Raw genomic sequence first — 205,208 nt, forward strand, 5'->3', positions numbered from 1 at the left:
CTGGGCTGGGACGGAGGAGACTGGAGTTGAACTCTGGGCCTTCTGTCTGTGCCCCGGGCCTGGGAATAACCACGTCAGCTTGGAAGCCTGTTGGAGACCAGAAGAAACCATTAAGCCACCTATGCCTTTTGGGCTTATAGCCAATCACAAAGGAGAGGCCCCACCAGTTTTCTGCAACAAAAAACAGGACTATGTAGCACTTTAAAGACTAACAAGATGGTTTATTAGGTGATGAGCTTTCGTGGGCCAGACCCACTTCCTCAGACCAATATGTGGAAGAAAATTGGCACAACCATACATACCAAAGTGATTCAATCAAAAAAAGTGAACACATAAAATTGACAAATCAAATTTTAGAACAGAGTGGGTGTGAGGGGGGAAGGTTAGTGTCTGTGAGGTAATGACATTAGGGGTGATAATTGGGGAAGCTATCTTTGTAATGAGAGAGATAATTAGAATCTTTGTCTTCCAGACTAACACAGCTGCATCTCTATCAGTTTTCTGCAGTCACTACAACAGCTTCCCTCTCTGCAGTTCCAACATTGTACCACTTGTGGGAGCTATTTCTGCAGGATTTGCAGCAATCCAGAGAGGGGCCTTTATTTCCCATGCATCCTTCACCATGTTACAGTGTTCCCGTCGCAATAAGCCTTAACTCAAGCCCTGAGCAGCCTGACTCGGCTTGGTCAATGGGAAGTTTGTCCTCTCAAAGGATGCAGGATCTGGCTCCGATCAAAACCCATGTTCATTTTTAACTTCATAAAACATGTAAGTGCCGGTGGTGAATCTCACCCGTTTGTAACTCGGCGACGATGGGCTCCAGGCCAGGGAAGGTGAAACGCAGGTGTCTCATGCAGTTCAAGAATAGCTGATGGGCCTGTTCCCCCTTGGCCAGCACCATCTCAATCAGTGTGGCCACCCTGCTGCCTGGATCCTCCAGCTGGTTCAGGGTACGATACTCTGCCGGCGTGAGGAGGAGGTGGGCGTCGGCAGCGCTGATCACGGCCTCCACGTCGCTCTGGAGGATTCTTGTTAACTTGCTTCTCAGCCGCTGAATCACTTCCCAGGAGTCCCCACTCGACACCATTGCTGGCCAGTCACAGGGCCTGGAATGGAACAGAATCACAGGTTAAACCTCTCTAGTCTGGCAACATCCGCGGCCCGGCATGATTTGAATTAGCTGGATGCCCACTTATTAAGGGTGTGGCCAAGCTTCCTGCAGTCCCATAAAGTTTGTTTACAGACACCAGTCCTGGCTCTCAGTTTTCTGTGCTGTTATTTAGCTCTAATTTACCATTAAATGTATTCTAAGAGCCCAGCACACTGTGAAAGAGTAGGTAATGGTGCGAGACAATACTGACCGCCTGTGGTTCAGCAAATTCTCTGGTTTGGCACTGGTCAGGTACCAAGGGTGCTAGAGAGGTTCAGCCTGTATCTTTTATTAGATCAGCTTCTCTTGGGCTTTGTCTACACTGCAGGGTTTTTGCGCAAGAAGCTTTTTGCAGAAGAGATCTTCCCCAAAAACTTCTTGAACAAAAGCGCATCCACACTTCAAAAGCGCATTGTGCTTTTGCGGAAGAGCGCGTTCATGCTGCATGGACACTTTTGCGCAAGAAAGCTCTGATGGCCATTCATAGAACGGCCATCAGAGCACCTGTGCTTTTTGCGATAGGCTCTTTTTGCGCAAGAAACCCCAGCAGAACATCCACACACACCTTTTTGCGCAAGGGTTGTAGCACAAAAAGGAGTTATTCCACGCGGGGAGAGGAATAACTCTACCAGAAAAAGCCCTCTGTCCTGTCACTTGACTGTCATTTTTTTTGCGCAAAAACGTGCTTGAGGGGTGGACACTTTGCCAGTTTTTGCACAAAAACTTAGTAGTGTAGACATAGCCTTGGAGAAAAAGACAAGTTTTTGAGCCATACAGAAGTCTTCTGAAGAGTTCTCTCTCTCACCAACAGAAGCTGGGCCAATATAAGCTATAACCTCGCCCACCTTGTCTCTTTCATATCTTGGGGCCAAGAGAGCAACAGCCCCACTGCAATCAAGACTATCCAGAGTTATGCTAACTGATGAGAACAGTTTTGGAAGGGACAAGCCCCATGACTGGGCTTCAGATGATCTCTCGCTATTAGAGAGCAGGATGAGATACAAGGTCACAGAAAGGTTACGATTCATACTTTCCTCTGAAGGCCCTGGCCCCAGCACTGTCAGAGACTGGACTGTACAGACCACAGACACGCCCGCCGCCCCCGTTCATATGGTGCTGTGGATCAGAGAACATATGCCATTCCATGCGGGAAGCGAGCCACAGCCCTGCCAGGAACTGAGAAAAGTGTGTGTCTGCACACGTACATGTTTTCGCACTTCCAGAGAAGCATCACCGCTAGTCAGGCCGGCATAGCCTAGCTCAGCAGTTTTCAAACTTTTCTTCTCATGACCCAGTTGAAGACAACTGTCGATGCCCGTGACCCGCTGTAATTATGTCTTTTGACGAGAGTGTGGGCTCTGGGGTGGGGCTGGGATTGAGGGGTTGGGGGTGCCGGAGAGGGCTCAGAGCTGGGGCACCAGACCAGACATGGGCTTACCTCAGCAACTCCCCGTCAGCAGGGATTCCAAGGCTGGCCTCCTGTCGGTCCTGGCACCTCGGACCACACTGTGTTCTGGAAGCAGCCAGTAGCAGGTCTGAGTCCTAGGCAGAGGTGTGCGAGGGGCTTTGCATGCTGCTCTCACACGCAGGCACTGTCCTTCCCACGTCCCATTGGTCAGGAACCAGCCAATGAGAGCATGGAGCCAGTGCTCAGGAGGAGGGCAGTGCGTCCCACTTCTGGGGTGCAGTGTGGTCCATGGTGCCAGGACAGGCAGGAAGGCTGCCTTGGCAACCCCCTCTCACCTGGACACCCTACCGCAAAGCGACCCAGTGCCTGGCATTCCACAACCCACGGCTGGGTCATGACCCATACTTCCAAAACCACTGGATAGTTCAAACTCACGCAAAGCCTTTTTCCTGCTCCAACAAGCAGAAAGGACTTTCAGGGGCCACCAATCTTTCCTGGGCAGGGTTGGAAGGATTTTGGCCTACTGTCGGGTAACTTCTGGGAAGCCTGTAGCCTGCATCTAGGAACTTGAATTGAAGTTAATATGTTTGTACTTTATTGCTTTCCCTTTATGAATTGCTGTGCTTGCTTATAAAGGGCTGTGCAGTAACTTATACCTGCTGGCAATTCTGTTGTTCATCTCCTCGGAGGAGAAAGCAAAGCTCAGATGCTAGTCTGTTTAGGCAGCCACGCATGCTGGGAATATCACAGAGCAGACTGGGACCTGTCCGGGATGGAGAAAGACACAGGTCTCTGTCCAAGGAGGTGATAGCTAGCCTAAAGCAGGTGCCCTCAAGGGACCACAAAAGGAAATATGGGTGCAGGAGCCCTGAACTGTGACAGCCACAGGCCTGTACACAGTGGGGGTGCAAAGGGTGTGAACACATCCCCCCACAGTCCTTCATGGTCCGCCATGGGACCAATTCTGGCAAAGGCGGGGGTGGAGCATTGCCCCAACCTCCCTCCCCCATGCTCCGTTTGGCCAGGGAAAAGCAGAGGCGGTGCTCTGCCAGCCTCCCTCCCCCGTGCTCTGGCTGGCCGGGAGAAAGCTGGGGCTGATTCGGCCTTCCTCCCCCAGGAGCGAGCGCAGGGGCAGGGACAGGCCACAGGGATGGGACAACCACCAGCCCCTCCCACAGCTCGCACCTCCCCCCCCCCCCCCCCCCACAGAAATTCCTGCATACAGACCTGAGCCACATCTTTGAAACTGAAACTTTTTGTGGGAACATTTTTGAAGGACTTCCGTGACCGGAGAAACATTTTTAAAAACAACAAATGCTCTGGTAGCACTTTATAGACTAACAACACATGTAAATGGGATCATGAGCTTTCGTGGGCACAGCCCACTTCTTCAGATGACCGGAGTGTTGGATCTCCATCTGAGGAAGTGGGCTGTGCCCATGAAAGCTCATGACCCCATCTACGTGTGTTGTTAGGCTATAAAGTGCTACCAGACTATTTGTTGTTGTTGAAGTTTATCCTGTGCAGACCAACTCAGCCACCCCTCTGAAGCTCAAGAAAAAATGCTAATGAAAAGTTTTGAAATTGTTGAAACATTTTGTGTCAACGTTTTTGAAAAGAAAAATATTCTGGTTCTCATTCAAGGTAACATTTACATTTGAAACGGGGCTTTAGCTAGTTAGGTAGATAGCGTCACAATCAAAACCTTCTGACTTTCCAAATCATGAGGAAAAGGGAAAATTTGCTGATATCTTCAAAATGTGTAACAAGATGGGAAAACTTTTCCTACCCAGCTCTGCTCCAGAAATATACAACGGGTTTGCCAGCCCCTCCAGCAATGGGGGCTGGGCCAGGACTGAGCTCCTAGGTGCAACCACGAGACCCCTTAAGATTGGTGCCACACCCATGGGCCGTGATGGATTGTAACACTTCCAGAGGTCTCTTGCTGAAAGACAAACTCTAGCTCAAACACTGGAGTTATGCGACTGGACACAGGAATCATCAGCTGAGAGCGTGGTAGAGAACAGGCTAGATCAGAAAGGTTCCTTCTGGCCCATACATTGTAAGATGCCAAGAGACATTTTGTAAGGGAGCCATCACCCTCTGCATTAGTGTGGCTTTGCCAGGGATAGTAACTTCGTCGCAGGAGCAGCGACTCTGGTTTCATAAATAACACCAGAAGGGACCCTTCCGATGGTCTAGTTTGACCTGCATAGCCAAGTTTGGAGTGTCCATTTCACACTTGTCTCCGCTGCTCAATACTCACTCATTAGCCACTGCCCTGCATGTAGCACTGCTGTGGGGATCTCTCTCGGCTTCCTCATCCACTGGCTGTGCTGGCGAGCTCCAAGCAGCTGGGGGTGACATTCCAAGCTCTCTCCGGCTGCATGGCCTGCCAAACCCTTGTTGCAGTTCAGGGAGCAGTTTCTGAAGCCCTGGAAAACAAAGGGCTAAACTTAGTGTGACTAGTTAGGAGGGGGCAGGCTACCTGTGGTCTGAAGGCCACATGTGGCCCATTGGGGTTCTGTGTGTGGCCCATGAGACGTTTTGTTCACTGTTGCCCACGCGCAGGGTTTCCAAATCCCCCGGGTTTCTGTCTGCGGTGGTTTTTTCCAACCAGTATTACTAAAAGTGATGCCCACATAAAGCCAGGGCACATGAAGTGAGGTGCGGGCTGATTGCACCTAACTCTGACTGTGAGCGCTGGGCACTCCCTCTGCATCCAGGCACAGTGCTGCTCCAGTTCAACCTGCCACCCTGAAAATTCTAGAGATGCCAGTGCAGGGAACAAAACTGCCGTAGCCCAAGAGATCCTCTTGGTTCCAACAATCCTGCAGCCCACTGAGCTGAAGGAGGCCCACGCATGCGGCCCACTCGCTAGCCTCCGTTGCCCACCGCTGAGTTCAGAGATTCGTGGTTTATATCAGGATCTAAGCTCCCCCTCAAAGAGGCTCTGGGACGGAAGTGGGGGCTAGTGGTTTACTGTGAGCGGGGCTTGGGTCAGGACTCCTGGGTTTTACTCCAGACTCTGGGAGTGGAAGGGGGTCACGTGTGGAGGGAGATGGGGAGTCAGGACTCCTGGGTTCTCTTGCTGAGAACTGACCTTTAAACTTTTCAGAGGAGGAACCCAAAAGCATCACGTCCTCTAGGAAAGAAACAGAGAGAAGATCAGTCAAACTGCTCATCGGAATCAACTCCCACTTGTACTGGACATGTTACATCCCAGGGGGGTCTTTGAGGTCTGAATGGCTACCTAGGATGGGCCATGGAGTCCCCGGGTTTGGCGCACTCAGGGGCGGGGGCTTGCCAACAGACGTGCCGGGCTTCTGACAAGCTGGGCACATCAACAGCAGCTGCAGGGCTGAAAGCCCTGGGCCTTTTAAATCACCATGCTCCAGGTCTGCCCCCTTTGGACTCCCACATCAACGGATCAAAGTGTTATAGCTCGCCCATTGAAAGAACGCCCTATTATCGATCCCTGCTCCCATGCTCGGCACTGTAGAAACACAGACCCAAAGGCGGTCCCCACCTGGTCTCACCCAGACCTTCCAGAGAACTTCCCCGTAGCCCTTCATCACTAAGACGAGTTTCAGCCCTTCCGTCATGCCCCTGGTGTAGATTTCCATGAACGGCTGCTGGTCCTCTGGACTCATGTAGCGAAATTCCACTTCCTAGTGGAGAGACAGGATTCTCAGGAGACCCTCCCTGGCCCTGGAATGCAGGGAGCACCAGGCCTCAATTACTCATCGGGGTCCTTGCCTAATTCATTAGTGGGTGGCAGCTACATAATAGTGCACAGTGGTCCCTTTGGGAACTAAAGGTGAGAGGTTACAGAGGGTTGCCCATGCACCTGTTCCCAAACCCAGCCCTTGGGGCAAGTCTATGCTGCGGCGTGGCTGGCACCGGAGACAGAACACAGAGTTAATCTAGCCTGGGTGTGAGCAGCCCCACTGCCATGTCCTGCCCCGTGCCGACTCCTGTGCTAGTCCTGGGCTCTGATTTTTGGCCACTGACTACTGCTCCAACTACTAGGCATGACTCCTGTCCCAAACACTGGGCACGCTCACTTTCTGGCACCAATTCACTGTGTCCTCTCTGGAGCTGTGCTCACCTGCGAGGGTAACTCGGACAGCTGGGGGAATATCCCATGGTGCTTTGCACTGAAAATTCTCTCCTGGTGCATTGTGGGAGAAGTAATCCATTCTTCTAGGCAAACACGGGGAACCGTGGGAAGGCATCTCAGCAACTGGGCAGTTTAGCACTTGTTCTCACTGCTTAGTGGGCAGGCGGCCACTTTGAATGCCTCAGGGGTGAATTACCGTCAGTGGTAAAAACCTCCACCTTATTTCTAGTCTGAATTTATTTAGCTTCACTTTCCAGCCAATGAGTCATGTGCTGCCTTTGTTTGGAAATGGAAAGATCTCTCTACTCAACTCAATATATTTTAATATTACCTCATTTGCTTGTGTTTGTTTTGCTATAACTAAGGGTAGAAGCAAAGTTTGGACCATGCTTTGATAAGTGAACATATGAAAAGAAAGAAAGCTTGAGGTAGCAACTTGCAATAATGAGACCATCAAAAATGCTAACGCCAAAAAAATAAAGGAGGCTGAAAGGGCAGTTGCTAAATCAAGAGACACTGCAGAAGAGGAATTTTGCAGAAAACTGGAGGAAGGAGATGGAAGGAAATTGCGTTTGGAGTTGGTCACAAAGAGGAAGAATGAAACCCAATGTGTGACGCAATCTTTCTGCAGGAAGGACGGGTTCAGTGAGGAGATGAGCCCTCGTGCTACTGGGGGGGAAATATTTCCAAATGAGAAGAGGATCCCAGGAGGGCAAGCAGGGCCAGAAGTGATGAGGAAACCTCAGAGGGCATCGATCTCTGCAGAGAGAAGCAGCCCTGGGCAAGGTGGACAATGGCAAGGCAGCTGGTGAAGGGAAGATAACAGTTCGTATGATCAATGTAGCTGGACATACTAGAGTGAAGGGTCTTCACAGATCGCCGTGTGATTGCTGGGAACACGCTAGGACACCAGAGGCCTGGATGGGATTGATTATGCCTCCACGTTAGTACCCAAGGATGCGTCTCTAGAACCCATTGGCCGCACAGACTCCCGGCTGCTGCCGGTTTGAAAGTGACTCTTCCCTGCCTCCTGCAATCAGTATCCAACTCTCTTCCCGACACCTGCTCCAATTCTGACCTTGTTCCTGCTCAGACCTGAGCCTTGCCTCTCCTCCAGTTCCAGCCCTTACACTGGAACTAGCTATGACTCCTGCTCTGACCATTACGCAAGACTACCTGAGCCCTGATTCCCAATACTTCAGCAGGGTACGAGTGATGCCAATCATCCCAAACCTACTGCAGCATCACGCTGCTAAGTCAACCTCTCGAAGTCCTTGAGAGAGATCTGGAGACCAGGCTGAGGTGGAAGGTGAGGGAAATACAGAAGAGGAGCCTCATGGCTTGAGAAAGGGCACCACAGACTCAATATTCGCAAACAAACAGCAGTCTGATACCATGATAGCTAGCGGCCCTAACTGCAACGTAAAACGTATTGGCCTTGAAAAGCAGGGCGGAGTTTGTGGGAGATGGTGTTTGGAGCATGGAACAGGACGGGAGAGGGACGGCAAGAACAGAGATGCTAGAGGAGCTGCAGTGAGGTTCAGGAGCTACGGGGATCGTTTTGAGAGTTTTGATATGAGATGGAGATGACGCAGGGTTCTGGGTACACAGAGAAAACAAATATTCGCTGACAAACCCTCTGGCTGACAGCAAATCAGCATTGATAAACATGCTGTCAGGGTGGGCGTCAGAGTTTGAAGACCCGGGTTTGAAGGTAACCACAGAAAAAACTGAAATGATGCAGAGAAGGTGGGAGCAAGAGCTGACTGAAGTTTCAGGAGAGATGTTGACTCAGAGGAATTAGTAGGCTGGGAAGTACACTCCGTGCCACGGGAGAGAGGCCTCCAGCAGGGAAAAGAAGACCCCAGCATGGAACTGAGGAGGATGGGAGATAAGTGGAGGGTAGACAGGGAAGAAATAAGGAGGAAGGAGAAAGTGGGATTCTCAGGGATCGGCTGCAGAGCGCCCGTTTCAGCCGGTTGGACATGTGCTAAGAGCGGAAGGCTGACTAGCAAAGAACGGTCAGCAGGAAGAGGACAGCCAGAAAGGACAACCCTGTGTAAATGGGAAGAGGAGTCGGGAAGGGAAGTGTCAATTTTCTGTCATAATATAATACACATTTTGAAATGAAAACATCAAACAGTCTGACTTTATGGAAACAATTACGTTCGGTTTTTGTGTAGAGGGACAAGGCCATATTCTGAATGTTGTCCGGTCAGCATCTGGCTCCTCCGGAAACGTTTCAACCAGCTTAGCGAGGAGAGGCCGGGGGTGAGACCTAGCAACACGCTCTTGCTCCGTCTGTCGAGCCGGCAGTCGGGGGTTTTCATCCTTTAGACTTACCTCAGGGGTCACCTCTAAGTCCAAGGAACTGGACACGGTGTAATGGGAGCCGAAGTAGAGGGGCTTTGTCTGAGGGGGCTTCAGCACCTGTATGGACCGGTGCTTTCTCTCCTCGTCATCCACGGCCTAGAAGGGTTCAAACACAGGCGTGTCCCAGAGAGACTGGCCGAGAGACACAACATGGGGGAAGGCTGCCCCTGGATTGGGAAGCCCTGGCTCACCTCACACAGCGGGAGGGGACTTGTCACCAAGCCAGGGAAGATCAGTGGGGCAGGCAGCCACCGCGGGCCATGAGGCAAGATGTGGGAGGCCCCCAAAAGGGGTGGAGCCTTGGCCTCAAGGGGCAGGGCCCAGGAATTCAGCCTTTAGCGCCGTGCAGACCACATCTCCTCAGAGCCATGTGGGGCAGCACTCTGGTGACAATTTAAAGGCTCCCGCAGCTCCGGCACCACTCCAGCCATGCCCCCTGCTTCACTTTATTCCCGGGAACTCAGTCCTGACCTTCAGCTGCGAGTTCTCACTTCAGCCCTGGCACTTGGCCTCTGCCTCCTTTTCGGACGCCTGCTCCAACCACTAGCCCTGACTCCTGCTCTAACTGCTAGGCATGACTGCCCACAGCCCAGACACTGACACGGAGAAAAAGGGCCGAAAAAAAACCACGTTCTGAGAGCTGGACTCCTCCTGAGGATGAATCAGCAGAGAGCCCCACACGTCGCTAGTGGTCCCACAAGCGCCCCCTGCCCACAGGGGTTCTCACCCCCTCTGTGCCCTGCCAGGGCTGGCGACGCCAGCGCACCCCGGCTGTGCGGCGGGTTCCCGGTACCTGTATGAGCGAGCGGTCGTTGGGGATCAGGTAGAGGTGGAGGGTGATGTCAGCAGCCTGGAGCACCCGATAGATGAGCCCCACGGAGTGGATGGGTATGAAGGGGAAGATGGCGCAGAGGGGTCTCCAGAGCACCCCCACGAAGGAGAAGCTGGGGTTCTCCAGCACGGCGTGGAACGGCCTCACCTGGGCCGGCTCCTCCAGGGTCAGCCCCCCATCAGCAATGTGAGCGACCTGCAGCTGCGACAGAACAGCTGCTCGGCCTGTCGCGGGAGGAGAAGGAAAAGGAGGCTCCACGTTGCTTCCCGGAGAGCGGGGCGAGGCAGCCAAGACTCAGGGGTTCTACCCCGGGCTCTGGGGGTCTAGAGTATTGGGAGGGGGGACTGGGAGCCAGGACTCCACGGCTCCATGCCTGGTGCTGGGAGTGGTACAGCTGAAGGCACCTCAGTGTACAGAGACCAGAGCCCTGTGTCTGCTCTGTCCCCAGCCTCTTCCCAGCGTCCCCGGGGCTTAGCCAAAGCTTAGAACCCACTTACTGCTCTCGTCCGCCGCGCCCGCGAGGCACAGGAAGTGCGGGAGGTGCACGGCAGCCACGGCCCCGGCCGGTTCCGCCCGGATGCTGAACAACGGGCCGGCCACCATCCACTGCTGCCTCTCAGAGGCGCCCAGCCGCCGAGCCCAGGAGTCGTAGCCGTACTGGACGGTCACAGCAGCCCTCGCCACGAACCCCAGTTCGGTTTCTGAGCAACGGAAGGAGCCTGCCCCAGGGAGGTGAAACCTGCACGGCGCGGGGAGAAAGGGGGAGGGGATCAAGTCATCTAATTAATCAGTGAGAGATGGAACTAGCCAGTCTCCTGCTCCGCTCGCCGCAGGTGCATTAATCTCCATTGTCGGTGTGGGCATTGCGGGGGTGCACCAGAACGGGTCCCCGTTGGGAAAGGCTCCGCACAGACCCCGGCTGAGACCAGGGCCCCGTTGTGCTAGGTGCTGCACAGACCCCGGCTGAGACCAGGGCCCCGTTGTGCCAGGCGCTGCACAGACCCCGGCTGAGACCAGGGCCCCGTTGGGGCAGGCTTCACACAGACCCCGGCTGAGATCAGGGCCCCGTTGTGCTAGGTGCTGCACAGACCCCAGCTGAGATCAGGGCCCCGTTGTGCTAGGTGCTGCACAGACCCCGGCTGAGATCAGGGCCCCGTTGTGCTAGGTGCTGCACAGACCCCAGCTGAGATCAGGGCCCCGTTGTGCTAGGTGCTGCACAGACCCCGGCTGAGATCAGGGCCCCGTTGTGCTAGGTGCTGCACAGACCCCGGCTGAGATCAGGGCCCCGTTGTGCTAGGTGCTGCACAGACCCCGGCTGAGATCAGGGCCCCGTTGTGCTAGGCGCTGCACAGACCCCGGCTGAGATCAGGGCCCCGTTGTGCTAGGTGCTGCACAGACCCCGGCTGAGATCAGGGCCCCGTTGTGCTAGGCGCTGCACAGACCCCGGCTGAGATCAGGGCCCCGTTGTGCTAGGTGCTGCACAGACCCCGGCTGAGATCAGGGCCCCGTTGTGCTAGGTGCTGCACAGACCCCGGCTGAGATCAGGGCCCCGTTGTGCTAGGCGCTGCACAGACCCCGGCTGAGATCAGGGCCCCGTTGTGCTAGGCGCTGCACAGACCCCGGCTGAGACCAGGGCCCCGTTGGAGCAGGCTTCACACAGACCCCGGCTGAGACCAGGGCCCCGTTGTGCTAGGCGCTGCACAGACACATCGCAAGGAACAGTGGATCATTCTCCTCATTTTACAGGGGGATACTGCAGGCCCTGGTGGCTCTGATCAGGTTTCGGGAGCCCTCCCATTGCCAACATACATCCGAGAGCCTGGCCAGGGGGCCCTGGGCCTTTGCCCCACTTGCTACCCCTAATGCCAGTCCTGGCTGTCTGTCTCCTGGCTGTGCAGACACCTGCCACTGTGGCACCGGTGGGCGGAGGAGCTTTTATAACATGGGGGAGCCTGACAGGGCAGGGTTCTGGCTCAGAGGCCAGAGTTCAACTCCAGTCTCCTCCGCCCCAGGCCAGCATCTTAATGAGAAGCCCCCGGGTCACTCCAGCTGGCTCTTACCTGTAGGAGGTTGGCTTCTCGCCCGTCCCTAGCACAAGCTCCGGCTTCGCTTCTGGCAGATCCTAAAACACAGGTGCTGGTGTCAAGGCAACGCCCCAGGGAACAGTGCTTCCAGCTGAGAGAACCCTGTGCAGCTGTGGCCAGGTGTTCAGCTGTGGCCGGTTCCCTGCCCTGACACCCTGGTAGCACAGCCGGCAGGTCTCTGATCAACTGGATTCCAGACCCATGGTCAGTTCTTCCCCTGGAGCCTTTCCCAGGTGACTGAGACCCCCCTGTCTCAGGCAGGAGCTCTGCGGGAGAGTTGTACCAACTAACTTCCGCTCCTGTGCAGCTGGCTGAAGGGGGGACTTAATTTCATCAGGTAATAAAATTCAGGAGTCCTGGCTCCCTTCCCACTCTAACCATTACTCCCCACTCCCCTCCCACAGCTGTGAACAGAAACCTGGAGTCCTGACTCACAGCTCCTTTCCCTACCCGCTAGACCCCCATGGCCCTCCCAGAGCTAGCAATGAAACCCGCCACCTGTAGTCCCTGTAAGCTGAGCACTTGGGCAGCCTCCCAGGAGAAATTTAAATGCTGCCCAGCTGATTAGCAGGGAGCCCACAGCGTGTTCCTACTGGTGGTGCACATCCACACATGCCTCTGTGCACGTAACAAAATGTATTCCATGAATGGATGGGAAAAATTAGAAGGAACATTGCCCAGACCTCCTAACTCCAAGGTCTCCGCCAGTTCTAACCACTAGACCCCACTCTCTTCCCAGAACAGGGGAGAAAACCAAGGTGTCCTGTCTCCCAGCCCAGCTACTCCAACCCACTAGCCCCCCACTCTCCTCCCACAGCCGGAGATAGAAGCCTGGAGTCCTGCCCCAACCCCACTGGGTAAATTCCTCCCAACAGCCAGCTGGAGGCACAGAACATCAGGGCCTCCTTCCTACCTCCTCTGTCCTGCACCACGCACATTTCTGCTGCTGCCCCTTGGGGTGGTCTTCTCCGTCGGGTCCGTCCCCTGCTGCAGAGAGGAAACACCGTTCCAGCTCGGCACCGCTTGGCGGGATTGCTGTCCCGGCTGCTGTGAGGCTGCTCTGCCACAGAAAGGGGCAGGCTAGGCCAGGCAGCTCTGGTACAGCTTGACCCATGGGGCTGGGTTTCCAGCTGACACAGGGGACAAGCTGGGACTGGAGTTACTGGGGGCACAGCGCCCCCTGCTGGCAGAGGGTGGATTGGATTCAGCATAGCCAGGATCCACCCCAGCCAGAGCATCTGTGCCAGCCCCTACAGCGCCCCCTGCTGGCAGAGGGTGGATTGGATCCACCCCAGCCAGGATCCACCCCAGCCAGAGCATCTATGCCAGCCCCTACAGTGCCCCCTGCTGGCAGAGGGTGGATTGGATCCAGCATAGCCAGGATCCACCCCCAGTCAGAGCATCTGTGCCAGCCCCTACAGCACCCCCTGCTGGCAGAAGATGGATTGGATCCAGCATAGCCAGGATCCACCCCCAGCCAGAGCATCTGTGCCAGCCCCTACAGCGCCCCCTGCTGGCAGAGGGTGGACTCGGAGCCAGCATAGCCAGGATCGACCCCCAGTCAGAGCATCTGTGCCAGCCTCTACAGCGCCCCCTGCTGGCAGAGGGTGGACTCGGAGCCAGCATAGCCAGGATCTCTCCCTCCCTCCCCAGCCAAAGCTCCTGCCCTGATCCCTGGAGCACCCCCTACCGAGAAATCCAGGAGTTAAAAACACAGCCCCTCCCTCAGGGCTGATCCAGAGCCAATCAGACTCCAGGGCCAGCGGAGGCGGGTTTAGCTGAGCACAGGGTCATGCCCCTCCCAGTCCTAACACATCTGGGCGAAGGGGAGTGACTGGCTGGCTGGCTCTCCCCCCTCCCCCAGCTGATGTCTGGCCCAGGCTCGGGGGCGGGGATTTGGCCCGGCCAGCACGCCCGAGTCAGTTCTCTGCGGCAGTGTTCGCACGGACACCGAAAAGGGGAAGCGGCGCTCGCCGGCAGCAGGCACTGGGGTTCCAGTTCCACTTTCGCTGGGGAAGCCCTGGCGAAAGCGGCGTCGCACGAGGCACCGCAGCCGAGCGCAGGGCCAGGGCCCGAGCCCAACGGGAGGGGATCGGCACCCGCCTCCCAGCGGCGAACATCTGGCATCGCCGTGGCTCCCAGGGGCGCAGCGCAGTCGGGCCAGGTCTCCCTTACCGATCCCGGCGGCCTCCGCTAGCCGCTCGGCCAGGGGTCCCGGCTTCACGGCTCTCAGCATCTCCTGGCTCAGCCGCATGGCATGGCCCTCCCCGTAGGCGCTGACCAGCTCCTCGATCTCGTCCAGGACCGCAGCTCTCTCCTGCCCGCCGCGGGGGCCAGGGCTCTCGGCCGCTCTCTCCCGGATTCTCCGGAGACTCTCCTCGCCCAAGCTGCCCAGGGCCCGCGCCTGCATCTCTCGCACCCCGGCGAGAGCCTGGCTCTGCCCCCGGCATCGCTCCTCGTAAGCGGCCCGCGCCTCGGCCAGCGCCCCGGCCAGCTCCCCCCGTCGGATGGCCCCGAGCACTTCCCCGGCCGTCTCCAGGCCCCAGCGCAGCCCGTAGTGACCGACCAGCACCGCCGCGACCTCGGCCGGCTTCGCTCGCCCCAGCAGGCCCCAGGGGATGGGGTTGTAGCCCCCTCTCCGCCCCACGTCGGCCAGCTGGACCTTGAACCGCCCCAGCTCGTCCTCCCCCAGCTCGTTCAAGGCGCCTAGCAGGCGGCTCCGGCTGCGGCCGCTCGCTGCTCCCGGCGCTGCGCCTCGTAAGCGGCCAGCAGCCCGGCCAGCTCCTCCGCCAGGTCGGCCCGGTGCTCCGCGCTCAGCCCCTCCGCGGTCACCTCCACCGCCCGCCACGGGGAGGGCTGGAAGGGCGCGGCTCCCCGCGGCGGCTCCCCGCCCTCCTGCCCCCTCCTCAGCCACACCTGGCTGAGCTTGGCCCGCAACTCCTTCAGCTCCCGGCCCTCCAGCTGCTTGAGGGCGGCCAGCAGGTGCTGCCGGCCGGTCTTCTCCATCGGCTCAGGGGCAGCGCAGAGGAGCAGCCGCTGCTGCTCCGAGAGCCTGGGGGGAGCCTCCAGGCCAAGCCCCCGCAGAGCTGGCTCTGCAGAGGATCCGGGAGGGGCGGGGCTGCAGGACCTCGGCAGGGAGACCAGCCCAGCCGCGAACGGTCACGTCCAGGCAGCAGCCCAGGAGAGGAGCCAACCGCGGGCAGCTGAGTCCAGACCCTGTCACCAGGCTCTGAGCAATGTGGGAGGGGCTTGGTTCTAGGGGGCGGGGCTTCAGGAGGAAGGGCGGGGCTAGGGGCACCCCAGGCAGCCGTGGAGTTGCTGTGTCTGGATCAGTGATCACCAGCGGGTAGATTGGGGTCTCCTGCCCTTTGCCTCCTGCCCCCTCAGGAGCCTCCTGCTTGCTGTGCAGGGCAGAGGAGGGAGAACAGGGGTGCTGATGTCACGGTGCCCCCTCTCCCACCCTGTATGTTATCTCTACAGAGCAGAGGGGGGGCACACCAGGACTAGGGCAGGAGTGAGTCTGCCTTAGCCCCACTGCACCAGCAACCAGGAGCCACCTGAAGTAATCAGTGCCCAGCTGGAGCCCACATCCCCAAACCCTACCCCAGCCATGAACTCCCTCCTGCACCCCAACCCCCTGCCCTAGCCCCGAGCACCCTGCATCCAAACGCCCTCGCAGAGCCTGTACCTAGACTCTCCTGTGGCACCTAAACTGCTTGCCCCAAGCTCAGCTCAGAGCCCCTCTCGCACTCCAAGTGCCTTAATCCAAGACCAGAGCCTGCACCCCAACTCACTGCCCCTGCCTGGAGAAAGGGAGGAAGATGGGGGAGGAAGGGAGGATGGAGTGAGCAGGGGCGGGGCCTCAGAGAAGGGGCAGGAAGGAGGTGGGGCCAGGGTATTTGGGTTTGAGGGGGATCCTGGATTGCACTTAAATTCAAAGAGTGATCTCATGCTTAAAAAGGTTGGAGGCCCCTGCTCTAGATGGTCTCCGGGCCAGACTAGGGGCCTTTCTGGGAGATGCTTTGGCCAGTCGCAAGCACTTGTGCTCAGCACAGGGAGACAAGGGTGAAACTTTCTGCACTCAGGGAGAAAAATGTGTAGGTGCTCTGTACCTCTGGCAGCCAAGCCACCCCCAGTGCCTCTCACCCACTGGCACCCCCCGATCAACTCCTCTCCCTCCCTCCTCACTGCCTTTCAGAGCACCCACAGCTGCAGCCAGGGCTGGCCCACAACATTGTGGCACCTGAGGCGGGGAGCTCAAATGACGCCCCCATAGCCCCTTGCTTCGGCCAAAACTTTGAAAGGTCTCAGTTCTGCCTTCTTCCCGTTCTACTCCTCTCGTGGGACTGCTCTGTTGCCTACATATGCACCAGCAGCACACAGAATTTTCTACACTCTGGGTCCTAGTGGTACCCGCCCCCCTCCCCAGTCTGATACCTGAGGCCTGAGGTCGGCTCATGGTAAGGCCAGCCCTGGCTGCAGCATGTGTTTCTCCTGGGGGTAGCAGTCACTAATTCCTTGGAGCTAGAAGACTGGATCCCTCAAGGTTGGTGGAAATCCCAGTCATGGGAGTCGTCTTCTCGGTATCCCAGTGTCGAAGCAAAAACACGCTCTTCTGTGTTTAGGCAGCTAACAAACAGCTTTATTAATTAATAAAGCACAGCATGAGCTAAACGTGGTCACAGCAGAGCCGGGCCTAGTAAGGCTGCTAATACAATCAATCTTAGTATCTTTATACTTTTAGCTAAACAGTCTGACGTCAGGACATCTAATTACAGAAATCTTCAATTAAATTTGGAAAAACAAAGCTTTATCAATAAGATGGCGGACAGGTACGAGGGAGTACATCTCTTGTCTTAACTAGCTTAACACGGGGTGACAGAAAGTTCACTCTGGTCTACGTGCTTGAGAGAAAAGCTGAAATGGTTTCTGATATACAAGATGGCTTCTAGCTACATATGAAAATGGTTTCTACAGCTTCTACAACTCCCCCCTTTTAGCCTTTTAAAGGCTAACCTTGAAACTATTTTATACCTCCATTTTTCATTAAAGTATTTATGTACATTTCTTGTTCCTTTCTCTGCTCATCTTATTTTAACATCATGAGTTCTACATTCCCTTTTGCAAGGGTCTGTCTTGTGTTTTCCAGAATACAAGAAATACAGCATTTGATTAACAAGAAACAGCAATAAGCACAAAAGAATATAGCCAATACTAAAACTACTCTTTGCAAAATCTAAGTTCCTCTATGTCTAAACCAGCCTCCCAACCAATCCCAGAGGGTCCAGTCTTCCCTCTGCCTTAGGCGTTCCACAGTTCTTTCAATCTCTGAGGCATTTTCTTCTACTTCTTTGCTGGTGTCAGAAATATACCTACAGCATTCTCTTCTTACTAAGGCACAAACCCTGCTTTTACTAGCTAGGACATAGTCTAGGGCCATCGGTTTGGGCTTTTTTTTTTTTCTCACCTTGGCTCCTGAACCATTACATGTCCAGCAGTACTTTCCAACTGGGGTCAAGGCTAGGCGGATATACCTTGGGTTAGTAAACTTTTTATCCTGCCAAGTATCATTTGGCTTAGTTCACTAAACAGTGTGCCATTCATTTGAGTGTTGTTTAGTGGGACTGGAATCATTGGGATGCCTCCTTCTGAATGTACAGGACTGTGAGCACATATCTAGCAACCTGTGGAATTAAATTCTTGGGAAACTTGGTTCATTAAAAGCATAAACACATTTGAACTATATAGGTTATAAGTGCTAGTTTTAAAAACAAGATTAAGCATAAGCTCAACATGAATTGTTTGTCCAGCCTCATGCTGGCTGTTCTTCAGGACTTCGTAGTTTGCTTCACCTATCGCTGGCAGGTTCTTCTGGGCCGCAGCTGGTACCTTAGCCTTGGTCTCTCAGGCTCGTCTGCTTCTGGGCCTGGATTGCCGGTACCAAGCCTGCGCTGATCCTCGTCTACTTCTGGACCTAGGTTTCTGGTACTAGGTCTGTGGTGATTCCTATCTGCTTCTGGACCTGGGTCTCTGGTACCAGGTCTGTGGTGCTCCTTGTTGGGGCCAACTTCTGTAGGGGCCGGAATGGGTTTGCAGTGGGATGCGTGAATCCAGGTGGGCAATCCTTTGCACTTTCTAGCAGTATGGGTGGTCAAAAGGACTTGGTAGGGACACTTTCACCTGGGTTCCAGGGCAGTCTTCCGCTGGTGAACTTTCACACAAACTTAGTCTCCTGGTTGTAGTTTATGGCACGGCTCAGTCGGGGCCTCTTGGAAGGCGTTCTTAACCTGTGAATGATAAGACTGTACACACCTCATAAGTTCCTGTTAATACTTGACTATGCTTCCTTTAACAAGTGTGGCATCAGCGAGATTAATTTCTGGGCTGCTTTACAGTCTTATAGGTTGGCTACATGCAATTTCATGTGGACTGAGTCCAGTTTTCTGATTAGGAGTGGCTCTCATGCTCATTAGGGCAATTGGGAGTGCTACTATCTATGTTAAGCCAGAGTTCTCACATATTTTAGCAAGTTTGTTTTTTAAAATCTTGTTTCATCTTTCTACTGCTTCTGCGCTCTCCAGGTGTCGTGCACAGTGCAGTGCTTGTCTGGGAGAGTAGTACTTTTCCAGGTTTTTTTTGAACAATTTGCCTAGTAAAGTGGATACCTTTATTACTGGAGATCACAAGGTGTATTCCCTATGATGGGATGTAATGATTTAGAAGTTTCTTAGCTACTGTGATGTTATCATGTTTCCTGCAGGGATAAGCTTCTACCTATCTTAAAAACAAGCAAACAATAACTAGCACATTATTCAAAAGATTGACATTTAAGCAACTGAATAAAGTCTATTTGTAAATTCAGAAATGGTCCTAAAGGCGGAGGTCTGGTTGCCGGAACTGTCTTTACAGGTTTACCCACGTTGTGGGCTTGGCAGACAGGGCAAGCCAGACAGTAATCTTTGGCTGCTTGGGAGAATTTGGGAGCAAACCAATTTTGTTTTAAGGATTGCTACCATCCCCCCCTTTGCCAACGTGCGACAATCTAGGGAGCACGGGGGCAAGGTGAGGTAGCAAGACCACTGGGGCAACAATGTGGCCATCAGAGCTGCACCACAAGTGGTCTGGGCGCAAGGTGCACCCTGCCAGTCTCCACTCCTGCTTTTCTGATTCTGGGGCTTGGTTTCGCAGGAGGGTCAGTTCTGAAAGAGACGGCAAAGGAGCTGGCGATGGTAGGACAGAAGGGAAAAAACAGCAGGTAGAGGAGCAGATTCCACTACATTCCAGACAGTACAAACTGCATAGCCTGCTACTAAAACTTTACTAGAATTATAAAGGCAAGAACCATTTATATAAAGCACAATGTTAAGATTATTCAAGGGACTTAAATTATTCTTTCATTAGAACAACAATATTGTACACACAACGTTTGAAATACATATATCACAATCAAGACACACACAAGATAAATCTGGACAGAACACAGAACACAAACTTATTATGTCATGACACAGAACCATGGTTTTTTTTTCCTTCGGTTAATTTTCATATGATATTAGCGCTTCTTGATGATCTGAAAGACAAAGAAAACATTTCTACCCACATTGGGGTGGTGCATTATATTTTAGAACACTTTTTCTTTACAGATTTTTTGCTACCTTTTGATCAGCCTGCTGTTACCCAATGGTATGCTTTTATTTTGAACACTAGCTTCAGAGGGTTTGAGTAAATTACTTCATTATTTAATTATTAAGTTAAAGGTGGCATGCCTCAGTTTCCCTTTTGTACTGCAGACCAGGCTTTTTTTTACTGCCACAGAAACTCTTAGGACAAGGTGCTTGCTAGTTACTATTCCAGCAAGCAAAAAGGTTTTCCTTTCCTGAAAAGAATCACATGCAATGTTACAGACTTACTTATGGGGGACAGTGCTCCCCCCCCTTCCAGAACAGACAGGCAGTTTGCAGACACACACAACCTTGGATCTGAAAGCAAGCCAAAAGTGCTATTAGCTCAGCCTTGAACAGAAACACTATGAAGTTTCTGGGCTTGGATTTTTTTAAAACAATAATTAGGTTCCTTGGAAGACACATTTAACCCTTAGGGTGCAGGTTTTACAAATTTACAATGTATAGATTCTATTCTTTTATGCGGTTAACTAATTAAGTTTCAGTAGAATTTCTTATTTTCTTTTTAATAGATTTAACAAAGTGTCTGTAGCCAAATGTTTAACTTGTCTGTTTCATTGCTAAGATGATTAAAAGAGGCTGCAAGAAACAAGGAGTCATTTCTTAAAGCAGGTTTTTTTTTTTTTTCTCTCCCCCTTAGGATTTGGAGGAACACTTTCCATAAACTGTTAAACTTATTTTAAACTTTGTGTTTTGCTTTGGATCGGGCAAGTTTGTTACAGGAGCCCGTGTTTTCAAAGGGAAGAGCTAATTCTTTTCAGTTATTTTTCATGTTTCCTCTCTACCTGTGTATGCATTATAAAGAGGGATAGAGGGGTGATGTTGTGCCAAATTTCCCCCCAAGCTTGGTTGATATGGGTGTGCCAACTGAGAATTTTATTTTCTTTTTTTTTTTTCTACTTCTTATGCATTATTTTGGCACAGAGGTGCTGCAGCTACTTTTAAGTTACCTATCTTACTGCAGGGAGGATTTTTTGCTTTTCTGAGCTTCACTTTTATCCCTCAGGGCTTTAATTTTTCTTCTTTTCAAATTTGTTAAATGCTTACAGGTCCTTGGACCATTATGCACGTACATGTAGTACACAGGGGTGCCTTTCGGCAGAGTGGGGGGTGTTTAGACTACCCCCACTTAAATTAACTTTACACACTCCAAAGAAAGAGTCCGCCGGGTCTAGAGTGTCAGACCTTAGCAGCTCATGAAATAAGGGGAGTCGTCACTCCCTCACATATCCGCTGAGTCTCGAGGTTCAGCTGACCCCCCCTCCCCTTACGTTCAGAGCTCCCTCGTGGGAGAGCCCTGGTGCAGCTGGGATCAGCTCAAGTCTCAGACCTATACAGCGGCATTCATTCTTCACTCATTACATTCATACTCATTTTCCACACACAATTTTTTTTCTCCTTTTTCACATTTTTCCTACAGTTTCCACATTTAGATGCATCTTTATTTATTTTCCAGTTCCCATGGGTTTCTATTAAGTGACGCTGCCCTAAGACACCTGGCACTTAATATCAGACTTCATTAGGATCCTATACCAGAAGGCACTTATCATAAGGGCACTGGAATTCCTGTAGACTGACCTACCCCCATTTTCTGCGTGCGCTTAATTCTGTAAGGCACCGAACTAAAAGTCTGCCTGCTTACACCTTCTTCTGCAAGTCACCGAATCAGAATCTGCCTGCTCGCTCTGCGAGTCACTGAATCAGAATCCGCCTGCTTGCTCTGTGAGTCACTGAATCAGAATCCGCCTGCTCGCTCTGCGAGTCACCGAATTAAGAATTCACCTGCTCGCACTGGTCCGTCCCCCCTTTTGGTTGCGAGGCACTGGACTCAAAGTCCACCTGGCTCGCAGGGGTTTCCGGCACTTGCCCCAGCCCGGCAGAACACCACGTCCTGGCGCCTGGAGACAGCCTGGCAGAATGGGGTACTATGGCCTGGGGTTAGCCTCAGAGGTCAGTACTACGCTCACAAATAACAGAGAGAGACAACAAAGCTTCCCCACAGTTCCGTGTGCCGAGAGAGAGTAATGGCACCACACCAGCTTTTAGCGTCCAAACACAGAGGGTCCAGCGCATGGCTGCCTCACTAGAGACACCGGTGTGCCCTTTTGGAACTGTGACACATAAGACAGGCCTAATAGACAAAGACAGAGACAGACAGACAAAAATGTTAGCTGCTCCACAAAATTGAATTCCGTAGCTCCCCTTACCCCGATGGCCGGCCGTCACTCCAAATCCTAAGCCCTCACCAGGAGATTTTGTAACAGGTATCTCCTTACCTTCTATTGAGCGCTCTGAGAGGTTTGGAAGTGGAGTGCCGGTCCGTCCATACGGGCAAGTGGCGCGTTAGGAATCTCGGTGGAACCTCCAAATTGTTGAAGCAAAAACACGCTCCTCTGTGTTTAGGCAGCTAACAAACAGCTTTATTAATTAATAAAGCACAGCATGAGCCAAACGTGGTCACAGCAGAGCCGGGCCCAGTAAGGCTGCTAATACAATCAATCTTAGTATCTTTATACCCTTAGCCAAACAGTCTGACGTCAGGGCATCCAATTACAGAAATCTTCAATTAAATTTGGAAAAACAAAGCTTTATCAACAAGATGGCGGACAGGTACGAGAGAGTACATCTCCTGTCCCAACCAGCCCAATTAACACATTCCAATAGCCCATCCTGTAGGCCTCTTCTCACGGGGTGACAGAAAGTTCACTCTGGTCTACGTGCTTGAGAGAAAAGCTGAAATGGTTTCTGATATACAAGATGGCTTCTAGCTACATATGAAAATGGTTTCTACAGCTTCTACACCAGCACCCGTTCACTTAGCACCTGGGAATTTCCAAGGGCCTCCGTTTCCCCAGCTATAAACTGGAGACAATAACCCTTTGTCTGCTGATCTTCAGGGCAGGAAGTTTTCTTGGGCAGCCTCCAGCCTAAATCCGGAGTGATCACACTGACACCAATGGAGTCCCAGCTGGAGCAGTGGTGCTGCGTTTGGGGAAGTCCCGGACTATTGGAAAAAGGCAAATGTAGAGCCCATCTTATTTAAAAGAGGGGAGAATTCAGGGAACTACAGACCGGTCAGCCTCACCTCAGTCCCTGGAAAAATCATGGAGGGGATCCTCAAGGAATCCATTTTGAAGCAGTTGGAAGAGGGGAAAGTGATCAGGAATAGTCATGCCTGACTGACCCGATTGCCTTCTATGGCGAGGTAACTGGATCTATGGATGAGAGGAAGGTGGTGGATGTGATATACCCTGAGTTTAGCAAAGTTTTTGAGATAGTCTCTCACAGCATTCTTGCCAGCAAATTAAGGAAGTCTGGATTGGATACATGGACTGTAAGGTGGCTAGAAAGCTGGCTAGATTGTTGGGCCCAACAGGTAGTGATCAATGGTTTGATGTCAGGTTGGTGGTTGGTTTCAAGGGAAGTGCCCCAAGAATCGGTTCTGAGGCTGGTTTGGTTCAATATCTTTATGAATGACCTGGCTGAGGGGATGGATTGCACCCTTAGCACGTTTGCAGATGACACTAAGCTAGGGGGAGAGGTAGATCTGCTGAAGGGCAGGAATAGGATCCAGAGTGACCTCGACAGATTAGAGGATTGGGCCAAAAGAAATCTGATGAGGTTCAGCAAGGACAAGTGTAGAGTCCTGCACTTGGGATGGAAGAATCCCAAGCATTGTTACAGGCTGGGGACCGACTGGCTAAGTGGAAGTTCTGCAGAAAAGGACCTGGGGATTACAGTGGGCGAGAAGCTGGATAGGAGTCAACAGTGTACCATCATAGCCAAGAAGGCTAATGGCATATTAGGATGCATTAGGAGCAGCATTGCCAGCAGATCTACAGAAGTGATTATTCCCCTTTATTCTGCATTGGTAGGGCCACATCTGGAGTATTGTGTCCAGTTCTGGGTCCCCCCACTACAGAAAGGATGTGGATACGTTGGAGAGGGTCCAGCAGAGGGCAACCAAAATGATGAGGGGGCTGGAGAGCACATGGCCTACCAGGAGAGGCTGAGGGATTTGGGCTTCTTTAGAAGAAGTGAAGAGCGAGGGGGGATTTGAGAGCAGCCTTCGACTACCTGAAGGGGGTTCAAAGAGGCTGTTCTCAGTGGTGACAGGTGGCAGAATAAGGAGCAATGGGGGAGGTCTAGGTTGGATATTAGGAAAAGCTATTTCCCTAGGAGGGTGGGGAAGCGCTGGGCTGGGTTCCTTAGGGAGGGGTGGAATCTCCATCCCTAGAGGTTTTTAAGTCCTGGTTTGACAAAGCCCTGGCTGGGCTGATTGAGTTGGGGTTGGTCCTGCTTTAGGCAGGGTTTGGACTCGATGACTCCTGAGGTCTCTTCCAGCCCTGGGATTCTAGGATCCTCTCCCTAAGTCTGCTTCCCCAGATGGGCGCCTCCTGCTTGTTTAAACAGCGACACCGGCTGGCAGGCAGCGCAAACTTCGGGACAGGCTGCCGCGGGCGTGGGCAAAGGTCTGTGAGCCGTGTCCCCGTACAGCGCGCGGAGGAGGGGCTGGCGGGAGCGGAGCCGTCGGGCGGCGCTGCAGAGAGCGAGCGGAACAGGCCCCCGGGAGCGAGGAGTGTGGCAAGGGGGCGGGGTGGGGAGTTGGTTACAGTGGAGCAATTTCTTCCAGCTGCCCAAGGCAGCTTCCTGATTCTCTCTCTGCTTGGCGGAGGCAGTGGCAGGCAGCATGGAGGGGCAGGGGAGACAGCGCCTGCTGCACATGCTGGCGGTGATGAGGCAGGATGAGCTCCGGAGATGGAAGGAGAAGCTGAGCCAAGTGGCACTGAAGGAGGGATACCAGCCCATCCCCCCGGCCCTGCTGGAGGGAGCAGGCCCTTGGGCCCTGGTGGAGCTGCTGATCAGCTACTACGGGGAGGACTATGCCATGCAGGTGGCTTCGCTAGCAAAGCTCTCGTGCATTGCAGAAGAAATGGCAGCCGAGGCCGGTGAGTTCCCAGGCAGGAGACTTGCCCCAGGGGTCCCTGGTGCCTCTAGCGTTCTCCCCCAGCTCTGTGCTCTAGCGACTAGGAACGGCGTCACAGGACGGTCCAGGCTCCTCCCTGCCCAGCCGTCCCTTTGCATCACCCCAAACTGGAACACCCCGCTGCCCAGCTACTGCGCCCCTCTCTCCCCAAGTCTATCGCTGGCAGCCAAGGCTAGGGCTGGCCCTGGGAATGGGCAGCTGTCCCCACCACGTTATCTGTGTCCCAGCCCCTTGGCCCCTGTCCTGGACCATCCCCTATTCCACCCCACACCCCCGCGCATCACAGACAGGTCAGGCTAGAAGGGAGGGGTGGCAGGTATCATAGGCAGGGGGAGGCTTTGCCTTCCCAAACCGCCAGCCTGGCCCCGCCCAGACTCCGCCCCCTGAACGCCTATCGTAGATGCTCTCGAGGGCCCGCCCTCCTCCGTGCTCTGGGGGAGGGGAGGCGGCAGCTGCCCCGCCTCCCAGTGGTGCAGGGGGGCAGGGAGGCAGCTTGGCTCCCACAGCGGGTGGGGCCTCAGCAGAAAGGGCAGGGCTGGGGGTTTGCCTACCCCAGTCCTACCTTCACCCATTGCCCCGGTTGGAAGGGACCCCGAGAGGGACTTTAGTCCAAGCATCTGAGGGACCTGGGCCATCCCTGACAGGTGTCCAGCCTGTCCATGGAAACCTCCTTTGGAAGCCTGGTTGTGAGCTTCCCTGCCCTTCAGAGCTATTCTCCCACCATCTAACCTACCCCTCCCTTCCTAGCCAGTAGGGAGTCTTCAAAACCCAATCACGCCAAACCAACCCAGCATCCTTCTTGGACAATATCACTGGCCTAGTGGCCGGGGAGATGGAGGGACGTAGCAGCCATGACAGATCTCGGTTTTAGTCATACTGCCCCACGACATGTAAACATAGAATCACAGAATCCTAGCTCTCTAAAACGGGCAGGGACCTCGAGAGGTCTCTGAGTCCAGACCCTGCCCGCATGGCAGGACCCAGCACCGTCTAGATCGGGGTTCCCAATCTGGGGTATGCGTACCCTCAGGGGGTACGAGAAGCTTGTGAAGCGGGTACGGGGAATATTTGGTAAATAACTAGATTATCCTAATTGAAATATTCCAAAAGTAGTCGTGTTCGTGAAAAAGTTGTGGATTCTAGAGTCTAGAATTTATTTCCTTTCCTATTGAATGGGGGGTACGGGAAGGTTGACTAAAAGCCAAGGGGGTACGGGGACCGAAAAAGGATGGGAACCCCTGATCTAGATCATCCTTGACAGGTGACTGTCCAACCTGCTCTTAAATATCTCCAGGGATGGAGATTCCACAACCCCCCCAGGCAACTTATACCAGTGTTTCACCACCCTGACAGGTAGCAACGTAAACCTCCCTTGCTGCAGTTTAAGCCCATTGCTTCTTGTTCCACCCTCAGAGGCTGGGAAGAACAATTGTTCTCCCTCCTCCTTGTGGCATCCTTTTAGATATGTGAATAGTGCCCTCATGTCCCCTCTTGGTCTTCTCTTTTCTAAACTAAACAAGCCCAATTCGTTCAGCCTTGCCTCACAGCTTGTGTTTTCTAGACCTTCAACCATGGGGACGTGTGTTCAGTGCGGCACCCCAGCCTGGACACAGTTCTCCCGCTGAGACCTCAAATCTGTGCCCAACAGAGCTGGGCAATTTCCTCTCAGAGTGATAGATAAAACCGTGTGAGTTCTCAAAGGTCCCTGCGACAGGCCCCAAGATGAGATTGCATGGGTCATAGGTGCCCTGGCATGAATTTCATCCGGCCTTGTAGATTTGAGAATATGTGACTTATCGAAATATTCAACCGCTTCCTTCCCTATTTTAGCTTGAGGTTATTCCCCGGTTCTTCATATTAATAGTGTGAAGACTAAAGCAAAATAGGCCCTAAGCTCCTCGCCCTGATGTGTCATGTGTTCTTAGCAGTCCTGCTCTGCTAAGTAGAGGGCCAGCACTTTCCTTCCGCTTTCTCTGGCTGCTGCTGTATGTAAAGAATCTCTTCTTACGGCCGTTTATGTCACTTACTGTGCTCTTTTTGCTGTCGCAATTTGTCCTCTTCCTGCAGGAGTCCTTGGTGGTTTTCAGGTCGTTCGGGTCCTTCTCATGAAGTTGTAATGGTCACTTCTTCTTCTTCCTGTTTCTTCTTGGCGATAGTTTGCAGCTGTGCCTTTAATAATGTTTCCTTGAGAAACAGCCGGCTCCCCTGAACTGCTTTTTCCCTTAGATTGTCTCCCCTTAAGACCTGGTCTATCAGTGCTCTGAGTTTGTTAGGCTGGATGTTTTAAAGTCCATTGTCCTCATCCAGCTACTCTCGCTCCTTCCTCTCCTTAGAATCGCGCAATGTCTCATTCCAGGACCACTTTTTCTCACCCTGCCTGCTACCTTCGGACTTGCTACCAATCCCCCACGTGCTGGACAGAGTCAAATCTCAAACAGCTGTTCGCCTGGTTCCGTTCTCCACTTCTGAATCAAAACGGTTCCCTGATTCATTCCAAGAACTTACCGGACAGCTTGGCTGTGTCTAGACTGGCCAGTTTTTCTGGAAAATCAGCCGCTTTTCCAGAAAAACTTGCCAGCTATCTACACTGGCCACTTGAATTTCCGCAAAAGCACTGACTTCCTACTGTAAGAAATCAGTGCTTCTTGCGGAAATATTATACTGCTCCCATTCCGGCAAAAGTCCCTTTTGCGCAAAACTTTTGCACAAAAGGGCCAGTGTAGACAGCTCAGATTTGTTTTGCGCAAAAAAGCCCCGATGGCAAAAATGGCGATCGGGGTTTTTTTGCGCAAAAGCATGTCTAGATTGGCCACGGACGCTTTTCCGCAAAAAGTGCTTTTGCAGAAAAGCATCCTGCCAATCTAGACACTCTTTTCTGAAAATGCTTTTAACAGAAAACATTTCCATTAAAAGCATTTCCGGAAAATCAGGCCAGTCTAGACGTAGCCCTTGTGTTTTACTGAACGACTTTTCCAATGGAGAGCTGGGGAGTTAACAGCCCCCAATACTGCCGGCTCCTGTATTTTGGGGTATTTCTGTTATTTGTTCTAGCAATGCCTGGGGAGTCTATAGTAAACTATTGTAGACCCCCTACATTATCCCTACTTTTGTCCTCATCCAGGGACTGTCCACTGCCCTGCCCCTCACTTCCTTCTAGACTTCAGAACAAGTGTGTACACTCTTGTATCTTGCCTTCCTTTTTACCCTGCCTGTCCTTCCTGAACAAGCTGCACCCCTCTCTAGCCAAAGTCAAGTCACGACATTTATCCCACCAGGGCTGTGTGATGCCATACACGCTGCCTCTTCTGCACACCAGTGTTCCCTGTAAGCTGTGTGCCTGGGTGGCCACCGAGCAGAGATACAATACTGCCCGGCTGGTTAGCACAGCACCTGCACCTACAGCCGGCAGCGTCTCTGCGGGTGGTGCACATCTGCACATGCCTGGGTGCACGTAACAATATTTATTCTGCACATGGATAAAAAATCGAGGGAACATTGCTGGATGCCCATCATCATCACCTTGTGCAGCCTCCATTCTCTCCCCCCCATGCCCTGAAGCCTCCGCTTGGCAGTTTTACACAGCAGTTACTGAGATGTGAATCCAGTCTGGCCTCAGGAGACCCACTCCAGAGTTACACCGGGTCCCAGAGCACAGAAGCTGGCTACTGTTTTCCAGCCTGCGGTCAGTCACCTTTTGCTTTGCCTTTCAGGGTTGCTCCCTGGAGAAGCGGAACCTCACAGCAGTTCAGCTGCAGACAGCCCGGCTTCCTTCGGTCTCACACGCACCTGGCCCCCTGCCGCAAAAACATGGCCCCCTGCTGATGAGGCCCCTTATTCCTGGCCGCCGCACTCGGGACAAGTCCCTAGGCCTGCGTGCAGCCTGAAGCCTGCTTGATTCAGGATTTGCGCGCACATCCTGTCCTGCACTCGGGTCTGTGCACGTCATGTCGTGGCTGTGAGCCAGTGGCCGCACCCCACCCCAGAGGTGGCTGCATTTTAGCTGCAGATGAGCACTTCATGTGCCGCACGGCCACGTGGCTTTTAACCAGCTCCCCCCGCACCCTGTGACAGCCACCGTCTAATGCTGTGTAGCATCGCTCCGTGTCTTGTACGCCCCAAATCAAGGCAGCGGGATTGGGAGCGGGCATGCGGATTAGATGGGCCCATTAGTTAGGGGGCTGATCAGGCAGATACCAGGCCCTGTGTGAGTCATGTGCCCTCTTGGTCTCGTTTTATGTCCTGGGAAAGAGCCGGAGCCTGCGTTAAACCTGATGGACATCAGTTCAGCGCATGAGTGGGGTAAAGAAAAACCCTCTTCTCTCCTGCCCCGCCCTCCGCAGTGGCTCAGGAAACTGAGGGGCAAGCCAGGGAAGCATCAGCCAACAGAGGGTGAGTGCAGCTGGCTGGGACGTGACTTTCCCATGCCGTCTTTTCTGGGACTTTCCCAGCCCCAGTCCGGAGGAAAAGCAAAACCGCGAGTCCCTCTGCAACGGGGAAGAAACAAAACCTGTGTTGGTTCTGGTCCCACGGGGCACCCCCTGCTGGTTCCCCCCCCTCGTGCTCTGTCAGGGTGGGTGGGTTTCTCCCTCCTTTCTTTCGAAGCTGCGATCTGGAAAGGAAAAGCCATTTGGAATCCCAAACCGTGCCCGGTCCTGTGTCTAGGGCGTCCAAACCGTTGAGTCTTTGGCGTCTTGGGGAAAAAAAGATTCTGGTGGAAAAATTCCCAGCCAGCTGCAGTGCAGATGAGCCTTGCAACTAGCCAACGAGGCCAGTCCGTAGCGGTGGGCATGCTCCCTGTAAGCTGAGTTCTTGGGCAGCCACCCCAGAAAAATTCAAATGCCTCCCAGCAGATTAGCAGAGAGCCCACAGCCAGCAGCATGTGGTCCTCCTGGTGGTGCACACCCACTCATGCCTCAGTGCCCAAGAACAAAATTTATTCCACACACAAATGGGGCGAGGGAATGAGGCGGAACATTGGCTGTGCGGAGCCAGGGGGAGGGATGCTCCTCCAGAGGCCAAGGAGAAAGACAGGCTGTGCTGCAGCAGCACCCAGGAAAGGGGGTGAGGACTGTGCCCCCACAGCCCTGCCTATCTAGGGCCAGCTCCTTACAGAGTTTCCTCGGGGTCACGCAGATCTGAATCCAGCCCTGTCTCAACTGAGGAAAGTGGAGTCACTCTGGATTTACACCAGGGCCCTGCGATCACAATATGGCTCGTGTTTTCCAGTGGGTCAGTGAGTGACGTTTTGTTTTCCTTCTCAGGAACCGTCGGTAGAGGGACTCCATCCCCCCCCGGCCCTGGTGTGGGGACAGAGGCCACAGGTGGGCAGCTCTGATGCTAACTCTGCTTCTGCCGGCCTCACGTACACACCGAGCCCAGCACCCACCACTCTCTGCAGCCTATGGGCAGCCTAAAGATCGACCTCCGCCAGGCGTCCTCCTCACTTCCTGTCCCGGACTCCAGCTGTGCACTGCCCCTCTGCGGCTGTTCGCAGCTGCCCGGCTGCCCCCCAGAGGTGGCTGCATTTCAGTGCCGTGTGTCCTCCAAGCAGCGGTCACTGCTCGCCAAAGGGAGACAGCGGGCAGCACGCTTGCGGGTGGAGGGGGCCGATGGGCCCAGGGCAGCAGGGAGGGGGGTGGGAACCCAGGCGAGTTGCCCCTTTGCTGAGAGGGCAGCCTGGGCTTTCAGGAGCTGATGGGAGCGGGTCCTGGGCCATGTGTGTCATTTGCACCTTCTGTGTCTCTCCAGGCCCCGGAGGGGAGCCAGACGCTCTCGCTGGGCCCTCTGGGGGCACCTCCAGGCCGCAGGACCCCTGGGAAAGGTGGTCAGTGCAGCCATTTATGAAAGTCTCCTTCCCCACCCTGGCTCTACCGTCACCTCCCCAGTGGCTGAAGAAGCTGATGGGCAAGAAGGACAAACAGCTTCAGAAGCGCCCGGCCTGTAAGTGCAGCCACGACACAGTTTTCCTGGCTCCCGACTCTCATTCACTTCCTGTCTTGGCTTCCCGTCCATGCCCTGTCCCTGTGCGGCTGTTAGCCCCTTGCCACGCCCCACCCCAGAGGTGTCTGCATTTCGGTGCTGCGTGGCATCGCGAGGGATTGTCTAAGGCACACGCCCCAAAGCAGGAGAGCAGGAGGTCTGCCATCCCGGCCCCTGCTGGCTCACGGCACAGGCAGGGCGCCAGGCATGGTGGGCCCATGGCTCTGATGGTCCAGACATAAGAAGTCCTTCTTCTGCTCTGCTCGGCGCTGATTAGGCCTCAGTTGGAGGCCTATGTCCATCAGTCCATAGCATCAGTGCCTATGTCCAGTTCTGGGCACCGCATTGCAAGGAAGAGGTGGAGAAATTGGAGAAAGTCCAGAGAAGAGCAACACTAATGGTGAAAGGCCTAGAAAACATGAGCTCGGAGGGAAGGCTGAAAGAACTGGGCTGGTTTAGTCAGGAAAGGAGAAGACTGAGAGGGGACATGAGAGCAGCTCTCAGGGATCTAACAGGGTGTCCCAAGGAGGAGGGAGACAAATTGTTCTCCTTGGCCTTGGAGGCTAGGACAACAAGCAATGGGCTTAAACTGCAGCAAGGGAGGTTTAGGTTGGACATTAGGAAAAACGTCCTGCCTGTCAGGGTGGTTAAACACTGGAATAAGTTGCCTGGGGAGGTTGTGGAATCCCCATCTCTGGAGAGATTTAAGAGCAGGTTGGGATGAGCTAGACGGTGCTGGGTGCTGCCGTCTGCACAGCTGATCGACACCAGCAGGAGGCGCTGGGAGGAAGTGGGAGGAGTTGAGGGGAAGGGACTGGACTCGGTGATCTCTCGAGGTGCCTTCCCATTCTAGTGTGCTAGGACGCTGTGGGCCCCTGGGGCAGGGAGGAATTGGGTGGCTGGGCCTGTTCTTTGATGCTTTTGTCTCTCTCCCTCTGCCTGGACCCGGCTACAATAGCCCCCCCTCCCCCGCCGTACTATAACAATCGGCCTCCTTCCGACGAAGAGGGTGTTTATACCAGCTTGGGACCCGTCACGTTGACGACGAAGGGGACGAAAAAGCCCAAACCCCGTCTCCCGACCCTCCCTCCTGATGCGCTGCAGGGACTCGGTGGAGGGCCAGGTACTTTGGGCAAACAGCCCCTGCATGTTGCTCCCAAGTAGCCAGGCCCATGGGTCTGCCCCAGCCCGGTCCCTGCTCCCCAGAGCCATGTGTCCATGGTGGGCGGGTTCCCGAGGGCCAAACACTGCATCACGGGCAGCTACGCCGCCTCTTCTCCTCGCCTCCCTCTGCCGCCGGCAGGACCCAGCTGGGCACGGGGATCTCCGCCCACCCTCCCAGCTGGCAGAGACAAGGGCTGAGAGCCAGCCAGTGCCCCCCTGCCCTTCTCCTGGGGCCACAGCCCCCGACTTTCTGATTTCTCCGGGGGTGCCCCACCTGCCTCTGCACAGCTGATCGGCACCCAGCAGGAGGCGCTGAGAAGAAGTGGGAGGAGTTGATGGGTGGGGCCCGCCAGTTAGGTCCCCCACACGTATCCTCATCTGCTCCCGCGCCTGCTCCCCACCTCCACCTGCGATGGTCAATCCTGTATAGTCCTTCCTCTCTTCTGATTGGCTGTTTGCCCGTCACTCCCATCCATTCATAGTCTCTCCCCCCCCCACCACCATGCCCCCCCCCCCCCCCATACACCCCTGGCTGCTGGTCTCATTCTCCCTGCCAACTGGCTGCCCGGTAAAACACCAACCCAAATCCAGTCTCATGCTTCTGGGCCTCAGCTGGTTGCCTGGAGGGGTCAGGAAGGCTTAGAACAGAACAGGCCTCTTAATCTCCCCTCTCATGGACGGTATTTGGCTCCCATTCGCTGCCCTCCTCTGAACAGGGCCGTCCTTACCCACATGCAGAAGATGCAGCTGTGTGGGGTGCCTGAACATTTGGGGCACTGCTGAGTGTTAATGTCCACCCATCTACTTCTTCCTGTCCCTGGGCTGTGGCTCTGCTTCCTTCGGAGAGGATCCGGTTACCAGAGACATCCTTCCTCGGGCTGCCGAATCGGCGCCGCATCTGAAAATCTTTGGCCCAACCTCCCTCGCTGGGAATCTCTTGCAACCCTTCCATTTGCTCCAGATTCAGAGCTCAGCCTCTTTCTCTGCCCTCACCTCACCCCCTTTCGAAAACACACCCAAGATGGGCCCAATTTCCCTGCCGGTGGTCAGGGAGGTCTTTCGGGTTTGTGGGGCGCTATGCAAGACTATGACACGGAAGCCCTGTGCCCCCCTGGCAGCCAGGAGAGACATGATCTTATCTCAGCAAGACACGAATGAAACGGCTTTAAACCAGACGTTAAACTCCGGTCCCGGCGATTCACACGGTCACGTCACAACCTGACAGGCTGGACCTAGGGTGGCAAATACCTGTGAAATGGGTCCATTCCTGCTCGAATGGCTCTGTCACAGGATCGATGTGCTGCTCACGGCTCTGGCTGGCGTTGTCACTTGTAAGATAACTAGATCCTCTGGGGAGAAAGCAGAGCCACAGGCCAGGGGTCGGAAGAGGCAGGTAGGTGGACACAAAGCCCCAGCGGTGCCCCAGACTTTGGGGGCCTTACCCCAGCCGCGTCTTCTGTGTGTGGATCAGGACAGCCCGCAACAGAGGAACATGGGGTCATTACAGCTTTGGTTCTGGCTTGCAGCCGTACAATCGTCATCCGTACGAACAGAACCACCAGGAGTCAATCTTCTGGGTAAAATGGTCCAGGTCCCACCCCATTTTGAGTCTGAGGGGAGCAAAGGGAGGGAGGAACGGGGCTCTTTCTGTCAGGCCCCAACACCCAGGAGCCGGCAAGTGCGGCAGTGAAATCGCTGCGCCCGGCGGAGGAGCCGTCAGGGACGCCGACTGGTCTCTCTCACCCACAGGCCCTACACGGCTCCGGAGAGATCTGCTGGATCTCAGTGCCTTGGGGGGAGACCTGGTCTCTGCAGGTGAGTCCAGAATCACCCAGAGGGATGGAAGATGCAGCCCTGATACTGGGGGGGGGGGGGGGGGTCCACTCCAGATTTACACCTGAGGTCAGACTTTGGCGTAATGTTTTCAGTGGTTTGGCCCCTCCCCTCTGTTTTGCATTGCAGGATCTCTGGGCGGAGAGGCAGAATCCACCCCCAGTTCTGCTGCAGGAGCAGCCGAGGCTGAAGGTAGGTGGCGCCGAGCGTGGTAGCGTTCGCACCGGCCCACGACAGCCGCGGATCCTCTGCCCTCCTGTGCCCATGGGGCACTTTATTCCTGGTCCCATCATTCTCCACTAGCAGCTTGAGTCCAGTAGGATCCGGATTCTCTCTCTTTGCCTGTCCCTAATGTCACTGGGCAGCTGCTGCGCCCCACCCCAGAAGCAGCTGCAATTCCACGCTCAGGGAGCCATCCCTGTGCAACGTTGCTATGCAGCGGTGGCACCCCAGGGGTGGCTGCATTTCCGCACTGGCTATGCTATGTCTGGGCAGTGCTGCTGGGAGGCCGTTACAGCCACAGTGTCCCGCCCCAGAGGTGGCTGCAGGTGTGTCCCTGGAATGCAGCTGGGGATGGAACGAGCCGGGGAAAGAGATGAGACTCACAGAAGATGAGGGTTGGAAGAGAACTTGGGAGGTCAGCCAGTCCCAGCCCCCTGCTCCAAGCAGGACCAACCCCAACTCATCAGAATGTTCTTGACATGACTGATCGTTCATTCCCTCCCCAGAGATCATCTGCCAACAGGCCCTGCTTCTCTCCGCCGGGGCTGCAGCTGGGGCTGCCGGTGAGTGAGGCTGGAATCGGGCAGAGACACATCAAATGTCCCCTTGTAGCTCTGACCATCCTCTGATCACAGCCCAGCTGGGGCGGGAAGTGGGGTGCAGCCAGGCTTCTGTGGTTCGTTACAGATAGCAAAGCCGAGGACTGAGCAGGGGGCAGAGTTAAGGGTATCAGATTTAATCTCCACTGGGTGCAGGCGCTCTCTGGGCTTCCCCTTCCCTCCACCCAGGCCACGTCCTTCCCCCTCTGCTCCCCGTGATGCCCTGACACCCCTGCCTGACCCCAGCTTTCCCCACCACACCCTCTCCCTCAAAACAGCCCATCCCACGGGCGTCGTGAGCCCAGCGCTCCTTGCACAGCTGCGGTGACAGCCTTGGGTTAACGCACAGACCAGGCCCATCCTGGGGGGAGTTTGCCGTTGGAATGGCCCAGGTTGCATTGCACTGCATGGGGCCGGGGCTGCTTGTCCAGCACTGTGAGAACGTGGGGTGTGAAAGGGCCTTTCCCCCTCTCTGCTGCAGGAGAGACCAGCCAGAGTGCGGAGCTGAGCCAGGACCCCTGGGGACAGGACAAGTGTGACTTGTGTCCCCCAGAGGAGGTAAAGGATTGTGGGATACCTCAGATCCTTCTCTGCCTAGATCCCTGTCTGTCTGTCTGTCCATCAGCTGTCCAGGTTCCTTCCCCCGGTGGGGCTGAGTTAAGGGTGTTTCTGTTCTAGGATCCTGCAGAAGAAATCCAACCGGAGACCTTTCAGGGCCCAGATGGGAATCAGATGTACAGGTGAGCACAAGGGGTGAGTGAATCAGGAGTCTTGGGAAGGGGGGGGGAGTAGGGGATCGGAGCTGAGGAATCAGGACTCCTGGGGTCTCTCCCCCGCACGGGGAGGGAAGCAGGAGGCTGGGGAGTGGGAGCAGAGGAGCTGTGGCTGGGGAAATCTGGGTTCTCTTCTCAACTTTGCCACTTTCTCACCTGGTGACTTTGGACAAGTCATTTCTCATCTGCGTGCCTCAGTTTCCTCATCTATTAAACGGGGAAGACTATTCCCCTTTGTAACAAGGAGGTTGTAGGGGAGCAGAATGAATCCACTCGATTATTCTGACTCGCCTTTGTTCCTCAAAGGGATGGGGTCTGAGAAAGGCCACGTTTTCTCTCAGTCACCCAGCTGCTGTTATTGGTTACAGAGTAACCCTGATATCAAAGCCCAGGGCTGAACTAGGGGCAGAGTTAAGGGGATAAATGTGAGGGCCCTTGGGGCCAGTTCAGCTAGGACAGGGCCGTTTAACCCTTTTCTCCCCGCACCGTGCAGGGTTCAGCTCCCCAAGGCAGGCTCCTTCCGTTGCTCTGAAACCGAACTGGGGTTCGAGGTGAGGGCCGCCGTGACCGTCCTGTACAGATACGACTCCTGGGATTGGCATTTGGGCGCCTCGGAGAAGCAGCAGTGGATGGTGGCCGGGCCGCTGTTCAACATCCAGGTGGACTCAGCCGGGGCCGTGGCTGCGGTGCACCTCCCGCACTTCCTGTGCCTCGTGGGTATGCAGGAAAATAATCCCGGTAGCAAGAACTGCACGTGGCAATGGCAAGCCCCAGGCCCTCGCCGGAACGGTGACCTAGCATCCCAGCCAATCGCCTGCCACGTTACAGCAACCACCCTCTCCTGAGCCGTCCCTGGCAACAGCCGGAGCTGCAGCCCTCCGACCGAGCCGGGTCCTAGCTCCACTGCAGCCTGGGACAGAGCACTAGTGGCCAAACTTCCCCTGATCTTCCTCGTCCTGCCCCCAGGCTCTGTGCCTCTCCCAGAGCCAGGGCCCAGGAGTCCTGGCTCCCCTCTGCCCCCACTCCCTCCCTCCCCAACTACGCCTGTGTGCTTTATCCTCCACCCACAGGGGGAGAGGCCGATGGCTCCCGGCTGCGAATCGCCCACTTTGTTGACGAGGGGATGGCCCTGGTGGAGCCCACGGGGGTGCGGCTGTTCCACGCCACGCTGCAGAACCCCAGCTTCTCCCCCCTGGGCGTGCTCTGGAGGAAGATCCAGTCTAAATGCCAGGCCAAAGTCCATTCCCTGGCACTGCTCTACCGGGCGCTGAGGGCCGCCGACACCACCCTGCACCTCTACCTGATCCCCAATGACTGCTCCCTGAGACAGGTAACCGGGCACGGAGGGCAGGCCCCCGGGGGAGCCAGGGCGGGAGCACAGATCACAGGCACTGCCCAGGAACTCCATCGTGGCAGCCGCCGCGCAGACACATCACAGGAGACAGTCTCAGGCAGTAAACGATTTAAATAGACCGGTTATGGGCTTCGACTCACCGGTGCGGCGCCTCCTGCTGGTCTCTCTGGGAATTAGCGCTTCCAGCCCTAGAGCGCCCCCTGTTGACCGGTGTCTCACCCTCAGTTATCAGCCTTCTGAGTTCTACAAGCCCCACACCTCCCCCAGCCCATAGCGCCCTTCCCTCACCTACTGCCGGGGCAGCGCCCTGCACTCCGGGGCCTCCCCCAGGGAGCCCCAAGCCCCTGTACCCATCTTGTCTTAGTGACCCACAGCCAGTCACCATTTAGCCTCTGCCTCAGGGGCAAACTGAAGTCTAGCGTCCTGGGTCCGGCTGCGAGGGCAGGGGTCAGGACTCGACCTCTCGAGGTCCTTGCCAGTTCCGGTGTTCTAGGACCGTGTTTCTCAACCAGCGGGTACTCGAGACACCCCTGGGGGTACCTCAACACAACTGAATTTGGAGAAAACTGAACTTTTGTATTAAGTTTTGCAGCACTCCTCATTGTTAAGGGGGGGGGGGTATGGACCTGCTGCCTCCCCAGCACCCTCAGGCCTTGTCTCAGGCCCTGCAGCCCGGGAGCAGGGTCAGGCCAGAGCTGACCAGCTCTGTTCTACATCAGGCACCCTCTGTAGCTTCCCTGGCAGGTCCCTCCCACTTCACAGCTGGAGCAAGAATGAACTCCCCTCAGCACTTGCAGCCTTTTATAGAGCCCAGCCCGGCCCTGATTGGCTGACTGCTCCCCGCCTTAATTGGCCAGTTTGTGCAAACCACTGGCTTGTCTGTAACCCTCTCCCTGCTGGAGTGAGCACGATCTGAACCCAAGGGGGGCACTAGACTGCCCACTTCTAAAAGCCCCTTCCCCAATTTTGCAGGAGGGGTGACTGGGCCCAGGGCTCAGCTAATTTTGAGGGACAAATGATAAAAAAAAAAGCAGGATCAAGGGGTGCAATCAAAAGTTCAAAACAAGGGCCCCGGATGAGACCACCGAGAGACCCTCAGACAGCCCCCCCTGCTCCTGCTGGAGTGAGCTGCCCCACCACTACACGCCCAATAGAGCATTATTCTTCCCATTTCACAGATGACAAACTGAGGCTGGCTCTGCTTGTGCCCTACAGGCCATCAATGACCACGAGTCCAAATGCCCCTCTAGGCGTGTGCACAAACCTGCCAGGACCAAGCCCTTGAAATTTGGCTCTTGTTGTGTGGTGTCCAGCTCCTCCCTGCTGGAGGTGATACCTGAGGTGAGTGACAGGCTTAGAAACACTGGCCTGGCCAGTCCTTACTCTGTTCTGCTCCCAGGGCAGCACTAGGGGGCGCTGTGCGACAGGGAGTGCAGTGGGGCTGCACTAGGGGATGCTTCAGGTCACAATCCGTTTTTTTAGTCCAGTACCCCAGGGCAGCACTAGGGGGCAGTGTGCTGCAGGGAGCAGGCAGGGCAGGGCCCAGCAGGGGGCGCTGTGCTGTAGGGGGGCAGGCAGGGGCCCAGCAGGGGGCGCTGTGCTGTAGGGGGCAGGCAGGGGCCCAGCAGGGGGCACTGTGCTGTAGGGGGCAGGCAGGGGCCCAGCAGGGGGCACTGTGCTGTAGGGGGCAGGCAGGGGCCCAGCAGGGGGCGCTCTCCCCTTGCAATCAGTACCGATCCAACAGGGTCATTCCTAATGGATCATCTTCCCTTCCCACCAGGAGCTGGAGTTCTGGTATCTGGACCCCAAGCTGGAGCAGCCCTACCTGGAGATCTACACCCAGGACATGCAGCAGGGGCTGCAGCTCAGCCTGCTGGAGAAGGTGGAAGGGGAACCCATCTGGAAGGCCTCGGTGAGAGCAGGTAGGCTCAGCCCAGCAGGAGCTGGGGACAGACGCAGTGGGGGGGGGGGGGGACGGTGCACATACCGCTGCCGGTATGAATGCGGGCGCCTGGGGATGGGTGGATGGATAGATATGGAAATGGTGTCTGTGGAAACGGAGGGATGGAGAGGGCCGTGTGGGATGGGAGGTGGTGGATGGATGGAACGGCCCGTATGCGGATGAGTAGATGGGTGTGCAGATGGGTGTGCAGGAGAATGGACAGCTGGAGGGAGAGCTAGAACGTTGTCTGTGGAGGTTGGATGGACAGGTGGAAGGCTGTGCGTGGATGGACGCGGATTGGGAGGGGAGGGGGGAGGTAGCTGTGTGGAGAGGGGAAGGATCATTGTGTGTGGAGGGGGAAGGATCATTGTGCAGGGAGGATGGCTGGGCAGGTGTGTAGATGGGCCAGCAGCCAACGAAATGGACCATTCGATTAGCGAGATTAGCCAGAGCAGCGTAGGGACCCAGGGCTCCAGCTAGCTAAATAAACGGGCGCTCTGGGGCCCAGCGCCGCCGGCTGTACTGCTGCAACAGGGGTGGCAGTAAATACAGAGGACAACGTGACCGCTTTAGCCAACCAGATCACACAGGCCCCAGCATGACGTACCTGCAGCTGCCACCTTAACCCGGCCCCTTGGGACTCAGCCCCCCGACTCCTCTTCCCTTCTCTCTTCCAGAAGACGTGATGCCCCGTGTTTCATCTGCCCACACGCAGTCAGGTGAGTGGGGTCCCGACCCGCAGCCCGGCTCTCTGATCCCAGCAGGCACAAAACCCTCGGGAAAGCCCAGGCGACTGTGTGTGACCATTTGGTGTGCAGCATGGTTCATCCTCCCAGGTCGACTCCTCTTGACACCTGGGAGCCTGGGGGCTCGCCCCACTGGAAAGCCATGAGGCTGCTATGGCTCATGAGCAGAGCTGGCCAAAGAACGGTTGTTTGCTTTGGCAGCTCCAAAAACCAGGTGGGACAGAGGTTGGAATTCATAGCGGGTAGCATTCAATGTTTCAGGGGTCCTGGTAGTTAGATTTCGCTTTCAGACCCTTCTAGTGAAAGCAAAGAAAAAAAAACAGGCTAGATTCCCAAACTATGGGCAGCGTGGCCTAGTGGTTAGAGCACTCACCTGGGAGGGGGAAGTCTTGGTTAAAATCCATGCTCTAGAGGAAGGATTTGAAGCTGTCCCACTGTGTATAAAATATCCCAAAAGCCATTGGGCCGAAGAGAGATCACGAGAGAGACTCAGTAACAGTGTTTGGGCCGGGCACCTGCCAGATCAATTTTAGTCCCTGTTCTTTGGCCTGCCCCACCCCAGACACAGCTGCATTTCAGCACTTCACGAGTGATCCCTGCCCACTGCTGTTTCTAAACAGCTGCCATGTCCCACCCCAGCGGCAGCTGCATTTCACTGCTAAGTGAGAAGCCCCGTTGTAGTACAGCTGCTCTGCTGCACCCCAGAGGTGGCTGCCTTTCCGTGGTGGGGGAGCAATCTGTACGAGCGACACGGGAAGCTGTCAGTCTTGTACAAAGCTGGGACGGCGTTAGGAGAAACACAAGCTCTCGCTGCCCCACAACCCGAGGGAAAGAGCCATTCTCTTCTCTCGTCCCCCCGCCCCGCAGGCGAGCACTTCATCGACCAGCACCGAGCGGCGCTGATCCAGCGGGTGCGGGCGGTGGACGGCGTGCTGGACGAGCTGTACCCCAGGGTGCTGGACAACGAGCAGTATCAGAGCGTCCGGGCCGAGCGCACGGACCCGCAGAAGATGCGCAAGCTGTACGAGCTGGTGCCGAGCTGGAACCAGGCCTGCAAGGACCGGCTCTACCAGGCGCTGGAGGCCAAGCAGAAATTCCTCATCCAAGAGCTGCAGGGGATGTGAGACTGGCTGCTCGGGCGCAGGGCAGAGGCCCGGCCAGCTCCGTACCCTGTCTGGGACGGGGGCCAACACCAGCGTAGACGCAAGACTCCGCTCCTTGGCCAATCTGGATTAATCTGCCCATGTTGGGTTCAACCCAGTGCCCCCAGCTGGGTACGCCATTCTGCTTCCTGGCTGGGACTCGCTCTCTCTCCAAGGAGCACCCTGGGACCCCCCACTCACCACCGGCCTGGAATGATGTTTTGTACGAAGTACGCAGGCCCGGCCATTGGGGGCAAAGGGAGGGAGCTGACCGGGGACCCAGTGAGGTCAGGGGCTGCCGACCCCTGCTGCGACTGTGGCAGCCAAATCTCGAGACCCCGTCAAGCGCCCCGGGGTGCTGGGCCGCGGCTCTGGGTGGCTCTCCGATGCCTCGCTGGCTAGGAGTAAAAGGCAGGATTGCGCACGCGCATTTGCTAGTTATGTTCTGAAGGCAACGCTCCCTGCCCTCTCCACTACCGCCGGCCTGCGCGTGGACTCGGCTGGTCCAGCCCAGCCTGCTCCCCCAGCCCTGCCAATACAGCAGGTTTCTGTTGTACCGGCACAGCGCACTCTGGGTCAAGTCTTGGGACAGCTCAGCTGTTTAGGGCGGGTCCATGCCACATGGGGCGGGAGGGGGGAGCTACTTAATAAACTTGCACTGCCCACGGGGCCCTGCGGTGTAAGATGGAGCAGTCCTGGGGTGCAGAGCTGGAGGCTCCTGCGTGGCTGGGAGTTGAGGCGTGTAGCACACGTCGGGACAGGCCCGTTGGCTCGCCGGAGAGAATTTTGGGCTTGACTTTGGATACAGGTTGACTCTCTCTGGTCCGGCAACACCTGTGGTCTGGCAGGGCCTTTGCCCCTCACCCTCTGCCGCAGCCCTGAGCCCATGTCTCCTCCCCCAAGCTACGCTACCCGGTGTTACCTGGGGGACCTGGCGTGGGGCGGAAGCAGGGGTCAGGCTGCCCACCAATCACAGCAGCGAGCACTGGAGCGACCCAGCAGCCGCCCATCTCCCAACCGCCACGTGTGACGGACCGCACCGGGTCTGGGCACCGCTGAGGCATCTGCTCAGAGCGAAATGCTCAAAACGCCAGGCTCCTTACAGCCCAGACTGGAGACCTTCCCAAATAGGCCACACACCAGTCACACCGAGCGCTCCAACTGCCAATCCGGCCAGACTGAAGCCTCATGAGCAAAACCCCTCAGAAACCCCAGCTCTCCCTGTGCCACAATCAGCCCCGGGCCTAACACACAGGTGAGGGGCTATAGAACCCAATCTCAGCCACCCCGAACGGGTTCTCCCAGTCCCAAGAAACCAGCCACAGGTCCCAATCAATTTACACTCTGGATCCGAACCACAAGATCACGCTGGGCCAGTCCTTTAGAATCTACAATCTAAAGGTTTATTACTAAAAGAAAGAAAAGCCTGAGAGCAAGGTTGTTAAAGGATAATAAATTACATGCATTGAATCTCTCAGTTCTCAATACGGGCTGTTAGCAGAGATGTTACAAACAGCTGTTTTAAAAGTCTCTGGCGTCCTATGTCCAGATGGGCCCACCGTTCTTTCCGGCCCATTATTCCCTGCAAGGCTGCACCTGGGATCAGGAGCTGAACTCAAGACAAGATGGAGGGTGCCACATGGCCCGTACATACCTCTCCTGGCATCCTCCTGGCCAGAGCAGGTCACATGGTCCAACGACCTGTCCCTGCGTCCCATGCTGGTAGCCCTTAGGCCCGTGGTCACCAACCAGTAGATCGTGATCTACCGGTAGATCTCGGAGGCTCTAAGAGTAGCTCTTGAGCCCTCTCTGAACTGCGCGCCTGTGCAGTACATTTACATTAGATTTCCTCATTTGAGGAGCAGCTACTCACCGAGCAACAGCACAGGTGAGTAGCTGCAAGGAATGGTGGGAATTTTTTTTTAAAGTAGCAGTATAAGGATTGGGGATAGCAAGTGATGGAGAGGAGGAGAAGAGAGAGGGCGGGGCTTCAAGGAAGGGGCGGGGCGGTAGATCTTTGCTTGGTCTGTCATTTAAAAAGTGATCTTGGGTGTAAAAAGGTTGGAGACCACTGCCTTAGGCCCTGGCTGGTTTGCAGGTATCAGTCACATTCCTGAGGTGAGTATTGGCACCTAGAGAGTCACTGTCTCCTTGCTAATTAGCACAGCCACGGGCTGAGCATTCTTGCCTATTGCTCAGCCACAGACGGAGAATTTTCCAGCATCCCTACGAGTGGATGTTTATAACTCCACATACAGGTATCATACAAGTACGTAAATAGCACATGTAGAGTCAGCAGAACAGAAGCTTTCACATGACACCTCACATGGCCCCCTTTGCATACACTTTGGGGTAACCCCCCCATGGGTGCAACAGTGATCTGGCTTCTCCCCTTAAAATCCAGTAACGTGACAGGCTGCAGCAGAGCACCTCAGCCCCGCCTGCTCCCCCAGCCTCTGCGCTGCTCAGGTTGGGGCCAAGGCCAGATTGTTCCACTTGCTGCTGCTGCTTCGTGGTGGAGCAGAGCGCAGGGCGGGGAGGCAGGCGGGGGGACAGAGCAGGCTGCTGCATCGCTCCAGCGCCCGCTGCTGTGTGGGGAGGCCACCCCTGCTGCCTGCCAGGCCAGGCCCCCCAGGTAATCCCCTGGGCCCCACGAGTCCCGTCCATAGGACTGGGGAGGGAGCTGCCAGGGGAACCCCAAAGCGCAGAGCCTGGGGCGGCCGCCCCACTGTCCTCTGGCCAGGACAGCTCTGGCTGGACCCGGTTACGGGGAGCGATCTCCACACAGACAGCCTGGCCACCAGCCAGTCCTGGCGAAGGAGCGCGCTCAGGAGGGGTGTGCGCTCCTCCCCAGCACAGGGACACAGGCCTGGCCTGAGCCAGCACGCTGATCCTTAAGGCAAAAGCTCTGCAGAGAAAACACCCCAAAACCTACACACTAGAAGCTCACCCACCTGTCTTACGGGACCCCAGCAGGCCAGGCCCTCTAAACCTTCCACAAGGATCAGTGCCTGCCTGAGTGAGACGGCCTGGCCTGTTCGCTGGATCAGGAAGAAGGCCCCAAGTCTGGTAAAGCTCAGGCTATTTCTGCAAAAGGTCTTCCTTTGTCTGCCGGTCTCTGGAGAATTGTTGGAGGGCTTTGCCTTCAGCCTCCCCCTTCCCTGCACCTCCCGGCATGAACAGAGAACAGCGCTACCCGAAGTCCAGAGACGCAAACAATCTGAGGTTTACTGGGGTGAGCTTCCAGCCAACACGAATCCGGTTTCCCTTTTTCCCAACCAACTTCCTGTTTGCCCCCGACTTCTATAGTCACAGTCTCAGCTACCCCGTAACTACGTTACGGAGATGTAACAAACCTGTCCTAACATCATGCAATACAATTATCTAACCGAAGATATCACCCCCCCCTTCATTGCTTTACACCCAGCAAAATTAATTAAACAGCCGCCAGAAACAAAGAGCCAGGCAGAGGCCACACAGATAAACAACAGCGAAGTGGGGACCTTAATAAGAAAAGCATAACTAAATGTGGGTTTCACAACCCCAATTCGGTGAGTCCTGGTCAGACAGGAAACTATTGACCTACATTTTCTTTAAATCTTCTAGCCGCTTCCTTTTACCAGGAGGTGAGAGACTGGCCGGCCTCTCTCATGGTTTGGGACATGCGAGGGTGTGACCGGATGCTTCGCTGCCATGGCTGCCCCACTGCTTAGCCAAAGGCCGATAGCCTAAGAGCAAGGCCTCAGAGTCTCATAGCGAGAGATGCCCCACACGCAGGCTGAGAGTTAGATTCTTTGCTTTTATACCCCTGTAACTAGCTAAGTGATAAGAACCCACCTAAATTCTTCCAATCTAGGCCCTTACAGGCAGGCCTGAACCCCTAGACCCTAACGCGAGTCGGTATTTCTGAGTCTGCCGGCGGTGGACCCTTGTGGGTGAGGTTACAGCTTGGCCGGCCTTACTCACCAGCCGCCGTACGCAGGTCTGGGAGCAGCTCCCTTTGCAGGGGGGCAGGACCCAATCATATGTAAACCGATCTTTTACCAACGGCCCTCAGCCACCCGAGTCAGCCCGCCCGCACACGCAACAGCCTCCGCAGATGCAGCACCAGCATCACTTCCTGAGGCGACCCAGCCAAACACACCCTTGGCAGGGAAGCCAAGGTCAGACGCTGGAGGAAGATTTCCCCCGTTCGAAGGCGGCTCCCGGGCGCAGCAGCCCGGACAGCGAAAGAAACGGAGCCTAAATAAGAGAGCAGCCGGCAGAGCATGATCCATGCAGGAACCTTGACTCTGGAATTCACCCTCCCTGCTTTGGCTCAGGACACAACCCGGGCAACCCCCACCCCAAACATTAATCCCTCTCCCCTTCCAGAGCCAGGAACGGCAGCCAGGAACCCCAGCTCCCAGGCACCGGCTGTTCTCACGAGACAGTCGCCTTCGCACAATCAGCTGGGGGTGTTACGAAGCAGAACACCTTAACCCATAACAGTGTCAGTCAGGTGATGGATTCCGGGCTGGTCAGTTGGAATTGGGAGGAGATCTTCAGCCACATCTTGTGCCCCCCAAGAATGCGGCTGCTCCCACGGGACAATCTGTCTCTCCTCTAGCTGTTCCACTAGAGGTCCGGGCTGCTCCTTCCATGCCTGGGAGAACCAGTCTTTGCAGTCACGGTCCCGTTTATGCAGCTGCCACTTCCTCTGCACGCCGGATCTCTCCGCTCCGATGCTCTGGGTTTGCTCCAGGTGTAGGACGGGGCCATACCATGAAACGGGGTTGCCCCCCACTGCCACGACCCGCTGGATCAGCTGTTCTCAGTGCTGGTGGACAAAGTGCTCATCTAGGGGAGGGGAGAGAGAAGGGAACTGAGGGTTTTCAGGCTGTCTCTTGATAGTCTTACCTTTCCCAAGCCAACATCACCGGATTTAGCCTTGATCCAGAGGGACCGCTCGCCCAGCGCCAGCATCTCTAAGGTGGGGCGCAGCCGTTGGTCACCACAGAACAGTGCTGGGTAGATTCCTCTCCCAGCACTGAATGCAGCCCCCTCTGCTGTGGGTCTCGACTGCTCTTTAACAGCCCCACAACACATGGGCTAGATGGGAGTTAACACCATTGGACTTCTCGCTGGGGGGTACTGAAAGGAGACACTGGATAGTAGGTGCGGGGGTCTGGGGCTCGGGGCACTGCTACTGACCTGTTTGAGTTTGGGCAGATGAGACGGAAAGAGTGGCATCCTCTGGAAGAGACAGAAAGGGGGAGTCAGACAGGAGATGGGTCCCCAGACTCAGACGCTGTTCCTTGGTTTGGAACGCGCCATCTCCAGCCCCACGCACAAACCGCTCCTGAAGAGCTGAACCTACCTGGTCTCACATGGGCCTCCCAGATGGGTTCCCTGTTGACCTTCTCCACCACGCTGAACTCCAGTCCCGCCTGGATGTCCTTGGTGTAGATTTCCAGATACGACTGCAGACACTCTGCTTCCATGTTGCAAAACTCCAGCTCCTGCGAAAGGGGATATGGGATGTTAGAGCAGCACACGGAGAGTTCTGAATCATCAGAATCATTCTCTGGCCCGTCTTGGGATTGGGGAAACTGAGGCACAAAGTCACACAGTGAGAAAGTCAGAGCGGAGCATAGAAGGCAACGATTCTGAGTCCACATCTCCCTCTCTAACCCGCGAGACCCCACTCCTCTTCCACAGCTGGCAACAGAGCCCACGAGTTTGGGCTCCAAGGACCCCTCCTGTAACCCCAGAGACCCCAATTCCTCCTAAGTTGGGAGAAGAAGCCAGAAGTCCTAACTCCCCTACTCTAACCAGTAGGCCTCACTCTCCTGCCAAAGTGCTGACTAATATACACTGGCTAGCGTAAAAAAATCATTATAGTATACATTATCCATCCCCTATATAGTAGTATACATTATCCATCCCCTATATAGTAGTATACATTAAGCACCAATAACAATCAGCACAAATCTTGTGACAGGGATGGAGCCTACCAGGATGGACTAGGCCAGGATAATCACACCATGTGTCCCATCACACCTTGCACTAGCTGAAGTAAGTGTCTGGCATAAGCAAACAGGAAATTTGCCAGAATCAAGATACAAACTTGTTCTAGGTCTTACTACAAGCCTAGGGACGGGACCTTCGCAGAGCAGGACCTGGGATACTAGTAAAAGCGAGAACTAGCTAGTAGAACAGAGCAAAGGGTGGGATAAAAGAAGCTATGGAACTGGCACCCGCTGGTGGGCTGGATTTTAGTGACATCTAAAGAAACGTGCAGCCTGTAAGAGCTGAAATGCATAACTTTGAGCAGTGATCACTGGAAGCCGAGCACTTGGGTAGCCCCCCAGGAGAGATTCAGGTGCTGCGCAGCTGATTAGCAGAACGCCCACAGCTGGCAGTGAGAGTTGTACTGGTGGTGCACATCCACACATGCCTTGGTGCATATAACAAAATGTATTCCACACATGGGTGGCAAAAATTAGAGGGGGACACTGACTTTAGGGAGCACATTTTCTGTGCAAGGTGAAGGTCCCATTTTTGCACGGGACAGATCCTCCGAGACTGGGATCATACCGAACCTTTTTCCTGTAGCATACGAAGAGGCCTGACTGACATGAGTTATTTGGTCTCTCGAGCACATTTCATAACGAAATCAAGAATCAAGCCTGGTCAAGTTTCAGAGGGTTCCCTGGGCTAGTCTCCAAAATGTCACAGGACTCCAGGTTGTTTTGCAGAAACAGACAACACATATATTGGGGCACAAGCCTCCATCGGCTGCAGCCCACTTCCTCAGATGCAGGAAGCAGAAACTTCAGTTTGGCAGGGACATATACGCATGCAAAGCACGGAGTGTTACATTACTACGCAGAGGACCAGCGCTAATTAGGCTAAATCAGTCAGGGTAAATGTGGCCTACTCCCAACAGCTGAGGAGAAGGTGAGACAAATCAAAGGGTTACACCTGGTCAAGCAACTGACTAGACAAATTATCAACATACCGCCTGATTCACGGTGCCCCCTGCTCTGACTCATGATAAATCCAAGCACAAGGAACAGAACCCAAGAGTTTTACGCTGTCCCAGCCTCCTCTCACTTACCTTGGGTGTCACCTCTATGTTTGATGGACTGGACACCACGTAACATGAATTAAAGGGCAGGGGCTTATGGGTCTGAAGCAGTGTTGACACCAGCCTGGATGGGCACTTCTTCTCATAGTCTTCAACAGCCTGTAACATACAAGCGCCATCCTTCGTTGGAGGTACAGAGAGAACACGCCACAGCACCTGCTCCGTTCCCCTTTCCGCCCACACGGCAGCCCTCTGGAAGCAAGGACTTGATTACCAAGCCTAGGTCTGCACTACAGCTGAACGGTGACTCCGGTTCACGGCTCCAGCTACGTGAATCACCCGGCTGCCCCTCTGAGAGACGCTCACGGGAAAGACCTATTTGCATTCCTGAGCCTGAGGCTAATCAGAAATTGGAATTGTGGCTAGAGAGTGTCATAAATAGGAGCTGCGAAGGAGAGTCTGACTTACCTGAACAGTGAGGAAAGGGTCAATTGGAGATCCAGCTCGGGAAGGGGTTTGGGCAGTCAGCCAATAAAAATGCAGATAGGAATTTCAAACCGGGACAGAGGGGTTTTTCCTCTCTCCTTTATTTGAGATCAGAGCAGTGTCTTCCAGGTATTGAGGGATATGGGAGATGCTTCTCTCTCCAGGAACGGACTTCTTGAAACGTTTAAGCAGGAAAACATTTAGATAGTCCGTCGGAGTTTATTATTTTCCTTGTTTGGAAGTCGTGTCTGAGCTGGCTAATCGTTTTTCTCTTTTGTAACTAAGGATTACAGCAGGGACTTTCCCTGAGTCTATATCACTTCCCGGCTATTTACCACCTAGTCAGTTTACTATGCTCGCAACAGTAGTTTTGTTTTGATCATAAAAGAGTTTTCCTTTTGTTTTGATTAACCGATACTGGTTCATTGTAGTGTCCTGAAATTTACGTGACTAGTTACCAAGCAGAGTCCACTGTTTTCTGCAGATTCCCTCGGTTTCTTTTCCCAACTCCAAGCAAAACAGAGGTTGGGGCAGTGGGGAGAGCTTGCCTTAGGCAAGGGATTCCCAAGGGATCTCTTCCCTAAAAAAGGATTTAGTTTATATTTTCTTTTAGTCACCTGGGTGGCGGCAGCACGGAACCAGTCTTGTCTTTTTTGGATCTCAGGGAAACTGAGATGGAACAAGTTTGTGTCTGGAAGTCCCGGAGACAGATTTGCAGAGTTTATTCTACTCGTCGCCCTCCCCGAGGTCTGTACTCGGAGTGTCAAGTTGGGGAACTGAGCCGTGACAGAAGAAAGCTGGGGAAGGAAGGGGTTAAATGGTTTATAAGTAAAAACAAGGGCACGTGGGGGTATAACTAGGGAGACAGGTACTGCGGACTCTCCACTGAGCAGAGGAAATGTCAGCATGTTCTGTGGCGTACAAGGAGAGTCGCTGCCATGCTGGCAGGAGCCCACTTTGCAAAGCCGTTGCGGGGAAGTAAACATCATTGGGGGGGAGGGCTAGCTCAGTGGTTTGAGCATTGGCCTGCTAAACCCAGGGTTGTGAGTTCAATCCTTGCAGAGGCCATTTAGGGATTTGGGGCAAAAATTCATCAGGGATGGTACTTGATCCTGCTGAGAAGGCAGGGGACTGGATTCAATGACCTTTCAAGGTCCCTTCCAGTTCTAGGAGATAGGCAATCTCCATTATATTTATTTATATTTATCAATAGATCACCATGTATCTGGTTGATCTCGACGAAGCGCTATAACGCAGGGGATGGGTTTGCTTCCCACGTAGCCACTTGTCTCCAGTCCCGGGCCTTGATGCTTCTCACGTCTCTCCAACGCTGCCAAATACACTTGGACTCGCTGTCGCGACGGGCGTCCCTCGGCGCGGGGTGTTACGCGGCGCAGGGATCTGAGACATCCCTGGTAAGCAGGTCCTGCTTCTTTAGGAGCAGCCAATCTGGGAAAACGGCAATCCAGGGGTGTGCTGGGAGGGTGCTTATAGCTCACCCATAGGGAGAGCTCATGGCCCGGGTAGGCGTGTCTTCCCCATGGCCCATGGAGCTGGGGAGCTGACCCTTGGCAGGCACAGACAAGACTTCCTCATGTTAAGGATGCTGTAGTGAGGAGCCTCACAAGCCAGGATACTCCCAGGAACCCTGACCCCAGGTGGATGAGATGGTCCCCCAGATGCGTGATTACCTGGATGAGCGAATGAAGGTTTCAGGCTGCTGAGGTCTGCCAGCCGGCCTGGTGCCTGGTTTTCTCCAGACGCAGTGACCTGTGAAGGGCCCCCGCTCCTCTGCTCTGGCTCTTGGATGGCTTGCAGCACAACTGCTTGCCCTGGCATTTCGGGGACTTCCCTGCATGCTCCCCGTGCTCCTAGAAAAGCCCCTTCGAGGACCGAGCTGCAGATTGTCAAAGTAGCAGGGCTGGGAAAGGTGGGCGGAGCCAGCATCCAGCTCCAGTTCCTCCATGAGGGTAGCAGCAGCCTCACACTTCACGCAGAAGCGCCCCCATGCCTGGGACTCCATTTCTGAACCTACAAGATCCTTTGCAGCACAAACGTCTGGCTAACCCAGGCTGCTGACACAAGCACAGAACCCAGAAGACCGTGGTTTTCAAGGATTGGTGAATTTTTCACCATCGTTTGCCATATGAAGCATTAAAGACTGAGACTTTTCAGCTTAGAAAAGAGGAGACCAAGGGGGGATAGGACAGAGCTCCAGAAAATCATGACTAGTGTGGAGAAAGTGAATAAGGAAAAGTTATTTACTTATTTCCATAACATAAGAACCAGGAGTCACCAAATGAAATGAATAGGTAGGAGGTTTAACAAACAAAAGGAAGTTTTTCTTCACACAGCGCACAGTCAACCTGTGGAACTCCTTGCCAGAGGATGTTGTGAAGACCAAGACTAACAAGGTTCAAAAAAGAGCTAGATAAATTCATGGAGGTTAGGCCCATCAATGGCTATTAACCAGGATGGGCAGGAAAGGTGACCCGAGTCTCTGTTTGTCAGAGGCAGGAAATGGATGACAGGGGAGGGATCACTGGATGATTCCCGGTTCTGTTCACTCCCTCTGGGGCATCTGGTATTGGCCACTATCAGAAGACAGGACACTGGGCTACATGGAGCTTTGGTCTGACCCTGTATGGCCGTTCTTTTGTACGTTCTTAGACTGCTACCATTTTTAAAGCTTCTGCATTGATTTCAAAATTGGCTTGATGCTAGTCTCAGTGTGAGATGTACAGAGCAAGCCAAGTTTCAAGTGTCTAGTTCAAGTTTATCTGCCCACAATAAATCTGGGGCCAGAACACAAGATGCATAAGTAACATACTTTTCCACAGATAATCTACTGGATCATTTTCTGGGGGATGTACCAATAAAATAAAATATCTAATTCTGCCATAATGGTTTTCATCAGTCGGTTTCAAGGGAGCTCTGCAGCATGATCCCCATTTTAAAGATGGGGAAATTGAGGCCGGAGCAGGGACGTGACCTGCCTAAGGTGAGCCATCACATTAGTGCCAGAGCAGGGACTTGTTGGGAGTGAAACGCCCAGCGGTAGAAATTGGTCCTTAGAACTATGTGTCAGTGCACAGTTATCACATCAGCTACGTGCCTTGCAAATTACTCCATGTTCCCTGTAAGCTGAGCACTTGGGCGGCCACCAAGAGAGTTTCAGGTGCTGCCCAGCTGATCAGCAAGCACCTACAGCACCCACATGTTTCTACTGGTGGTGCACATCCGCACATGCCTCAGTGTACATCACATTTATTCCGTACGTGGATGGAACAGATTAGCAGGAATGCCGGTGGCTCGTGGCTGATTCTCAGTTACCTTGAGCCGGGAGTGGTCGTTAGGGATGAGGTAGAGGTGAAGAGTCGTCTTTTCCATCCGGAAGGCCCAGTAGAGCAGCACAATAGCGTGGACCGGCACAGGGGGCTGGGCGCGATTCTCCCACACCACTCCATACAGGCAGAAGCTGGGGTTCTGCAGCACAACGTGGAACGGTTTCACCCGCGTTGGTTTCTCCAGGGTCATCCCCGCCTCGATGAAATGGGCGATCTGCATCCGGGAGCTGTCAGCCCCTGTCGGTCGGACACAAAGCAAAGGAGGCGCCGTTAGCCTGCTGTGATTTCCAGCTGGCAGAAAGGCCATGAGGCTACCGAGTGTTGCAAACCACAGGCCCTGTCCCTCAATTTCCCCATCTTTAAAATGGGGATCATGATGCAGTTCTGGGGGTTGCTGGGATTCTAATGTTAGCTTCATATGTCCTCCTTCCCTATGCTCCCTCTGACCCCCGTGCTCTGGGCATTCCCAGCCTGCCCCTTAGCTACTGCTAGCCTGGGTTTGTATTATACTCCCTGAAAGCCAGTGTAGCATGGTCCATATTTATAGACCTCTAGCAATGGGAGCAAAGCCCTCTAGAACCTACATTCCCAGGACTAAAGCAAACCTCATTTCTACTCCAATCTGCCTTGGTAAATGACCCCAAGATCTATGGAAGTTCTCCCCCTCACCTGCCACAAAGTGCAGTCAACCTGTGGAACTCCTTGCCAGATGATGCTGTGAAGACCAGGAATTTAATAGGGTTCAAAAAAGAACTAGATACATTCATGGATAGGTCCCTCAATACTTATTAGCCACGACGGGTAGGAAAGGTGTCCCTGGCCTCTGTTTGTCAGAGGCTGGGAATGGGTGACAGGGGAGGGATCACTTGATGATTTCCTGTTCTGTTCACTCTCTCTGGGGCACCTGGTGCTGGCCACTGTGGGCAGACAGGACACTAGGCTAGATGGACCTTTGGTCTGACCCCGTCTGGCCGTTCTTATGATGAAAAGCCCTGGTATCACATTAATAGTCGCGACTCCAATTCTGGCTACAAATGTGACTAGTACCAGCAGTGTAAATAGGTTACAATCAAAATTGTCACAATCAACACACACCTGATAAAACAGCCATAGTGGCAGTGACTGTAATTGTGATCAGGACTGAAATGTCAGTTAAGGTCGTGGCAGTGACTAGATGCGTGGGCAAGGGCTGTCATTTCAGTTGATTGCAGTCACGACTAAAAGTCTGATGGCAGCTGTTGTGTCAGTTAAGTTTGTATTTATGGGTGTGTTGACAATTCCAGTCCTAATGATTATTTGATAATAACTGTGATTGCATATGAGAGCAAAGACGGCTGTAAATATGATTAACATAACCACTGGGTATTTCTGGTGGTAGAGGTACAACACATCAGCTTCATCATGTCTGTGATTAGACATTGTGATAAAAGGGCAAAAAAAGAGATTGAATTGGCCGGAATATTGAAATTTTTTTAAAAAGTTTCAAATGGAACCAAGCATCCTATTTCAGTTTCAACCCTTTTAAAAGGATTTTCAACTTTTAAAAATAAAATGAATGGAAATTTGGAAACAAAACAACCTGAAAAACCAAAACCATTTATTTTCAAAAATATTAAAATAAAACATTTAAAAAAAAATCATAATTTTTGGTTTAGGGTTTTTCCCCCCAAAAAAGGACAATTCGGGGGGGACGGGGGGAACCCCCACAAAAGTTAGTGAAAAAGTTTCTGGTGTTGCCACATCTGCAAAGAATCTGCCACAGAATTTTACTCGGCGCCAGCTGGGACTAACATCCAATTCATATTAATACGCCTACATTTGCGATTGATACGACCGGGCTGACAATTTCCAGCCTTGCCTCTGAGACACGTAACGAGCGGGAGGCAAACAGGCCTGTCTAAGGCACAGGGTTTGGGCTTTGCCTCCCAGTTCCCGGTCGAGGTGGCAAAGCCCAGATGTTGCCCGTGGCTACCGTACCTCTGAGGCACAGGAAGTGCGGGAGGTGCAGGGCTGCCATGGCCCCGGCCGGCTCCGCCCGGATGCTGAACAAGGGGCCGGCCACCATCCATTTCGGAGTGCTCCGTGCAGCCAGGTGCCGATCCCAGGAGTCGTAGCCGTACTGGACGGTCACGGGGGCCCGCACCTCGAAGCCCAGGTCGGTTTCAGAGCAACGGAACGTGCCTGCCTTGGGGAGGTGAACCCTGCACCGTGCGAGGAGGAAAAAACAACCAGGGCTAAGCCGTGCTAGATGGAACCACGAGCTGCAGCGAGCTGGCTGGTCTCCCTCCAAGGCTGACAGGGCGGACCCAGCGGTGGGCAGAGCCAGGCCGGGTCCACCCCTCGGAGCAGAACAGGAAGCATGAGAAGCGGCGACACCAGCTCAGCCGGCTGGCACCGGGCTTGCTGCCAAGCTTGGCCAACCCCTGCCGGCTGACCCCGAGGGAGGGAAACTGCAGTGGGCGCCATGGGCTGAATCCCCTGAAGCGGCGCCAAAGGAACCCTCCAAGGAGCTGGCAGAACCGTCGGCTGCCGAGTCTCCCGAGGAGACAGGGCCTGGGAGCAAGGGAGCCTACCGACAAGCAGGGCTCGGCAGTCGCCCATGGAAACCAGACTGTCCGGTTGTGTTGCTGAAACCACAGTTAGCGTGTTTCAGTCGGACCCGCACTGGCTTACGCACACTCGCGCGGGGCTGGGTATCACGAGCGGCCCGGCTATATTAACCTGCTGGCCCCCATCTCGGCCTCACTCAGGACTGAAGCAAGAAGCGTCTCATCCATCCCAGGACTGGCTGCTCCGAGCCGCCGGCCTTTACGGGGGCTAGAGACATTCCCTCCGCCTCCTGGCCGGCGCAGACGTGCCCGGGCAGCGCAGGGGAGGGGAAATCCCCCACGATTGTTGCGTTTTCTGTCTTCGCAGCCTCTCTAACCTGCCTGAGCATCCACAGTCCCTGGGGTCACCTACCCCGGGCACTTGCGCTGCTGGGTCACTGAGGCCCCGCTCGGCCAGCTCCCCGCGCCCGCTGGGGCAGACAAGGGGGTTAGCACCCGTGGGCATTCTCGTGCGATTCGCTAGTGAGGAGGGATGGTCTCGGTGCGATCGCCAGCCCGTGCACACCGCCGGCCTCCCCGCCCCAGCGCTCACCTGTACGTCGCCTGGCTGCCCGCCGGGCCCCCGACAACCTCTGGTTTTACTTCTTCTGGACGATCCTAAAACACAGGAACAGGCCTTAACTCGGCTGCCCTGGGGACGTCCCACGCCGAGCTCTCCCCAGGAGGGAATCGCGTCTGCTGCAGCCAAGAGCGGAGCCTGGCCCTGCGTCTGTGACTGGCACCTGGCAGCAGGGTCCCAGGTGAGTAGAGCTGCCAGGTGCCCGGTACCGGCCCGGCCACGTGCGGCATTTTTTTTGGTTTTTTGCTCAACAAGATTGGTCCCTCCCCAACCCAACCAATTTTTCACCTGCCATGTTCGAAATTTTGGGGAAAAGTGTCTGGCAACCCTACAGGTGGCCAAATGGCAGGGGGGCTGACAGCCACGCCGGGCCCCTGAGCGAGGGGGGGAGCCCCAGCTCCATGCTCCTGGAAGGGGCGGGGCCTCAGTCAGAAGGGGCGGAGCCTCATTGCCCTCCCCCCAAACTGCGTGGCCCCTCCCCCAGGGCTGTCTGAAGCGCACGGCACGGCACGGCACGCCCACCTCCCCAGGCAGCTCTAAAGCCGCCCACGTCTAGGGCTCCGGTGGTGACTCAAAGGACTTCCGGCCCCTTTGGATCAACAGGCCCCAGGGCAGCTGCCATCTTTACCCCCCCCCCCCATTGGCCTGCCCAGGGCCCCTATCACAACGCCGGTGCCTGGCTGTCGTTAGCTAGCCGAGGTGGGACCCTCGTGCCAGGCGGGATCACAGCCCGGGCTGCAGCCAGAGGGGTTCCCTGGAGTCTCGGAGCGACCGGCTGCCGGGGGCGCGAAGTGCCTCTGCCCGGAGAGACGGGACGCTCCCCGCACGGCTCCCGTCCTCACGCCCAGGGCTCAGCCATTCCCTGTGTGACACGAGCATCTCCCATCGTGCCACGGAGCACTGCGGGCGCACCGCCCACTGGGCCTCCAGCCCGACCCCGCCGTACCCCAGGCACTGCGTCCACTAGGCCTCCGACCTGCCTCCGGCCCGACCCCGCCGTACCCCAGGCACTGCGCCCACTAGGCCTCCGACCTGCCTCCGGCCCGACCCCGCCGTACCCCAGGCACTGCGCCCACTAGGCCTCCGACCTGCCTCCGGCCCGACCCCGCCGTACCCCAGGCACTGCGCCCACTAGGCCTCCGACCTGCCTCCGGCCCGACCCCGCCGTACCCCAGGCACTGCGCCCACTAGGCCTCCGACCTGCCTCCGGCCCGACCCCGCCGTACCCCAGGCACTGCGCCCACTAGGCCTCCGACCTGCCTCCGGCCCGACCCCGCCGTACCCCAGGCGCCGAGCCCACTAGGCCTCCGACCTGCCTGCGGCCCGATCCTCAATGTACCCCAGGCGCTGCTCCCAACAGCGCCACAGACGCCAAGTAGTGCACCTGCTGGCCTTGTGGAAGGCGCATCACGAGAGAGATTAGACACCCCACACTTAACACATGCAACTGGCACAATCCCTGTAGCCGGGCGTAAAGGAGACAGCAGGTTCCCCACCCCTCTCCTGAATCTACGTTTAGGGGTGGCTCCTCTGGGCTACCGTAACACGTGTAACAAACAACAGTAATTAGGAAGGTATTTTTTTCAGCTGTGAAGACCTGGCCCATCCCTCAATTAGCCATTATCTGACTGGCTCACTAAGGATAATACCACTTACTTACAGTGTCTCAACTAACCCCCGCCCCCCGCCCAACACAGAGTGTGAAATCACATGCCCACAACAAAGAGAAGGAGACAATAGAATACGAAAAGAAAGAGACTGACGGACATAAGCGGGGGGAGGGTGGATGGGGGGGGGGGGGCGGAAGAGTCACAACTAATCCCTTACCTCCTCTCTGGGACACAGTTTGCATTTGTCCGTCCGCCAGTGGTGTCCGGCGGGATCTTCCCTCCTGCTTTGTTTTCCTGCGGCAGGCCGGGAGACGACATTTCAAGTCACACACACGCCAGGGGACGCTTGCGTAAGGGCAACTGGGGTTTTTTGGGTCGGTGAAAAACAAGCGGGATCAGAGCAGAGGCATTAACTGAAGACGGGAGGGCATTGGCGCTGCTCAGTGTGAGAGATCAAGGGGGATTGCAGGAGGTCTGGGGAGACGGGGCTGGAACAGGTGTGGAGGGGAAGGGATTACGAGGGCGGAATCGGAGCCAACAGCCAATCAGCCACACTGTCAGAAGCAGCCCGCTGGCACCGTCCAATGGACACACTCACTCCAGATTAAAGGGGAACACTGGGCAGATGGTCCGAGTACCAGGATTCTATCCACAAGCCCCTCAAACTACCCCACTTTGCCCAGCCAAGCAATCATCAAGTGCCCCATCCTCTGTCGCCCACTCCCAGCTTCTGACAAACAGAGGCTCGGGACACCATTCCTGCCCATCCTGGTTGACAGTCATTGATGGACCTACCCTCCATGAATCTATCTAGTTCTTTTATGAACCCTGTTAAAGTCCTGGCCCTCACCACATCCTTGGGAAAGGAGTTCCACAGGTTAACTGTGAGCTGCATGAAGCAATACTTCCTTTCTTTTGTTCTTAACCTGCTGCCTGTTCATTTCACTAGGCGACCCCTAGTTCCGGTGTTACGGGAAGGAGCAAATAACTCTTCTTTATTCACTTGCTCCACGCTAGCCCTGATTTTATAGACCTCTAGCTATAAATGTTGTACCGTTACAGTAAGAAAACAAACGAGTGAACATGCACTCAAACGGTATTCCAGAGAAGGCCTGCCCATCTATGTACGTGAAAGAACTATAATGTGCCGTGCCTACACAAGGATCATCCGCCCAGCCACAGAAATGCAGCCACCCCTGGGATCGGGCTCAGCTGCCCCACACAGAGACACAGGCTCTTTACCGTGGGTGTTTTGGAAGGAAAACGAGTGTGACATTTAAGACCTGCTCCAGGAAGCCAATCCCAGGCTTTGCAATCCTCCATCAACCCCCATGCGGCCCCTCCCTGAGGGGAAAGGGCAACAAGGCCCAAAGGGAACGGCCCCAACCCCGGCAGTGCCCCTGGTTGGACATACAGGCCTGGGGCTGCCGCAGGTCGTCACAGCAGTGACTTTCCCTCCACCTTGAGCCACTCTCAACTCACCAGATGACTGTGTCCTTCCTGCCCCAGGGGGAATCTCCTGTCCTGCCCGAGCGAAGCGGCTCTCTGGTCCTAAAGATGAGACAGGACAGTGACAGAGCAGAGGCGATCTCCGCGGAGAGGTGCTAAGCAATCAGCTTCACAGAGCAGAGAACACACTAGACCTGGAGTGCGGCTCTCCTAGGCCCCGCACTGCCAGCCAGACACACGGCCAGAGGGGGAGAGCGAAAGACTAGCATTGCACGATTCGCACAGCACACGCAGCTCTGCAGGATACCCCGCTACCTCACCAAGGAGCCGGGGAGAGACACACACAATAAAGCACAATCTGCACAGCGTGACTCACCTGAACCCCCGGCTTCAGCGCACGTGGACGGCTTCTGCTTTTCTTGTGGGTGGCTCGAAGCTGGAGGAGAGATTTAGAAGAGAGTCACCTTGAAAGGTAAAAACAGGCCAGGACTAGAACGGGACACAATTTATTCACGACTCTGTGGACAAAAAAGATGCAGATTCAGCAACCCCAAAATGTGTCGTGAATCGGTGTCCGTTTGGCTGGCTTGTTTATTTAAGGAAAAAAAATATTTTCTTTAATCTGGAAAATGGTGCATGGACATATTGGAAACATTTTTGATTTTTCACTTTAAAAAACAACTTTTGGTTTCAAAATTTCATTTCGTTCCTTTTCAAAGCAATAACCTCCCTCCCTTAGAAACAGCCAGAAGCAAAATGAAAGTTTTCGATTTTGTCACAATAAAATGAACATTTGTACTGAGGTTTACAGGATCTTTTGAAAAGGGGCATTTATTCTGAAAGATCCCCTTCTTAACTGCAGGGTTTTGGTTTTGTTTTTTGAAGGGCCACGACCCTGTCCTCCCCAGGTGAGTGCCCTATCCCCTAGGCCACGCGGGAACCTGCCCCACCACCTTACTGTCAGGGCACCCCTTATCCATCCTGCTCCGGGGCTGACCGGTTCTGGCCGTCCCGACCTGGGGGAGGCAGGACTAGAACCCACGACCCTGTCCTTCGCAGCCTCCATTATATAAATGAAGCGTGGGAAATTCAAAGCCTGCCTTCATTTACAATTTCGATATGTCTAATTTACATCCCTTTTTCGATAAAGGGATGTAATCTAGTATCTAGACATAGCCATACGGGCTAGGCTAGGGACACCATCCTGGCTAATAGCTATTGATGGAGCTAACCTCCATGAATTTCTTTTTTGAACCCTTCACAACATCCCCTGGCAAGGAGTTCCATGGGTAGACTGTGTCTCAGCAGGCCCCTAATCTCCTGCAGCAGCTCTCAAGTGAGTAAGTCCCTGTGCACATGCACATGGGAGAGTGGAAGTAGCAGCTGGATGGGTGGGGTGCAGGGAGCTTTTACTCAGTTTGACCTTTTCCCCCCAAACTGGAGCACAGAAGTTTTCTCACAAAGCCAGCCAGGCCCAGGGCACGCTGGGACGTTTGCCCAGAAACCATTGCACAAGAGCCCTCTGGAAATCATGAGCAACCCCTGTAGGAGGGAAGCACACGTAAGCCACTCGTGGTCTGCAGGGGGAATCGAACCTGGGGCCTCTGGAGCTGAATGCGGGGCCTCACCAGCTAGAGCTAAAAGCCAGCGCGCTCCGAAGCCTCCTTACTGGGCCTGGGGGCCAGCGGGTGGGACCCACCAGGCCGGAGTTCCGCGCCTGGTGTGAACGGGGCGAAGCGCCAGGAGCCCGCTCCGGATTTACCTGCCCGCAGTGCGGCCTCCGCCTCCTCCAGGCGCCGCAGCGCCGCCTCGGCGTCCCCCCGGCAGCGCCGGAGCAGCAGGCGGGCGAGCGCGGCCGCCTCGGCCGCTGGGAGCGGGACGGGCGCGGCTCCCCGCTCCGGCCGGACTCCGCTCAGCGCCTCCCGGAGCCGCTCCAGCCCCTCGGGGTCCAGCGCCTGCAGCTTCCCCAGCAGCGCGGCCCCCGCCGCGGTCTCCATGCTGCGGGCAGGAAGGGACCGGCCCCTCCTGCGCTTCCCGACGGCTGCCTGCCAGCTGGAATCCCCCCCAATCAGGCGGGCTCCCTGCGTCCCCGCCCCGGAGCTCTGCCTTCCCCGGCCGGGATCCGCCTGCCTCCGCCCCCTTTGCATAGCTGCAGTGTCACTGGCTGGGGGGAGTTAAGCGGAGGAGACGGTGGGACGCATTCATACAGAGGTGGAGTTGCTTTGGATTTACACTAGGGGCACCCAGATCCGCATCCGACCCGGACTGTATTGGCATCAGTAGAGTCACTCTGGATTTGCGGCTGGGTAACTGAAACCACAATCATGCTGCGTCTAGACTGGCAAGATTTTGCGCAAAATCTTGCTGCCTGTCTACACTGGCCGCAAGTATTTGCACAAGAACACTGTACAAAATCGGTGCTTTTTGCGCAAATACTCTGATGCTCCCGCTCAGGGATAAGCCCTCTTGCTCAAGTATTCTTGCACAAGAGGCCCAGTGTAGACAGCAACGTTAATTTCTTGCACAAGAAAGCCCGATGGCTAAAATGACCATCGGAGTTTTCTTGCTTGTCTACACTGGCACGGATGCTTTTGTGCAAAATATGTGATTTTGCGCAAAAGCATCCGTGCCAGTGTAGACGCTCTCTTGCGCAAATACTTTTAACGGAAAAACTTTTTCGTTAAAAGTATTTGCACAAAATCGTGCCAGTCTAGACGCAGCCATGGGGTTCTGACTCTCTGACCTTTAGTGGAGTCACTCCAGATTTACAGTGGAGTAACTGAGATCAGGATCTGTAAGATCAGTGTCAGTCTCTCTGGATTGACAACAGGGCCAGCGAGCTCAGATTCTTGACAGCGGCAATTTTTAAGCAATCTGCATACATTAACTAATTAATTGACCCCCACAACACCCCTGTGAGGTAGAGCAGTATCATTATCCTCATGTCATACATGGGGAAACTGAGGTAGAGTGAGAGGGGCAGTGACCAAAGTCACACTCCAAAAGGCCCTACTCCCTAGCACCATGCTTGTCTCTGGCTTGGATAACTTTTTAAAAAGTTGAGCCCCCTCCCTTCCCCCCCACTCCCACTGTGATGGTGTCTGTGTGACACACAAATGTGAGACTTAGCTTGTGAATTCAGGAGGGCAGAGTTCTGAGAGGGGATCTGTGTGGGAGGCACTGAAAGAGTTAATAGGCTCTGAACGCCGCAGCTGCCTTTACTAAAATTCTCATCTCTGAGCCATTTGTTCTTGCGGGAGGGGGTTGGGCTCCTATCTCTCCAGACGAGAGGCAATGGAGAAGGCCTCCGAGAAGGGGTGGGGCCGGGGCGTTGGGCCCTTGGCCAGCGTTTCCCAGAACATCTCTAGCAAGTCAGGGCGTTCGGAACAGTTGCTTTTTGCCTCACACAAAGGAGCTCTAGTCCAAGAGACGTGCAGGCGATCAAGGCAGGCCGGCCCCGCTTTCACAATAGGCCAAACTGTTTCATAGAATCATAGAACCATAGAGCTGGAAGAGACGTCAGAAGGTCCAGCCCCCTGCCCTAGGCAGGACCAATCCCAACTAAATCAACCCGGCCAGGGCTTTGTCAAGCCGAGACTTAAACACCTCTAGGGATGGAGACTCCACTACTTCCCTAGGGAACCCATTCCAGTGCTTCACCACCCTCCTAGTGAAATAGTTTTTCCTAATATCCAACCTGGACCTTTCCCACCACAACTTGAGACCATGGCTCCTTGTTCTGCCGTCCCTCACTACTGAGAACAGCCTCTCTCCATCCTCTTTGGAACCTCCCTTCAGGGAGTTGAAGGCTGCTATAAAATCCCCCCTCACTCTTTGCTTCTGCAGACTAAATAGACCCAACTCCCTCAGTCTCTCCTTGTAAATACGCTCCAGCCCCCTAATCATTTTGGTTGCCCTCTGCTGGACCCTCTCCAATGCGTCCACATCCTTTCTGTAGTGGGGGGCCCAGAACTGGACACAGTACTCCAGATGTGGCCTCACCAGAGCCGAATAAAGGGGAATAATCACTTTTCTGGATCTGCTGGCAATGCTCCTCTTAATGCAACCTAATATGCCAATTAACCTTCTTGTCTACAAGGGCCCACTGTTGACTCCTATCCAGCTTCTCGCCCACTGTAATCCCCAGGTCCTTTTCTGCTGAACTTCCACTTAGCCAGTCGGTCCCCAGCCTGTAACAATGCTTGGGATTCTTCCGTCCCAAGTGCAGGACTCTGCACTTGTCCTTGTTGAACCTCATCAGATTTCTTGTGGCCCAATCCTCCAATTTGTCTAAGTCACTCTGCACCGTATCCCTGCCCTCCAGCATATCTACCTCTCCCCCTAGCTTAGTGTCATCTGCAAACTTGCTGAGGATGCAATCCATCCCCTCAGCCAGGTCATTAATAAAGATGTTGAATAAAACCGGTGCTAAAACTGAACCTCGGGGTACTCTGCTAGAAACCGACTGCCATCCTGACATCGAGCCATTGATCACTACCCGCTGGGCCCGACCTTCTAGCCAGCTTTCTATCCATCTTACCGTCCATTTATCCAATCCACATTCCCTTAACTTGCTGGTAAGAATATTGTGGGAGACCGTATCAAAAACCTTGCTAAAGTCGACGTATATCACATCCACTGACTTTCCCATGTCTACAGAGCCAGTTACCTCATCATGGAAGCTAATCAGATTGGTCAGGCAGGATTTGCCCTTCGTGAATCCATGTTGACTATTCCTGATCACTTTCCTCGCTTCCAAGTGCCTCAAAATGAATTCCTTGAGGATCCCCTCCATGATTTTCCAGGGACTGAGGTAAGACTGACCAGCCTATAGTTCCCTGGATCGTCCTTCTTCCCTTTTTTGAAGATGGGCACTACGTTGGTTTGTTGCAAAGTGCCTCCATGTGAACAAACGACCCCACAAACCGGACCACCCATTCCTCAGACCCTGCCGGATACATCAGCAATTCAACTGGGTTGCCTTCAAATCTGAGCTTCCCCAGTTTCTTAAGGTGCAGCCCATTTTCCACGTATCCCTCCTGAAGCCTCACACACAGCCGCCCTTTTCCCCATCTCCGCCGATCCAGATCCAAGGACAGGAGAAATACACACCCTTTGATGCTGAGCGGCAGAAGAGGGGACTCTACTAGTGGACTGGAAGGACTATGGAACCTGCTGCCCCGACCCGATTTATAACCAATGGGAGCTGAGAGATTGTGCTGGGGGTGGAGGCAGTGTGAAAAGTCCCCCCACACACACACACACACTCTGCAAAGGCACACGGCACCTAAAGGCTCATGGCTCCAGCAGCCTGCCACTTTGAGTGGTCTAAGGCTGTGACAGGCAAGGAGCCTGCTTGAGCGTCCTGGCGGATCCGGATCCAAAGATTTGGCAGACCAGATCTGGCCCAGGGGTAGTATATTGCTCACCTCTGGCCTAGCCCATCCTTGTCCATCCTGATCTTAAAAATCCTCCAAGGATGAATATTCTAGAGTCTCCCTAGATAAGCTGTTCCGCTGCTTAACTGTCCTTAGAATTCGAAAGTTTTTCCTAAAATATAACCTGAAATTCCCTTGCTGCAAAATAGGCCCATTCTTTGTCCTGTTCTCAGTGGACGTGGGAGACAAGTGCTCACTGGTCTCTTTATAACTCCAATATATTTGAAGACAGTTGTGTTCCCCCTCAGCCTTCTCCCGGCTGAGGGGAATTGCTAACAGGCTTTACAAATGCACAGCCCGTGCCTCATGCTAACGGGTCTAAGAGTTTAGACTCTGCCTGTCTCTGTTGCAGCCAGGAGCTGAGGTCCGGAACTGCACACAAGTTTTCACAGGAAATGAGGAAGAAGCCCAGAAAGAGCAAGACCGTTTTTGGCAAGCGTCAGCTCTGTCTGCCTAAGCCCCACCCCATTTCTCCTGCACACCAATCGCTTTGCAAGCCAAAGAGCGGTTTCCCCAGCTCTGGGCCAGCCCCTGGCAGTTTTGCTCAGCTCTATGAAGAGGCAGGATGGTGAAAACGGTGCGGGATCACCTGGTGGACACGCTAGACGAGCTGGGGCAGGAGGAGCTGAAGCGCTTCAAGAGCAAGCTGAACGTGTTCCCAGTGAAGGAGGGTTACAACAACATCCCCCGGGGCAAGCTGGAGAAAGCCGACGTCCTGGATCTGTGTGACATGCTGATCAGCTTCTACCGGGAGGACTATGCCCTGCAGGTGACCACGGCGATCATGTCAGACATCAATAAGAAGGACCTGGCGGACAGACTCTGCCAAGCTACAGGGGCTGGTAAGGCGCAGGCGGGGAGAGATCACTGCTCCGGCTAAGGGTCCTGAAGCGCTTTGAGATCAATAGAGGAGCTCTGTACAAAAGCGCAGGATTCTTCTTCCGGAATCCGTCCCTGAGCTCTCGCTCCTTCCGTGCAGGGTGCTAGCTTGCGACGGGAGCGGTCCCCATCTCCAAGGAAGTGACAGTGACACTAAGTGTGTAGCGTGAGCTCTGCTCTGTCTTCTGCCCCTGCCTGCCTGGCTCTCTCTCTGTCAGCACTGCCTCTCTTCCCTCTGGCTGACACCCTCCACACAGGCCACACACGGAGTCCCAGAGTGACAAATGTGTCCTCGCAACTTAGACACCAGAGTTCGAGTTTGAAAGGCTGTGGTCCTAGCACCGGCTGTCCGGCACCTCTCTCTGCCACTTGGCACCACACTGAGTTACGGGCCGGGAGGAATCCGACATTTTGGTGGGGGGGTTTGAAAACGAATCTTCCATTTCCTTTCAGTTGTGTTTCTTCTAAGTGCTTGAAATCTGCTTTCACTTTTGAGGCACTTTCCGTCCTCTGCCTGACCTTGCTGGAAGTTTCTGCAGGTTGTTAGTTCTACCTCTGACCCCCCCTCAGTGCTACTGTGGAAACAGGGCAAACTTCACGGAAGCAGCCTCAGTTTGCTCCCAGCTGAGAAATGGCCCCCAGGGCCTTTTGTTTTGAGACCAAGGGCCGGGTTCTCAGCGGGTGTAATTCAGCATCGCTTTGTGCATTTACACCACTTTATAGCAAGTGGGGATCCGGCCCTGACTGGCCTATTGATTGGTCTGTGCACAGCATTGCACGGAGGACTCTGTCCAAATGGTGACAGAAAAAGAGAAAGCACCTTTCGGTTGCTGCTGTTAAAAGCGGAGCAGTGGGGGAAATGGCGGGAAGCTGACGGGCGCTATAGCAAAGCCACAGACAGGGAGTTCAAAGTTGAACTCGGATCCCAGCTGAAGAGCGGACCATGTGAACGTGTCTTACTCTTTTTCCCACTCCGTTCCAACTTTTGCTCCAGCTGTGTGTCCCTCCCTTTCCCCTCTCTCTCGCTGTGTTTCTGTGGATTTAGCTCCGCTGCACGTCCAGCGAGATAGCCGAGGTAGCTGACTCTAGCTAGCTCAAGCACGGCTAGCAGGGAAGCCGCATAGTACAGACCCTAACGCAGCTGTTACACACGTCTCTGTCCAGGACGCTAGCTAGAAAAAGGAACTTCGCCCCTTCGAAGCAGAAATGTCGCCATTTCTCTCTGGATCGCTCTGTGTGTCTGTCACCGTCTCTCGTTGGGTGCGTGCATTCAAGGGGCTGCTCCCCACAGCTGTCAGTGCTCACCCCAGGGAAATGCTAGAGACCAACGTGGGGGACTCAGACACTCCCTGACTGTCCCTCTCTCTCCTGCAGGATCCGGAGGCGAGGGGCAGGAGCCAGGGCCACCCGGTGGTGCTACAGGAGGACAAGGTGAGTCCCGAAGCACCCGAGGGTCCTTTTTCCTTCCCCAGGCAGGCCGAGGGGTGTTCAAAAGTGTGGGCTCCCTGCAGAGCGACCTGCCCTTCCCGCAGTCTGTCCCCTCCAACCCAGAGCCACCTCCCAGCTCCTGGGACCAACCTTCCATCCTCCCTGCTAACCAGAGTCCAGCTCTGCTGCCCCCAGCTCCTCTAGTGCAACACTAGGGGGCGCTGTGCTGCAGGAGCAGGGCAGAGGGCTCCCAAGGCCTAGGGGGTTCTGGCTCCTCGGTCGGTACTGAGCTGATTCCCCAGGGTGGTGCTAGGGCAGGCCTGCACAACATACGGCCTGGGGGCTGCAGGAGCTCACGGTGCAGCCCGGCCGGGCGGAGGAGCAGAGCGCCGCCGGGAAGGGGGCAGTGCGGCGATGCTCAGCGCCAGGCTGCCTGCGTGCCGCTCTGGCGCGAGGAGGCGGGGCGCGAGCCAGAGGGTGGGACGCTGGCATGACGTGGTGGCGTGACGTCACCGCTGGCGACTGCCAGATTCAAAAAGGCTCCGGCAGCCCCGCAAAATGGAAGGCAGAAGCCAGGTGGGGGTGGGGTAGGGGCTTGTGCTGAGGGGGGCAGGTCAGGAGAAAGGGGAAGACACCAAGGGGCAGGGGCGGCCTGTGAGCCTAGGCAAACCCCCTGGCCATTGACGGCCATGCAGGCGGGGCGCCAATCGCGCCTTCCGCCTGGGGCGCCAGCTGCCGCAGCCGGCCACTCCTGGCCAGGGGGCCAAGTGCAGACAATGAGGAAAAGGGCAGGAGGGGCGGTGTCAGTGGGAGGGGGGACAGGGTGATGCTGGGAGAGGAGAGGGGAAGGGCATTGGGAGCCGTATGTTGTGCAGGCCTGATTTAATTGAAACATTCTTAATAAAGAATCACTCCCTCCCCAAAACCTACCCTTGCGGCTAGGGTTGCCAGGGGTCCGGTTCTCTACCGGATAGTCCAATATTTGCACTCTTTGCCCGGCTGGGCACTGGACGGCTCCTTCTGTGGCGGTGCGGGGGTTTTTTTTGTATGCCCGACACGCATGGTTTTTTTTTTTTTTGCTTGACAAAAAATTGAGCCCGTCTGTTCGGTATTTTTTGGGAGAGCATCTGGCAACCCTACTTGCGGCCCGCAGCTGTTTTCTTTGGAGTAATATGGCCCTCGCCGCTTTCCGAGCTGTGCAGGCCTGTGCTAGGGGGCTTTGCTGCAGAGGCAATGGAAGGTCCAGTAGGGGGCGCTCTCCTCTCAGAGTTACCGTGGCCTCAGAGCCCCAGCATGGCACTAGGGGGCGCTGTGCTGTGGGGAACACTGGGGGTGATTCATTTAGTACAACTGTCCCCTTTGTGTCAGTGCTGGCCCCACGGCTAAGGGGGCGCCATAGGGGAGGGGAGCTCAGCGGGACGGGACGTCCACTCGGTCATGTTGACGTCAGTGGGGGGGGAGATGCACTGTGGGGAGCAGGGTGCTGTGCCACCTTACGTCCATGCTGACCCCAGTGCCCCACGCACTTGTGACCCTCAGCCCTTCTCCATCTTCCAGGCTCCGCCTGTAATTCGGGGTGTCAATGTCAGAATCCCAACATTGACATGAGAGCGATTGGAGACCGATGTGTCAGTTCGTAGCAGACATGATCAATCGATGGCTGGTGGATCGATTGCAGCAGCGTTGATCCCCAGTGCAGTGGAAGCCGAGTGGTGCTCGGTTCTGCTGGTGGCCGGGTGGCAGGTGGAGGAGTGATAATGGTGGCTAAGAGAGCTGAGCCTTGACGCACGAGCCTTTGCTTCCTGACGTAAAAAATCAAGAAGGTCCCGATTCACTCCCTCCCACCACCAACCCCCCCGGGCACGGCCTCACTTGTGGTGTCCGCCCATGGCAGCAACAGTGTTGTGTGGTTGTTAACCAGCTGTCACGCCTCACCCCGGTCCCCCGGGTTAGATTACGAAACAGACATGTGCAGCCAGCTGCTCATTGCTCTCTCTGTGCGTTGCCTCCCCAGAGCAACATTTTGTCGAGCGGCACCGAGAGCAGCTGATTCAACGTACCACCCCTGTGGAGCCCATCCTGGACGTTCTCCACGGGGTCGTTCTGAGCGACGAGCAGTACGACACTGTCCGGTCCGGGACGACCAGCCAGGAGAAGATGCGGAAGCTCTATGAGCTAATGAAGGCCTGGAATAAAGACTGCAAGGACCGCTTGTATAAAGCCCTGAAAGACAAGAATAGGTTCCTCATTGAAGAACTTGAGGGGAACTAGGGCCTCCAAGACGTTACGTTCCCTGTGAACGTGCAGCCGTTCCGGGGGCAAGAGACCCTGCCTCCCGCATTCCAGGTGGCTTTCTGGGCATGGTGCTTTCATCCCTTTGTCTACGTTGCTGCGGGGCAGGAGCCCTCGTGCCAGAGCTCTTTGGCGGAGTGGCTGAGCCGGTGATGGGAGGCAGCATTGAGGGGTCTCTACGGTATGTCCACACTGCAGCTAAACACCTGTGGCCGGCCCGTATCACCTGACTCAGGCTCGCAAGGTTCAAACCGAGGGGGTGTTTCACTGCACCATCGACGTGTGGGCTTAGGAGGAGCCCATACCCTCCCCCGCATGGGGTCCCACAGCCCGGGCCCAACCGAACCCAAACTCCTACAACAAGGTTGCACGGCCCCTGAGCCCAAGGCCTGTGAGCCGGCGGTAGCTGACATGGGCCAGCTGTGAGTTTTTCATTGCCGTGTGGACATACCCTAAAGGAAATAAGGGCCGTACCTGATGGACGAGATACCAGAGGAGCTCTCTGCCCCATGGGGAACGGAGCAGAGCTCCAAGGGGCTGAAAGGCCAAACAGCATCCCATCCATCATGTACTTCCCCATGTGCCTCTACAGCCCGTCCCTGCGCCTCCCTGCGACCGAGGCTATGCTACAGAGCTTGCGGCTGCCGGCACTCTGAGCAGACAGAAGAGAGCCCTCCCGTCCGCCTAAGTACTCCAGCCCCGCATGGCGCTGTCCACACCGGCGCTTAGGTCACTGTAACTTATGTCCCTCGGGGGTGGGGTGTTGTTCACACCCCTGCGCGACATAACTTACGCTGACGTGAGCTGAGGTGTGCACGTAGCCTCTCTGTTTCCAGTGAGCTCAGGAAAGCGGCCTTGTCAAGGGTGGCTGGGCTGGACCAAATTCAATCTTACAATTCCCTCCAAGGCTCTGCCTTTGTCCTCCCGCCTTCCCTGCCGGCCGCCAAGAACTCCGGGCCTGTCTCCTGTAGCGGTGGTTTCGGTTTGGTTTTGTTTGGGGATGGAGAAGGGGGGTTAGAATCGTAGGACTGGAAGAGACATCAAGAGGTCATCAAGTCCCGTCCCCTGCCCTCATGGCTGGACCAAGCACCGTCTAGATCATCCCTGACAGGTGTCTGTCTACCCTGCTCTTACATATCTCCAGGGGTAGAGATTCCACAACCTCCCTAGGCAACTTATTGCAGTGCTTAACCACCCAAGTAAGAAGTTTTTCCTCTTGTCCAACCTCAACCTCCCTTGCTGCAGTTTAAGCCCAGTGCTGCTTCTTCTGTCCTTAGGGGTCAGGAGAACCAGTTTTCTCCCTCCTCCTTGTAACATGGACAAAGATGGTTTCCCCCAAAGTATTTTTTTAAAACCATGTCTGTGTATTTCGTATCATGAGCATTCAAGGACCCACGAAATCCCATGATCCCATCGACATGTTTTGTTCGTCTATAAAGTGCTAGCCGGCCATTTGTTGTTTTTAAAATGGATCCCGTACAGACAAACTCGGCTCCCCGCTGAAGCTGCTGAACGTGTATTTTGTTATCAAATGGAAACTTAGGAATGACGGCCACAAATAAAGCTGGAAGGTGACCCGGGCTAAGAGAGATGATGCACTTTCTGCTCTGTGCCCCCTGGCTTTTCAGTCAAAGAGCCCTTAGGTGAGAGGAGAGTGGAGATGGATGGGGGTGCCTGGATGAAATGGATGGCTGAGGAGGACAGATGGCATGGGTGGGGGGTGAATTGGTGGGTGGCATGGACAGACTGGCCAGGTGGCATGGATGGGGGGTGAATTGGTGGGTGGTATGAACAGTCTGGATGGGAAGGGGGTGCATTGGTAGGTGGCATGGACAGACGGGGTGGGTGGCATGGGTGGGGGTGAATTGGTAGGTGGCATAGACGGGGTGGGTGGCATGGGTGGGGGTGAATTGGTAGGTGGCATAGACGGGGTGGGTGGCATGGGTGAGGGGGTGAATTGGTAGGTGGCATGGACAGACAGGGTGGGTGGCATGGGTAAGGGGTGAATTGGTGGGTGGCCTGGACAGACGGGGTGGGTGGCATGGGTGAGGGGGTGAATTGGTGGGTGGCCTGGACAGACGGGGTGGGTGGCATGGGTTAGGGGTGAATTGGTAGGTGGCATGGACAGATGGGGTGGGTGGCATGGACAGACGGGGTGGGTGGCATGGACAGACGGGGTGGGTGGCATGGGTGAGGGGTGAATTGGCCGGTGGCCTGGACAGACGGGGTGGGTGGCATGGGTGAGGGGTGAATTGGTAGGTGGCCTGGACAGACGGGGTGGGTGGCATGGGTGGGGTGGTGAATTGGCCGGTGGCCTGGACAGACGGGGTGGGTTGATGGTCTGATGGGTGGTGGGTCTGGCTGGGTGGCCTGGACGAATGGCAGGGTTCAGAGGCGTTAGGTTGAAGAGCACGTGCAGAGAAGAGGACCAGCGTGGGTGGCAGCCGGGGTTAAGCAGTGGCTCACATGATACCCGGCTCCCCTTCCTCCGCACCAAGCACAAGGAGAGCTGCCCCTTCGGGGCCTGAAGGGAAGACCCGCCAGGCAGGGAAATGAAGCGGGAGGCGCAGGTGGAAGTGGTTTCTGGGAGGGCGTGCTCCTGGGGTTGCTGGCTGCTCCCCACAGTAGGTGGCGCAGGAAGAGCTGCACCCCATGAGGGAAGATGCCCCCACCGGGACTCCCCTACCTGTGCCCCTCCCTCGCCCGGAGAGGCAGATCACAGCGTGTGGTACCTACACGATCCCTCTCCCGCAAGGTCGGAACGTCCTGTCCAGGGCGGGAAGTTCTACTCCGTGGCGCGGCAGCAGCACAGCTCAGCACACACCCGCCAGGGTGAGGCGAGGGAGGCGCATGGCTGAGGGGCGCAGAAAACACAGCGACTGCGCTGTCTTCGCTCGTGCGTCGCGTCACCTCAGCGCCCCCACGTCTTGCCTCAGGCGCCAAATTAGCTAGTTACGACTCTGCACCCACTACCCCCATTGGCACTCACTTAGCCAGGTCCCTGTTGGCCAAGGCTCGCTGGCTCTTTACTCTCTCGCTAGCTAGAGGGGAGCTAGCGTATGGCTGGGCAAGCTGGGAATCACACCCCTAGCCTGGAGTGTGCACTCGGGCCAGATCTATGGCACACACTTACTTTGGAATAACTAAGGTTACATTAGAACATAAGAGCGGCCAGACTGGGTCAGACCAAAGGGCCATCTAGCCCAGTGGCCTGTCTGCCACCAGTAGCCAATGCTAGAGGCCCCAAAGGGAGTGAAATGAACAGGGAATTATCACATGATCCTCTCCTGTCATCCATTTCCACTCCTGACAAACAGAGGCCGGGGACACCATTCCTACCAATCCTGGCTAATAGCCATTGATGGACCTAACCTCCAGGAAGGTATCTATTTCTCTTTTGAACCTTGTTAGAATCTTGATCTTCACAATATCCTCTGGCAAGGAGTTCCACAGGTGAACTATGTACTACGTGAAGAAAAACGGCCTTTTGTTTGTTTCATACCTGCTGCCTATTCATTTCATTTGGTGACCCTTCGTTCTTATGTTATGGAAACAAGTAAATAATTATTCCTTATTGTGACGTAGTGGGGGTACCTGGCTGGTTTCTATGCTGCTGGCTCTGGGGTAACCCCCACTGGCTGCCGTGGGTACCACGACCCAGCAAAACAGGATGAGTCACTATGCAAACCAGTATGGCCAGACACCCCCCATGGAGAGGAACAAAGGAAGGTGGATGCTGCCCTGGATGGGGGGCAGGGCGGGAAGAGAGTTAGTGGGTGGCTGTCTGGGAGCATGGAGGAGACAGCCTAGGGAAAGGGGCTGGAGTTTAGGGGCCCGGTCTCCCCCATCTCAAGGGGGCCTGAGGCATCCTAGCCCAGCTCTGTGACCAGATTACATCTGTGCTGTGCTGTGTCCTGGAGAGGGAATAAACTTCCTCTATTCCACCGGCTGGTGCAGTCTGTTTGTGCCATTTCGGGGTGCAGGAGACGGGGGACCCCCAACGCGCCGTCACACTTATTCATTTACTCCATACCTGTTGTGATTTCATAGACCTCTATCCTATCCTCACTTAGTCTCCTCTTTTCTAAGATGGAAAGTCCCAGTCTTTTTAATCTCGCTTCAGATGGCACCTGTTCCAAACCTTTCATTATTTTTGTTGCCCTTTTCTGAACCTTTCTGATCTGGGACTCTCTGGATCTGCAACATTCATGGCCTGGGACACCTTGTAACGCCTAACTCTTCCCCCCTGCCCCAAATAAAACAACATCTGAGTTTCACCCACAACTCACACTGTAGATATACCTGGAGTACACAAGAGGAAAGCTCTAGCAATGCAGGCTACTTCACAGGAGTGGGCATTTGTTTGTTTTGCATTTGGGGAGTTATTTGATTTTGAGACTTTTTGATGTATTCATTCTTCTTTCGGTTTATTTTCAGGATGCTGTATTTTTACATCCCTGTTTACTTTTCATCTGTAGTATTTATTATGTTTGGAAGTGAATAGGGGACGTTTCAGTTCCCAGGGAATTCTGAAAAGTTGGGTTGGGGGGGGGAGGAATTCAGATCAAACAAAAAATGAAATGTGGCAATGTGGAAAATCGGAGAGAAACCTTCATGCTGGGAGAACTAGCACAATTTTGACAAGATAGAAACATTACATTTCAGTGTCACCCATTTTTTAAATCAAAAATGTTTTTAAAAAGATATCACAGAGAAGTTGTTTTGAACCACAAAACTAAAACATGTTTTTAAGTGCAATTACAGATTCATAGTAAGGTGGGTCTGGAAGAGACTTCATGACTGTGTCTACACTGGCATGATTTTCCGCAAATACTTTTAACAGAAAAGTTTTTCCGTTAAAAGTATTTGCGCAAGAGAGCGTCTACACTGGCACGTGCTTTTGCGCAAAAGATGTGTAGACGCTCTTTTGCGCCAGTGAAGTGTAGACGCTCTCATGTCCAAGAAAGCTCCGATGGCCATTTTAGCCATCGGGCTTTCTTGCGCAAGAAATTAACGTTGCTATCTACGCTGGCCTCTTGCGCAAGAATACTCGTGCAAGAGGGCTTATCCCTGAGCGAGAGCGTCAGAGTATTTGCGCAAATAGCACTGATTTTGTACATTACAACGTCAGTGTTCTTGCGCAAATACTCGTGGCCAGTGTAGACAGGCAGCAAGATTTATCGCAAAAGCAGCCGCTTTTGTGCAAAATCATGCCAGTGTAGACCCAGCCCAAGGGTTTTTTTACACTGCATTCCTCTTTCAAAAACAAAAGGTAGGACAATGTAGCACTTTAAAGACGAACAAGATGGTTACTTAGGTGATGAGCTTTCGTGGGCCAGACCCACTTCCCCAGATCAAATTGTGGAAGAATGAACCATCTTGTTAGTCTTTAAAGTGCTACACAGTCCTACCTTTTGTTTCAGCTAGACCAGACTAACACGGCTGCATCTCTACTCCTCTTTCACGAGAGGAATGCAAATGCAGCCGAGTGAAATTGCAAATGAAGCACGGATTTGAATTCCCTGCGCTTCATTTGCATAATCGCAACTGGCCGCTATTTCGAAATACCCTATTTTGAGATAAAAAACGCTGTGTAGATGTGGTCATTTTGAACAAAGCCCTTCTTTCAAAATAACCCAGAAGATTATACAAGTCCGATAATCTTTTTTTTTTTCACCCCTGGCCTCTTGCCTATCTATAATGAACCAGTAGTGAAGGTAAGAATTGGGAAGGAGTATTTGTGCAGCTAGGGGTGTATATATTTTTTCTCATATTTGACCAAAAATAGCTATATTTAGTGAGAATCTTTTCCCCGGATCCTCTTTATTTGTCACCTCGTGTTGATAGCATTTGTATGGAGACAGTTATTTTTCTAGGGGCCTCTCAAGCTATGAGGCCCTAAACTTTAGCTTAGTTAGTTCATGCCTGAATCCGGCACTGCCTGCATCTGTCAAACGGTAGAGGGCTGGCACTCCTTAAAGGGCAGCCACAGTGGGGAGGTAGTAGCCTGGTTTACAAATGCCAGGCCGTCTGCTCATGCTAATCAGGTGTCTGAAATGCTTTGGAGTTTGCCTTCTGTGTGTGCAGAGTGTCTGACGCAGGCAGGAAGCTGGTGGAGTTGGTTGCTACTTTGTTTAGTTCTGCGGCTGCGCCGGGGACACAAGGGCTCGCAGCGAAGGAGGAGGAAGCAGAGAAAAAACAGAACAGTTTTCGCCAGCTTTAGATCCTGCCTGAGCCCCACCCTGTTTCTCCTGCACACCAATCGCTTCTCAGGCCAAAGGACGGCTCCTCTAGCTCCGGGCCAGCTCCCTGGCACTTGGGCTCAGCTCCCTGCGGCTGCAGGATGGGATTACTGCCGGATGACTTGGTGGTCATCCTCGCAGAGCTGGATCAGAAGGAGCTGAAGCAGTTCAAGATGAAGCTGGTCGTGTTCCCAGTGAAGGAGGGGTGCGACAACATCCCGCCGGGCCGACTGGAGAAAGCCAAAGCCCTGGAATTGTGTGCCATCCTGAAAAGCTACTACGGGAAAGACTATGCCCTGCAGGTGACCATGCAGCTCCTGACAGACATAGGGAGGAGCGACCTGGCGGAGATCCTCGGCCAGACAACAGGGGCTGGTAAGAGTCGGGGCAGGGAGAGATCAGGGAGATCTAGAGGCCCTGAGCGCCTTTGCAAAGGGCTTTGAGATGGGCGGGTGAGCTCTGTACAAGACAGCATGTGCAGAGAGCGATGCACAGAGGGTCCTGCAGGCCCGCCTGTGCCCCCAGACGACTGCCGGGTTCACACCAGAGCGTGGCCTGCAGCAGCCTGTCCGCACGGTGCAAGCCACGCCCTGTCTCCCAGCTGCAGCGCAGGCAGGAAGGGGTTAAGCCCTAGGGTGGCCTTGGGCACTGAAGCTCCTGGAACAGGGGTGGTGCATGTGAAGACACATTTCTTCCCCCCCCCCTTTCTGTGAGTGCCAAGCTGCTCTGCTTGGCCTGAGGAAGGGGGAGAAGCAGAGGGGAAGGAGGTGGGATAAGGACAAGGAAGTGAAAGTGAAAGGGGGAGTGGGATGGGGAACGGGAAGGTGGGGGTCGGAGGGGGCATTCAGTGTGCCAGGGCTCCTGGGTTCTAGTTCCGGCTCTCAGAGGGGAGTGGGGTCTAGTGGTTAGACCGGTGAGGGCTGGAGGGGGCATTCAGTGTGCCAGGGCTCCTGGGTTCTAGTTCCGGCTCTCAGAGGGGAGTGGGGTCTAGTGGTTAGACCGGTGAGGGCTGGAGGGGGCATTCTGTGTGCCAGGGCTCCTGGGTTCTAGTTCCGGCTCTCAGAGGGGAGTGGGGTCTAGCGGCTAGACCAGTGAGGGTTGGAGGGGGCATTCAGTGTGCCAGGGCTCCTGGGTTCTAGTTCCGGCTCTCAGAGGGGAGTGGGGTCTAGTGGTTAGACCGGTGAGGGCTGGAGGGGGCATTCAGTGTGCCAGGGCTCCTGGGTTCTAGCTCCGGCTCTCAGAGGGGAGTGGGGTCTAGTGGTTAGTGGGGAGAGGTGGGGAGCGAGGACTCCTCCATTCCATTGCTGAGTCTAGGACGAGCCTGACTTCGGAATTAGGCCCCGTTGCTGTGAGCTTCCCCGTAACAGTGCCATAGCCATGCCTGCAACCATCCTGACACGGGGGTGTCCTCACCTGTCTGGTGCTCCCTGGCCCCGGGGGACGATTGCTCCAGCCGCTCAGGTCAGTGGGTCTCCCAGCTGCCCTTCGGCCCTAGGGTCTCACGTATGGATCCCGGCATCACTTTCCCGCTGGTGCAGGCAGGGGTGAGCACGCGGCAGCTTCCCTTGCGGTCTCCCCAGGAGAGGTTACAGCCAGCGCCCCCATCAGCTCCGGAAGCTGCAGACGGTCGGATCCGCCTGCCTCGGGGCTTCATTTGGCCGCTCTGTACCTCTTGTCTGCAAAAGGCTTTGGGCTGCGCTAGACCCCACTCCCTCTGAGAGCAGGGGGGGTGCATCTCTTGGGCAGGGAGGTGGGAGGGCTCGGCAGGGGGCACGGTCCCCTAGCAATCAGTGCTGACCCGCATGTCCAGGGAGATGCTAGAGACCAACGTGGGGGACTCAGACACTCCCTGACTGTCTCTCTCCTGCAGGATCCGGAAGTGAAGGGCAGGAGTTCGATCTATCTTGCGGTGGTGCCACAGGAGAACTATGTGAGTCCCTAAGCACCCGAGGGTGCTTTTTGCTTCCCCAGGCAGGCCGAGGGGTGTTCAGAAGGGCTCCCTGCAGAGCGACCTGCCCCTCCTGCAATCTGCCCCCCCACCCAAAGTCACCTCCCAGCTCCTGGGACCAACCTTCCACCCTGCCTGCCATGCAGAGCCTAGCTCTGCCGCCACCAGCCCCTCTAGTGCAGAGATTCTCAACCTCTTCTTAACCAGGGATCCCTAACATTAACTAGACAAAGCCATGGACTCCCAGAGGAAGGGGGCGGGAGGGGGTCAAGTGCCATCCTCCCCAGATTTCTGCCCTCCAGCTGGCCCTGAAATGCCTGTTCTGGTCACTCCCTCTGGAGCACCCAGCTCTGGCCACAGTCAGAAGAGATGGACCTTTGGTTGAATCTAGTTTGGTTGCTCTTATGAAAGAAAAGCTGAAGAAGCAATGAATTCATTTAATCAAAGAAGATGGTGAGCAGGTCGACCTTACTGCTGCCTCAGACTGACAAGATGGCGGATGCTTTTAGGACTTCATCCCAGATAATGGATAAGGGGAATAAGAATAGGACAGAATTAGGGTAGAACTAGATCAGAATAGAGCCACAAGCACCAAGACATTATGTGACAGAGGAAGGAATATGTTTGAAATCATTTATTTCTGACTATTTTTCTTAATTCCGATTTGACTCCAATACCTAATAAACAATCGACAGAAAGGCACTCTATGTTGAATATTCCAACACTTGTTCTCACAGCATGCGTTCACTAAGATCATTCATGTTTCATCAGTACAAAGCCTGACTGCACGGGAGAAGGAACGTTACTCTTGGAGTGAGTTTGAACGAATAGCTTCCTCTGAAGGGGGAAATTGGAGCGAACATTCCACAGCAGAACAAGGAAGAAATGAGAAATGCAAGTTATGCCCAAGAGAAGAGGTAGCTGTCTATTTATTTCCCATTGCTAGGTTCAGTCACATCCATCCATAACTAATCTCTGTCTATCCATCTCCCTGTTACTCTTTCTGTATATTCCCCGTAATCCTTCTGGCCACGCTGCTAATCACCTGCTCTCTAAGGGTACGTCTAGACTACATGGCTCCATCAATGGACGCTCCCCTGCCGACATGAAAGCCCTTTATCGACCTCCCCGGTAAACCTCATCCTACGAGGCATAACGGGGAGGTTGATAAAGAGCTTTCAGGTCAGTGCGGGAGCGTCCAGACTGCCCCGATCTGCCGACAAACAGCTGATCGGCAGAGCGGGGCAGACATTTAAATTTAAATGAAGCTGCGATTATTTAAATTGCGGCTTCATTTCCCTCTGCCGATCAGCCTAATCTACATGGCTTCATTGATGGAGCCATGTAGTTTAGACACAACCTAGGGGTACATCTAGACTAGAGTATAAGCTTTTGTTGACAGAAGTTTTGTCAACAGATACTGTCAACAAAGCTTCTGTCGACAAAGAGCGTTGACATTATGTCGACAGAACTCAGCAGCAGTGTAGATGCAGGTACAGTTTTGTCAACAAAACTGTCTAGACTACAGGGTTTTGTCGACAAAAGTGGACTTTTATCAACAAAACTATACCTGTGCTCACACTTCCATCAAGTTATGTCGAAATAAAGTCGACATAACTCAGCAGTTTTGTCGATGTATGTAAACCTCATTCTACGAGGAATAACGCCTTTTGTCAACAGAGTTCTGTCAACAGAAAGCGTTATTGCATCTACACTGTCCTTTGCGTCCAACACTGTCATGTTGACAAAGCGGCTTGCTGTAGTCTGTGTTGACAAAACTGGCTGTAGTCTGTGTTGACAAAACCCTGTAGTCTAGACACACCCTAAGGGTATGTCTACACATGAAAGCTATTTCGGGATACCAGCAGTAACCCGAAATAGCTACCGCACGTCTTCACAAGCCACCTGTTATTTTGAAATATTTTTCAAAATAATGGGCGCGCTTTTTCGGCATCCTAGTAACTCTCATTCCACAAGGGTTAAGGGATGTCTCGAAATAGCACTTTATTTCCAACTTTGATGCTGTGTAGACGGCACCTAATTTCAAAATGGCCTATTTCAAAATATACTCGAAATAAATACGCAATTTGCATAGCACAAACTGAGTATCTTATTTCGAGTTTAGAGTGCAGTGGAGACATAGCCTAAGGCTGCGTCTAGACTGGCATGATTTTCCAGAAATGCTTTTACCGGAAAAGTTTTCCGTTAAAAGCATTTTCGGAACAGAGCATCCAGATTGGCACGGACGCTTTTCCACAAAAGCACTTTTTGCAGAAAAGCATCTGTGCCAATCTAGACGCGCTTTTCTGCAAAAAAGCCCCGATCGCCATTTTCACGATCGGGGCTTTTTTGTGGAAAACAAATCTGACTTTTGCCTGAACGGGAGCAGAATAGTATTTCCGCAAGAAGCACTGATTTCTTACAGTAGGAAGTCAGTGCTTTTGCAGAAATTCAAGCGGCCAGTGTAGACAGCTGGCAAGTTTTTCCGGAAAAGCGGCTGATTTTCCGGAAAAAATGGCCATTCTAGACACAGCCCAAGGGTATTTCTGAACAGCAATGTTATTTCAGAGAAACTGACGTTATTCTGAAATCACATAGTCTGCATCTAGACACAAGCAGTTATTTTGACTGCTTCCTCCGACTCCTGTAACAAGGGTTGTGTCTAGACTGGCAAGTTTTTCTGCAAAATCATCTGCTTTTGCGGAAAAACTTGCCAGCTGTCTACACTGGCCGTTTGAATTTCCACAAAAGCACTGATGATCTCATGTAAGATTGTCAGTGCTTTTGTGGAAATACTATGCTGCTCCCGTTCGGGCAAAAGTCTTTTTCCGAAAAACTTTTGTGCAAAAGGGCCAGTGTAGACAGCAGAGATTTGTTTTCTGCAAAAAAGCCCCGATCACGAAAATGGCGATTGGGGCTTTTTTGCGGAAGAGTGTGTCTAGATTGGCCACGGATGCTTTTCCACAAAAAGTGCTTTTGCGGAAAAGCGACCTGCCAATCTAGACGTGCTTTTCCAAAAATGCTTTTAACGGAAAACTTTTCCGTTAAAAGCATTTCCGGAAAATCATGCCAGTGTAGATGTAGCCAAGGAGTAAGCGAATTCGGACGTAGAGAGCTCTATTTTGAAATAAGCGCAGTGTAGACACTCCCCATTTCGAAATAAGATATTTTAACGCAAGCTACGCAATTAGCAAAGCTCAAGTTGCAGAACTTATTTCATAGTTGCATAGCTCAGCCCTGCTGTGTAGACGCACCCTAAATGAAGACACACCGAGTACCCAGAGGAATGACTGGCCATGGGGCTGTAAGCCAGATGATCACAGATTCCCCCTGCCAGCCACCCCATCAGGGTGCCAAGCCAGGGAGTCAGCCCTGGTCAAATACTAGGCCCCAGCTGTCCAGTTACTTCCTTCCCCAGCGGGAAATCCCACTGGATCTGCATTAACGCCTGTTCCTGTTCCAGGACCTTCAAGAAAAAATATTCCCAGAGACTGTTTGCAGCCCAGATGGGGAGCAGGAAACGTACAGGTGAGAGCTGGGTTGGGAGTTGGGTGTCACCCGTCTTTAGGAGCCTGTGTCTGGAGGCGCAGGCTGGCTCCTATGGCCCTGTGTGTGCAGCGTCCTGTGGGGAAGACCTGGCTGAGGAAGAGCCGGTACAATTAGCACAATTGTCTGAGTGAAGCTCCACTGAGCCTCACGGCTGCTTCTCCACTGACGAGGACCTGGCTAGTTTACTGGGACAGAAACTTGGAGCTGTGCCGCAACCCGTAACACAGGGCTGCACCCACGCAGACAGCGCCAGGGTGGGGTTCAGAGCCCTCGTTAGTTACAGGAGGGACCAGCGGCGTCTGCTAATGACTTGGGGAGCAGAGTGAGGTCTAAGCAGCTGACAGTGGGGGTTGGTAAGGATCAGGACGCTGGCGTTTAATCCTTGGCTTTGGAAAAGCAGTGGGGTCTAGTGGTCAGAGCAGGAGGAACAGCAATCCTGGGGGACACACGCAGCCCTGACACTGATTATCTATATGGCCTTGGTGACAAGTCATTTCTCTGCACTGTGCCTCAATTTTGCCATCTGTAAAGTGGGGGTAATGTTACTTCCTTACCAGGATTTATGATGATTCTTTTGTTGACATTTGTAAATCCTTTGATGGTGGGAGCTAGATGGGGGAGGGTATTACTAATCGCTCCCCCTGCCTTTTGAGTAGAACATCTAGGCTGAACAGAAGTGAAGCCACCTGTTTTGAATTAGATCAAGAGCTGGGAAAGGTCCATTTGGCACCGTTGAACCCTCCTCTGGCGTCTCCCTATCTCCCCACACCCTGCAGGGTTCACCTCCCCAAGGCAGGCACGTTCTGTTGCTCTGAAACCGACCTGGGGTTCGAGGTGCGGGCCCCCGTGACTGTCCAGTACGGATACGACTCCTGGGATCGGCACCTGGCTGCACGGAGCACTCCGAAATGGATGGTGGCCGGCCCCTTGTTCAGCATCCGGGCGGAGCCGGCCCGGGCCGTGAGAGCCCTGCACCTCCCGCACTTCCTGTGCCTCACGAGCGCTGAGAGCAGTAAGTAGGTTCCAAGCCAGGGCTGGGAGCGTGGAGCTGGGACCCCCAGCCACCAGGACACGTGCTGCAGACGGTGGATATTAGTGTGGTAGCACCCGGAGACCCTGGTCCAGATCAGAGCGCTGGGTGCTAAACAAACACACAGTCCCGGCAGAGACAGTCACTAGATCAGCCCGGCCAGGTAACCCTGGACACACATTGGCTACGTCTACACTGGCATGATTTTCCGAAAATGCTTTTAACGGAAAAGTTTTCCGTTAAAAGCATTTTCGGAAAAATTGTGTCTAGATTGGCAGGATGCTTTTCCGCAAAAGCACTTTTTGTGGAAAAGCGTCTGTGGCCAATCTAGACGCAGTTTTCCGCAAAAAAGCCCCAATCGCCATTTTCGCAATCGGGGCTTTTTTGCGGAAAACAGTACACTGGCCCTTTTGCGCCAAAGTCTTTCAGAAAAAGACTTTTGCCCGAACGGAAGCAGCTTAGTATTTCCGGAAAAGCACTGATGATTTTACAGGAGATCGTCAGTGCTTTTGCGGAAATTCAAGCGGCCAGTGTAGACAGCTGGCAAGTTTTTCCACAAAATCATTTCATTTTGCGGAAAAACTTGCCAGTCTAGACACAGCCATTCTGTTTGTACTTAGGGCAGAGCAACAAAGGCAGGGCTGGCGGCCTGTGCCCCCAGCATGGCTAACAGACCAGTGCGTCTGATGGGGATGCCCTGGCGAACGGCCTGTGTTCACAGTAGTTCTCTGTGTCTCCCGACAGGGGGAGAGGCCGATGCCGCCCGGGTGCAAATCGCCCATTTCGCTGAGGAGGGGATGACGCTGGAGGAGCCCACGGGGCTGAGGCCGTTCCACGCCGTGCTGCAGAACCCCAGCTTCTCCCTGTACGGAGTCCTCCTCGTCGTCTCTAGAGTCCTGCCAATCCCCGTCCACGCCCTGGTGCTGATTTACCTGGCACTCCGGGCTGCAGACACAACCCTCCACCTCTACCTCATCCCCAATGACCACTCGCTGGAGAAGGTACCGGGGAACCTGAGGCCTTTGCCACGAATGCAGGTGGCGCCCCGCCGGGAAAGCTGGGGGCCCAGTGATTGGGATAGGCTGGAAATGAGGAGTGCGGGGGGTAGGCGGGGGCTCCAGGCCGGGGCAGGGGGTGGGGTGTGGGAAGGGGGTGAGGGCTCCGACTGGGGGTGCGGGCTGTGAGGTGGGGCTTGGGGCTCTGTGCTGGGACCGAAGGTTTTGGCAGGGGGAGGGGGGGGATGCTCAACCCCCGTTCTGCCCCAGGATCCAGTCCCACAGTCCATAGCTTCCCCCAAGGCCCTGCCTCCTCCCCTCCCCCCCATTCTGCCCTCTTCCCCAAGCCCACCCCACCCTTGCTCCTCCCCCTCCACCCCCAGCCCACCACAGAACAGCCAATCGGCAGGCGGCACTGGCGGGAGGGAGAGGAGCTGATTGGCAGGACAGCTGGTGGACACTCAGCACCCACCGGTTTTTCCCCACATGGTCCTACCCTTGCTGCTGTTTCCCTGGGCTTCTTCCTGCGTACTCCTCTCAGACCTCCTTCCCCATCCCTCCTCGGGGGTTGGCCCTTCTTCCGGAGCTGGGACCCCCTGGGGCGCATTCTCCCTCTTGCGCTTTTTCCTCCCCTCCTTTCTGCTCCCAGAGGGTGACGTCAGCTGTTCTCCCTGCAGCCCCCCGGCGGTATAAGCAGCCTACACCTGTCCAGTGAGGCTTCTTGGTCCTTAGGCCTGGCTCTCCCTCCAGATGCAACCTTAGCTGGCCCCTCCGGCCCACGTTGACCCCCTCATGTGCCGAGGTACACACCCCACTGCAGGGGCTGAGGTGTGTATCTTCCCACCAATCGACGGCTCTTGAATTTTTTCAGGCAATCAAAGAACATGAAGAGAGGAATTCCTCATTTTTTGTGGACAAATCTCCACAGACCAAACAGCCCCTCTACTTTCACACAGAGTATGCCGTGTCCTGCCTTCCAGAAGCAGAGATCACACCCTGGGTAAGTGACATGACCAAGGCTGGGTCTTCACTAGAAATGCTGCCACTGCACTTCAGTGTAGAAACTTACCACAGTGTCTGGGAGTTACCTCGCCCAGCAGTGAGGTCAGTGGAAGAACTGTTCTGCCAACCTAGCACTGCCTACATCAGGGATTCGTTCAGCTTCACTATGTTGCTTGGGGGTAGATTTTTTTACACCCTTGAGCAGTGTAGCTGGGTCAAGCTAATTTTTTAGTACAGACTTAGAACATAAGAATGGCCGTACTGGGTCAGACCAAAGGTCCATCTAGCCCAGTAGCCTGTCTGCCAACAGTGGCCAGCACCAGGTGCCCCAGAGAGGGTGGACTGAAGACAATGATCGAGCGATTTGTCTCCTGCCATCTCTCTCCAGCCCCTGACAAACAGAGGCCAAGGACACCATTTTATCCCCTGGCTAATAGCTTTTTATGGACCTAACCTCCATGAAATTATCTAGCTTCATAAGACTTGGCCTTATGTCTTCTGAGGTCCATATTTGCCCAGCTAGGAACTGCCTGGTTGGAGGTGTTGATCTAATTAGCCACAAATTGTAGTATTGGCAAATCTCCGCTCATACAGACAGACACACCCTGCACGCCCCACATTGTCACCATCCTGGGAAGAAACACTGAGTGGGAACCTATAGAGTCAGAGCCCATTGGAAAGAGCTAGGACTAAACTAGGCAGGTCTGTGGGGGGAGGGGAGATCATGGTGGGGATGTCCCACACACAAGGGGGAAAGCTGAACTTCTTTGGACAGACACGGACGGAAAAGGGCGCAGCTGCATGGCTGTGAAACAAGTGCCGTGCCCCACCCCAGAGACAGCTGCATGTCAGTGCAGGGTGATTGATTCCTGCTCAGTTTGGGATTGAAGCTCTAACGGCAGGACGTGAGAGATACGAATATAATTCAGTAACCCCTCATGGAGATGGCAAAGCTGCCTGGTGCGTCTGGCCGGCCCACCGATGAGGACTCACACGTGTCCTTTGTTCCTGCCCTGCTGGCTCAGATGAGGTCACCCCTTGTGTCCGCCTCAGATACTGACGTTTTCCTATACGAGCCAAGAGAAGCGACAGCCCTTCATTGAGGTCTACATCGAGGAGATGAAGAGGAGTGTGCAGCTCAGAGTGGGTGACAGAGACTCTGCTGAGCCGTGCTGGGAGGCTACTCTGAGACCAGGTGGGCCACCGTATTCACTCATGGGGGTACGTAAAATCCTCTCCCAGTTCCTGGCCAGGTATTCCATGAGTAGTGAACCGCCCACCCAACTCACTAGACCAGTGACGATCCACAGCTACAATGTCTCCGATGGGGCTTTTATTACCAGCCCACAAAGCACTAGGGATGTGCAGGCAGATCCTGGCTTTAGGAAGGGCTCTGAGGACGTGCGACACCTTTGTAAGATCAGGGGCTCTGCTACTCAGAAGTTTCAGCCCCATAGAGCACTACAGCCCTCCAGCACGCAGGTGAGTTCTGCAGAACACTGACGCACCTGGGCACTGCTATTGGGCCGTGGGCGTCTGGGGCAACTTGCCCTCACCTGACGCCAGATCAGCGTGTGTGCTTTTACACGCCACAGCTGAGTAGTCTGGGGGTGAGGAGGGGCCCAGGCCAGCTGTCTGAAAGAGCAGAGGCAATGCCAGGCTGGACCAGCCCAGGGGATCTGTCAAGTTTGGTATCTGAGCATAGTCATGGGGCGCAGCCAGAAACAGATGCTCCAGAGGGAGGGGCCAAAGAGGTGAAATCTAAGCAGGTCGTTAACTATTGTATTATCCTCATCAATAATCAAAGTCATGTGGCTCCAATAGCCAATAAGACCGGACTTAGTGTAACAGGAGAGACATGAACAGAACAGTGTGCTGATCCATTTTTTTCACCCTTTTTTCCTCTTTCAGGAGATGTTAAACTTACTGGGTCAGGAAAACACCGCATAGGTAAGTTCACTGGAGATATTTAAGAGCAGATTAGGCAGAGACCTGTCAGGGATGACCTAGATGGTGCTTGGTCCTGCCGTGAGGGCAGGGGACTGGACTTGATGACCTCTCGAGGTCCCTTCCCGTTCTAGTGCACTAGGATTCTCCTTCAAGTGAGTGTGCACTGGTACAATCCATCGACTGCATTGTATGCCCAGTGCATGTGAGTCAGAGACTTTCGCCAGCGTCACACTAGATGGCGCACGCACCCTGGCTCCTTCCACTCTTAGCTGAGGCCATATAAGGAAAGTGTATGTTACTCACTGGCCCCATGGGGACATCGTCCGAGCATCCTGCAGCATCTGCTTCAGTTAGCTAGTGTTCCAAAAGTCCTATGGGGCAGGGGAGGGTGGAGCGGGGCAGGAAGAAGTAGGGCAAAGCCTGCAGTGAAGAGAATTGCCCTAGGCCCTGTGCTACCCTCGGGATGGCCCTGGTTATAGAATTTAGTAGCTGGTTGGTGGATTTCTTGTGAAAAAGCCACAGTAGACAAGGGGACCTCCCAATCCAGGAAGAGATGCCAGTTTAAGAACAAACAGAGGGACGGCAGTGGTAGAGAGGAACGCTAGGGAGGGGGGTTCCTTCTGGAAAGAGCAGCAGCCCAGAGCAATGAAGGGGGCATGAGGAGGAGCGGGAGGATGCAGAGGTGCGGAGGAAGGGAAGTGTCACATTTCTGGAATTAACCGCACCACTGACCTCCTCCGTGATCAGCTTCAGGGGGCCTTTCAGGTCGCAGGCCTCCAGCCATCACCTCTCTCTGGGTGAGGACCTGCACCCCTCTCTCTGCAGACCAGATGAGCCCCAGCTCTTCTGTCATTCATTTTCCCTGCCAGCCTCTGCGGTTCTGCTCTCTCCTAGGGGCAGAGCCCAACCAGCTTTTAGAGAACACAAAACATCTATGTTAGGGCAAAAGCATCACAGAGAGAAAAGTGAGGCCTGGCAAATGTTGGCAAAATTGACCCATGTTTATTTTTTTTCTATTTTTATCTAGTTCAGTTTTCACAGTTGTAGGAGATGATGCGGTGAGGGGAGGGGTATCAAACTGGACTTATTTAATGGCAGGAGATGTGGGTAAAGAAATTAAATCTTGATAAGCATGACATCAAAAATCACCAACATCACATGCCAAAATATACAAAGTAAACAGCCTTAAATTCAACTTTGATAAGTTTGTGGCATTTTTCTAATGTTACCAAGCTGGACTTTTTGGCTCTGTCTACACTACAAGGTTTTTGTGCCAAAAGCTGCGAAGGATCCATACCTCAAGCGTGTTCTTGCGCAATTAAATCAGCAGAAGAGAGGGCTTTGGCTGGTAGAGTTATTCCTTTCTCCACCAGGTAGAACTCCTTTTTGCAAAGGAGTTCTTGTGCAAAAAGGCAGGTGTGTATGCTCCGCAGAAACCCCCGTTGGGAAAAGCACAGGTGCTCTGATGGCCATTCTGTGAATTGGCCATCCGTGCTTTCTTGAGCAAGAGAGTCCATGCAGTGTGGACGCTCCATGGTGCAAGAGTGCATCGCTTTTGCAGTGCGCTTAGAGGTGGGGATGCGCAAACTTTTGCGCAAAAGGCTTCTTCTGCAAAAACCATGCAGCGTAGATGAAGCCTTGGATGATTAGTGGGAGGCCATATTTCTTGGTCACTTTGTGCATATGCAGTAAAATCAATGCTTATTGACGTTGACTAATTAAATAAAATTGAATCCTTCCAAGCCTAATAATAGACCACAAAACAAGAAACAGACTCCACCCACGCTAGCTGGTCAGGTTTCACCCGACTTCTACACAGAGACCCCGGCAATTTCTTCTCCTTCCAGCCCATCCAGCAGGGTTTTGCCTTTCTTGGTCAGCATCTCATGTCAGTTTCTGGATCAAAATCTGGGCCTTCCCAGTCACTTGTGGTGGACCCTTTGTACCAAATTTTAGAACATAAGAAAGGCCGTACTGGGTCAGATCAAAGGTCCATCTAGCCCAGTATCCTGTCTGCTGACAGTGGCCAGCACCAGGTGCCCCAGAGAGGGTGGACTGAAGACAGTGATCAAGCAATTTGTCTCCTGCCATCCCTCTCCAGCCTCTGACAAACAGGGACACCATTTCTATCCCCTGGCTAATAGCCTTTTCTGGACCTAACCTCCATGAAATTATCTAGCTCTTTTTTGAACTCTGTTATAGTCCTAGCCTTCACAACCTCCTCAGGCAAGGAGTTCCACAGGACTCCTTGTGGTTATTGTGTGGTTTCTTGAAGCCAGTCTGTCCCAGTCCATGAAATTCCCCCAGGTGGCGGGACTTCTCTGGAGATGTACTTGTCCCACCCTTTGAGAGAGATCGTCGCCACTGAATCGATTTATTTTGCAAAGCTCAGTCACCCTTGAGGTAGAAGCGAGTTCCGAGTTCATGCGGAAGCCTATAAGACTTACATGACTGACTAATTCTGGTGTCTGCAGCATTTGGTGCAGTTCAGTATCATCGTCCTAAAGTGTCCATCTTTCCAAGGCCTCACATCTGCCATGGGAGGTACCCGGGGGAAGGGGCAGCAGAGGTGTGAGGTGAGAAGGGGGTCAGAGGGAAAGGGAGGGCCGGGAGATGGAATCAGTGGCAGAGGAGGGAGATGCAAGAGGGAAGGGAGAGAGTCGGGGAAAGAAGGCAAACGGGGCATGGTACCCGGGTGGGGAGTGAGGGACTGGACTTTGCTGGCCCATGTTCTAGGAGGCGGCCGGAGGAAGACAAAGAGAGACCATCTCCTGGGCGCCCTGAAAGACCTGCAAGAGGCTGAGCTGAAGGAGTTCAAGAGCAAGCTGACGGACATGGAGCTGGAGGGACACCACACACACATAGCTCGAGGGGACCTGGAGAAGGCAGGGCCTGTGGAGATCATGGAGCTGTTGATTTGTCACTACACGGAGCGCGATGCAGTGGAGGTCACCAGGAAGGTGCTGGATGCCATCAACCAGAGAGACCTGGCAGAGAAGCTCCACAGAAGATCGCGGGCGGCTGGGAACGAGCCCGTGGGAGAAGATCAGCCTCCGCTCTCCAGGGGATTCCCCTGCCTCTCCGCCTCTGCTTTCCCGTCACATTCACAGAGCTGAGCACCAGCCTAGCCAGGAAGTCCGGGATTCCAAGGCCAGAAGGGACCACTGTGGTCACCCAGGCCAGAGACCCAGTGGCTCCTGGGTGGACATCAGTAGGACAGTCAGTCGTCCATGGGTCAAGCTCGGCTGTTTCTGCAACAGCTCTGCTCTAGGCATTCCTGGGCTCCCTGCCCAGAGAGAAGTGATGGCTGGAGGCCTGGGACCTCCAAGACATCTCTAGAGCAGACCATGCTGGCTGCTGGAGGTGTAGTTACCATGTAATCTCTCTTTTTGTATTTAAGCAGCAATAATTACACCACTGAAATTGAAAAAGTTTCTTCAGTATAAGCTTGTTGTGGGCCAAATAACACCCCCATTTCTCTGGTAAGCCTGGACATTTCACCAACCCACAATGATCCAGTTTCTAATCCTCTCTCTGCTGTGACCCACTCCCTTGTAACTCCAAATGTTCTTGTGATCCATGTAAGAGATCAATCCTTTTAAAATCTGGCTCAGCCTTGGGTCTCAATTGCATCACGTGGCAGGGAGTTCCGCAAGTTACTGTCACACGAAAGAGAACAGAACATTCACTCCCTCTGAGAGATTATGAGACGAGATTAGAATATGTGACCACTTCAGTGCCAATGACGAGACGTTCCACGATTTCACTTTGATTGAATGACAGTCAGTAAGAAACTTGGGGGGGCAATTAATGGGAAGACCAAAGTCAGAAAGTGCCAGGACCAGTTAGAAACAGATGGAGATGGTCCCTGCCTCAGAGAGCTTATAATGTAACAGGACGAGGCTGAACCCAGCAGTAAAGTAGGTCTCATACGTTCCTAGAGAAGGTTGCAAGGTGGAGACGTCTGAGCTATTAGGCAGAGAGACAACACAGATAAGAGACAGTATTCGTAAGTCGTGCCATGGACCCTGCTAAACTGTCATCGCTAGGCAGTTTCCCACGGGGGGAGCAGGGTACAAGGGGGTGTAAAGGAGGGACAGGAAAGGGAACCGGGGGGTTAGTGGCGGGGGCATTGCATAGGGGGAGAGCACTCGAGGTATAAGGAGCAGCATGGCAGACGGCGTGAGCGCGCTTGCGGGCATAGCGGGCCGTGCAGATGGACAGTGAGGAATGAAGGGTCACAGGGGGGTGAAATGAGCCATTTATTTACCCCCTCCCCTGCCTCCAAGTGCATTTGAGGCCTCCTCAGGCCTGCTTTTAACAGCACAGACCATTTCCGTACTTTGCAAGCCCTGTTACGAGGGCACCGCCCGTCTCCCCGTTCCTGTCAGTGGATTCCTCCCGAGGGAGCAGGCGGGAAGGCGAGTTTGGCCCTACACACGCCTGCTGCCCTCCACGCAAACAGCCATCTCCTGCACCCCACTCCAGGCTGCCAGAAGTAAAATGTAACCTCCCCCTCATCAGTGTTGCCTAAGCCCTGCGCCAACTGTGTCCGGTATTTTTGTTGAAACCATCTGGCAACCCTAGAAGAAATCTCAGGGGCAGACCCCAATGTGGGCCCCCGATGTGTCCTCCCCACCCAGTGCACACTAGCTGGATTCTGGATCTACTGCTGGACCAGAGAGTCCTGAGCACCATCCTTCAGTGAGCAGAGTATCCTGCAAAAGACCCCAATCTATTTATCTCGACAAAGAGAAGGTTAAAGGGCGACTTGATCACAGTCGGTAAGTAACTAGACAGGGGCAAGTGGGCTCTTCAAGTTAGTGGACAAAGATCTAACATGTTCCAATGTCTGGAATTTGAAACTAGACAAATTCAGAGTGGAAATAAAGTGTACGTCTTTGAACAGGGATGGTAATTAGCTGTTGAAACAATTTGCCAAGGGTCATGGTGGATTCTCCATCGCTGATGATTTTAAAATCAGGAATAGCTATTTCTCTAAAAGATCTGCTCTCGTTCAAACAGGAATTAATTCATTTTAGGGAGGCAGCATGGCTTGGGTTATACATGAGTTCAGACGGGATAATCACAATGTTTCCTTCTGGCCTTGGTCTCTCTGAAACACTAGATACAGCAAAGAAGGTTCAAGAAGAGATTACAATGCAGAGGGGTAGCTGGCTCTGCCTTGGGAGGGGGTAGCATTAAGAACTGGGTCAAGAGAATGGTCCTGCAGCATCGTAGAGAGAAACAAAAAATGCAGATGGTATCATGAGCTTTGGTGGGCACAACCCACTTCTTCACTGAGAGAGACTTTTAAGGGATGTGACAAACAGTCTGGACTATTTTTACCCATCAAAAGATGTAGCTTCTTAAACATAGAGGCTACGTCTACACTGGCCCCTTTTCCGAAAGGGGCATGTTAATTTCACAGGTCGTAATAGGGAAATCCGCGGGGGATTTAAATATCCCCCGCGGCATTTATTCAAAGTAGGAATAAGATCCTCCGGAAAAGGGCTTTTTTTCCGGAGGATCGGGGCCAATTTAGACGCTCTTTTCCGGCTTTTCTAAAAGCCGGAAAAAAGCGGCGGACATTTTTATTTAAATGCCGCGGGGGATATTTAAATCCCCCGCGGATTTCCCTGTTACGACCTGTGAAATTAACATGCCCCTTTTGGAAAAGGGGCCAGTGTAGACGTAGCCAGAATGTCAAGTTCAGCTGTGGCAGTGTCCGATGGCAGAAAGTTTTTTGTCTTTACATTTAGAACAGTAGGTTCTATGTGTAAGTGTCAGTTTTTAAATTTCTCTCTCCATTTCCTTGTATCTGCTTCTTTTCTCTGTGCTCTCTTGTTCTCTGATCTCTCTCTCCCCTTCTTGCTGTCTTCCCTCCTTCTCGTTATCTTTTTCTCACACCAGATGGGTGGAGTCTACACTGGCACTTTTGTCTATAACTTTTGTCAAAAGTGGGGACAACCTGACGGACAAAAGTTTCACCCACAGAAGTGCCAGTGCTTGGGAGATGCTTTCCCGCTGACAAGCTATTGTTGCTCATTGGGAGTGATTTAATTATGCTGGCAGGAGAGCTCTCTCCTGCAGGCACAGAGTGGTTACCAAAGATCTTACAACGCAGAGCTGCCGTACGGTGTAAGATCCGCAGTGAGGACATAGCCAGAGGCTTGGTCTACTCAAAGATTTTATGGGCTTATAGCTGTTTCAGTTAGGAAGCTGATTTTTTTTTAACCAAAACAGCTATCCTGGTACAACATGTAGTGTGGATGTGATAGCTTTTCCCCTCCCATACAGAAATAAACTCTACCACTACGATTGCCTTTCTACTGGTAAAATCTGTCCAGCACCAGTGGAGTTTAATACACAGTGGAGTTAGAAAGGTACATAGGTCTAGAGAACATGAGCTATGAAAGAAGACTGAAAGAATTGGGCTTGTTTAGCTTGGAAAAGAGAAGATTGAGTGGGGACATCATAGTGGTTTTCAAGGTATCTAAAAGGGTGTCACAAGGAGAAGGGAGAAAAATTGTTCTTCCTGGACTCTGAGGATAGGACAAGAAGCACTGGGCTTAAACTACAGCAAGGGAGGTTTAGGTTGGACATTAGCAAAAAGTTCCTAATTGTCAGGGTAGTTAAACACTGGAATAAATTGCCCAGGGAGGTTCTGGCATCCCCATCTCTGGAGATATTTAAGAGTAGGTTAGATAAATGTCTATCAGGGATGGTCTACAGTAATGGTTCCTGCCATGAGGGCAGGGGACTGGACTCGATGACCTCTCGAGGTCCCTTTCAGTCCTAGTATTCTATAACTTTTGTGTGTGAACAAGTCATAGTGTATTCCCCGCATGGGTGCAGTCCTGGTAGCTGGAGGGAAAACTCCTTCACATCACCATCCCCTGCCAACGTGCTTCGACCTGCCCCAGACACCTGACACTCCTGTGTATCCTGCAGACTGGGCGCATGCAGCGTGCGCTTCTCACACTCACACACACCACTCACACACACAAATACACAGTCGAATATTCCCTCTCTTCCTTTCCATCCATGTGCCAATTTTTTTCCATCCACATGTGCAATACATTTTTACATGCACCGAGGTCTGGGCCAAGGTACGCTACTAATAGAAACCAAACCCCTAGCACTGTGCAAATCAACTGGGCAGCACTAGAATTTCTCCTGAGCAGCCGCAGAAGCGCCCAGCTGACAGGGAACACTGACGGTGCCCCGAAAGTCCATCTCTGCAGCCCGCTCCGCCCTGTGTGCCACTGCTGAACCGACGGCCAACTTCACAGAACGCAAAGCAGGAAGAATAAATCAACTCACAGGAGAGGGAGAGGAGACTAGGGATAGACCAAAGGGGGAAAAATAGCCACAAACCCTACGTTATCCCGTGTCCACAGGGAAATCAGTGTGGGTTGTGGAAAGGCTGAAAGGAGCTGGGATAGCTCCCCGGGGGGGTGCGTCTACACAGCAGCTTAAACTCGAAACGTCCGTATCTTACTTCGAAACTATTTCAAAGTCGCTTATTTTGAAATCTGGCCCATTTCGGCGCCAAAGTTCAAAATAAGGTGCTATTGCCAGCCATCCCTTATCCCTCGTGCAAGGAGGTTCACCAGGATGGTGAAAAATATTTGGAAATAGCTGGCGGGATCCCGAAATAGCCCTGCAGTGCAGAACTCGTCAGACAGAGAGAGGGGAAGGGAGCCAGGCAGGTTGGGCCCCACCCCGCTGCCTCTGGGGCTGGAGAGGCTGTCTCGGGCCAGGCCCATGGTGCAAGCTCTGCAGAGCGAGGCAGGAAGCCGGGAGCATGGCCGGATTCCTAGGAAATCATTGACTGGACGGGGGCCGGCTTCCCACGGGGCTGGGGAGGAGCTACCGCGGCGGAGGGAGGACGGAAGAGGAGGGCGCAGCCCCGAGGAGCCGACAGGACCATGAGCGCCCGGCGCCGGCTGGAGCAGGTGCTGGAGGAGCTGGAGGAGCTGGACTTCAAGAAGTTCAAGATGAAGTTGAACGTGGCTCAGCCGCCCGCCGGCTGCAGCAACATCCCGCGGGGCCGGCTGGAGCGGGCCGATTGCTTCGATGTGACCAGCCTGCTGATCAGCTACTACCTGGAGCCGGGGGCCATCCAGATGGCCAGGCAGGTGTTGGAGGAGATCAACCAGCGGCACCTGGCTGCGCGGCTGGAGGGGGTGTAAGAGGTGAGGGGAGACCGGCCGGGCCCCTGCCACCAGCCGCCACGTTTCTCCTAAAGGGCTTGGCCGCTTCCTTTCACTTTCGGTTTCTCTGAAAAGCACCAAGGGGTCTTTTCCCTGTCGGGGTGCGGATCCTACCCCAGATTCGGATCAGGAGCTTCCAGTGGCCTCTGCCACTTCCAGCCCCTGACCCGGGACGGGCTGGCTACAGGGATGCGAAACGGGAGACAGGCTTTGCCCTTTGCAGGGATGCTAATTCCAGCCCTGCTCCAGGGCAGGGAAGTAGAGTTGGCTGTGGGTGTTGGGGAACAGGAGACGGGGAATGTTTGCCCGCAAAGCGGCCCCACTTCCCAGCCAACCCTTGGGCTGTGTCCAGACTCAGGGGTTTTTTCGGGAAGCCTTTTCCCGAAAAAACTTCCCCTGCGTCCAGACTCAAGCCGCGTTCTTTCGAAATGATTGCGAAAGAACGCGGCTTTTCTTTCGACGGCGGTAAGCCTCGTTTCACGAGGAAGAACGCCTTCCTTCGAAAGCTCCTCTTTCGAAAGAAGGCGTTCTTCAATGTAAATAGGGCTTCCTCGAAAGAGAGCATCCAGACTCGCTGGGTGCTCGCTTTCGAAAAAGCGGCTTGCTCTTTCGAAAGATCCGCCTGCAGTCTAGACGCGATCTTTCGAAAGAGGCTCTTTCGAAAGATGCTTTCGAAAGAGCCTCTTTCGAAAGAAGCCTGCAGTCTAGACATAGCCCTGGTGAGTTCTGAAAGTGAAGTTTCGAAAAGTGTGAGAAAATCCTTAGGTTGGCCTAGTTCAAATGTCCCATGCAAGGGGAGTCAGTAGATGGATTACTGGCCAAATCTGGACCACCTGCTCCTTTTGAATGTACCTCAAACGTTATTTTATCTTATTTTCTCTGGACCTTGACTATACCTGGCATTAAAGAAAAGGGAGCCCTGTCTCCCAACCTGCCCCCTTCTCTTATCCACTCTAGAAGGCCATGGTCCTGTAGGGTACATCTGGACTGCGTTGCTATTTCTGATTACCGGACGTGTCCCGAAATAGCAATGCCGCGTCTTTAAAAGCGCCCACTGTTTCCTGAAATAACGGGCACACTATTCCGGCGTCCTTGTAACGTTAAGGGATTTGTCAGAATAGTGCCTTATTTTGAAATTTGTGTAGGCAGCGCAAAATTTCAAAATGAGCTTTTTCGATTTAGACTCTAAATAAGCTTCGCAATTTGCATAGCACAAATTGCATAGCTTATTCCGACAGTAGGGGCTGTCTAGATGCACCCTTTAACGTTAAAGGCTGAATGGTTTTTCAGGTGTTTGTCATCAAGATCTTGATCATTTGTTGCCAGAAAAAAAAATCCAGTTACACTTTTTTGCAAGCCCAGGCTCCTAGTTAGATTTCAGCTCAGGGTTTTTCATTCTTGCTCCTTAAACTCTTCCTGCATTTCCCCCTAAATATAGACTTCTCCTTCACTGCTTTCCTGTAGCACTGCCCTGTGGCTGTTAAACAGTCAAACAGTCCCATACCAGGTTGTATTTAATCATTGCATGAGCAATCCCCGTGTAATGTTGTTGTGTATCTGGTATACAGCTAGGCTACATCTAGACAGGCATGATTTTCCGCAAATGCTTTTAACTGAAAAGTTTTTCTGTTAAAAGCATTTGCGGAAAAGAGCGACTAGATTGGCACGGACGCTTTTCCGCGACCGGGGCTTTTTTGTGCAAAACAATACCACGTTGTGTACACTGGCCCTCTTCCGCAAAAGCATTTGCACAAGAGGGCTTTTGCCCAAATGAGAGCAGCATAGTATTTCCGCAAGAACACTGACAATCTTACATGAGATCGTCAGTGTTCTTGCAGAAATTCAAGCGGCCAATGTAGACAGCTGGCAAGTTTTTCCACAAAAGCGGATGATTTTGCGGAAAAACTTGCCAGTCTAGACGCAGCCCTACTATGTCCCACCCCAGAGGTGGCTGCACTTCAGAAGAGATGCCTAATTTGTTGCTTCTAAAATGCTCGTACTTCAGGGTTTCAGATGATCTCCTGCAAGGGTCAGGAAGGGACTCTTCTCCCCCACCCCAGTGTACTCTGGGTTAATCCTTTGAAGCCGCGGGGATGGTCATGGCTGGAGATGGAAAACTAAGTGGGAAAGGCCCAGGCTCTGAGCTGACATCAAGCATTTTCTCTCTCTCTCAAGTGGTTGACTGGCTGGTTCTTGCTTACATGCTCATGGCTAGCTGATCACCACATCTAGAATAGGGAAGGAATTTTTCTCCTGGTTAGACTGTTCGGGATATATCTGATTATCCGGGTATATCTCACTTAATCATTTCACTGTCCTTGTGGCAGCCTCGGTCACTGGAACACCTCAGTCCCTATGAAACATAACAGTCTAGTCTCCTGAGGAGTCATGGAATCAGAACTGGAAGGGACATTGCGAGGTCATCAAGTACAGTGTCCTGCACACATGGCAGGACCACACACCATCCCTGACAGGTGTCTGTCTCATCTGCTCTTAAATATCTCCAATGATGGAGATTCCACAACCCCCCTGGGCAATTTATCCCAGTGCTTAACCACCCTGACAGGAAGTTTTTTCTAATGTCCAACCTACACCTCCCTTGCTGCAATGTAAGCCCATTGCTTCTTGTCCTATCCTCAGAGATTAGAGAGAATAATTTTCCTCCCTCCTTGTAACAGTCTTTTAGGTACTTGAAAGCTGTAATCATGTCCCCTCTCAGTCTTCTCTTTTACAGACTAGACTAGACAAACCCAATTGCAATGCTTTGGTTTAATTATGTTTGCTGGGTTTAGAGTGCAGGGCATGGTGGTGGTGGTGACCTATGATGTACACCCCATGGTCCTTTCTGCCCTTAAACTCTATGACTTTGTGAGTCTAAAGTGCTTTGTGATTTGCACAATGAAAAATGCTTTGCTAATCACTTCCTATCAAATTCTCCCTGCAGGGGAATCTAATGAAGAAAACACCCCATACAAAAAAATGCACTTACTCCTCTAAAGAGCTCCAGATCCTGCCACACAGTGATGGAAAAACAATTCACAATCCTGCCACTCTGCAGCTCTATCTTTTATGTCCTCTGCCCAAGACTGAATCTGAACACCCTCGGTGAGACAAAATACAATTGCCACTCACCTGGGTCTCGCTGCACAGGCCTCTCCCCAACAATGAAGTACACAGAAGCATCTGCCATTCCTGCCTCAGCATCTTACAGCTTTTTTCCTTTCCGTATTCACGATGACTACCGATTTCCACCATTCCTATTTTTGATTAAATAAAGAGTTATTTTTACAGTCGTTCCTTACCACTTTTTTTTTTTTGGGGTTGTTTTTTGTTTTGGTCCGTTTAGAGCTGGGAAAAGTCGTACTCTGGAGAGTGACTCTTGTGTGCAATAGAGATGTTAAAATGTATTTAATGAAGTCTTTGTGTCACTGCAGAAAAATTACATGTGGGGGGCAGGCAGCTTCCTGGGGACCAGTGTGCATGGGGAGCCAGCTTTTAAGCCAGCTCCCTGTGCGTACTGGGAGCCTGTGTGTAACTGTGAAGATTAACCGATGACTCCAGGCTCATTGGTTAACTGTGTACACGGTTACACTTTCACATCCCTAGTGTGTATGCCCACAGAGGGTACAGTCTGGCAGCAGCAGGGAAATTTTCTATTCCACCATGCCAAATGCCCTCCTGTACTCATTTCATAGCAAACAGTTTTCCAAGGGGAACAGCTTTTAGTTCCAACTGCTGGGTGGGGAGATTTGAAAAACTGGAACATGCGCCTTGAGGTAAACGGCCTGTTGTCTCATTCCCTGCTCCAGCCAGTTAACCAGTCTCCCAACATGGAGTTACGTTAGGCTGATGCTGTACTGTGAAAGGGTCAAATTCCACTTGCTGCTTCCCCTACCAGCCCTTCCACATTCACCCATTGTGATGAGATCTGAACAAGTGTGTGCATTTTTGTCCCATGCCAATGGTGTATTTTACATTTCTTCCCCTCACCCCATATGGAGAGTTTCTCGTGGTGTTTCGTTCGCTGGGGGATTACTACGTCAAGCAAACAAAAGTTGCATTTTGTTTTGCAAAATGATTTATGCTCAGGGTGTTAGCGTCACAGTCAAGAGATGGCTGGGGAGAAGGCTCTGCCCGACAGGTCCGCAAGTCTCATCTTTGAGGCTGTGTCATGACTCGCTCTGACCACTAGACCCCATAACCCTGACAAAGCCAGGGTAGAATCCACAAGTCCTGACTCCCTCTACTCTATCCAGTCTAGACCCTATGGCTTTACACTCCTGTGTGGGGCTAGTGCTTATTACAGTGCTAGTGCTTATTATGAATCCCCAAAGTCTCTCAGAGACACCTCCATACACAACCTTAGGTCCTCAAAATAGCTACCTTGAATGGCTCCCCATATCTCCCCTCAGAGACTCCAGTGCCTCCATCAGCGACCTCCCCCAATACTCAATGAGGGCCTCCCTAATAGCTCTTCTTGTGGACCTCGTCGCCCCACTGTGGATCCCCAATGGAGCCCCAAAATCTGCTTCTTTGACCCCCTAAAAGCTCCCTGAGTGCCCAACCCCCGCAACAGCCTCAGTGAGACCCCCAAAATGCCATGTGCCTCAAGCCTCTCAAACACCTCCCAAGTGCCCCCAAAGGGATTCCCCAATGTCCTCAGAGACCTTCCAGTAACCCCCCCGGGGGGGGCACAATATTCCCTCATGGACCCCTCCCCCTCCCTGGCCCCACCTATGTCAGTTAAAACCGTTACGCTGGCCCTCCCCCACCCTGTGGAACTCCCCACGGCAGAGTGGGGAGGGGCAGTAACGGTCACTGGGAGAGCTGGGGGGCTGCCGGGGGGGCCCATGAGTGGGAATTTTGGGGGTGTCAGAGGGGGTCTGCTTTGTGGGTTCATGATGGGATGATAATATGGGCACTAAGGGGGGTATTTAGTTGTCCCTATGGCATTTACTTTACAGGTGTTTAGGGGGCAAGCAGGGCATGTTTGGGGTCTCAGTGGGGTAACTTTAGGGAGATCCATGAAGCAAGATAGTGAAGAATGCTTTGAAAAGGGACTTTTGGGGGAATCCCTGTGTGAGATTGGGAAGGGCTTAACATAGTATCTCAATGGGATCAGTGTTGTGGTGTCCATGAGGACAGGTATTGGGGTGTCTCAAAGAGGCTAATATGTGAGGATCTATCGGGGTAAATATTGGTGGGATCTATTAAAGGAAAAGATTGGGGTTGTCTCTGGGAGGTCAATATTGGGGAATTCTTGAGAGTGATATTGAAGGGATCCCAAGAACAGTATATTCAGAGCTCTCGGGGGTTCAGTATTGGGAGCCCATAAAGGAGGGTGTAATGGAGGGGCTTTGAGAGGGGAATATTGGGGGAATCTCAGAGCAGGGGCCGGAGTTACTGAGTCAGATGGCAGATGCAGAACAGGGCAGGGAGAACAAGAGGAAAAGGGAAGAAGTCAAAAAGAACAAGACGACCTGAGAGGTCTGTGTCTACATTATTTTAACAAAAGGGATTAGGGGGAGGGTTTGAATTCTTCCAGAAATAGAAAAGTAAGACCTCTAGAGAGAACAAAATGCAGAGGCAATGAATAAGTGAGAAATGGTGACATATGGAAGTGAAAAAAACCACAGAAGGAGGGGAAAAAATATGTCAGCATCAATGGTTCTGACTGATTCCTCAATTTAATACCATGTACAATGCAAATACACGTAATGGAAAATGTATCTCTCTCCATTCCTAGACCTGAAGGCTTTGTCTACGTTCAAAGGCTTTTGTCTACAGGGAAAAGGTTACACCACTACAGCTACACAGTAATCGTTACAACAGTATTATCTCCCGTGTGAACACTAAAGCTTGGACTACACTGTGCACCTTACAATGGCACGGCTAGGCCATTGCAGCTGCACTGCTGTGTGATCAGAAGAGAGCTTTCCTAGTGACAAAATAAAACCAGTTCTAGCCAGGGACAGGAGTTTCAGCCCCAGAAGCACAGCTCCCATCCATGAAGCATCCCACTCATGCTCACCAAAATTTTGGTGTTCAGGGGCATGTTTTTTTCATGCCTCAGTGACAAACATTTCAGCAAGACAAGTTCCAGTGTAGACAAAGCCACAGACAGCGGCCTTGTCTACAGTAGAAAGTGTTTGCAAAACAAAGGTTCTCTTGCCGGTACAGTTTATATATCAGTTCCCCAAATGAAATAAAGCTATAACAGTAAAACTTTTAAGTGTACAGCCAGCCTTATTCTAGTGACTTTTTTTTGGCTCCGTTTAAACTCCTTCCCAGGCAGAATAAGATAAACTGAAAAAGCACTCTTGTTCTGGAATAAAAGGCCTGGTTTATACTAAATAAGCACATTGGCATAGTTTTATCAGCCAGGAGGGTGGAAAAATCACACGCGAAGCTATCATAGTTATGCCAAAAAATCCCCCAGTGTAGACAGAATTTTTGTATAAGCTTAGTTAATGTGGTTCCGGGAGATCAGGGCCGGCCCACAACATTTTGGCACCTGAGGCAGGGAGCTCAAATGACGCCCCCATGCCCCCTTGCTTAGGCCAAAACTTTGAAAGGTCTCAATTCGGCCTTCTTCCTGTTCTACTCCTCTCATGGCACTGCTCTGCTACCTACATATGCACCAGCAGCAGACACAATTTTCTACACTCGAGTCCTAGTGGCACCCCCCCCCTACAGTCTGACACCTGAGGTAGGTGCCTCAGTTCACCTCATGGTAGGGCCAGCCCTGAGGGAGATAAATGTATGTCTACATTACAGTAGCACAGCCACCAGTACAGATGTGCCTCTGTAGCATCATAGTTGCTTCTCACATAGATGGAAAGGGGTGTTTCATCCCTGTAGTTAATCCACCTCTCTGGGACATTAGCTAGCTCAAAGGAAGACATGGGCAGTGTCCACATGGTCTGTTATATTGCTACCATTGCCAGATGGTTTCAACAAAAATATCGGACACGCTTGACATTCCATCACAATCTACATTACATCTGATTTAGAAAATACCGCACATTTCTATTTTCTCGTATCTATTTTCTCAACTTGTTTCCTGAACAGAACGCTCAAATACTGGACTGTCGGGTTCAAAAGCAGACCCTATGTATTACTATAGCCATTCTGGTTGAAATTCATACCGTAGGCTTTGTCTACTGGTCCAAGTTTTAATGCAGCCGTGTGGTCAGGCACCAGCTCTCACCACACTCTAGGTAATGCGGGTGTAGCTATCCAGGGCTCATTTTTGTGGCTACAGATACAGTTACAAAGTATCTAGCATCCTGCAAATGTGGGGCCCTCTGCTTTACAGCAGCAGGCATCTGCCAGTGTTCCCTGTAAGCGGAACAGGAGAGATTCAAAGGCGGCTGATTAGCAGAACGCCCATCGCCGGCTGCACTCTTGGTGGTGCGTATCCGCACACGCCTGGGTGCATACAACACAATGCATTCCGCACCAGCATGGGAGGAAACGGGGGGGGGGGACTTGCGGCTCCTTTTTGCAGACACGCCGCAGATGCCAATGCTGCATCCAGCGCCCTGCAGATGGGTGGCTCCCTGCTGGGTCGCCGCGCCTCGCTCTTTGCAGGTACCCGGGCCGCCCATCTCCCTGCCCCTCCCCTTGGCCCCCCTCCCGCTAGGGAAGCCCGGCCCGCAGCCGGGGCCCCTGCCCGCCGCTGACAGCCAGGAACCATCGCGCCGGGAAAGTTTCCCGGGGAGGCGCTGACGGGGGCACCGCGGCTGCCCAGTCCTGGCCCCGCGGCGGGGTGAGCTGCTGCTGGGGGCGCGCGCTGGGTGAGACCCTCGTCCCGGGAGCGGGGCTCGCGCCGCTGGGCCGCGCGCTGCACAAAGGGCCGGGCCGCGGGGGGAGGGGTGGGGAGGCGCTGCCCGGGGCCAGGCAGGCTGGGGGGCGCCGTGCGAGGCGGGGGGGGGGGGGCGTTGTGTCCCGCCCCCCCTGCCTCTGGCCCGACAGCCCCCCGCACCCCCCAGCGCCGCTCCAATCCCCGTGCACCCCTCGGCGTGCATGGCCCTGTCCCCCCCCACAGGCACCCCCCGTCTGCACTGCACACACCCCTCCAGACAGCCCCATCCCCGTGCACCCCTCGGCGTGCATGGCCCCGTCTCCCCCACAGGCACCCCCCGTCTGCACTGCACACACCCCTCCAGACAGCCCCATCCCCGTGCACCCCTCTGCGTGCATGGCCCTGGCTCCCCCACACAGGCACCCCCCGTCTGCACTGCACACACCCCTCCAGACAGCCCCATCCCCGTGCACCCCTCTGCGTGCATGGCCCTGGCTCCCCCACAGGCACCCCCCGTCTGCACTGCACACACCCCTCCAGACAGCCCCATCCCCGTGCACCCCTCTGCGTGCATGGCCCTGGCTCCCCCACACAGGCACCCCCCGTCTGCACTGCACACACCCCTCCAGACAGCCCCATCCCCGTGCACCCCTCTGCGTGCATGGCCCTGGCTCCCCCACACAGGCACCCCCCGTCTGCACTGCACACACCCCTCCAGACAGCCCCATCCCCGTGCACCCCTCGGCGTGCATGGCCCCGTCTCCCCCACAGGCACCCTCCGTCTGCACTGCACACACCCCTCCAGACAGCCCCATCCCCGTGCACCCCTCTGCATCCATGGCCCTGTCTCCCCCCACAGGCACCCTCCGTCTGCACTGCACACACCCCTCCAGACAGCCCCATCCCCGTGCACCCCTCTGTGTGCATGGCCCTGTCTCCCCCCACAGGCACCCCCCGTCTGCACTGCACACACCCCTCCAGACAGCCCCATCCCCGTGCACCCCTCTGCGTGCATGGCCCTGCCCCCCCCCACAGGCACCCCCCGTCTGCACTGCACACACCCCTCCAGACAGCCCCATCCCCGTGCACCCCTCTGCGTGCATGGCCCTGTCCCCCCCCACAGGCACCCCCCGTCTGCACTGCACACACCCCTCCAGACAGCCCCATCCCCGTGCACCCCTCTGCGTGCATGGCCCTGTCTCCCCCACAGGCACCCCCAGACTGCACTGCACACACCCCTCCAGACAGCCCCATCCCCGTGCACCCCTCGGCGTGCATGGCCCTGTCCCCCCCCACAGGCACCCCCCGTCTGCACTGCACACACCCCTCCAGACAGCCCCATCCCCGTGCACCCCTCTGTGTGCATGGCCCTGCCCCCCCACACAGGCACCCCCCCCGTCTGCACTGCACACACCCCTCCAGACAGCCCCATCCCCGTGCACCCCTCGGCGTGCATGGCCCTGTCCCCCCCCACAGGCAGCCCCCCCCCACAGGCACCCCCCGTCTGCACTGCACACACCCCTCCAGACAGCCCCATCCCCGTGCACCCCTCTGCGTGCATGGCCCTGTCCCCCCCCACAGGCACCCCCCGTCTGCACTGCACACACCCCTCCAGACAGCCCCATCCCCGTGCACCCCTCGGCGTGCATGGCCCTGTCCCCCCCCACAGGCACCCCCCGTCTGCACTGCACACACCCCTCCAGACAGCCCCATCCCCGTGCACCCCTCTGCGTGCATGGCCCTGTCCCCCCCCACAGGCACCCCCAGACTGCACTGCACACACCCCTCCAGACAGCCCCATCCCCGTGCACCCCTCTGCGTGCATGGCCCTGTCCCCCCCCACAGGCACCCCCCGTCTGCACTGCACACACCCCTCCAGACAGCCCCATCCCCGTGCACCCCTCTGCGTGCATGGCCCTGTCCCCCCCACAGGCACCCCCCGTCTGCACTGCACACACCCCTCCAGACAGCCCCATCCCCGTGCACCCCTCTGCGTGCATGGCCCTGTCCCCCCCCACAGGCACCCCCCGTCTGCACTGCACACACCCCTCCAGACAGCCCCATCCCCGTGCACCCCTCTGCGTGCATGGCCCTGTCTCCCCCCACAGGCACCCCCCGTCTGCACTGCACACACCCCTCCAGACAGCCCCATCCCCGTGCACCCCTCGGCGTGCATGGCCCTGTCTCCCCCCACAGGCACCCTCCGTCTGCACTGCACACACCCCTCCAGACAGCCCCATCCCCGTGCACCCCTCGGCGTGCATGGCCCTGTCTCCCCCCACAGGCACCCCCCGTCTGCACTGCACACACCCCTCCAGACAGCCCCATCCCCGTGCACCCCTCTGCGTGCATGGCCCTGTCTCCCCCCCACAGGCACCCCCCGTCTGCACTGCACACACCCCTCCAGACAGCCCCATCCCCGTGCACCCCTCTGCGTGCATGGCCCTGTCTCCCCCCACAGGCACCCTCCGTCTGCACTGCACACACCCCTCCAGACAGCCCCATCCCCGTGCACCCCTCTGCGTGCATGGCCCTGTCTCCCCCCACAGGCACCCTCCGTCTGCACTGCACACACCCCTCCAGACAGCCCCCAGCCCCGTGCACCCCTCTGTGTGCATGGCTGTGTCTCCCCCCACAGGCACCCTCAGTCCCCGCTCCACACACCCCTCCAGACAGCCCCCATCCCCGTGCACCCCTCTGCGTGCATGGCCCTGTCTCCCCCCACAGGCACCCTCCGTCTGCACTGCACACACCCCTCCAGACAGCCCCAGCCCCGTACACCCCTCTGCATGCATGGCCCTGTCTCTCCCCCATAGGCACCCTCAGTCTCCACTCCACACACCCCTCTTCTCTTCCCATTGACACACCTCCAGACAGCCCCTATCCTCGTACACCCCTCTCTGCATGCATGGCCCTGTCTCTCTGCCCCATAGGCACCCTCAGTCTCCACTACACACACCCTTCTTCTCTTCCCATTGACACACCTCCAGACAGCCCCCATCCTCGTACACCCCTCTCTGCATGCCTGGCCCTATCTCTCTTCCATAGGCACCCTCCATCTCCATTCCAAATAGCCCTCTTCTCTCCCCATAGACCATCCTCGTACACTCTCTCTCTGTATGTATGGCCCTATCTCTTCCCCCATAGGCACTCTGAATCTCCATTCCACACACCCCTTTTCTGTCCCCATAGACACACCCCTCCATGCAGCCCCCTATCCTGGCACACCTCTCTGTATGTATGGCTCTTTCTCTCCTCCATAGGTACCCTCAGTCTCCATTCCACACACCCCTCCACCCTCAGTCTTCCACTCCACACACCCCTCTTCTCTCCCCATCGATACACCCCTCCATACAGATCTCCATCCTTGTACACCCTTCTCTCTGTATGTCTAGCCCCATCGCTCTCTCCCCATACACACCCCGTCTCTTTATAATCCAGCTAATTATCTATATACATACCTAGGTCCCAAGCAATTTCTCAATTGAAAAGGGGTCTCCATGATACAGGGCACTGTACATGCATAGTAAGAACACTTACCATCTCTAAAACCTAGTCTACATACAGATTTTATACTGATGTAACTATTTGTGGTGTGATTTTTTTATTGAAATAATTATATCTGTACATCCCCAGTATAGGTATTATATCAGCATTAAAGTCCTTATTCTGGTAGAGGTTCTTTCCTTTCTTGCTCAGCTTTCGATAGATGTTGGTTTCACCTGTTTTCTTCCCCAAGAGCAGGATTTCCAATATTTGAGCTTCCTGTGATCTCCCGGATGGAGCCAGAGGAAGAGCTGCACATCCTAGACCTCCAGGGCTCCGAGGAACAGGAGATCCAGAAAGACACCCACACAGGTGAGGAATAAGTGACACCAACTCAGAGAAGGTCCAGGAGTAAAGCGGAAAGATGGGATTCTGGCAAAGCCACTGGGTGTGTCTCCCCTCTCCTCCCCCTCAGTTCTGTCTCATCTCGTCTCATTCAATATAATTCAAGGTGGTGACCTTGCCTCATGGCAGGTGTCACTCACAGCATAGCCCCTTGTATATTATTTTGCCATGAAATCCATATAGTGACACATGCACAAATTTCCACTCCTAGAGTTGCAAAGAAAATTCTTAAAAACAAACCCATAATACTGATGCCGTGATGTCAGTCTGAGCAGAAATATCCGGCTACTGTTTTTATTCCAGAATATCTCACTCCCCAAAAGTCTAGCTCCCTTTATCCACCTACCATCACCTGCCGTCTTGCTTCCCACACTGGAAAAAAAGGGAATTATAAAAAGCATGGTGGGGGGAGGGGGGATTTAGATTATTGCTGTCCACAGCTAATACATTCTTTTAAAAGTCCATTTGAAACGAGTGAATCAAGAAAATAAATGAATTTGCTGTGCTTTGGGCCATATGTTGGCTGAGCCTTGTGATCTGAGCGGTTTTACTGGGATTGGTGGCAAATGCAGGGGCGAGGGATTTGTTCGACAAGCTCTGTCTGTATGACACGCTAACCGTATGAGAAGAAGGTATGTGCATGACACCGAGATTAGAGCTTCTTGCTCACCGAACAGACTGGAGGAGCAGAACTTGGAAGTACTGAGCCAGGAAAATCCTGGCTGTTTTTTGTTTCTATTGTGTTCAGGGAAACCAGACTTTTTGGCTACGTCTACATTGGCAAGATTTTGCGCAAATACTTTTAATGCAAGAGTTTTTGCATTAAAGTATTTGTGCAAGAGAGCGTCTACACTGGCATGTGCTTTTGCGCAATAGATGTGCTTTTGCGCAAAAGCGTCTGTGCCAGTGTAGACGCTCTCTTGCCCAAGAAAGCTCCGATGGCCATTTTAGCCATCGGGCTTTCTTGCGCAAGAAATTCATGTTGCCTGTCTACACTGGCCTCTTGCGCAAGAACACTTTCGCAAGAGGGCTTATTCCTGAGCGGGAGCGTCATAGTTCTTGCGCAAGAAGCCCTGATTTCATACATTAGAACGGCAGTGTTCTTGCGCAAGAACTCGTGGCCAGTGTAGACAGGCGGCAAGTTTTTGCGCAAAAGCGACTGGTTTTTTGCAAAATCTTGCCAACACAGGCACAGCCTTTGTGTATCTTTAGTAAACAAACTGGATTGAACCAAAAGATATATCTGACTCATAAGATTCATTTCTTCACCTAATAAAAACAACCTAGTAAAACCTTAAGTTTCACCTATCAGTTCAAGTCAAAGGAGCTGAACTGGTGGGGTAGATTTTCTAGGAGAGAAACTGAATTGTTTTCCTACGTTGACAAGTTGCACTTTCGTGATAAAGAGGTTGCATTATGGTATTTGCATGAGGTGAATTGAAAAAAAACCTACTGTACTCTGTCATTTTTACAGTGCAAATATTTGTAACAAAAATAATATAAAGTGAGCACTGCACACTCTGTATTCTGTGTGGCAATTGAAATTAATATATTTGAAAACGTAGAAAAGCATCCAAAATTATTTAATATTTAGCATTTGCTATTAATAGCTGATATTAATACTAAGTATTTATTAGTAGCTGCTGTGGTAATTTTTCAGCAAGAGAAAGATAGTGAGACCTGCTCTGAGACCCATGGGGGTTTCTAGCTGATACAGTTCTTGTGGATCTGAAGCAGGAATAATCCCTGTTCAGTTGCCGAATGTTTCAAACAGACAGCAAATTGTACCAAAATGGATCCACAGTGGCAAAATGAGAACCCATAGATTGATTAAATGCTGGTATAGGAAAAAACTATAGAGAAGAAAGGGATGCAGATGAGCTTGCAGGGTTTCTATTGAACTTGTTCCAGGGCAGTGCTGTGCCTTTTACTGAGTTGCAGCTGAGCAGTCTGAGACCTTCTGGTTAGGAATCAAGTAGTTCTCTTGATTCTGCAAAGATAAAGATTGTACTGCACTGGTTCACCACAAGATTGACACTGGGGTAAACCGTCCCTGTTAACAGTGTTCTCGCCATTTACCAGAAGCAAAGAGGGAAGAGGTTTCACAAGCCACTGAAGAAATGTATCAGGAAGACATAACTGAGCCTTTAACCAGCTCTTGGGTCTCACCCAAAATGCTGAAGAAAGAAAGAAAAAAAGACGGCAGCACCAGATTCTGCATGGCCTATAGAAAGCCACTCGAAAGGATTCGTTAAATAGAGGTTACACTTGATGGTGTAGCAGGTTCACTTGGGTTTTCCACAGTGGTTCTTAAAAGTGAATATTGGTAAGTGAAAGCAGGAGTGGAATTTACAGCAGGCCTGTGGCAGATGAAAGTGCGGGTTTTCTGCACCCCTCTAGAGTGATCCTTGGTGGGAGCCTGTCCCATCCTTTCTTTGAGAGACATTGGAGCAGAATCCAGGACCTTCAGGGAGGGATTTGAGTCCTGGTTTCCACTCTTACCTAGCGTGGTTTAATTCTCTCCTTCTCTCAACAGATGACAGGGGGCTAAGTGAGGATGAGGAGAATCCTCCTCAGGACATGGAGCCGTGTGGGATGGTCTCGGGGCTTGTTCCCGCCTCCCTGAGCCAGGATGGAGCAGGGATGCTACGTGTGAACCCTCCCAAGATGAGGCGGCGCCGCTCTGCCCACCGCGAGCAAGGCTTCATCAACCTGCTGGGCATCCTGGAGCCCCGGCGCCCGGCCGAGAAGCCCTACCGGTGCACGGAGTGCGACAAGAGCTTCAGCCAGAGCTCCAATCTCATCGAGCACCAGCGCATCCACACGGGCGAGCGCCCCTTCACCTGCAGCGAGTGCGAGAAGAGCTTCAGCCGCAGCTCCACCCTCATCGAGCACCAGCGCACCCACACGGGCGAGAAGCCCTACACCTGTCCCGAGTGCGGGCGCAGCTTCAGCCGCAGCTCCACCCTGACCGAGCACCAGCGCACCCACACCGGGGAGACCCCGTTCCACTGCCCCGAGTGCGGCAAGCGCTTCAGCCGCACCTCCAACCTGGTGAAGCACCTGCGCACCCACACGGGCGAGAAGCCCTACGGCTGCCGGGAGTGCGGCAAGCGCTTCAGCCTCAGCTCCAACCTCATCAAGCACGAGCGCACCCACACCGGGGAGAAGCCCTTCGCCTGCGGCGAGTGCGGCAAGCGCTTCAAGAAGAAGACCCACCTGGTGTCCCACCACCGCACCCACACCGGGGAGCGGCCCTACGAGTGCACCGAGTGCGGCAAGCGCTTCAGCCAGAGCTCCACCCTCATCGAGCACCAGCGCATCCACACCGGCGAGAAGCCCTTCCGCTGCCCCGACTGCGGGAAGTGCTTCTGCGTCAGCTCCAACCTCATCAAGCACCAGCGCATCCACACTGGGGAGAAGCCCTACGGCTGCAGCGTCTGTGGGAAGAGCTTCCGCTACAAGCCCCAGTTCACCCGCCACCAGAAGCTGCACCAGGGGGAGGGGGACGGACCAGTGGCTGTCCTGACTGTGGGGCCATGGGCTGCAGCAGCCCCACTCATACAGATCACGGAGACTGTTTAAAACGGGCCAGCTCCTGCCCCAGGGATGAGGGGGGTCCGAGACTGGAGCCAGGCGGTGGATAAGTCGTATTGAGCCAAGCGCAGAGCTGGAATGAATGTGTGTTTCTCTGAGCTGTTCGGCCTGGTTCTGATTCCCGTGTTGCCGGAGTGTCTCTCATTCCTGGTTTAAGAACATGGGAATTCCTGATAGATGCATCTGGCCCAGCATCCTTCCCCCAACACTACTCCCGCGCAGACCAATGTGGTATTCCTCCTCCTGCTTTCTTACACCAAACTAATGAGCCCATCTCACCTGATGTGCCGCCTTCCCGGGTCAGATCAATAGGTCTGTCTAGTCCAGTATTATCCCCCTTTCCCGGTGGATCTAACACAGTCTTAACACAAGTTTCCCATTCAGCTCCCAGATGCCGCATATCAGCCCAATGGGAGTGTCTAGCCCAATATCCCTCCCCCCACTTCCTGCCATGTGGGATCAGATTAATGGGTCCATCTAGCCCAGTATTCCCATGCCCATCCCTGCTGCATCGGGTCAGACTGATGGTCCATCTGATCCAGTATCCTACCTCCATGAGTGGCCAATGCTAGATGCTGCAAAGGAAATGCGGAATGCACTTTGCTGTGCAGTGTACCACTGAAGGAGAAAACAGCTCCTTCCACACTGCAGCTGGCTGTCAGATCCCATGATGGATCCTGAGGGTCAAATGTCCTTGACATTTCAGTGTTTATCCTGTCCAGTGTCATTGCAGGTGCTATTCTTAATCCTACGTATATCAAATCCTTTTTTATTATTTAGTATGATACTTGCCTCCATGATATCCTGCTGCAAGGAATTCCACAGGTTAACAATGTCAGTTTCTTTTACTGTTCCCTGTCAGTTCAGATGAGGAAAATCCCATAAAGAAGGTTAAGCCAGTTGGAAGGCTGTTGTTTCTTAGATCTTGTGGTGTAGACCAATAATGAATTTGTGGCAAGTGGGGTGTCAATCTACTCTGTGCTGGCCTGCTACACACTAGTTGTCATGTGGACCCTACTGACGCGTATTAACAGTTCGTTAATGCACTTTGACGTAGTCCTATTTCAAAGAAGACTGTCTGCCAACTTTTAGTGTGTGTCAGGCTAGTACAGGGTAGATTCACAATCCAGCTGGCCACAAATTAAATGTTCTTGTAGACAGGTTCTTTTACTGTGTTCAGCAAACTGTAAAATTGGCAGCCCCGATTCTTACAGGATTTGGACAGGCACGTGAGGCCTACTGCCAATGCAAAAGGAGCAAATGCCTGCAAGGTCAAAGAGTGGATGGAACCCTTCCCTCCCACCCTCCGAATGGACATACTAGTCACTGCAAGAGGTGGGGAACTTGAATAAACAGCGCGGCCTGAAGCCATCACTGTTTGATGGCATAGGAGTCCCTTACATGGAACAAGCTGATTGGGTCTCAGGCTTGTTTTTAGCAGGCTGGGTGTGTCTCCAAATCACTATGACATTGGCATTAGCTGGCTCTCTGGTTGGCAGAAAGGCCACAGATTGAAAAGGGGCTGAATTCCCCTTTGCCCCCTGTGGGGATGGTGCCTTAATATCAGGCACAATGGCAAGGACCCTGTGCTACCCATTTTGGGGGATATGGCTGGAGCGGGATATGGCTACAGCTCACAAAGCTGCAGGAAGCAAGGCAGAGCTGCTGGAGGGCAGAAGGAGCGCTTCAGGTTCCTGCTCGGAGTGGCATCCTCAAGAGCTCTGGGGAGGCCAGAAGACTTGTTGCTTCTTGTGGGACATTGTCTGGAGTGACTTGCTAGGACAAGTGTCCTATCTTCCAGACATCGGGGAAATACCATCTTCCCGTCTCCAACGGTTAGACAAGATAACACTTGTGTTCCTTTCCAGCCCACTGGTTCTATGATTCCATGGTTTTTGACACACTTCTGGGACCTCAGGCACTTGCCAAGAAGGAGTGAATATAAAGGTTTTTTTCTGTGCCCTGCACTGGTTTTGTGTCCCACCAGGCTAAGAATGTGATGCAGGACTGGACAGAGGCTGCTGTCTGAGAGCCTGTGAACTGCGCGGAGATGGGTTTGGGCTGCACAGTTTTGTTTTATTTTAATAGAGAATTAATCTCTCTTTGAACAGGAAGAGTTGTAGTGAGGAGTACCTGAATGCTGGGGTCACCTAATGGCCCTCTTAAGCAACTGCAAACCTTCAGCCTCTAGGTCACTAATTCAAATCAGCGTAGGACAGTTGCAGTGAGCATTCTGGAGATTCCTGTCTGAAACAAGTTTGCTGTTCCCCAGTCCGTGTCCCAGTGGGGGAATATCCACATCCCTTAATCACCAGCAGTAATCCTCAGCCCCAGAAGTAAGGCTGAGGACTGAAGGGGCCATAGAAACTGAGCTCCCTCTCTCCCCCAGCACGTCCCTTCAAGGCAGGGTTGAACCTGTTCTGGGAGTACACAGAGGATGCGGTCTCCAGGGCTGGGTGAGGCTCAGCTAGAGGAGTAGAGGGTGTGCATATGTGTGTATTGAGCAAGCTTCATCTCACACTTCCCAGGCTCCTATAAACACTTCTTAGAGAGAATCCAGTCTCCCAGGGCACCTTTCCCTGCGATTAAATTCATACCCAAATATAAACTCAATATTATTTTAATAAAGGAAAATGTAAATGAGTTAATTCAGAGAGGTTGCCTCGGACAGGTGTTAGCCCTGTGAGTCCATAATGATGATCACAGAGGTAGATAGGTAGACAGGAGGTGAGTGTTAGTGTAGGCTTTACTGTATATGGTTGCAAACCCCTGTATTAAGCAGGATTACTATATTAGACTCTTCATCGTTATAAAGACAGTGTTCTTAGGCACTTGATTGTGGTGTTACATTGTTGTATAGACTAGTTCTCATGGGGTCATAAAATACTAGAAGTGGAAGGGACCTCAAGAAGTTGTCTACTGCCCTCATGGCAGGACCTAGCACTATTTAGAACTTTTACAGATGCAAAAGACAACAGCCTGACATTAAGCTAACGTGAGAACTGAGATGTTAATGCTCTCACAAAAGATGGGTTGAAATTCAAAGCAAGGCATTTGTTCTTGAATATTGACTACTCATTATGAACAGACACTGTAAGAACCCTTCAGTTAACATGATTGAAAAGAGGGGTTGTCTGAGCAGAGGTATCACTGTTCCTGGGTGATGTTCTCAGCTCAGTGAGAGGAGTGGGATCTGGTGGTTACAGTTCGGGCGGAGTGGGAGGGTGAATTGGAAAGCTTTCGGAGGGGAATAGTGAGTAGAGTTGGAATGGTGGGGATGAGGGAGGGATTTTATAATCACCAGACATTATTCCCTTCCCAGAGCTGGAAAGAGCTAGGGTGTCCCAGGATCATGGCTCCTATGTTGTATTTCCAGTTCTGCTATTGACTTGCAGTGTGACTTCAGATGACTTATCTCAACGGAATTATTCCTGATTTACACTCTTGTGAGTGAGAGCAGAATCAGTTGCATGGACTTGTGATTTGATCCATGCAATGCGCAGTTCTTGTATTTCATTCTCTAAACACAGGAGCATCCAGTTCCTCACTAAAGATTCTGGGTAGTACAGTCCAACAAGCATTTCCTAAACTAAAGAGTACTGTAAATAGACATGTGGATTAGAGAACATTCAAAACACTACATGAACAAATGGGGTTCATTACTTAGGGTTCAAAGGCAGATACAAATGGCAGCCTCTGATATTAAAGGAGGGGAATGTTTCATATCTATCATATAGTTCTAGCCTGTAATATTTAGCAGAGTGCCGTGGGAAATGACCCAATGTTGAGTGATTATGTAATAAAGGATCATATAGTTTACTTTGATAATAGGGGGCTCTTACCTGACCACATCACTCTGGGTCATCTTCAGTGTTACCTTATTTTTTCCATCCAGGTGTGAATAAATTCTGTTATGTGCACTGATGTATATGTGGATGTGCACTACCAGTAAAAACACATGCTAATCAGCTGAGCGGCACTTGAGACTGGGAGGTTGCCCAAGCGTTCATCTTGCAGGGAACACTGGTCATTCTGTCCAGTTCTGTTTTGTACATTTAAATGTAACAGATTTTGTAATTTTAAATGTAAGCTGCACTGACTTCTTATCAGCCAGTCAGATTACACATGCAGTACTGCCAACCCTAAAGGATTAAAGTCCATGAATCTCCCCAAAAGATGATAGGCTTAAAAAATTGAGACTTTTTTTCAAAAATGAGAAATGTGTCATTGAGCCTTTAGCGGTCACCTTTTCATGCTTTTCTCTGTAACCACAAAGATTAGAACCTTATTTTTTCTGAATAAAACCTGAGATTTTTGCATAACCAGGAGCTGAGATGCTAAAAAAACCAACACTACAGACATGAAACATCAGCTGTATGAATCTAAGACCAATCTACTTCTGGAATCACCTAAGATGCATATAATAACAAAGGAGATGTAGCTTTAATTGTCGATATTACTAGATCTAATCTCTCTGTGCCTCTCACTGGCAGACTACCATGTTAGAGATGCTCTTGATTTATTAAATGTTATTGTTCTTTATTTGGGGGGGCAGACAGAACTTAGGTTCTCTGCTCTTGAGTCTGCTTGTTTTGTCCCCATATTCCTGTTTAACGCTCACATTTTCTTTCTTTCTTTCTTGTAAAACACCAATAGACTGTCACCAAAAATAAATGTGAAAGTCCCTGAAATGTCAGCGTTCTCGTGCAGTGCACTATGTAAGTGATGCACTCCCAGAGACTGGTTAGCCCTGGGATGGGCCTGAGAGTCAGGAGCTCATAGGGGAATAGGGTCTGGTAGGTTAGAGCAGGGGCCTGGGAATCTGGACTCTTGCCTGTTTTCTTATCCCAGGCTGTGAGGGGTCTGGCAGGTTATGGGAGGGGTGCTGAGAGTCCCTTGCCTGGGTTCTGTTCTTAGCGTTGGGAGGGGAGTGGGCTCTGGTGGGTTACAGTGGGAGGGGGAGGCTGGGAGCCAGGACTCCTCGGTTCTCTGGGAGGGGAACGGGCTGGGAGTCTGGACTCTTGCCTGGGTTCTCACCCCAGCCTTGGACGGGGAGCGGGGGCTGGGGGGGCTTAAAGTGGGGGGCAGGGCTGGGAGCCAGGACTCCTGGGCTCTCTGGGGGAGGGAGGCCTGGGGGGTTAAAGTGGGGGGGGGGCTGGGAGCCAGGACTCCTGGGCTCTCTGGGGGAGGGGGGCTGGGGGGTTAAAGTGGGGGGGGGGCTGGGAGCCAGGACTCCTGGGCTCTCTGGGGGAGGGGGGCTGGGGGGTTAAAGTGGGGGGGGGGCTGGGAGCCAGGACTCCTGGACTCTCTGGGGGGGCGGGGCTGGGGGGTTAAAGTGGGGGGGCTGGGAGCCAGGACTCCTGGGCTCTCTGGGGGGGCGGGGCTGGGGGGTTAAAGTGGGGGGGGCTGGGAGCCAGGACTCCTGGGCTCTCTGGGGAAGGGGGGCTGGGGGGTTAAAGTGGGGGGGGGGGGGCTGGGAGCCAGGACTCCTGGGCTCTCTGGGGGAGGGGGGCTGGGGGGTTAAAGTGGGGGGGGGGGGGCTGGGAGCCAGGACTCCTGGGCTCTCTGGGGAAGGGGGGCTGGGGGGTTAAAGTGGGGGGGGGGCTGGGAGCCAGGACTCCTGGGCTCTCTGGGGAAGGGGGGCTGGGGGGTTAAAGTGGGGGGGCTGGGAGCCAGGACTCCTGGGCTCTCTGGGGGAGGGGGGCTGGGGGGTTAAAGTGGGGGGGGGCTGGGAGCCAGGACTCCTGGGATCTCTGGGGGAGGGGGGCTGGGGGGTTAAAGTGGGGGGCGGGGCTGGGAGCCAGGACTCCTGGGCTCTCTGGGGAAGGGGGGCTGGGGGGTTAAAGTGGGGGGCGGGGCTGGGAGCCAGGACTCCTGGGCTCTCTGGGGGAGGGGGGCTGGGGGGTTAAAGTGGGGGGCGGGGCTGGGAGCCAGGACTCCTGGGCTCTCTGGGGGGGCGGGGCTGGCAGCTGCAGGAGGGGGCGCAGGAGACAGGGGCTCCCCTGCCAGCTGTGGGGAGCAGGTGAAACACGCTGCAGGCGCGGTGCATGCTGGGATACGAGAGGACCACAGGCCCCCGCGCATCTTTATTAACAATAGATCCTGCAGGAACCAAGTACTCAGGCCCTACAGGCCTGTCCCGGTCTCCTAGCAACAGCGCCCCCCCTCCCGCTCCCTTCATCACGTGACCCTGGTCTCTGACATCATCAGTGGGTTCCCCCTGGAATGCTGGGCTGCCGAGCGGAACGCTGCGGGCAGCTGCTGTCGGGAGCCCGGCATGGAGCCGGCTGAGCGGGGCTCCCTGCGCTGATGGAGCCCGGCGGGGCGGAGCCGGGGGGCCCGGCTCGGCGGGGCTCTGAGGAAGGGGAGCTGCCAGGTGATGCACCACGGTCCGGGAGACAAGGGCACCGCTGGGACGGCAGCAAAGCTGCCACCTGCATCCCCCTCCCCGCCTGCCTTTGACTCTGATGCCCTTTCCCAGCCCTGCCCGGGCTCAGGTGGGGGGCAGAGCCAGCCTGCCCCCTCTAGGGACAGCTCTGTCTAGGATCAGCCCCCAGTGATCAAGGTCCTTCACCCCTCTACCATCCCCTTTCTCCCTGGTGCAGGGAAGGAATTCCAGTCCCCAGCCGTCGAGCAGGATCCCATTGTGCTCGGTGCTGTACGTTATTTATTCGGTGTGTCACGGTCACACCCAGGAGCCCACTTATGCATCAGGATCTCGGTGTAGCTGAGAGAGGCAGTATGTGATGTTTTAGATATATTACCATAGTGCATGGGAGCCATTGTGCCAGATGTTGTAGAGACACAGCAAAGAGAGGCTGTGTCCCAAACCCATTCCAAGCGTTTTGCTGGCAGGCGGGATAATCACAGCGGCTTCTTCTCTCCAGATAACCTATGAATCCTTCTTTCCTGGCAGGCATCAGGATAGCGCGTAAAGTGGAGCCCCGGGGGGCGTGCCCCAATGTCTGTGTCCCAGGGCACCAGCGGAGAGGCCCTGCGAGGAGAAGACGGATTCAACATGCTTGCTCCGAGCCAGGTTTCATCAACCTTCTGGGCATCCTTGAACCGGCCTGCCCTGCTGCCCGGCGGCCGGCGACCAAGCCCTACCGGTGCACGGAGTGTGATAAGAGCTTTGGCCAGAGCTCTGTGCTGATCGAGCACATGCGGATCCACACGGGCGAGCGCCCCTTTGTCTGCGGCCAGTGCGGCAAGCGCTTCAGCCAGAGCTCCACCCTGCTGGGTCACCAGCGCACCCACACGGGCGAGAAGCCCTACACTTGCCCTGAGTGCGGGCGCGGCTTCAGCCGCAGCTCCGCCCTGACCGAGCACCAGCGCACCCACACCGGGGAGACCCCGTTCCACTGCCCCGAGTGCGGCAAGCGCTTCAGCCGCACCTCCAACCTGGTGAAACACCTGCGCACCCACACGGGCGAGAAGCCCTACGGCTGCCGGGAGTGCGGCAAGTGCTTCAGCCTCAGCTCCAACCTCATCAAGCACGAGCGCACCCACACCGGGGAGAAGCCCTTCGCCTGCGGCGAGTGCGGCAAGCGCTTCAAGAAGAAGACCCACCTGGTGTCCCACCACCGCACCCACACCGGGGAGCGGCCCTACGAGTGCACCGAGTGCGGCAAGCGCTTCAGCCAGAGCTCCACCCTCATCGAGCACCAGCGCATCCACACCGGCGAGAAGCCCTTCCGCTGCCCCGACTGCGGGCGTGGCTTTTACGTCAACTCCAAACTGGTCAAGCACCGGCGCATCCACACTGGGGAGAAGCCCTACGGCTGCAGCGTCTGTGGGAAGAGCTTCCGCTATAAGCAGCAATTCACCCGCCACCAGAAGCTGCACCAAGGAGAGGAACCGGTGGCCGTCCTGACACTGGGGGGGGTTAACGTCCTCCTGACTTAGGACGGGAATTCCTTGAACCTCCTGCATTGGAGCACTGGAATTCCTCGACTAGATTTCCTGCAGCTGTGGGAGTGGGATCTAGTGGTTAGGGTGGGGGTAGGGACTGGCAATCAGGACTCCATGGCTTTGGAAGGGGAGTGGAATTTAGTGGTTAGAGCAAAGGGGGACAGGACTCCTAGGTTTTCTTTCTGGATCTGGTAAGGAGGCAGAGTATCAGTCTGGAGTCCTAGGTTCTACCCTGAACTCTAGGAGGGGAGCGAGATAGAACAGGGTGGCTGGCAGTGGAGACTCCGGGGTTCGGTTCCTAGTGAGAGGTTGGGGAGGGGGGTCTAGTGGCTTAGTGAAAGGAGTCAGCACTCTGGAGTTGTGTTCCCAGCAAGTTGCTCCCAGCCTGAGAGATACTACTTTAGCATGTTTGAACCTTTCCCAGAGCCAGACTGCTCTGGGGTGCCCCTCCTGTCTAGGGCAGCTGGTTATATACAACTGTTCAGTACTCTCCTGTTGGGATCAGAGCTCCCAAGCAGAGAGCCTACTGGTTAGTTATTGCCACACTAAATTTAAGTGAAGCCTACTCGAAATAACTTTCTGCAATTGAGAACCCTTCCGTTCTAGAGACTAACAGACTGTAGACTCTGAACAGTACCAAAGGCAGTGTTCTTGGAATTTTGACTGTGTTATATCGCCTTGTGTATGCTAGTTCTGTGTTTGTGTATTGGGAACAATACCAGCCCTGCTCTGCTCGGGTGCTATGGTGGAGATTTATAAGTAGTTGAAGGAAGGAGTGGGTAGAATTCAAATCTAAACTCCCCACCTCAGTATTAACCTCATCGCACCAAGTCATTGGAGCAGGTTCCATCCATTGCAGCAGAAGAGAGAGGGCTTATCTGCATTGGGAAACAGAAGCTACTGCAGTCATGGGTGGGTTCTCTCTTCTGGGAGAAGAGGGATTTGATTCCTGCGTAAGTGCTCTGTTTCATAAGCTCACTAATTATCCCAGAGGAGAGTGGCCACATGGGGAACTTGTTCCACATCAATTTTGGTCAGTGTCCCCATCTAGACAAGCGCCCAAAAGAGAACTGGAGGCCGGTATTCTCCTCTAGGGGTGGGGAATGTGGTCTAGTGAGAGCAGGAAGGACTGAGAATCAGGTCTCCTGGGTTGTTTCTGTGTCTGCTGCTGACCATAAGCAGGCAAGTAATTTCTTCACTCTGTTTTCCCCCCTCTTAAATAGGGTGATAACACTACTGACCTGAGTATTTTCAGTTAATATTTAAAAGCATGGTATAAGTATTAATACTGTAAATAGACCTGCCACTAGAGGGCATTAAGTACACTACATGAATGAATTATGATATTATTTGGGGACTGTAGACAGAGATTCAAATTACTACCTCCTTGTAACTGAGGCTGTGGTGGATAAAGATGCGTATCCCTAGTGTTACATGCTGTCCAGTGTTGCTTGGCCAAGTGTTATGCTCAAATGGGCCATTGTTGAGTGGTCATGTAGTAAAGGATTGTATTGTATATTCTAGTAATACTGGGCGATAGCCTTAGATCACCCTAATTCTGTTCTGTGAATTTAGCAGGTTTTAGGGTTTTTTTTTAATTTAAATGTAATCCAAACAGATATTCTGGTCATTAGTCAAACTACACCCATGGGCTATTGGCAATTCAAATCAAAGGGCTAAAGAAAATGCGTACAGTAATATCAGAGATTAACTTGAGCTGTCAGTACCAGTCATGCTCATATGCTGTTGGTTGGTCCATGGAGAGAAGGCAACAGTGTTGTGCTCATACTTGAGTCATTATGATGGAATCCCGTTGGATGTTGTCATGTTTGGAAGGGGAAGGAACCTAGGATGGCTCCTCCCTGTCTGTGGTTGTCTTGTGTTGACTGACTGTACGGGTGCGCGGGTGATGTTTCCTTTGACGTAAAACCCCAATAAATCACACCCATTTCAACACCCCTGCCGTGCCCGGTCTGATTGCCTGGTGAGTGCACGGGTGGGGAAAGAGGGGAGGGGGGGGGGAGTAGGCAGGATGCCTGGCCCCTTTTCCCGGGGGGCTGGGAGCCAGATTCCTGGGTTCTGTGCAAGGGGTGGCGGTGACAGGAAAGGGTGCTGGGGAATGGGAACGGTGCATGCTGGGATGGGGGTGGACACTGGGGTACGGGGCGCGGTGCATGCTGGGACACTGGGGTACTGGGAACGGTGCATGCTGGGATGGGGTGGACACTGGGGTACGGGGCGCGGTGCATGCTGGGATTGGGGGGACACTGGGGGTACGGGGCGCGGTGCATGCTGGGATGGGGGGGACACTGGGGTACGGGGCGCGGTGCATGCTGGGATGGGGGGGACACTGGGGTACCGGGCGCGGTGCATGCTGGGATGGGGGGGACACTGGGGTACCGGGCGCGGTGCATGCTGGGATTGGGGGGGGACACTGGGGTACCGGGCGCAGCATGAAGGGAACAGGGCGCGGTGCATGCCGGGATTGGGGGGGACACTGGGGTACGGGGCGCGGTGCATGCTGGGATGGGGGGGACACTGGGGTACGGGGCGCGGTGCATGCTGGGATGGGGGGGACACTGGGGTACCGGGCGCGGTGCATGCTGGGATTGGGGGGGACACTGGGGTACCGGGCGCGGTGCGTGCTGGGATGGGGGGGACACTGGGGTACCGGGCGCGGTGCATGGGGGGGGGGGGACACTGGGGTACCGGGCGCAGCATGAAGGGAACAGGGCGCGGTGCATGCCGGGATTGGGGGGGACACTGGGGTACGGGGCGCGGTGCATGCTGGGATGGGGGGGGACACTGGGGTACGGGGCGCGGTGCATGCTGGGATGGGGGGGGACACTGGGGTACGGGGCGCGGTGCATGCTGGGATGGGGGGGACACTGGGGTACGGGGCGCGGTGCATGCTGGGATGGGGGGGACACTGGGGTACGGGGCGCGGTGCATGCTGGGATGGGGGGGACACTGGGGTACCGGGCGCGGTGCGTGCTGGGATGGGGGGGACACTGGGGTACCGGGCGCGGTGCGTGCTGGGATGGGGGGGACACTGGGGTACGGGGCGCGGTGCATGCTGGGGTGGGGGGGACACTGGGGTACCGGGCACAGCATGAAGGGAACAGGGCGCGGTGCATGCTGGGATGGGGGGGGACACTGGGGTACGGGGCGCGGTGCATGCTGGGATGGGGGGGACACTGGGGTACGGGGCGCGGTGCATGCTGGGATGGGGGGACACTGGGGTACGGGGCGCGGTGCATGCCGGGAGGCTGCCGCGGGCACGTGACGCGGTGCGCGTGACGTCACCTCCGGGCGCCCGGCACGCGCGGGCGGGCGGCGGTTTGTTTTCGCGAGGGCGCTTCCGGCCTGTCATGGCGGCCGAGCCGGGCGGCGGGAGCCCCCCCGGGCCGGGCGGCGAGGAGGAGCGCGAGGCCCGGACCCTGAGCCCGGGGCCGCCGCGCGAGGCCGAGGTCACCGTGGAGATCGGGGAGACCTACCTGTGCCGGCGCGCGGACGGGACCTGGCGTGAGTCCCCCCCCCCCCCGAACCCCCCCCCCCCGGGAACCCCCCCCCTCCCTCCGGCCCCCCCCCCGGGAACCCCCCCGGGACGCCCCCCCCCGGGACTCCCCCCCCCCCCGTCCTCCCCCCCCCCCGGCTAACCCCTCCCCCCCCCGGGTTCTCCTCCGCCCTGAGCCCGGTCTCTGGCCTGTGCCTGGGGCCGCCAGGGCCCCCCCCCCCCGCACTCTCCTCTGGGCCCGCCTGTTGCCCTCACTCCCATTGCGCCGCCCCCAGCCCCTGTGGGAGAGACCCGGCCCCAGAGAAGCCCTGTCGGGATTGGAGATGTGCAGGACTAGTCGACTCCCCCCCCCACCCTCCTTTGCTGTATCAGAGCAACGCAAGGGGGGGGGAGGGGGCATTTCAAAGCAGCAGCGCTGCACAGCTGAGCCAGGCATGCCGCCAGCATGGAGCCCCGGGGTCAGCAGGGGACTCTGAGTCCTCGTCCATCCCTCCATCCCGTCCCCCGTCCCCCCCTTCCCCAGCTAGTCCTGACCTCGGCTCCATGAGGGCACTGTGGCTTTGAAATACACAAGAGCCCCTGCTGGAGAGTCTTGTACATTTCAAAGCTGTCCCAGTGCAGCCCAAAGACTTCCTGCTGCCTGCAGAGTTCCACATTCCTCCTTCGAAATGTACAAGAGCCCCAGCAGGTGCTACCGACGAGCTGATGGAAATTCCATCGACTAGTCAATTAACTGCAATTTAACATCTTTAGTCAGGATAAGCCCAGGGCTTCCAGCTCTCCCCCTTCATCCTCTAGCTCTGTGTTGCCGCACAGACGGGTCCTGGGGTGAGAGACCTGCCCCTCTTGTGAAAGTAGGTCCTGATCTCTCTGATCACCAGTGCCACTTAGCCCTCAGACTTTCCCAACCATGTGCCCACAGGACATGGCATAAAGGCTTCCCCCTCCCAATACGTCCCATTCCCACTCTTTTTCACTGCACCAGTGTAAACTGACATTATAGAACTGCCTGAAATAGGAGAAATTTAAATATGTCCTAAATCTCTGAGATTTCATGGGGAAGCTATTGGAAAATAAACCAGAGGGTAAATCTAAAGCATAGCTGTTATTCCACGTGAGTTCTATGGGTGGGTGCTCTAATTCTGCACTAAGAAGGCTTTTCCCCCTGAGACGGATGTGTCCTTAGTAAAGGATCAGAGGGGTAGCCATGTTAGTCTGAATCTGCATAAACAACGAGAAGTCCTGTAGCACCTTATAGACAAACAGATTTATTGGAGCGTAAGCTTTGGAGGGCAAAGACCCACTTAGTCAGATGCATGAGACGAAGTGGGTCTTTGCCCACGAAAGCTTGTGCTCCAGTAAATCTGTTAGTCCATAAAGGACTTCTCATTGTTTACCTTAGTAAAGCATTTGTCTGTCATTCAGTGTAAAAGGGCTACCATTTTTCAGGGCATACATTGCACCTAACCCACTTGTTCTTACTTCCTCTGCTCATCTAAGCTGGCACTAACCTGGTGATTGTCTTGCAGACTCAGCCGAGGTGATTCAGTCACGACTCAACGAGCAGGAGGCCCGGGAGGAATACTATGTGCACTATGTCGGATGTGAGTACGGCCCTGGGTTTTGTTCCTGTGGAGGGGGATTAATGTGGGTGACTATTTACTAAGTTCGCTATGGAAGCACCTAAGAGTGTGATATTGTTAATTCCTTTCCTCCCCATAGTTCATATTCATAACTGCCTCATTTTCACCTTTACCATGAGTCTGTCACCCATACCCCCACAAATCTATGGGAAATTACCCTGCAGAATTCCTCATTACAGGATTTCCTAGGGGCAAAGAGGACTTTGCCCTTCTATAGCACTGGAGATCTAAGGATATGTCTGCTCTACCTGACTTTGGCAGGGGTGTGATTTCTAGAGGGCTAAAATACCCAGGAATCAGGACCGTTTGGTTCCAGTGCCCAGGTGTTGAGTGTTTTGGGACATGGTGAGACTGTCACTCTACAGATAGAAGCTGGATAGGTTCCTTACTGCCCCATCTTAACCACAGTCAACCGGCGCCTGGATGAATGGGTAGATAAGAACCGGCTGGCCCTCACCAAGACAGTCAAAGATGCAGTGCAGAAGAACACAGACCAGTACATGAACGAGCTGTCAGAGCAACCCGAGCGTAAGATCACCCGCAACCAGAAGCGCAAACATGACGAGATCAACCATGTTCAGAAGGCAAGTGCACTGGGGGGAAGGGATGTTGCCAGGATCAGGGCTGGGGAGCTCAAAGGGGAGCAGTCTTCCCTCCTAGTCAGTGCTGACACCAGGGGGCGCTATGCTGTAGGGGTTGGGGTGGAAGGTTCAGTGTGGCCTCAGTTAAACTCTGTGATGCAGTGTGGCAGCTGCCTGATACTGGGTTGTCTCCTCATAGACCTACGCAGAGATGGATCCCACCACAGCTGCCCTGGAGAAGGAGCATGAGGCGGTGAGTGGCCCAGGGCATTGGCCTGGCATCTAAAAGGGCGGGACCCCGGGCCCTTGCTCTGATCACTAACCTGGAGTGTCCTCTGCTCCCTGCTCTCCCAGATCACCAAGGTGAAATACGTAGATAAGATCCACATTGGCCACTATGAGATCGATGCCTGGTATTTCTCCCCCTTCCCGGAGGATTATGGGAAGCAGCCCAAGCTGTGGATCTGCGAGTACTGTCTGAAATACATGAAGTTCGAGAAGAGCTACAGGTACCACCTAGTAAGTAAGGGCCAAGCCCTAGTGGCGGCGGAGCTGTGGAGGTGGGAAGCCCGGGGCAGTGGCGTATCTGTTGTGGGGAGGGGCTTGTCCAGGGCTGGGATAGCAGGGGGGCTTGGGCTTGAGGGACCCTGCCAGCGCTTACAGGGGAGCTGGGGGCTGTGTCAGGATTGAGGGGCACCAGCAGCATTGTGTTGGCTTGGCCAGTGCCCGACAGTTTCTCTGTGGCAGGGCCAATGCCAGTGGAGACAGCCACCAGGGAAGGAGATCTACAGGAAGAACAACATCTCGGTCTATGAAGTGGATGGCAAAGATCACAAGGTGAGGCAGGGCTGTTGGGCGTCCCAGTGCGCTACCCCCAGTGAGGTCCCTGCTACCGCGGTACCTCGGTTCTGCTCTGAGGAGCCCAGCATGTGTCTGCCCCCTCCCACCCCCCCAAAAAAAGGCTGTAGGGCTATAAATCAGACCCGTCTCGCCAGTCCCACCTGGTGTTCCCCAGCAGAGAGAGAGTCGCTCCATCGGGGCTCCCCTAGCCAGTCCCCACTCAGGACTGGATTGTCCCCAGCAGTCGGCTCCCTCATCCTTCCCTGTGACTGGCAGCTTCTTAGGGGTGCCCCAGGCTGGGCGAGTCCTGTGCTGTCTGATGGCTGCTTTTCTTGCTTCTGCTCAGATTTACTGCCAGAACCTGTGTCTTCTGGCCAAGCTCTTCCTAGACCACAAGACTCTCTACTTCGACGTGGAGCCCTTCGTCTTCTACATCCTCACCGAGGTCGACAGGCAGGGAGCCCACATCGTCGGCTACTTCTCCAAGGTAGCACCTGGAGTCAGCTCTGGGAGGCTGGCAGCAGGATTCCTGGGTTTGATCCCCAGCTCTGGGGTGGGGGGGGGGGGGTCGAGTGGGTTAAAGTGGAGGAAGCTGGGAGCCAGGACTCCTGGGTTCTGTCCCCAGCTCTGGGCCTGGGAATTGGAACAACCTTTTGTCAGCTTGCACCAGTCCCCCGCTGATCTGCAGTGACTGGGACCGATGGGAGCTATCTCTGAGCCCACATGCGGAACGCTGGTTCCCCTCCCTGTGCCAGTCTGGGTCCAGCCTTGCTCCCCCTATGTCCTCCCCCACTGTGGGTAACCCTGTGTCTGTGCCTTCTCTGTGCTTAGGAGAAGGAGTCTCCGGATGGGAACAACGTGGCCTGTATCCTCACCCTGCCCCCCTACCAGAGACGGGGCTATGGCAAGTTTCTCATCGCGTTCAGTGAGTAGCCTGGCACTGGCCTTGGTTATGCTGTAGCCATGTGGGCAGTGAGTTGGTAGGTTCTCGGATTGGAGGAAGTGGCTCCCCTCTTGGACTGCCACTGAGTGAGCTCCCTGCTGCCCCCAGAAGAGGTCCCAGTAGCGGGGGGCAGGAAGGATGATCCTTGTCCTGAGACACTGTCCCTCCCCAGCCTCTGTGCACACAGTTCCCAGAGGGGAATGCCATAGAATTCCCGCACTCCCAGGCCAGGGGCTCTGATCTCTCCCCACCCTTTTCCATGCCCGTAGGCTATGAGCTGTCTAAGCTGGAAAGCACGGTGGGCTCCCCAGAGAAGCCCCTCTCGGACCTGGGCAAGCTGAGCTACCGGAGCTACTGGTCCTGGGTGCTGCTGGAGATCCTGAGGGACTTCCGAGGGACCCTGTCCATTAAAGACCTCAGGTGAGCGAGGGAGCGGGGCTGCAGCAGGGACGCAGATGGGGGAGCACCCCCCCTTGAGCCCGGTAGAGCAGGGGTTGCCAACCAGCTAGAGATGAAGAGCCAAAATAGAAGGAGCTAGAGTATGAAGAGCCACGTATTATATATTTAGAGAGAAAGAGAGAGTGATAATTTATAAAAATAACATTGCAGGACATTTCGGACAAAACCCAATAAAAAAAGTCTCTAGTCACTTAAAAATTTCACTGCCCGTCCGTAGATCTTGACCAGGAACAAACATCAAATTAAAAAAACAAACAAAAAAAACCCCATTAAAAATACAGTAATACTCACACTAAAAAAAAAAAAAAAGCATCCCCACCTTGTATTTTCAATGTAGCACAACTGCCCTATTATGTGCTGTGACATTTTTAAAACTAAACTGAATGGAGAAGTAAATTAGCACAATTTGAAGCGCCTGTTTCACTCCAGCTTGTTGATCTCTGGGCTGGTTTCCTCTTTTTTTATTTTTTTATTTTTTTTTATGAAGATTGTGGCTTTTTTATAGTTCTAAAAATTCAGGTCTGTCCCAGACTGCAAATAGGAGAGGTTCAAAAACAGGAAGGGAGAGACTCATATGTCAGAATAATTGCTTCAGCCTGGCAAACAGTAGCCTTTGAATTTTCGTTTAAAGAAACGGTGTAAGCCAGGTACATGCTGATTCTTTTTTTGCCCTGGAATTTAAATATGGCATCTGTTGGCTGCCTTATTCTGTGTCCACAAAAACTTTTGAGTTTAAGGTGCTTCAGCGCCCCCCAATCCCCACTGTAACCCAATGCACCTCCCCTCCCCCAAGTACCCCCCCCCCCCTCCCCTCTCCCCACTCTAACCTAATGCCTGGATCTTGGAGCTGCCGCCACACACTTCTCCCGCCAGGCACTGGGACGCATGCGCAGAGCAGCCGGCCATGAGCAGGCGCTGGGGCATGGCTCACAACCAGCAGGAGCCGCATTTCTTCAATCAAAGAGCCTCGTGCGGCTCCAGAGCCGTGAGTCGGCCACCCTTGCTGCAGAGCCACAGCAGAATGAGGGCAGAGGGCCCCTACTGAGCCCCTGCCCTGCCTCACGCAGCACAGCACCCCTGAGCACTGCCTGGGGGTGGGTACCCCGACTCAGCCCCACGCCCGCTGCGGTGTCTTCCCATCCCAGCCCTGAGCTGGCCCTTCCTGCTGAGCGCGCCAAGCCCCAGCCTGGCGCAGCTGCTGCCAACGCCTCCGCCCCCCCTTCTCCTGCAGCCAGATGACCAGCATCACTCAGAACGACATCATCAGCACGCTGCAGTCCCTCAACATGGTGAAATACTGGAAGGGGCAGCACGTCATCTGCGTCACGCCCAAGCTGGTGGAGGAACATCTGAAGAGCGCCCAGTACAAGAAGCCTCCCATCACAGGTAGTGGGCTGCTCCCCGCTCGGGGACCTGGCTCTGACCCTGCTCCGGGGCCAAGGAGTGGGACTCAGCCTTCCCTCACTAGGGCGCACCGCGTGGCTGCTTGGCTCATGGGGGCGGGACGTGCCACTGAGCTCACTGGCACGTTCCTTCCCCGCCTTGTAGGCCAAGAGAGCAGCGATAAGCCTGAGCACAAAGCAGCCCTGTTAGAGGCCGGGGTAGGACAAACACCCCTTTGAGCATTCCCTGGCCGCTCTCAGGTTTCCAGGTTCTCTGAAGCAGGCCGTTGTTTTTCCAAGGGCAGGTGATGGGCGGGGCACTGCCCGTTAAGTAACCAGAGGCTGAGAGCGCCTCTCTCATCCCAAGCCAGCTGCCTGCTTCCCTCTCTCCCAGGGACAGCTCCAAGCTCTTCACAGGCTGCAAAAGCGGGGCTTGCACACCCCTCCCTGAAATGCGTCTGCTCTGGGGTGGCGCTGGCTAACAGCAACGCTGCTCAGCTCTCCAGCCACCTCTGGGCTGGAAATGCCAAGGTGGGGGTTGGAGGAAGATGCATTTTGCTTTGAACCTCGACTGGAGACACCGATCGTCCTCCAGAGCCACTGACGTGTTGCTGAGTGGCTTAGACACAGCTGCCACGTCCCACACCAGAGGTGGCTGCATTTCAGTGCCAGGTGAACTACACCCCTGCAGCATCGCTGTGTTGCTGGTACCCAGCTGCCTCACCCCAGAGGTGGCTGCATCTCAGCTCTGCGGCAGTTTTTTCACTGTATTACAGCACAAACTGCATTCCCACGGCTGCAGGCTGCCTCCCTGCCTAATTGGCTGAAAGGTTGCATAGAGAACGTTTCCGGGGTTCACTTGAAGTGCACGTGTATTGCAGCCTTAACGAGAGCGGAGCATTTTCCTTTGGCTGCCAAAAAAAATAATTGCAGGGTGGAGCCAAGGCCTTTTACATTGCGAAACTTTAAGGCACATGATCCGTTTAGCTTATTGAAAGAGAAGTGTGAGGTGGCTTGACCTTGGTGTCAAAGTACGGGGGGGGGGGGGGAAGAAGGTGCTAACGGGCTCGTTAAGCTAGCAGAGAAGGACGAAGGACAGAGCGAGAACTAGGGGCTGCAAGTTAAAACCAGACCAAGCCCCATCAGAAATAAGGAACCAGATTTCAGCAGGGTGGGTGACAAATCTTTGGATGTGACCCGGGGGAAATTCCAGCTGGAGTCAGACCCTGTGCACATGGGTGAGATCCATGGGTCAGACACCAAGGAAAATATTTCCTGCAGGAACTCAGAGCCCTCCCCATCTGGTGTCCGTTGGCGCTATTGGCTGCTCGCAGTCACCACGCAGCTGTATGCCCTTGCAGGCCTCTCATCACCCCCTTCCGTCCAGAAGCACCCCAGGACATTAGGGAAATGACCATTTTCTGGTGGCTTCCAGCCCGTACTGGGGGCTTTCCTGGTGGCTCTGTCAGTCACACACAAGTTGCTGCGTTTGCCGAGGCTCAGGCTGTGTGTGGAGGGCGGAGAATGATCTGGTTGGGCCCTGCTGGGAGCATTGTGTGTGTGGGGGGGGGGGGTTGTAGATTCTGTCAAACTCACCCCCCCTCCTCATTTTCCCTCCCCAGTGGATTCCATCTGTCTCAAGTGGGCACCCCCCAAGCACAAGCAGGCCAAGATGTCCAAGAAGTGACAGGCTCGTGGAATACAAGGGCCAAGCAGCCCCTCCATTGGGTGAGGCTCTGCGCCCCACCTGACTGCAGAGCACCGGATGCGACCCCGGCTGCGTGACCCAGCCGCCTGGGTGTTGGGGTTGGCGGCCTGGCCTGCAGCACCTCAATTCCCTTGGAGAATGGCAGCGTGGGATAGAGCCATGGCTGAGCTTTTCCTGCCCTGGGCAGGCGGTACCCTGGACCGTCAATCTGGGGATGCCGCCTTGGAGAAAGGGTGGGGGTGCGCTGCTCCGGGAGAGCGGATGCCACGTGTGCCCGGCAGCAGCGTGGGGTTCCCTCCTCACATACAGTCGGCCTCTCTGGGGGCTGGGGCCCAGCACAGCGTAGCCCTGCCTTTCTGGTCCCCCATACGGGGCTGATATACTGGAGAAAGAGCCTGTTCTAGGCATGCCTTGATGGGGCACCTCCCCCCAGCACCTCAGCTGGGTCCCCCTCAAACTTCCGTGTATGGGCTGCTTCCTGCCCCGGGAGCTTGGGACCTGCCCTCCAACCCCCTTCTCCACTGCTGGACTCACTCCCGGCGAAGGTTTGTGTTTCCCCACTGCTTGGAGCTGCCTTTTCCTGGGGTCTGCTCCACAAGGGCCTGGGTGAAAAGCGGGGGGGGGGGGGCCCTGCTGAGTGGGGCTGGTCTCCAGTACAGGACCCACCTCCCCTACACGAAGCCGAGCGGCCACAGGGCTGGGGCATCCCTCATCCAGACACAGCAGGGTTGCCTGTCTCCAGGCTTCCTGCACATCGTGCATCCTCCCAGCCCTAGCCTGGTGCCACCAGCTGGAGGTACGCGTGAGTCTCGCTGCTGGGCGTGGGGGGCTGGCTGGCGCAGACACCCCCAAGCCCATCCCCACAGCTCCCCTGCACGGCTGCTCCCTGCCTGCAGCTCTACTGTTCTGTTCTAAGAAGTGTGTATTTTTCATAAATAAAAGTGTTAACAGCGTGCGTCTGTCATGAGCCTGCCTTGGGAAGGGTTGGGTGGTGGGGAGCGGGATGCTAGGGGTGGGGGCAGTGGAGGGATGGTAGCTGGGAACAGGGGGGGTGGAGGGATGCTAGCAGTGGGGGCGGGGGCGGTGGAGGGATGCTAGCTGGGGGGGCGGAGGTGGTGGAGGGATTCTAGGCCTGGGGGAGGCAGCCCAGAACTTCATTGCGGGCTGTGTTAATGCTCCTGCCCATCCCTGGAGCGTTAACGCCTCCCTACCCAGCAGGTTCCTTGGAGCGGCTCCCAGCCGGATTCCCCTGCCGGATTGACACAGCGCTGGAGTAACTGCCCTGCACCCAGCATTGGGGCTAGCCAGGCGTGGCCCAGCCTTGCTTTGCCCCTCAGACCGTTCTGGGGGCCGGGTACTTGGTGCGAGCCCCGGCTCTGGGACGAGAGTGGGGTTCAGTGGTTAGAACACCCCAAATGCTTTACAAAAACCCTAACAGCCAGTTCCATAACACAGGGCTCCTCTTTATTAAACCCTTCACGTATGTCAAAGCCCTTCCATTCCCTCCCCTTCCCCCCAAGCTTAGAACCAGCAGGCGCCTGGCCTGACCCCGTGCCTGAAAGTCGGGGCCAGGCCTGTGCGCTCCCAGCTGGGCGTGTGTTGAACTCCCATTTCCTTACAACCTTCCCTCCCTCCGCCATTCTCCCGGGGTAGAAAAGCCAGTTCTGCCGGGACAGCCCGGCCCAGCCCTGGGGCTTCGGCTGGCCTCGAGGAGCCGCCCCCTGCGATCTGCCAGCTCCTGCTGAGAGCCCTTTGCCTTGACTCACTGTGGGACTGAAACCCGGCTGTTTCTACGTGACGCAGGTGAAAGGAGGAGGGAGTGTTTCTCCGTCCTTGGGGATGGCCTTGCGCCCCTTTCTGAGGCCAATCTGCCTCCTGCCGGACTCCTTTGGGGCAGCGCCAGCAGCCCTGAAGGTAGCCTCAGGAGGAGGGAAAGCGGGGGGCAAAATCCAGTTCTACTGGAGTATCTGCCCCCATGATCCCAGCGGCAGATCCCATGCCCCCAGCTCCCCTGCCCGCTATGTTAGGAGTGGGCGAGGGTGGCATTACCCTGCCTGGGCCAGGCTCAGGAAGGCCCAGGAGAGCAGCCAGGGGGCCAGGCCACACGCTGCTGCCCCAGAGCACAACCCCTCCTCAGAGCCCGGCTCCTGATCCACGCTCACATCGCTCAGCTCCACCTCTGGGACCATCTCCTGGATCCAGGCCGCGTGGGCTGGGATGCGGGTGTAGACACCGGGCCGGTTGGCGGCCCCACATGCTTCCCCCCAGCTCACCACTCCGGCCAGCAGCCAGACACTACCCACTTGGCAGGAGAGGGGTCCCCCGGAGTCACCCTGGAAAAATCAGGATGGGGAGGGGGAGAATGGGACCTTGTTAGGCTGCCCTGCGAGGTGCCGCGGTGGCAGAAGCAGGCCTGAGAGCAGGAGTTGGGGCTGCCTATTGCTATGGCCCAGATTGTGGGCCCGGGGAGGTGGAGGTATCACAGCAAGGCTGGAGGAGTTGGCAAGAACTTGGGCACCAGAGCGAGGCCTGGGGGGTGGGTCGGCGCGAGTCCCAGAGCGAGGCTTGGGGGGGTGGGTCGGCGTGAGTCCCAGAGCGAGGCCTGGGGGGTGGGTCGGCGTGAGTCCCAGAGCGAGGCCTGGGGGGTGGGTCGGCGTGAGTCCCAGAGCGAGGCCTGGGGGGTGGGTCGGCGTGAGTCCCAGAGCGAGGCCTGGGGGGTGGGTCGGCGTGAGTCCCAGAGCGAGGCTCCAGGGGTGGGTCGGCGTGAGTCCCAGAGCGAGGCCTGGGGGGTGGGTCGGCGTGAGTCCCAGAGCGAGGCCTGGGGGGGTGGGTCGGCGTGAGTCCCAGAGCGAGGCCTGGGGGGGTGGGTCGGCGTGAGTCCCAGAGCGAGGCCTGGGGGGTGGGTCGGCGCGAGTCCCAGAGCGAGGCCTGGGGGGTGGGTCGGCGCGAGTCCCAGAGCGAGGCCTGGGGGGTGGGTCGGCGCGAGTCCCAGAGCGAGGCCTGGGGGGTGGGTCGGCGCGAGTCCCAGAGCGAGGCCTGGGGGGTGGGTCGGCGCGAGTCCCAGAGCGAGGCCTGGGGGGTGGGTCGGCGCGAGTCCCAGAGCGAGGCCTGGGGGGTGGGTCGGCGCGAGTCCCAGAGCGAGGCCTGGGGGGTGGGTCGGCGCGAGTCCCAGAGCGAGGCCTGGGGGGTGGGTCGGCGTGAGTCCCAGAGCGAGGCCTGGGGGGTGGGTCGGCGTGAGTCCCAGAGCGAGGCTCCAGGGGTGGGTCGGCGTGAGTCCCAGAGCGAGGCTTGGGGGGGTGGGTCGGCGTGAGTCCCAGAGCGAGGCCTGGGGGGTGGGTCGGCGCGAGTCCCAGAGCGAGGCCTGGGGGGTGGGTCGGCGCGAGTCCCAGAGCGAGGCCTGGGGGGTGGGTCGGCGTGAGTCCCAGAGCGAGGCCTGGGGGGTGGGTCGGCGTGAGTCCCAGAGCGAGGGTTGCAGGACCCCGCTGGCCAGAACACGGGTCTGCAGGACCACAGCCAGAAACGACGTTGCCAGGAACAGGGCTATGAAGTCACATCAAGTCCCTTGTCGACGTGAGCCAAACAGGGATAGTCAGGTGGAGAGGGAAACCAAGTCTTTGAAGTCCTGGGACCATCCAGCTGGGTTTTGCGGGGGGCCGGATGCCCCTGGACTGCTAGGGGTGGGGTTCCCCTGCGGAGCTGACCTTGATGGCTGGGGCGCTATAGGGCAGGGAGCGTGTGAAGTAGCAGGCAGGAGAGCAGCAGGCTGACAGCCAGGATGTGGGAGGTGGCGAGGTTCAACGGCTGTTTCGGGGAGATTGGCCGGGGCCAGTTGGGATGGTGCTGGACGCCATCGTAAGGGCCAGAGTGAGCGGTGGTGTTGGGGCACAGCCCCTCCTCCGAGACGGGCTCCTGATCCACACGCACGTTGCTCATCTCCACCTCCGGGATGATCTGTTTGATCCAGGCGATGTGGGCTGGGATGCGGGTATAGACGCCGGGCCGGTTGGGGGATCCACATGCATCCCCCCAGCTCACCACCCCAGCTAACAGCCAGGCATTTCCCACGCGGCAGGAGAGGGGTCCGCCGGAGTCACCCTGGAAGAACAGGGTGTGGAGAGGGCATTAGGAGGGGGATTGGTGGCAGTAGTGGGATACAGATGCCTGGTCACTAAAGCGTAGCTGTGGCGGGTGGAGACTGGCCGAGGGGGGGAGGGGCCCTTGAGGCCAAGGTCAAGGAAGGGACGGACATATCTATATCCTAACAACCCCGCCCTTAGTTCTACGGAGAGCCGGACCCCCAGCACCCGCTCACCTGGCAGGCGTCCTTCTTGCCCTCAGCGAACCCGGCACACATCATGTCCTCCTGGATCACGTGGGGCTCCGCGGGGTCGGCGTTGATCTTGTAGAGGCAGCGGCAGGTCTCCAGCCCAATCACTGGCACCTCCAGCTGCTGCAGGGTCTTGGGATTGGGCAAGCTCACTGCATGGGGGAAGCAAAAGCAGCCAAGTCAGGGTGGGGCAGCCTACTCCTCCATGGGGGGGGAAGGGAGCCACCAGGGCGAGCTGCGCGGGGTGGCGGGTCCAGGTCCCAGAGCAGGTCTCAGGGGCTGGTACATGGCCCTAAAGCCCTCCCTGCAGCTGAACTCACCTTCACTGCCTCTCCAAACTGGTTGGCGGCTGTTATCCAGCTGCCCCACCCCAGACACAGCTGCAGCTCCGCAGCGGGGGAGCCATCTCCCTGCGCGACTTCATTACCCAGCTGCCTCGCCCCAGACACAGCTGCAGCTCCGCAGCGGGGGAGCCATCTCCCTGCGCGACTTCATTACCCAGCTGCCCCACCCCAGACACAGCTGCAGCTCCGCAGCGGGGGAGCCATCTCCCTGCGCGACTTCATTACCCAGCTGCCCCACCCCAGACACAGCTGCAGCTCCGCAGCGGGGGAGCCATCTCCCTGTGAGACTTCATTACCCAGCTGCCCCACCCCAGACACAGCTGCAGCTCCGCAGCGGGGGAGCCATCTCCCTGTGAGACTTCATTACCCAGCTGCCTCGCCCCAGACACAGCTGCAGCTCCGCAGCGGGGGAGCCATCTCCCTGTGAGACTTCATTACCCAGCTGCCTCGCCCCAGACACAGCTGCAGCTCCGCAGCGGGGGAGCCATCTCCCGGCGCGACTTCATTACCCAGCTGCCCCACCCCAGACACAGCTGCAGCTCCGCAGCGGGGGAGCCATCTCCCTGCGCGACTTCATTACCCAGCTGCCCCACCCCAAACACAGCTGCAGCTCCGCAGCGGGGGAGCCATCTCCCTGCGCGACTTCATTACCCAGCTGCCCCACCCCAGACACAGCTGCAGCTCCGCAGCAGGGGAGCCATCTCCCTGTGAGACTTCATTATCCAGCTGCCCCACCCCAGACACAGCTGCAGCTCCGCAGCGGGGGAGCCATCTCCCTGCGCGACTTCATTACCCAGCTGCCCCACCCCAGACACAGCTGCAGCTCCGCAGCAGGGGAGCCATCTCCCTGTGAGACTTCATTATCCAGCTGCCCCACCCCAGACACAGCTGCAGCTCCGCAGCGGGGGAGCCATCTCCCTGTGAGACTTCATTATCCAGCTGCCCCACCCCAGACACAGCTGCAGCTCCGCAGCGGGGGAGCCATCTCCCTGCGCGACTTCATTACCCAGCTGCCCCACCCCAGACACAGCTGCAGCTCCGCAGCGGGGGAGCCATCTCCCGGCGCGACTTCATTACCCAGCTGCCCCACCCCAGACACAGCTGCAGCTCCGCAGCGGGGGAGCCATCTCCCTGCGCGACTTCATTACCCAGCTGCCCCACCCCAGACACAGCTGCAGCTCCGCAGCGGGGGAGCCATCTCCCGGCGCGACTTCATTACCCAGCTGCCCCACCCCAGACACAGCTGCAGCTCCGCAGCGGGGGAGCCATCTCCCGGCGCGACTTCATTACCCAGCTGCCCCACCCCAGACACAGCTGCAGCTCCGCAGCGGGGGAGCCATCTCCCTGCGCGACTTCATTACCCAGCTGCCCCACCCCAGAGGAGGCCGTGTTAACCCTGCACTTACCAGAAGTAAGCACGTGCCCCCAGCCAGTCACGGTGCATTTCATGCCGCTGGGGAAGCTGACGGACGCGGACGGCAGGCAGATGGGGCGAATGGTACGTGAGTAGGAGACAGGCTCTTTCAGTTTCACCAGAGCCAGGTCCCCACCGGAGCCTTCATCCGTGTAGTTGGGGAACTTGATGGCCTCCGCCACCAAAACCACCTTGATGTCTGCTCCAGGGTTGCTCAGCTGATAGGCTCCTAGTGTCACCTCATAGTCAGCGATGGGGTTTTCCCTGCACGGTGGGGGAGAAAGACATGGGATCTCAGCCAGGAGAAAAGCCTGCACCTCGGGCTGCAGGAAGCCTCTGTGAATGGGGACTCTCCCTTAGCTGGCAGCAGTGTAGGGGCAAGGACACACGCCATGCTGCCTCAGATTCTATGCTGGAGAGAGGAGAGGGACACACCCATGCTGGGAACGGGGTCTAGTGAGTTAGAACGGGGGGGCTGGGAGTCGGCGTTCCTGGGTTCTAGTGAGTTAAGAGGGGGGAGACTGAGAATGAGCAGCTTTGCCCACAGAAACCCACTCAAACAGGTTTAGGGCCAGAAACGGAGATACAGGCTCCTTCTGACTCGTCCCCTTCCCGGCCTCGTGCTCCCACCCCCAAGGAACTCTCAGAGATGGGTCTGGCCCACATCCCCCCCACCCCCCGGTGCTCTACTTACGGTGGGAAGCAGTGAGCTGCGGTGATCACCCACTGGGGGGCGATGAGGGAGCCGCCACACACGTGATTATTCAGAAAATTCAAGCTGACCTGCCAAGGCCACTGCCCGGCCTGCGAATCCGTGCCCCCCACGATCCGGCCCATGGCAGGAATCCCACATGTTCCTGCAGGGGAGCAGAGAAGCAGCGAGTGAAACAGAAACAGCCGCTCATGGGGGTGGATTTTTCCCAGCCCCGAGTGAGAGAGCTGGGTTGGATTAACTCTGTAACACACACTTGCCACAAGGGAGGAGAGAGGTTCGCACCCTTCCTCCTCTAGGGGGCACCATTCCTTTGACTGGCTGGCCCCCACATGAGTGGAATGAGCCTACACTCACAAGTGCTCCTCCCTTAGCTCTGCTGGTTGTTGCTTGAGCCTTTACCCAAGAGATGGTGGGTTCGAATCCTGCTCCATACCTTGAGGGAGAACTGGTTTATATTGGACACAGTTGTCCCCTGTGGATGGTGGCTTCACAAACACACCAATAATCTCCCCTCCACCCCCCAAAAAATAATTCTACTGACTGAATGATTCAAGGGAGGCTGTGGCCATCACAGGGCTGTTGGAGACATCAAGACCAGCCTACAGCAGGACCAATCCCAACTAAATCAACCCAGCCAGGGCTTGTCAGGCTGAGACTTAAAAACCTCCAGGGATGGAGATTCAACTCTTCCCCACCTGCCTAGGGAAATAGCGTTTCCTAATCTCCAACCTAGACCTCCCCCACTGTAACTTGGAAATGATCTGGAGAAGAGCCACATTCTTACCTGTTTGTCCAGAGATCTGTTGTACACCTAGTCAGAGGAGGGGAAAAAAAGCACAATCAGGCATGCACCCCAGGATGACAATGAGGGGAAGGGTTAGCAAGGGACAGCTTCATTCCTGCTGGGGGAACAGCCCGTTACATTTCCAGGCTAGACCCTGCTCAATAGCTGCCGATGCAGCAATAAAGTAAAGCTAAGTTCCACCCACTACATTTAACTCCCTTCCGAGAGTCCAGGTTACAACCCAGGAGTCCAGACTCGCAGCCCCCCCTGCTCCAACCATTAGACTCTTCTTCCTTCCCAGAACCAGGGAGCCAAGTGTCTCCGCAGACAGAGCAAAGTGCCACCTTCTGAACCAGGAACATCACAGCGCCTGGGGCTGTCTCCTCCCCAGCCCAGCCCATGAGACAAGCCCTTGAGCCAAGCAGCCATCGCGGCAGCCTGGCTGGGTGATTCCCTTTGGCCTGTCTCTGTCTCGCACCCAGCGCCACCCTCCTTTTCCAGGAACTGCTCCCTGCCCGTCCAAAGCATCGCCCCGGATTCCTCCGCAGAGGCAGGCAGGGCTGTCAGTTTCACTTCTCCAGGCGCTGCCTGACTGGGAGGGCGGGAACAGGGCATGGGGGTTTTCCCTTTTATGGAGCTGATCCAGCCCCAGGGAAGGGGACCGACTGCCACAAAGCAGAGGGGAGTGGGGCCTTTACCCTCAGGGGTCTCGCACTCCCAGCCTGGGAGCCATCTAGGGCCCGACTACGTCCCCAATCCGGACAGTGAAATGTACATGAAAGAGTCATTTAACCAGGCCCGCACTGGGAGGAGGGGGGATGCTCAGGGACTCACCCACGCACCCGGCTCCCAGCAGCACCCGTTCCCCAGTGCCATGTGGTCCTGGCCGTAGAGGGTGCTGCTCAGGCCGGGAAGCTGCGCTAGCTGCTTCGGGGGGATGCCAATCACACTGGCCAGGTGACGTGTTTCTGCAGCCAGCAAGGCCGGGCTGGTGGATTTTGCTTCCCGTTACCCGGAGCAGGGGCAGGAGAGCCCAGTGCAAGGGTGTGTATGTTAGTGGGGGGGGGGAGGCAGGCAGGATCCCACCGTGAGGGTGCAGATGTTAGCGGGGGAGGGGGGAATCCCAGTGTCAGAGTGAGGACTCGCTCTCATGCCTTTTGTAGGCGCCTGGTCTCTGGCTGGGGTCTTGCACAACTCGCATGTCCTGTAGTGCCAACCCCAAGATTTCAAAACCCAGGAATCGGCCCCCCCCCCAAAAAAAAGGAGCTTAGCTCCTTGAAAACCCAGATTAAAATACACTTGGGGATCTAGATATTTGGCCTTGGGCATTTGAGGTCTTTGGCTGAACTCAGGGCACGTTTTCTAGCTTTTCTCCTCAGGCCATGAGACCGAAGGTCTGTCTTGAAAACAGGAAAGGAAGCAGGCGGCCAGAGTTCACGTCTAACCCCCGGCACCAGCAAGCAAGCCAACCCGGCTTCGACAGAGCGGTCACAGTTTGATAGAGGCGGCAGGTGGTGAAGTTCCCAGATCCGGCTTAAGTCTACCCACGTGGCCGAGGCTTCCCAAAAAACAAGCCTGGATGCTCTGGATCCCACGCCTCATATCAGGAGCGCTGGCCTCCCTGAGATCCCGTCAATGTCACAAAGCACGGCCCTCGTTCCATGGCTGACACCTATGGGCCAGGCTCTGCACACGCCTCCCCCGGGGCACCGGGACTTCCGGCTGGTGCTGGCAGCAGCGTGGCGTGAGCAGCTGGAAGCCCCGTTAGCCTGTCGGGGTGGTAGCAGGGCCCCTCCCTCCCAGGCTGGTTATAAATTGGTGGCAGGCGGGGCCGGGGGGACACACACCGGGGGGGGGGGAGCGTAAGGGCCAGCAGGCAGAGCCGGGAGACGTGTGGGGGAGGGGATGTAAGGAGACCCTACCTGCCCCCATGGGTGCCCTGCCAGAGGGGGTGCCCACTGGCCCGCTAGGGGGGTTGAAGACCTGCACTGGGTCCTAAGTTGGAGACTCCTTCCCTACAGGGCATCTTAGCTCAGTACTGATCTCCCCCTGCCCACCTGATGTCCCATTCAGTGGCCTGTGTGACACGAATTTGCCAGGTCTCAGCATTGTCACGTGAGCCAGCCCCAGCCTGGGGCTCAATGGGCCGCTGGCCCCCTCTCCTCCGCTCCCCACGGGGCAGGCCGGGCTGACACATGGTTACCCCGTGTGACCTGGCACCCAGTCACAGGGCACCCGGCATTGGTGGCAGCCTGTCTGCCCCGCATTCCTCCCGCCTGAGCCAAGAGGCTAAACATAGAGCCAGACCTGCGGGACAGGTTCCTGCGGCGGGACGTCAGGACACCGTGTCCCCAAGGGCCGTAGGCCTGTCGGCGAGGAACCCAGGCAGCTTCAGCTGCGCTAGCGGGGCGGTGGGAGCCGGCCCACCCCTGGGAGAGCGTTAGGCGCTCCCCTCCCCAGCCCACAGGCGGCACCTTGCCTTGGTTCTGGGCCGTTACCCCGGGAGCCACGGCCCGAGGGGCAGGTCTGAGGCTGGGTTTTCCCTAAAGCAAGGCCCGGGCAAAATTAAACCCAAACCTTCACTCCCGACCCGTTCCCCCACCCCAGGCCAACCAGTCTCCCCTCCCAACGAGAGACAGCGCCCGCCAGAGACAAAAGGCCCCTTGGCTCATCCCCTGCCCCCCAGCCCCAGCCAGCCCCTCCCCCTATGGGGTCAGGTGTGGGGAAAGGCCCCATGCCACACCTCCCTGCCCCCACGCTGTGTGACAGGATCGGAGGGGGAAAGGCCCCCGGCAGAGTCCCACTGCCGGCTGCACAGAGAGGCAGACATAGCCCGGGGCAATGGAGTGTGGGGGCGAGTGCTGCCCTGGGTGGGCCCCGCTGGGGGCGGGGAAGAGGGGTGTTCGGGGCTGTAGCTTGCAGCCCAGGCAACCCCCAGGAGCAAAGCCTCACACCCAAGGCAGAGGCCGTGGGGCCGTTTGCACTGGGCTTGAGTCCCAGGGGCCCAGCCTGTGAGTTTCAGGCGACCCCCAGGGAGTTTCAGTCTCCCAAGCTCTGTTTGTACAAGGGGAGAGAGGGCACTTGGCAAAGGGCTTCGGGGCCTTTCTGTAGGTCTCTGCTCCGCCCACTAGGCCCCACCACCCTCCCTGGAGTCCTGCCTGTGGCCACCCCTGCTCTAACCATTAGGGATCAAAAGTGCCAGAGGGGGAGCCGAGTTAGTCTGTGCAGGGTGAACAGCAGCTGGTCTGGGAGCACTTCATAGACTAACGACACGTCCATGGGGTCACGAGCCTTCGTGGGCACGGCCCTCTTCCTCAGGCGACCGGTCATCCGGAGCAGTGGCCTGCGCCCACAGAAGCTCATGACCCCTTGGACACGTTTCAGTGGGATCACTTCCTCCAAGCGGCTCCCAGGGCCTGCTGGCCGGTGTCACACAAACCCTAACCCTGCGCAGAGACAAACCTGCTCCCAACCCAGGGCAGCAGCCCCTCCCCTTCCCCCCCACCCCTCCCTCACCCCACAGATAACAGACCTGGGGAACCTGCCCGGCAGGAACCTACAAACCCTCCAGCCCAGCCAGGTAGAGCCACCGGGCAGGGACCTGCCCTTCCAGCCCAGTCCCGCAACACACACACACACACACACACACACACACACACAGCGGGAGACACACACAGCTCTAACCCAAGCACATCACACCCAGGAACACACCCCACCCCACCAGCATGCATCACACACACACACACACACACACACACACACACACACACACACACACACACACACCTCTTCACACAGCAAGGGCAACACACACACACACACACACAGAGCAGGAGACACACACACACACACACACACACACACACACACACAGCGGGAGACACACACAGCTCTAACCCAAGCACATCACACCCAGGAACACACCCCACCCCACCAGCATGCATCACACACACACACACACACACACACACACACACACACACACACCTCTTCACACAGCAAGGGCAACACACACACACACACACACACACACAGGGGAGCACCACACACCGGGAGACACACACAGCTCTAACCCAGGAACACACCCCACCCCACCAGCATGCATCACACACACACACACACCCCTCCTCCTCACACAACGGGGCATCACACAGACCCCCTCACCCCTCACACAGCAGGGGCAACATACAGACACACCACACACCCCGAGACACACACCGCGCGCGCATCACACCCGGGAAACACACCCCACCCCACCCCACTAGGGTGCATCACGTTGACACACCCCGCCCCCTCACACAACAGGGGCCACACGCACACACAACACCGCACACACGTGACGCTCACACACATCATACCCAGCCCACACACACGTTGCCCCACCCGGACCCACCGCCACGGACCCCACGGACCCCTCACACAGCACAGCACAAGCCGGGGTCAATACCACGGCGCGGCGCCCCCCCCCCCGATTTCCATCCCGCCCCCCAGCCTGGGCCGGGGGCCGCTGGTCCAGTGGCGATGCGGGGGGGGGGGGCACTGCCCCTGCCTATGGTTGAAACCGCTTCAAGCGGGGGGGGGCAGCTCCCCCGCACCCCTAGTGCCAGCACCCATGGGTCGGCGCGCAACAGGGCGCCCCGAGACCGGCCCGGCAGAGCGCGGGGACAGGGTAGGAGCCGAAAACAGAATGGGGGGGAGGGGTGCGGGGGGGGGGGCAGGGGCGGGAGGGAGAGGGGGAGAAGGGGGAGGGAGGAGAAGGGGCAGAGGAGGGGGAGAAGGGGGAGGGGGCGGGGGGGGCAGAAGGGGGAGACGGGAGGGAGAAGGGGCAGAAGGGGGAGGGGTGCGGGGGGGCAGGGGCAGAAGGGGGAGACGGGAGGGAGAAGGGGGCAGAAGGGGGAGGGGTGCGGGGGGGCAGGGGCAGAAGGGGGAGACGGGAGGGAGGAGAAGGGGCAGAAGGGGGGGGGTGGGGGGGCAGGGGGCAGCAGGGGGCAGAAGGGGGAGAGGGGCGGGGGGAGGGAGAGGGGGGCAGAAAAGGGGGCGCAGGGGACGGGAAGGAGGACGCGGGAGGGGCGCCGGGGTCCGGCCCGCACTCACCCAGGCCGAAGAGGAGGCCGATCAGAGGCCCCAGGGGAGCCGGCGGCGGCCCCATGTCCCGGGCGCGCTGCGCGGGGTCTGGCTGGCGGCTGGGAGCGGCGGGCGGGCGAGGCGCGGCGGGGGCAGGTGCGCTCTGCACTGGGACGCGCCGCCCGGTCCCTCCCCTCTTCAGGGCGCCCCGAGCCAGGGAAGCCGCCCAACCTGCTGCGCAGGGACCCGCCTCCCGCCCGGCCCCGCCCCCGGCTCCTGCCCCTGGACCAGTTCCCCTGCCCCGCGGCGCAGCCCGTTACCGGCGGGCCCTGCTCCCCCGCCGCACCCCGCCCTGCTCGCTACTGCGGGGCGCCAGCATTGTCATGGTCCAATCTCCGATTGTCCTGCTCTGTTATGGTAGGGTCTCTTGTTGCTCTGCTCTGTTATGGTAGGGTCTCCCATTGCTCTGCTCTGTTATGGTAGGGTCTCCCGTTGCTCTTGTCCTTTATGCTAGGGTCTCTTGTTGTTCTGCTCTGTTATGGTAGGGTCTTCCACTGGTCTGCTCTGTTATGGTAGGGTCTCTTGTTGCTCTGCTCTGTTATGGTAGGGTCTCCCACTGGTCTGCTCTGTTATGGTAGGGTCTCTTGTTGCTCTGCTCTGTTATGGTAGGGTCTCTTGTTGTTCTGCTCTGTGATTGTAGGGTCTCTCATTGCTCTGTGATGGTAGAATCTCTTGTTCTGCTCTGTTATGGTAGGGTCTGCCATTGCTCTGGTCTATTACGGTAGGGTCTCCCATTGGTCTGCTCTGTTATGGTGGGGTCTCTTGTTGCTCTGCTCTGTTATGGTAGGGTCTCTTGTTGCTCTGCTCTGTTATGGTAGGGTCTCCCACTGGTCTGCTCTGTTATGGTAGGGTCTCTCATTGCTCTTGTCTATTACGGTAGGGTCTCTCGTTCTGTTCAGTTATTATAGGGTCTTCCGTTGCTCTGGTCTATTACGGTAGGGTCTCTCGTTGCTCTGTTCTGTTATTATAGGGTCTCCCGTTGCTCTTGTCTATTACGATAGGGTCTCTCGTTGCTCTGCTCTGTTATTGTAGGGTCTCCCATTGCTCTGGTCTATTACGATAGACTCTCTCATTGCTCTGCTCAGGGGAAGGCGTTCTCTTTCCATTGCTCACAGGGCTTTGTTACGGTTCGACACCTCTGTTATGGTAGGGTCGCGCGGGAGTCTTGGCACATGCCTGCCATTCCTGTCTCGGGTTTCATGAGCCATTAATGTGCGGTTGATTCACGCTCCTGGTCCGGAAGGGGAAAAATTATTTCCTGCCGTCGGCACGTGAGCCATGGCCCTGTCACCCCCACTGGGGAAGAGTGGGGGTGTCATGGTGACTAGATGTGGAATGCGTGTGTGTGTGTGACTGCGGTGTGTATGAATGCGGGTGTATGTGGGATGCAATGTGGATGCAATTTGTCTCTATGAATGGGGGGTGAGTTGTGTTTCGGTGAATGTGATGGGGTGCGTGTGAGTGTGTGAAAGGGATGTGCGTATGTGAATGAAGTGCGTAGGGGATGGTGTGTGTATGATATCAATAGGTGTGTGCGTGATTACGATGTGGATCTATGAATGGTGTGTGTGGTGTATGTGTGAGAATGGTGTGTGTGTGTGTGTGTGTGTGTGGATGGGTATGTGTGAATGGGGGTATATATGAATGGGGTATGTGTAGGAAGGGGGTAGTGTGTGTATGTATGAATGAGTGTGGAGGGTGTGTGAATGCAGTATATGTGTGAGTGTGTGTGTGTGTGTATGAATGCTCTGTGTGCATGAATGCGGGCATGCATGAAGGCGTGTGTATATGAATGGGGGTGTGCAGGAAGGGTGTGTGTGTGTGTGTGTGTGTGTGTGTGTGTGTGTGTGCGCGCTGTGGGGGGAGGGGTGGCACTGCTGTGTGTATGTCATGTGTGCACTTCCCTTCCCACGGCCCCGGGGCTGGGCAGAGAGGGAAGGTGCTAATTGCGCTCCGCGGGGGTGGGCTGGCTCCTTTCACACCTGCCCTGGGGATGAAAGCCCTGAGCCCTGGGGCGGGGAATCCATCAGCCCCTCCCCGCGCCCGCTTCCTCGGGGCTGGCGCGTGTGAACGACCCGCGCAGGGGGGTAGGGAGCGCTCAGGACTGGCCCCGACGCTCCCGAGCGGCGCTAGGGGGCGCTGCGCTGCAGGGAGCATGAAGGGGATCAGTAGGGGGCGCTCTTCTCTGCCACTCAGGGCTGGCCCCAGTGCCCCAGGGGGCGCTGTGCTGCAGGGAGCATGAAGGGGATCAGTAGGGGGCGCTCTCCCCTGCCACTCAGGGCTGGCCCCAGTCCCCAGGGGGCGCTGTGCTGCAGGGAGCATGAAGGGGATCAGTAGGGGGCGCTCTCCTCTGCCACTCAGGGCTGGCCCCAGTCGGCGCTGTGCTGCAGGGAGCATGAAGGGGATCAGTAGGGGGCGCTCTCCCCTGCCACTCAGGGCTGGCCCCAGTCCCCAAGGGGCGCTGTGCTGCAGGGAGCATGAAGGGGATCAGTAGGGGGCGCTCTCCCCTGCCACTCAGGGCTGGCCCCAGTCCCCAGGGGGCGCTGTGCTGCAGGGTGCAGGTGGGGGGGGGGGGCTCTTCTGGCTCCCCCTAGAGTCTGGCAGCCTGTACTGCACCTGCTCATTTTCCCTGTGTTCAGTGACACCTGCAGCCTGGCTAGGGGCAACCCCCGGGTGGGGGCACTTTGCCTCTAGCCAGAGCCATTAGCCAGTGCGGTGAGCGGGCTGGCTTTGCCCCAGGCCAGGAAGGTGCACCCAGCGTATTTGTGGTTTTCCAGGGCAGCCCGCCAATCTGAAAGCCCACAGGGAAAGCAGCCAGACCTGGGGACTGCCAGGCAAATGTGGTTTGAAATGAGCTGTTCAAATCCCCTTTCCCTGGGATTAACACCTCCCAGCTCAGCTAATTGCACTCCGGAGGGTGTGGGAACTAGAATGCGCTTTTCCCTTTCAGGAAAGGGGGGAGGTGACAGGGCCTGTATCCTTCTCACCTCGCTTGGGCAGTCACCCACCCTCCAGGACTGTCCTGGCCTCTCCAGGAATCCAAGGTTCATCTTTCTAGAGTGTCATGCACTGAAACCTCCAGGACTACAGCCCACAGAAATGTGCAGGCCTGGCTCTGGGCCAGCCAGGACCTCCACGAAGTCAGCACGCCCGAGGGGAAAAGTGCCATGGCCTATTCCCCTGAGCCAGACGGGCTAGCGCTGGGCCGGAGCCTGGCAGGAGATAGGCCCCATATCCCATTCCCCACCCTCCAGAGCAGCCAGACAGGGGCTAACGATGGGCCGGAGCCTGGCAGGAGATAGGCCCCATATCCCATTCCCCACCCTCCAGAGCAGCCAGACAGGGGCTAACGATGGGCCGGAGCCTGGCAGGAGATAGGTCCCATATCCCATTCCCCACCCTCCAGAGCAGCCAGACAGGGGCTAGCGATGGGCCGGAGCCTGGCAGGAGCTAGGTCCCATATCCCATTCCCCACCCTCCAGAGCCAGTTGCTTATTTCTTCCCCCTCTCTGGGGCCTTATTAGACCCCTGTACTAGAGGCTAAAGTCTTGGGCTCTTATCTGCCTTGCCCTGTTCCAAGCATAAGAGTCTGGAGCAGGTGAATAGGTAACTAGGTAGCGTCAGCCGAGCTGGTTTCGCTGCCCTTGGATAAGAGACACCGGAGCCAGGAATGTTCTCAAGTGTTTTTATCGGCAGTGATCTGTGAAGAATGTGACATTATCTAAGCTGGGGGGAAGAGCTACCGGGGCTGAGTGCCAGGTTCCTGGTGCCTTGGTGAGAAAGCACCCAGCCCCACACCCTGCCCCACACCCTGCCTCTCTTTTGTGAGCTGGAGTTTATGGGCTACAAAAACTGACTACAGATTTGGGGGAGGGGAGGCTGAAGAGGGCCCCCATCGGACAAACTCACAGGGCTGGGCAGAGTGAAGCCAGGACATTTGGGAGGGAGCAGGGAGTGGCTGGGAGTCAGGGTTCCTAGGTACTCAGGGAGGGTCCCCGGAGCTAGTGGGTTAGAAGAGCTGGTCTGGGGCTCAGGAACAATGTTCCCTGTATGCTGAGCACTTGGGTGGCCTCCCAGGAGAGATACCAGTGCTGCCCAGATGACTAGCAGAGAGGGGTGGTGCACATCTGAACATGCCTTGGTGCGCATGACAAAATTTATTCTGCACGAATGAACAAAAAATTGAGAACACTGCTCTGGAAGGGGTGTGGGGGAGTAGTGCCGGGGGGCAGTGGGGACAAGGCTCCAGGGCGGTGGCATAGCCAGAAGAGCAAGTGGGCCCCGACTTTGGGTGTCAGACCCCACACCCGGCCTGCATTAAAAATGGGGCCCACCCATGGCTCCCCCCCCCACTCCAGGGTTCTAGCCCTGTCCTTAGAAGGGGACCAGGTCTGGGGTAGAGCAGTGAAGGCTGCTGGGTTCTGCTTCTAGCGCTGTACAGTCTCTAATCTGCCTGTTATCTCCAGGGTAGGGGCGAGGCCCTGACTTTGCCGTACAATTTCCTCGATTGAGCTTTATACTTGATTAATTGGCCTCAAGAAAAGGAGCAAATAAGGGGCAAAGGGAAGGGAAGGACAACAGAAACTGGCATGACGTAGACATTACAGTCCACATGGGGTGTGGTGAATATAAACACAAACCTCCCCACCCAGGGCAGTAGGGGGTAGGGGTAGGGGGCCGGGGGCAGGGGGCAGGGGCGCTCCCACCCACAGCTGCACGGGGGCAGCAGGGACAGACATACGCCCCCCCCCATCTCCCACCCCAAAGGAAGATGCTGCCAGTGTTGCTGTTACGGCTGCTGAACAGGGCTGGTTCACGCCATATGGAGATGCAGCAACTTCTGGGGAGGGGCCTCTGGGTAACAGCTGCACTGCAGCACCACACAGGGAGGGTCCACCGGGCGCTCCGAAGCAGCCAGCTCTGGGGCTGGCCAAGCCCACATCTGCCAGCCCTCACGTCCCATCCACCCCAGTCACCTGCCCTGCGTTAATGCCCCGTGACTTGTCCCTTAGTCACTAGGGGACAGCTGAGGGATGAGCAAGTGGCCTGGTTGCCAGGGTTAACGTGCAGGCAGCTAACGAGGCACCTGCCTCTCTTTGTGGTTTGCATAAATAGCCGGGCTAGATCCGGGTGAGTCCTCGGTGACGGGGTGTGGATTCCCTATAGCAGGAAGTGTGCGATTACCCCACGGCAGCACGTCCCTGGGGCTTGTAATTGAAGGGTGAACAAGGCCGGCGGCTTAAGCAGTTGCCTCCAGGGTGAGATAGCTGGGGCCAGCAGGCAGCCCTGCCTCATGGGGATGACTTGCCTGGCTCGGAGGCAGCCGGTGGCAGGTGGAAGCAGGTTTAAAATACGGCGTCTCCTCAAAATTAGTAGCTTGGCTGGACGAGGCCCCGTTTTTCATTCGCCCTCCCCGCGGCCAGACAGTCCCTCCCCTCCCCCCAGAGCCGGAATGGAGCCATCGCCCCCTGGTGGGGAAAGCCGCCTGCTCCAGAGCCTTGGGCTATCAAGCTACACACCCAGTTTATTCCCTCCCAGCTCGGACTGGCAGAGACCCTGGGGGATTTTGCAGCAGGGGAATCCAGTCGCTTGCAGGTTTGCGCTTGTGCAAATGGTGGTCTCTGCAATGTGAAGCCAAGCACAGGCAAGATATGGCCCACGGGCTGGATCCGGCCCGCCAAGCTGCTGGCCCTGGCCCTAGGGCCGACTTGCCAGCACCCTCAGGCACAGAGCAGTCCCATGCTGCTTTAAGGGGCTGGCTGCTCCCTGCCGCTTTCTGTTCCCAGCGCTGAGCGGGAGGGGGGGGGAAAAGGCTTTGCACTCTGCCCCTCCCCCAGCACCATCTCTCAGCTCCTATTGGCTGGGAACCTATTGGCTGAGAGATTGTGCGGGGGGCAGGGGCAGGGCGCAAACTCCCTCTAAGGGAGCAGCCAGTCATTTTGAGCAGCCTGGAGCTGGGCAGGCAAGGAGCCTGCCTTGGGATCCTGCAGGGCTGCTGGCTGGGAGCCACCTAGGTAAGTACTTCCTGGCAAAGCCTGCCTCTGGCATCCCAGCCCCTCCCACTCCCAGGCCACCACCCTCTGCACCTCCTCTCCCCCAGGTCACAACTCCCTCCCAGATCCTGCACCTCCTCCTACTTCCCTCCCCCAGGCAAGAATCCTCTCCTGCACCGATACCCCCCCTCAACCCTACACCCCAGTCCCCTGCCCTAGGTCACAACCTCCATCCCTGACCCACTTTCCAAAATCTTGGCGTGCCAGCCCCATCAAAAATTATTGCCCACCCGTTTTAAGCCACGACTTGAGGGCTTCAGTAACTCACTGGGGGGTTCTGGGTCTCTCAGGAGTGGAGTGGGGGAGGTTTGGTGGCCTGCAAGATGCAGGAAGTCAGACGAGACAAGCATGATGGTCCCTTTTGGCCAGCAAGTCTATGAGCACAGAAAGCACACGGCACCCTCCCCCCCACTCTCCTGGCCTCCCCGTTCATTGATCACCGAAAGCAGGTCGCTGACATTCTTCATTTGTGCTTCAAACAGGTCAGTGTCACCATTGTTGCAGCAGCTGCCTGAGTCTGCAGCGAGCCTGAGCCAATTACTGCACCGGAAGTGACCCCGCTCATCTGAATAGCAAAGTTAACGCTGAAAATGAAGGATGAACTTTAAAGTCTCAAGCCGAATGACACTTCCCTCCACCAGCTGTCAGCTGCTCCTTGCGAGCAAGGGCAGAGAACAAGGCCCCAAGCGGTGCTTCCTAAAATCCAATCCAGCTCCAGGGTTTTTGCTCACAACCGCTGCAGCCTGAAACCCACCAGAGCTGCCACTCTGAGGCGGGTGGGTGCAGGGACAGGGTAGGCGGGTCGTGTGTGCGTGTGGAGAGGTGTGTTCCGGGCGTACTAGGGGCACTTGAGCGGAAATAAGAAACCTAATGGTGGGGGAGGTTCAGGCAGGGAAGAATGGCGGCAATAGGGAGGAGGGGGTGAGTAGCAGGCACTTGGCCATGGTGACCTCTCACCAGACACCTCAGCAGAAGGATTTGAGGTTTCCACCTGCCACTGCCCAAGCTCCCTGAAACCCAACGTGGGCTTGTGGAATGCCAGAGGCTCCAGCAGAGCCGCTGCATCGGGGCTGACTGTGCTCACGTCTAGATGATGCGCGCCTGGTGAAGCTCCTGCGCATCGGTAGGACTGACTCTGATCCTGGGGTCTTGGACTCTAACCACCATAGGGTGCCGAGTGATGGGAGATTGGCAAACGGCTGTTCTGCCGGGCCACAGGCTTTTGTGGGGGATGGGCATCATGGCAGGTCGGCCCCTGGCTTGCACCTGTGGGCATGCAGGCACTGCCGGTGTTGGAGAGCTCTCGCCGAGGAGGGGAGAACCGCGTGGTAAGGCGCATTAGATTCTTTGCCACCTTGCAGGCCTCCAGCGTGGATGGGGGCTCCAGTGGGCTCCAGGTGCGTAGTGGCTGTGGATTCAACTTCCCTTGGCAGGAGTTGGCACAGGCCTCATCGGTGAATTCAAGGAATGGCCCTCTTGGGGGCACCAGTCGCTGCCAGAGCACTTCGACCCTAGTGCCCTCACTAGCTCACAGGGCCTGTGCCACGTCCCCCTCTCCGGTCCCCTCACCTGCCCCAACCCTGCAGTTCTTTGCAACCATCATCCACAAGAAGGGCTGCACTGGTCAGACCAAGGTCCAGCCAGCCCGGTGCCTGGCCAGCGCCCAGTGCTTGCAAGGGAATGAGCAGAACAGGCTCATTTTGGGCGACCCAGCCCGTTGTCCTGTCCCAGCGTGGGGGCAGGTAGTTTACCTGATCTCTCAAACACAGCATGGGTGAGGCCTCAGTAAAAGCTCCCTGTTGAGGTCAACTCTGGCACCCCCTGGTGCCAGGCATTGGCAGCACTGGGATAAAGGGTCCAACCAACCTGGCACGGCCTCAGCTCCAGTCCAACCAGCCATGGTGCTTCCCCCCCCCCCCCCCCCTGGCCCCCCACTGGGCTGAAGCAGGGCAGGCAGCCCCAAAATAAAGGGGATGCAGGGTCCTGAGACATAGGAACTGGTCTAATGCCCCTGGTCTCCCAATCACAAGATCTGTTTTGAGATTTCTCAGCAGGGCTCTTGCTAGCGGGGTTTAGGGACTGGGAAACCCCCACACAAGGGCCCCCCCCACACAAGGGCCCCCTCGCAACCCAGCCTGCAGGTAGCAGCCGAATCAGGCCACAGGTCACGTACCTGCTCATCATTCTGCGATTTCAGAGTCCCTGTGGCTGGCAGCTGGGCCGCGTGACTTGCTGTATGCACCAGAGGGGATTTTAAAAAACATTTAGGGGCAGGACTAAGGCCAGAACCTTTGGGAGAGCAGCACAGGTACAAGGAAGGCTCTCAGATCTACCTGCAAAAGCAGAGATCCAAGGAGCCCAGGGCAATTGCTCCCTTTGCCAGCAAGCCTGGAGGCAAATACTTCCCCATACCCAAAAGTAGCTCAAGTAAATAGCTGAAGCTTATGTGCAGTCCCCTGCCTAGACACACCTAAGCCACGCTCTCCATAGCATGTCTGGAAAGAGACCTTTATTGACCCAGGCTTGCCAAGCTGCCCAATGACATGCCACAGCCCCAACTGGTGCACCCCAGTACACTGAGGCCAGGCACACGAGGATGTCAGTCCTGTCCCAAAAAGCATCAGTAAGAACAAGCCTCATTAACAGATTGCAGGGCTTTTGCACCAGGACCAGCCCCAAAGCATTCTTGTGATGTCTCTTCCTGGCTCCACACAAGCAGATGGCACAGATGAACTGTGTAGAGCTCCTGTCCAAAGGGTCACACCCTTCAAGACTACACCCCTACTTTTTCACCTGTTCATGCCAAGGCCTTTTTTACACAGCCTCGTGGTTGTGTGTAGTTGTTTCACAGCAGAGCCAAGCTTTTTGTGTGTCACAGCTCATTATATCCTACACCTTGAATCCTCATGGCAGAGCATAAGATAGATGCTTTGTGAATAAGGCTCTAAGTGCAACACTGCTAAATCAAGGAACACAGCTGAGCAGGGATCGTAACCTGTGGGGTTCTTTATTCAGCACATTGAAAAGTCAAACTTCATTACATTCATACACACTGCAGCTCCAACTGTAGGACTGACTTGTCTACTTGCTCACTTCAACAGCACTGCCCCTGAGACATTTACCAGCCCAGCAGAGATCCATGTCCACCTTTTTCCATGCCAATTTATATGCAGGTAGATAATGCTATCACTGACGAACACCCCTAGCAAGCTGTACTTACTGGTCACCTCTTTGCTTCCATGGGTTTAGCTATGAATTTATTCAACAAAAATGTTTATTTTCCTAGGTATGCAGCAGATCACTGCATTAGGGTGAATTTGGAGCAACAAGTTGCTAATAAAGAAAAAATTCTTGTACCTCAAGGCACAGTATACAATTTTGCAAGCTAACAAAACTTGTCAGTTTCACCAATGCAATTCTGTATTTCAATTATGCATGAATAGACCGTTCTGTTGAACGTGTTTAATACCTTCATGGAGAATTGGCACCTTGTGCAAATGTGTATGTAACCCTGGAGGTTGCATGATAAATATTTACATACTATTTGACCTTTCATAGAATACAGCTTTTCATTGTGCAGCAACCATGCTTCCAACAGCATAGCAAAAACCCTCAAGCAAGCTTTTTCCATCCATCCCTGCCACACTTCCCAAAAATACTTTCAAGAAAACTTCCTATGTAGACACCAATACGAGAACTCATACATGGACAATGTCTCTATAAGCTAAACACGCCTATGTTGGAGGATGGTGCTTCATGCAATAAAGATGAGAACACGCAAATGTAAATGCACATAAGTGTAAATTAAGGAGCTTTACATTTAAACCACAGATCAAGATCACCTTTCTGCACTCGTTTGCTTGATAACATGTTAATCCTGTTCGTAACTGAACACATCTATGTATATTTAACTCTCATGGCTAAAGTTGGGGCATTGCAGAACAGTCAGCCCAAGCTGTCCGGTATACACTAGTTGCCTTTATTGAAGCCCTGGCCCCAAAGAAAGCTACACATGGCAACTAAAACAAGGGGGTTTTTAATGTAAGGGATTATTTCAATACAAGGGGGAGAAACAGGTAAAATTGAGGGAAATACAAAGTTGACACAAATGGAACAAGTTTTACACGGGCTGCGGTACGAAGTCTGACATACAAAATAAAAAAGTCACAGTCTGGGAATTTGTACAATCTTAATAGGGTCTGTCACGGCGGTCTTGTCTATGGTCACCCCTGCGGAAAGAGACAAGTGTTAGGAATAGAAGCAACCAGTAGGTGCAGCACAATAAGGGGAAATTTTAAGCTTCCCTCAAGCAGCCAAGTGATTCTTGTAACAAGTCAGAATGGTTTTAGATGCTGCAGCATTTTTCCTATTTTACCAGCAGGGAACTGAGGCAGGGAAGGGACTTTCCCCTTTCATCTACAGCAAGCTCAGAAAGGGCCGTTTATGATTCTCTTGTCTGACCACTCAGCCAGCGATTTGTGGCAAAGCTTTGAGGCCCACAGGCTTTGTTAAAAGATCCAAATGGAGACTCATTTGCCAGTTGTTACTTTCACAATTTAAACAGAACAAGCGTGTGTCCTACTCGAGGGCTAGAGGTAAATTCAGACAAAAGTCACTTCGTGCCAGTCTGCTTTACCTGTTATCCATCTTTCCTGGCCCAAATCCACCGCCCCGATCTCCACCTCGGCCTCCTCGGAAGCCACCCCGATCACCGCCTCGGCCTCCCCGGAAACCACCACGGTCGTAGCCACCTCGGCCTCCCCGGCGCTCTTCCCCAAATCCTCCTCCTCCTCCTCCTCCTGCAGAGGGACAAATGAGCACAGGAGTGAGTGGTGCCAAGAATGCCTCCCTGGCAGTAGTGCTGCCCTGCTCCACTGGTGGGCAGGAGACAAGCAGTCGTGTAAGTTACCCATGTGTGGTCCTCCAGGTCCCTCTGGCTTCGGCGCTTTGCACTGGTTGCACTCATTACGCCATGAAAAATTCATGTTCTCACAGGCCCTGGAAGATGCAATTTTAAGATGATGCATTAATGTCAGGGAAACCCAGAAGACCCTGCTTCTTTCTCCACTTGCCATCAGAGCCCCTACTTACGGGTTAGGACACTTCCAGTCCCCTGCACGCTGCTGGCCACCTCCACCGCTAGGGAAGCCACCCCGGTTACCTCCACCAGGGCCACTGTTGCCACCGCCACCTCCACCACCTCCAAATCCAACACGACCCATGGGCCCTGCGAAAGGACAAGGAGAGGTATGAAAGGAATCAGCCTCCCTGGAAAGGACATGGCTACTAGTGTTGATCTTTCTGCTCCCTGCCTCACCACAACAGCACTGAAGAGCTGGATTCATAGAATCCTAGATCAAAACTGAAAGGGACCTTGAAAAGTCATCAAGTCCAGTCCCCTGCTCTCACATACCGTCTAGACCATCAGCTGTCATCTCTGGAGAACGGCTTCTGCTTCATTTCCTACACACTGACGACGACTTATTTCACTCTGCCTTTCCCCATAAAACTGCTTACCCACTGGCCAGCCAACTCTGTGCAGCAAGGGATCCCAGAATGCATTGCCCCTATATGTGCACATGCCCAGGCAGATTTTCCCAGCATGCACTGCCACTGGCAAGATTACACCACAGAAAATACAGATAAAAAAATCATGTCTGACCCGTATGTCTATTGCACATCTGCAACACAACAGGTAAGCACATATGATGGGTCCCTCTGTGCATCCTCACAGAAGATAAAAGTCTTATGGCCCAGCTACTAGCTCCGGAAATCTGAGGTGTCAGCAACAGCACCCATCACGTACCAGCGAAGGAAGAGCATACTGAGCTATGACTGAGTAGTCAACTGGGAGAACACCATGAATACCCTATTGGTTCCATTTCAGATGGGGGAAGACCTTACTAATATAGTTGTCTTTTGACCCGATCAACTGTATAAAGATATGGCTGGGCCTTAGAGCAGTCTGTCAATAACTTCTAGGCTGGCTGTGTCCAAAGCCTGAAAAACAAGGGCCGCTTTCCTGCTTGGGATTGGGCACCCTTCCCCATAAGTAGTACACATTTCTAATTACCTCCACGGCCTCTACCACCCCGGCCATTTCCACCACCACGGTTGAAGTCCGCCCTCCGGGTAGCGAAGGAAACTTTGATAGCATTGCCGGAAAATTCCTTCCCTGATTGGAGGAAAGAAACCAAACATGTCAATTTCACCAGTTTTACGATTGGTTTTGCTAATGGTTCTAAAGGTGTCTGCATTTCACTTGACCCCACAGCTGGTTGGCTTCAGTCTCCCCCTCAAGGAATAAGGACATTTTTGTTAGAAGGGGGTTGCAGTGCAGTTTGACAACCCTTGGACTAGCTCATCATATAGGTCCCTTTCCTGGCCTTAGAACCCACATGCCAATTGTTGGAGCTGCATCTCCAGTGTACAACTCTACAGATGTTTTTCTTGGTCTGAGAACATCAGAATGCACTGTGGGAAATGCAGTCCAGTGAAGAAACCTAGCTCAGCCCAAGAATGAGGCACCTGAAACTACCATTCATGTGATTAACAAGTGGCCCTGTGGCATCTTAGGGTACGTCTAGACTACGTGCCTCTGGCGACAGAAGCATGTAGATTAGACTACCCGGCATAGGAAAATGAAGCGGCGATTTAAATAATCGCCGTTTCATTTGAATGTAAATGGCTGCCATGCTGAGCCGATCAGCTGTTCATCGGCTCAGCGCGGTAGTCTGGACGCTACACGATCGACATCAAAGGCATTTGTTGACCTCCCAGGTATGCCTCCTAGACGAACCCTTAGAGACTAAGAGAACATAAAACACAATCTCATGCGCTTGTGGGCAACACTCTGAAGTAGGTTTTGCTCTCAAAAGCTCATACTGTATATTTTTGTTGATCTCCAAGGTGCCTCATGACTACTGTTTTTAAAGTTACAGACTAACATGGCTACCCCTCAGACTTCATTCATGTGTGTGTCTGATGCAGATCAATGTCAAGATAATGAAAAATTGATTTTACCCTAACTGAAAACAAAATTCCAGTCAAATTGAAATATTCCCACGGGGGGGGGGGGGGGGGGAGGGGGGGAGGGGAGAAAAAAGAAAACCTTACTACAAAGAAATTATTTTCAACTGTAAGAACATGACAGGAATCCTGACCAGCTGCACTTTAACCCCCCGGTCTCTGGATCAAGTTACAGCACTATAGTTAGCGGCTTGTCCACACATGGAGCTATTCTGGAATAGCTACTACTAAAATTCACTCCCCACTTCCAACAGAGAATGAATCCTGCTCAAGTGAAGCCCTGCCCACAATCTGAATGATTGCAGCACCTGACGCTGACGTAGGACCTCCATTTCACAAAGAGAAAAAAGGTCCAGAAAGGAAGTGACTGAAGAACAGATCACTGCTAGAATTTACTCTTCCTCCCCAGTAGGTCCCACACCCACCCCAGAACCAAGGACAAAACCCAGGAGTCTGGGCTTCCAACTCCACCAATTATACTGCCTCTTACCATCAAACCAATCAATGGCTGCCTTGGCAGACGGAGGATCGTCGAATGACACAGTGGCTTCCCCCTTTAGCTTCCCAGTTTCACGGTCTGTGTACAAGTTAATCATGGGTTGTCCAGTTTTCTTATTTGTCTGGAACACAAACAATAAGCACATGAGAGTTTAGCTTCTAGAGCTGGGGTGGGGCAATAATTTTTAGCCAGGAGCTACTTCAAAAAGACAGTTGATCTGGGGGTGGGTGAGCCCCTGTGTCCCCCTTCCTCGTGGGCACCCATGCCCCTGGCAGAGTGGGAAGAGGCTTCACACTCCCCTCTCCACCCTCAGGCCCTGATTGGCCTCGCGGCAGGACCTCCACAGGCAAGACCAACCTACTTGGCGGGCTGGACTTTGGCCCTCGGAAGCCCTTTTACCCACCCGTTCTAGAGATTAGCCTTACAGGGTGGGCAGTGAAATGTAAACAAATATTCTATTGGTTTAGGCTAGAGAGTATTTGAGAACTAGGCATGGAAGGATCTCAAAATAATCAGGATTGCAAGACGGTCACAACAGTGACTGCCTTACAGGCCAAACGCTCTCCACAGTTAAGTGTGCTTGGATTGTACGTTAAGGGCAGGGGGCACAGGGTGACAAGGAACGTGCTTTATTAGCCATAACTGTTTTTGCAATTCCAGAATGGAGTTCTCTATGCTGGTACCTTAATGATCCCTATTTGCTTGAAGTAGTCAGCGACTGACTCAATGGTGACATTTTCACCGAGTCCCTGGACGAAAATGGTGTTGTTGTCAGAGTTATCCTGTTCAGAAGCTGCAAAGTAAGAGAGTCAGTCATACCCCACTGCCAATGCTCCAGGAAGAGCTGCTTATCAGGGTCTAACAAGCCTTAGGGGGCACTAGGGCTACACAATGTCATGCCGACTCTTGACAGGCTGCTCTAAGTAGCTTTCTTGTGAAATAGTACAGTGCTTATGTCTTAGGGGGCTACCTCAGATCAACTTCAGATCTTTTAGCAAACCCCCTCCCCTCCACACAGAGGTAACCTATTTGGGAACAAAGTCACGTACCAGAGTCATGGCGTGGTCCTTGGTCCCGGGGCCCTTTTGCACATGAAAATAAGGAGAGATCTAGTTAGTCGATGGGGACAATCTCCTCTCCCACACACACTAAACGTTTTAAAGACAGCAGGCCAGTGTTGGTACATGTGCTCTGATGGTTGAACCTACGTTTACTTTAGCCATAGGCAAAATTACTATGAAGTCAAAGAACTTAAGATACTTTGAAGACAGTACTGCAAAACCAGTGACAACTCCGTTTTCAGATGTCATACTGTACACAGAAAAAGCCTCTTTCCAACACTATGTAGAGGGTCAACTACAAAAGCCCTCATAACACACATTTAGTCCTGCTTAGCATCACCTTCAGAGGTCTGTTTAAATTGAGACCTTTGTGTATACAATTTAAGGAGCTGCTACCCAAAGAGATTTGTCCACAGGTTTATATACATCTTTGTCATTCACATCCTTCAGTAACAGGTTGTAGCATCATACCACTTGCTACCCTGGTTAGTGATCACAGTATATAAACACACTCTTAACAGCTCTAAGATTTATGCAGAGATATAGTGGCATTAGCCCATGCCACATTTAGCAGTGAGCTAACCTTGCATAAATATAGCTTTGCTTCACTTAAACCATTATTTACCTATACATACCATTGATGTATTAGTATTTCTGCTATATTTAGACATTTCATCCATTATACCATTAATCACACCCAGATCAGATTAATTATCTCAAGGAACCTAAAAGCATATGCCCAACACTGGTCTCTTAAAATTAAATTGACCTGGTCAAGAGATCATTCATGCCAAACCCTTTTCAGCAAACCCATGGGAACTCTCCTGGAAGTGTTTAGATATTTTGTTTGGTATATTTGAGTGCAAAAATACCTTTTTTCATCTTAAGATATAAGCTTAAATATAAACCATCTTTCTTAAAGTGTAAGCTTACAAAACCATGTAATGTAGTCAAAGGGACGTTTACGCAAGACCAAAATTTCATTCCAGTTTTTGGGGACTTCCCCCATTTTCTTTACCAGTAACCATAAAAAAAGTGCACAAACTCTTTGCATTGTTATCCTCAGGATTGCATGCAATTGTTACCATGTTTTAACTCCAAAAATCACCAGCACTTAAAGCTTCTTGTGTGTTTTGTTTTTTAAAAAGGAACCACACACAAACCAGACACTTCTAGGAAATAGCACTTTTGTTTTCTTTCCCCAAAGCACACTTTTTGTGTGTGTCTTGTTGCAAAACATTCAACCAAGATGTATTGGCACCAAGAACTTTGGTCAAAGCAGAAGCCCAGTGAATACAGAAATAAATGACACCATATGTATCTAAAGAACTCATTTGGTATAGGGCTGCAGAGGGTGCTCCCATAGGTTATATCTGATAAATGGTGGCTTTTCCTAATGCATAAAGATTCTGCATATGAAAGACAAGTCTCTGGAAAAAATATATACTTTTTTGGTTCAAGTTTTGAACTCTTTGGACTTACCACCAAACTTATTGAAGCCACCACGCTCACCACCGCTGAGGAGATAAGTTAGAAGATAATGAAGCTTTTTCCATGGCTAAAAGGTTCACTAAAACTACCAGATCTTAAAATCCTGACCAACAATTTTTTTTTCCAGTTCTTCCTGAATACCTAAAGAACATTCCTTTCAACCTTGTTCTGTCCCTCACCATGTTTAGGCTTTTTATTTTTAAAATACATCCTTTTGTCTTGCAAAAATTGAATGGATAAATCTAATACAAGTGCAACTTTGGCTTCTAACCTTCTCCTAATCACTTCAGCCGTCGTGATGTACACTTGAGATAACGCTGAGTCCTCGATGCAGTCCTAGCGTAGGTACCGATCCATGAACCGTATATCACACTGTACCAATATATTGTATTCCCCCAGTGTTGATACCACCTAAATGTAGGTACGTAGTATATTTGCTTTGAAAGCATATAAAAAAATCCAACCCAAGTTCTCTAACATAGCACAATAAACTAATTGACTGCTAAGCCTGGATCTGACATAAGCTCTCTCTCCCTTCCTCACCCTTAACTAACATGTGGAAGGTGGAGAATTGATAAAGTTCATTGACTTTCATACCTGTAGCACATAAAATGCAGAGTTTGTTAACAGATAACATGTAGTGTTAACAGCAGACAACAAGTAACAATACTTTGATTCCCCCCAACCTAATACTTACCTTTCTAAAAAACAATTTAAACTCAATATTTCTCCTGATCAGAGTTCACAATCAGCATTATTTAGCATGTTTCTCAACCTAACAGTTTATTTTTAATAAATCACCAAGCAAACCTCTGCTGAGTGAGGATTGTTACACCAAGGCAGTTTAAGACACTGCTTTTCTGTGTGTCATGAGATAAACCAAAAGAAAGTCCTATATAAAATGCAAGCACAGCTGCTGAAGCTGCTAAATGAATGCCCAAACACTTCTTTTAACCCAAGGAATGTATCCAGTGTGGATGGACCACAGAGTTAACCAAGTATGTTACACAGGTTGAAAGCAACCAGGTTGGGAAGACATCTTCTCTCAGTGAGAGACTTACAGCCCTCTTTTCTTACCAGCATGACCCAGGTGCTTTGGTGAACAAATTATAGCACCAGATAAATTGCAAATAATCCCATGATGTAGATTTATACGCCCTTCGAAAAGCGGTATTTATAAACCTTCAGTAGATACCTAGACAGGGTAACATGTACCATCAGAAACGCTTGGAATTCACGTTGTGCATTCAACATGGTAAGACATTTGAGGTCAGACATATAACTTCAATAGTAACCACCAGCGGGGTACTTTACCCCCATGCATAAATTCTCCAATGTAGATATGAACCTACAGCGGTTCTTAAATTAGACAGTGGGAGTCTTCCCCACTCGCACAAGAAAAGCACTTGCCATTCAGTCTCCTCCCCATGTAAAACATTGCAGCTCCCTTACCACACACAGTACAAGGATATGGCAATCCACCCATGCACACAGACAGAGCTTCTACACAACACCCTCCCCAACATGTACACTTCACATAATGATGAAGACAGTGACATTAAACCCACTCCCTCTCCCACCACAAGCGTCTAGACACTTACCCCATGCCTCCACGACCACCACGGCCGCCTCTTCCACCACGGTCAAAGCCGCCCCGGCCATATCCTCCCCTGCCCCTGCCACCACGGTCTTGCTGGCCACCTCCATAGCTGCTCTGATCCTGGCTACCGTAGCCACCACCGCCGCCACCACCACTACTGCCGCTCATGGACGACTGGTCCTGGCCGTAGCTGCTGGCTGGAGAGTAGAATAACATGTCAAAGTTAAGTGAATGGCCAAAGCAGTGGAACTGGAATCAGAACTCCTGGGTTTATTCCAAGCTCTGCATGGGATGTGTATGTGTCTAGTGATTTAGAGATGTACTGGAAGTTCATATCCCTGAGTTGGATTTCCAGGACTGTCACCAAGGTAACAGATTGTACAACCTTGAAGCAATCTCTCAATATCCCAGCCTCCTGGCTGGTTAAGGGATAAACAGAGGGTGAAAGCTGCATGAATGGCCCTTAAAAGGTCAAACCCAGGTAAAGAAACAGCCCACTTTTGAGAGCTGTAGTGACTACTGTTCACCATCTGGTTGCACAAGTTTGGATTCCCCCACATCACAATCCCCCCCAGTACAATTAAGATCAACTCACATCCACTGTTGCCTCCACCTCCTCCGCTGCTGCTACTGCCGCTACTGTACTGGCTCTGCTGCCCGTAGCTTTGTGGAGGGTTGTAAGATGGCTGCTGCCCATAGGAGCTTGGTTGCTGGCTACTGTAGCTGGATTGCTGGCCATAGCCGCTACTTGGGGGCTGGCCATAGCTTGTGCTTTGGGAGCTGCTTCCATAGCTATGGATTAAAAAGGCCATTGTCCTTTAAATACATGCCAAAGCTCTTTTCAATTCTCCAGGGATTTGGTTTGTAGGACAGTGATCATTGAAATAGTATGGTCTAGTGCAGGGAGGGGGAACTTGGAGACCACTGACTCCTGGGGGGGAGGGGAGGGGAGAGAAATCAGGCACTGGCCACACAGCCTGGGGGGTGAATGAATGGAGGCTCAGAGCTTCCCCTACGCTCTGGTGTGGGGCCAGGCTGGCATGCAGGAGGGAGTGTGTGCTCTGACTGGGGGTGCAACTGGGAATAAGACATTGAGTGTGGGAGGGGCTCTGGGCTGAGGCCAATGGCTATGGACTGCAGGAGTGGGCTCAAGGCTAGGGTATAGGAGGGGGTTGAGGATGCTGGCTTCACTCACCTTCAGGCACCACCTCCAAGCTCCCATTGGCTGTGGTTCCTGGCCAATGGGAGCTGTGGGGGTGCAGCACTGGCCACTGAAGACAGCATGCAGAAAATTATGCAGGGAGCATGAGTTCCCCACCCATGGTTTAGCAGCAAGAGCACCAGATTGACTCTTGAGCTATGTGACTCTTGAGCTATGTCTACACTGCAGGCTTCTTACCCAAGAACGGTTTTATGCAAGACTTCTTGTGCAAAAGGTCTTCCACAACAGCATGTCCACACTGCCACGTGCTTTTGCGGAAGAGATGTGCTTTTGCGCAGGAGCGTCCATGGCAATGTGGACGCTCTCTTGCACAAGAAAGCTCTGATGACCATTTTAGCCATAGGGGATTCTTGTGCAAGAGGGCTTATTTTTCATGGGGAAAGGAAAAATTCTTGCACAAGAAACCCTGTTTTCCAACATTTTACTATAAATCTTCTTGCGCAAGAATACGCATGCAGTGTAGACGCTCTAAGTTTTTACGCAAGAATGGCTGTTCTTGCGCAAAAAGCCTGTAGTGTAGACGTAGCCTTGGGTTCTAGCCTCAGCTTTAGGAAAGGAGGAGTCTAGCAGGTTGGAGCAGGGATGGGAGTTGGAACTCCTGGGTTCCATACACTGCTCTGCCATTGACTCAATCAGCGAGCCTGAGCAAGCCCCCTTCCCTCACCATTTGTAAAATGAATATAGACAGGGGCTCAGAAGGGAAATGTTTAGCCATACCTTCCCGTTGTTGAGCTGGCTGCTGGTGGCTGGGAATAGCTAGGATACGATGAGGGTTGTCCGTAAGAGGTCTGAGAGGTCTGACTGCTGCCATATCCAGTTGTTCCATAAGCTGGAGGTGTTGACTGAGTGCTGTAGCCAGCTGGTAAAAAACCCAATCCATTCTTAAAACATGGCCAGGCTAAACAGACCCAATGAATCCCTTCTATACCTCAAGCTGATTCAGTGCAACTGAAGTATAGAAGAGAGGCACCAGCTTATGTCTCCACAGCTCCTTTGGAAAGGCCGTGTTACTTAGTAAAGAATAAAAGTAACTCAGGAGACAAATTCTAACCTCAGTTCTGCCACATGTCTATAGTTTCAAGGCACTTGGTAAGATGTATCATACTAAACTTCCTTCCCATCGGCCCTAAATTGCAGGCACCTCTGGGGATGATATACAGAAACTAGTTAGATACACAATGCAAACCTTGGGGGAGGATACCAAGTAGGGAAGCAAATTTTACGCAATCCCTAGCCCATATATAGGCTAGAACTAGATGATGCAGATTCACTCTCACCCAAAAATGAAAGGTGATAGGGATTTTGTATTATTCAGAAGGGCTGAAGAGTGTTATTGGGTTTTTAAACACTTGATGCAGTAGGGACTGAATCAGCAATATAGCCACACCAATTAATGGATCCTTTGATGGAATTGGCCATCTGGAGAGAACCGATAGGAAAATACTCTGACGTCACTCAAGTAACTTTTGGATGGTGCTGATGAGACTTGCTGGCAGTGAAAAACAGCTTCACTTTAGCTGGACCAAGAGAGTGACACTTACTGCTTTGATTCTGGCCGTAAGAAGAACTGTAACTGTTCTGTCCATATGCTGAGGTGTCTGCAGACTGGCCGTAACCGCTGTAGCTCTGCTGGCTGTAGGGCTGACTCGTTTGCTGAGAGTATCCCTGTCCTGGTGGTGCTGGGTAAGCCCCATAGCTAAATGAGGATCAGACAGGTTAGATATTCCAGAGGCCAGCAGTGACTCCATAGTTAAGGCTGCAGCAGTTTAGAAACATTTTTTTTCAGAAGTCCCACACACATAAGCAAACTAATTTGAAAATTACCATGACATGGTGACACCATGTATCATGCAATTTGGGTTGAGGGGGATTTGAGGGAATAACCCACATTGTATCAGAAGCCCTGAACACCATTAGCACTGCTCCAGGGAAGCAACGAGTCAATGGATTTAACAGCATGGACTAACAAGTGTGTCAGTTGCATTACAGGGCAATAGGCAGATAAGAGCATTGTGCTAAATAGAGGCAGAGTCCCTGCCCAAAAGAGCTTAGAAATCAAGGGTGTTTAGGAGGAAGTTTCCTTTAGAATCACGTCATTATTTAACTCCCTGCTGTTGTTTTATTTGGATGTTTCTATAAAGCAGAGAATGCTGGCCGCTATTGGGAAACAGGATGCTGGGCTAGATAGGTGCACTGATGTGATCCAGGTCTCTAGGAGCAAGGAGGGATAACAGACTAGATGGGCCCACAGGTCTAATCCAAGGCAGGAATGTGGGCTGGAAGAGCCCACTGATCTAAGGCACTAATAGAAGAGCGATGAAGGAAAGACTCCTGGGATAACCCCCCCCTCCCCCATGTGCCAGCGTTGTCTTCTTTTTGCAGAGCCCAGACGGCCAGCACCGCGCACGGGCGGGGGAGGGTTACCTCTGGGTGGCCGGCTGGCTGTAATCTGCAAGACACAAAGAGGGAAGCAGTGAGTCAGGTCCCAGACCAAAGCCCAGCTCCCGGGAGAGGACGGGCGGGGGGAGCAAGGGGGGGCACCGTACAGAGGGGAGGGGGAGGCCCAGTGCGCAGGTGTGTGTGTGGCTCCCCCCCCCGCAATGGGGCGGTCACAGGCAGTGCAGGGCATCTACCCCCAGGCTGGGTGGCAGCGTGTGTGCGTGGGGGGGGAGGGAATGGACCACGCTTCACTCAGTGGGCGGGAGAGGCGATGATTGGTCGGGCGCGGAGGCTCCAACCAACCCGCTCTGGCGCCGCCTGCACAGCGCGTGGCAGAGCCCGGATGAAAGACTGCGGCAAAAAAAAAAATCCGCACGACGCATGCGCCCACACGCGGGTGCAGGGCGGGCGGCCCATTTCTACTGCGCATGCGCCGCCCTCCTCTGCGGCTCGAGGCGGCGGCGGCGTCAGGGGCCACAGCGCGCGTGCGTTCTTCTCTGCCACGCCCTTCCCTCTCCGCGCGCGCGCGCGCCTCGCGCCCCCTCCCTCCCCAGGCGCGCAGGCGCCGTTGGGCTACACGCGCGCAGCGAGGAAAGAGCCGTTTCCTTTCCCCCCCAAAATGGCGGCTAAGGCCTCAGTGTCGCAGGTATTGAAGGGGGGAGGGCGCCCCCCCCCCCGCACGAGGCACCGGCCCCCCCGCGCTATGTAGGAATTGCGGCCCCGCGTGCACCGGGCGGCGCTGAGCGCGGGAGCCCGCCCCCGCCACGGGGGGGGCATTCGTCCCCGGGGGGGGGGCTGCGACCCGCCCCCCCCCGACGGGTCTACAACCCATGAGCAGCCCCCTCCCGCCAGCCCGTGCCCTGCCGCAGAGCGGCGCCCCCTCACCGTTAGACGCCATTGCTGCTGCTGCCGCCGCTGGAGTGAACGTCCTTCCCCCGCCCGGCAGTATTTATACCCTCCCCTCCCCCGCCCCTTGCTCCTGGACCGTACCAACTCCCTCGGCAGCTGGGGGGGGTTGCTTGGCCCCTCCCTTCTCAGAGCCGCTGTTGCCCGCTCCCCCCCACTCGGGGCGGACCCGCAGCCGGGTGTATTGTCTGTGCAGGGGGGGCGGTGGTTTTTCTCTGTGCACAAGGCCCCTGTTCTGCCCTTCCGGCCACCCCCCCCCCGGGAGGGGAATGGTGCAGGCTGCGGGGGTGGGGGCGCGAGGAGGAATGAGGTCATGGGGCTGGGTGGAAGGAACCAAAGTGGCTCGGAAGCGGGGGGGAGGGGAGGATGCGGGGAGAAGGAGTTTGGTTTTCTGCGGGGGGCAGGGTATTTGTGTGTGTGGCTGGGTGGGAGGGAGGCAGGGAGGGGTTTGTGCTTAGGGCAGTGTGTGTGTGTGTGTGTAGGTGTGCATTTGTGGGAGACCTTTGTGCATCAGTGAGCAGGAGTCTGAGTTGTGGGTCAGTGTGCAGGAGTGTGTGTGCGCGAGAGAAAGATCTTTTGGGGTAAGTGTACAGAGGTGCATGTGTACGAGACTGTGGTGCATCAGTGTGCAGGGGTTTAAGATATTTGTGGGTCTGTGTGCAGACCTGTGTGTGTGTGAGAGAGGGAGAGAGAGAGAGAGAGAGAGAGAAAGAGAGAAATCTTTGCGGGTAAATGTGCAAGCAACACTTGTTTAGTTTGTCATACCAACAAGAAATCATTGAATTGATAGTAGGTGGGTTTGTCCAGGAGTGTCTCTTTGGGGGAGTGTCTCCTGAGGGCAATGTGGAGTAATGGTAAAAGCCATGGGCCAATACCTAGGGTCTTAGATCTCTGGCCTTTTCGGTGATCATGGGCAAGTCACTTTCCCTTGGCATGCCTCATCTTCCTTACTAGTAAAACTGGAATTAACTCCTTTGCAGAACTCTTAGGCTATGTCTACACTACGTGCGTCTTGTGCAAGAAGCCTTTTGCGTAAGAGTTTTTGCACAAAAATTTATTGCGCAAGAGCACGTCCACACCTCAAATCACATTGCAAAAGCACATCACTTTTGCGCTGTGCTTTTGTGCAAGAGAGTGTCCACACTGCATGGGCGCTCTTGCGCAAGAAAGCTCTGATGGCCATTCACAGAATGACCATCAGAGCACCTGTGCTTTTTCCTATAGCGGTTTCTTTCGCAAGAAACCCCTCTGGAGCATCCACACTTGCCTTTTTGTGCAATAGCTGTAGTGCTAAAAGCAGTTATGCTTCAGAAAAGGAGGTTTACTTATGGCGGAAAAAGTCCTCTGTTCTGCCGTTTAACTGCCCATTTAATTGCCCAAGAACTCATTTGAGCTGTGGATGCTCTGCAGGTTTTTGCGCAAAAAGCTTATAGTGTAGACGTAGCCCTAGAAGCAGACCAAGAAGTGCTAGGGGGGTGGGTGTGTGTGTGTGTGTGTGGGGATCCATTTTTTTTCTCCAGGGTCTAAATCACTTTGTGCATTTGTTGATGGTATTTCCAAAAGCTGATTTAATCTGGATTAATCCTGACTGTTGGCATAAACTGAGTTCACGTCTGCAGTCTTGCTCTTGATTCAAGAAGGCGAGCCAGTTAAATTGCTCAATAAAGCTTAGTGAGATCCTTGACTGACCTTTGTTCTCTTGTTGCAAAGTTCACGTCTGAATATTTATAACAGTTCAGCTGTTTACTACACCTTCTTCTCAAACCCTAGAAATGATTTCATGCTGCGATATTCAGTGGGGACGTTTCTTAGTGAGCCATCCTCCAGTAACAAAGTAGGAAAGAATTCATGCTAATAAAAGTAAGAGTCAGTTTTAATGGTGGAATCAGGCCAGAACAATTCCAAAGGCAGGGTCTGAGATTTTAACCATTTCAGATTATACAATATAGGGATCACCTAGAACTCAGACAGCTGGATTTCAGCGCTGATATTGGGGTGGGATGTTTGAAAGGATGAAAACGGTCTCTAAAAGAATGCACTTTAAATTAGATTGTAAGCTCTTTGGAGCAGGAACGTCACAAAAAGTGATTACTCTGCAGGGGTGGGGAACCGTTTTTGAGTCCGGGGGATGCTGACCCCACAGAAAAATCAGTCGGGGAGCACACACAAGTGAGAAGCAAAATAGAAAAACCAAACCCTCACTGATGTGGCCCCTGACTGAGAAGGAGAAAGACACTCCCCATGTTCCCTTTGTACACCAGATCTGAACTGTACTGAAGTTCAGCCACTGTTAGGGTGAGTAGATTAATAGATTTTAACACCAGAAGAGGCCACAGGTCTGTTCATATTTAATCCTCTCTCAGTGCAGGGGAGTGTGATCAGATTAGATGGTCTTTTGAGGCTTTATCCAGTCCTACCTTGCTGTAATTCCATAAGTGGAATTGACTTCCAAGAGAGTTTCACTCAGATACCTCTGTACTGAACCAAGTAACTTGTGTTTGACTAAAGCATCTTGTCTATTCTTGATCTGAAGCTATCAAAATATAGAGAATCCACCAGCTCTCTTGGGAAGTTTGTTCCAGAGTCTAATTACCCTCATTGTTAAAAGTCAGGGCCTTGTTATTTCTCATTGGAATTTGTCTGTCTCCTAATCACTGGTTCTTGTTATGCTGTTCTTTGCCACAGTGCATCCTTCTCTGGGGTGGAGCCTAGCAGTCAAACCCACATATATCACTACTGTTGGCTGGCTGAGCTAAGAGCAAACCCTTCCTCTTCGGAAAAAAAAAAATCACAGGATCTTTGCTGGAGGAGACCAAATCTTGGTTAAAAAGCTGGTTGCAGAATTTCTGGGAAATTCAAACTTGATAGCTGTCCCACAAGCCATTCCTATGAGAGACTTAGGTTCTGAATTCTCGTTAGCTACTCTTGTTCCAAGGAGAAACTGAGAGGGAAAGGTTACCCACAGCTGCAAGGAGATCACTCAAGACTTTGACACATTATCCTTTCTGTGATTTAGATCCACATACAGTAACTCCAAAGTCCTCCCAAGCAACAGATGGCTTGCAGGGTGGCCGAATCCTTCACATCCCAGTTTAACGAGGCCTAAGAATGTAATTCCATTAGCTGCAGGTTCTAGGGTGGAGTCAGATTTCCCCCTATTTCAAGACACATTATATCGAAGCAGCCCTTCCTTCCCTTTTTCAGTCTGCACCCCTGAGCAGGTTTTTAAAGGAAGATGAAAAATCTTTCCCTCAGGTTCCCAGGCCGGATGTCTCAGCAAGGATTGGGAGTTTAGATCAGAAGCTGTTTGGGGTTCGAGTCATCTCTTTGGTGTGTGTTTGTGCAGCCCCTAGCACAAAGGCCCCCAGCTGTGATATTTTGAACCTTGTTTTATTGTGTCATTGTGAATGTGTACTTGTGTTTTATGACTTGAAAAGTGTAAGTAGCAATTCATAGAGGACATAATTAGATGCCAGAGATAGTAATCAAACGCCTATCAACACGATAATATAAAAGCAATACCGTTACTTCTTTTGCCATGCTTAATACATCGTTTGGTGACAGTTTCCTGAGGTTAGTACATTTCACTTATTCTTAAAATTAAAATGTTTCTATAAGCTTAGAGGAAACACCTTTTTTATTTGCTTATCTATGGCATGAACAAATACAGATCTTAGCGGGCAAATACATCATCTCTTATATAACAGGGATAAATCACGCATCAGAGTCATGAAATGGGCTAAAAATAAGGTGTTAAAAAGCTGAACAAGTGGAGGGAGGCATGAAACACTCTTTGCTTGTGACGCCATTTAGTGTAGGGCCTGCCCTGCTAGGCCCCATAAGTGGTATGATAAATAAACGTAATGATTCTGTACTTATCACTGGGGTATCCAATTCACAATTGTCACTGTGGGTTTCTTTTTTAAGCAGCATTTCTTTTAAAACCCCTCAGGGTCAGGGTCCATTCAGCTGCACAGAATTCGTGTCTGGCGCAGTGTGTTTTCCTCATGACAAAAGAAAACGAACGCACGTTTAAGTCAATGGATGAAAAAATGAGCGTGGGAGGTGAGCAGAAATTGCACTTGGGGAAGAAAAAAAGTCCATGAACAAAATTGAGGCCTGGATTCTTTGTCTTGGGGCCTATCTGCGTTGGGGGCTCTGACTCTGCAGTGGTGACGTGGTATAAGAACCCACACAGAATAGAAAAGGTTGGTCCATGTCTCGGATCGGGATTCAGGAAGAAAAACGATTCCTCTCCCTGGAACCCCCTTATTCTGCAAAATGGTTTCTTCCCCAGTCCAAGGCTTTCCTGTCTGTGTCCCTGAAACCGGTTCAATCCGGCTCAGAGGCCCATGCGCCATTTATGAATGGCCTTGCTGGGCGTTGGCAAGGCAACCGTGGAAAGTAGGTCACTGGCTCAGTGCATGACACAAGTGCAGGTTCACACGGATCCCTGCTGCAGAGTGCAGGCGTGTGCACAGCTGTAGAGCCCCACACAGGCCCTCCAGAACCTCTAGCCCCACACACATACAGACCCCTATCCACTCCCACACAAATTCACACAGCCCTTACATAATAATAATATCTAGCTCTCCTCTACAGCCTCTCATGTGTCAACCCCAAAAGAGTATTACAGAGGCAATAAGTATAAGGAAGGAAACTGAGGCACGGGAAGGGGAAGTGAGTTGCCCAGTGGCACCCAGTGACAGAACAGAACCCAGGAATCCTGAGCCCTGCTCCTGTGCTTTGGCTTTCAGACCTGCAAAAATGACCAGCCCTAAATACTCTCCCTCCAATACTCTCCCTCCAACATGGTCATAAGGTGTCTCACACACACACACACACACACACACACACACACACACACACGGATCACCTGCACACACACATACACACAGTGGACAATTGAAAACCTTGTTTGCTTTTGAGCTGTCACCAAGGGCAACCCTATCTTATCCCTACTTTTTTAAATTAAAAGGCTACGTCTACACTGGCATGATTTTCCGGAAATGCTTTTAATGGAAAAGTTTTCCGTTAAAAGCATTTTCGGAAAAGCGCGTCTAGATTGGCAGGACACTTTTCCGCAAAAGCACTTTTTGCGGAAAAGCATCCGTGGCCAATCTAGATGCGCTTTTCCGCAAAAAAGCCCCGATCGCCATTTTCGCGATCGGGGCTTTTTTGCAGAAAACAAATCTCTGCTGTCTACACTGGCCCTTTTGCGCAAAAGTTTTTCGGAAAAAGACTTTTGCCTGAACGGGAGCAACATAGTATTTCCGCAAAAGCACTGACAGTCTTACATGAGATCGTCTGCTTTTGCGGAAATTCAATCTGCCAGTGTAGACAGCTGGCAAGTTTTTCTGCAAAAGCAGATGATTTTGCGGAAAAACTTGCGAGTCTAGACACAGCCAAAGAGTCCATTGTATTTCACACATTTGCTGTTTTTTTAAGGAACAGCCTCCCTTTGAAATCTAATCAACGAAAAGCAGTTTCAGGTCCACCCCCCGCATAAATCTCTCTGTGTTCATAGTGTTTTTCTTTAAGCCCCAGTTGCACAAAATTCAAACCCAGACGAGTCCATTAGAGCATCCGATCTGATGTCCTGGACAGCACAGACCATTAAATTCCACCCAAATGCCCCTATACTGAGCCCAAAGACTTTTTAGTGAGTCTAAAGCACTCGAGTCATCAAAAGATCACCTGCCGTGTGCCCCACACAGAGAACAGGAGACAGCAAGCTTCCAAGGCCCCAACTGTGATTTTGTGGAAATCTCAGCTCTCCTTAAAATTGAAATAAAAAAGTGTTTAGCCCTCCTGGTTGGGGAGCAAAGCCTGAAAACATGACCCCAAAGGCACCGAAACTAGAAATCAAATGAAAAGAATCTGACGTTTGTTATTTACTTAAAAATAACTCCTGAATCATAAGCAGTTTCGTAATTTGTGTGGAGCCTGACTTACAACAAAATTCCCCCTCTCAGTGTTTCCATCTCCCTCTTTATTAATCATTAGTAGTCATTCATAATCATTATCTATTTGTCAAGGCAGAGGATTCCCCAGGCAGAGTCCAAAACCCTACGGCACCAGGTGCTGGGCAGACACAAAACCTTTTGTCACTTGCAAGAGTCACACAATCAACTGTTAAATTGATGCTGCACTTGTTAAATGCAATAAAGAACAGAAACGGACACTATGGAGAGACATGTAGGTCTGGAAGGGACCTCCTGGGTTAGCAAATCCAGCCACTGCTCTCCCAGAAAACACTCTCACACAATCCATTCATGAATGTATCTATCTCCTATGCAAACGAATTAAACTGAGTGTCCCAGTGCTTCGACAGTTCCAGAGCCTGCCTTCTCTGAGGGTTAGGAACCTTTCAATGTCCAATCTCAATTTAGTTAGGGCCAATGCCTGCCTATTTGTTCTTGGACCAGCATCACCCTTTGCCTTCAGTAGTCCGTCCCCCCCCCGCCCCGGCCACAATTCCCTAGTGTATTTCTCTCCACTCATTTTAGCTGATCTCTTTTGGATCTGTGAATCTAACTGTAAACGGGTCTATAGGGCGCCCCGTTGGCACCACGCCACCCCTCCCCGGTCCCGTGCTTCCTTTACCCCTTTTTGAGCGTCCTCTGGCGTCCGAGTCTGTCTTAACAGAGGTTCGTAGGCCCTCCCCTAGGTTGGGGCGTCGCTGGCCCCCGAGGCGGGGCCATCCCCTTTCCGACCGCAGGGAGAGGGGGGTCCGGGCCCGCCCCCTCTCACGGACCCCAGCCCAGGGCCCTAAGGACACGAATGCCTATGTCGTCCGGTCCGGCTGGTGGGGCGTCCGCCGTAACTTGCCAACTCGCAGACTCCCTTTGCCCGCCCTGGGCTACTTCCTCTCTCCGCGGTCAAACATGCCCTTGCCGTTGGGCTCACCTCCTCGCCTTGGGTCCCATCCGTTGCGGGTCCCCAATGCGGAGCCGCTCTCTCCGCCTTCCTCCTTCCCCCGGCATCTTCTGGGGTTTAAATCCCCGCGCCGGCTCCGGGTCCGCAGGGTCCCGCCCCTTCTGTTGTGCCCCCGCTTCCGGTCTGTCGGTGGGGCTGAACGCCGACGTCACTCCGCTCATGACGGCGCCCAGGCACCCGGCCGGGGCCGCCCGGGAACAGCTGGCGCACCGCTGGTAGGCAGGCGCCAGCCGCACGGGACTGGAGTGCGGGGCTCTTCTGCCCCATCACACTAACGCTCAATGGTAAAACATTTTCAAGCAAGATCATGTGATTTTTTTGGGATGACAATTGACCTTCTAGGAAGCACAGTCCTGATTTGAAGCAAATCCAGATAAGAACATAAGAGGAGCTGTATTGGGTCAGACCAAAGGTCCATCTAGCCCAGTATCCTGTCTTCCGATAGTGGCCAATGCCAGATGCCCCAGGGGGAGTGAACAGAAACAGGGAATCATCAAGTGATCCCTCCCTCGTCACCCATTTCCAGTCCCTGACAAACAGGTTAGGGACAGCATTCCTTCCCAGCCTGGCTAATAAGTATTGATGGCTCTAATCTCCATGAATGTTTCTAGTCCTTTTTTGAACTCTGTTAAAGTTCTGGTCTTTACACCATCCTCTGGCAAGGAGTTCCACAGGTTGATTGTGCACTGCAATAAAGGAAAACTTACTATTGTTTGTTTTAAACCTGCTGCCTATTAATTTCATTTGGACAGCCCTAGTTTTTATGGGAACAAGTAAATAACTTTTCCTTATTCACTTTTTTCACATCTGTCATGATTTTATAGATCTCTATCCTATCCCTCCTTAGTCTCCTCTTTTCTTAGCTAAAAAGTCCCAATCTTTTTAATCTCTCTTCATATGGCATCTGTTCCATCCCCTTAATCATTTTTGTTGCCCTTTTCTGAACCTTTTCAAATGTTAATATTCCTTTTTTGAGATGAGGCAACCACATCTGTACGCAGTATTCAAGATGTGGGTGTCCCATGGATTTATACAGAGGCAGTAAGATAGTCTCGGTCTTATTCTCTATCCCTTTTTTGGATGATGGTAGAACTCCACAGCTGGGCCCAGGATTCAGATACCTCCCCCTGTTCCAGTGAACTTTGCTTTCTTCTGGGGGGTGCCAGCCACTTGGCAACAGAGGAATATTCTGGAAGTGGAGCTAGCTGCCTAAAAATGCTTAAATCCCAGGGCAAAAGCTTGAAACTAGAAAAATACCATATCCGGGCACACCCCGACCACGAACTGTTGTTATTACATCTGCAAAAGTACGTGCTTAGCCCAGAAACTTGATTTCCCACAGCTGTTACTATTAAACATATGTGCTCGTGGTACGAAACGGTGGTAGTCATGCCAGAGGAGAGGTCTAATCTGGTTAGGGAGCTACCCCACAGTAAAACAGGTATACAGGCAGTCCCCGGGTTACATAGATCCGACTTACATCGGATCTCTACTTACAAATGGGGTGAGGCAACCCCACACTAGCTGCTTCCCCCCAGCAGACCAGGGAGACGCGAAGCTAGCGCCCCCCCCCCAGCAGACTAGGGAGATGCGGAGCAGCTTTTCTCAGCAGACACCTCAGCTTGAGAATAAAGGACTGAGGGAAGTGAGGTGTGGGAGAATAAAATTGAACTCTGGAGAAATGTTTGGCTAGAGTTTCCCCTACAATATGTACCAGTTCTGACTTACATACAAATTCAACTTAAGAACAAACCTACAGTCCCTATCTTGTACGTAACCCGGGGACTGCCTGTAATAGTAATACTTGGCTCTTAGTGAGTGCTTTTCATCAGTGGATCTCATAGTGCTTTACAAAAGAGGTATCGGTCCCATTTTACAGATGGGAAAACTGAGGTACGGAGCGGGGATGTGACTTGCCCGCTGGGTCATTGTGACACAGACACGGCCAAACAAGCCCAGTCAGGTCTACCAAAGGGGGCTTGTGTGAAGGTGGAAAGCTAAGTGTTGGCTGATTGTCATGATTACTGCAAGATGTTTGTGCGGGAAACAAGTTTGAGCTACGTAATGTGTAGGTGGTTGTGTCCCAAAGCTGTTGGGAGTGAAACCTCTCAGCCGAGGAGCGGAAGGCTGAGAGCAGATCCTGTCACCATGAGAACAATGGGCATTTGGGGACCTGTGCTGTGTTTCCTGTATGCAGGCAGGAGATTCCCAAAAACAAAGGAACCCAAGAGACAATAGCCGGTGTCTGTGTATCCGAGGCCCAAAGGGGTTACCTGTTACTGAGGCAACATTCGGCTAGCAGAGGCATGTCTCATGAAAGGGGGACCCCATCTTTCTGAACCGGACAAATTCTGCAAGAACTGGCAGAGGTAAGAAATACTTTACTAGGCCGGAAGGTGTAACCTAGATCGCATTTTGTGTTTTTCCTTTACCACTAACCTCGTGTTTCCCAATCCTTTCACTTGCTTAGAGCGGAATCTTGAATTCAAGGGTCGGTCAAACCGGGCCAGTTTGTTTTGAGTGGAAATCACATTGCGCACCAAGGAGGGTGCCGGACTAGGCGAAACGGGGGTGCCCAATTGTGACAAAGTGGGGATTGTGTTTGCCTTGCTATGTTGCATGTGAGTTCTGCTCCCCTACACTGACCCTATGAGCATGCCTCAGTTTCCCTGCACCAGTACCTGGAAGATGGTGATGGGAATTCTGGGGTGACAGCCTCCCCGCACCTACACAATGGCTGATGCTTTTTGTAACCTGAGCCTGGGAAGTGGGTGGGACTAGGTGACACCTTTTGCCCTGGAAGCTGGACAGAGGTGGGAGGAGGAGCCTGGCTTGGGGGCTGGGCCCGGATCAGTGGGGGCTGGCATGAGGAGGAAGGGTCCAAGCTCTGGGCCCTTCTCTCACTAATAAACCTTCTGCTCTCCCTGCGGGCTGACAGTCACATCTGGCTGCAGAGGGGGGTGCAGGACCCAGTGACCCCCCCAAACTTCAGTGACACTCGCCTCCACTGAGGCAGCAGATCGATGGACGTTATGGGTGTCCAGAAGAAAAAGAACCGGGCGCCCCAGGGTAACAAAGCAGGGTGTGGCAATTGTGAGCTTGCAGGCCACGAAGCGCAGGCTGGGCTAACTTAGCACCACATGGACAGACTGTCGGCCGGCGTCAGTCACCGTGGCTCCGCTGACAGACGGGGAGTTCTTCCGGTCCTCACCAGACGGGCCGTGTCACCTCTCTGCACTGCATAAGTGGCTGTGTCCGGCGCTGCTGGGCACATTTTCCAAAGGAGGTTGAAACCCTGTGGAGGGTGCAGAGAAAAGCCGAAACAATGCTTGGTGGACTGGAGAAACCCCAGGGAGCGAGCGACTCGGACTGGTTCCAGAAAGATGGAGTGCCCTGGATCCTGGTGCACACGGCGCTCCATGGGGAGAAAATCCCAGGTATTAAAGGTGTCTTTTAGCTAGTGGAGAAAGGTGGAAGCGGAGCGCATGGCTGACACATAGGAGGTCAGGAAGACGATCTATTGGTCCCTTCTGGCAACAAACTATGAATTTGGCCCTGTGTTTCTATCCGGGTCACTTAGTAGCCAGGTTTCTCAGTGCCGTAGCCCCCAGCAGCACCGGCTCAGCGAGTCCTCTCCAGGCCTGCAAGGAATGGACGGCGGTAGCAAGACTTTGTATGTGAAAATGTATGAAACACACCCACAGGAAATTCCCAAGCGGCGCCCTTTCACCTTAAAGTCAGCTCTAATAGGGGCCCTGAACAGCCCAGCCAGAGTTAACCATCTCATCCCTCAAGGCATGGGAGTCAGGATGCTGGGGATTTAGCATCAGCTCTGGCAGGAGCGTGTAGCAAGTGGTTAGCTCAAAAACTAGGCATCAGGATGTCTAGATCCTGTCACTGCCACTGGAAGGGCAGTGGGGTCCAATGGTTAGTGGGGTGAGGGTGCTTGGAGTCTGGATGTCTGGATCTGTTCCCAGCTCAGAGACGATGCTGTCAGTGTGACCCACAGAAAGATGGCCTGGGCCATGAGGAAGGGTATGGCTGGGGACATGCTAAGAATGCAAATGCCTTTAGCAATGAACAGGCTGGCAGTGCAATAAGAGGCATGCAGCAGCTCTGCAGTTCTGTAGCCTAAGGAAAGGGAGGCTGGAAGCCAGGGCTCCTAAATCTTATCCCTAAAGAGCGGGGATGCCCCACACCAGAGGTAGCTGCATCTCAGCCTGGGGGAAGCCATCTCTGTGCTGTGTTTCTGTGTGGCTCTTACCTGCCCGCCCCACCTCACTGTCAACACCAGCTGAGTGAGCCATTAAGATACTGCCTGTGAAGGTGACCCTGAAGGATTCCAAGAACAACTTATAAGGAAAAGGGAAGTTCTGTAAATCTGAGAACAGGATTTGTCAAATAGCCGATAAGGAGCATAAACAGAACTAGAGATTAAACAAAGAGCCTTAATATTTTATTAGTTTCACATTTCAAAGCAAAAAAATTAACCACTTACACTCAGATCACTTATTGTTACCGCGAGGCTAGACTAGAGGCGAACTGGGAAGAGAGGGTCAGGGTTTTAGGCTGATGAGCTGATATTCACCCAGATCTTCAAGGTTGCTGGACCCAAACGGATTATTGAAGGAAAGGTGACTTGGTATCCCGTTATACATGTGATTAAAGCCACTTCAATCCCCTCTCCCAAAGCTAAGCTATCAGTACTAATGTAAAATCAAATTGCAAAGAAAAGCAATACAGCTGGAGCTGGCTGGAAGAGAGGATTTCCCATGGGAAAGCCCAATGTTTTGACACTGGACTGTGTTGCAAATCCAAATAAGCCGTTGCCGTTTTCATGGAATGGAAGCTTCAAAACAAAATTTGTGATTTAGAACCCCGCTAACAGTACACTCGGAGTGTTTGGAGAAGTCTGAACTATTACAAAATAGTACCACAGGAAATAGTCACAATATAAGGGGATACAAAAGCAGCAAATCAAAATGAAATGCTCCATTTTAATTCAGAATTGTGCGGAGAGTTTTTTTTCTGCCAAAAGGTTAGCTGCTAATCTAACCTTTCAGTTTGGATCAAGAGACCATTTTCAGATGGAAAACTCTCGCCTGGAGATTTTTTTTGGCGGGCGGGTGGAGAGACACTAACATTCATTATAACTGCCAAATCAAAATCGAATCAACAAAATAATCTCAACACCTGATCATCATAAAGAATTCTGGAGATAAAAAATTCTCTCGGTTCTAAAAAAGGAGTCTAAAATTCTGAAATTTGGTGGAATTCAAGTTTTTGGCCCCCAACAAGAAGCATTTTCCATGGGAGGAAAAAAGTCCCCGTTTCCCAGCCAGCTGCAGATTGGCCAAAGGGAGGCAGGCGGCGGGAAGGGGAGGAGACGAAGAGCTGAAAACGGGACAGCGAGGGTGGGATAGACAGGGGAGGAACCCTCCCCACTGCCCCACAGAAAAACCCCGGGGAAAGGCTGAGCCAGGGACCGATCCATGGGAGAAGGCCCGGCACCTTGGAAGAGACTGGTTGCGATTCCGGAGTGGATCCTGCCAGCCAGGCTCTGAGGCGGCATCCTCAGAGCTCCATGCAGAAGGTCAGATTGCTCCCAGCCATCTTCTTCTCATAGTCCTCATCAAAGTGCTCGTTCTGCGCCACGGTGAAGTGATTCTTCCAGTCCCCGACGGTCCCTGCAGACAGCAGAGAGCGGAGTCGCCGTGTGACACCTGCATCCGCAGACCCTGCATCCACAGCCAGCATCTGCACCAGGCCTAACCCAGCTGCCGAGGCACTGCTCTGAGGAAGCTCACAGCCCTCAAGGCCTTGCTGAGCACTGCTGTGAGCTGAGTGGGGCAGGGCCCCTGACCCCCATGGACTGGGCTTCCCCCTTTTACACGCCCTTCTGAACCTTAATGGCCAGTCCAGGCTCGGTTAACTCCGTCCAATCAGGAGCAGCCTGCATTAGTTGGCTATGGATGGGAGTGTCACACACCCCTCACCAGCAGGGGGCGCCCTGCAGCCCATCACGGGCAGGCCTACGGACTGCGTTACCTTTGCGCATGAACGGGGAGATGGACTGGTCCATGACGGACAGGGGGACACCGGTGCGGTTCGCCATGGGATTGTCCTTCATGACGTCGAATGACGTGTGGTAGACGATCTTCTCCAGGAGCGCCTGGTCTAGGTTCTTTCCCAGGAACTGGGCCACCTTCTCGATCTCACGCTTCGGGTCCTGCGGGGAAGGCACTGCTCTGAGGAAGCTCGCAGCACGACAGCCCCTGCTCGACGCTGACAAAGCACTGCTGCGAGGAAGCTCACAGCACAAGAGGCCCTGCTGTGCATTGCCATGCTGGTACTGTCTGGGAGCTATACAGATATATCCCGGCCAGGACACTGCTGTGGGGAAGCTCACAGCCTTGGACACTGCTGCAGGAAAGCTCATAGCACTGAGGTGCCCAGCAGGGCACTGCTGCAGGGAAGCTCACAGCACTGGAAACCCATCTCCTGTTCCCTTTAAGGACACACGTTGGGAAGGGCTCATTTCTCCTCCCCTCCCCGACGGAGTCCCCGATGCTGCAGCTCCTGTACGGGTCGCACCGCAGCCCCTCTGAGTTCCCCGCACGGAGCCGCTCACCTGCTTCATGTCCTCGTAGAAGAGGAAGAGCAGGCGATGTGTGTCCTTCGCCTTCCACCAGCCCTTCACGTGGGCGTGCCACGAGCCCCAGCCCACTGCAGCAGAGAGAGCAGGGAGACCGACGGCCCGGTGAGCCCAGATGGGATTGCGCTGCAGTGGGAGGGCTCCCCAGCAGGGGCGCTAGGGGAGACCCTAGAGCTGTGAGCACAGGTGTTGGGGGCATCCCAGCAGGGGGCAGTCTCCCCAGGAATGGGGTCACTGGGGGACCCCGGGGCTGAGGCTGTGGAATCGGGGTGTCTCCCAGCAGGAGTTGAGGGCTCAAGGAGGGACCCCATAACTGAAGGCATGGGGGTGTCTCCCCAGTAGGGGGCGCTCTCCCTGGAGCACTCTAGGGTGCAGGGATGGTGTCTCCCCAGCAGGGGGTGCCTTCCTTGGGAGGGGGGGCTTCAAGGGGAAACCTCAGGCCTGAGGGTACATGGCTGGGGATGTCTCCCCAGTAGGGGGCGCTGCCCCCAGGGTGGGATACTGTAGGGTGGCCCCAGGGCTGGGGGGATGGGGGTGGCTCCCCGCAGGGCTCAGACAACAGGAAGGAGAATTCCCGGGTGCCGAGTCAAGGAGCTGGGCCGAACTCACCTTTGCCCGCCATGAACTTCTCGAAATACTCGGGCCAGGGGCCAGGGTCGGGCACCATCTTGTTCATCCTCTGGAAGTGGTAGTAGGAGACCATGCAGTCCTTGGCATTGCGAGCCACGTACAGGAACTGGGGGGGGGGGGCAGGAACGAGAGAGAGGGAGAGGGGTTTCTGTGGGTCACTGCAGCAGGGCCAGGGGGTCGCGAAGCTCCAGCCACCTTACACCTGTTCATGGCTATTAAATACTCGCACGGTGGCCCTGCGCAGGGATCACTCACCTAGCATGGAAAAGCAGCCACCTCTGGGGTGGGGCAGAGTGGCTGTGTAACCCCCCTGCTCTAGGGGCACGGCGCTCGGCAGAATTACCTTACACCGCTGTTCCCAGAAGGACGGAGGCAGCAGCTGGACGGGGAGGTGGGTTTTCAGGGTCCGTGGCGGGGGCATGGCTTCGGCCTGCTCCACCCCTGCGAGCGGGAGCGAAGTTCAGACGTTGTGCATGAAAAACCCACCCCGCCCATCCCAGCGGCACCCACCTGAGGGCTGGGGCGGGCGAGCCCACTCGATGAAGGGGTGCCGGCGGTGGACGGGCGCCCGCTGGCACTTCTCCAGGTCCCCCTCCTGTTGGATCATGTCTACGATCTCCTGGATCCATGTTGTGCCTTCCCACCAGGAAAGGAAGGGAGTCTTTATCCCAGCCAGACCCTCGGTGCCCATATTGTTATGGAGGAGACTGTTTAGTGGCTGCCTTGCGACACTGAGGCCTGCTGGCTAAAGCACTGGACTTGGGAGACCTGGGTTCTAATCTTGGCTCTGCCCTCGACCAGCTGGTGGTCCTCATGTTCCCATGTTGTGCCTCAGTTTCCCCATCTTTAGAGGAGAACAACCGGGCTAACCTCTTTTGCGAAGTGTTCCGAGAGGTGCTGATGGAAAATGCTGCATAAGAACTCGGGATGTTGGGTTCAGCCTGAACCAGGGAGCAATGAAATGCTTTTTGGCTTTGAGACAAAGGACAGAGAACAAAAGTGCAAATACAGGAAGCTGTGGATTAACTCTCTCGGATGCAGCTGTGTGTCTGCTAGAAGCCAGCCGCCAGAAACCTGAGATAGCCAAAAAAGCCCTGGTAACATGACCCAGAGAGAGAGAGAGAGAGAGAGAGAGAGAGAGAGAGAGAGCTTTTGGGCAGAGGGTTGGCTGGAAAGAGGCTTGGAACTGAGAACAAAGAAATGGTCCTTTTCTGTGTTCAGGGCACAGGATGCTCTACAGTCCCTGTCAATAAACAGGACTGCACCAGAGAAACACCAATTCCAGTGTTAGTTTTTCCTTGTAACAAAACGATTCTGCAGAACCCCAAAAATTCACTCTCCCCCCGGGATCAAAAGGGCTAATGACGTCGTCTCCACGTAGTTTCTGCAGGCCATCAATTCCCGCAGCACCGCGGCCTGTAGCGTCGTGCTGGTCAGGTCTAGGGATGTTAAGGACTAGTCGACTAGCCGATCGGCAAATGCTCATTGGATAGTCGACTAGTCGCTTCCCCTCCCCCTTGCTGTCTCTATCAGATAGAGGCAGCAAGGGGGAGAAGGGGGAGTACTTCAAAGCAGCAGCGCCGCACAGCTGATCCAGAGCTCCATGCAGCACGGCCCTATCGACTAATCGAATAGTCGATGCAAAAATGCACCGACTAGTCAATTAGTGAATTACACGATGCTTAACATCCTTAGTCAGGTGGCTGTAGGGCTGAATTAAGGCCGGAGCACCCCTAGCTCCCGAGTATGTCACCTCACCCCCCGTAGCACAGCGGCCCCTACTGCCATGCCGGATCCCTGGGCAATGTGGGCCTGGCTCTGTGGTCCCGGAAGGGATGGAGCCTTGGGTGAAAAGGGGGAGGGGGAGAGGTGTTGGCCCCGCCCAGCCCTTAGAGCTGTGGCACCTGTGCTGCCATAGCCCCACCCCACTCCCTGCAGCACAGCGCCCCCTAGTGCCGCACTAGGGAAAGGGCCCAGGCCTCTGCCACCTGTGCTGCCATAGCCCCACCCCGCTCCCTGCAGCACAGCGCCCCCTAGTGCCGCACTAGGGAAAGGGCCCAGGGCCCTGGGCACCACCTCTGCTGCCATAGCCCCACCCCGCTCCCTGCAGCACAGCGCCCCCTAGTGCCGCACTAGGGAAAGGGCTCAGGGCTCTGGGCACCACCTCTGTTACCATAGCCCCACCCCGCTCCCTGCAGCACAGCGCCCCCTAGTGCCGCACTAGGGAAAGGGCTCAGGGCTCTGGGCACCACCTCTGTTACCATAGCCCCACCCCGCTCCCTGCAGCACAGCGCCCCCTAGTGCCGCACTAGGGAAAGGGCTCAGGGCTCTGGGCACCACCTCTGTTACCATAGCCCCACCCCGCTCCCTGCAGCACAGCGCCCCCTAGTGCCGCACTAGGGAAAGGGCTCAGGGCTCTGGGCACCACCTCTGTTACCATAGCCCCACCCCGCTCCCTGCAGCACAGCGCCCCCTAGTGCCGCACTAGGGAAAGGGCTCAGGGCTCTGGGCACCACCTCTGTTACCATAGCCCCACCCCGCTCCCTGCAGCACAGCGCCCCCTAGTGCCGCACTAGGGAAAGGGCTCAGGGCTCTGGGCACCACCTCTGTTACCATAGCCCCACCCCGCTCCCTGCAGCACAGCACCCCCTAGTGCCGCACTAGGGAAAGGGCTCAGGGCACCACCTCTGTTACCATAGCCCCACCCCGCTCCCTGCAGCACAGCGCCCCCTAGTGCCGCACTAGGGAAAGGGCCCAGAGCGCTGGGCACCACCTCTGCTGCCATAGCCCCACCCCGCTCCCTGCAGCACAGCACCCCCTAGTGCCGCACTGGGGCATTAGATTGCTACTGAGTCACCAGTATGATTTCTTGCGGCACCCTGGGATTTCCCCCACGTCTCTCATCCAAGCACTAGCCCTCCCTGAGAGGCCTTCGCATGACACCTGACCAGCACCCACCCTTCCAAGGCTCTCCCTCAGGGGTCTGTTGAACTTCCGGGAGGAGCCCCTTCACAATGCTCCCAGCCCCAGGAGTGGGGGCACAGTGACTGTCCGTGCTCCTGCCTCTTCCCACTGTCTTCCCCTGAGCAAACACCCACCTGCCTTGGGATAGGTGCAGATGAGCAGGTCGTCAGGCCTGGCTTGGAACCTCTGGATCCGCGGCCATTCATTGCAGGTGGCCTGGGCGAGCAGAACCCCCTCCACTTCGCCCAGTGCTGGACGTCCCTCTGTTTCCAGCATAGGCGCGTTACTCTGTTCTTTGGCCATAGCGTCCTGCAGACTAGTCATTCACCCAGCACTGAAATGCAGCCACTTCTGGGGAGAGAGATTGCTACTCTTAAATACCTACTTGGTGTCCTGGCTGAGTTCTCAGAACCAGAGAGGGAACACCCCTGTGGCTGTTTTCAGCACGGTGGCATGAGCCCCGGTATATAGGTCCGGACTTAGACCTGCTGCCAGGGGCTTTTTGTTTTGCAGGATAGCCATACTTCCTTGCCTCAGTTTCCCATCTGTGCACTGGGGATACTAGCTCTGCCCCACCTCACGGGGGTGTGTGAGGATAAATACATTAAAGATCGCAAGGAGCTCAGATACCATCATCAGGACTTAGAAACACTGTAGCTATGGAACATAATTTAATGAATATGCCTCTGTTTTACAAATGAGGGCAAAAAGGCCTGGAGACATCCAACCCCATTTCTCAGCTCTGGGAGAAATTGGCAAACGGATTTTGCCCAATGGGGAGAAAACACAAGGGTCTTGATTCCAACAGACCATGTTAGCCACCCGTTTCTTTCATTACACTCATGCCCTGAACTGTCTTTTCTTTTTCCTGTTTGATGGGTCCCAGCTGGATGGTAGGAACCAGAGAATCCCAATCTGTACTCGGTTCTCCCCGCAATCTGGGAGAAATTAGCTCATTTCTTGCAATAACCTGGCCCCATAAAGTTAGAGAAACTTAAGTGAGGATTTTGTTGCTGGCTGTTTGGGGGATCCGAGCCAAGACTCTCTCCTTCAGCCCTGCAGCTTTTTACCTTCTGCCTGTTGTTTTGATCCAGCCTCCTTCCCACGTCCCTTCTGCAACAGAGGAGGTCGGGGAGGGAGGGTCTATAAAGCTGCTCAGCCTGGATATTGAACTTTCTTCTGCTGGGGAGCAAAGTTTCCCTCTGGATCAGTCAGGCAGGCAAAGCCGCGGTGCTGCTCTTCGTGGGTGTCATTTCATCAGAGTTGGTCAGTTTCACGGGACTCAGCAGTTTCTGTTCCTCACTCCAACGGCTGCAGAGTCCGGCAGCTTTTCTTTGAGCCCCACGGCCGGGTCCCTCCACCCGCAGGAAGTGCTAATGGGAGTTTACTTGGCGCTCTCGAAGCTGCGCCATTGTAACCAAGCCGGGAGCCAGCCCTAATGATCTCATCATAACCCACAACAGTTCTGGATCAAGTGCTGGGCATTTCTGTCTACACGGCGCACCACGACTGGTCTCTGGCTCAGCTTCGAGCCCTGGCCCTCCTTTCCGTCCACACACATGCATACATCAGTGTGACTCAGGTCAGCAGCCACTCCCGACCCAGATCCTAGGACCCTGCTAGAACGGTGGGTCAGAGCCAGAGTCGCCCTGTAACTAGGGTCCAGGTTATGCCAGCATGCAGTGCGGATGCAGGCTGAGCCAGACCTGCGTCAGAGGGTATGCACAGCGCAGTATGGACGTGTTAATGTGGCTGTGAGACCCGAGGCAAGCAATGATAAACTTGAGTTAACTATGCAGTGTGGATATAGACACATCTCTGTATTAATCATAAATCCCTGCATTAACCAATTTATTGGAGCATAAGCTTTTGTGGGCAAAGACCAATATTATGCTCCAATAAATCTGTTAGTCCATAAGGAGCCACAGGACTCCTCTTTTATGCAGATTCAGACTAACCCGGCTACCCCGCTGATACTTGTATTAACTATTTTTTCATTGACGTGTTTAATTTTGTATCAAGTTCTTTTAGAAGTCCTTTTACATAGCATCCTATTACGTCTTTTTACAGAGAGGCTTTGTATCTTGTAGAATAGTCCCTGAAAATAAGTAAGGGAAAGAGAATGTCTTTCCCCTTTGTGCTTAATTGATCGCCCTGTGGAGTGAACGAGGTGTGAATGGATGAGGCATGGAAGAGAAACACCTCTGGGCATTTGCAATGGTTGGGGAGGGGTGGAAACCAGATCCAAGAACAAAGAAGAACAATGGGGCCTGTAAAGTGGGCTCCTGGAAAGAAGTCTGGACCTATGGATGGACACCTTGGGAGTCAGCAGCAAGTGCTGCTTTTGGAAGGCCCCTCTTTGGAGGGGAATGTGGCAGCATTGAGACGCCACAGGGAAGAGGGCGCCACAGAGGGGAAACTGCACATGCATATGATGACTCTCACAGGTGATGCATATGCACTGAGGACTGACTGGAGTAGTGATAGAAATGTAGCCGTGTTAGTCTGGGGTAGTTGAAGCAAAATGCAGGACAATGTAGCACTTTAAAGACTAACAAGATGGTTTATTAGATGATGAGCTTTTGTGGGCCAGACCCACTTCCTCAGATCAAATAGTGGAAGAAAGTAGTCACAACCATATATCCCAAAGAATACAATTAAAAAAATGTGATTTGTCCTTTTCATATTTGTTCATTTTTTTAATTGTATCCTTTGGTATATATGACTGGAGTAGATCTGCATGATAGTGGAACTATTATCAATCTAAGGCATCTTGCAGGGGACCTGGGGGTTTCATCTTGTCAATGTGGGAGCATCGATCCAGATCAGCAGGAGCCAGGCTCCACCCCTGCCCCATCTAACTCACGGGGCCAGTGCTGTTACAGGGAGCAACTATTGGTAACAAGACGACGGAGTGTGTGTGAGTGGGGCATGTCACATGCAGATGATAAGTGTTGATTGCTCTATATGTAAATGTGACGTTTTGCCTCCCCCCCCCCCCCGGGAAAAGATCACATGCAGTACTTTTAAGTACATGGACAGTCGAGTGCTTGGAAACACCGAGTCCCCAGGCCTGGCTCCCACGGATCCAGCTCTGCAATGCAGCATAGACGTGCCTGAAGTGCTTACGACAAGATGGCACCACTAGCTAAGAACACAGGCCTGGAAGGGGCGCCCTGGGTCATGCAGTCCAGGCCCTGCTCTCCCAGGCAAGGCTGGGGTATAATCCCAGCCAGGAGTTGGTCAATCTACGTCTTCAGACCAGGCAGGTTGTTTGCCCCCGCTACTGCATGTCAGGTATCAAACTGCAGCTCCCCTGGCGGTGCCGTGTCGTGCTTTTCCAGGAACTGAGTCGCACCCTCCCCAGTCAGGACTGGAGCCAGCGCCCCCTAGAGGGGGAAAGCTCCCTATCCTGCCCCTGAGCCAGCCAGCCGCGCTGCATTTAGGGTTATATAGTAGACGGCCATGCTGTCCCCTGTATTGCACAGTGCACAGCTTGCCAGGCAGTGTGCTGACTGCTGGTGATGGATACCCCGGGGGCTGGTGGCAGACAAAGCCTCACCACCCGGGCACTGAGATAAGGGCGGGGCTGCCAGGGCATGTACAAGAGAAAGGGAAAAGGCCCTGAGGCATCGTTACATACCTGGACACACAGCCGCAGGGCAGTCGAGCTGTACCACGCGATCCAGCAGGGAGTGGCCTTATCGAGGGCTCCTTCCTGTTCAAATACCCGGCTGCTGGCGTGATTGATGGCCCCTGAGTCCAACTGGCTACCATCCACCCCGCACCCACTTCCGGACCCTGCATGCCGGCGTGGGAATCGACTCAGCAGGGCGCCAGTAGCTTGCCCTAGGGTTGGCTGGGCTGAGCCTGCTGATGCGGCTCTTTCAGCACCATTCTCCTGAGCCGAGCAGGACTGGGCAGGCCAGGGTCAGGCCGGAAAGGGAGCGGGTAGTGGAATTGCTTGGAATCAGGCACTAGGGGGCGCTGTGTTGCAGGGAGCAGGGTGGGGGCGGTTCCCCTACACGCCTAATCCAGTCCTCAATGCCCCCACAGTGATAGGGGGCGCTCTCTCATGGCAGGCATTGCAGTCCCCAGGGCAGCACTAGGGGGCGCTGCGCTGCAGGGAGCGGGGCAGGGCCTCAGCCGGGGGCACTCTCACCTCACGGTCAGGGCTGACTCCCATGCCTTATGGCGGCGCTAGGAGGTGCTGTGCGGCAGGGATGGGGGGCTCAGCAGGGGGCGCTCTCCTCTCAGTCATGGGGACCTCAGGGCTCGTCTACACTGTTTCGTTTTTGTGGAAGAGGCAATGCACATGAAGTGCTAATTAGCAACTTCTCATGCTTCATTTGCATTTTCTTCTGATGCTTTTTGCGGAAGAGGTTTTTGCGCAAAAAAAGCAGTGTAGACGGGTCCATTTTGTGCAAAAAACCCGTGCCTAATCTACATCCCTCTGCCAACACAAGGGTGTAGTTTAGACACAGCCTTAGAGACTCACAATTGTAACACCAATCTGTCTGAATTTCCATACCTGGCAGTTCCATCACCCCTATATTCCTACCTTGGCACAAGCTGGAAGTTCATGGCACCTCCTGTGCTGCTTAGCTGTTGGATTTTGAGGAGTAGCTCCTTCAGCTGGTAGTAGCAGTAGGTTCTTATCCTCTCAGGAGCCAGCTGCACTATAAGGATATGTCTACGCTGCATCGTAAGCCCCACAGCCTGAACCCAAGTTGGCTGACCTGGACCAGCTGTGGGGAGGTCAAATAGTGTTTCCAAGTCTGCCCTGGAGCATCCACCCAGCAGTGAAAACCTGGGTTTATGGGTGCTGGACCCAAGTCTCACAGCACCTCCGACGCATCCACACTGTGCGATCTTCTGAGTTGGGTCTGCAGCTAGACCAGTGTCCACACTGCAGACTGACCTGGCCTGGACCTGAGTCTCAGCAGGACTTGGGCTCCTACATCTACTCCCTGCAGTGTCCTGAGTTCTTGCTGACCTGACTCGGACAGATTTGTGTGTGGATTTGGGCTCAACCTGAGTCAGATCCTGGGCCTAGTGCGCAGTGTACACACCCCAAGTGTGTTATATAAATGTGCATCACCGAACGTATCCCTGGATGCCAAACCTCAAAGATATCACTTCATCGAGCATTGAGGATCTGAGCTCCTGGACCTAGATCTCGTGGTGACGGGTGCCCTAAAATGTGCCTTAGAGGGGTCGGAAGGAAGGAATGAAAGATATGGAGTCTGCTTGCAGACAAGGCAGACTGGGGATGATGACGAGGTATTTCCGACTCCTCCTAAGAAGGGGTTAATTTGGATTATTTTGGGCCCTGCCATTCCTGTAGCAAAGGCTCCATCTGGTGGAGGGATTAAGACAGGAAAACGGCTCCTTTGCGGGCAGATCTGGCAGCGAGCAGACCTGCAGCCTGCGCAGAGCAGAGGGAAGGCTGAATCTCTAACTACTGCCCCAAAAGGGAAGGGAGAACCCACCCCAGAAACAATCAGAAAGGGCAGTATTCCCTTCTCCTCATAGGGACCCTGGACACTGGCAATCCCTTTTTATTGTCTTGCTTTGTTCTGTCCTAGCCATGAATAACCTTGGACTTAGGGGTGGTGGAGAGGTGGCCCAGGCAGGGTAATGTCCAGTATTCTTGGTTGCCAGACCACTGGTAGCCCCAAATGGTTTGAAGCCAGAGTCTGGTGGAGTGGGAGGGCCCAGACTCCTGTACTAACAACCTCGTGCTGGTCAGAGCTGTGGCCTGGCCACTTGGTCATGTTTCCCAACCAACCCCGGGGGGTATGTCTACACTACCCTCCTATTTTGAAATAGGAGGGTAATGTAGGCATACCGCACTTGCAAATGAAGCCCGGGATTTGAATTTCCCGGGCTTCATTTGCATAAGCGGGGCGCCGCCATTTTTAAATCCCGGCTGGTTCGAACCAGCTTCCTAGTTCGAACTACTGTTACTCCTCGTGGAATGAGGACCCATTATTTTATTTACTCGTGGAATGAGGAGTAACGGTAGTTCGAACTAGGAAGCCTAGTTCGAACTACCTAGTTCGTGCCGCATGTAGCCGCGCTGCACGGGGTTCGAACCAGCCGGGATTTAAAAATGGCGGTGCCCCGCTTATGCAAATGAAGCCCGGGAAATTCAAATCCCGGGCTTCATTTGCAAGTGCGGTATGCCTACATTACCCTCCTATTTCGAAATAGGAGGGTAGTGTAGACATACCCTGAGAGAGGCCATCACGGGATCCAGACTGCCAATACTTAAACCTAGATTAAGCCCGTTGGATTTTACTCCAAATTTACACTGGGGTAAGAGTGATCTGATTGCATCCCTCCGGTCATAGAATGGTTCTGCTGGTTCTGTGGAGTGAATGAGGGCAGAGGTGGGACTTAAGAGGTGCACTGACAAATACTAAAATGTAATGCTGTTAAACTCCCTGTAGAATCATGGAAACAGGACTAGAAGGGACCCACCTTGACAGGTCACCTAGTCCCGTCCCCTGCAAACCTGCCATTTCAATCTCCGATGGCCATGATCAGTGCGACCACAGCCTTGGGCAGTATCACGTCTCAGACAACGGCCCCCATTACCAGAAAAGAACCAACTGCTCTAGGAGAGCCAGGGAGCGTCAATTAAAAATGCTCCACATAGAGAACAGCTCAAGACAGCCCGCTGACCGTGATCGATCCTCCACGTGTGCTCTAATCGGCCGCATCAGCTCAGCGCGATGTCAGCTCCCACTTCATCATTCACCAGATTCAACCCTGGTCCAATCAGAGAGCTGCAGCCCGTGGATATAATAATTCCCAGCATTCAACGTTAGCCACCCCCATCACTGGTCTCTAGTTCTTATGGTGCGAGACCTGCTTCCTGCACTGACTGGATTGTGTGCTCCAGGCTTGATCCAAAGTCCGGTGATGCTGAATGTCCGTGACTCTATAAACACAACCCTGAAGGACAGAGTGAGTCACCACAGGTGCAAAGGAGGAGGCCAGAGTTCTGACCGGAAGACTGATACGGTACATCTAGACTGTAGTTCTGGTATCCTGAAATAGCCACCCTACATCCAACGAACGTGTCCACTATTTCGAAATAATTTTCTAAATAAGGGACATGCTATTTCAGCATCCCTGTAAACCTCGTTCCACAAGGAATAAGGAATGCCTCGAAATAATGCTTTATTTCAAAATTTGGCACTGTGTAGACAGCGCAAATTGCGTCTCTTATTTTGATTTTAGAGTGCAGTGTAGTCATACCAATAAAGAGTTGCACAGGTCTCCTTCCAAGGTTCCCTCTTTGAGCTCATCTCTCTGAGCTGACCGAGTAAATAAAATGAGCCACTCCGGACTCTGAACCAAACTCTGTTTACTAGGGGAAGGAGATGGATGAATACAAGGAACCGAGGGGAGAAGGGAAGGGAGGATGAAAATGTAGGGCTAGAACTACCACAGATTAAACATACAGGTAAGTACAATGGAGACCTGGGAGCTTTCTGCCTTACCTCGTGGCTGTCAGGATCCTGGGTTGCCAGCGATCGCCCCTGAGATGATGATGATGGAAGTTGACAGGAACAGAAGCGGATCTGGATTCCCTAACGAGCCTCCACCCGATCCCCTTTTGCGCTGTTTTGTGTGCGGGTGAGCTCGACTTAACCAGAATAAATCCACGTGGACTCCCCAGTAAAACAGCAAACACCAAGCTGTCCCGCTCCCACTCCTCAGCAGTTGCCTCAGGCTGATGCTACCGTGCCCTTTCGGAGAGAGAGAGAAAGACGGCTTGCCTCAGGGCGGGGCTGCCACGGCCCCACTCTCTCCAAGAAGCAATCTAGAGAGCCTGAAGTGAGAATGAGAGCCCCATGCCATTCCCACCTTCTCCTTCCCGCTCTATCTAAACTTTCCACCTTCTCCTCCTCTGGGAGGAGTAAGAGCCCTGCCCAGCATGGCAGACTTGTTGTCATAACCAAACAAAATGGCAACCCCATCTCATAACACAATCAAGCCTCTTTTCAACAGGCACACCTCAAATTAAACAAGGGAAACAAGTTGTTACACAGTGAAAGTATCTTGAGACCTTCTGATACAGAAAACCTCCTGTCCCTTGAGAGGGGGCTGGTCAGCTTTGGCCAGCCATATAGATCCACCTCATCTTTGAGTTTCTGCAGCAGAGCATCATTCTTACTTCTCCAGCTGCCCTGGTGTGGTCATGAGGAACACGCCATGTGTACAGATCCCCTTTACTGTAGTATCTGAGTCCCCACGATCCTATGTATCTTTTCTCATATCCCCTCCAGTGAGGTGGGGCAGAGCTATTCTCTCCATTGCACAGTTAGGGAAACCGAGGCACAGAGAAGGTAAGTGACTGTCCCAAGGAAGCCTGTGTCAGAGCAGGGAGTTGACCCCCAAGTCTCTCAAGTTAGCACCTTAACAACTGGATCACTGTGATATGTGCATACGCTGCCCTGGGCAAGAAAGTGTTAACCTCACATTATGGGCAACCAATGTCCCGCCCCTCAGACTCTCATTATAAAAGGGAGCAGCTCAGCTCGTTCTAGGCTGACTGCCAAGGAGAGCGGATACTCGGTGGCAGTGCAAGGCCAGAAACCTCTACACCCACTGACTGTGGGAACCAGAGAACCCAGCGACCAGCTGGAGAGCTGCTGCCTTCTGTCAACCACCGGCCAGCAATCAGACTTCCACGGAGTGACCCCTGCCAGGGAACCCAGAGACCACAGCGATGTAGGGACCCGTCTCTCAGGAGAGATGGGAAGAAGTGGCCCGGGGAGGTGTCTCCCATCCGAGCAAGCTAAGCATGTTGCTGTAGGATTCTTTGGTGACTGGGTGGTGACTACACCTGTCATTGATAGAGCCATGGGCTGGGACTGGTGGAAAGGGAGGCTGGGTTCCCCCTACCCTGGCTGCTTCCCACCCCTGCACGATGGCTCACTTTTCTGTCTCTGGCCACTAGGCCATGCTGCCCTGACCCTGAAGGCTGTTGTGTTAACTCCAGTTACTGGACTGAAGAGCTCTGATACCCTGAGGGCAGTTATATGGACTAGTTGTTAAACCACGCCCCTGAACACAACAGTTGTATGGACTCTGGCCATTAGGTTGCACAGCCCCGTACCCGAGGCCTGTCATATTGACTCTGGCCTGTGGACCATGATGCTTTCAGCCTAAAGACAGTCACCTCTAGACTGTAACCACAGTGGTATCACAACCCCGGCCTGCCTCCAAAGGGAGGATGTGTGTGGATACTACACACCAATCATCCCTTAAGCACACAGATTTTAACTCTGACACCCATTTGAAGAGAGAATTTTCTCAGTGTGTGAATTAAAGAGTTCAAGGGACTGCCTTCTTGTTCTGTGTGCACCTCAGGTCCATGGTCTGCGATTAAAGCGTCTAAATGCTACAGCAATGCAAATAAATAACAAAAATTAAATACATCAGTATTCCAAAAGAAAACGAAAACTGGGGAATCAAATTCGGTCCCATGCAACTTAAAGGCAGGAGCAGATTCACAGATGTCTACAATGGCTCCAATCACTAGAGGTAGCTAATGATTTAGTGTTAGCTGCACAAGATGTACTGTATCGAAAAGAAAACTGTTTCCATTAGAACTGTGTTGAACACGTATCATGGAAACACCTTGGGTTTCTTTTGCACAATCCGGAGCCAGTTTTGACCTGACACTGAGATTGCCCCTTTAAAAGCTTCCTCTAAGCTTTCCAGTGCCTGCCCTTGGGTTATGTTAGCCCAGTCCCTGGGCAGATCGGCAGGTTTAGTTCCGTACTCTCGAGCAAACTGTTGGTTGAACTCCTTGAAAACAAACTTCCAATAGTTGGAATTTTTGTAGCTCGGATCAGCTGGAGAAGGATAGCCCAAGACTTCATCTTCACAAAAACAGTGACTTCTGTGGACATGGGAATCTTTGATAAGCCATCCAGAAGAGCACGGAGAAGAATCAATTTTTGGTTCTTTTTCCAAACAGGGTGAGAAGACTCTCTTGGGTTTTATGAGCCCCTGAGGCCGGTGGACTGATGCAAAATGCATTTTGTGATCCATGCCTCCTGCTTCACATGGGACTTTACAGAATGGGCAGCAGTACCCACAGCCAAATACACGCTTAAAAATCTCTTCCTGGGGCTTCAGAGGCAGGATGGAGAGCTTAGACTCAACATCCAAGTCTTCAAATTGGGCTAAGATTGTTTGCTCAAATGTGGACAGGAAAGCTTGGACAGCAGTGGGAAATTGGTTGGGATTTGTTGGGTTAATAAGCTGGATTCTGGCTAAACTGTCCCTAGATATTACAAGATCTCTTTGCAAAGATTTGAAAAAGCTGCCTGAAATGTCAACCTGAGTCTTGGAGTTCTCCAGAGCATCCCTGATTTTCTTTATTACCGTGGACAGAAGCTCTTTCTGCAGATCCACCAAGCCCCTCGTCTCTTTGTAGTGATCTAACAGGTGTGTCCATATCCAGGTTTTGGCAAACGCTTCATAGTTATTAATGTATTTCACGTAGCAATCAAAGTTCATCTCCTCCAAGAGTCTGCTCAGCAACCAAAATTGGAAGATGCTCCGATTGCGGTAGCCTGTCGCCTGTGCACTGTTGAGAAAATTGCCCACTATGTTTATACCCAGCATCCTATGAACATAATCCATGAGGGCTGGCCTCAGACACTCCTCACAGAACATCTGGATCTCCTTTTGAAAGGCATCCTTTTCCAATGACGGCGTTCTAAATGGGGAGAGATACGGAGGCTTCTGCTTCTCGCTTTGTTGTGGAGGGCCTTTGCCTTTGATGGTATCTTCATGACTCTTCTGAAACACACGTGTCCCCTCCTCCCAAATGTGATCCTCACGGTCAGTGTCTAAATACATGCTAGAAACAGGTTCTCCAGCCTGTGGAAGTCTCTCGTTGATCATGCCTGGCAATTCTCTCTGGAAGATTTCAATGTAGTCAGTCATGAATGTGACTTCTTCATCTCTGCCAGTCCTGCCATTGTCCAGCGAGGTCATTACAAGTTCTGCTTTCTGCCCGTGATGGTTGGTGGACACTTCTCTCATGTGTTCGGTCCACATTAAAAAGTCTAAATGCTCCTTTTTCATTCGGACGGTGCTAGCACAACAATTCAACCGGCTTCCTCTTTGCTGTAGCTTTGGATTGCCTGCAACCCCTTCGTTATTTAGGTCATTGGTTTGCTGGAACACCATGGTTTGGATCTTCTGCACATGACTGAATAAGAACTCAGCCAAAGTTTCATCTAATTCCAAAGCCTTACAATCTATTTCACATTCTCTTTTCCTGCAGTGTGCCGACAATCTGTCTGTGTTCCTTTGCATTGTCTGCATGTTCATGGCTTGGATCTGGTGGGCCAATATCTCTGGGGTGTTTTGGCAGTCAAGCGCTTCTTTACACTTGCCGAATGAATACCGTTTGAGTTCTTTTGTGAGGCCATTGGTGCTCCTGATGAAATCTTCCCGGTACTTCCCTGTCAGGAGCAAATTCTCAGCTCCACTGTCAATGTATTTTTGCAAAGCATCCAAGAGCCTCTGTTCTTCGTGGTGCAATTTCTGCTGAGCCTCATGTTTGAACCTACTTAAAGGCAGAAGATCTAGTTCAGCTCGAGGCTGATTCTGGATAAAAGTTTCTTGCTCAGACACCCAAAGATGCATCTCCTTGCGGAAATCCCATTCCCATTCAGCATACTTGGTAGTCAGCTGGTTGTACGTGTGAGCCACAAAGTTATTTCTCAAGCTGAAGGTAGAACTGGAATGTTTGATAGCATTCCACAAACTCCTTACCCACTCATTCAACTGGGGAACGTCCTTAAGGGGTCTGTTAGATGAGGATCTTCTCATGCATTCAATCAGGTATTTCTTTAGCTCAAACACACTCTGACTGTATCTGATATTCACTGGAGCCATGGGAGGGACTCCACACCAAAAACCAGGGATGTACCAACTATGTTTCTCTGGATCATGATATATAATATCAGGACATTTCATTTCTCTGATTCCTTTTTCTGTAGAAGCTGTGGCTAGAGTCATTTCCTCCAGCGGCTGCAGGAATGAATACCAATCTCCCATGTGGGGTTCACACCCAGACACGTCACTGACGTTCTGATGGACAAATTGGCAGTTTGGATGTTCCCTGACAATCTCCATTTTCAGAAATGTATCTAGCATGATTTGCAGAATGTCCTGCATGTCGGTGGCGTTCTCCATGGCCATGTTAACGATGACGATGTCGCTCAGTCCAACCACCAGCATGACCAGCTCGTTGTGGTGTTGGTAACGGTCCTCCAGCTTGGCCAATTCGGGGGCTTTCAAGCCTTCTGTGTCGATCACCAGGAGGCAGTCACAGCCCAGGACCGGCTGACAGGTCTCTGCCACTTGGAGGAGCGACATGAAGGCTCCTCGTGTACATCGGCCGCTGCTCACTGCAAACTGCAGGCCAAACATGGTGTTGAGGAGGGTGGATTTCCCCGTGCCCTGCCCGCCCAGCACCGATAGGACCAGCATCCTGGACCTTCCCCCCAGCTTGGCATGGAGCTCAGTCAGAACATCGGTCACCCACTGCAGCGGGATGTTGGCAGCATCTCCATCCATCAGCTCCAAGGGAAACCCTTCCAGCATCAGCTCAGCAGCGATGCCTGGGAGATGGGTGTATTTTCTTTGGGTTTTTAGCTTTTTTCCTCCCTTCACCATTGCGCATTCAGCTTCATAGAACCGCCCCACCCCGCGCAGGAAATGCTCCACCCCTAAGGAACTGGAGGACATTGGTTCATGCCGTTCTGCTCTGTGTGGAGGATCATCTCTTCCAGCATGAGAGTTCTCAGCATAGTCAGTCCATCTGGAGGGAGTCCCCTGAGTGACGTGACCCAGCCGGTATTTCATCCACTTCAGGAAGTAGTGAGTTTCCACCGGAGAGAGTTTCCCCAGCCCAGCAGTAAACTTGACCATCCCCTCGGTGAGTTCACATTCACCCTGCAGGGTGTCCCAGTCCAGCCATTCCTCTCTTTGCTGAGATGTATGGAGCTCAGGGGCAGGATCTCTTTGCTCTTCCTCTGCTTTGGCCATACCCTCTGGAAGTCTCAAGGATTCCCTCTTGTACTTTGCCACGTCCTCTATTTCCGCTGTGATTCCTGCCGCCCATTGGCTCGCATTTTGGCATCCCTCGCCATCCTCATCCACCCGGATGCCCAGCTCTCGTGCTGTGGCTGCCATGTCGGCTATCGAGGCTCTCCTGGGAGAGGACTCCAGGAGGTTTCCAACGGTGGATTGCAGCTTCTCCACAAATTGCGCAAGGCTGAGGGAGTTCTGTCTCATCAGCACACGGGGTTTGTCTAGTTTCAGCGCGGACTCCAGTTTACAAAGGAAGCCCAGGGTCTCCTCGGGGTTCTCGAGCTTGCAGTTAAAGATGAAGTAGTACGGAATGGCAGATCCCTGCAGAGATGACAACAGGGCGTATTCTCGCTCACCGACGCTCTCAGTGATGATGAACACCGCTGAAGAAACTTGTGTTAAAAAGCTGAACTGCAGCCAGTGCGACTCAATGTCCCCGCGCAGGTTTGTAACCGCAACGGGCTCGGGGAAAAGATCCAAATTCTCTTGCCCGGCAGGGAAATACCAGGCAATCTCGACCAGCCCGTCGGCGATTTCCCGTGGGACATTCCCAGACTCCATGTCCCGATGCACAAAGAAGTCGTGGTGCTGCTGGGCGGGGCTGAGAACCTCGTTGAGGAGCTGGGACTTGGAGAAGCTGCAGCTGCCCAGCCGCACAAAGGAGACGGTTGGCATTGGGGTGAGCACCAGGCTCTCCTCCCTGAACCCTCGGCTCTGTGCCAGGGAGTGCGGCCGCCACCTCCTCACAATGTCCCGCATGGCCCACAGCAGCAGGGTGCACCTGGGGGAGTCGAGGTCGGGCAGCAGCAGAGGCAGGGCAAACTGGCACATGGACATTCTGGACAGGATCTCCTGCTGCAGGAAACTGTCAGAGCAAAGCAGCACGGCGCAGAGAACGTCCAGGGGGTGCAGAGAATTGGCGCTGTCCATGTGACTCAGAGAAACATTATTGCAATCAGCGTGTACTTCCAGCTCCTCACTGGGTTCTTGATCACCAGGTGCCCCGTGCACAAGCCTTGTGTTTCTGGCGGTCCCATTCAGAGCTATGATTTTCCTCAGGAAATGCCATGGTAAATCCCCTAATGTAATAGGAGCCAGGATCTCTAGGCTTTCTGGGCTAATCTTTTGGAGATCCCTCAGTGTAAGCTGCTCGCTTCTGTGTTTCTCCAAGTTCAGCTTCTTCAGAACCAGCTGCGTGGCTTGTTTTCTCTCTGCAGAAGAAAAAAAATAACATGACATTTATCCACGTCTAGCCTCCTCCAACCTTTACTGTGACAATTCCCAAATATCTGCCCCTGCAAGTTTAACACCGGCCGCTACCGCTTTCACACCATCTCCGACCTTAACTCTGACCCTTACCCGTTCCACCCTCCTCTAACCTTAACTCTGCCCTGTTACCCCTGTCTATCATCCCCTAATATTAAATGTTCCCCCTTTCACCATGCCCCAATTACTCCCAATTACAAGTCAAATTACAATTCTTCTCCTCTGGCTCCCTTGATATAACCATAGAACCATAGAGCTGGAAGAGACCTTAGAAGGCCATTAAGTCCAGCCCCTTGCCCAAGGCAGGACCAATCCTAATTAATTCAACCCAGCCAGGACTTTGTCAAGCTGAGACTTAAACACCCCTAGGGATGGAGATTCCACTACTTCCCTAGGGAACCCATTCCAGTGCTTCATCACCCTCCTAGGGAAATAGTTTTTCCTAATATCCAACCTAGTCCTCTCCCACCACAACTTGAAACCAAAAATAAACAAAAATACCCCAAAACAAACATGATTCTGGGATGCATTAACAGGAGTGATGTGAGCAAGTCCCAGGAAGTGATTCGCCCATTCTACTCTGTACTGATTAGGCCTCTGCTAGGGTACTGTGTCCAGTTCTGGGCGCTACTCTTCAGGAAAGATGTGGACAAATTAGAGAAAATCCAGAGAAGAGCAACAACAATGATTGAAGATCTAGAAAACATGACGGAAGACTGAAAGAACTGGGTTTGTTTAGTCTGGAAAAGAGAAGACTTGAGAGGGGGCATGATAACAGTTTAAGTACAGGCAGTCCCTGGGTTACGTACAAGATAGGGACTGTAGGTTTGTTCTTAAGTTGAATTTGTATGTAAGTCGGAACTGGTACATATTGTAGGGGAAACTCTAGCCAAACATTTCTCCAGAGCTCAGTTTTATTCTCCCACACCTCACTTCCCTCAGTCCTTTATTCTCAAGCTGAGGTGTCTGCTGAGAAAAGCCGTTCCGCGTCTCCCTGGTCTGCTGGGGGGGGGGGGGGGAGCCAGCAGACCAGGGAGACGTGGAGCGGCTTTTCTCGCCGCGGAGGACGTGGGCGGCGGGACCGCGGCGCGTCTTGGCGGTCTGCTGGGGGGGGGGGCGCAGCTAGTGTGGGGTTGCCTCACCCCGTTTGTAAGTAGGGATCCGATGCAAGTCGGATCCATGTAAACTGGGGACTGCCTGTACCTAAAAAGTTACAAGGAAGAGTGAGAAAAATTATTACAAGACAAATAGAAATGGGCTTAAACTGCAGCAAGGGAGGTTTAGGTTGGACATGAGGAAAAACTTCCTGTCAGGGTGTTGAAACACTGGAATAAATTGCCTAGGGAGGTTGTGGAATCTCCGTCCCTGGAGATTTTTAAGAGCAGGTTAGATGCACACCTGGTAGGGATGGTCTAGATGGTGCTTGGTCCTGCCATGCGTGTAGAGGATTGGACTTGATGACCTCTAGAGGTTCCTTCCAGTTCTATAATTCTATGATAGACCCATTAAATTCCTGTCTCTGAAGCACCTGACACTGGCTAATGTTGGAAGATAAGATACTAGCTAGCTAGGTTGGTCCAACCCAGGATGGCCATTCTTTTGTTATAAGCTGAAGCCAGACTTCCTCTTCAGTTCCCTGTTAGGACCTTGCCTTCTTCTCCTCCACATAAGGATGTATCCTCTCCCACCTCCTCCTGATCACCATTGTATTATTGGCCGGCGAGCCCACTCTACCTCAGTTTACCTCAGAATCCCCACACCCATGCACAGATCGGGCTGATTCTCTTCTCATCTCCTTCATGATAGGGTAGGCACTGAGCCTCCCTCCCTACCAGTCTCAGACACCCCTGATCCCTCAGCCCGTACCAGCAGGTTACTTCATAATGCAGCTAAATCTGAGGCTACTGCAGTTCATGTGCACATCACAGGAGTGCACGGCTGAGTGTTCTTCCCCCGGCAGCGAACGGGGCTCTCCCCCGGGCGTGGAGTACAGGGGATACAGTTGTGTGTCTTTCCTGGGCTGTATCCTTTGTAGAGACAAACTTGAAAGAGCAACTACCTTGGGACACGTCTCTCTCCTCCGGTTCTGGATGTCGCGGAGTCTCTGATTCCTGTTCTGGAGTAAAAGCAACTTCCTCCCCCCGTTCCGGGGCCGGTGGCGGGTCTGAGTTCTGCTTCTGGCTGAAAAGCTCTAGCAGGGAAAACGAGGGGGAGTCCAAATGAGCGGCGCTCGGTCACTGACCCGCTCCCGCCCCCTTCCCAAAGGCCTGGGGTGTCGCGCAAACTCCGGCCTCAGGGTGCAAACAGGAATGCACAAGGCGAGGTTGGTGACGGTGCTCAGTCTGGGCCGGTCGGAAAGGAGCCGGTTGTGAGTCCATCTGCACCAACCCTTCCCAAACTGCGGGACCCCAAAGTGGGTCGTGCCCTGATTTTAATGGGGTTACCAGGGCTGGCTTTAAACTTGCTGGGGCCCAGGGGTCCAAGTCCAAGCCTGAGCTCCATTGTCCGGGTCTGAAGCCAAGCCCAAGGGATGTTGGGGCTCAGGTTACAGGCCCCCCCAAGTAGAGCTATAGCCCTTTGGTTTTGCCCCCTCACAGCTTGGGTTGTGGGGCTCAGGCTTCAGTTCTCCCTCCTGGGGTTGTGGAGAAATAGTGGTTGTCAGAAGGGGGTCCCAGTGCAATGAAGTTTGAGAGCCCCCCCGCCTTATCTAACACTTGGGCTACGTCTACACTGGCATGATTTTCCGGAAATGCTTATAACGGAAAACTTTTCCACTATAAGCATTTTCGGAAAAAGCGCGTCTACATTGGCAGGATGCTTTTCTGGAAAAGCACTTTTGCGGAAAAGCGTCCGTGGCCAATCTAGACGCACTTTTCCGCAAAAAAGCCCCGATCACCATTTTCGTGATCGGGGCTTTTTTGCGGAAAAGAAATCTCTGCTGTCTACACTGGCCCTTTTCCGGAACAGTTTTCCGGAAAAGGACTTTTGCCCGAACGGGAGCAGCATAGTTTTTCTGGAAAAGCACTGATGATTTTACTTTAGATCGTCAGTGTTTTTCCGGAAATTCAAGGGGCCAGTGTAGACAGCTGGCAAGTTATTCCGGAAAAGCGGCTGATTTTCCAGAATAAGTGGCCAGTGTAGACACAGCCTTGGTGTGTTTCATAGAATAAACAGGGCATTTTTGGGGCTTTAAAAAAAGAATCATGCACATAGCATGGTTTCTTTATTTGATCTGAGAAATGGAGATTTTGACCTTACTTAGAATTTCCATTTCTATGTGTGTGTGGTCCATGTGTATGCATGCACTCTGTGTGTGGGTGTAAAGTTGGGCATGTGTATGTGTGTACATTCTATCAGTGCATGCTTGTGTATGTGCAATGTGTCTCCGTGCAGTCAGCACATTCTTGTGTGTGGACAGTCATGTGTATGTGCAGTTAGTCTGTGTGCGCGCACGCATGTGCAGTATGTGGGTGTGCAAATGTGATCACGGCACGCTGGTGTGTGCATGTGATCAGTGGATGTACATGCAATGTTGTGTGTCTATGTTCAGTCAGTGTGTGTGCATGCATGCAGACAATGTCTCCATCTCTGGAGATATTTAAGAGTAGGTTAGATAAATGTCTATCAGGGATGGTCTAGACAGTACTTGGTCCTGCCTTGAGGGCAGGAGACTGGACTCGATGATCTCTAGCTGCAGTGTTTGTTTGTGTGTGTGTGGGTGCTCAGTGTGAGTGTGTGCACGCTCTGTGTAACCATCCATCATCCATGTAACTATGCACACAGCTGTGTGTGTGTGTGTGACTATGTGAAACGCATTAAAAGGAAACCACCAGCTGTGAAATTGAGTCATGAGTGAGAAATGGTTTCAGACTCCATCCCATCCCCTATTGTGCTGCGAGGTATTCAGACACCCACCCTACCTTCACCCCCCGCTTCGCACCTGAGATCGCGATCTGCTCCCTTCCTCCCTCCCCTCTCCTGCTGGCCTGGCCTTTTCAGCTTTTACCAGTTTTTACATAAACCGGAAAATTCCCAGGAAAATGTCAACAAAATGCAAACAAGAAAATGAGGAGCCGTGGCAAGACTATATCAGCCATTTTGGGGGATGCCTGCAAACGAACAAGATACCTAAGATGTAGCCATGCGTGGCTAACTGCCCGATCTATGGCTGCCGTACTTTTGATCCCAGTGAAATACATAAAGGCTGCGGCTTCACTGACAGTTTTGGAGAGACAAGGCGGGTGAGGACAGATCTTTGATTGAATTGTCTGTTGGTGAGAGAGACAAGCTTTCGAGCTGCACAGGGATCTTCTCCAGCTATTACCTCACCTGCCTTGTCTCTCTGATGCCTTGGGACTGAGGGGACTACAGCTACACTGCACCTGGTTTAGTGCCACACCTTTCACACTCTGGACATGGGACTGGGGCTGCCAGGTAGCGGATCCCAGCAGAAGCGTGTTTTAGTGTCTCACCACACAGGGCAGGTAGTGCAGCCTCCTTTGACACACCCAGATTCCCCGCCGCAGAGGGGCCGACAGCTAGTGCGGGCCTGCGGGGTAAGAGGTGTGTGTATGTGTGTGTGGGTGTGTGTGTGTGTGTGTGTGGGGGGGGTGTTCCACACCCTGAAAGAGCCAAGGTCTCAGGTGAATAGGGCAGGGCTGAGGGCAGTCAGCCTTTAGCTCTGCCCTGACTGTGGTGTGTCCCTCCGCTTCCCCCTCGCCCTCAGAGCCGTACAGAGCCCAGATACTGTGACGACTATAGCCCTGGGCCCCTTTGAATCTCTGGGCTCCTCGGCAATTGCCCCCTTTGCCCCCCTCTGTCAGCGAGCCTGCCCCGCTGTCTGAAGAGCTGAATTATTGCAGGGAGCAAAGGCCACATATCTAAAGGCGTCAGCCATCCAGGCCGTTCAAGAACTTCCAGCCAGGGGCTGTTTCTAGCTGGGCTCAGGCACCGAGGCGACAGGAAGCAGCCGCTGAGAGAGGGAACAGATTTATTAGTCCAGCAAGTTTCTCCCCACCTCAATCTCTTGCAGGTTGGATCTGCTCTCGCTGCTTTATGCCTTACCGGCTGGAACAGCCTCGCTGAGCTTCTCCGCCAGGTCTCTGTGATGGATGTCTCTCAGCACCTGCACAGCCACCTCCACCCCGTAGGGCTCTCCACAGTGCCTGATCAGCAGGTCAGTAACATCCACCTGGTCCCCTTTCTCCAGCCGGCTCCAGGGGATGGCTTGATATCCCTCCTTCAGCCGGATCCTTCTCAGCTTGTGCTTGAATCTCTTGAGATCCTTCTCCCCCAGCTCGTCCAGGGTCTCCAGCAGGGAGGAGCTGCTGTCACCTGTTTTCTCCATCCCAGCCCCGCAGACACAGCCCTAAGCAAACGGCGGGGCCATCGCAGGGAGAGAGAAACCAGGAAGCAGCTTCCGGTTCAGCAGCATAAAATTGAAACTAAAGCTCTGCAGAGCACAATAGAGCCCTCCCATTGCACTTCCTGTGACAGCATCCTGAGGAACACTACACAGGGTTAAGCACCTCACTTCCCATTCCAGCTCCCGATCCCCCAGACAATCACGACATAGCTCTGCCCGTCTCAGTCTAAGGAAGGAAATGCAGGCTGCTGAATGGGACACACCCCAAAGTTAACTATTCCCAGGCCAGGCCTAGGTGGGAGCCTGGAAATTCTATTCTGTAATCTAGGACCTGGGAAATCTGGGTTCAGTGCATTGTGGCTGTGTCTAGACTGGTAAGTTTTTCTGCAAAAGCAGCTGCTTTTGCGGAAAAACTTGCCAGCTGTCTACACTGGCCGCTTGAATTTCCGCAAGAACACTGACTTTGTAATGTACAGAATCAGTTCTTCTTGCGGAAATACTATACTGCTCCCATTCCCTTTTGCGCAAAGCGTTTGTGCAAAAGGGCCAGTGTAGACAGCTCAGATTTGTTTTGCGCAAAAAAGCCCCGATCGCGAAAATGACGATCGGGGCTTTTTTGCGCAAAAGTGCATCTAGATTGGCATGGATGCTTTTCTGCAAAAAGTGCTTTTGCGGAAAAGCGTCCATGCCAATCTAGACTCTCTTTTCCGCAAATGCTTTTAACGGGAAAACTTTTCCATTAAAAACATTTGCGGAAAATCATGCCAGTCTAGATGTAACCTGTGTGTCCTTGGCCACGTTACTTACTTAGTCCCATAGGAGTTAGGCACCTGCATTCCAATTCATAGATCCAAGGCCAAAAGAGTCCACAACAACGCTGGGTAAATTGTTCCAATAGTTAACTGCCCTCACTGATTCCCAGTCTGAATTTGTCTTGCTTCAACTTCCAGGCATTGGATCACATTAGATCTTCCTCTGCTGGACTGAAGAATGACTAAATGTGCATTCTCTAGAAAGAAACTCAGAAGCTATAATCAAGTCGCCACTTAATTTCTTTAAAAACGAGTATTCCTGTGGCACCTCAAAGACTAACAAAAATATATGTAGTATCATGAGCTTTTGTGGGCAAAACCCACCTTAAAAAATGTTTTTAAAGTGACAGACTAACACGGCTACCCCTCTGAGACAATTTCTTTGTTAAACCAAGGCTATGTCTACACGACGGGCCTTACGGCAGCACTGCGGTACCACTGCGTTTCTGCTGCTGTCACGTTTCCTACGTAATCACTCTATGGCAGAGTTTCCCAACCTATGGGTCGCAAACCAACTATGGGTCGCCATTACATTTCATAAGGGTTGCCAAGTGTTTCCCCAGGTGGCTCTGCCCTTCACCTTCCCCCATTTTTGAATTGCCTTGGGTCACCAAGTCTTCCTGAATTGTCAAAATGGGTCCCTAGCTGGAAAAGGTTGGGAACCGCTGCTCTATGCTGAGGGGAGAAAACTCTCCTTCTGGCGTAAGTAAACCTAGCATTGCCAGGTGTCTGGTATTCTGCTGGACATTCTGGTTTTTGGGTCCTCTGTCCGGTAAAAAAATTCAGAAAATACCGAACACACGTAATGTCCGGTATTGCCTAGATTTCTGGCTGGGCGCCGGATGGAAGCCTGGCGGGGGCGGGGGCGGAGGGAGTAGCTGGGAGGCAGGGAGCGATCGGTGCTGGGAGCCCTGGCTGTGTCTGATGCCTTGGGGAGGAGGAGAAGCCCTGTCCCTGCTCCTGAGCGCATGGTGGAGCCGCAGCCGGGCTCATTCGTACTTCTCCAGACTGTGCGTGGGATTGACAGCGCCCCGGGATCTGCACGTGCCCAGGTCAGTCCTGCCTCCTCCTCCGCTTTCCCCGACCCTTTCCGACCAGCTCCGCTGCCTCCGACCCCCTCCCAGCCACCTCTGCTTCCTGCCAGCCGGTTCTCCTCCTCCTGATCTCCCCAGGCCAGTCGCACTGCCCTGCCCCCCCGCCCGCCAACCCCGTCCCCGGGCCTCCCCCATCTCCTCTGGCCAGCCGCGCTGCCCCAACCTCTCCTCCTTCTCCCTGGGCCAGCCACGCTGCCCCTGCCCCTGCCCCCCCGCCTGCCAGCTCCGCTCCCACTCCCCACATCTCCTCCGACCAGCCGCGCTGCCCCCGTCCTCCTGCCCGCCAGCCCTGCCACCGGCCTACCCCATCTACCTGGGCCAACTGTGCTGCCCCTGCCCCCCCCCCCCAAGGCCAGCCTCGCCCTCCCTCCCAGCCGGTCCCCCCCCCATCAAGTGTGTCCGGTATTTTTTCTAAACCTACCTGGTAACCCTACAAACAAGTGGCCACAGATGTAATGGTGGGAGAGTGTATCCCACTGACACAGCCCCATCACTTTTGTCGGTGAAACTTTGGTCAGTCAGGGATTGGTTTTTTTTCCCACAACACTGACTGACAAAAGTTTTACCAATAAAAATGCTAGTGTAGACAAGGCCTTGATAGATTTACACATTTTTAGTTTGTATCTGTCACTATGAAGCACGTTTTCCAATCCTTTGCTCATTTTTGTGGCTCTTCTTTGACCTCTCTCCAGGTTACCCGTGGCCTTCTTGAATGGTGGGCTCTAAAACTGGACACAGGATTCCAGCAGTGGTTGTACTAGGGCCAAATACTGAGGTAAAATAAACTACTGGAGATTCTGCTGTTTATCCATTCCAGGATCACAGTAGCTCTTTTGGCCACAACATCAAGCCGGAAGCTCATGTTCAGATGATTATCCACAATGACACCCAAATCTTTGTCAGAATCATTTCTTCTTGGACAGAGTACCCCATCCTAGAAGAATGCCCTACATTCCTTGTTCCTAGATGCACACATTTTCAGTTAATTTGCACACAGTTTATGGAGTGATCCACACTGCTCTGTGAACATCAATACTTTGCATTGTCTGAGGTTCCCCCATCACTAGAGGTGTGTGACTTTTTTGGTGGTTGTGAGGTTGGTTTAATTATGTCACTGACAGGCTACGTCTACACTGCAGGACTTTGTCGGCAGAGGCGATGCAAATGAAGCGCTCATTAGCATTTCTGATGCTCTCATTTGCATAGTCTCTTCCGATCTGTTTTGCGGAAGAAGTTTTTGTGCAAAAAAAGCAGTGTAGATGGGGCTATTTTGCACAAAAAAACCCTTTTGCGCAAGAACTCTTATTCCTCAAAAAAGCAGGTATTTTGTGCAAAAGGGGTTTTTGCCCCATCTACACTGCGATTTTTCCTTGCAAAAACCTCTTCTGCAAAACGGATTGGAAGAGATTATGCAAATGAGAGCATGAGAAAGGCTAATGAGTGCTTCATTTGCATTGTCTCTGCCAACAAATTCCTGCAGCGTAGACATAGCTTGAAAGAAGTGTTGGTCTATGGTGGAGTCCCCCAAAGTGTGTGTAAAACCTCTGATTAGGAGCATGAAGGACGAGTGCTGGGGGCACATACAGACATCCAGCTATTCCCTGGTATTAACTTTCATTTTTTCAAAGTAAGTTTAGTTGTTACACTTGCAGAGAAATGCATCAGAATGTGGCCTGAAGTTAATTAATGACACAGTGATGTCTTTAAGTTTGCAGAGACCTGGAAATAATAAGTTGGAGAAGTGTGAACTGTCCCAGTCAGTTAAGTAGGGATTGACCTAAATGCCAGTGACCCTGTTTGAAAAGTCAGTGCTGTGATCTATTTTCCAGGTCAAAGAATGTCAGAAAGAAGAGAACTTATATTATGAAGATCTAAAATATGGCTGGGCCTTTAACACTAGATGGCAGTAGTGGGGAGAGGCCGGGTTTGGTTTAATTTTCTGAACAAGGTCTCCTCGGCTGTCCGAAGTTTAGGAAACACTGGGCAATGGTGACTCTTGTATGGCATTTTGCAGTGAAAAGGCTGATTTAATATAGGATGTTGCTATATAGACTGTGAAAATTAATAATGAATTTACATGCTTTTTAAAATATTCTTTTGTAATCCAATGGGGTTGATTTTCAAACTGAGCCTCCAGTTCTCAGGTAAAATTTTCCATCCACAATACATTTTGCAGTGAAAAGACTGATTTAATATTGGATGTTGCTATATGGACTTTGATCATTAATAATGAAAGTGCACATTTAAAAAAAATATTCCTTTGTGGTCAAATGGGTTTGATTTTCAAACTGAGCCTCTAGTTTCACAGGTAACATTTTCCATCCACAATCAACGGTGGCTAACAATTTTCTGCAAAATTGTTGCTACAATTATGGAGAAAGAAAATTGCACCTGCTAAACAGTTGGAAAACCAGGCTCATGGTTGCAGCTTAGAAGTATCAGAAATATTTTTGCCCTCTGATGGGAAACAGGCTGGCTCATCCGCCCCACGCTGCATGTGCACTAGTTCCCCTGCCTGTTGGAATCGTCTCATTTATAGCCGGCTCCTGTCTGTGGTGTCGAGTGCTTTCTGCACCAACGCAGTTGGGGGTGAGGGAAATAGAATTTTCCTCACAGAAAATCGCAGTGATCGTTGTGGGATTTGTGCAAAATGAACGATTTGGACTGAGCCACTATGCTGCTCTTGGGAGAGTGACGAAGAAAGAAAGTTGCAGCTACCTTGTTATAAGGAACATGGAATTAGGCACTCCTGGAATGGCCGTGGGCCTGATCCAAAGCCCATTGAAACCAGTGGAGGGCAGCACACGAAGGGAGGGTGCACAGCTCTGCCTGACAGGGGGGCTCCTGTCCCAGTGGGGGCCCAGCTCCCATCTGCTGACAGCCCCGTCCCTGCTCTGGGAACTGCAGCCTCCTCCTGCCCCTGCGCCCCCAGCATCTGCCTGGGGCAGCCTCCCCCTGCCCCTGCCTGGGGCCCTGCAGCCGGGCTCCCAGCACAGGCCTGGCCCTGCCCAGGGTCTGCCCAGCCTGAGCCCTGGGGAGCCCTGCATAGCCCCCCTCGCTCCCCCAGAGCAGCCCCTGCTTGGCTGCTCCTGCCTCCTCCATGCAAAGGAACCCCCACCCCTGAGGCTAACGGCCCAGGTGCCCCCCTGGGGGGAGGGGCGCTTGGAATGTCCGTGAGGCGACAGTTAAACCGACACAACTGCCCCCCGGGGAGCAGGACTGAGGGGCTAAGCTCAGGGTGCCCCATGGGGGCCGGAGAGGGGCCGTTCATGCTGGGGCCAGGCACGAGGGGAGGGCTCAGTAGCGGGGATCAGACGGAGAAGGGAGACTGGGGGGGGGGGGGGTTCAATGGGCTGGGAAGGGCCTGGGAGGGGTGTTACCGGTGAAGAGGGTACGTGGAGGGTCGGCAACTGTCTAATCACACAAACCCAAACGCCCTGGCCCTGGGCAAAGGGGATGAGTGTGTGTGTGTGGGGGGGAGAGGTGGTGGTACAGGAAGGAGTGTGGGAGGGAGTTTGGGTGTGTGGGGGCTCAGGAGTGGGGCTTGGAGTCCAGGAGGGGTGTGTGTGTAGAGGGGAGTGTGTGGTGCAGGAAGGAGTGTGGGAGGGAGTTGTGTGTGCAGGATCAGCGCAGGGGTGTGTGGTGCAGGAAGGAGTGTGGGAGGGAGTTGTGTGTGCGGGATCAGCACAGGGGTGTGTGGTGCAGGAAGGAGTGTGGGAGGGAGTTGTGTGTGCGGGATCAGCGCAGGGGGTGTGTGGTGCAGGAAGGAGTGTGGGAGGGAGTTTGGGTGTGTGGGGGCTCAGGACTGGGGTTTGGGGTCCAGGAGGGGTGTGTGTGTGGAGGGGAGTGTGTGGTGCAGGAAGGAGTGTGGGAGGGAGTTGTGTGTGCGGGATCAGCACAGGGGTGTGTGGTGCAGGAAGGAGTGTGGGAGGGAGTTTGGGTGTGTGGAGGCTCAGGACTGGGGTTTGGGGTCCAGGAGGGGTGTGTGTGTGGAGGGAAGTTGTGGTGCAGGAAGAAGTGTGGGAGGGAGTTGTGTGTGCGGGATCAGCACAGGGGTGTGTGGTGCAGGAAGGAGTGTGAGAGGGAGTTTGGGTGTGTGGGGGCTCAGGACTGGGGTTTGGGGTCCAGGAGGGGTGTGTGTGTGGAGGGAAGTTGTGGTGCAGGAAGAAGTGTGGGAGGGAGTTGTGTGTGCGGGATCAGCACAGGGGTGTGTGGTGCAGGAAGGAGTGTGAGAGGGAGTTTGGGTGTGTGGGGGCTCAGGACTGGGGTTTGGGGTCCAGGAGGGGTGTGTGTGTGGAGGGAAGTTGTGGTGCAGGAAGAAGTGTGGGAGGGAGTTGTGTGTGCGGGATCAGCACAGGGGTGTGTGGTGCAGGAAGGAGTGTGAGAGGGAGTTTGGGTGTGTGGGGGCTCAGGACTGGGGTTTGGGGTCCAGGAGGGGTGTGTGTGTGGAGGGAAGTTGTGGTGCAGGAAGAAGTGTGGGAGGGAGTTGTGTGTGCGGGATCAGCACAGGGGGGTGCGGTGCAGGAAGGAGTGTGGGAGGTGGTGCTGGGTGTCGGCTC

At 54.0% G+C, this 205,208-nt stretch overlaps 11 protein-coding genes and 1 long non-coding RNA gene across 30 annotated transcripts in view; 6 read left to right on the forward strand and 6 right to left on the reverse strand.

Annotated features, from left to right (window-relative positions):
- The window catches only part of LOC102460264 (uncharacterized), a 16,341-nt gene extending 1,365 nt beyond the window's left edge, over positions 1 to 14,976 (reverse strand). The window contains exons 1-12 of the mRNA XM_089778847.1: positions 14,892 to 14,976; positions 14,146 to 14,718; positions 12,884 to 12,957; positions 11,947 to 12,008; positions 10,384 to 10,625; positions 9,848 to 10,110; positions 9,025 to 9,150; positions 6,088 to 6,229; positions 5,662 to 5,703; positions 4,825 to 4,993; positions 793 to 1,106; positions 1 to 87 (exon numbers count right to left, since the gene is read on the reverse strand). The exon at positions 1 to 87 is cut by the window's left edge and continues 12 nt beyond it. Coding sequence (XP_089634973.1) covers positions 1 to 87; positions 793 to 1,106; positions 4,825 to 4,993; positions 5,662 to 5,703; positions 6,088 to 6,229; positions 9,025 to 9,150; positions 9,848 to 10,110; positions 10,384 to 10,625; positions 11,947 to 12,008; positions 12,884 to 12,957; positions 14,146 to 14,718; positions 14,892 to 14,976 — 2,179 coding nt within the window. The remainder of the gene's footprint in view (positions 88 to 792; positions 1,107 to 4,824; positions 4,994 to 5,661; positions 5,704 to 6,087; positions 6,230 to 9,024; positions 9,151 to 9,847; positions 10,111 to 10,383; positions 10,626 to 11,946; positions 12,009 to 12,883; positions 12,958 to 14,145; positions 14,719 to 14,891) is intronic.
- An 8,864-nt stretch (positions 14,977 to 23,840) lies between these two features.
- On the forward strand, positions 23,841 to 69,142 carry PYCARD (PYD and CARD domain containing). Of its 3 annotated transcripts, XM_089778923.1 has the most exons (19): positions 23,914 to 24,601; positions 28,888 to 29,028; positions 29,901 to 29,960; positions 30,388 to 30,579; positions 31,577 to 31,741; positions 33,532 to 33,597; positions 33,745 to 33,807; positions 34,344 to 34,400; positions 34,918 to 34,994; positions 35,115 to 35,176; positions 35,703 to 35,926; positions 36,280 to 36,539; positions 37,779 to 37,904; positions 38,344 to 38,485; positions 40,367 to 40,380; positions 53,625 to 53,664; positions 63,524 to 63,805; positions 65,217 to 65,273; positions 67,285 to 69,142. In XM_089778923.1, the coding sequence occupies exons 1-19, from the start codon at positions 24,343 to 24,345 to the stop codon at positions 67,539 to 67,541; spliced, it is 2,544 nt and encodes an 847-aa protein (XP_089635049.1). In that variant the 5' UTR covers positions 23,914 to 24,342; the 3' UTR covers positions 67,542 to 69,142. The 3 variants fall into 3 exon arrangements, with proteins under 3 accessions (XP_075785065.2, XP_075785064.2, XP_089635049.1); XM_075928949.2 differs by lacking the exons at positions 53,625 to 53,664; positions 63,524 to 63,805; positions 65,217 to 65,273; positions 67,285 to 69,142 and adding an exon at positions 39,183 to 39,224 and having other exon boundaries at positions 23,851 to 24,601; positions 40,119 to 41,652; XM_075928950.2 differs by lacking the exons at positions 37,779 to 37,904; positions 53,625 to 53,664; positions 63,524 to 63,805; positions 65,217 to 65,273; positions 67,285 to 69,142 and adding an exon at positions 39,183 to 39,224 and having other exon boundaries at positions 23,841 to 24,601; positions 40,119 to 41,652.
- LOC102458828 (caspase recruitment domain-containing protein 8-like) lies at positions 42,928 to 59,625 on the reverse strand. Of its 2 annotated transcripts, XM_075929021.2 has the most exons (11): positions 59,288 to 59,624; positions 57,902 to 57,961; positions 57,559 to 57,627; positions 56,294 to 56,370; positions 54,440 to 54,504; positions 53,276 to 53,499; positions 51,285 to 51,535; positions 47,496 to 47,624; positions 45,753 to 45,894; positions 45,587 to 45,628; positions 42,928 to 45,232 (listed from the first exon to the last, which is right to left on the reverse strand). In XM_075929021.2, the coding sequence occupies exons 1-11, from the start codon at positions 59,520 to 59,522 to the stop codon at positions 45,207 to 45,209; spliced, it is 1,320 nt and encodes a 439-aa protein (XP_075785136.2). In that variant the 5' UTR covers positions 59,523 to 59,624; the 3' UTR covers positions 42,928 to 45,206. The 2 variants fall into 2 exon arrangements, with proteins under 2 accessions (XP_075785136.2, XP_075785137.2); XM_075929022.2 differs by lacking the exon at positions 57,559 to 57,627 and having other exon boundaries at positions 59,288 to 59,625.
- A 4,437-nt stretch (positions 69,143 to 73,579) lies between the features above and the next one.
- LOC102460748 (caspase recruitment domain-containing protein 8-like) lies at positions 73,580 to 95,818 on the forward strand. Of its 4 annotated transcripts, XM_075928984.2 has the most exons (11): positions 73,587 to 74,179; positions 75,675 to 75,734; positions 76,524 to 76,669; positions 79,216 to 79,280; positions 80,078 to 80,313; positions 81,076 to 81,332; positions 82,198 to 82,326; positions 83,382 to 83,523; positions 84,240 to 84,278; positions 87,015 to 89,062; positions 95,442 to 95,818. In XM_075928984.2, the coding sequence occupies exons 1-10, from the start codon at positions 73,906 to 73,908 to the stop codon at positions 87,392 to 87,394; spliced, it is 1,728 nt and encodes a 575-aa protein (XP_075785099.2). In that variant the 5' UTR covers positions 73,587 to 73,905; the 3' UTR covers positions 87,395 to 89,062; positions 95,442 to 95,818. The 4 variants fall into 4 exon arrangements, with proteins under 4 accessions (XP_075785101.2, XP_075785100.2, XP_014428024.3 ...); XM_075928986.2 differs by lacking the exon at positions 87,015 to 89,062 and having other exon boundaries at positions 73,580 to 74,179; positions 83,382 to 83,549; positions 95,442 to 95,814; XM_075928985.2 differs by lacking the exon at positions 95,442 to 95,818 and having other exon boundaries at positions 73,580 to 74,179; positions 83,382 to 83,549; positions 87,015 to 87,152.
- Positions 95,819 to 97,888: 2,070 nt separating this feature from the next.
- Positions 97,889 to 112,483, forward strand: LOC142829375 (uncharacterized). 7 transcript variants are annotated; one of them, XM_089778955.1, is made up of 3 exons: positions 97,889 to 97,984; positions 104,049 to 104,162; positions 106,732 to 112,483. In XM_089778955.1, the coding sequence occupies exons 2-3, from the start codon at positions 104,084 to 104,086 to the stop codon at positions 107,778 to 107,780; spliced, it is 1,128 nt and encodes a 375-aa protein (XP_089635081.1). In that variant the 5' UTR covers positions 97,889 to 97,984; positions 104,049 to 104,083; the 3' UTR covers positions 107,781 to 112,483. The 7 variants fall into 7 exon arrangements, with proteins under 7 accessions (XP_089635081.1, XP_089635079.1, XP_075785256.2 ...); XM_089778953.1 differs by lacking the exon at positions 97,889 to 97,984 and adding an exon at positions 99,949 to 100,090 and having other exon boundaries at positions 104,044 to 104,162; XM_075929141.2 differs by lacking the exon at positions 97,889 to 97,984 and adding an exon at positions 99,950 to 100,090.
- Positions 112,484 to 113,900: 1,417 nt separating this feature from the next.
- LOC149524400 (uncharacterized) lies at positions 113,901 to 117,661 on the forward strand. Its single transcript, XM_089778959.1, has 2 exons — positions 113,901 to 114,168; positions 114,709 to 117,661. Exons 1-2 carry the CDS (start codon positions 114,102 to 114,104, stop codon positions 115,695 to 115,697), a joined length of 1,056 nt encoding a protein of 351 aa, XP_089635085.1. The 5' UTR covers positions 113,901 to 114,101; the 3' UTR covers positions 115,698 to 117,661.
- Positions 117,662 to 118,972: 1,311 nt separating this feature from the next.
- Positions 118,973 to 127,729, forward strand: KAT8 (lysine acetyltransferase 8). 3 transcript variants are annotated; one of them, XM_089778940.1, is made up of 11 exons: positions 118,973 to 119,228; positions 120,750 to 120,824; positions 121,272 to 121,447; positions 121,644 to 121,697; positions 121,799 to 121,963; positions 122,192 to 122,281; positions 122,631 to 122,771; positions 123,116 to 123,209; positions 123,497 to 123,647; positions 124,560 to 124,780; positions 124,918 to 125,055. In XM_089778940.1, exons 1-10 carry the CDS (start codon positions 119,075 to 119,077, stop codon positions 124,729 to 124,731), a joined length of 1,272 nt encoding a protein of 423 aa, XP_089635066.1. In that variant the 5' UTR covers positions 118,973 to 119,074; the 3' UTR covers positions 124,732 to 124,780; positions 124,918 to 125,055. The 3 variants fall into 3 exon arrangements, with proteins under 3 accessions (XP_089635066.1, XP_089635065.1, XP_075785075.2); XM_089778939.1 differs by lacking the exon at positions 124,560 to 124,780 and adding an exon at positions 126,691 to 127,729 and having other exon boundaries at positions 118,979 to 119,228; positions 123,116 to 123,188; positions 124,918 to 125,072; XM_075928960.2 differs by lacking the exon at positions 124,560 to 124,780 and adding an exon at positions 126,691 to 127,729 and having other exon boundaries at positions 118,981 to 119,228; positions 124,918 to 125,072.
- A 489-nt stretch (positions 127,730 to 128,218) lies between these two features.
- On the reverse strand, positions 128,219 to 139,615 carry PRSS8 (serine protease 8). Of its 3 annotated transcripts, XM_075929073.2 has the most exons (7): positions 139,455 to 139,615; positions 134,361 to 134,387; positions 133,556 to 133,718; positions 132,854 to 133,125; positions 131,089 to 131,255; positions 130,478 to 130,871; positions 128,973 to 129,109 (listed from the first exon to the last, which is right to left on the reverse strand). In XM_075929073.2, exons 1-6 carry the CDS (start codon positions 139,507 to 139,509, stop codon positions 130,494 to 130,496), a joined length of 1,062 nt encoding a protein of 353 aa, XP_075785188.2. In that variant the 5' UTR covers positions 139,510 to 139,615; the 3' UTR covers positions 128,973 to 129,109; positions 130,478 to 130,493. The 3 variants fall into 3 exon arrangements, with proteins under 3 accessions (XP_075785189.1, XP_075785188.2, XP_075785187.2); XM_075929074.2 differs by lacking the exon at positions 130,478 to 130,871 and having other exon boundaries at positions 128,219 to 129,109; positions 139,455 to 139,613; XM_075929072.2 differs by lacking the exon at positions 128,973 to 129,109 and having other exon boundaries at positions 130,172 to 130,871; positions 139,455 to 139,613.
- Positions 139,616 to 149,557: 9,942 nt separating this feature from the next.
- Positions 149,558 to 161,894, reverse strand: FUS (FUS DNA/RNA binding protein). 3 transcript variants are annotated; one of them, XM_075929005.2, is made up of 15 exons: positions 161,764 to 161,894; positions 160,864 to 160,888; positions 159,981 to 160,135; positions 159,157 to 159,298; positions 157,813 to 158,009; positions 157,219 to 157,414; positions 155,609 to 155,643; positions 154,115 to 154,147; positions 153,749 to 153,858; positions 153,057 to 153,186; positions 151,611 to 151,712; positions 150,629 to 150,764; positions 150,447 to 150,535; positions 150,174 to 150,330; positions 149,558 to 149,766 (listed from the first exon to the last, which is right to left on the reverse strand). In XM_075929005.2, exons 1-15 carry the CDS (start codon positions 161,774 to 161,776, stop codon positions 149,727 to 149,729), a joined length of 1,560 nt encoding a protein of 519 aa, XP_075785120.1. In that variant the 5' UTR covers positions 161,777 to 161,894; the 3' UTR covers positions 149,558 to 149,726. The 3 variants fall into 3 exon arrangements, with proteins under 3 accessions (XP_075785120.1, XP_075785119.1, XP_075785118.1); XM_075929004.2 differs by having other exon boundaries at positions 150,174 to 150,333; XM_075929003.2 differs by having other exon boundaries at positions 150,174 to 150,336.
- LOC142829383 (uncharacterized) lies at positions 161,457 to 201,750 on the forward strand. The gene is made up of 4 exons (XR_016349762.1): positions 161,457 to 161,524; positions 170,921 to 171,092; positions 198,411 to 198,554; positions 201,342 to 201,750. It is a non-coding gene; the product is annotated as an uncharacterized LOC142829383 (long non-coding RNA).
- On the reverse strand, positions 173,158 to 180,199 carry LOC102461973 (sulfotransferase 1C2-like). Its single transcript, XM_006110705.5, has 8 exons — positions 180,043 to 180,199; positions 179,107 to 179,323; positions 176,519 to 176,644; positions 176,352 to 176,449; positions 175,988 to 176,114; positions 175,355 to 175,449; positions 174,772 to 174,952; positions 173,158 to 174,410 (listed from the first exon to the last, which is right to left on the reverse strand). The coding sequence occupies exons 2-8, from the start codon at positions 179,294 to 179,296 to the stop codon at positions 174,298 to 174,300; spliced, it is 930 nt and encodes a 309-aa protein (XP_006110767.2). The 5' UTR covers positions 179,297 to 179,323; positions 180,043 to 180,199; the 3' UTR covers positions 173,158 to 174,297.
- LOC102462462 (interferon-induced very large GTPase 1-like) lies at positions 185,234 to 198,955 on the reverse strand. The gene is made up of 3 exons (XM_014569917.4): positions 198,443 to 198,955; positions 195,438 to 195,569; positions 185,234 to 193,323 (listed from the first exon to the last, which is right to left on the reverse strand). The coding sequence occupies exons 1-3, from the start codon at positions 198,723 to 198,725 to the stop codon at positions 188,621 to 188,623; spliced, it is 5,118 nt and encodes a 1,705-aa protein (XP_014425403.4). The 5' UTR covers positions 198,726 to 198,955; the 3' UTR covers positions 185,234 to 188,620.
- Positions 201,751 to 205,208: the final 3,458 nt, after the last annotated feature.

Source organism: Pelodiscus sinensis, chromosome 5 (assembly GCF_052426305.1).
Source record: "Pelodiscus sinensis isolate ZL-2025 chromosome 5, ASM5242630v1, whole genome shotgun sequence".
NCBI classification, from domain to species: domain Eukaryota; kingdom Metazoa; phylum Chordata; order Testudines; family Trionychidae; genus Pelodiscus; species Pelodiscus sinensis.

Coding starts and splice junctions, on each gene's coding strand:
- PYCARD (XM_089778923.1), top strand. CDS start 24,343: ATGGAGGGGCAGGGGAGACAGCGCCTGCTGCACATGCTGGCGGTGATG. Junction 33,598..33,744: donor GGGAGACCTGGTCTCTGCAG/GTGAGTCCAGAA, acceptor TTTGCATTGCAG/GATCTCTGGGCGGAGAGGCA. Junction 65,274..67,284: donor TGGTGCTACAGGAGGACAAG/GTGAGTCCCGAA, acceptor TTGCCTCCCCAG/AGCAACATTTTGTCGAGCGG.
- LOC102458828 (XM_075929021.2), bottom strand. CDS start 59,522: ATGGAGACCGCGGCGGGGGCCGCGCTGCTGGGGAAGCTGCAGGCGCTG. Junction 51,536..53,275: donor GCACTTCCTGTGCCTCAGAG/GTACGGTAGCCA, acceptor TCCGACCGACAG/GGGCTGACAGCTCCCGGATG. Junction 47,625..51,284: donor ACGACCACTCCCGGCTCAAG/GTAACTGAGAAT, acceptor TGTATGTTACAG/GCTGTTGAAGACTATGAGAA.
- LOC102460748 (XM_075928984.2), top strand. CDS start 73,906: ATGGGATTACTGCCGGATGACTTGGTGGTCATCCTCGCAGAGCTGGAT. Junction 74,180..75,674: donor CGGCCAGACAACAGGGGCTG/GTAAGAGTCGGG, acceptor TCTCTCCTGCAG/GATCCGGAAGTGAAGGGCAG. Junction 75,735..76,523: donor TGGTGCCACAGGAGAACTAT/GTGAGTCCCTAA, acceptor ATGTTTCATCAG/TACAAAGCCTGACTGCACGG.
- LOC142829375 (XM_075929141.2), top strand. CDS start 99,964: ATGGGAGGAAACGGGGGGGGGGGACTTGCGGCTCCTTTTTGCAGACAC. Junction 100,091..104,048: donor CCGCGCCTCGCTCTTTGCAG/GTACCCGGGCCG, acceptor CCCCAAGAGCAG/GATTTCCAATATTTGAGCTT. Junction 104,163..106,731: donor CCAGAAAGACACCCACACAG/GTGAGGAATAAG, acceptor TTCTCTCAACAG/ATGACAGGGGGCTAAGTGAG.
- LOC149524400 (XM_089778959.1), top strand. CDS start 114,102: ATGGAGCCCGGCGGGGCGGAGCCGGGGGGCCCGGCTCGGCGGGGCTCT. Junction 114,169..114,708: donor TGAGGAAGGGGAGCTGCCAG/GTGATGCACCAC, acceptor CTTTCCTGGCAG/GCATCAGGATAGCGCGTAAA.
- KAT8 (XM_075928960.2), top strand. CDS start 119,075: ATGGCGGCCGAGCCGGGCGGCGGGAGCCCCCCCGGGCCGGGCGGCGAG. Junction 121,698..121,798: donor TGGAGAAGGAGCATGAGGCG/GTGAGTGGCCCA, acceptor CTGCTCTCCCAG/ATCACCAAGGTGAAATACGT. Junction 122,282..122,630: donor TGGATGGCAAAGATCACAAG/GTGAGGCAGGGC, acceptor GCTTCTGCTCAG/ATTTACTGCCAGAACCTGTG.
- PRSS8 (XM_075929073.2), bottom strand. CDS start 139,509: ATGGGGCCGCCGCCGGCTCCCCTGGGGCCTCTGATCGGCCTCCTCTTC. Junction 133,126..133,555: donor GCAGCTCACTGCTTCCCACC/GTAAGTAGAGCA, acceptor CCCACCGTGCAG/GGAAAACCCCATCGCTGACT. Junction 130,872..131,088: donor GCAAGAAGGACGCCTGCCAG/GTGAGCGGGTGC, acceptor CTGTTCTTCCAG/GGTGACTCCGGCGGACCCCT.
- FUS (XM_075929003.2), bottom strand. Junction 158,010..159,156: donor GCCAGCTCAACAACGGGAAG/GTATGGCTAAAC, acceptor TTTAATCCATAG/CTATGGAAGCAGCTCCCAAA. Junction 150,536..150,628: donor GACTGGAAGTGTCCTAACCC/GTAAGTAGGGGC, acceptor TGCATCTTCCAG/GGCCTGTGAGAACATGAATT.
- LOC102461973 (XM_006110705.5), bottom strand. CDS start 179,296: ATGACTAGTCTGCAGGACGCTATGGCCAAAGAACAGAGTAACGCGCCT. Junction 176,450..176,518: donor TCGCCCGCCCCAGCCCTCAG/GTGGGTGCCGCT, acceptor TCCCGCTCGCAG/GGGTGGAGCAGGCCGAAGCC. Junction 175,450..175,987: donor GAAGTTCATGGCGGGCAAAG/GTGAGTTCGGCC, acceptor TCTCTGCTGCAG/TGGGCTGGGGCTCGTGGCAC.
- LOC102462462 (XM_014569917.4), bottom strand. CDS start 198,725: ATGGAGAAAACAGGTGACAGCAGCTCCTCCCTGCTGGAGACCCTGGAC. Junction 195,570..198,442: donor CAGCGAGGCTGTTCCAGCCG/GTAAGGCATAAA, acceptor TTTCCCTGCTAG/AGCTTTTCAGCCAGAAGCAG. Junction 193,324..195,437: donor GGAGAGAGACGTGTCCCAAG/GTAGTTGCTCTT, acceptor TTTCTTCTGCAG/AGAGAAAACAAGCCACGCAG.